The sequence below is a fragment of the Lepidochelys kempii genome, chromosome 25 (assembly GCF_965140285.1).
Source record: "Lepidochelys kempii isolate rLepKem1 chromosome 25, rLepKem1.hap1, whole genome shotgun sequence".
NCBI classification, from domain to species: Eukaryota; Metazoa; Chordata; order Testudines; family Cheloniidae; genus Lepidochelys; species Lepidochelys kempii.
In genome coordinates, this window is record NC_136404.1 from 4103216 (window position 1) to 4391573 (window position 288358).

Below are 288358 nucleotides of genomic sequence, written 5' to 3' on the forward strand. Positions count from 1 at the left end.
GCAAAGCCATGTGAAGTAATGCAGGATTTAAAAGAAAGCCCAGGGGCCTTTCTACAGCGTATTCGGGACACCATTCTACAGAACACTAATGCAGCCCCGATGATCAGGCAACTGAGTCAATTATTAAGGGAATTTTTAGGAGCAGAGCAGCCCCTGATATTAAGAGAAAGTTACAAAAAAAGGAGGATTTAATGGGCATGACCCTGGCACAAATCTTAGAGACTGCAAACCGAGCTTATAGTCTGAGAGAGACAGAGAAGGAGAGAAAGCAAGTGAGATTGATGGTAACAGCAGTACAGGCCGGCACTAAGAGAAGTGGCCGGGGAGGAAGGGGCCGTGGACGCGACCGTCTGGGACGGCAGAAGAGACAACTGGGTCACAAGCAGTGTGCCCTGTGTCGACAGGAGGGACACTGGAAAAATGAGTGCCCAAAGAGGAAAGAAAAGGGGGGTTCCCCTATAATGGTAATGGCAGAGCAGGAATAGGGGTGTCAGGGGAGACGGACCACTCTACCCCTGGAACCCCGAGTAAAGATGCGGGTGGGAAGCTCAGAAATAGATTTTTTAGTGGACTCTGGAGCGGCCCGAACTGCCGTAAATCAGCCTCTTCAGTTGCCAGTAGCAGATTCCCTTACTGTGGTGGGAGCCACAGGCAGGGACACCAAGTGCCCAGCGTATGCCCCAGCGGAATGCACTTTGGGAAACAGGACTATATCCCACAAGCTGGTATACCTCCCTGAGTGTCCAACACCTCTGCTGGGACGGGATCTGCTTTGTCGCCTTGGTGCCACCCTGCATTTTACTGAGGACGAAATAACCCTTACCTTGCCCCCCGAGAATGCATGGATCATGACCCTTGCAGTTGAGCCCTCAGCCATGCAAGCCCCAGAATGGAGCCCATGGGAAGACCAGGTGTACCCCCTCATGTGGGCATCAGGGATTCCAGGAAAGGCCACCCACCAGACCCCCATTACTATTCAGCTCATACCACGGAAAGGCCCAGTGCAAGTAAAACAGTATCCAATCAAGAGGGAAGCCAGAGAAGGTTTACAGGAAACTATAGATCGACTCCTAATGTATGGTATTCTCCGGGAATGTCAGTCAGCCTGGAACACTCCCATTCTACCCGTACAGAAGCCTGATGGCACATATCGGCTGGTACAGGACCTAAGGGCAGTCAATGAACGGGTTAAGACTCTGCACCATCTTGTCCCTAACCCGTATACCTTATTGGCTTCTATAGGGGGACAGTATACCCATTTTTCAGTCCTTGATCTGAAAGATGCTTTCTTTACCATCCCAGTTGCCACCTCGTCACAGGAGATCTTCTCCTTCGAGTGGGAGGACCGAAAAAGGGTAAAAAGCAACTTTGCTGGACAGTGTTGGCCCAGGGATTTAAAATCTCCCGCACCCTCTTTGGCCAGGCTCTGGCCAGGGACCTAGAGGAGTGGGATAATGAGGCCCTCCTTTCGCAGTATGTAGATGATTTGTTAATTGCCACTGTGGGCCAAACCCCCTGCCTTAAAGCCACCGTGAGCCTCCTGAATTTTTTTGCACACCGGGGATATCGGGTAGCACGGAGTAAGGCTCAAATTGCCCTCCCAGAGGTACAGTACCTCGGGTTTCACATACGGCAAGGGGAGCGTCAGCTTTCAAGCGAAAGAAAGGAAGCTATCTGTCAAGTTCCTACCCCAAGTAACCGTAAGCGGCTCAGGGCATTTCTGGGTATGGCAGGCTTTTGCAGGATATGGATCCCAGAATTTGGACTGTGGGCTAAACCCCTGTACGACTGTGTAAAAGGAGCAGATCATGACCCCTTCTATTGGACCCCAGAGGCTGACAGGGCATTTAAAATCCTGAAAAGAAAATTGATGGAAGCCCCGGCTCTGGGCCTGCCGGATCTCTCTAAGCCGTTTCAGTTGTATGTACATGAACGAAGGGGGGTGGCCCTAGGAGTGCTTACACAGCTGTTAGGAGCATGGAGACATCCAGTGGCTTATTTGTCTAAGCAGCTGGATCAGGTTGCAAAGGGTTGGCCGGCATGTTTACGGGCGGTTGCAGCTACTGCCCTAGTACTTGAGGAAGCGGAGAAGCTAACATTGGGAGGGGTTATTCAAATCTATACTCCCCATATGGTCCGAGCCTTATTGGATGCAAAGGGAGGGCTTTGGCTCACCCAGGCTCGGATTGCTCGGTACCAGGCTAAGCTGTTAGAGAACTCTGAAGTCACCCTACAGCCTTGCCGCTCCCTTAACCCAGCCACTCTCTTGCCAGAAACAGAGGAACAGGAACATGACTGTTTAGCGATCATAGATGCCCAGTACTCCAGCCGTCCGGATTTAAAGGATGTACCCCTCCCAAATGCAGATTATGAGTGGTACACTGATGGTAGCAGTACTGTAATAGATGGGCAAAGGAGGGCGGGTTATGCCGTTGTGACCCTCCATGACACTGTGGAAGCTGAAGGTTTGCCTGCTGGGACCTCTGCCCAGCTTGCCAAACTAATAGCCCTGACCCGTGCACTTGAACTGTCAAAAGGAAAGCGGGTCAACATTTTTTACCGATTCAAAGTATGCTTTTGGTGTGCTGCATGCTCATGCTGGCCTATGAAAGCAAAGGGGAATGCTGACAGCCCAAGGCTCCCCAGTCAAGTACGGGCCCCAAATCCTCCGGCTCCTAGAAGCCGTACAACTTCCCTCGGAAGTGGCGGTGGTACACTGTACAGCCCATCAAAGGGAGGATCAAGATGTGGCCAGAGGTAACGCCCGGGCAAATAGAGAGGCTAAGTATGCTGCCACCCTGCCATCCCCTCAGACTGAGAACGCCCATATGCATGCCCTTATCCCATCAGGAGGGGAGCTTCCAACCCCTCAGTACTCTGGGGAGGAGAGACAGCTAACTGACAAACTCGGTCTCCGGGAAAAGGAGGGATGGCTCCATTCCCCAGAAGGGAAGGTCCTCTTACCAAAGGGCCTAATCCAGCCGGTGCTGCAGAACCTACATCAAACCACTCATGCTGGCAGAAAAGCACTTATCCAGCTAATGGGAAAATACTTTATCACTTCCGGACTCCGACCCCTGGCTGCCCAGGTACAAGCGGACTGCTTAGTCTGCCAAAAGAATAACCCCCGACCGGGACATCCTGTGCCACCAGCTGCCCTAGAACCCACTCCGGGCCCCGGACAAGTGTGGCAAATAGACTTTACTGAGTTTCCCCGGACCCAAGGGTTCAAATATCTCCTTGTCATAGTGGATCGGTTCAGCGGATGGCCAGAAGCCTTCCCATGCCGTAACTGCACTGCCAGGACAGTGGCCCTCAAGTTTGTTAAGGAGCTCATTCCTCGCTTTGGACTCCCCTGGTGGATGGAATCTGGCAACGGGACACACTTCACGTCAAAAATCATTCAAAGCATCTCACATGCCTTACAGATCCCCTGGAAACTCCATACGCCCTGGAGACCGCAAGCCAGTGGGGTAGTGGAGCATACCAATCAGACCCTTAAACTCTCAAAAGTGTGCCAAGAAGCCTCACTGCGATGGCCTGATGCTTTGCCCCTCGTCCTACTCCATACCCGCGTTCTCCCAAAGGGTACATTAGGGCTCAGTCCCTTTGAAATTATGTTTGGAAGGGCATGGCCCATGAATGGCACCCCGGTTCTGTCAGGGGAATGGGAGTTGAGTAATGTTTTTTTGTCACAGTATATGTGTTCCCTGTCTGCTGTTCTCTTGTCTCTTTATAGGTATACCAAGGATTCCCAGCCTCTCCCCTTGGACACTCCCGTCCACTCCTTACAGCCCGGTGACTCTGTGCTTGTTCGCACCTGGAAAGACGAGCCTCTCCAGGAAAAGTGGAAAGGACCCTATACCGTCCTACTGATCTCCCATACAGCGGCAAAGGTCGAGGGACACAAGAACTGGATCCATCACTCTCGTCTGAAGGCAGTACCTGCCCCCTCGTCAGCAGAACAGTGGACCGTCCAACCTGCTGACTCCTCATCTAGTGATGATCTCGGGCTAAAGCTACTGTTTAAAAGACACAAATAGCGGGCACCTTAATGCTAAAATGGGCCCACCCAGGTACTGGAGACCCTGGGTTGGGAAGACTCTGGTGATAATTAATTGGGTAACATTGTTATTCTCTGTATTGGTATTTCCAAATTGTGCATATTGGGAGCATAACTGCTTTGTTTCGCTTGTGCACCATGTTGCTAATTTAACAAACCAGACTGATTGCTGGGTATGTGCTCCAACTCCACTGTCCCCCAAAACGGGAATGCCCCTTGACATGCTGCCCTTGACCCTAGCAGAATTAGCCGCCACCAAAGAGCAGGAAAGAACGGACTCGCCGTTCTGGAATAAGACCTCTTTACAGCAAGCCACCTATCAGGACCAGGAGTATTCAGTTGCAGTACTCACTGAGGGAGTGTTATGTTTTACCCGAAGCCAATCTGATCACTATGGGCGTCCTGTGGGAAAGAGCTCCTGTGTTATTGCACAGTGGGCTGATGCGTATTGGATAAAGACAAAAAGGGGAGGCCAGCAGTGTGGGTGTAATGGTTCCTCCCCTTTTAGGGAAACTCTTACAAATACTCTTACCACAAAAAAAGGGTTTGGAAATATAACTTGCCATCCAGTTAATATCTCCAATGTAGCAAGCCAATGGTGGGTTTGTAGTGGTCCCGATGGCGAGTGTAATTTGAACGGCACAATTAGAAACGCCCTCACTTGTACCCAATCAGGAGGATGGGATGCCCCCTTAGGGGCATATGAACTGTTTGGAAAAACAGCCAAAACAGCCTTAAATATCCCAGGAATCCCCTTAAGAAACAGTCCTTAGTGGGGCCTACAGGCTCACTATTTTGTATGTGGCCGAAAGGCTTATAAGGTGCTGCCAGCCAACTGGACAGGTAGCTGTTATATAGCTCATGAAGTTCCTCATCTGTCAATAACTGCCACACTGCCCAAAGGAAAGATTAGAAATGCCCGAGACACCTCTGTTGAGTCACGAGAAAAGACCCTGCGGCGACTGACTACGGCATTGGAGGGCAAGATGAAGAATCCCCTCACAACTGAGAAGCTTGTAGGGTGCTCTGAACTGGGAATAGCGCCACTGTTTACCGGGCCAGCCATGGCATGCATAGGCCACTATACTATAAGGCTGCAGATGGTACTTGAGAAGGTGGCCTTAGAGTTAGAGGACTCGGTTAGCGATTTAGGGTCAGCAGTAAAAACATTAAATAAAGAGGTACAGCAGCTCAGGACGTTTTCCCTCCAAAACAGGCTGGGTTTGGACTATCTCTTCTCATCCCAAGGAAGGGTTTGTGCCCTCGTCGGGCCCCGATGTTGTGTATATGTAAATGATAGCAGTTATAAGATCTATGAAAAGGTGGTACAGGCTGAGGCCCATGCCCGAGCCGGACCACAGGTTGCCTATACTGCCCCCGAGAGTGATTGGTTGCAAACCTTGTTTTCAGGCTGGGGTTTGTCGTCTTGGCTTGGTGGTTTATTTAGCCTGTTATTGAAACTTCTCTTTCCTGTATTGCTTGTATTAATGGTATTATGCTGTGCAGTATCATGTGTTAGGGCCCTTTTGCAAAAGTTAATAAGTCACTCTCTTCAGGGCTATCACAAAGTGCTTATGCAAAGTCCTATTGTAAAGAAATAAGTAGCCCAAGTGAGAAACTCAGAGCCAAGGTGGTTGAGTGTTCTCAAAGGGGGGAGTTGTTGGGGACACTGGGGCATGGCCACTAGGTAACTCGAAGGGATGGAAGACCACGAGTGTTGATGAAGCCCCCTTGCACTAGGCCCAGGTGTCCTTGGCCCCCCCTCCCGCCTGGAGGCACTCGCAGCAGCTCTGCGTACTAGGCCAAAGTGTCCTTGGCCCCCCCGCCTGGAGGCACACACAGCAGTTATGCTGAGGATCTGCAACAATATGCTGCAGAGTCAGACTGCCTGAAACTAAGCAAGGCCACACAGGGCAGATATGGAAGAACAATGCTGAATAGAGCAGCTTTATGTATAGTTTAACAAACGATACAGAGAACCAGGGAACTAGCTGAGAACTGGATTGGCTGGCTATATGGATACTTGGGGCAGCTTGCTATTGGATAAGTATGCTGGAAAAAAGGATGTATAAAAGCCTGCTCTGGGTACAGGATTTGAGATTCAAATCTCCCTGTATCTATTTGAAGCTTCAAATAAACTTTTCTGCTTCTCCACCCCGTTGTGATAATTGGTGTAGCACACCGGGTAACGAACCAACTCAAGCTGTTGTTCAGCCTCTCGGCACTGGGTGCCGGCAACAATGTGGATAGCTAAATTTCCAGCCACACTGTGCATGGCCACTGCTGCCAGCATTGCCAATAATAATAGTAAGTAATGCTTAGAATTAAGGTTGCCTAATACTTGCTATTATAAAAACCTGTTTTAAGTTGTTTATAAGCTTGTCAAACTTCAACTGTTCTGGTTAAAATTATGCATGCTTGGTATCTGCCCCTTGCTGAATTGTTCTGGAAATTTTCAACAAAAATGGCTCAGCCATTTCCAAGAGCTAGGTTTCAGAGTAACAGCCGTGTTAGTCTGTATTCGCAAAAAGAAGAGGAGGACTTGTGGCACCTTAGAGACTAACCAATTTATTTGAGCATAAGCTTTCGTGAGCTACAGCCGAAGTGAGCGGTAGCTCACGAAAGCTCATGCTCAAATAAATTGGTTAGTCTCTAAGGTGCCACAAGTCCTCCTTTTCTTTCTGTGTATATAAAATCTCCCCACTGTATTTTCCACTGCATGCATCCGATGAAGTGAGCTGTAGCTCACAAAAGCTTATGCTCAAATAAATTTGTTAGTCTTGAATGTACCACAAGTCCTCCTTTTCTTTTTGCGGATACAGACTAACACGGCTGCGACTCTGAAACCTCATTTCTGTGTTGTACTATCATTGTAGTCCCCATTTCCCTACTGTTTGTCTGTATAATCTCTGTCTGGTTCCGTGATTGTTCCTGTCTGCTGTATAATTAATTTTGCTGGGTGTAAACTAATTAAGGTGGTGGGATATAATTGGTTAAATAATGTTACAATAATTAGGATTGGTTAGTTAAATTTCAGGAAAATGATTGGTTAAGGTATAGCTATGCAGAACTCAAGTTTTACTATATAGTCTGCAGTCAATCAGGAAGTAAGCGGGGGAAATGGAAACAGGGAATGGGGGTGGGGAAATTGGAATAATGTTTTGCTAAGGGGGGGAAATGGGAACAGGGACACAGGTAAGGCTCTGTGGTGTCAGAGCTGGGAAGGGGGACACCAAGGAAGGAAACTGCAATCATGCTTGCTGGAAGTTCACCCCAATAAACATCGAATTGTTTGCACCTTTGGACTTTGGGTATAGTTGCTCTCTGATCATGCGAGAAGGACCAGGGAAGTGAGAGGGTAAAGAAATAAGCCCTCTAACATGGACTCCTAAACAATTTTGAATGGAGGTGTGGACCCCTTTGGAAATCTTAGGCATAGTCTGCAGCCCCTGGGGGTCCGCGGACCACAGGTTGAAAACCACTGTTTTAGAGACTCCATGCTTTAGAGCAGAGACTTCACGTTTGGCAGTGGGGTTGCTGTGGTGCATGGACACTGCTGAAGGTCTGAAATCTCACCCCAGACCTGAGTACATTTGTTGCCTTGGTGCCCTGCCTCCAGCGGAGTGTTCAGCCGCCAGTATTTTCAAAAGGCAGTTGCAACAATAGTTCATGGTACCAGCTGCTCTTGTGCCTACATGCTGCTATATGCCAATAGCCCTCTACTCTTCTGGAAGCCAAGCACCACGCAGGAAACTGTCATCTCTGTGGTGAACACTCATTCACTGGAAGACCTAAACAGACCCAAGAAACATACAAGGAGACATCAGAAATATAAAGGATGGGCTGGGTAAAGCATCACATCACTTATATCATGCATGCTCCAGCCAGTTGATGGACCGGAATGTGAATAAGGCCATTGCAGCATAATTTGCCCCCAAAATTATATATCTCAAATAAAAATGCAAAAGCACATCGGGAACCTTCTATTGGCAATGGCATCTTGGATCAGCAAATACCATGCTGACTAAGGACAAGCAGGCATAGTTATGGCGAGCTTATACTATGATAAGCTATGACCTGTGATCTGCACATGGGCCATGGTATGGAGAGAGGATGAAAGATTGTCCTTGGTACTTGCCTGTCACACAAACTGTACCTCTTGTTGCAAGAACAGTGTCAGGAACAATATACGAGGGATGTCACCTACAAATAAATCTGCACAACATTCACCTACCCACTAAAACACCACATGCCAAAAATCACAAGCCATCTCTGAACTTCAATTATTTAGAAAAATGAGGGTAGCCCACATCATGGCAAAATTAAAGCCAGAGGGTGGGACAGGGGATGGAGAACTTTACCTGATTCACTGAAAGATGTGTCAGCAACAAGGATATATTAAAAAGTTGCTTGTTACAGCATGGGGACTGGATGAAGAACAGAATGAGAAATCATAATTTTCTTTGACACTAAACAGTGACTGTGCAACTTTCTAAAATCAAGCCCACCTACAGCGCTAGGCCCAGAGCCTTTTAAGGCCTGGAACACACTACAGAGTTATATCGATGTAAGGCAACTTACGCTGACATAATAATGTCAGTGTCTACACTACAATGTTCCTCCCACTGACGGAACTTGCCCAGTACGTCGACTTAGGAACTCCACCTCTGTGAGAGGTGTAGAGTTTAAGTCGAAGTAGTTAGATCAACATAGTGACAGTGTAGACACTTCATCGCTTATGTTGACTTAATTGGCCTCCAGGAGCTGTCCCACAATGTCCATTGTGATCACTTAGGTCACCGTTTTCAACTCTGCTGCCATGAGCAGTCAGTGTGGTGCGGAGCCACAGACATATCGCTTTTACGTGGCGCTGCATGCTATCCACTGCAAATGTACCTCTTGCTACGATCTCAGAATGATATTCTCCCCCCTTTTCCCCTGTGCTTTAAATTTTACAACCCCTTCCCAAGACACCCGGCACTAGAGTTGCACAGTAGAATAGCTACCCACAGTGCATTGCTCTCTGTACTGCTACTGTGAACGTACTTGGCTGACACAAGGAGTGTAGTATGGACATGCACAACCAACTTAGTTCTTGCAGTGGCTGTATGCCACAGGGAAGTGTTTTACATGATGGTTAGGATGTCAACTATGATCCAAAATCCATTTGAATGACAAAAAAGAAATAGCTGATACCAATGGCTGAGTCCAGCCCCCATCCAATCCCTTGCCTGCCAATGCTCTGGGCCATCAACTCCCAAATGGCCTTTCATTCTCCCTAAAATAGAGCATTTCCCTCTAATCCTGAAAAGCAAAGAGATGCTTGGGATGTGCAGTTTAATAAGAAAAGGAATTATATTCAGTGGCTCTTGTTTTGGCTTATTTAAGGCCATTTTTAAAGGTCTTTCCCACGGGTGAGGAAAAAGGTGGCTGCATTCTTGCAGGGTCCTTTAAAATCCCACTCAGCTCTGCAATGTTTAGAACTTGTTCAAAATGCTACCAGCGTGAGAGACAGCCCTGGAGATACTTGCATCCACAAGAAAAAAAATCATGTCCCTTTCCCCTAAATAAAAGTGTTCAGCTACTCCAGCCGTGTCAAGTGCGAGTCCATCTTCCTCCCCAGTGAAGAGGTTGCTCCCTCCCTTGCATTTCGCAGCCCTGATTGCTGCTTTTCTGCTCCAGGTACATCCCCCTCCTCCCATTGTATTGGTGTCAGTTTCCTCCTGTTGACACTGGAATATTGTGAATGGGCAGGAAAAGCAAATGCCACCTTCTTTTATTTTCCTTTAACTTTCCCTCCTCCCCAGCCTGGTTGTGTGTGTGCCTCTCCCTCCTCCCAGTCCATGTCTGCTGCTGATCCCTGCTGGTGAAGGGAGGAGAGGAAAGGTGATGGTCCAAAGGGGATCCTCGGCTCTGGGCTTAAACTTCAGAGCAGAGGGAGGCAGAGTGAAAAGGAGACTAGGAGAGAGATTGCAGGGAGTTGCCAGGGCAGGGCATGTGGGCAGAAGAGGGGAGAGGTGCAGGTACAGTGTGGGGCTGCTCGGAACAGCTGCTGTACCCCAGGGCCACCAGCCTGCTCCCCAGGAAGCCCTTGCGTGTTTGCTGCTTGCTCACTGAGCCAGACAAAGAACCCTGCGCCCCGCTCTTTTCCCTTCCCAGCCCGGCTCCCCCCAGCCATCCACAGCCAGGTTCCTCCTCCATCCCTCCGCTCCCCAAAGTCCTGTGCCCAGGTCTACCCTCCCCCCACCCCGAGCTTGGCTCCCCCTCCCCCTCTTCCCAACCTCCGGGTATCCCCCCGCTCTGTTCCCAGCCTTGCCTCCCACCCGCTGCCTGGCCCGGCTCTCGCCAGCTATCCCCAGCCCAGTTCCTCCTCCACCTCCCCACTCCCCAAAGTCCCGTGTCTGGCTCTACCCCCTGAGCTTGGCTCTCCCTCCCTTCCCAGCCTCCAGGTATCCCCCCTGCTCTGTTCCCAGCCTTGTCTTCCTCCCCCGTCCCTGCCTGGCCTGGCTCCCCCTGCTCACGCACATGCAAACTTTTGCTCCTGGCCCCGTGAGGCCCTGCCCAAGCTGGAGCCCTCAGCTGGCCAGCTGAGGAGTGAGTGGACGGAGGAGAGGGGCCAGGGCGTCAGGTCGGGGAGAAGCCTGCCGGGCTGGCCCAGCACAGGGGAGGGGCCAGAAAAGAGAGGAGTCCCCGCTACAGCCAGCGAATCAGGGTGGTGCCCCAAATTTTTGGATGCCCTACACAGCTGTGTATGCTGCGTATGTCTAAGGATGGCCCTGGACAAATGGCTGGCAAGGGCAGCCGGCAGAGCGGAACGGCGGCTGGCGAGGCAGCGAGTGGAGCAGAACGGTGGCAGCTGGCAAGGCGACCAGCCAGAGCAAGTGCTCAGATGGCAGAGCAAGCAAGGTGCCTTCTTCCCGAGCTGGGAGGGGAACTCACACAGATGCACCTCTGAACCCTGGGTCCTCACTGACCAAGGACAATGACTGTGAGTGGGGTACGGTGAGGGAGCAGAAGGGGGCACAGAAAAGCAACTGTTGCTTTTAGGACTCAGATACCCAAGGTGGAAGGCTCTGCCCCACGCACTCTGGGGTGGGCGTCCTGCTTACAACGTTATGATTATGAATCCCGCTTGCAGCATTTCTCCTAATTAATGTCGGTGGTTTCCCTCCTTCCATTAAAAGTTTCTTTTCTACACTCAAACTCTGTGCTCGCGAGTGGAGAAGTATTGCCTCTCAGAGGCTCCCAGGGGTGTTGTGTAATTGTCCCAGGTCACTGGGTTGGGGCTCGAGCCGGTTCTGTGTTGTTTTGTTGAAAAGGAACCCTAGATACTGAACCCAGTTCTGGTCACTGCTGGCTCCACCTGGCAGAAGGGTTACATCACGATGAAAGGGGAGTGAATGCAGTGATCAGAGAGGCTTTGCCAGGTAGTGAGACATGTGCCTTCGCGGCATCTTTGTAACCAATGGCTGAGTAAAGGTAAGTGATGAGGCAGAACCAGGCTTCTCTCATGTGCTGCATGCAGACTAATCAAGATGGAGACACATTAGCACAGAGATGACTGGCCTGTAACTAGTGGCGGATGTTGCCTCCCAATTCAGTGGGTGTATATCACATCCAGCCCTGCTTCCCCTCCCCTCCCCTCCCTCTCCACCCTCATCCAGCCCTGCTCCCTCCCTACCCTCCTGGGGGCATGGGGAAGGAGTTACCATTGCAGCCTGGAACGGGCAGGGACACATGCAGTAGGCACTCCTGCCCTGGTGGTGGTGGTGGCGGGCAGCAGCACAGGTTCGCCAGATCCCTCGCCAGATTTGGACTGGCTACAGAGCTTCCATAATGAGGACAGATACAAGGCATGTGCTCTCTTTAAGCTACTTTAATGCACTGCAACCTATGGGTGTTACCAGCTCAGATAAGGTGTGTTACACACAGTGCCTCCTAGTGGCTGAGCTGTATAATATTCCATTACATCTCCCCCTCTTAGCTTTACATTCCATTTACAATATTTACACATCATGCTATCGTTAAAGTTCAGTATCAGTCTGTTAAGTATCTCTGAATCATACTTGTTTTCTAAATGCACACCCTGAACACATAACAGCTTGGTCATCTGGCTTTCCATTAGTTGCAATGACTGGCTGCAGGAGGTTTGGAATCTTGCAGTTCTCTTCTCTCCACCACCTGTAGAGATTGCTCTGTTGCTCTGCTTCTGAGGAGCAAACCAAAGATGTCAACGGTTCTGTCAAACACTCCACTGTCAGTCTTGATCACATGTGATCTGGGCAGTGAATTCTTTTTTATTTTTTAACAACAGCTGGAGTTCTCCATTCTTTTTCTCCATTCAGTTTGACACAAACACAATCACCAGGGTCTAGACCCAAAAGTTCTCTAACTAAATTATGTCTGTTGTAAAATATTCATAAGCTCCTTTTGCCTTTTTATTCAATTTGGCTACTCTCTTTATGTCTGACCACTTTGGAGAAAGATTAATTTCCAAAGTTGGAACAGTAGTTCTGAGATGTCTTCCCAACAGGAGTTCTGCTGGACTGTATCCAGTAGCTGTTATTGGTGTTGATCCATAGCTCAGAAGAGCTAGGAATGGATCTTTCTGCTGTAGGATTTTCTTGTCTGTCTGTACAACTCTCTCCGCCTTTCCATTCACTTGTGGGTAATGTGGACTGTTAGTAATATGATTTGGAATTACTTAAATTCTGCTGTGGTGAATTGTGGTCCATCATTTGTCATTAGTTTTTCTGGAATACCAAAATGAACAAAAGTGCCCTTCAGTTTCTTGATAACACTACATGTTATATCTTTCAAGCATACTATTTCTATATACCTGATAAAACTATAACCAGGTAGTGATGTCATAGAATCATAAAAGATTAGTGTTGGAAGAGACCTCAGGAGGTCATCTAGTCCAATCCCTAATCCCAAATAAATCATCCCAGCCAGGGCTTTGTCAAGCCAGGCCTTAAAAACCTCTAAGGAAGGAGATTCCACCACCTCCCTAGATAACCCATTCCAGTGCTTCACCACCCTCCTAGTGAAATAGCGTTTCCTAATATCCAATCTAGACCTCCCTCACTGCAACATGAGACCATTGCTCTTTGTTCTGTCATCTTCCACCACTGAGAGTAGCCAAACTTCATCCTCTTTGGAACCCCCCTTCAGGTAGTTGAAGGCTGCTATCAAACCCCACCTCAATCTTCTCTTCTGCAGGCTAAACAAGCCCAGTTCCCTCAGCCTTTCCTCATAAGTCATGTGCCCCAGCCCCCTAATCATTTTCGTTGTCTTCCGCTGGGCTCTCTCCAATTTGTCCAATTTCTGTAGTGGGGGACCCAAAACTGGACGCAATACTCCAGGTGTGGCCTCACCAGTGCCGAATAGAGGGGAATAATCACTTCCCTCGATCTGCTGGCAATGCTCCTACTAAAGCAACCCAATATGCCGTTAGCCTTCTTGGCAACAAGGGCACACTGCTGATTCATATCCAGCTTCTCATCCACTGTAATCCCCAAGTCCTTTTCCGCAGAACTGCTGCTTAGCCTGTCGGTCCCCAGCCTGTAGCGGTGCATGGGATTCTTCCGTCCTAAGTGCAAGACTTTGCACTTGTCCTTAGAATCATAGAATCATAGAATATCAGGGTTGGAAGGGACCTCAGGAGGTCATCTAGTCCAACCCCCTGCTCAAAGCAGGACCAATCCCCAATTAAATCATCCCAGCCAGGGCTTTGTCAAGCCTGTCCTTAAAAACTTCTAAGGAAGGAGATTCTACCACCTCCCTAGGTAACGCATTCCAGTGTTTCACCACCCTCCTAGTGAAAAAGTTTTTCCTAATATCCAACCTAAACCTCCCCCACTGCAACTTGAGACCATTATTCCTTGTCATGTCCTCTTCTACCACTGAGAATAGTCTAGAACCATCCTCTCTGGAACTACCTCTCAGGTAGTTGAAAGCAGCTATCAAATCCCCCCTCATTCTTCTCTTCTGCAGACTAAACAATCCCAGTTCCCTCAGCCTCTCCTCATAAGTCATGTGTTCCAGACCCCTAATCATTTTTGTTGCCCTTCGCTGGACTCTCTCCAATTTATCCACATCCTTCTTGTAGTGTGGGGCCCAAAACTGGACACAGTACTCCAGATGAGGCCTCACCAATGTCGAATAGAGGGGGACGATCACGTCCCTTGATCTGCTCGCTATGCCCCTACTTATACATCCCAAAATGCCATTGGCCTTCTTAGCAACAAGGGCACACTGTTGACTCATATCCAGCTTCTTGTCCACTGTCACCCTTAGGTCCTTTTCCGCAGAACTGCTGCCTAGCCATTCGGTCCCTAGTCTGTAGCTGTGCATTGGGTTCTTCCATCCTAAGTGCAGGACCCTGCACTTATCCTTATTGAACCTCATCAGATTTCTTTTGGCCCAATCCTCCAATTTGTCTAGGTCCCTCTGTATCCTATCCCTGCCCTCCAGCGTATCTACCACTCCTCCCAGTTTAGTGTCATCCGCAAATTTTCTGAGAGTGCAATCCACACCATCCTCCAGATCATTTATGAAGATATTGAACAAAACTGGCCGCAGGACCGACCCCTGGGGCACTTTACTTGACACCGGCTGCCAACTAGACATGGAGCCATTGATCACTACCCGTTGAGCCTGACAATCTAGCCAACTTTCTACCTTATAGTGTTGAACCTCATCAGATTTCTTTTGGCCCAATCCTCTAATTTGTCTAGGTCCCTCTGTATCCTATCTCTACCCTCCAGTGTATCTACCTCTCCCCCATTTTAGTGTCATCTGTGACCTTGCTGAGGGTGCAATTAATCCCATCATCCAGATCATTAATAAATATGTTGAACAAAACCGGCCCCAGGATCAACCCCTGGGGCACTCCGCTTGATGCTGGCTGCCAACTAGAGATCGAGCTGTTGATCACTACCTGTTGAGCCCAACAATCTAGCCAGCTTTCTATCCACCTTATAGTCCATTCATCCAATCCATACTTTTTTAACTTGTGGGAGACCATATCAAAAGCTTTGCTAAAGTCAAGGAATAACATGTCCACCGCTTTCCCCTCATCCACAGAGCCAGTTATCTCATCATAGAAGGCAATTAGATTAGTCAGGCATGACTTGCCCTTGGTGAATCCATGCTGACTGTTCCTGATCACTTTCCTCTCCACTAGATTCCTTGAGGACCTGCTCCATGATTTTTCCAGGGACTGAGGTGAGGCTGACTGGCCTGTAGTTCCCCGGATCCTCCTCCTTTCCTTTTTTAAAGATGGGCACTACATTAGCCTTTTTCCAGTCGTCCGGGACCTCTCCCGATCACCATGAGTTTTCAAAGATAATGGCCAATGGCTCTGCAATCACATCCGCCAATTCCTTCAGCACCCTTGGATGCAGCGCATCCGGCCCCATGGACTTGTGCATGACTAGCTTTTCTAAATAGTCCTTAACCTGTTCTTTCACCACTGAAGGCTGCTAACCTCCTCCCCATACTGTGTTGCCCAAGACAGCAGTGCGGGAGCTGACCTTGTCTGTGAAGACAGAGGTAAAAAAAAGCATTGAGTACTTCAGCTTTTTCCACATCATCTGCCACTAGGTAGCCTCCCCCATTCATTAAGTGTCCCATACTTTTCCTGACCTTTTTCTTGTTGCTGACATACCTGTTGAAAACCTTCTTGTTACTCTTCACATCCCTTGCTAGCTGCAACTCCAGGTGTGATTTGGCCTTCCTGATTACACCCCCAGATGCTCGAACAATATTTTTATACTCCTCCCTAGTCACCTGTCCAAGTTTCTACTTCTTGTAAGCTTCCTTTTTGTGTTTAAGCTCACCAAAGATTTCACTGTGAAGCCAAGCTGGTCGCCTGCCATATTTGCTATTCTTTCTGCACAACAGGATGGTTTATTCGTGTGCCCTCAATAAGGCTTCTTTAAAATACAGCCAGCTTTCCTAGACTCCTTTCCCCCTCATATTAGCCTCCCAGGGGATCCTGCCCATCCGTTCCCTAAGGGAGTCAAAGTCTTCTTGTCCTCTGACTTTGCGTATGTAATCCCCAAGGAGCTTACCTAGATTCCTGGGGCTTTGTGTGCTCGTAGCTCAGGGAGAGTTGCACTGTCCCTGGTAGGGAGAGGGAGCCAAGGCAGACTCAGAGTCTGCCCAGCAACCAATAGGGAGTGAGATGCCCCTCATAGGGAGCTGAGATGGGGGGAGAAACCATTTTTGGGCAGTCTGGTGCCAGCCATGGAAACGGCAGGCCTGGCTGTGTGGGGAGCTGGTGAGTCCCAGGCCTGCATGCAGGGTTCCCCCTAGAACTGGCCTCTCGGGAACTGAAAGCAAAATCCCTCAACTTGAGCCTTTCCCTCTCCCAGGTGACTCCCTGTTTGTAGAGTTTTGCTGGGAAAACTTCTCCCAGCCAGGCTGAGTTAGCCCCCAGCTCCCTAGGTGAGATCAGTCACCACATGGCACCACTGCTCTGGCTGCTAGTCCAGGGCTGCTGTCTGCTGGGAGTGTGTCTGGGCACTGGGGTGGGAGACTAAAGTTTGGGTTTTAATAGAGTTTTGTAATCTGCACCTTGAACCCTACATCTCTTGGTGGTGAGGGGAAATCCTGGGACCAGAAGTAGCCTGACTCCGGCATGAAGAGGCTCCCTGCCAGCAGAGATCAGCCCTTCTGCGGTGACTGAGGAGTCCAGAGTCATCTCTGAACCTGAGTATCATTCAGGGAGTTTGTGAGTGCACTAGTTTTTAGTTAGCTAGTCAGGAGAACTGTTTGGGAGAATCCTTACTCCCTCAACTGTGTCCTCAAGCCAGGGGGTAAGGGTTTGGGGATTTTATTACCTGCTGCCTATTAAACCTGAGGAAGGACTTATCACCTGTGATGTTATATGATTAAAATATGACCATGTAGATCAGTGGTGGGCAACCTGCAGCCCACGGACCGCATGCAGCCCATCAGGGTAATCTGTTTGTGGGCTGCAAGGCATTTTGCTGATGTTGACCGTTCACAGGCACAGCCCCCCGGCAGCTCCCAGTGGCCGCAGCCTGCCGCTTCCTGCAGCTCCCATTGGCCGGGAACGGCAAACCGCGGCCACTGGGAGCTGCAGGGGGCCGTGCCTGCAGACAGTCAACGTCAACAAAATGTCTCGTGGCACACAAACAGATTACCCTGATGGGCTGCATGCAGACCATGGGCCACAGGTTGCCAACTACTGGTGTATATCATTTTTGCTACCACTGTTATACAATTGCAACAAATCTTATACAAAGTATGTCATATAAGGTGTCAATGGAAAAGTTATGATTTGCTGAATATGATTATCCTGTTTTTATATGTATATCATCTTTGTATCTGAAGTTATGAATATTGACTTTGTACGATATTTCAAATGTGTTTGCTCCTGGGATGACACCCACCAGGTAGTGACACCCACATCCAGTCTAGCCAGCACAGTGTGAATGGACCATTCAAGAATGTGTCCATTAATGAACACAATGGGCCATGGAAGAAGCTTATCCCCACCTGATGGACTTTCCTGTAGATGTTTTAGCCAGAATATAGGTAATGGATCCTGCTATGACTCATTGAAGCATGCAAGGTCATGTGACTTGCTCATGTGACCCTAAACTCCATCTTGTGCCTATACTTTTCCACTGACTGTACTAAGAGCAGACCGGCCACATGGCAGGAAGTATAAAAAGCCCTGGAAGCATCTCCATTTTTGCCTCTTTCCTGTTCTGATCTCTGGACTATGGAGTTACACTAAAAGAAGCATTCTAAACGATGGACTGAGAATCTTCCAATCTTTTGGCTGTTACTGGAGACATTATAAACCAGCAGTTTATTCCATCACTGCTCAAACATGATCCAATAACCTTGCAATGGTTGTATGTATTTGATTCTTTTGACCATGTTAACTCTCTCCTCTTTCTTTTCCCTTATAAATAAACCTTTAGATATTAGATACTACAGTATTGGCAAGAGCGTGATTAATGGATAAGATCTGAGTTATATATTGACCTGGGTATGCGGCTGGTCCTTTGGAATCAGAATCCTTTGTCTGATTAAATTAGTTTAAAATAACCTTTCTGTGATGTGTCATTCCATATTCTTTATGAAAATATGCTTATGATATGAACATGACATAAACTGAGATATACTTCATGCAAGATGGCTCATGTGAGATATCATTGGAAAGGTTATGATTTTCTGAATGAGATTATCCTATTTGTATGCATGTATCATTTCTGTATCTGAAATTAGGGATATTGACTATGTATCTGTATTTCAACTGCTACTTTGGGTGACGCTCCTTGCTAACACTTCAGGTACAACAATGGAAAAGGCAGACAGGGCGGATGGCCCATCAGCAAGGACAATGGACTGTGAAAAGCTTGAACCTTCCTGTGGACGCTCCATACTGCCCCTAACTCCTGGATGCTGTAATCCTGCAGAGTCAGGTGGTCTGGTCATCTGATACTAAAACATTACCTGGGACTTCTTGTAACTTTCCACTGTAAGGGAAGGGGAGTCAAACTAGGGAAACAAAGGACTCCCATGTTATGCAAATCCTATTTAAGGGTGGGGAGTGAGGTAATCCAGGTCATGAGTTCTCCCCTGCAACCCCACCCAAGATGACTGCTGGAAACAACTAAGACTGAACTGGGGGAAAGAACTGGACCCAGGCTGGAAGGGCATCTGGCCTGTGAAGAAGATTTTTAGAACCACATTTAGGGTGAGAACTTACATGTAACTAGTTTCTTTAGTGTATTAAGGTTAGGGTGTGTCTTCACTAGCAATGTTAAAGCGCTGCCGTAGCACTGCTTTAACGTGGCTCTGTAGTCACGGCACCAGCGCTGGGTGAGAGCTATCTGAGCGCTGTAAAAAACCCACCCCACGAGGGGAGTAGCTACCAGCACTGGGAGCACAGCTCCCAGCGCAGGTGCACTGTCTACACTGCCATGTTACAATGCTGAAACTTGCAGCGCTCGGGGGGGGTGTTTTTTCACACCCCTGAGTGAGAAAGTTGCAGCTCTGTAAGGTGGCAATGTAGACAAGGCCTTAGCTTGCATGCTTTGTTTTATTTTCTTAGTAATCTGCCTTGTTCTGTCTGCTACCTGCTTAACTACTTAAAATACATGTATTATAGTGAATACATTTATTTCTGGTTTATAATATAACCCAGTTTAGGTGATTTCTAACTGGGGGGAGGGGCAGAAGTTGTGAACACCCTCCTCCACATTGAGGGAAGAGGAGAATTTCGTATAATTTTGGGTTTGTACTCCAAGGGGGAGTGGACATCTGGGTGTTGTGGTGGGCCTCTTAAGCTGAGCCTTCCCAGAGTGGATCTCTGGCTCTCTGTGCAGCTGGGTGTGGCCCTGTCTGTCTGCTTGGCTGGAAAAGTCTGGGGAGCCTACCCCAGCAAGACCAGGTAAAAGGGGGCCCAGACTGGCAGAACAGTCTGACTCAGTGGCATCCCAGCACACCAGGTGACATCCCAGGGGGTCCAGCCCATCACACTCATCATTAAGTCTTGTGTCTAGGTGGTGAAACAAGGGCTGGGGTACCTACGGAGACTGCATTTCTGACTTCTGGTTAGCCAGTGTGGTGAGACAGAAGTTTACTGTTGTTGCTGGTTTGGTATATTTTATGGAAAAATAACCACTAATTTAGACGAGAGTCTGCCGTATTTCTCAGCAGTTTGTCCTGGAATCCTCAGCTCTGACCCACTGAGGCACAGTGACACCACCTTATCCCACTTCAGAGTCCTTTGGGCTGTACTGAACCCAGTCAGCCACATTGCTAACTGCTGCACAGATGATATCGTGCTCAGAGCTCATCAAGGGCCCCAACAAAGTACGCATACCAAGGGAACACTAACTTTACATTTGCTATAGCAGGTCACGTGACTGGGGAACTTCACAGGTATTATCAACATGGGCACCGGAGACCATGAGAATAGTGTTTTGCCCTGTTATAGTTATCTTCTGTTTAATATAATTACTGTGTTGAATATATTGTATGTGTTTGTGTTATTTCTTGGGAGTCTCCAACTATTTGGCAAGTAAGTGGGGGTTATCCTGTGGTTAGAATTTTCCTCCCAAGCTGTCCTGGTGACCCTGCCAGGAAAGAGTGAGGGGGTGGAGGCACAGCCAAATAAATGGAGAGGGGGTACTACACATAAATCTGCAGCTAATCTCTTCCAAGGTCTGTGTGGTGGAAGTATTGTTATTAAAGGTTCTTTGAGTTGGTCTATTATGTTCATATGCAGATACTTTATTCTTTATGTGCTTACTGATGCCCATCCACCACACTGACTGGCCTGTTCACAGCATTTAGTTAGTCCTTGATGTCCTTCATGGATGAAATTTAGGATTTCTCCTCTCATTGGGTTTGGAATTATGTTGCAAACACTTTTAATTATGAGTCAATTTGACTTCCTTAATTGTACGTCACTTCCCTACTATACTTTAGATTCTTTGGCCAACTGGCCTTAGTGCAACTAAGAACTTCCTGAAGTTGTATGTCTGTCAAGGTTGCTTTCTATAGCTTGGCAAGTCTCTTTTCTGACACTGGTATGTAGTCATCCACAGCATCTACATAAACTTTTACTTCATCTTTGAGCTCAAAGGTAGTTGAGTGTGATGATAGGTTCTGTGACAGAGTGTCTGCTAGTGCCAGATTTTTCCCCTTGAACATATTTAGCAATTGGGTTAAATCACATTAACCTTAGCAAAAGACATTGGAACCTCAGCAGTGTTTGATCTAGGTCTTTTCCATGGATGAGGATTACAAGCAGTTTATGGTCTGTTATCAGAGTAAATAATCCAGTCCACACAGAGATCTGTAAAAGTTCTCACATGCCCATACGCTTACCAGGCACTCCTTGCTAATCTGTGCATATGGTTTTTCTGCTTGTGTGAGTGTGTAAGACCACGATACAACTGGGTTCTACGCCAAGCCATATTGTTGGAACAATGTGCTGTCTATAGCTGCCTAGGCTATAGCTGCTTGCATCCTCACTGACCATTGAGGGTTTGTTCACATCATAGTACTTGAGAACTGGAGCTGTTGAGACCATTTTTTTTACCTTTTTGAAGGCAATTTCTTGATTTGGCTCCCATTGCCATGATGTGTTGGACTTCAACAGTTCACTCAGTGGTTTGTTACTGTAGAATGGTCTTGTAGTTATTGACCAATGTAATTTATCATCCCCAGTACACAACTCAATTCTGGTACACTCATTGGTGCATTCATAGAATCATAGAATATCAGGGTTGGAAGGGACCTCAGGAGGTCATCTAGTCCAACCCCCTGCTCAAAGCAGGACCGATCCCCAATTAAATCATCCCAGCCAGGGCTTTGTCAAGCCTGACCTTAAAAACTTCTAAGGAAGGAGATTCAATTCTCAAATCACTTTTACTTTCTCTGTACGATGACAGATTCCATCTTTGTTTATTGTCTGTCCCAAAAACTCAATTTGGTGTAGGTGGAAGACACTTTTCCTTCTTTAGCTTCAGTCCAGTCTGATTGATCAATGACCTTCATTGAGGGTTTTGTTGTGTTTTTCCCTAGATGACCTTTCAAAATTTCATCCACGAAAACTACAGTTCCATTTGTGTTCCTTAACAATTCTGCCATCTTTCTTTGGAAAATTTCAGGTGCACTAGTAATCCAAAAGGTAATCTTCAAAAACAAAATCTCCCAAAGGGTGTGATAAATGTAGCCAGTTTAGCATAGTTTGGCTAAAGGAATTTTCAAGAATCCACTAGGAGGAAATAAAGACAATGGATTTCAAGAAGGCAGACTTTAGCAAACTTGGGGAGTTGGTAGGTAAGATCCAAGGGGAAAAACAGTTCAAGAGAGTTGGCAGTTTTTCAAAGACACATTATTAAGGGCACAAGAGAAAACTATCCCACTCATTTAGCACAAAATCAAGACTAGAGAACAAAATTAATCAAGGAACCAAAGGACACAAAGAGAAGATATTCTTTAATTGCATGTACACCAGTGCAAGGAGCCTGGATAACAAACAAGAGGAACTGGAATTGCTTATTTATGAGCATAAATTCAATCTAGTTGGTGTCACTGATATGTGGTGGGATGGTTCCCATGACTGGAATGTTAAAATCAAGGGTTATAACCTAGTTAGGAAGGATCCAGTGCGTAAAGGGCTGGGGAGGAGGGGAGTGGCACTATATGTCAAAAAATGGCATTAACTGTTTCTGAGTCACTGATCACTTGGAAGAAAATGATTTTGAACACTTATGGATCAATGTCCTAACAGATAAATCACAAGATGGGGTATTAGGTGGTGTCTGCTACAGACCACCAAATCACACTAGGGAATAGGATGTCTTTGCCAGACTTTAGCCATTAAGGTTGAAATTTTGCATTCTCAGTGTCTGCCTCAGACTGAATGTTTTTTTCCCCAGAAAATTACAGTGAAAATGATTCAGCCATTTCCAAGAATAAGGCTAGCAGAAATATGCTGTTTTGCCAGTGTTAAAAAACTGAAAATCTTTTAATTGAAAATCTCTAGCTCCCCCATGCTTTGGAGCAGCGACATGAAATATGGCAGGGAGTGGCCTGTGTGTCAGGGATGTGCTATTTTCTGTCCCTGTGAAAATCCATTCAAATATGGCCGAGTTATACTTTTTATAAACTTTTGACCCCTGATGACCTATGTGGTGTCAATATGATGCTGCATGATGGCATTTCTGCTTTTTTTTTCCAGTTTGCTTTTTAAAAAACCTAGGAAATTGCACATCAAAAACTAAGTTAAAATAACACTATTAAAGTTGTAAATTCAGGCATTCAAAAGTTAGAAAATGCCAGAATTAAGGCATAAGCCTGCCCATAGCTCAAGGCCCTCCCGCTTAGCCTCAGGGGAGGAGCCAGTGGACCCAGGCTACAAATGAATATGGGGATGACAACAAATGAAAAATCAGGAAAGTCAGGACAAGTTGACAAGCCTTTTGGATGGGGTGAAGCAGTAGATGTGATACATCTTGACTTTAGTAAGGCTTTTGATAGTGTCTCACATGACCTTCTCATGAAGAAAACAGAGAAATATAGCCTAGAGATTAACCTACCATAAGGTGGTTGCACAACTGGCTGGAAAACCATACTCAGAGAGTAGTTATCAATAGTTCAAAATTCACCTGGAAGGGCATATCAAGTGGGGTTCCACAGGCATCGGTCCTGGGTCTGCTTCTATTCAATATTTTCATAAATGATTTGGCTAATGGCATAGAGAGTACCCTTATAACATTTGCAGAGGATACAAAGCTGGGAGGGGTTGCAAGTGCTTTGGAGGCCAGGATTAGAATTCAAAATGATTTTGACAAACTGGAGAAATGGCCTGGTAATAAATTGTTCTCCTTAACCACTGAGGGGAGGACAAGAAGTAATGGGCTTAAATTGCAGCAAAGGAGATTTAGGTTAGGCATGAGGAAAAACTTCATAACTGCAAGGAAGCACTAGAATAAGTTACCTAGGAAGGTTGTGAAATCCCAGTCATAAAAGATTTTTAAAAACAGGTTAGACAAAAACCTGTTAGGAATGGTATAGGTAGGACTTAGTCCTGTCTCAGTGCAGGGGACTGGACTACATGACCTACCGAGGTCCCTTCCAGTCCTACATTTCTATGATTCTTTGATAATGGTTGAGTGTGGGGCAGGGCATGGGCAGTGGATGTGAGAGAACATGGTGATAACAGGTGGGATATGGGGCTGGGTGCGGGTGATGGATGTGAGGGAATGAGGTGATGATGGGCTGAGTGTGGGACATGGATGGTGGATGAGGGGAAAAGTGGTGATGATGGGCTGGGTGTGGTGGTGGTTGAGAGGGAATGTGGTGATGATGGGCTGTGGATATGGTGATGGTGAGTTGAGTGGGGGATGGGGGGTGGCGAATGTGGGGGAACGTGGTGATGAGCTGAGTGTGGTGTTGGGGACACTGGGCATGGCCCCTAGGTAACTCGAGGGGATGGAAGACCACGAGTGTTGATGAAGCCCCCCTCGCACTAGGCCCAAGTGTCCTTGGACCCGCACCCCAGCCTGGAAGCACTCGCAGCAGTTATGCTGAGGATCTGCAACAATATGTTGCAGAGTCAGGCTGCCTGAAACTAAACAGGCCAAACAGGGCAGCTATGGAAGAACAATGCTGAATAAAGCAGCTTTATGTATGGTTTAACAGATGGTACAGAGAACCAGGGAACTAGCTGGGAACTGGATTGGCTGGCTATATGGATACTTAGGGCAGCTTGCTATTGGATAAGTATGCTGAGGAAAGGATGTATAAAAGCCTGTGTAACTTCCTGCTCTGTGTGCAGGATTTGAGATTCTATTCTCCCTGTACCTTCTTTGAAGCTTCAAATAAACTTTTCTGCTTCTCCACCCCGTTGTGATTATTGGGTGACGCACACCGGGCAACGAACCCCTGCTGTTGTTCGCCTCTGGCACTGGGTGCCGGCAACAGTGGGGTGCAGGCAATGGATGAGGGGGAACATGGTGATGGGGAGCTGAGCCTGGGGCACAGACAGTTTATGAGGGAACATGGTGGTTCGGGGGGGGGAATGAGTGTGAGATGCAAGTGGTGGATGTGGGGGAACGTGGCAGTGAGGCAGGAATGGTGGATGTCGGGGAATGTGGCAATGGGGCACTGAGTGTAGGGTGGAGACGTTGGATGTAGGAGAATGTGGTGATGGTGGGCTGAGTACGCATAATGATGTGGGGGAACACGGTGGTGAGGAGTTGAGCAGGGCCAGGGTGGTGGATGTGGGGCACATGGCTGTGGAGGAAGGTGGCAGTAGGGGGCTGAGGTGGTTGGGACAGTGGATGTGGGGCATGTGGCTGAGAGGGACCGAGAGTGGGCAGGGAATGTAGGGAAACAGCGGTGAAGGGTTGAGGGGGGCAGAGGCAGTGGCTGTGGAGGAAGGTAGCGGCTGTGGAGGAAGGTAGCGGTGAGGGGCTGAGGGGGTGGGATGGTGGATGTGGGGCATGTAGCTGTGGATAAAGTTGGCAGTAGGGAGTCAGATGGTGGATGTGGGGAGCGCGGCAGTGGGAGAATTGAGGGGCAGGCAGGGGCAATGGATGAGGGGGAACACGATTGTGAGGGACTGAGCGGAGTAGGGAGATGGCTGTGGAGGAAAGGGGTTGGTGAGGAGCTGAGGGGGGGCAGGGTGCTGGAGCTGGGGGTGAGGTACCGAGGGGGGCGGGGAGGTGGCTGTGAAGGAAGATGGCGGTGAGGAGCTGAGGGGGGCGGGATGCTGGACGTGGTGGGGAGGTACCGAGGGGGGCGGGGAGGGTGGCTGTGGCGGAAGGCGGGGGGCGAGGTACTGAGGGGGGGGACAAGGAAGTTGGCCCGGGAAGAAGGTGGGGGTGAGGAGCTGAGGGCGGCGGGGTGCTGGAGGTGGGTGGGGAGGTGGCTGTGGAGGAAGGTGGGGGTGAGGAACCAAGGGGGGCGGGGTGGTGGTGGTGAGGAGCCGAGGGGGGCAGGGGTGCTGGAGGTGGCAGTGAGGAGCCAAGGGGGGCGGGGTGCTGGAGGTGGTGGTGAGGAGCCGAGTGGGCAGGGAGGTGGCTGTGGAGATAGGCGGGGGTGAGGTACTGAGGGGGGTGGGGAGGTGGCTGTGGAGGAAGGCAGGGGTGAGGAGCCGAGGGGGGCGGGGTGCTGGAATCATAGAATATCAAGGTTGGAAGGGACCTCAGGAGGTCATCTACTCCAACCCCCTGCTCAAAGCAGGACCAATCCCCAATTTTTGCCCCAGATCCCTAAATGGCCCCCTCAAGGATTGAACTCACAACCCTGGATTTAGCAGGCCAATGCTCAAACCACTGAGCTATCCCTCCCCTCTGGAGGTGGGGGTGAGGTACTGAGGGGTGCAGGGAGGTGGCTGTGGAGGAAGGTGGCAGGGAGGAGTGGAGGGGGGCGGGGTGCTGGAGGTGGCGGTGAGGTATCGAGCGGTGCAGGGAAGTGGCTGTGGAGGAAGGCGGGGGGTGAGGGTACTGAGGGGGGTGGGGAGGTGGCTGTGGAGGTAGGCAGGGGTGAGGAGCCGAGGAGGGAGGGGAGGTGGCTATGGGGGAAGGCGGGGGTGAGGTACCCAGGGGGTGCGGGGAGGTGGCTGTGGAGGAAGGTGGCGGGGAGGAGCCGAGGGGGGCGGGGAGGTGGCTATGGGGGAAGGCGGGAGGTGAGGTACCCAGGGGGTGCGGGGAGGTGGCTGTGGAGAAAGGCGGGGGTGAGGTACCGAGGGGGGCGGGGTGCTGGAGGTGGGGGTGAGGTACCCAGGGGGGCGGGGAGGTGGCTGTGGAGGAAGGTGGCAGGGAGGAGCCGAGGGGGGCGGGGAGGTGGCTATGGGGGAAGGCGGGAGGTGAGGTACCCAGGGGGGCGGGGAGGTGGCTGTGGAGGAAGGTGGCAGGGAGGAGCCGAGGGGGGCGGGGGTGCTGGAGGTGGGGGTGAGGTACCCAGGGGGGCGGGGAGGTGGCTGTGGAGGAAGGTGGCGGGGAGGAGCCGAGGGGGGCGGGGAGGTGGCTATGGGAGAAGGCGGGAGGTGAGGTACCCAGGGGGGGCGGGGAGATGGCTGTGGAGGAAGGTGGCAGGGAGGAGCCGAGGGGGGCGGGGAGGTGGCTATGGGGGAAGGCGGGAGGTGAGGTACCCAGGGGGGCGGGGAGGTGGCTGTGGAGAAAGGCGGGGGTGAGGTACCGAGGGGGGCGGGGTGCTGGAGGTGGGGGTGAGGTACCCAGGGGGGCGGGGAGGTGGCTGTGGAGGAAGGTGGCAGGGAGGAGCCGAGGGGGGCGGGGAGGTGGCTATGGGGGAAGGCGGGAGGTGAGGTACCCAGGGGGTGCGGGGAGGTGGCTGTGGAGAAAGGCGGGGGTGAGGTACCGAGGGGGGCGGGGTGCTGGAGGTGGGGGTGAGGTACCCAGGGGGGGCGGGGAGGTGGCTGTGGAGGAAGGTGGCAGGGAGGAGCCGAGGGGGGCGGGGAGGTGGCTATGGGGGAAGGCGGGAGGTGAGGTACCCAGGGGGGCGGGGAGGTGGCTGTGGAGGAAGGTGGCAGGGAGGAGCCGAGGGGGGCGGGGTGCTGGAGGTGGGGGTGAGGTACCCAGGGGGGCGGGGAGGTGGCTGTGGAGGAAGGTGGCGGGGAGGAGCCTAGGGGGGCGGGGAGGTGGCTATGGGAGAAGGCGGGAGGTGAGGTACCCAGGGGGGCGGGGAGATGGCTGTGGAGGAAGGTGGCAGGGAGGAGCTGAGGGGGGGCGGGGAGGTGGCTATGGGGGAAGGCGGGAGGTGAGGTACCCAGGGGGGCGGGGAGGTGGCTGTGGAGAAAGGCGGGGGGTGAGGTACCGAGGGGGGCGGGGTGCTGGAGGTGGGGGTGAGGTACCCAGGGGGGCAGGGAGGTGGCTGTGGAGAAAGGTGGGGGTGAGGTACCGAGGGGGGGCGGGGTGCTGGAGGTGGGGGTGAGGTACCCAGGGGGGGCGGGGAGGTGGCTGTGGAGGAAGGTGGCGGGGAGGAGCCGAGGGGGGCGGGGAGGTGGCTATGGGAGAAGGCGGGAGGTGAGGTACCCAGGGGGGGCAGGGAGGTGGCTGTGGAGGAAGGTGGCAGGGAGGAGCCGAGAGGGGCGGGGTGCTGGAGGTGGGGGTGAGGTACCCAGGGGGGCGGGGAGGTGGCTGTGGAGGAAGGTGGCGGGGAGGAGCCGAGGGGGGCGGGGAGGTGGCTATGGGAGAAGGCGGGAGGTGAGGTACCCAGGGGGGCGGGGAGGTGGCTGTGGAGAAAGGCGGGGGGTGAGGTACCGAGGGGGGCGGGGTGCTGGAGGTGGGGGTGAGGTACCCAGGGGGGCAGGGAGGTGGCTGTGGAGAAAGGTGGGGGTGAGGTACCGAGGGGGGGCGGGGTGCTGGAGGTGGGGGTGAGGTACCCAGGGGGGCGGGGAGGAGCCGAGGGGGGCGGGGTGCTGGAGGTGGGGGTGAGGTACCCAGGGGGGGCGGGGAGGTGGCTGTGGAGGAAGGTGGCGGGGAGGAGCCGAGGGGGGCGGGGTGCTGGAGGTGGAGGTGAGGTACCCAGGGGGGCGGGGAGGTGGCTGTGGAGGAAGGTGGCAGGGAGGAGCCGAGGGGGGCGGGGTGCTGGAGGTGGGGGTGAGGTACCCAGGGGGGCGGGGAGGTGGCTGTGGAGGAAGGTGGCAGGGAGGAGCCGAGGGGGGCGGGGTGCTGGAGGTGGGGGTGAGGTACCCAGGGGGGCGGGGAGGTGGCTGTGGAGAAAGGTGGGGGTGAGGTACCGAGGGGGGCGGGGTGCTGGAGGTGGGGGTGAGGTACCCAGGGGGGCAGGGAGGTGGCTGTGGAGGAAGGTGGCGGGGAGGAGCCGAGGGGGGCGGGGTGCTGGAGGTGGGGGTGAGGTACCCAGGGGGGCGGGGAGGTGGCTGTGGAGGAAGGTGGCGGGGAGGAGCCGAGGGGGGTGGGGAGGTGGCTATGGGGGAAGGCGGGAGGTGAGTTACCCAGGGGGGCGGGGAGGTGGCTGTGGAGGAAGGTGGCAGGGAGGAGCCGAGGGGGGCGGGGTGCTGGAGGTGGGGGTGAGGGTACCCCAGGGGGGCGGGGAGGTGGCTGTGGAGGAAGGTGGCGGGGAGGAGCCGAGGGGGGCGGGGAGGTGGCTATGGGAGAAGGCGGGAGGTGAGGTACCCAGGGGGGCGGGGAGGTGGCTGTGGAGGAAGGTGGCAGGGAGGAGCCGAGGGGGGGCGGGGTGCTGGAGGTGGGGGTGAGGGTACCCAGGGGGGCGGGGAGGTGGCTGTGGAGGAAGGTGGCGGGGAGGAGCCGAGGGGGGGCGGGGAGGTGGGCTATGGGAGAAGGCGGGAGGTGAGGTACCCAGGGGGGCGGGGAGGTGGCTGTGGAGAAAGGCGGGGGTGAGGTACCGAGGGGGGCGGGGTGCTGGAGGTGGGGGTGAGGTACCCAGGGGGGCAGGGAGGTGGCTGTGGAGAAAGGTGGGGGTGAGGTACCGAGGGGGGCGGGGTGCTGGAGGTGGGGGTGAGGTACCCAGGGGGGCGGGGAGGTGGCTGTGGAGGAAGGTGGCGGGGAGGGAGCCGAGGGGGGTGGGGAGGTGGCTATGGGGGAAGGCGGGAGGGTGAGGGTACCCAGGGGGGCGGGGAGGTGGCTGTGGAGAAAGGCGGGGGTGAGGTACCGAGGGGGGCGGGGTGCTGGAGGTGGGGGTGAGGTTACCCAGGGGGGGGCGGGGAGGTGGCTGTGGAGGAAGGTGGCGGGGAGGAGCCGAGGGGGGGCGGGGTGCTGGAGGTGGGGGTGAGGTACCCAGGGGGGCGGGGAGGTGGCGTGTGGAGGAAGGTGGCAGGGAGGAGCCGAGGGGGGCGGGGTGCTGGAGGTGGGGGTGTGAGGTACCCAGGGGGGCGGGGGAGGTGGCTGTGGAGAAAGGTGGGGGTGAGGTACCGAGGGGGGCGGGGTGCTGGAGGTGGGGGTGAGGTACCCAGGGGGGCAGGGAGGTGGCTGTGGAGGAAGGTGGGCGGGGAGGAGCCGAGGGGGGGCGGGGGTGCTGGAGGTGGGGGGTGAGGTACCCAGGGGGGCGGGGAGGTGGCTGTGGAGGAAGGTGGCGGGGAGGAGCCGAGGGGGGTGGGGAGGTGGCTATGGGGGAAGGCGGGAGGTGAGTTACCCAGGGGGGCGGGGAGGTGGCTGTGGAGGAAGGTGGCAGGGAGGAGCCGAGGGGGGCGGGGTGCTGGAGGTGGGGGTGAGGTACCCAGGGGGGCAGGGAGGTGGCTGTGGAGGAAGGGGGCGGGGAGGAGCCGAGGGGGGGCGGGGTGCTGGAGCGGGAGGTGAGGTACCCCAGGGGGGGGGCGGTGAGGTGGCCTGTGGAGGAAGGTGGCGGGAAAGAGCCGAGGGGGGGCGGGGTCTTTAGGGCCTCGGCCGCGCTGTGGTAGCGGTGCCTCTGGGCGTGGCTGGAGCAGGGCAGTCACACGCCTGAGCCTCTGCGCCCCGCCCTGGCCCGAGGGCAGAGGCGGGGAGGGATATTATGTGGCTTGGGGGTTTAGGAACTGTGGAGTGTGTATTTGTGCGCATGCTCCATGTTCCTCTGAATGCGGAGTCGGACTCCACGCCTCCCTCAGAGTCTCTGATATTCCTGTAGCGGGTGGGTTTGGCGCAGGCGCACTATTTTTCTAACCGTGAGCAGCGGAATGAAGAGAACTGTTGTTGTCAGAGCATGCGTACTACGACAGTGAGGAGCCATGTCCAACGGAGCATGCGCTGTGTCTCCTGTCTTGACTGGGGCGCGGGACACGCCGCGCATGCGCTCCATCGCTGTGTCTGTTGTAAGTCGGTGTCCGGCTTGCCGCGCGCTGCACTCTGGGAGTGATTGAGGAAGTAAAATGGCGGATTTAGCGAACGAAGGTAGGGGGGACGCGGTCGGGATCGCAGCTGTGCGGAGGAAAGAGTCTGGGCCGGGTGGGCTGTGGGCTGCAGCCGGCCTGGCATAGCCTGGGGGGGAGCTCCATGGGCCCTGTCGGGGATTTCCTCCTCCCTGCCGCCTCCTCCAGTCCCGGCTACCGCGGAGGGAGCCACTGGACAAAGGGAGCGGCTGGGCCTAAGTGGGGCCGGTTATTTCCCTGCTCTCCCGCCCACGGGGGAGGTCGCTGACATCCGCCATGGGGCAGGCACGTGGGCCGGGCCTGTCAGGGGTTGGCTCTTGAGGAGGCGAAAGCATGGGGGTGACGGAACTCGGGGGGTTGGGAGTCGGCGTGGGTACAGGCCTATTGGTGTAGGGTGTGCGGGTCAGGGGCTGTCTACTGAGTCCTTGTCTGCCGGCCTGCTGGTACGGAAGTCCCCTTGAGGTGAGTGACAGCCGTGTTAGTCTGTATTCGCAAAAAGAAAAGGAGGACTTGTGGCACTTTAGAGACTAACCAATTTATTTGAGCATAAGCTTTCGTGAGCTACAGCTCACTTCATCGGATGCATACTGTGGAAAGTGTAGAAGATCTTTTTATATGCACACACAAGATGAAAAAATACCTCCTCCCACCCCACTCTCCTGCTGGTAATAGCTTATCTAAAGTGATCACTCTCCTTACCATACACCTCTTCTACACTTTCCACAGTATGCATCCGATGAAGTGAGTGAGCTGTAGCTCACGAAAGCTTATGCTCAGATAAATTGGTTAGTCTCTAAGGTGCCACAAGTACTCCTTTTCTTCTTGAGGTGAGTGTTATTTATTACTGTCCCAGGAGCAAAGCTGTTCTTTTGCTACTAAAACCCCCGATGTAGGATGATAACTACATCCCTTTGTAGAGAGTCTAGCTTGCTTGGTAGGTATGCATGTGTACATTCAGAAAGTGAACAAAACATACATGTATGTTTCCATTAGTCACCCAGTTTAGTTCATGGTGCAAAGTTACATAGCAATGTAAAAGAGACCCTTGAGAGCTGCTGCTTGCTTAATTATCACTTGAACCCCAAAAATTTGAAAAGAAGCAAGCTCAGTACTTCTCACCAGTTTGGGATTAGGTGCCTCCTGATATTTCACCCCTTTCTAGGCAGTGTTCAGGTACCACGTCCCTATGCCCCGTCCCTGGCCTGTCTATATAGTAGTGCTGTGAAATCTTCATTTCAGCTGTTGTTTTCAGTGCTGTGTCCACGCTTATGTCTAGCACTTAAGAAATATGCTTTGTAAGGTTAGGGGAAATTTAGGCATCTTTTGTATAGACATAAATTTGTGAGGGCAAGGGAATTGGTTTTATCCCTTCTTCCCAAGGAGTTTTAGGAAAGGATGGGAGTATGCCCTCTATAGGTCTTAGGGTTTGTCTGCACTGGCACTTTCATTTCTAAAACTTTTGTTGCTCAGGGTGTGTGAAAAAACACCCGCCTGAACGAGAAAACTTTTAGGAATGTAAAGTGCTGGTGTGGACAGCGCTTCATCTGCGGAAGCGTGCTCCCAGGGACGAAGATACCCGCCCCCTCTACCCCCCCTTTTTGGAGGTGGTTTTACTCCTGGCGATAAAGAGCAACCACACAGCACACTTTATAATGACGTGGCTGCAGTGGCAGAGCCGTACTGTTGTAAGGTGCGCAGTGTGGACATGGCCTTAATGTGTATCTCCAAAGTAGAAGATACATAGAAAACTTTAACATAACATAAACTGTGAAGCATTATGTCAGTGTGCCCTAGGGTAAGCACTAAAATCAAAGTTGGAAACCAAGCAAAAACATACAGATAATAGAGAGAAATGTATTTTTAATGTCTTGCACTGTGCCCTTCAGAGTAATGTAAAGAAGGTCGAGGCTTCTAGGGATAGAAAGTGTGTGTGCGTGTGTAGAAGTCACCTCTCTTTTTGGCATTTCAGGTAACTGAATGCTACGCAAATAAAAATGTAGGTTTCAATGGGTTTAATGTTAGTCTTAGCTAATTATATTTGTCTTTCTCATTTTACTATCTTTAAGGTAATGTTACTGCAAATAAGTAGTGTAGATACTTAATGTGGTTTGTTAAATAACCTTGATATGTGACACATCCCTGGGCCAGCTTCTCCAGCTGCCATACCTTGCTTTGCTTCTCCAGCTGCCATACCTTATTCCTTCTTTTCAGAAGATCATTGAATGAGTTGTTTGGAGTTCCTGACCTGCAGATCCATCCAGTGCAGGAAGTCAAACTAGATGATCATAGTGTCACTTATGGCCTTAGACTCTGTGAATCCTAGGTCCTCTCCAGTCTGGCTTCTGCCCCTTGCGCTCCATTGAAACCACTCTCCCCAAAGTCTTTGACCTCTTCCTAGTCAAAGCTCAAAACCAGTGCTTCATCCTCATTCTCAGTCTGTCAGCTGCTTTCAATACAGACCACGCTCTTCTTGACATCCCTTAACTTTTATAATATCTGGCCTCTCATGATTCTTCTCCTACTTCTCTAATAGCTTCTTTAGCATGAACTTTGGAGAATCCTCCTTATCTGCTCACTGACTTTCAGTGGGCAGGTTACAGGGCTCTGTCCTTGGTCCCTTCTCTTCTCCCTCTACATTTTATCTCTGGGTCATCTCATCCTCAAACACAAATTCAACTAGTGTCTCTATGTTGATGACTTGCAGATCTGCCTCTCTACTCCAGATCGGTCTCTCTCTAACCTCTTTTTTGTGGATGTCTAGCCATCAACTCAAGCTTAAGATGACTATAACGGAGCTCTTAGTCTCCACCACCACTACCTTTCTTGATCACTGGACAACACCATCCGACTGTCACTCAGGTCCATGAGCTTGGTATCATCTTTAACTTGGACCTCTGTCTAGGTCCTCATATCCAGGCTATATCTACATTTTGTCGGTTCTTTCTGCATAATGTCTCTAAGATAAGGCCTTTCCTATCCATCTGCACTGCTACAAGTCTCATCTTGATTAATGTCCTCTTCTCTGGCTTTGATGAATGCAATCTTGTACTGCTCACATCCATTCAGAATGCTGCTGCAAAAGTCATTTTCTTATCCTATTGTGCTCTCCTTGCATCCCTCGATTGGCTTCCTCTTCTTTGTTGCATTGAACAGAACTTACCTTTACTTTGAAGGCCTTTTATGGCCTCTCCCCACCATACCTATCATTTCTCATGCAGACTGAGATGTAGATTCCCAGCTCGGATTAGGCATGATGCCACCCTCCATCACCCACTCATTAAATGTTCAAACAAGCACCTTCATGCCTTCTTCCATATTTTTCCTCATGCTTGGAGGAACTCCCTGTAAAAATCCACAAAGCTCTGTCATTAACCTCATTCAAAACTCTCCGTAACGCTCTCCTTTCAGTGTACAAAAAACGTGACCACTTTTAGGCTGCTGGCATGCTGAGGCAACTGCCTATTGTGACCAATTTTGCCTTGTGGTTTCCTTGTACCCCTCTGTCTTGATCCATCTGTGTTCTGTTTTATACTTACATTGTAAGCTCTTTAGGGCAGGGACTGTCGTCTTATTCTGTATTTATACAGTGCCTAGCACAATGGGGTCCTCTTCCATGACTACCACGCCTAGGTACTACAGTAATGTCTCTCTTCTAAGATGACTGGGTTAGTGCTCCCTGACACTTGTTTTGATGAATTCTCCTCTAACAAACTTTCAAGATTGATTTATGTGAATATGCTTGTGACAGGAAGTTGAGTAGCTTTCCATGGTACTTACAGTTATGCCCTTTTGTTTCAGTTTAAACCAATTTTTACCAAAAAAAAATCCTGTTTTTATAAAAAGTATTAGTTTTTTAATTTTCACCCTACTTTTGTATCATTCAAATATATAAAAATAACATGTTTTATTAGGAAAATACAATACATTGCATGAGATATGTATTAGGACAATACATTAGTCTGTTTGTATATGCAAAGCTATCTGAAGTATCAGTCTGGAGCAGTGGTCTCTAGCCTTTTTACACACGATCACTTTTTGAATGAAAGGTCAACCAAGGATCCCCTTCCACAAGGCCTTGCCCTGCTCACTCCATTCCCCCTTCTCTCCATCACTTGCTCTCCACCACCCTCACTCACTTTCACCAGGCTAGGGCAGGGGGTTGGGGTGCAGGAGGGAGTGCAGGCTCTGGACTGGGGCAAAGGGGTTCAGTGTGTGGGAGGGAGGGGGCTCCTCGCTGAGCCTGGGCCGAGGGGGTTGGGGTGAAGAGAGAGGGCTGCATGCTCTGGGAGGGAGTTTGTGTGCAGGGGTCATATAGTCACACTGCACCTAATCTCCTAGAATCCATCGGACATTTCATGAGTTTTACTTTTTATTAGTGTCATTTGTGGTTTATAGATCCAAAATCCTTCAGGGATTGTCACAAATCAGTGTAACGTTCTCAACTATGGGGTGTGCATTGGCTGAGCCTAGGGCAGGGGGTTGGGGTGCAGGAGGGGCAAGGTGCAGGCTCTGGCTGGGAGGCGCTTACCACAGGCGACTTCTGATCCATGGCGCAGCGGGGCTCAGGCAGGTCTGCCGGTCTGCCTGCCTGCCTGCCCTGGTCCTATGTAGCTCCCGGAAGCAGCTGGCTGCTGGCTGGCACATCTCTGCAGACCCCTGTGGGGCAGGAGGGCAGCGGATCTCTGTGCGTTGCCTCTGTCCACAAGCGCCACCCCTGCAGCTCCCATTGGCTGGTTCCCAGCTAATGGGAGCTGCAGGGACGGTGCTGCAGTCACCTCCCCATCCTTCCTCCTTCCAGGGGCCATAGAGATGTGCCAGCAGCAAGCCACCGGACTTTTAGCAGCCCGGAGATCACAATCGACTGGCAGAGGGTCCAGGATCGACCAGTCGATCACAATCGACGGGTTGGTGATCACTGGTCTAAAAGATACACACAATAAACAGACACACAAGCGCTGAAGTATGTGCACATCTGAACTACCACATACACATTTTAAGCTGTTAGCAGAAAATGATTTAAAGATCTGAGCCACTAAAGTAGGAAGAAAATGAAAATCTGTATCAGAATAGTTTTCAGGACACAAGGAAGTATTCAAAAGTTTAAAAAAGAAACAGGAGAAAAGGGTGAAGTTGGGTGTATGCACTGTAAATGGTGTGGCCCAATTATTAAATGTAAATATTTATAGGCTATTAGTTCTAAGTCTATAATAGTAAACTGTTTATTCAAATGAAAGTTTTCTTTTCCACTGAATGCATCCGATGAAGTGAGCTGTAGCTCACAAAAGTTTATGCTCAAATAAATTGGTTAGTCTCTAAGGTGCCACAAGTACTCCTTTTTCTTTTCTTATAGTTTTCTTAAACTCAGAGGTGGCATTGTGTTCTGAGTTCTGTTTTAGTTCTGCAGCAAACAACATTGAATTCCAGTCATCAAAGCATTAATCTACTAAATTTTTTTTCCCCACTGTCCTTCCATCTACCAAAATAAACCCTGGTATTTACCCAGAAGAGTTAATAATTTTTTTCCACCGATTTTTACCTGTTATAATAAACACCGATAAATTCCTGCAAAAAAAATGAATAAAATAAAAACCGAAAATGAAGGGCCCTATTTATAGTTTAAACATATGTAGTACTAATAGATTTAAAGAGTAATTACTACTAGTATAATACCATTGTTCCTGAAAATGCTCCAGGAATCACTCTCTAAAGGACAGAAAGTATCTTACACTCAGGACCTTAGAGATTCTTTGGTTAGTTTCATGCTCTTCTCCAGAATAGGAGCTGACTTCTTAGAATAAGTGGCTGCACCTTAGTTGAGTCTGGATTGTTGCCTGGGTATTTACATCTTCAGCACTGGATATCTGCACCATTTCCATTCTCCAACTATTTTTTCAAATTCATGAATTTGACCTGAGCATGGATATTGGAGATCTTGATTGTTATGCACATATAATCACTGCACTTGGCAGTCAAAGAACTACAGATCATGATCATAGGCAAAGAGCAGAAGTTTTTTCATCTCTGAATAAATTAAAACATAGAACCAACAAAAATCTGTAACACTTGTTTTCAAAACTGTGATATTGATTTTGTGCCAAATCTGTGTTACAGTGATTTTATTTCTGTTTTGACTTTAAATGTGTAGTTTGACCTACCTTAAAGTTGCGATCTGATTTTTGTGGCGAGAGGAACAAAATGTTTGGAATCTAAATGTGTATCTGTTAAAACAAACCACTCTCCAAATGCTCAGTTGTCCTCTTACTGAAACACTCAAGAGACTGCTAGCTTTTGTAGGGCCTATGAACAACATTATTTTGTTCTTCTCATGCTGGCTTTGTACCAGTTAGCTATCAGATATGAAGTCAAATACTGAATTAGGGCTGTCAATCGCGATTAATTTTTTTAATCGTTTAACAGTGCAATGAATTGCGCTGTTAAACAATAATAGAATACTATTAGTTTTAATATTTTGGATGTTTTCTGCATTTTCAAATATATTTCAATTACAACACAGCATACAGAGTGTACAGTGCTCACTTTATATGTTTGATTACAAATATCTGTGCTGTAAAAAAGAAATAGTATTTTTCAATTCACCTAATACAAGTACTGTAGTGCAATCTCCTTATCATGGAAGCTGAACATAAAAATGTAGAATTGCGTACAAAAAAGACTGCACTCAAAACCAAAACAATGTAAAACCTAGAGCTTGAAAGTCCACTCAGTCCTACTTCTTGTTCAGCCAATCACTGTAAAAGTTTGTTTTATATTTGCAGGAGATAAAGCTGCCCGCTTCTTGTTTACATTGTCACCTGACAGTGAGAACAGGCGCTCTTATGACACTGTTGTAGCCGGCTGGCATAAACATACAGCTAAGGGTAGCATAAAATCCCTCCTTTACCTGTAAAGGGTTTAGAAGCTTAGGTAACCTGGTTGGCACCTGACCAAAAGAATCAATAAGGAGAGAAGTTACTTTAAAATCTGTGGGGGAAGGTTTTTGTTTTGTGCTTCTTTGTGTTGTCTCTGGGACAATGAGGAACCAGGACAGGGAAAATAGATCTCCTAAAGCCATACCTGAACTAAGCATCTAAGATTACAAATTGTAAGTAATAGGAAGGAAATGCGTTAAATTATCTTCTGTTTTAGCTTGTGAATTTTCCCTAGGATAAGAGGGAGGTTTATTTTTGTGTGTTTTGTTTTGTTTGGTAACTTTTAAAGTTTTGCCTAGAGGGGAATTTTCTGTGTTTTTGAATCTGATTAACCTGTAAAATTACCTTCCATCCTGATTTTATGGAGGTGCTTCTTTTACTCTTTCTTTATAATAAAGTTCCGCTTTTAAGAACCTGATGGGTTTTTAGTGCCCTAAAAACCCAAGGTGCTGGTCTGTGCTCACCTTGTTAACCTATTTGGTTGGTATATTATTCTCAAGCCTCCCCAGGAAAGGGGGTGAAGGGGCGGGGGGGGGGGGGATATTTTTGGGAACAGGAATTCCCAAGTGGTTCTTTTCCTTGAATCTTTGTCTAACTCACGTGGTGGTGGTAGTGGTAGCGATACCGTCCAAGGACAAGGAAGAATTTGTGCCTTGGGGAAGTTTTTAACCTAAGCTGGTAGAAATAAGCTTAGGGGGTCTTTCATGCGGGTCCCCACATCTGTACCGTAGAGTTCAGAGTGGGGAAGGAACCTTGACACCTTCATTGCAAGATATTTATGTGCCAGATGCACTAAAGATTCATATGTCCCTTCATGCTTCAACTATCATTCCAGAGGACATGCGTCCATGCTGATCATGGATTCTGCTCGATAACTATCTAAAGCAGTGCGGACTGATGCATAGAATGTCAGGGTTGGAAGTGACTTCAGGAGGTCATCTAGTCCAACCCCCTGCTCAAAGCAGGATCAATCCACAGCTAAATCATCCCAACCAGGGCTTTGTCAAGCCTGACCTTAAAAACTTCTAAGGAAGGAGATTCCACCACCTCCCTAGGTAACACATTCCAGTGTTTCACCACCCTCCTAGTGAGAGAGGTTTCCTAACATGCAACCTGAACCTCCCCCACTGCAACTTGAGTCCTTTACTCCTCATTCTGTCATCTGCTACCACTGAGAACAGTTTCAGAGTAACAGCCGTGTTAGTATGTATTCGCAAAAAGAAAAGGAGGACTTGTGGCACCTTAGAGACTAACCAATTTTTTAGAGCATAAGCTTTCGTGAGCTACAGCTCACTTCCTCAGATGCATATCGTGGAAACTGCAGCAGGCTTTATATATACACAGAGAATATGAAACAATACCTATTCCCACCCCACTGTCCCGCTGGTAATAGCTTATCTAAAGTGATTTCCAGCACAAATCCAGGTTTTCTCACCCTCCACCCCCCCACACAAATTCACTCTCCTGCTGGTGATAGCCCATCCAAAGTGACAACTCTTTACACAATGTGCATGACAATCAAGCTGGGCTATTTCCTGCATAAATCCAGGTTCTCACATCCCCCCCACCCCCATACACACACAAACTCACTCTCCTGCTGGATGTGAGAACCTGGATTTATGCAGGAAATAGCCCAGCTTGATTGTCATGCACATTGTGTAAAGAGTTGTCACTTTGGATGGGCTATCACCAGCAGGAGAGTGAATTTGTGTGGGGGGGTGGAGGGTGAGAAAACCTGAATTTGTGCTGGAAATCACTTTAGATAAGCTATTACCAGCAGGACAGTGGGGTGGGAATAGGTATTGTTTCATATTCTCTGTGTATATATAAAGCCTGCTGCAGTTTCCACGATATGCATCTGAGGAAGTGAGCTGTAGCTCACGAAAGCTTATGCTCTAATAAATTGGTTAGTCTCTAAGGTGCCACAAGTCCTCATTTTCTTACTGAGAACAGTCTAGATCCATCCTCTTTGGAACCCCCTTTCAGGTAGTTGAAAGCAGCTATCAAATCCCCCTCATTCTTCTCTTCTGCAGACTAAATAATCCCAGTGCCCTAAGCCTCTCCTCATAAATCGTATGCCCCAGCCCCCTAATAATTTTTGTTGCCCTCCCCTGGACTTTCCAATTTATCCACATCTTTCTTGTAGTGTAGGGCCCAAAAGTGGACACAGTACTCCAGATGAGGCCTCACCAATGTTGAATAGAGGGGAATGATCATGTCCCTTGATCTGCTGGCAGTGCTCCTACTTATACAGCTCAAAATGCCATTAGCCTGTTCACTTTCATCATTTGAGTCAGATGCCACCAGCAAAAGGTTGATTTTCTTTTTTGGTGGTTCGGGTTCTGTGGTTTTTGCATCGGAGTGTTGCTCTTTTAAGACTTCTAAAAGCATGGACAGCACTTCAGATTCTTAAACCTTGGGTTGAGTGCTGTAGCTATCCTTAGAAATCTTACATAGATACCTTCTTTGCATTTTGTCAAATCTGCAGTGAAAGTGTTTTTAAAATGAAGACCATGTGCTGGGTTATCATCCAAGACTGCTATAACATGGAATATATGGCAGAATGCCAGTAAAACAGCAGGAGGCATAGAATTCTCCCCCTAAGAGTTCAGTCACAAATTTAATTAATGCATTATTTTTTTAATGAGGGTCATCAGCATGGAAGCATGTCCTTTGCCTCTTCGTGCTTTGGCCATCATTCCATATGAATGTTAACATATCTAGTATGTAAATACCTTGCAATGCTGGCTACAAAATTGACATGCGAATGCCTGTTCTCACTTTCAGCTGACATTGTAGACAAGAAGCGGGCAGCATTATCTCCCGTAAATGTAAACAGATTTGTTTGTCTTAGCAATTGGATGAACAAGAACTAGGACTGAGTGGACTTGCAGGCTCTAAAGTTGTACATTGTTTTGTTTTTCAGTGCAGTTATGTAACAAATCTATATTTGTAAGTTGCACTTTCATGATAGAGATTGCACTACAGTACTTGTATGAGGTGAATTGAAAAATACTATTTATAATTTTTACAGTATATTATTTTTATTACAAATACTTGCAAAGTGAGCACTGTAAACTTTGTATTCTGTATTGTAATTAAAATCAATATATTTGAAAATGGAGGCCTTTTGTAGTGATAATCAAGGTGGGTCATTTCCAGCAGTTGACAAGAACGTCTGAGGAACGGTGGGGGGTGGGGGGTGAATAAACATGGGGAAATAGTTTTACTTTGTGTAATGACCCATCCACTCCCAGTCTTTATTCAAGCCTAAGTTAACTGTATCCAGTTTGCATATTAAATTCCAATTCAGCAGTCTCTCGTTGGAGTCTGTTTCTGAATTTTTTTGTTGAAGTATTGCCACTTTTAGGTCTGTAATCGCGTGACCAGAGAGATTGAAGTGTTCTCCGACTGGTTTTTGAATGTTATAGTTTTTGACTTCTGATTTGTGTCCATTTATTCTTTTACGTAGAGACTGTCCAGTTTGACCAATGTACGTAGCAGAGGGGCATTGCTGGCACACGATGGCATATATCACGTTGGTAGATGTGCAGGTGAACGAGACTCTGATATTGTGGCTGATACCTTCCACACAACCGTCCTCATGGCTGGACGTTATAAAACATTTACAACACACACTTTGTAGAGAAGCAAAAGAAAAAGGACACTAAACTATCTAAACTACTACATGCCACAAGGGGCCACAACAGTGGTTCCCTTAACCCACCCAACAATATTGTTAATCTATCCAACTATACTCTTAGCCCAGCAGAAGAATCTGTCCTATCTCGGGGCCTCTCCTTCTGCCCCTCCACCTCCACGAACATGATACAGTTCTGTGGTGACCTGGAATCCTATTTTTGACGCCTCCGACTCAGGGAATATTTCCAACACACCTCTGAACAACTTACTAACCCACAGAGAGCTTTCTACCAAGATTACAAAAAGAAGGTCGAAAGAACAGATTGGACTTCTATATAGAGCGCTTCTGCCGACGTGCACGGGCTGAAATTGTGGAAAAGCAGCATCACTTGCCCCATTACCTCAGCCGTGCAGAACACAATGCCATCCACAGCCTCAGAAACAACTCTGACATCATAATCAAAAAGGCTGACAAAGGAGGTGCTGTTGTCATCATGAATAGGTCGGAATATGAACAAAAGGCTGCTAGGCAGCTCTCCAACACCACTTTCTACAAGCCATTACCCTCTGATCCCACTGAGGGTTACCAAAAGAAACTACAGCATTTGCTCAAGAAATTCCCTGAAAAAGCACAAGAACAAATCTGCACAGACACACCCCTGGATCCCCGACCTGTGGTATTCTATCTGCTACCCAAGATCCATAAACCTGGAAATCCTGGACGCCCCATCATCTCAGGCATTGGCACCCTTACAGCAGGATTGTCTGGCTATGTAGATTCCCTCCTCAGGCGCTACGCTACCAGCACTCCCAGCTATCTTTGAGACACCACTGACTTCTGAGGAAACGACAATCCATCGGTGATCTTCCTGAAAACACCATCCTGGCCGCTATGGATGTAGAAGCCCTCTACACCAACATTCCACACAAAGATGGACTACAAGCCGTCAGGAACAGTATCCCCAATAATGTCACGGCAAACCTGGTGGCTGAACTTTGTGACTTTGACCTCACCCATAACTATTTCACATTTGGGGACAATGTATACCTTCAAATCAGCGGCACTGCTATGGGTACCCGCATGGCCCCACAGTATGCCAACATTTTTATGGCTGACTTAGAACAATGCTTCCTCAGCTTTTGTTCCCTAATGCCCCTACTCTACTTGCGCTACACTGATGACATCTTCATCATCTGGACCCATGGAAAAGAAGCCGTTGAGGAATTCCACCACGATTTCAACAATTTCCATCCTACCATCAACCTCAGCGTGGACCAGTCAACACAAGAGCTCCACTTTCTGGACATTATAGTGCTGATAAACGATGGTCACATAAACACCACCCTATACCGGAAACCTACTGACTGCTATTCCTACTTACATGCCTCCAGCTTTCATCCAGACCACGCCACATGATCCATTGTCTACGGCCAAGCTCTATGATACAACCGCATTTGCTCCAATCCCTCAGACAGAGACAAACACCTACAAGTTCTCTATGAAGCATTTTTACAACTACAATACCCACCTACTGAAGTGAAGAAACAGATTGATAGAGCCAGAAGAGTTCCCAGAAGTCACCTACTACAGGACAGACCCAACAAAGAAAATAACAGAATGCCACTAACCGTCACCTTCAGCCCCCAACTAAAACCTCTCCAACGCATCATCAAGGATCTACAACGTATCCTGAAGGACGACCCATCACTCTCAGATCTTGGGAGACAGGCCAGTCCTTGCCTACAGACAGCCCCCCAACCTGAAGCAAATACTCACCAGCAACCACACAACAGAACCACTAACCCAGGAACCTCTCATTGCAACAAAGCCCTTTGCAAACTGTGTCCACGTATCCATTCAGGGGACACCATCATAGGGCCTGATCACATCAGCCACACTATCAGAGGCTTGTTCACCTGCACATCTACCAATATGATACATGCCATCATATGCCAGCAATGCCCCTCTGCCATTTACATTGGCCAAACTGGACAGTCTCTACGTAAAAGAATAAATGGACACAAATCAGATGTGAAGAATTATAACATTAAAAAACCAGTCGGAGAACACTTCAATCTCTCTGGTCACTCGATTACAGACCTAAAAGTGGCAATTCTTCAACAAAAAAGCTTTAAAAACTGACTCAGAGAGACTGCTGAATTGGAATTTAATATGCAAACTGGATACAATTAACTTAGACTTGAATAGAGACTGGGAGTGGATGGGTCATTACACAAAGTAAAACTATTTCCCCATGTTTATCCCCCCTCCCACTCCCTACTGTTCCTCAGACGTTCTTGTCAACTGCTGGAAATGGCCCACCTTGATCATCAGTACAAAACGTCCCCAACAAACCCCCCCCCCCCCCCGCTCTCCTGCTGGTAATAGCTCACCTTGTTAGATCACTCTGGTTACAGTGTGTATGGTAACACCCATTGTTTCATGTTCTCTATGTATATAAATCTCCCCACTGTATTTTCCACTGAATGCATCCAATGAAGTGAGCTGTAGCTCATGAAAGCTTATGCTCAAATAAATTTGTTAGTCTCTAAGGTGCCCCAAGTACTCCCTTTTTTGAAATAAAGGCTATGTTAACATTGGCAAAGTCCTGTGGCACCTTACAGACTTACAGACGTATTGGAGCATAAGCTTTCGTGGGTGACTACCCACTGTGTCGGATGTAACATTAAAAGTTAACATTCTAACTTTTAAGGTGTTCTTTTTAAAAATAACATTTTGAATTGTTTTTTTAAACTTTTAATAGAAAGTAGTGAGGGTTGGGGAGGGGGGCGTCTTATGATCCCTACTTAAGGCTAAAAGTTGGCTTTCCCCCCCCCCCCCCCCCTTCCAGACATGTTACAGTTGCTTTATTTGATGTATCTGTGGCTTGGGCTGAAGCTGGTGTGGGTGTTTTTGTTTTTTGTTTTTTCTAAAGTATAGCAAAAACTAGCTGTGCTTTTAAAATAAGCTTTTGGTCTATGTTAGTGCTAAAAGGGAACAGAAGCTGAAACCAAATAGCCAGTTTATACTGGCAGCAAAGGCTTTTTTACATCTTGAATCATTGAATATGATTTGAAATACATTTTTATTTGAAAAAGAAAAAGGGGGACGTGAAAGAGCTACACTATTTCCCTATATTCTCATTGTGCGTATTGATCTGGGGTGGCTGGCTAATTCAGGTTGCAAGGAACAAGTCATTCCCCCCCCCCCCCCTAAATTTAAAGTAGTTGTTTAAACAGAATCAGCTGTTAACTCTGGTTCAGTTCAAGACACAAGAAAAATATTTTGTCAAGAAGAAAGGACTACATTATTTCCAACCTTTTGTGAAAGCAGTACAAATGGCAAGTTTGAAATAATTGTTTTACTAAAGTGATCAGATAGTCCTGTAGTGACAGTTGCCTGGCTTCTAACTGTTGCGTACAAGTTCATTTAAAAATAAGCTGCTCTGATTATCTTGTGTAGTATGAGAGTTCAAGTATGTTCTCCTGAGTGAGCTGACTAGCTGAAGCCTTTTTTCTTGTTTCTTCTCAACCAGCAATAGCTATCCAGTAATCAGAGGTGCCATTTGCACTTGTGTAAACTGATGATTTTGGTCTATATACATTGCAGTCTATAATAGAGAATATACATATGGTGCCTTTTGCATTCAAATCACTCATACATTAAAGGGAATGAATTGGGATACTAAACGGTCCCTGTACAGAAATTTAGGTCAGACTCTACAATTGATGTTTTTTCTTCCTGTTTGTTTTGGCACCACTTGGAACAAATTACTTGCACTGTAAACAGACACTAGCTACATTTAATTTCACTGAAAACAACTTTTTGAATCCAGAGGAACAAGTGGTGCCAATTGTAGCCCAATATGCTTTTCTTCCTACACACGCAGTTTCCTGACACCTCCTTTTAAATATTTTTTGATAATATCTCTTGTTTTTTCACCAGAATTTTAAGGAAGAGTAAAGAAAAACTTTCTTCGCTAACCCCAAATTAGTTAAAATGTAACTCATTCCTCTATATCCTAGTGCCTTCTCATTAGTATGGATAAACAAATTACATTATTTCATGAGTCCTACAACACTGTGGACAAATTGTGGGACAACAGTACTAGGATAAACAATTATTTTCCTTCTACAATAGAACCTCCGAGTTATGAACATCTTGGGAATGGAGGTTGTTCGTAACTCTGAAATGTTCGTAACTCTGAACAAAACGTTATGGTGTTTTTTTCAAAAATTTACAACTGAACATTGACTTAATACAGCTTTGAAACTTTTTACTATGCAGAAGAAAAATGCTGCTTTTAACCATCTTAGTTGAAATGAAACAAGCAGAGAAACAGTTTCTTTACCTTGTCAAATTTTTTTAAACTTTCCCTTTATTTTTGTTAATAGTTTACATTTATTGCAGTACTGTGCTGCATAGTATTTGTAAAAAGAAAAGGAGTACTAGTGGCACCTTAGAGGTTAACCGATTTATTTAAGCATAAGCTTTCGTGAGCTACAGCTCACTTCATTTCCACTGAACGCATCGGATGAAGTGAGCTGTAGCTCATGAAAGCTTATGCTTAAATAAATCGGTTAGCCTCTAAGGTGCCACTAGTACTCCTTTTCTTTTTGCGAATACAGACTAACACAGCTGCTACTCTGAAACCTGTCATCGAATTTGTGGGTTTTTTTGTTTTTTGTTTTTTTTCGTCTCTGCTGACTGTTTGTGTACTTCTGGTTCCAAATGAGGGTGCGTGTGTGTGATCAGTCAGTTGTAACTCTGAGGTTCTACTGTATTTTGTATGACTCTACCAGTCTACTGTCCTTACCTGATCCTTGTCTTGTTCCCCTAAATTCATTCTTCCCCCACCACAATTTTTCTCTTCTTTAGGCTTTATTTCCTCTTTTCATTTGTATATTTTCTTCTTCTTGTCTTTTTGAATCTCATCTCTTTTCTCCCATTCATCCCCTAATTTTGAGAACAAATTGCATACAGCACTATAAAGCTAGAAACACTTTGGCTGCAGTAAAGAACTGACTAGGATTGTGTGGTCTCTGACGTGTTATGTGGCAGTTCAGTCAAGTAGATGCATCTGGACTGTGTCGGAAATCTGCTATACAAGTTCTTACAGAGAAACTGTCACTTGTATCATGCATTTGTACAGTTGAGAAAATATGCATTGGCTTTGCTTGTAATTAGGAGGTAGTGCATTCCACTCTTATACAATCTGGAGTATAAGGCTCGGGAAAATGTGTAAAAGTGACTCTGGTTTTATATTTAGTTAGTTCCATTTTTGTAAATTAGAACCTTGTGCTGAAGATTTCACTTCTTTTTTGAGCAGAGGGAGCTTTATTTTTGTGGGGGGGGGAAGAGAACCTTTAAATTGTGTGTCCCCCTGCTCTCAGCAGGCACCAGTCATCTCTGGCAGAAGCCCCTGAAAACTGCACCTTAACTGTAAAAGAGCCGCATATGGCTCACAAGCTGTGGTTTGGCCACCCTGGACTATACTGTGATATCCCCTGCAAAAGACAGACTGCCTAAGCAGACCTGCTTTGCTTTTTCTCAGAGATGGTATACAGTATAGTTACCACACAGTTCTTTTTAAGCAAGCACATTTCTTCTTATGGTAAAAGCACTAGAGAAAGAGAGCATATTAAAACAATAAAAGAACTTACCTACATTCCCAGAGATCATCCTAACTCCAGAAAGGGCTCTGGCTGGTGAGCAATCCTTCAAACGGCATACAGGCGTTTTTCTGTGGTCACAAGTTCATAACTTCCACTCAGAACAAGCACACTCATTGCTCTGGGTGTGACTCTTTTTTGTCTTTTGTTCTTTGAAGCCACCTTGAATAAGTAATAAGTCAGACGAAGGTTGCCCCCTCTAGGCCAGGCTTCAAAAGGCTGAGTTCAGTATAACTGGAGGAGGTTCCCTAGAGAATTACTGGGAAACCCACTTAATTTGAAAAGTTCATTCTTGTTTTAGCCAACTGTTTAAAAGTTTTCTTTGATACTCCCAACATTTCCCAAGGCATGTTGAATGCATCCCACAATTACACACAAACATGCATTTTTAATATAATGGCTTCTAAAATACTTAATTCGGTAACGTTTGTCCAGGATATTGTCATACCTGTCCCGATAAGTAGTTACACATGGAAAAGATATCTGATTGTGGGGGCTTTTCAACTTTGCTGATCAAAGGCATAATAAGATGCAATGGCTGGAAGCTGAAGTTAGACTGGACAAATTCAACCTTGAAGTAAGATGCAATTTCTTAGTGGTAAGGGTAAATAAACATTGGAACAGCTTACCAGGGGAGGGAGTGTACTCTCCATCACTTGGAGTCTTTAAAATGAGATTAGATATCTTTAAAAAAGATGTGCTTTAATCCATTTTTCTGGGAGAATCGGCTCTGGAGTCTGTGGGTCCTCCTGTTCATCCCATTCCTACACGGGCCATGGATAGAATGGATTTACTTGTATTGCCCTCCGTGTACTCATAACACTTGCAGCTGTGCATTAAGATGATGATGATGATCAAATCTCATGCTTCTGGGCTTCAGCCACTTGCCTGAAGGGATTAGAAAGAAATTTGTTTCCCTGATATACAAATGGCTAGATGTATTATGGGTTGTGTGTGGTGGGTTGGTGGTTTTTTTGGCCTTCCTCAACCATCAGAGATTCTCCACAGATGGAGATGGGACACTAGACTGGGTAGACCAGTGCTCTTCAGTGGTACAAAAAGTCTGGCTATGTATGTTACTCACCTATTCATAGGGTCATTCTGATTGCCAGATTTGGGGTTGGGGAGGAATTTTCTCCAGGTACGTTGCCAGGGATCTTGTTTGTGTGTGTGTGTTCACGCCCCTTTCTCTGTAACAAGTGGTATCGTTTGCCTGCTGGGATCAGCTGGTAATATCTCACCTAATAAGTTCCCTGCCACTGCAGGGTCCTCTGGCATTGATTACACCTTGGTTTCTTCGGTTCTCTCCCTGTGACTGTTTTTTCATTTCTTGGGGACGGAAATATTTGGTCTAACAAAAGTCTGTGGACTTAATAAGTGGTATCTGGGTGAAATTTAATGCCTTGTGATATAGTAGAACCTCAGAATTACGAACACCTCGGGAATGGAGGTTGTTCGTAACTCTGAACAAAACGTGATGGTGGTTCTTTCAGAAGTTTACAGCTGAACATTGACTTAATACAGCTTTAAAACTTTACTGTGCAGAAGAAAAATGCTGCTTCTAACATCTTAATTTAAATAAAACAAGCACAGAAACAGTTTCCTTCCCTTGTCAAATCTTTTTTTAAACTTTCCCTTTATTTTTTTAGTAGTTTAACACAGTACTGCACTGTATTTGCCTTTTTAAAAAAAAATTATTTATTTATTTGTCTTTGCTGCTGCCTGATTGCATACTTCCAGTTCCAAATGAGGTGTGTAGTTGACCGGTCAGTTTGTAACTCTGGTGTTTGCAACTCTGAGGTTCTACTGTATGCAGTAGATCAAACTAGATATCTGATGGTCCCTTTTGACCTTAAACTCCATGAAACTATGACACTATACCCCATATTCGTCATAGTAATATTATATGATTGTAATAATTATGACGCACTTTGTACCAGATGGGTCATGTAAGGTGTCACTGGAAAAGTTATGATGTGCTGAATATGATTATCCTATTTGTATGCATGTATCATTTTTGTATCTGAAGTTATGAACATTGAGTATAGATCTGTATTTCAAACGGGTTACTCTGGAAAACACCCACAGCCAGCCTTTCAGGCACAACGGTGAAGAAGCTGGGACAGTGCTAATGGCTCATCAACAAAGACAATGGGCTGTAAAATAGCTTAGCCTTCCTGTGAATGTTTCTGCCAGCCTGTAAGTAAGGGTTGCTATGACTCTGCAAGGGCATGTGAACAGATCACATGACTCTGAAGTCCATTCTGGGTACCTGTATTTTTCCACAAACTGGTTTGGGAACCAAGTTTGAAGTAAAGGGTTCCTGCCATATGGAAAAGCTATATAAGGCAGGGAGTGACATCTGTTCTTCACTCCCCACAACTGAACACTTGAAAGAAGTTCCGAAAGAAAAGGATTTGGAATGGGTTGGGAGCCCAAGCTGTAAAGCAAGTGCATCTTGTGCCTTGAGAATGCAAGCCTACTTGTATCATCAGTCAGGGTGGATATGAATTAGCAATTTCTCAATCTTTCTAGTATTTTAGGCTTAGTTTGTGGTTTTGTTTATTTACTAGGTAATCTGCTTTGATCTGTTTGCTGTCACTTATCGCTTAATCTATTTTTTTGTAGTTAATAAACTTGTTTTTTGGCTTATCTAAATCAGTGTGCCTTTAAATTGAAGTGTCTGGGGGAAAATCTCAGCTTGGCTAACACAAGTTTGTTGCATATTCCTCTCCACATTGAGGGAGGAGCAAACTGGGAAATAAATTCACATGGGTCGGGGTTTTGGCCAGGGAAAGAGGGTACAGCTCGTGGGTCTTAGGCTGGGGAGCTGGGGGTTGTCTTAGCTGTAGCTTCTCTATTGTTGGTTCATGCAGTGGCTGGGTCAGCCTGCATGTAACTGCATCTGGGTTTGTGCCTGCCTGTGTTAATGCTGGTGGCAGTGTATTTGAAGACTGTTATCAGCTTTTCCCCCCTGGGTCTGCTTTTTTCAAGACTAATCATGTCCAGTTTTTTAACCTTTCCTTATAGGTCAGGTTTTCTAAACCTTTTATCATTTTTGTTGCTCTTCTATGGACTCTTGCCAGTTTGTCCACACCTTTTCTAAGTGTGACATCCCAAATTGAACACAGTACTCTAGCTTAAAGACTCACTAGTGCAGAGTAGAGTGGGGTCCTGTGGCTTAGATATGACACTCCTGTTAATACTCCCCAGAATATTAGCATTTTTTGCAAGTGCATCACATTGTTGATTCATAATCAATTTGTGATTCATTATAACCCCAGACCATTTCAGCAGTACTACGACCTAGCCAGTTGTTCCCAGTTGTGTCGCTATGCATTTCATTGTTCCCTCCTAAATGAAGTACTTTGCACTTATCTTTATTGAATTTCACCTTGATTTCAGACCAACTCTCAAATTTGCCAGTCATTTTGAATTCAAATCCTGCTCTCTAAAATGCTTGCAACCTCTCCCAGCAAATTTTATAAGCATCCTATCCACCCCTTTGTCCAAGTCCTTAATGAAAATATTGAATAGTGCAGACCCAAGTGCCACAGATATATCTTCCCAGTTTTACAGCGAACCACTGATAACTACTCTGAATACAGTTTTTCAACCAGTTGTGCCCCCACTTTATAGTTGTCACAGAGTCCCCGGGCAATGCTTTGGAACTGCTCCCTATGAAGCCAGTCAGGACTCTGGTGAAGTCTCCTCTCTGTGAGCAGACTGTCTTCAGGGCAAGAAGCTCACACGGCTTCCACCTTCCTGGGTCTGACCTCTGAGCATTCAGCATCCTCTGCCCCTCTGTGTGCTTCCCACAGCAAGTCTGCCCAGGCAGGGTCCTGGGGAAGCCAAAGGGTCCTGCACCCCAACTTCACAGTCAGACGTGACTCTTAACCAGCCAGTAAAAGAGAGGTTTATTAGATGACAGGAACACAATTTAAAACAGAGCTTGTAGGTACAGAGAACAGGACCCCTCAGCCAGGTCCATTTTGGGGAGGCAGTGAGCCAGCCAACCACGTCTGCACTTCACTCCCCATCCCCAGCCAGCCACAAACTAATTCACTTTTCAGCTCCTCCTCCTCCTCTGGGCTTTGTCCCTTTCCTGGGCCAGGTGGTCACCTGATTCCTTTGTTCTCCAACCCTTTAGCTATCACCTTGCAGGTGGAAAGGGCCCAGGCCATTAGTTGCTAGGAAACAGGGTGTCGGCCATTTATGTACACTGGCCAGCCCTTTGCTCTGCAACAATTACACCCCCTTATCCCACCACCTAAAGACTTAAGAAATGCATAGGGGAAACTGAGGCACTCCTACAGTATTCAGAGGAAACATTAAGAAAAGTCCCACTTCGTCACATCAGAAATTTAATCTAGACCATGTTTCTTAGTTTTGCTTACGAGAGTAGGATAGTGTCAAAAGCCTTCCTAAAATCCAAGTTATATCACATATACTGCTTCTTTCAATTCACTAGGCCAGTAACCCTGTCAAAGAAGGAAATTAGGTTGGACTGGCATGATTTGTTCTTGACAAATCCCATGCTGGCTATTCCTTATAGTTCTCGGTGTTTAAGTTCTAAATTAATTGTTTAGGACTACATTTATTTGAAATGCCTAAACTGCAAACAGAATTTAGGCATTAGCAGGCATGTGACAAAGCATATTTCTTCATTTTTTTTTATCAGACTGAGTAGAAATAATTAAAAAATGAAAATGGATTTTCACTTCACAGAAGAATGCAGTGTTTGAAACAGAGGTAGCAGTGTGGTATGTTGTGGTATGAAGAGTTTATCATAATGAATTTGGGCTGACTATTACTCATGAATTATGCAGTCTACTGTAAACCTGTGCCAATAAAATTAATAGAAGGTGCACATTTAGCTCCTTTTGTAGTGCCAACCGGATACTGCCCCCCATCTCTCTCTCTCTGGTCAGAACCATGGTAATTTTGGTGAAAATGTGAAATCTGTAAAAACCTGACTTCCCCCTAAAATTAAGCTTTTCTGGTTTTCCTATTTTCAACGGAATCTATATGGTTCTGAACTGAGTTAAGGGGTGATGCTGTCTAGTGTGGGTGAGGGCTGGCTGGCCAGCCCTCAAGCTCGGCCTATCTAAGTAACAGTATTTGACACACTAATTGGTAATATCCTTCATCTGTAAAGCCAGGTTGTCTGACTACTCATGAGTGTGGTCTCAGAAGGAGAGAGGTTTTTTTCCCAAATTTTATTTATATGTATATAAAATATATTAGGGTGTGGATTAATTGCAGTTAACTTATGCAATTAACTAAAAATATTAAATGATAAAATACTAATTGAAATTTATTACAATTTTTTGGATGTTTTTAAATATATTGATTTGTTACAATGCAGAATACAAAGTGTACAGTTCTCACTTTATATTCTTTTATTACAAATATTTGCACTGTAAAATGAAACAAAAGAAATAGTATTTTTCATTTTACCTCATACAAGTACTGTAGTGCAATCTCTTTATCATGAAAGTGCAACTTACAAATTTAGATTTTTCTTGTTGTTACATAACTGCTCAAAAACAAAACAATGTAAAACTTTAGCGCCTACGTCCACTCAGTCCTACTTCAGCCAATTACTCAGACAAACAAGTTCGTTTACATTTACGGGAGATACTGCTGCCCGCTTATTTACAATGTCACCTGAAAGTGAGAACAGGCATTTGCATGGCACTTTTGTTGCCAGCATTGAAAGGTATTTACATGCCAGATATGCTAAATATTCATATGCCCCTTCATGCTTCGGTCACCATTCTAGAGGACTTGCTTCCATGCTGATGATGCTTGTTTTAAAAATAAGTGTTAATTAAATTTGTGACTGAACTCCTTGGGAGAGAATTGTATATCCCCCCCAACTCTGTTTTACCCACATTCTGCCATATATTTCATGTCATAGTAGTGTAGGATGATGACACAGCATATGTTCATTTTAAGAACACTTTTACAGCATATTTGACAAAATAGAAAAGGTATCAATGTGTCTTTTCTAAAAATAGCAACAGCATTCTACCCAAGGTTTAGGAATCTGAAGTGCCGTCCAAAGTCTGAGAGGGACGAGGTGTGGCACATGTTTTCAGAAGTCTTAAAAGAGCAACGCTCTGATGCGGAAACTACAGAACCTGAACCACCAAAAAATAAAATCAACCTTCTGCTGATGGCATCTGACTCAGATGATGAATACGAGCTTGCTTTGGATCATCATCAAGCGGAACCCGTCACCAGCATGGGCGCATGTCCTCTGGAATGGTAGTTGAAGCATGAAGGGACATATGAATCTTTAGCACATCTGGCAGGTGAATATCTTGCGACGCCGGCTATAACAGTGCCATGAGAACGCCTGTCCTTGCTTTCAGGTGACGTAAACAAGAAGTGGGCAGCATTATCTCCTGTAAACGTAAACAAACTTGATTGTCTGAGCGATTGGCTGAAGTAGGACTGGTTGGATGTGTAGGCTCTAAGGTTTTACATTGTTTCATTTTTGAATGCAGTTATTTTTGTACATTCTACATTAGTAAGTTCAACTTTCATGATAGAGATTGTACTACAGACTTGTATTAAGTGAATTGAAAAAGTTTTTCTTTTTTTACAGTGCAAATATTTGTAATAAAAAGAAATATAAAATGAGCAGTGTACACTTTGTATTCTGTGTTGTAATTGAAATCAATATATTTGAAAATGTAGAAAACATCCAGAAATATTTAAATTGTATTCTATTATTTAACAGTGCGATTAATTTTTTTAATCGCTTGACAGCCCTTTTATTTTTATATATAATTATACAAACCCACCCACTCATCCCCCTCTCTAAAACTTCTTAAAATAGATTTCCTTGTAATAAAAGGTCACAGTTTAAACTTCTGATCTTGTAGCCTACCAGTACTAAAAGCTGTTGTTGTGTCCCCCCCAGGAAATGGAATGTTACTGACTTTCTGATCGTATAAAGCTCCCGCTTCTAGCTTTGATGGCTAAAGAGATATGGGAGGTTGTACCTGTCACTCTTCCAGGATGGAATATTGCTTAGTCTCAGCAGAGCAGTGCAGATTTATAGTTTCCAAGGCCAGAAGGGACCATTATGAACATCTGGTTTGACTTCCTGTCTAACTCTGTGAAGGGCCCTGGAGCTGGAGAAACCCAGAATGAGGCTCTAGAATGTTGGTGCTAGTCTGTTCTTAGTAGAGTTCCTCTGGCACAGAGTTACACAGCCAGGGTCCGTGAGAGCTTTAGTGGTTTAAATCACTGATCTGAAACATGGTTTAGGTCAGCACACAGAAAACCTTGATTTAAATAATCAATCTTTTTTTGCATTTGTACTGTTTAGTTATTTTCCTACTGAAAGGTTGATTCTTATTGCTTGGTAACCATTAAAACATGTTGATTTGCAACTAAAACAGCCATTTCATTCTTATGCTTGGTAACTAGGAAAATATGCCATAGATACATATTTATTTAAACAATTATATAGCTTAACATTTATTTATTCACATTCTTAACTTATACATTTTGTTACAAAATGGTGAGTGACGCCTTTCTATTTAGTAGATTTGTTTTTTTTTACTTGTGATTTGTGTCAAGCGCTGTTTGGATGGAAACAGGAATTCAATTATCGCGCAAAACATTTTAAAATTCTATTTTGATTAGTTAAATCACTTTCAATGTGCTGTATGCAAACTTTTTTCCTCTTATCAATACATCTTCGGTATTTAAAACCAACTGATTTCTAAAACAAAGAAGATATCTGTAGTTAGTGAATTGAACGGATTTTGTTTCTGGTCACCATTTCCTTCAAGACTCTAGAATTGGTAGATCTCATCCTCACACCTAGTTTTTATTCATAAAATGGAAGAGGAAAACAGGCTTTCCTGCTTTTTCAACTCAGTCACTTTCTGAGCTTTGAATGAACTAGTCATCGAACTAGTTGAATAAACTCATTTGAAGAAAATATTCTCTTTACACCTGTAGAAGAGGCTACTGCTGTCAAGCTGGTTTAGCACTTCAGTAAACTCTGGTACCATCCAGTGTTCAGCTAGTGGCTTCTGCCAGTTCAGTGGCTTGACTTTTTGTAAATCTGTAGCAGTAAACATATACTGCTTTAATGTTGTTGTTGTTGTTGTTTAATTGACTTTAATAGATAATCTAAATTTTAGTCTTTAATCTTAATTTCAGGTTACATTTTAAATTTATTTTTAAAAATTATTTAATTTAAATAAAGCCAATTTAAATATAAAAAGCCAATTAAAATATCATAGATTTTTATCCATCCTGAAACATTAAAAGGGGACTAAAAAATCCTCCTGTTACTGACCATAAAAAGGGTTAGTGCCCCATCAGCATCCTTCATATAATTCCTGCCCTTTCCTCTTTGATTCAAAGCAAGGAAGGCCCTGCTTCCCAAAAGGAGAAAGTCAGAGTCAAGTTCAGGAGATTGTCTGTCTCCTCCAGGAAACTGCCTGTCTAGGAAATGTAAGCAAAGTGGCAAATTTTTGCAGATGACAACAAAATTATTTAGGATAGTCAATACTAGAGAAAATTGTGCAGAATTTCAGAGGAACTTAACAAAGCTATGGGAATGGACAACACAATTCCCAATTAAATTAATGATTAGCAAGTATGAGGTCATATACCTTGGCAGGAATAATTTGAACTATAAATACAGACTGCTGAATTCTATATGTGCCAATACCATCCAGTAATAAGATCTCAATACTATTGTGAATGGCTCCACTGAGCATTGAGGTGTTCTCATGGGGATCCAAAATAGTAAGAGGGTAGAATAACTGCAACAGTAGTGCCCTCCCCTTGCATTGGCAAGGAGGTTCTGAGATTGACGGGGGAACAGGGAATTCTCACTCATTCACAGCAGACAGTGTGTATCTGTGAAGAGGTGCTTCATATTTGTCAGGTACCTTTTAGATGGAGACTCTGAAAGATGGATGCCCACCAAGCAGGGTCTAGGGACAACATTCTGGTAGACATTCCAGCACCTTCCCCTTTTACCAAGAGCTTCTGTGGGGCTTGATTTCTTTAGGTGTTGCCCCTTGATATTGAGACGCACCACTCTGTATGCTGAATGTAGGGTGTCTGGTAAACTTTTCAGAATGTACATTGTGTCGGTGGAGGTGAATGAACCGAAAATGAATGATGAGTGAGAGAAATTTGTGGGATTAAAAAAAAAAAACTCAGGGAGAAGCATGAGACAGCAAACAAGAGGAATGGAGTGTACAACACGGAAGCAAGGCAAAAGCAGACGTGTTACTGCCCCTCATTGTCAAAGTGGTTCCTCAAAGCCCCTCTTATGTTAATAGCAGCCCTCTGGGCTCCTCTAACAGCCCTAGATCTAGCTGTTCAAACTGGGCAGCCAAGCTCTCTGCCTGAGCAAACATTTCACCCTTCGATTCACACAATTATACAAAGTGCAGCCCGTGGCTATGACTACAGGAGTATTATCCTCTGTAAGGTCTAGCCTGCCATTTAAACACCTGCAGTGAGCTTTCAAATGGCCAAAGGCACATTTGACTACTATGTGGCATCTGCTTAGCCTGTTGTTAAAACGCTCCTTGATGATGTCCAGGTGCCCTGTGTAAGGTTTCATGAGCCATGGCTGTAAGGCATAAACTGGGTCTCCCAGGATTACTATGGGCATTTCTACGTCCCTCACTACGGACTTGTGGTCTGGAAAGAAAGTCCCCGCCTGCAGCTTTTTTACAGGCCACTGTTCCTGTTCGTCAGGCCCTACGCTACCAGCACTCTTCAGGACACCACTGACTTCCTGAGGAAACCACAATCCATCGGTGATCTTCCAGAAAACACCATCCTGACCACTATAGATGTAGAAGCCCTCTACACCAACATTCATAGAATCGTGGAGTATCAGGGTTGGAAGGGACCTCAGGAGGTCATCTAGTCCAACCCCCTGCTCAAAGCAGGACCAATCCCCAACTAAATCATCCCAGCCAGGGCTTTGTCAAGCCTGACCTTAAAAGCTTCTAAGGAAGGAGATTCCACCACCTCCCTAGGTAATGCATTCCAGTGTTTCACCACCCTCCTAGTGAAAGTTTTTCCTAATATCCAACCTAAACCTCCCCCTCCTTCCACACAAAGATGGACTACAAGCTATCAGGAACAGTATCCCCTATAATGTCATGGCAAACTTGGTGGCTGACCTTTGTGACTTTGTCCTCATCTACAACTATTTCGCATTTGGGGACAATGTATACCTTCAAGTCAACGGCACTGCTATGGGTACCCACATGGTGCCACAGTATGCCAGAATTTTTATGGCTGACTTAGGGGACGAGAGCTAAGGAGGCGTTGTTCTAACACCCCTACTCGCGCTACGTTGATGACCTATTCATTGTCTGGACCCACGGAAAAGAAGCCCTTGAGGAATTCTACCATGATTTCAACAATTTCCATCCCACCGTCAACCTCAGCCTAGACCAATCCACACAAGCGGTCCATTTCCTGGACACTACTGTGCTAATAAGTGATGGTCGCACAAACGCCACCCTATACTGGAAACCTGTTGAACGCTATGCTTATCTACTTGCCTCCAGCTTGCATCTAGGACACCACATGATCCATTGTCTACAGCCAAGCTCTGAGATACAAACGAATTTGCTCCAATCCCTCAGTCAGAGACAAACACCTACAAGATCTCTATCAAGCATTCTTAAAACTACAATGCCCACCTACTGAAGTGAAAAAACAGATTGGGAGAGCCAGAAGAGTACCCGCAAGTCACCAACTACAGGACAGGCCCAACAAAGAAAATAACAGAACTCCACTAGTCATCACCTTCAGCCCCCAACTAAAACCTCTCCAGCGCATCATCAAGGATCTACAACCTATCCTGAAAAATGATCCCTCATTCTCACAGATCGTGGGAGACAGACCAGCACTTGCTTACAGACAACCCCACAACCTGAAGCAAATACTCTCCAGCAACCACACAACAAAAACACTAACCCAGAAACTTATCCTTGCAACAAAGTCCGATGCCAACTCTGTCCACATATTTATTCAAGTGACACCATCGTAGGACCTAATCACATTAGCCATGTCATCAGGGGCTCGTTCACCTGCACATCTACCAATGTGATATATGCCATCATGCGCCAGCAATGCTCCTCTGCCATGTACATTGGCCAAACCAGACAGTCTCTACGCAAAAGAATAAATGGACACAAATCTGACATCAGGAATCATAACATTCAAAAACTGGGAGGAGAACACTTCAACCTCTCTAGCCACTCAGTAAAAGATTTTAAGGGTGGCAATTTTGCAAGAGAAAAGTTTCAAAAACAGACTCCAGCGAGAAACTGCTGAGCTTGAATTAATATGCAGACTAGATACCATTAACTTGGGTTTGAATAGAAACTGGGAGTGGCTGGATCATTCCACATATTGAATTTGTTTCCTTAAGTTCAGTATCCTCACACCTTCTTGTCAACTGTCTAAATGGGCCATCTTGATTATCACTACAAAAGTTTTTTTTTTTTCTCCTGCTGATAATAGCTCATCTTAATTAATTAGCCTCTTACTCCTTTTTTTTATGTTTTCTGTATGTATATCTTCTTACTATATGTTCCATTCTATGCATCCGATGAAGTGGGCTGTAGCCCACGAAAGCTTATGCTCTAATAAATTTGTCAGTCTCTAAGGTACCACAAGTACTCCTGTTCTTGTTCCTGAAGATGCGTGCATCATGCATCTTTCCGGACCAGCCTGCATTGATGTCCATGAAACGCCTCTGGTGATCCCCAAGCACCTGCAACACCATGGAGAATATCCCTTCCTACTGATGTATTCAGATTCAAGGTGGTCTGGCTCTCAAATTGGAATGTGTGCGCCATCAGTGGCCCTGCTACAGTTAGGGAAACCCACCTCTGCAAAGCCATCCACTATGTCATGCACATTTCCCAGAGTTACGGTCCTATGCAGCAGGATGCAATTTGTTGCCCTGCACACTTGGAGTAATACAGCCCCAACAGTGGACTTTCCCACTCCAAATTGATTTGTGACTGGCCAGTGGTAGTCTGGATTTGCCAGCTTCCACACAGTGATTGCCACACGCTGCTCTACTGGAAGGGCAGCTCTCAATCTGGTGTCCTTGAGCTGCAGGTCAGGGGCCAGCTCAGCACATAGCTCCATGAAAGTTGCTTTATGCATCCTAAAGTTCTGTACCCACTGGTTGTTGTCCCACACCTGCATGACAATGCGATCCCACCAATCAGTGCTTGTTTCCCTAGCCCAAAAGCAACGCTCTATCGTTTGCAGCTGCTCTGCGAATGCACAAAGCTCTGATAAGTTGCTGCCGTCCTCATTACACTCGGGTACCTGCGATTCATCCTCTGCTAACTTCGCGAGTAACTCTGCGAGTAACTGTGCTACCATGTGCTATGTCCTCACGACAGCTAACAGTTCATAGGAGAGAAGTGCAGGATCCATCCTCTCTCACTGCAGATGCTGGCGCGCACTATAAAAGAATGACAGCTGGAAAAACCGTGCGAAAGAAAGCCAGAGACCTTTGCAGGGGTGGGACACAAAGCGGTGTATGACAGTACATTTTGCACATCCCAGGATGCGCTGTGCTCCATTTCCGCATTCCCACAACAGCTAGCGACGGATGATGTCACCAGGCACTGTGGGATGCATATCCACAGTCATTGCTCTCGCTGTCAACAGAGGTGCCTCAAATGTGGACACAATCTGTCGACAGAGGGAGCAAATGTAAACACGCTTTGGCGACTTTGCTTTTATCGATTTTTTTTCCTTGTTGACATTACTTTCATCGACAAAACTTGCCAGTGTAGACAAGCCCCTAGTGAGTTACACTTAAAGATTATTAGAAAGTTGATGTTGTTAAATGAAGTACAGTGCCCAGTAAACTACTTGGTCCCCTGAAATTTCAAAACATGTGGCAGCACACAGGTATTTTTCATCGTGGCTACTAGGAGCTCAGAAAATTTAAAGTTCACCCTAAATCAGTGACAATGTATCCACAGAGTTAAACATTAGAATACCAAAATTTACGGTTATATATTTGGCAAGAGATGACAAAATGTGGAATTGTTTGACTGCAGTTATCAAAAGGCTTCGCAGGGGTGTCTTGGGTTGGGATTTTTAAACTCTCCTGAACATTAGAATGCCCATACTGCAGTGGTCCCCAAACTGTGGGGGTGGGGCCCGAACTAGCCCCCACTGGGGCCTGGGGAGGGCACACCCTCCAGTTCTGCTCCAGCCCTGGCTGCAGCTGCGGCCTTAGTTCCGCTCCTGGCCCACACCCGCAGCCCTGCTTCCAGCTTGTGGTCCTGGCCCCCACTCTCGGTGCCAGGCCTGGCTGTGGTTCTGCTCCCTGCCTGGGAGGGCCCGGGCACATTCCATTACTGGTAAGGGGAGGGAGTGAGAGGAAAAGTTTGGGCACTAATGCCATACTGAATCACACCAATGGTCCATCTAACCTAGTGTCATGTCTTCTGACAGTGGCTGATGCCTCCAGAGGGAATGAACAGAACAGGACATTGATCAAGTCATCCATCCCATGTCCAGTCCCAGCTTCTGGCAGTCAGAGGCTTAAAGACTTCCAGAGCACGGGACTGCATACCTGACCATCTTGGCTAATAGCCATTGATGGAACTATTCTCCATGAATTGATCTAATGCTTTTTTTAACCCAGTTTTGGGCCTTCACAGCATAAGAAAATAAGACTGGTGTCAGGTGTCTCAGAGGGAATGTCAGGTGTCATAAGTGTCAGGTGTCTCAGAGGGAATGAACAGAACAGGTAATCAAGTGATCCATCCCCTGTCGCTCATTCCTAGTTTCTGGTAAACAGAGGCTTGACAGAACAAGGAGTAATGGTCTCAAGTTCCAGTGGGGGAGGTTTAGGTTGGATATTAGGAAAAACTTTTTCACTAGGAAGGTGGTGAAGCACTGGAATAGGTTACCTAGGAAGGTGGTGGAATCTCCTTCTTTAAAGGTTTTTAAGGTCAGGCTTGACAAAGCCCTGGCTGGGATGATTTATTTGGGATTGGTCCTGCTTTGAGCAGGGGGTTGGACTAGATGACCTCCTGAGGTCCCTTCCAACCCTGATATTCTGTGAGCCTAGGGACACCATTCCTGCCCATCCTGGCTAATAGCCATTGATGGACCTATCCTCCATGAATTTACCTAGTTCTTTATTTAATCCTGTTATGGTCTTGGTCTTCACAACATTCTCTGGCAGGGCGTTCCACAGGTTGACTGTGCGTTGTGTGAAGAACTACTTTTATTTTTTTAAACCTGCTGCCTATTAATTTCATTTGGTGACCCCTAGTAGTTCTGCAGTTTCACATTTGAGTTCCTTCAGAACTCTTGGGTGAATACCACCTGGTCTTGGTGACTTATCGGTGTTTAATTTATCAATTTGTTCCAAAACCACCTCTAATGATACCTCAATCTGGGACAATTCATAGAATCATAGAATATCAGGGTTGGAAGGGACCTTAGGAGGTCATCTAGTCCAACCCCTGCTCAAAAGCAGGACCAATCCCCAGTTAAATCATCCCAGCCACGGCTTTGTCAAGCCTGACCTTAAAAACTTCTAAGGAAGGAGATTCCACCACCTCTCTAGGCAACGCATTCCAGTACTTCACCACCCTCCTAGTGAAAAAGTTTTTCCTAATATCCAACCTGAACCTCCCCCACTGCAACTTGAGACCATTACTCCTCGTTCTGTCATCTGCTACCATTGAGAACAGTCTAGAGCCATCCTCTTTGGAACCCCCTTTCAGGTAGTTGAAAGCAGCTATCAAATCCCCCCTCATTCTTCTCTTCCGCAGACTAAACAATCCCAGTTCCCTCAGCCTCTCCTCATAAGTCATGTGTTCCAGACCCCAAACAAAATCATTTTTGTTGCCCTTCGCTGGACTCTTTCCAATTTCTCCACATCCTTCTTGTAGTGTGGGGCCCAAAACTGGACACAGTACTCCAGATGAGGCCTCACCAATGTCGAATAGAGGGGGACGATCACGTCCCTCGATCAACTCGCTATGCCCCTACTTATACATCCCAAAATGCCATTGGCCTTCTTGGCAACAAGGGCACACTGCTGACTCATATCCAGTTTCTCGTCCACTGTCACCCCTAGGTCCTTTTCCGCAGAACTGCTGCCTAGCCATTCCGTCCCTAGTCTGTAGCTGTGCATTGGGTTCTTCCGTCCTAAGTGCAGGACCCTGCACTTATCCTTATTGAACCTCATCAGATTCCTTTTGGCCCAATCCTCCAATTTGTCTAGGTCCCTCTGTATCCTATCCCTGCCCTCCAGCGTATCTACCACTCCTCCCAGTTTAGTATCATCCGCAGATTTGCTGAGAGTGCAATCCACACCATCCTCCAGATCATTTATGAAGATATTGAACAAAACTGGCCGCAGGACCGACCCCTGGGGCACTTCACTTGACACCGGCTGCCAACTAGACATGGAGCCATTGATCACTACCCGTTGAGCCCGACAATCTAGCCAACTTTCTACCCACCTTATAGTGCATTCATCCAACCCGTACTTCTTTAACTTGCTGACAAGAATACTGTGGGAGACCATGTCAAAAGCTTTGCTAAAGTCAAGAAACAATACATCATCCACTGCTTTCCCTTCATCCACAGAACCAGTAATCTCATCATAGAAGGCGATTAGGTTAGTCAGGCATGACCTTCCCTTGGTGAATCCATGCTGACTGTTCCTGATCACTTTCCTCTCATATAAGTGCTTCAGGATTGATTCTTTGAGGACCTGCTCCATGATTTTTCCGGGGACTGAAGTGAGGCTGACTGGCCTGTAGTTCCCAGGATCCTCCTTCTTCCCTTTTTTAAAGTTTAGCACTACATTAGCCTTTTTCCAGTCATCCGGGACTTCCCCCGTTCGCCACGAGTTTTCAAAGATAATGGCCAATGGCTCTGCAATCACAGCCACCAGTTCCTTTAGCACTCTCGGATGCAACTCGTCCGGCCCCATGGACTTGTGCACGTCCAGCTTTTCTAAATAGTCCCTAACCACCTCTTTCTCCACAGAGGGCTGGCCAGATCTGTCACCTAAAAAGAATTGCTCAGTTTTGGGAATCTCCATGACATCCTCAGCCGTGAAGATCGATGCAAAGAATTCATTTAGTTTCTCCATAATGGCCTTATTGACCTCGAGTGCTCCTTTAGCACCTCGATCATCCAGTGGCCCCACTGGTTGTTAAGTTTCAGAGTAACAGCCGTGTTAGTCTGTATTCGCAAAAAGAAAAGGAGTACTTGTGGCACCTTAGAGACTAACCAATTTATTTGAGCATGAGCTTTCGTGAGCTACAGCTCACTTCATCGGATGCATACCGTGGAAACTGCAGCAGACTTTATATACACACAGAGATCATGAAACAATACCTCCTCCCACCCCATTGTCCTGCTGGTAATAGCTTATGTAAAGTGATCATCAAGTTGGGCCATTTCCAGCACAAATCCAGGGTTTCTCACCCTCCACCCCCCACACACAAACTCACTCTCCTGCTGGTAATAGCCCATCCAAAGTGACAACTCTCTACACAATGTGCATGATAATCAAGGTGGGCCATTTCCTGCACAAATCCAGGTTTTCTCACCCCCGTCCAAAAAACACACACACAAACTCACTTTGTTAAGCAGCCTTCCTGCTTCTGATGTACTTCAAAAGAAATTTGCTATTACTTTTTTAGTCTTTGGCTAACTGTTCCTCAAATTCTTTTTTGGCCTTCCTAATTGTATTTTGCCCTATCTCAAAAAAGATATATTGGAATTGGAAAAGGTTCAGAAAAGGGCAACACAAATGACACATGCTTGTTGACCCCCTCAAAGAATTCCAGTAGATTGGGGAGGCATTACTTTCCCTTTACAAATGCTGTGACTTTTCCTCAACATATCATGTTCATTTATGTGTCTGATCATTTTGTTCTTTACTATATTTTGAACCAGTTTGCCTGGTACTGAAGTTAGGTTTACCAGCCAGTAATTACCAGGATCACCTTTTTAGCCCTTTAAAAAAAAAAAAAAATCCGCATTACATTAGCTATCTTTTAGTCATCTGGTACAGAGGCTCACTTCAATCGTCAAGGGGCCCCACTGATTGTTTGGTAGGCTTCCTGCTTCTGATGTACTTTTTTTTTTTTTTCTATTAGTTTTTGTCTTTTGCTAAATCTAATTTACCAATTTTTTTTTGGTCTGCCTAATTATGCTTTTATTCTTGACTTGCCAGAATGTTTTTTTTCTATTTTCACAAGTAGGATTTGACTGCCAAGTTTTAAAGGTTGCATTTTTGCCTCTAGCTGCCTCTTTTGTTCTGTTTAGCCACTGTGGCAATTTTTTTTGTTCCTTTGACTGTTTTTTTTGGGGGTGTTTTTTAATTTTTTTTTTATTTGGGGTGTTTATATATGTTGAGTCTCTGTTGTAGTGTCTTTAAAAAGTTTTTCCATACAGCTTGCAAGCATTGCACTCTTGTGACTGTTTCTTTTCATTTCCATTTAATTAGCTGCTTCATTTTTGTGTAGTTCCCCTTATTGAAGTTAAATGCTACTGTCGTGGGATTCTTTGGTATTTTCCCCCCGACAAGGATGTTTGATTTAATTACATTATGGTCACCATTACTGGGTCGTTCAGCTGTATTCACCTCTTGGACCATATTCTGTTTGTTTCAGTTAGGACTAAATCAAGAATGGCTTCTCCCCTTCTGCTTTCCAGGACCAGCTGCTTCCAAGAAGCTGTCATTAATGGTATCTACAAATTTTTATCTCTGCAACCAGTCCTGAGGTGACATGTACCCAGTCAGTGTGGGATAGCTGAAATTCCCCATTATTACTGAGTTTTTTCTATTTTTGTAGCCACTAATCTCCCTGAGCATTTGACAGTCAACATCACCACCCTGGTCAGTTGGTAGCTGGTATATTTCTACAGCTATACTCTTATTATTCAAGCATAAAATTTCTGTCCATCGATATTCTATGGTACTTTTTGAATCATTTTACGATTTTTTTTACTCTATTTGACTCTTTCACATACAGTGCCAGTGCCACTCCTCTTCTCCAAGATGACTTACTCTGTTGTTCCTATATATTATGTACCCTAATATTATTGTGTCCCATTGATGATCTTCATTCCACCAAGTTTCTGTGGTGTCTGTCATATCAATATCCTCACTTAATCCCAGGCACTCAAGGTTACCCATCTTAGTATTTACACTTGCATTTGTATAGAAGCACTTATAAAAATGTGTCAATATTTAGTTGTCTGTCTTCATGTGATGTAATTGAATGGGACTTTTTCATTTGACTGTTTCTCTTCAGTTTCTACCTGTACTTTAATAAGTTCTATCCTCTTCTCTTTATTAGGATATAGACTAGTATCCCTGCTAATAGATCCTCTGTGAAGGGATGTGTTGGTCTGAACCATGTGCTTCTCTGCATCTGTTGCTTTCCCCCAGCCCTTAGTTTAAAAATTCCTCTGCTAACTTTTTAATTTTATACGCAGCAGTCTGGTTCTGTTTATATTAAGGTGGAGCCCATCCTTTCTGTTCAGTACTATAAACTGGATAGCCCTCACTCTGTTGCTGTAGTTGTGCCTGCATTCTATTTACTATTTCAGAGTGTCTTTTTTGTGGGGGAAACAGGGTGGGGAGCACAGTCCACTGGCTGCACTGAGGTGGGAGATCACCCTGAAGCCCCCACCTCTCTCCGTACAGGGACTCGGCAGCGAGGCTGCACCTGACCCTGACACAGTGCAAGGGCTGGGCCTGCCACAGAAACACCTCGGCGCCTTGCCCCTCTGTGCCAGGCGCACCAGGTGCTGCTCCTGCTGGGCTGAACCTGCCCAGCCAAGTGTGGAGGGACTTAGTGTGGGGGGATCCAGATGTGGGGTGAAAGGTTTCTGAGTGCTGCAGTCTGGGTGCGGGCGGCTCAGTGGGAGAGCTGGATGCACAGGGGCAATGGGACGCTGCAGGGGATCCAGGTAATGGTGGTTGGGCTGAGCGGGGAGCCTTGGGGATGGGGGGGGTCTGGGTGCTGGGGGAGTGGGGCTTTATGGGTCTGGGTGTGGAGGGCTTGTCGGTGGGGTCCAGGTGTAAGGGGGTAGGACTTGTCAGGGTGAGGGTACAATGGGCTTGCTTAATGGGAGAGCCCCAGCCACTGGTGAGGGGATGCTGCATGCTGGGCTCCCACTTCCCCCTGCGATTCCCCTATTCTTCTCCACCCCTCTCTGCTCACTCCCACATTCCCTTCCCCCTCCCCTATTCCACCCCTCTTCCTTCCCCCCTGCCATGGGCACTCAATGTTCCATGGAAAATTGAAGGCTCCCAGCACACAGAAGGGGAGCACAACTGGGACTAGGACCGAAGAGGCTGCATTCAGCTACAGAGTCAGCGGAGCCTGACACAGACTCCTTCAGCAGGGCAGTTGTGCATTTGCAGAAATGAGGGGTGGGGGCAGTGGCATGTAACCCTGTGTGCTCCCTCATGCCGTGCTTCTGTTTGGGGGGCAGTCCGGCACAAAAACTACACACATGGTCGCCGCTCCCCCTTGCGTGGCTTCCCTTTGCTTCCCTGCCGTTTTCTGCAGGGAAATGTAGAAATACTGGGGGAAGGGGGGAGAAGGGGCTTGTGTGCGTGGCATTTTCTGCAGGCGTAGAGTCCCACAGGATCCCCTCCCAGGAGTATATATAGCAAAAGCACTCCTATGCCAGTATAACTGCAGCTACATTAGGGCTTTTACTGGCATTGAAATGTAAAAAAAAAAATAAATAAAGTAAAAAAAAAATTGCATCCCTGTAGATCTGCCATTAGGCACTTTTGCAAATCCCACCTTAGTTATAACTAGTGTAACTAATACTTGAACTGGGACACATATGGCAATTTCCTGCAATATTCTTGAAAAACCTTACTGTATTAGTATCTGGAGTCCATTTTATTAAATGCAAAAGTAATGATTCCTGGGAGGTGTTGTGAACTTCAAAGGACTGTCTGAACAATGGGCCAGACAAGAATGGATGTTTGGACAAACAATGTTAACTGGTTTGCCTAGGGAATCTCTATGGGAAGGTGAGAGCAAATTTCCAACTCTGGTTATGCAAAAGCCCTTCTTTTTGTATCTACGACCCGAGGAGGGAACTATTTTCTACTGATAATTTGTTGGTGGAATCTCAAGATCCAAGGCCCAGGCTGTAAAGGAAACATTAACCTGTGCATGGTTGTGTTTATTCTGAGCTAAGGCTGTTTATGAATTTGTAACCACACACAAACCCATTGCTGCCAGAGCTCTTGCTGAAGTTTGGAGGTGAGCTCTGATAAGCTTATTAGCAAGTATTTAGGTTCTTTTATCATCTCTAAAATATTTTCACTATAATGGTTTCACCATAAGAATAAATGTGCTTGCTTATAAAGAGCTATTTGTAACTCATAACTGCTGGCAATTACATTATTCCTAACCTTTGAAGAGAAAGCAAAGCGCAGTTGTTGGCAGTTTTGGCAGTCGGATTGCTGGGAATATCAGTTAGGCAGGGAACTGTACAGCCTGGAAAAAACCCAATTAGAGGGGAGAGGGATGCGGCCCTCTACCCAAGATAGGTGACAGCTGAGGAGCCTGGTGTGTGTGCCCTTGAGGGACCAGAGAGGGGTATACAAGTGCAGTTGCCCTGAATTGTGAGGTGAACATTTTCAGAATTCATTCTTTTTCTGTGAAAAACATCACAGAGCATAACTTTGTAATATTTAATGCTGTTGGAAAAAACAATTTCTTTTTTTGCAGAAAAACCTGCCATTGCTCCACCCGTCTTTGTGTTTCAGAAGGATAAAGCACAGAAGGTAAGGAGCTATCACTGTGTATGTACTCATTTTATGGCATATGGTCATCCTGACTAATATTTCAGTAATTTGTATATGGTGTTACTCTTCTGAAGTTAAGGTGAGATACTAGATAGTTGTCATTAGGGTTTGAAATTCAAGGAAAAAATGTGGGAAGACAAAGATTATAGGTTAGTGGGAGGAAAGCAGGAGGGACAGAAAGTGGAGGAAATCTAGAACAATTTCAAAGCAGAATCTTAAACAAAGACAGATGGGAAAAAGGGGCAGACCTTATTACTATGTAGAAATAGAAATGAAAGCAAGAAAAAAGAATAACAAAACGAAAAGGAAAGTTAAAAGGAAAAAAACATGGTTCAAGTTAGTGCTAAAATTTAACATATTACGTACAACTACTGATTGATTTCTTGGTTAATTGCTCATCATTAAATTTAAGTTTGGGGAAATGGAAAAACGTTGCTGTCAGCTGTGTAACTCAGTGACCTCAGAGCATTTTGCATTTTAAATGCACTTAACATTCTTCAACTTGGAAAGAGAGACTGACACGGTTTTTCGAATGAATTCCGTGATCCATTAAGCTAGGTTCAAACAGAAAACCTTCCAGTATTTTAGTTAGTTGCTACTAAAAATTATTTTGTCAAGATGTGAAATCTACCCTCAGATGTCTGTTTTGAATCCAGTGCAGGTCAATAGTGAGTGAAAGATGTTACCAAATTATATGCAAAATGTTTTCTCAGTCCATTTCCAGCCATAAATGATACTCCTCATGGAAGTGTAAGCAGAGATATCATGAAGATTTACTCCTAAAGGTGCTTTATCCAGTTCAGTGTTGAACCATGTTGGCACAGGATTTGGTGGGAGAAGCTTAGATTTCTCTGCTGCCAGTATCCTAGAATATCAGGGTTGGAAGGGACCTCAGGAGGTCATCTAGTCCAACCCCCTGCTCAAAGCAGGACCAATCCCCAAATAAATCATCCCAGCCAGGGCTTTGTCAAGCCTGACCTTAAAAGCTTCTAAGGAAGGAGATTCCACCACCTCCCTAGGTAATGCATTCCAGCGTTTCACTACCCTCCTAGTGAAAAAGTTTTTCCTAATATCCAACCTAAACCTCCCCCACTGCAACTTGAGACCATTACTCCTCGTTCTGTCATCTGCTACCATTGAGAACAGTCTAGATGCATCCTCTTTGGAACCCCCGTTCAGGTAGCTGAAAGCAGCTATCAAATCCCCCCTCATTCTTCTCTTCCGCAGACTAAACAATCCCAGTTCCCTCAGCCTCTCCTCATAAGTCATGTGTTCCAGTCCCCTAATCATTTTTGTTGCCCTCAGCTGGATGTTTTCCAATTTTTCCACATCCTTCTTGTAGTGTGGGGCCCAAAAGTGGACACACTACTCCAGATGAGGCCTCACCAATGTCGAATAGAGGGGAACGATCATGTCCCTCGATCTGCTGGCAATGCCTCTACTTATATATTCCAAAATGCCATTGCCCTTCTTGGCAACAACGGCACACTGTTGATTTCTATCCAGCTTCTTGTCCACTGTAACCCCTAGGTCCTTTTCTGCAGAACTGCTGCCTAGCCATTCCGTCCCTAGTCTGTAGCGGTGCATTCTTCCTTGCTAAGTGGAGGACTCTACACTTGTCCTTGTTGAACCTCATCAGATTTCTTTTGGCCCAATCCTCTAATTTGTCTAGTGCCCTCTGTATTCTATCCCTACCCTCCAACATATCTACATCTCCTCCAGTTTAGTGTCATCTGCAAACTTGCTGAGGGTGCAATCCACACCGTTCTCCAGATCATTAATGAAGATATTGAACAAAACCGGCTCAAGGACCGACCCTTGGGGCACTCCACTTGTTACCGGCTGCCAACTAGACATGGAGCCATTGATCACTACCCGTTGAGCCCGACAATCTAGCCGGCTTTCTCTCTACCTTATAAAGAAAAGGAGTACTTGTGGCACCTTAGAGACTAACCAATTTATTTGAGCCTGAGCTTTCGTGAGCTACAGCTCACTTCATCGGATGCATACCGTGGAAACTGCAGAAGACATTATATACACACAGAGACCATGAAACAATACCTCCTCCCACCCCACTGTCCTGCTGGTAATAGCTTATCTAAAGTGATCATCAAGTTGGGCCATTTCCAGCACAAATCCAGGTTTTCTCACCCTCCGCCCCCCCCCCACAAACTCACTCTCCTGCTGGTAATAGCTTATCCAAAGTGACCACTCTCCCTAAAATGTGCATGATAATCAAGGTGGGCCATTTCCAGCACAAATCCAGGCTTTCTCACCCCCCCCCCTTCCCGGGGGTAGACACACACACACACAGATACTCACTCTCCTGCTGGCAATAGCTCATCCAAACTGACCACTCTCCAAGTTTAAATCCAAGTTTAACCAGAACGTCTTGGTGAGGGGGGGGGGGGGTTTGTAGGAAAAAACAAGGGGAAATAGGCTACCTTGCATAATGACTTAGCCACTCCCAGTCTCTATTTAAGCCTAAATTAATAGTATCCAATTTGCAAATGAATTCCAATTCAGCAGTTTCTCGCTGGAGTCTGGATTTGAAGTTTTTTTGTTTTAAGATAGCGACCTTCATATCTGTGATTGCATGACCAGAGAGATTGAAGTGTTCTCCATCTGGTTTATGAATGTTATAATTCTTGACATCTGATTTGTGTCCATTTATTTTTTTACGTAGAGACTGTCCAGTTTGACCAATGTAAATTGGACATTGGGAGACATTAGGAAACTCTTGGGAGACAGGCCAGTCCTTGCCTACAGACAGCCCCGCAACCTGAAGCAAATACTCACCAACAACCACATACCACACAACAGAACCACTAACCCAGGAACTTATCCTTGCAACAAAGCCCGTTGCCAACTGTGTCCACATATCTATTCAGGGGACATCATCACAGGGCCTAATAACATCAGCCACACTATCAGAGGCTCGTTCACCTGCACATCCACCAGTGTGATATATGCCATCATGTGCCAGCAATGCCCCTCTGCCATGTACATTGGTCAAACTGGACAGTCTCTACGTAAAAGAATAAATGGACACAAATCAGATGTCAAGAATTATAACATTCATAAACCAGTTGGAGAACACTTCAGTCTCTCTGGTCACGCAATCACAGACATGAAGGTCGCTATCTTAAAACAAAAAAACTTCAAATCCAGACTCCAGCGAGAAACTGCTGAATTGGAATTCATTTGCAAATTGGATACTATTAATTTAGGCTTAAATAGAGACTGGGAGTGGCTAAGTCATTATGCAAGGTAGCCTATTTCCCCTTGTTTTTTCCTACAAACCCCCCCCCCACCCTCCCCAGACGTACTGGTTAAACTTGGATTTAAACTTGGAGAGTGGTCAGTTTGGATGAGCTATTGCCAGCAGGAGAGTGAGTATCTGTGTGTGTGTGTGTGTGTGTCTCCCCCCGGGAAGGGGTGGGGGGTGAGAGAGCCTGGATTTGTGCTGGAAATGGCCCACCTTGATTATCATGCACATTGTAGGGAGAGTGGTCACTTTGGATAAGCTATTACCAGCAGGAGAGTGAGTTTGTGTGTGTGGTTTTTGGAGGGGGGTGAGGGAGTGAGAGAACCTGGATTTGTGCAGGAAATGGCCCACCTTGATTATCATACACATTGTGAAGAGAGTGGTCACTTTGGATGGGCTATTACCAGCAGGAGAGTGAGTTTGGGGGGGGGGGGGCGGAGGGTGAGAAAACCTGGATTTGTGCTGGAAATGGCCCAACTTGATGATCACTTTAGATAAGCTATTACCAGCAGGACAGTGGGGTGGGAGGAGGTATTGTTTCATGGTCTCTGTGTGTATGTAATGTCTTCTGCAGTTTCCACGGTATGCATCCGATGAAGTGAGCTGTAGCTCACGAAAGCTCATGCTCAAATAAATTGGTTAGTCTCTAAGGTGCCACAAGTACTCCTTTTCTTTTTGCGAATACAGATTAATACGGCTGTTTCTCTACCTTATAGTCCATTCATCCAGCCCATACTACTTTAACTTGCTGGCAAGAATACTGTGGGAGACTGTGTCAAAAGCTTTGCTAAAGTCAAGGAGTAACACGTCCACCGTGTTCCCCTCATCCACAGAGCCAGTTATCTCGTCATAGAAGGCAATTAGATTAGTCAGTGAATCCATGGTGACTTCCTGATCACTTTCCTCTCCTCTAAGTGCTTCAGAATTGATTCCTTGAGGACCTGCTCCATAATTTTTCCAGGGACTGAGGTGAGGCTGACTGTCCTGTAGTTACCCGGATCCTCCTCCTTCCCTTTTTTAAAGATGGGCACTACATTATCCTTTCTCCAGTCGTCCGGGACCTTCCCCGATCGCCATGACTTTTCAAAGATAATGGCCAATGGCTCTGCAATCAGATCTGCCAACTCCTTTAGCATTCTTGGATGCAGCGCATCCGGCCCCATGGACTTGTGCTCGTCCAGCTTTTCTAAATAGTCCCGAACCACTTCTTTCTCCACAAAGGGCTGGTCACCTCCTTCCCTGCTGTGCTGTATTTACATTCCAGTCCTGTATTTGTTCTGTAAGGAGAGAGCTAGAGAAACCTGTCAACCTGGCTGACAACTTGGTACTATTTAAAGTGGTTCCTATTTAAAGTCTGCCACAATTCAAATTTAAAAATCTGTCTTTTCTACAGATCTACTGTTTTCAAGTTTCACGTTCTCCAATCAAATAAATGTTGTTAATTCTTCCCAAAAGTTAGTTCTTATCGCTATCTGACTGTCATTTTATATGTAATCTAATCTGTAAAAACTCCCAGAATATTAAGACATGAATAGTGAACTACATCTTTACAGAAAGGTAATTTTCCTTAGGTTTGTGGTAAAACTTCAGTTTTGGCCTTTGTCACAATTCTTACCTGCTCAAGAAACATGAGTTAAGGATTGACTCTATTAGTTAAGGATAAATGAAGTGGTTTAATAGTTTTGTAGCCAAAGTAGAGATTATTAAAGTTAAACTCCAGTAATTTCTTCCAGTGCTAGGTAGCTCAATTATATTTAACCTCCTAATGAATATTATTTTTAGAAGTACCTGTCACTTGTGTGATACCCAGAATTATGAATGGTTTTGGGAGGGGAGATTTGGTGTTAGTGATTGCTCCCATTTTATTTCCCAGCAGTAAATTCAGTACACCTATGTAATGGCATAGTAAGTGTTAGTGGACAGATTAGTCTATGCAAAAAGTTGGGGACTTACTGTTTTAAGGCAACTTGTACAAGTTATTAAATAGTAGTGTATGTATTATACATATAAAATGTTAAATGGCCAAAATATATGTAAGGTAACTTAACTTTAAAACAGCCGTGAAAGTCTCCAGGCTTTGTTGGAAACTGAGGGTCAAATCCTGCTTGCTCTATTTGTGCAGATCCTTTAGGTGAAGTCTGTGGAACTGCATACGTAAGTAACAAAAGCATAACTTGACCCCATGTTACCAAAAAACTCAAGATGGCAACTTTGAATTTCTTTGTAATTGTTACATTGTGTAATATGCTTATTGGGATAACCTGGTTTCCAATTAAACAGTCATCTTATTCAACAGAAGTTGCCCAAGATTCACAAAGGCAGCATTTTAGCTGACACCCATCATCGCAATTTTAGTTAAAACAGCATTGTCATTGAGCAGCGGTTGACAGCATTTGCCATTAACTACCACTGGGCTTAGAAACCAAACTACCACTCAAAGAAACACCTCGGTTAAGTGGATTCCTTGATTACATGCCAAACCTGGCAATTCTTTATTAAGATTACTCAGGAAGAATTCCTATTAAAGTTGATGGGAATTTTGCCTGTGTGCATGTCTTTTGGGCAGGAGGGGAGGGGCAGAAGAGCAAGGCTTTATTTTAAGTGTACTGTAAAGAATTTTTAAAAAATTGGCACAATACACAGTTTTAGATAATAGAAAATAATAATTTATACTCTAGCAAAATGTGTTTGGCTGGAGGTAGTTTAAACTTCTGTTAGCTTTACAGTTAGGGTTGCCAACCCTCCCGGATTGTCCTGGAGTCTCAGGAATTAAAGCTCAATCTTTAATAAAAGATTGTCATATGATGAAACCTCCAGGAATATGTTCAACTGAAATTGGCAACCCTATTTGCAATCCTGGTCAAGTTGACCCTTGTCAGACACTATACAGAATGCTTCTTTTCTTCAGCAGGCTATCCTGGAACCATCAGTGGGAGAAGGAAAAAAGTAGCTTATCAAGGTGTGCCCCCATGTGACAGTCTAACACATCTGGGCCATGTCTGATCATTAATAGATACTTAGAATTATGGAGAATTCAGGTACTACTCCAATTTGCTGCAGAAAATGAAACTTGACTTTACAAGGCCTCCTGTTATTGTAGCTGGATTCTGTATCTTCAGCTGACTTTTCTGGAGATAGTACTCTCCATTATTAACCTTTAGGTAGGCTAGGCAGGATTTGATTTTAATCGGTAGTTGTCGGTAAATATGGATTTCAGCTGATATGCTAAAATCAATGAAAAAATATTGCTCAGTAACTTTGCTCAGAACCCTCTTAGGGTTCAAAAAAGAACTAGATAAGTTCGTGGAGGATAGATCAATCAATGGCCAGGATGGGCAGGTGTCCCTAGCCTCTGTTTGCCAGAAGCTGGGAATGGGTGACGGGATGGATCACTTGATAATTACCTGTTCTGTTCATTCCCTCTGGCATTGGCCATACTGGCCTAGGTAGACATTTGGTCTGACCCATTATGACTGTTCTTATGAGTCCCGCTGTTGCGGTCCTGCTCTCTTAGGGCAGCGGTTCCTGGGCAGGGACTGTTGAGCAGCACCCCACAGCGAGGGGCTAGTCTTTGTCCTTGCGTTCCTGGCCAGGAGTCCCTGTCCTGCCCCTCTAAGACTATTTTCCTCCCATGGTCAGATGTTGGCTGTGTGTGGGTTCTCTCTGCATGCTATACTGACTCTGGCCAGATAACCTGTACAGCAGGCTCCGATCGAAGTGCCCAATAACCAGAGACTTGGTTTGTAGCGAAGGAACTTGGTCAGGTTTATTGTCGATGAAGCATGGTATTGGTGCCTTATACTTACTACAAGTACACTCAGTGCATGTATGCGCGTGACAATGGACGCAGCTTAGTTAGTGGAGGGACTTTCCGCTGTCCCCTCAGCTGGCCAAAGACGCTCCCTCTGAGACTCCGTTTTATACATCAGTACAAACAAGTTACATACTGTCCCTCTGATGTAGTTAGTTGACACCCTCTGGCAGAGCCGGTTTCCACCTATCACCTGGTACATCTCTATCCATCACACTTTCATCCTGACCTTATCTTTAGGGTGGGTCAGCATGTTCCTGTTATCTTTGGGGAATGTGTTGGTATCGTGGTGTTCTGGTACCACCCTCTTGAAATGTGTTTGTGTGAATGCTCTGTGCCTACCACCTCCTAGGAATGTGTTTTGGCAATATCAGCCCTGTTCTTGCCAGATTCTGTGAGCAGGGCCTTATTTTGTTTTCTATCAGCAAAGGTTTGACCACTACTTTTAGCTCAGGCCTCTGATACTAGGGCTTATGTTTCAGACCCTCTTCCGACTACATTCCCCCACTTTCTGTCTTTTTATGGGGAGGATGTTTACCCATCATCTCAAAAAAGCATAATGCATGGACTGAAGATGACCCAGTGGGCTAAACACTGTTATGTGGTCACCTTACTTTACCATCCATACATTCATGCCCTATCTGTCCCGTAGTCTGCACATTCCCTTGTATGACTGATGGAGAGATTTTATTTTCCAATTGATTGTAGTCCCTTACGGCGGGCCTGGGAATGTTAGGCCCAGGGCTTTGATTGAGCCCAAGAGGCACTCCTAAATAATTAATATATATGAATAATATGGATATGGCGCATATATTTGTAGTGTACGTGGGTATATATGTAGAGTATGTATGTGTACATATGACACCACCTTATAGTCAAGCATAATAATCGTTTTCCAATCTGTTATTGGGGTTTGGCCCTAGTGGTACTGCAGATAGCAACACATCCTATTAGGCCATTTACAGTTACCGCCTGTATTATTTTTGGTAGTAGGCTGAGTGTTTTGAAGTACTGAGATAGGTATTACTACAGTGTGTTTTACAGTGCTATGTATATGAGAAGTACAAGAAATGTTGAGTAGTGACATTACAAATGAGGCCTTTACATATAAATATTTGTAGTTAGTTACTGCCTGGTACTGTCCATTCATGTTATAGGTTATCCTTACTGCTCGTTGTCACTCTGATAAGTTTTGCTGGGCAGGAATCAGGAACGGCTATCTTCTCTGCTGCATTGCTCTGTGATACCCCATTTGTTGATGTAGAGCCAGTTGTTCCTTATGGACACTGTCTTCCAGATAATCTGCTGAGTGGACAGTAACCAACTGATCAAATATTGCTGTGCCAGGGTTTAGTGTTGGTACCCAGACACTGAACAAGATTGTTTTGAATAAAATGTGTCTTGCTTGGGATGCAGAGTCACTGACCCCAAAGTATGACTGGTCCTACCAGGGAATTTGTTTACTACTGTGGAACTTAATTTCTTTACCAATTTGTTTTTCTTGCCTTCATATTGTTTTCTGCCGTTCGTGTGTCGGTTAAGCAGTTTAGCAATGTTATGCTCATTGTAAATGCTGTACAGCAGCAATACAACAGTACAGCAATAGTACAACAATATAGCAGTAATACAGTTGCTTTTACACAGCCGCTTTTACACAGCCAAATTCAAATTAAATGACAGTTGTTTCTAGCTGATTGCCAATGTCATTGTCTAACTGTGGTAGATTGAGGTGTAGTTGACCAGTCTCTTATTTATAAATCTCTTCATTTTTCTTTTCTTGATGCTTGGTGGTTTCTTCACTGTATACGGATACCTTCTGATACTTTTGTGGTGTGATATCTTCTGGTGTCTTTAGTCTGTAGGATGCAATCTTAAACAGCTTGAGGCTGAGTCTACACTTGCAGAGTTTTTGTGCTGTCAGTTTCACCGGTGAAAGAAAAGCGCTGGCTTGTGTGCTCACTTACTTCCACAAGCATCACTGTGTGTTTACATTTGCAGCACTTCCATGCTGATGAGAGCAGTGCACTGAGGGCACTATCCCACAGCGCAGCTCTCTCCGTTTTGACGATAGGTCTTGTGGGAAGGGGGGGAGGGGGAGGATGATTGTGGGGCATCCTGGGTCCCTGCACAGCCTCCTCTCCCCAAACACTGATCAGCACCTTTAGCTCAGCATTGCTCCAAGCCAGGGAGCAGTCATTGTCACCTGGCCAGATGACAAGTGAGCACCTGCCAAAAAAACAGGAAGGGAGTTTACAGGGGGAGGGGTGGATGTCTGTTTACCTGGCGTCAGAGCAGCAGAGCTGCTGGCCAGAGTGGTCACCTAGGCACTGTGGGATATCCTCCGGAGGCTAAAAGCTCTGTAAACAGGAAGAACGTGTCTTCACTTGCGCATCACTGGCAAGAGCTGTACGCCCCTCGTGCAGATGGTTTTCTTTTTGCAGTGAAACTTCAAACTTTCTGTGAAGAACATGAGAGCATAAGCTTTCGTGGGCTACAGCCCACTTCATTGGATGCATAGAATGGAACATATAGTAAGAACATAGATATATACACATACAGAGAAGTTGGAAGTTCCATACAAACTTCAAGAGGCTAATTAGGTAAGATGAGTTATTATCAGCAGGAGAAAAAAACTTTTGTAGTGATGATCAACATGGCCCATTTAGACAGTTGACAAGAAGGTGTGAGGATACTTAACTTAGGGAAATAGATTCAATATGTGGAATGACCCAGCCACTCCCAGTCTCTGTTCAAACCCAAGTTAATGGTATCTAGTTTGCATATTAATTCAAGCTCAGCAGTTTCTCATTGGAGTCTGTTTCTGAAGCCTTTCTCTTGCAAAATTGCCACCCTTAAATCTTTTACTGAGTGGCCAGAGAGGTTGAAGTGTTCTCCTCCCAGTTTTTGAATGTTATGATTCCTGATGTCAGATTTGTGTCCATTTATTCTTTTGCGTAGAGACTGTCCGGATTGGCCAATGTACATGGCAGAGGGGTATTGCTGGCGCATGATGGCATATATCACATTGGTACATGTGCAGGTGAACGAGCCCCTGATGACATGGCTAATGTGATTAGGTCCTATGATGGTGTCACTTGAATAAATATGTGGACAGAGTTGGCATCGGACTTTGTTGCAAGGATAGGTTCCTGGGTTAGTGGTTCTGTTGTGTGGTGTGTGGTTGCTGGAGAGTATTTGCTTCAGGTTGGGGAGTTGTCTGTAAGTGAGGGCTGGTCTGTCTCCCAAGATCTGTGAGAGTGAGGGATCATTTTTCAGGATAGGTTGCAAATCTTTGATGATGCGCTGGAGAGGTTTTAGTTGGGGGCTGAAGGTAATCACTAGTGGAGTTCTGTTATTTTCTTTGTTGGGCCTGTCCTGTAGTTGGTGACTTGCGGGTACTCTTCTGGCTCTCCCAGTCTGTTTCTTCACTTCAGTAGGTGGGCATTGTAGTTTTAAGAATGCTTGATAGAGATCTTGTAGGTGTTTGTCTCTGACTGAGGGATTGGAGCAAATGCGTTTGTATCGTAGAGCTTGGCTATAGACAATGGATCATGTGGTGTACTGGATGGAAGCTGGAAGCATGTAGGTAAATATTGTGGTCAGTAGGTTTCTGGTATAGGATGGTGTTTGTGTGACCATCACTTATTAGCACAGTAGTGTCCAGGAAATGGACCGCTTGTATGGATTGGTCTAGGCTGAGGTTGACGGTGGGATGGAAATTGTTGAAATCATGGTGGAATTCCTCTAGGGCTGCTTTTCCATGGGTCCAGACAATGAATAGGTCATCAACGTAGCGCAAGTAGAGTAGCGATTTTAGGGGACGAGAGCTAAGGAAGTGTTGTTCTAAGTCAGCCATAAAAGTGTTAGCATACTGTGGGGCCATGCGGGTACCCATAGCAGTGCCATTGACTTGAAGGTATACATTGTCCCCAAATGCGAAATAGTTGTGGATGAGGACAAAGTCACAAAAGTCAGCCACCAGGTTTGCCGTGACATTATCAGGGATATTGTTCCTGATAGCTTGTAGTCCATCTTTGTGTGGAATGTCGGTGTAGAGGGCTTCTACATCTATAGTGGCCAGGATGGTGTTTTCAGGAAGATCACCAATGGATTGTAGTTTCCTCAGGAAGTGAGTGGTGTCTCAAAGATAGCTTGGAGTGCTGGTAGCATAGGGCCTGAGGAGAGAGTCAAAAAGGCTGAAAAAGGAGGTGCTGTCGTCGTCATGAATAAGTTGGAATATGAACAAGAGGCTGTTAGGCAGCTCTCTAACTCCACGTTCTACAGGCCATTATCCTCTGATCCCACTGAGGATTACCAAAAGAAACTACACCATCTGCTCAAGAAACTCCCTGAAAAAGCACAGGCATTCACTGTGCAGACCCATGCCTAGAACCCAGACCAGGGGTATTCTGTTTGCTATCCAAGATCCATAAACCTGGAAATCCTGGACGCCCTATCATCTCAGGCATTGGCACCCTAACAGCAGGATTGTCTGGCTATGTGGACTCTCTCCTCAGGCACTACGCCCTCCTTCATCTCCGAGTCTAAGGCCTAGTGCCCTCGTCCATCGAAGTGCATCTGGCAGCCATATCAACCTTCCTCCCGCCTGTCCAGGGCCACACAGTATTTTCTCACGCCATGATCGGCTGATTCCTTAAGGGCTTAGATCGCATCTGTCTGTATGTTAGGCCCCCTGTTCCACAGTGGGACCTGAACTTGGTCCTGGCCAGGCTGACAGGGCCTCTATTTGAGCTGCTTATCACATGCTCCTGGTCCCACCTTTCATGGAAAGTAGCCTCTCTTGTGGCAATCACGTCTGCTAGGAGGGTCTCGGCGCTCCAGGCCCTGACCTCCTAACCCCCGTATATGGTATTTCATAAAGCTAAGGTGCAGCTCCACCCACACCCTTCGTTCCTTGCCAAGGTGGTCTCCACCTATCATATGAACCAAGACATTTTACTTCCTTCAGTCCTAAGCCTCACACGTCTAGTGAGGAGCGCTGTCTCCACATGCTAGATGTGAGACAGGCCCTGGCTTTTTACCTGAAATGAACAAAACCATTCAGGAAGTCTTCACAGCTGTTCATCAGTATGGCTGAACGAATGAAGGGTTGACCGATCTCCACTCAGTGGCTCTCCAGCTGGATCACTTCATGTATCTGTACTTCTTATGACCTGGCGGGAGTTCCCCCGGAGCTGATTGTGAGAGCACACTCGACAACGGTGCAAGCCTCGTTGGCCACCCTTTGGCTCACGTCCCTATTCAGGACGTTTGTAGGGCTGCTACATGGTCATCAGTCCACACGTTCACCTCGCACTGTGCGATCGTCTCCCAGACCAGGAAGGACGCCGGGTTCGGCAGGGCAGTGCTCCGTCCTGAGTGTCTGTGAACTACTTACCTCCAACAGGTATAGTTTGGGAATCACCTACTGTGGAATGCACATGAGCAATCACTCGAAGAAGAAAAGATGGTTACCTTTTCCATAACTTGTGTTTTTCAAGATGTGTTGCTCATCCATTCCACATCCCACTCTCCTTCCCCAGCAAGAAGGAACTGAGGGTCGGGGGAGCGCGCAGCACCCCTTATACCGTGCCATGGTAGTGCCATTCCAGGGGTCACTAGGGGTGCTCCCCTACAGGTACTGCTAAGGGAAGAACTTCAGGCATGTGGCAAGCACAGACACCTACTGTGGAATGGACATGAGCAACACATCTCGAAGAACACCAACTGTCTTTCCTGCCCTGATGTCTTGCAGATTAAAGACACACACAAACAAAAAGCATAGTGGATGTGAATGCATGCAGACAAATGAATATGGACCAGCAATATTACGTGGAGTGTAGTTTAAAAATAAAATAACTGGGATTAGAGGTAGGGAGTAGGGAAAGGAAAGAGGGGAAAGAGGAGAATCACATATTGCTTGCCAAACCATGATTAGCAGGATGTCTGTTGTAGGTGGTATTGCAGTGGGGAACCCTAAGGAGGGATTTTAGTGGGGAGTTTTTTCCATGCATGAGAAAAAGAGGAGTGATGATAAGGGAGAAGCTGACTGGTAGGTAGCAAAGGCTGGGAATACTAGCAGAGCAAAGGGAGAGGGCTGACTTCTCAATAGGTTACTAGGTAAGCTAAGATTGGCATAGATATGAAGGGCTTTAAGAGTAAAGACAAACTTTTATTTGTGGAGGCAAAGGGGGAGTCAGTGCAGGGACTCAGAGTGGGAGAAGGGGTTAATATGGTTAGAGTGACATGCCAGGAACATAATTTTAGCAGCAGGATAATGAATACACTCTGAGAGCAGAGACTCTGAAATTTGGCCAGAAAGAGGGCATTTCAGACTTGAGTGAGAAAAGTTTCATTGGGATGGGTGAGGGCAGAAGCCAGATCAGCAAGGACCAATAATGGAATTAGATGGTAATGCCAGATGGCACTTGCATACTGCACATTCAGTTAGTTTGGAGAGGAAGGATAGAACAGATTTTGGGCAGTAATTCGAACTGAACACAATAATTCAGTGGTGGTCTCCCTCCCCAATGCTATATTCAGAGATATTGCCTCCCTAGGTCTACTTGAAATTCCCCCCCTTAATATATGCAAGCATCATTTTAATTGTTTTCACTTTTGCATTGCACTGGGAACTCATGTTCAGTTGGCTATCCTCCATGCCCCCTGAATCCTTTTTAGAGATCCTGCTTTCTAAGCTGCAGTTCCCCATTCTATAAATTATGTCCCATTTCTTTGTTCTTAGATGTATTACTTTGCATTTGGTATTATTAAAATGCTTGTAGGATTCTTCCAGCTTACCACGCGATTCAGATAGTTCTGTATAAGAGACCTTGGGTTTGTCATCATTTGCCACTCCACCAATCTTTGTGCAATCTGCGACCTTTATCAGCAATGGTTATAGAATTTCTTCTAGCTCACTTATTAAAAAGTATAGAGTAGCATTAGGAAATGAACAGATTCCTGCAGTTCTCCATATAACCATATCCATTTTATGATGATTCACCATTAGCAGTTATATTTTGAAATCAGCCAATATTGAACCAAACCTGTAGTCTTATCAAAAAATGGTAGTTTTCTTGACAAAACCATTTTCCATAAAACAGTGATGCTGGGCATTAATTATGTTACCATCCCTCAGTTCTTTGTCTCATATCCGCCGTTCTATTCTTTTGTCCAGGACTGATGTCTGGCTAATGCCACTAGTAATACTAGCCCATTTCATCAGATGCATCCGATGAAGTGAGCTGTAGCTCACGAAAGCTTATGCTCAAATAAATTGGTTAGTCTCTAAGGTGCCACAAGTCCTCCTTTTCTTTTTGCGGATACAGACTAATACGGCGGCTACTCTGAAACCTTTCTTATTCATGATACTACTGGCCAGGGATTTTTCACTGATATCTTTAATCTTCCCTTTTATTAATTGTATGCATTTCTGTTACTTTGAATCTACTGATGTTACCATTTATGTTGTGGTAGCCCCTAAAGGCCACAATTTGGTTAGGCCAAGTTATACTAGGAGCTGAACAGATGTAATAAATGAGTGTCTGTGCCTCAAAGAGCTTAGTCTGGAAAACAAGACATAACACGTTGACAAGACAAGTGGTCTGCATTGGGGGATACAGGGGAGACAAGGTGATAATAGATGTGTGCAGTTCTTAGCCAGTTAGTAGCAGTGATCATAACTTCTCACCTGCCTATTCATTATCAGGTAGTAGTTTTATGTGTGCATTCCAGCAGAGGTGAGTTTTGAGGAGGAATTTGAAGGAGGAAGGGTGATGGCTTTACAGATTTTGATTGGGAGCTTTTCCTAAGGGTGGTCTGAGAAAAAGCATGGAAGTGCTTGTTGAAGAAATAGGTGATGGAAGTTAACATCATCACTAGAACAGAAAAGGTGGGGTTCAGCCTGATGAGAGGAAAATTGTGGAGGGGTTTGAAAGTAAGGATGAGAAATTTTGTGCTGGATGCAGTCGAAGTGGTGAAGCTCTTGGAGAGATGTCAAGAGTGGACGTTGATATAGGTGGAGACCAAGAGCCAGGAAGATGATTGCAGTAGCAGCACTTTAAATAGCTCTGAGAAGTTGAGATTGCCGTATTGAGTGGGGCAGAGAAGTTGAGATTGCCGTACTGAATGGGGCAGAGAAGAAAGTTCAGGTCTTGGAGATCTTCAGGAAGAAACAGTAAGATTTAAACATGGCTTGGATGTGTGGGTCACTGGAGAGGTTTAGATCAAAGATGAAGCCAAAACTATGGCCTACTGACAAGTAAGATGGTGGTGATATCCACCATGACTGATAATGGTAGGAGGGGAGGGCTTTGAGGGAAAAGTCAGGCCATTTCAAGTTTCAGGTGAGGGCTAGGCACCAGGAAGAGTTTCGATGGAGGGAGATCTGCATAGAGATATCAGTCAATGCCATGTATGTGGCCAGTCAAAGAACTATGATGTGATTGGAATAACAGAGACTTGGTGGGGTAGCTCACATGACTGGAGCACTGTCATGAATGCGTATAAACTGTTCAGGAAGGACAGGCAAGGGAGGAAAGGTGGAGGAGTTGCACAGTATGTAAGAGAGCAGAATGATTGCTCAGAGCTCCAGTATGAAACTGGAGAAAAGCCTATTGAGAGTCTTTGGGTTAAGTTTAGAAGTGAGAGCGACAAGGGTGATGTCATGGTGGGCGTGTGCTATAGACCGTCAGACCTGGAGGATGAGGTAGATGAGGCTTTCTACAGGCAATTAACTGAAGTTTCCAGAACACAGGCCCTGGTTCTAATGGGGGACTTCAATCACCCTGACATCTGCTGGGAGAGCAATACAGCAATGCACAGAAAATCCAGGAAGTTTTTGGAGAGTGTTGGGGGCAATTTCCTAGTGCAACTACTGGAGGAACCAACCAGGGGCCGTTCTCCTCTTGACCTGCTGCTTACAAACAGGGAAGAATTGGTAGGGGAAGTAGAAGTGGGTGGCAACCTAGGCAGCAGTGACCATGAGATGGTTGAGTACAGGATCCTGAAAAAAGGAAGAAAGGAGAGTAGCAAAATACAAACTCTGGACTTCAGAAAAGCAGACTCTGATTCCCTTAAGGAACTGATGGGCAGAATCCCTTGGGAGGCGAATATGAGGGGGGAAAGGAGTCCAGGAAAGCTGGCTGTATTTTAAAGAAGCCTTATTGAGGGCGCAGGAATGTGCAGAAAGAATAGCAAATAGGGCAGACGACCAGCTTGTCTTAACAGTGAAATCTTCAGTGATCTTAAACACAAAAAGGAAGCTTACAAAAAGCGGAAACTTGGACAGATGACTAGGGAGGAGTATAAAAATATTGCTCGAGTATGTAGGGGAGTAGTCAGGAAGGCCAAAAGACAACTGGAGTTGCAGCTAGCAACGGATGTGAAGGGTAACAAGAAGGGTTTCTACAGGTATTTTAGCAACAAGAAAAAGGTCAGGGAAAGCGTGAGACCCTTAATGAATGGGGGAGGCAACCTAGTGACAGATGATGTGGAAAAAGCTGAAGTACTCAATGCTTTTTTTTGCCTCTGTCTTCACAGGCAAGGTCAGCTCCCACACTGCTGTCCTGGGCAACACAGTATGGGGATGAGGTGAGCAACCCTCAGTGGTGAAAGAACAGGTTAAGGACTATTTAGAAAAGCTGGACATGCAGAAGTCCATGGGTCCAGATCTAATGCATGCGAGGGTGCTGAGGGAGATGGCTGATGTGATTGCAGAGCCATTGGCCATTATCTTTGAAAACTCATGGCGATCGAGGGAGATCCTGGACATTTGGAAAAAGGTAAATATAGTGCCCATCTTTTAAAAAGGGAAGAAGGAGAACTTGGGCAACTACAGACAGGTCAGCCTCACCTTAGTCCCTGGAAAAATCATGGAGCAGGTCCTCGAGGAAACGATTTTGAAGCACTTGGAGGAGAGAAAGGTGATCAGGAACAGTCAACATGGATTCACCAAGGGCAAGTCATGCCTGACCAACCTGATTGCCTTCTATGATATAACTGGCTCTGTGGATATGGGGAAAGCAGTGGACCTGATATATTTTGACTTTAGCAAAGCTTTAGATATGGTCTCCCACAGTATTCTTGCCAACAAGTTAAAACAGTATGGATTGGATGAATAGACTATAAGGTGGATAGAAAGATGGCTAGATTGTCAGGCTCAGTGGGAAGTGATCAACAGCTCAATGTCTAGTTGGCAGCAGGGTGCCCCAGAGGTTGGTTCTGGGGCCGGTTTTATTCAACATCTTTATAAATGATTTGGATGATGGGATGGATTGCACCCTCAGTAAGTTCGCAGATGACACTAAGCTGTGGGGAGAGGTAGATACTCTGGAGGGTAGGGATAGGGTCCAGAGTGACCTAGACAAAGTGGAGGATTGGGCCAAAAGAAATCTGATGAGGTTCAACAAGGACAAGTGCAGAGTTCTGCACTTAGGACGGAAGAATCCCATGCACCGCTAGAGGCTGGGGACCGACTGGCTAAGCAGCAGTTCTGCAGGAAAGGACCTGGGGATTACAGTGGATGAGAAGGTGGATATGAGTCAGCAGTGTGCCCTTGTTGCCAAGAAGGCTAACTTGGGCTGCGTATTTTAGGATCATTGCCATCAGATCGAGGGAAGTGATTATTCCCCCTCTACTCGGCACTGGTGAGGCCACATTTGGAGTATTGCGTCTAATTTTGGGCCCCCCACTACAGAAAGGACGTGGACAAGTTGGAGAGAGTCCAGCGGAGGGCAACAAACATGATCAGGGGGCTGGGGCACATGACTTATGAGGAGAGGCTGAGGGAACTGGGATTGTTTAGTCTGCGGAAGATAAGAGTGAGGGGGGATTTGATAGCAGCCTTCATCTACCTGAAGGGGGGTTCCAAAGAGGATGGAGCTAGGCTGTTCTCAGTGGTGGCAGATGACAGAACAAGGAGCAATGGTCTCAAGTTGCTGTCGGGGAGGTTGAGGTTGAATATTAGGAAAAACTATTTCCGTAGGAGGGTGGTGAAGCACTGGAATGGGTTACCTAGGGAGGTGGTGGACTCTCCATCCTTAAAAGTTTTTAAGGTCAAGCTTGACAAAGCCCTGGCTGGGATGATTTAGTTGGGGTTAATCCTGCTTTGAGCAGGGAGTTGAAAGAGACCTCAGGAGGTCATCTATTCCAACTCTAATTTTCTATGATTCTGTGTGGATGAGATCACCCAGAGATAGGGTATAAAGGAACAATAGGAGAGGGGAGCTGAGGCATTGCTTTCAGCTTCCCTTTTTTCCACTTGTTATTTACATTTGGAATGTTTATTTTACAACCATAAGGGCGAAACATAATTGCCTTTTCAAGCCCTAAGGGGGAGGGGAGGGGAAAGGGCATCAAAATTATGTAATTCCTTAAATTTTTGGGTGTAAATAAAGTTCTTCTCCACTACTTTCTTCCTGATTTCCTAGACCATTTTAAATTGGTGTTTGGGGTTGGCAATAAAGCTTTGATTTTGAAAACTTAAAACACCCCAGTATCCTGACCATTCCTGAGCAAAACCTTGTCTTTCAGATGAGACATAAAATCAAAGTTTTGTCCTCTTATGGGTCATTTACAATCCAATTCACTTTTCACAAAAGTAGAGATGTAGTTTGCATATTTACCATTGTGCTTGCCTAAAATAAACCCTATTGATTCAGTTGTATATAGCATTCTTGACTTAATGTAATGTTCCTCAGTGCTTTTAAACAGTTTTTGTGTTTGACCTGGAAGGTGGCTGCATTTCAGTGGTGGATGAAATGATCATGTAGTTGTGTATCATCTGATGTTTGAGAAGGGCTTTGAATTCTAAAGGATGTGAGGTGCTGTTTAAATAAAACATGGTAGTGGTGGTAGTTTCTTATTAGATACACTTGGTCCAGAAGAAGGGTTCTCTTCTGTTGACTGCTTTGTAAGAGAGATTCAGCCATGGCTACATCTACCTTACAAAATCTCAAATCTTTGCATTGCTTGGGAAATTTTGTTGTTCTACAGATGGAGAGCTGAGAGACAGGAAATTTAAGTGATTTGGCCAAGATCATTCAGGGAATCTATGGCAGAGGTGGAGCTGAACCCAGATTTCCTAACTATGAGATCCTTTTCATTCTAGTAATGATGTAACATAATTTAATGTAAATTCAAAGAAAAGACTATCTGCCACTGTTTTTCAGAGAATGCATTGACACATGAACACAAAAGTGTTTGTTTTGCGAATATTGATATATTATGTTTAAAAACCAACAAACACTACTCTTGAGCTGCATAGCCTGTAACAGTGGAATAATCCATTATTTCCAGCAATTGTCTGTTTGCTAATTGTTTCTCTGAGTTGTTCCCACTAGGTAGGTAGAAGCTGTCAATCAAGGCTCAACAAAGGGAGAAACTAAACCCCAGTAACCCTATGGATCGGGAGGTTGGGGCTGGCAGAAAAGCGGTTTTGGTTAGAGGGCACTAGAAGTTTTGGCTGCCTTTTTAAAGTGTATGTGCTCTATCTGATGCTTATTTGATGGGGGACTAATTCAGTTATAGGTTCTTACCTGTTTCATGCTATCTTTCGTTGGAGCAACAACTTCTGCCAGGTCACAAAAATGGTGAATGTAAAAAAGGATTAGTAAATCCTGTCACTTGGACAACTGCTCCATCATGTTGCAGCCTTGCATTGAAGGGACACTGTCTTTTTTGCTCCCAGTCCCCTGCAGAGCAAAAAGGTTTGTCGGATTCAGGCGAGGACCCACAGGGAGAGGCTGAGTCCCCCCACGGTGGTATGGGTCACACAGAATCAGCTGGTGAGCGCGACTTTGAGCTTCCTGCTCCCGCTGTTGCCTCAGTCAGTGCTCTGATTCCTGCTTCTGAAGCCCAGCTTGCTCCTATTCAACAAGAACTGGCAGGGGTAAGTGCGAACGTACCGAGTACTTCTGCTGCTGAGGGGATTTAATTTTTTTAAAATTCTGTCCATTTCCCTAAAGGGGTTAAGTGATTGCTGTTAACTTTAGGTAATAAGTCTCATTGTTAATAGTTTTCCCAGTTTCTGTATTACTCCCTCCAGTAAAGCCAGTAGTTCAGCTGGTAGAAATAAAAGTTCTTCTATAATAGGACTCTTTTAGTAGGGAGAGTTTTAAGAGACCGGTCCTTTATCAAAAATCTCTTCAAAGGGTAAAAAGAGATGTAGTGCTTCCAGGAGCAAGAATTTTCCCAAGCCAGAAGGGGAGGTGGAGAGGGGGGTTAGGGAGGGAGTTCGCAATAATCTGAAAAGCAATGGAAGTAGCTATTGTCCAGTTATCTGTGAAAGAAGGGGATTTTTCTGACAGTAGGTCATAATCCTCCAGTACAATAAAGCAAGAAGAGCTAAAGAGCATGTCATTCGCCCGTTTTAGAGGATGTAATTTAGAAGCTGAAAGAGAATTTCCTAATGCAGGCAGAAGAGTGAAACTGTAGATTTGAAAAAAAAAAATGTAAATTCAGTTCAGAAAAGTAGGTAAAGTTGTGGCTTTGTTGGCTAAAGACTGTGATCCTTGCAGAATAGGAGACACTATTTTCAGAAAGATCAAATGGACAGACTGGTGTTACCATGTAATCTGTCAAAGCTATTCTAGTATAGCGCTTAGAGACGAAGGACAGTACACCAATCTGGACAAAACTGAAAAGTCCTTAATGAGAGAGTCTCTGTAAAGCCTTTTTATGAGATGCCTCTGTGAAAATGCAGAGATTTTCAGATGGGCTGTGTGTTCAAATAAGGTTGCTAAATATCATTGGCTGAGACAATGGAAAGCTGATACCCAAATGAAATAGTTGCTAGTATCCTCTAAATTGGCCAGGAAAAGATTCTTTGGACAGCCCTTCAAGAAAGTGAAGCCCAGAGAAAAGAAAATAGCATTGTTATCTGTCGAACTCTTTTAGAGTTCAAGTTCTTATAAAATCTAAGTAGTCCTATTGTCAGGCTAATTAACCCAGAGTTTGAATAGATTCTGGACATGCAAGAACAGTCTTTGGAGTCAGCATCTGGAAGAGAGATCATACAGGAGTTGGGTCTCCAAGCGGACTCTGACAGCTAATTGTCCTTTGTGACGATCATCAGAGCTTTCAAAGAACCCTCAGGAAGATGGGAGCTATTTACTCACTTCTGTGGGGGAGAATGACATTCAGCAATGGCCAATAATTGACCTCTGGAAGTAGGTTCTATCAAATACTCTCAGGATTCCTCTTGATTTCTAGAACAAGATGCAATTAATCTCTTGCCTCAAAATATACTACAGAACCCCTAGCTTTTTTCTGTGCATCTTCTGAGTGCTGATATCACTAAATTCCTGGTTCCATCATAGGCTTTCAGAACATAATTCATCATTCATGTCCCTCAGAAGGCTGGGGAAGTAAGGCTAATTCTAGACCTGGAGGAATTGTAAGTAATGTTGATCTGGCAGTGCACCTAGCACTACTATTACCTGTAGAGACAGACAGACATTGGCTAGGTTCCCTGTTTGTCAAGTTTACCCTTCGTATCGTGGGGATGGAGGGCTTTGAGAGCTGGTTTCAGTTCCTTGATTTTCTGCTAGTCGTCTGGCCCAGGTTAGCGTACACCAGAGGCTGCTCTAATCTGCACTAGCTTGCAACGGTGCCCAAGGGATCATCTGCTAGCTGAATTTACCTGGAGGAAAGTGTGCTCAGGTCTCTCCTTCCCACTCTCTGCAAGTGAGGCTGCAGGGCATGTGGCATGGTAACTAGCTATGTAAGCTCAACTCCATCTAGGAGAATGCATCTACAGGCTCTGTCCCAGCGCTCTAAAAAACCCACCTCCATGAGGAATGTAGCTACCAGCACTGGGAGCATGGCTTTGTTTACACTGGCGCTTTACAGCACTGTAACTTGCTGCGCTCAAGGGGGTATTTTTTCACACCCCTGAGTGAAAAAGTTGCAGCACTGTAAAGTGCCAGTGTAGACAAGCCCTAAATTCTGCCTGTTTTGCCATGACCCTTTAACAATGATGTATGTAAACAAATTATTGTAGCAGCCAGGCAAGATACTAACAAACTTCAACTGGACTTTATTTTTTTAAAGTGGAAACCTCTTTTCCAAGCTGCTGCTGCTGCACCCTCAATAGCTCTCCCTCAGACTCTTCAACTCCTCCCCCCTCCTGCCTGTTTCCTATCCTTTCAGACTCCCAACAGCCAGTGCTCCCAATTCTAATCATTACAAGCAACATCTAAACACCACATTCCCTGCTCTGTTAAGAAACTTTCCCAATTACAATAAACATTGTTGTTCTAACCACAGGAACAAATAGGAAGCAAGGCACTATACTGTTGATGGAATTATTACACTAAAAACACTATAGATACTATATAACATAGTCTCTAGCCCAGACAGGTGGTTGTCTGGGTCTGACAGGCTGTCTCTCAAGCCCTGGTTCCAGTGCAATGTCTTGTTGTGTTGATACTACGGTGAAGTCATCCAATGCAGACTGGGTGTTGGCATAATCTCCTCTTGGTGCATAGGCAGGTGCAAGATAAGAAGCATTCCATACCCACCCATCAGAAAGTCGATAGGTGTAAGCTCCCTTCTTTTCTCTATGATTTTAAGATGAACTGTGAATTTATGGTCCCCTTTGCATAAAATTACAGGTTTTCGTATCCTAACGAAGGAACCACACTGGAACTTTGGTTCCTTAGCACGCTGCCGCTTGTTTGTGAAAGCCTTATCCTTTGCTTGGTTCTGTTCAACTGTTTTTCTCTTGTAATTGTTTGTCTGCAGCGATAGTGAACTTTTCTGCAAAGGACTCACAGCCTGGACTGTACCTCCTGTATCCATGCCCATTATTTTGGCTTCAGCTGTAGCTGACTCAGTCTGGGTAGCAATGGTTATTGCTTTTTCTAGTGTAAATTGCGTTTCTAGAAGTAAACGTTTTCTTACACGAAGCATGGTTGTTTTCTCAATGAGTGGTCTCTAATCATCTCATCTACCATATTCCCAAAGTCACAAGTTACAATCAGACTCCTCAGGGAAGCAATATACTGCATTATAGTCTCCCCTGGTTTCTGCTCATGCTGGCAAAATCTGTAGCGATTAGCTACTACATTCACTTTTGTTTCAAAAAAGTTCTTTAATGCAGTGAGTGCAGTCTCATATTTATCATCTGCAAGGGGAAAAGTGTAAAATATACACTGCCCTTCTGCTCTAAGGCAGTGGATTAGCAGAGCATGCTTGCTTTCTTCAGAAATCTCTGTAGCACTGATTGCAAGCAGGTAAGTCTCAAACATATGGATCCAGGCAGTAAAAGCAATTGGAGGATCACCAGGGCTTTGTAGAAAGGGTGCAGGTGGGTTCAGAGGCAGAAGATCCCACCCTCATCACCAAAATGTTGTAGTAGCCAGGCAAGGTACTAACAAACTTCAACAGGACTTTAAAAAATAAAGTGGAAACCTCTTTTCCAAGCTGCTGCTCAGTAGCTCTCCCTCAGCCTCTTCAACTCCTCCTCCCTCCTTCCTGTTTCCTGTCCTTTCAGACTCCCAACAGACAGTGCTCCCAATTCTAATAATTACAAGCAACGTCTAAACACCACAAAAATATGGAATTTAAGGACACAATGGACAAATAAAGAAAAGATAGTGTTTGTGTGCATTGAAGAGAATATGCTGTCTCTTCAGGCCATGCATTTTACAGGAGAAAGACACTCAGGTGAATTGACTGAGCAGAAAGATGCTACAGGATGAATGACATCTGCATAGAGAAACATTAATGAATACCATTTTATTTAATTTACCATAAATGACCTCTGAAATGTAGTAATCCGAGGTTCTCTTCTTCATCAGGGAATAAATTGAAGTGCTTTGTGTAGATGCCATTTTATATGACTGGCTGCTGCATCTCCTTTTCCTCTAATTTCAAATGTGTATGGAGAGACTTTTGAGTCACCATGGTGGTTCCTTGGTGGTTCCTCTAACAGAGAAGGCCAGGGTCCTCAGTATTGTTTGTTGTTTTTGTACTACTATAAATGTTCATTGTCCTTTGCAAAACGCAGAATAGGACACAGCCCACAAAGAGCATAGTCTAACTCTTTGGTCTTAAAACAAACCCCCTCACCCACTTATCACTGGTGAATGGGAAGCCCCAGTTCTCTCCAGTTTTTGCAGTTTCAGGTTACTGTGTACAAGGGGTGGCAGAACTCTTATGCTTATGAAGATAACATTCCAGATGTTAAATGACTGTATGTTAATGTGGTGTTGTCTTTCTGACTCTGTAAACATGTGACAGCCCACTGCCTCTGCAGCTGCTTCTGTTTACCAACCAGCAGCAAAGTAAAATTAAGATTCTGGGCAGCAATGAAACTGTCAATAAACTTGTCAATATGATGCGTCTGTTTGAGAAAGCATTTGGAAGGTTGGAGTAGAGGCTAAAGTAGTGGAGAGATGCAGCAGCCAGGATGCTGTGAAGGAGGAGAGGAAAGCTCCTCACAGCAAGAAGGGGTGGAATTGCATTTTTTTCAGACTTGCTAACTAGAGACTAATACAACAGGTGAAGCCTTTAAGCAGTGTCCAGTTTCAAAGATGACAAGGCATTTAGATGTACTGTCTGAGTCCTTTGAAACATCAAGACCTAGAACACTATATCCTGGTCCCCATGTGGTCTGCAATTCTGTAGGAGTAGACTTTGCTGTGGAACTCACCCTTTGCCACAGAATTGCTCTCAAGTATCTAAGCTTTAAATTAGAAGGCTTGTTTCTGGCCCTCATGTTTGTGAAGGAAACCTTGCTAATGTAACTGTGTAAACCAATGAAATGGTGTCTTCTGAGTTTGTAGGTAGCCTAAGACAACAGTTGTGAATTTTGCTAGTCATATCACTAGAGTGAAAGATCTGAAATCTAAAGACTGCAATTGAACTGTCAGCATTGAAAACTGTATCACTCATAATGGTAGCAAAAACATCCAGCTAATTCCACATGCCTGCAAACTGCTTCCCATGCCTCCAAAAGTGGCAACTGTCCCTGTCCCACTTGCTAAATACTACAGCTTCTCCTTACAGCTTCTGCAATGCAGCTGTTTTGTTAGTACAGAAATCTGAGATACTGAAAACTTGAATGTGTGGAGAATGTAAAATAGAATTTACCATCAAAATAAACAACGTTAGGACACTACTGCATAGATTGTATTTATCATACTTAATTTTAAAACACTCATTCTTTAATTTAAATGAAACTGAGACAAAATTGAGTTTCAACCTGCCATGGAGTACATGGACTATATACAATTACCTGGCTATTGAAGTGAGGTTCCTGTGTACCTTGACCTCATCAATCATATCATGCTGTATTTGACAAAAGGAGGAAATTGTCTTCTTAAGTGTATTCTAAATATTGGATTAGAATCAAGCACTATTTCTGGGAGAGAGAGTACCTGATCCTAGGAATATTCTTCAAGAACTATAAGAATGACTCAAAGTCTGGAAAACTCACCTTATGGTGAGAGACTTAAGAAGCTCAATGTTTAATTTATTCAAGAGAGGATTAAGAGGTGATCATAGTCTGCATGGGGAAGGTATTTCTGATAGTAAGAGGGCTCTTTAATCTAGCAGGAAAAAAGGTCCAGTTGTTGGAGGCTGAAAATAGACAAATTTACACTAGATATAAGATGTTAATTACCATCTTTGTTGAAAATTTATCATTGAAACAATTTACTTAGTGACGTGGTGGGTTCTCCATCATCCAGTCTTTAAGACTGGATGTCTTTCTTAAAAAAGAAGTTTTGGGATTGATGCAGAAATTACTGAGTGAGGTTCTGTGGCCTATGTTATGCAGGAGATCAGGTTAGATCAGTGGTTCCCAAACTGGGGTTCGTGAAATGTTACAGTGGGTTCTCAGGGAAAAAATTCCCTAATGGCTGACAGAGCTGTCCCTAGGGACCCCGGGGTCAGCAGCCCAGAGCCCCTGGACTTCCAAGAGCTAAGCACATCAAAGATAGCATATGTATCACACTGAGGAGATTTACACTTCAAGACTCCTTATAAGAAATGCAAAGGGAGGTGGATATTTTTTGCTGTTTTTAAAATGAAACAGGCAGCTAGTATTGTTTTAAAAATGATGATGAAGAACAAGTTTAAGCTTCGTTGTAATGTGCGTGGTTTGCCTGGACTGCTCAAGACCTGAATGCTTGTGTAGGAGGAATTCTTGATTTGAGTTGGCTTTTTAAATCCCTGCATGCTGTTTCACATCTGATACTCCTCGATGAAACGTAGGAGCCTTGTTGTATAACAGGCTTATTCAAAGTGATACAAGCGACGGATGTGAGATCTCGGAAGAGTGTTGCCGTTTTCATAATATAATAGATACTGTCATGATAAATAATAATTAATAATACATAGTGTGTAATCAGCATGTCATAAAAACCAATTTTATATGTCCAAGATCACTGCTTTTCTAATTTATACTGAGGTAAAGGAGAAAATTCTTGGAAATGTTTATTTTTAGGAGGGGGTTTGTGAGACTTGACATTTTAGTGAAAGGAGTTCATGGGTTGTTAAAGTTTGGGAACCACTGGGTTAGACTAAAGAAGACTGATTCTTGAGTTGTAGAAATTCAGTGATCTAAGTATTGGCACACTTAGAGCAGAAACTTTAGTAATGATGATGCCTTAATTTACCTTTAAATAAACATTAGGTTAATGTTGCAAAGTCAAGCACTCAAAAGCTGAGAAATGCCAGAATTAAAGTGGTCTGTGCGATCTTAATTTGTCCTCCTTTTGCATATGCATTTTGATAGTCTTTGATTACATGTTATACTGTCCCATTTCCCTCCCTGATCTCTCTCTGACCCAACTGGTTACAAGTTCTCCTCCCTAGGCTTCTGACCCAATCTGGGTCCTCCTTGACCCAGTCTCTTTGCCCAGCGAGTCCCGGTTCTCCCTATGGCTCCTTGTGAAATGTCTCCCTATCCTCTCCAACTGGTTCCCTTAGGTCTCCCCCTGCCCATTTGCCTCAGACCTAGTTTCCTTGCCAAGCTATTCCTAGTTGCTGCCACCTGCTAGCGTTCAGTCCCAGTCTCCATCCCTGCAGGCTCCTTGTCCCAGTCTGTTCCCTAGTCCTCCTCTGTACTGCCTGAGGTCCAGCTGTTGTCCCCTCTGCATTCAAATCACGTGTCTTCCTCCTCCGTGCTGACTGGGTGTCAGCAGGGAATACATGGAGAGCACAGGAGAAACTGGTTTCCTGCTTTCTGTTCCAGTGCTCAGTCTGGCCCCAGCCCAGAGCAGCCATTACAGGAAAAGTCCAGCTTTGCCCCTATAGCCTAGGGCTGGAGGATGCTCACTCACTTTGTGGGGATGGTGCATGCATTATCTAATCAGGAGTAAGAGCTGTGAAAGGCTCAGACATAGAATATATGTGTTGGAAGGGACTTCAGGAGGTCATCTAGTCCAACCCCCTGCTCAAAGCAGGACCAATCCCCAACTAAATCATCCCAGCCAGGGCTTTGTCAAGCCTGACCTTACAAACTGTAAAGGAAGGAGATTCCACCACCTTCCTAGGTAACGCATTCCAGTGTTTCACCACCCTCCTAGTGAAAAAGTTTTTCCTAATATCCAACCTAAACCTCCCCCACTGCAACTTGAGACCATTACTCCTTGTTCTGTCATCTGCTATCACTGAGAACAGTCTAGATCCATCCTCTTTGGAACCCCCTCTCAGGTAGTTGAAAGCAGCTATCAAATCCCCCCTCATTCTTCTCTTCTGCAGGCTAAACAATCCTAGTTCCCTCAGCCTCTCCTCATAAGTCATGTGTTTCAGTCCCCTAATCATTTTTGTTGCCCTCCGCTGGACGTTTTCCAGTTTTTCCACATCCTTCTTGTAGTGTGGGGCCCAAACTGGACACAGTACTCCAGATGAGGCTTCACCAATGTCGAATAGAGGGGAACAATCACGTCCCCCGATCTGCTGGCAATGCTCCTACTTATACATCCTAAAATGCCATCGGCCTTCTTGGCAACAAGGGCACACTGTTGACTCATATCCAGCTTCTCTTCCACTGTAACCCCTAGATCTTTTTCTGCAGAACTGCTGCCTAGCCATTCCGTCTCTAGTCTGTAGTGGTGCATGGGATTCTTCCTTCCTAAGTGCAAGATTCTGCACTTGTCCTTGTTGAACCTCATCAGATTTCTTTTGGCCCAATCCTCCAATTTGTCTAGGTCCCTCTGTATCCTATCCCTACCCTCCATTGTATCTACCTCTCCCTCCCAGTTTAGTGTCATCTGCAAACTTGCTGAGGGTGCAATCCACACTGTCCTCCAGATCATTTATGAAGATATTGAACAAAACCGGTCCCAGGACCGACCCTTGGGGCACTCCACTTGATACCGGCTGCCAACTAGACATGGAGCCATTGTTCACTACCCTTTGAGCCTGACAATCTAGCCAACTTTCTGTCCACTTTATAGTCCATTCATCCAGCCCATACTTCTTTAACTTGCTGGCAAGAATATTGTGGGAGACCGTGTCAAAAGCTTTGCTAAAGTTAAGGAACAACACGTCCACCGTGTTCCCCTCATCCACAGAGCCAGTTATCTTGTCATAGAAGGCAATTCGATTAGTCAGCCATGACTTGCCCTTGGTGAATCCATGCTGACTGTTCCTGATCACTTTCCTCTCCTCTAAGTGCTTCAGAATTGATTCCTTGAGGACCTGCTCCATGATTTTACCAGGGACTGAGGTGATGCTGACTGGCCTGTAGTTCCCAGGATCCTCCTCCTTCTCTTTTTTAAAGATGGGCACTACATTAGCTTTTTTCCAGTCTTCCGGGACTTCCCCCGATCGCCATGAGTTTTCAAAGATAATGGCCGATGGCTCTCCAGTCACATCCACCAACTCCTTTAGCACTCTTGGATGCAGCGCATCCAGCCCCATGGACTTGTGCTCGTCCAGCTTTTCTGAATAGTCCCGAACCACTTCTTTCTCCACAGAGGGCTGGTCACCTCCTCCCATGCTGTGCTGCCCAGTGCAGTAGTCTGGGAGCTGACCTTGTCCGTGAGGACAGAGGCAAAAAAACCATTGAGTACACTAGCTTTTTCCAGATCCTCTGTCACTAGGTTGCCTCCCTCATTCAGTAAGGGGCCCACACTTCCCTTGACTTTCTTGTTGCTAACATACCTATAGAAACCCTTTTTGTTACCCTTCACGTCTCTTGGTAGCTGCAACTCCAGGTGTGATTTGGCCTTCCTGATTTCACTCCTGCATCCCTGAGCAATATTTTTATACTCATCCCTGGTCATTTGTCCAATCTTCCACTTCTTGTAACCTTCTTTTTTGTGTTTAAGATCAGCAAGGATTTCACTGTGAGGCCAAGCTGGTCGCCTGCCATATTTACTATTCTTTCTACACATTGGGATGGTTTGTCCCTGTAACCTCAATAAGACTTCTTTAAAAAACAGCCAGCTCTCCTGGACTCCTTTCCCCTTCATGTTATTTTCCCAGGGGATCCTGCCCATCAGTTCCCTGAGGGAGTCACAGTCTGCTTTTCTGAACTTCAGGGTCCGTATTCTGCTGCCCTCCTTTCTTCCCTGTGTCAGGATCCTGAACTCGACCATCTCATGGTCACTGCCTCCCAGGTTCCCATCCACTTTAGCTTTCCCTACTAATTCTTCCTGGTTTGTGAGCATCAGGTCAAGAAGAGCTCTGCCCCAGTTGGTTCCTCCAGCACTTGCACCAGGAAATTGTCCTCTACACTTTCCAAAAACTTCCTGGATTGTCTGTGCATCGCTGTATTGCTCTCTCAGCAGGTATCAGGGTGATTGAAGTCTCCCATGAGAACCAGGGCCTGCGATCTAGTAACTTCCGTGAGTTGCCGGAAGAAAGCCTCGTCCACGTCATCCCCCTGGTCCAGTGGTCTATAGCAGATTCTCACCACGACATCACCCTTGTTGCTCACACTTCTAAACTTAACCCAGAGACTCTCAGGTTTTTCTGCAGTTTCATACTAGAGCTCTGAGCAGTCATACTGCTCTCTTACATACAGTGCAACTCCCCCACCTTTTCTGCCCTGCCTGTCCTTCTTGAACAGTTTATATCCATCCATGGCAGTACTCCAGTCATGTGAGTTATCCCACCAAGTCTCTGTTATTCCAATCACATCATAAATAATTCCTTGACTGTGCCAGGACTTCCAGTTCTCCCTGCTTGTTTCCCAGGCTTTTTGCATTTGTGTATAGGCACTTGAGATAACTCGCTGATTGTCCCTCTTTCTCAGTATGAGGCAGGAGCCCTCCCCTCTCGTGCACTCCTGCTCCCTCCTGGTATCCCACTTTCCCACTTACCTCAGGGCTTTGGTCTCCTTCCCCCGGTGAACCTAGTTTAAAGCCCTCGTCACTAGGTTAGCCAGCCTGCTTGCGAAGATGCTCTTCCCTCAGACATGCTCAGTGAGGACAGACTCGTTGGTGATTTTAGCTGTCAAGCTCTAGCAAGTCTCTACTGAGCATGTGCAAGCTGGGATTTTTTTAAAAATTAGGGTGAATTTTTACAGAGGGTGGCAAAAGGCACATTGCTGATATGCAGCTCAGCAATTTCAAGCCCTTGCTCCAAAGCATGGGGTCCCTAGAGTTTTCTAAAGAAAGGGGGTGACCAGGAATTTAGCAGCAAAAAAAAGTATTTTTCTCTAGCTTTGTTCTTGGAAATGGCTAACCGTTTTGGCTGAAACTTTGCAGAACAATTCAGCCTGAGGCAGACACCCAGCATTGAAAATTTCAGCCCAAATAGTTGGGCAAAGTTATAGGCAACTGAAAACAGCGTCTTATAACGGCAAGTGTCATGAAACTTTAAGCAGTGCTACCAGCCCTGCCTATAATAAAGGATTCCAAAATGTTTAAGCAAGTTCTTCGTCAGTGTTCTTTCAGCCACCACTAAAACACAGCAATTGCTGAGTAGTGTTGGTGTGCACTGTTAAACAGTTTGGGACAAGAAGGGAATCATACTTCCTCCAGCTAGAACTGTAGAGGAAATTTTTAAGCAGGCTGAAGTTAATTACCCAAGTTGAATTTTTCTTTTGCTTATCTTATTTTCTCACCCTTGTATGATTTTGTTGCGCTGCAAGTTATATCTTAGTTGTTAGGGTTAGTGGAAATTGCTGATATTTAACATAGTTTTGGTAACATAAATTGCAGCTTGGAAAGTTTTTCAGTCTGGAATTATTGGTGGTTGGTGCTTTCTTGTCTGAGCCCTGAATGACAGCTTTGAACCATCTCTGGATTCTGGTGTGGGGGAGAAACCCAGTCATTCATATCAATGGGCATGCTAAGCAGGAAAAAAATTAGCACATGAGAGATTTTCCTCTTTCTGTTGCTTGCAACCACTGTCTTTTTAAATGATATTGGCAGCATCTGCAGCCACTAGCAAATTTGGCATGCATGCTTTTTATTTTGCCTTAACTGCAAAGGTTTTGGTCTATACTACAGCATAGCAGATTTAGATTAAATCTCAGGAAAAACTTCCTAACTGTAAGAACAGTAGGAAATGGAACAGCCTGCCTTGGAAGGTTGTGAAAGCTCCTTCACTGGAGGTTTTCAAGATGAGACTGGATAGTCATCTGTCTTGGATGGTTTAGACACAACCAATCCTGCATCTTGGCACGGGGTTAGACTAGATGACCCTTGCAGTCCCTTCTAACCCTGTGATTCTATGATCCTGTTTAGGAGTTGGATTAGGACATATTGACTAAACCAATCGTAAGTGCACACATTGTACAGCAGTGTCCAAAATGCTAGAAGTCCCTTGTTGCTCTTGATTATTTGTGCCAGAATGAACATCAGAATGTCTATACTTGCTCAGACGAATGGTCCACCTAGCTCAGTATCCTGTCTTCCGGCAGTGGCTGGTGCCAGATGCTTCAGAGGGAATGAACAGAACCGGGCAATTATTGAGTGATACATCCCCTGATATCCAGTCCAGCTTTTGGCAGTCAGAAGTTTAGGGACACACAGAACACAGGGTTGCATCCCTGGCCATTTTGGCTAAGAATCGTTGATGGACCTGTCCTCCATGAACTTATATAAAATAGTTTTTGAACCCAGTTATACTTTTGACCCTCACAACATCCCCTAGTAATGTGTTCTACAGTTTGACAGTGTGTTGTGTAAAGAAGTACTTCCTTATGTTTGTTATAAACCTGCTGCCTATTAATTTCATTGGGTGACCCCTGGTTCTTGTGTTATGTGAAGGGGTAGATAATGCTTCCCTATTCGCTTTACACACCAGTCATGATTTTATAGACCTCTATCATGCCGCCCCCCCCCCCACCCCCCAAGTAGTCTCTTTTCTAAGATGATTTAGTTGGGGATTGGTCCTGCTTTGAGCAGGGGGTTGGACTAGGTGACCTCCTGAGGTCCCTTCCAACCCTGATATTCTATGATTCTGTGACTGCCCTAGTCCTTTTAATCTCTCCTCGTATGGAAACTGTTCCTTACCCTTGATCATTTTTTTTTTTTTTTGCCAATCTCTATACTTTTTTCAGTTCTAGTAGATATGTTTTGAGATGGGCTGACCAGAACTGCATGAAGTATTCAAGGTGTGGGTATATCATGGATTTATATAGTGGTATTATATTTTCTGTCTTATCCTTTCCTAATGGTTTCTAACCTAACATTCTGTTTGCTTTTGTGAGTGCTGGTGCATACTGAGTAGATGTTTTCAGAGAACTATCCATGATAACTCCAAGATCTTTTTTGAGTGGAAACAATTAATTTAGATCCCATCATTTTGTATGTATAGTTGGAATCATGTTTTCCAGCATGCATTACTTTGCATTTATCAACTTTGCATTCTGCAGCTTTTGAATTTATCAACTATTACTTTGCATTTATGTTTTCCAGCATGCATTACTTTGAATTTCATCAGCCATTGGGTTGCCTAGTTAGCAAGTTTAATGAGACCTTTTATGTAACTCTCTTCAGTCAGATTTGGCAGTAACTATGTCAAGTAATTTTATATCATCTGCAAATTTTGCCATCTCACTGTTTATCCCTTTTTCCAGATTATTTATGGACATGTTGAACAGCGCTTGGTCCTAGTACACAGCCTTGGGGGATTCCACTGTTTAGCTCTCTCCGTTGTGAAAACTGACACTTTGTTTCTGGTCTTTTAACCAGTTACTGAACCATAAGAGGACCTTCCCTCTTATGCCATGACTGCTTATATTGCTTAAGTGCCTTTGGTGAGGGACCTTGTCAAAGGCTTTCTGAAAGTCTAAGTGCACTGTGTCCACTGAATCATCCTTTTCCACATGTTTGACCCCCTCAGTGAATTCTAAAGATTGGCAAGGCATGATTTCCCTGTACAAAAGCCAGGTTGACTCTTCCTCAACATACTGTGTTCATTTATATGCTTGATAATTCTGTTCTTTACTATACTTTCCAGCAATTTGCCTGGCACTGAAGTTAGGCACACTAGCCTGTAGTTGCCAGGATTGCCTCTCAAGCCTTTTTTAAAAAAAAATTGATGTAACTTTAGCTATCTTCTAGTTGTCTGAGACAGGATCATTTAAGCAATAGGTTACATACCACAGTTAGTAGTTTTGCAACTTCATATTTGAGTTCCTTCAGAACTCAAATTGTCTTTGAAAACTCATGGCGATCCGGGGAAGTCCCAGACGACTGGAAAAAGGCTAATGTAGTACCCATCTTTAAAAAAGGGAAGAAGGAGGATCCTGGGAACTACAGGCCAGTCAGCCTCACCTCAGTCCCTGGAAAAATCTGTACTGTGTCCAGTTTTGGGCCCCACGCTACAAGAAGGATGTGAAAAAATTGGAAAGAGTCCAGCAGAACGCAACAAATGATTAGGGGGCTGGAACCCATGACTTACGAGGAGAGACTGAGGGAGCTGGGATTGTTTAGTCTGCGGAAGAGAAGAATGAGGGGGGATTTGATAGCTGCTTTCAACTACCTGAAAGGGGGTTCCAAAGAGGATGGATCTAGACTATTCTCAGTGATAGCAGATGACAGAACGAGGAGTAATGGTCTCAAGCTGCAGTGGGGGAGATATAGGTTGGATATTAGGAAAAACGTTTTCAGTATGAGGGTGGTGAAACACTGGAATGCATTACCTAGGGAGGTGGTGGAATCTCCTTTCTTAGAAGTTTTTAAGGTCAGGCTTGACAAAGCCCTGGTTGGGATGATTTAATTGGGGATTGGTCCTGCTTTGAGCAGGGGGTTGGATTAGACCTCCTGAGGTTCCTTCCAGCCCTGATATTCTATGATTCTTGAGTTCATACCACCTGGTCCTACTGACTTACTGTTTCAGGTTTTTTCTCCAAATCTCCTCTATTGACACCTCAGTCTGGGACAGTTCCTCAGATTTGTTACCTAAAAAGAATGGCTTAGGTGTGGAACTCTTCCTCATCTTATGCAGTGAAGACCGATGCAAACAATTCATTTCGCTTAGAATCATAAAAAGAAAAGGAGTACTTGTGGCACCTTAGAGACTAACCAATTTATTTGAGCATAAGCTTTCGTGAGCTACAGCTCACTTCATCAGATGCATGCTGTGGAAAATACAGAAGATGTTCTTATACATACAAACCATGAAAAAATGGGTGTTTACCACTTCAAAAGGTTTTCTCTCCCCCCACCCCACTCTCCTGCCTGTAATAGCTTATCTAAAGTGATCACTCTCCTTACAATAAGAAAAGGAGTACTTGTGGCACCTTAGAGACTAACCAATTTATTTGAGCATGAGCTTTCGTGAGCTACAGCTCTCTTCATCGGATGTAGCTCACGAAAGCTCATGCTCAAATAAATTGGTTAGTCTCTAAGGTGCCACAAGTCCTCCTTTTCTTTTTGCGAATACAGACTAACATGGCTGTTACTCTGAAACCTCTCCTTACAATGTGTATGATAATCAAGGTGGGCCATTTCCAGCACAAATCCAGGTTTTCTCCCTTCCCTCCTTTCCACACATACAAAACCACTCTCAGCCACACTATCAGAGGCTCGTTCACCTGCACATCCACCAATGTGATCTATGCCATCATGTGCCAGCAATGCCCCTCTGCCATGTACATTGGTCAAACTGGACAGTCTCTACATAAAAGAATAAATGGACACAAATCAGATGTCAAGAATTATAACATTCATAAACCAGTCGGAGAACACTTCAATCTCTCTGGTCACGCGATTACAGACATGAAAGTTGCGATATTACAACAGAAAAACTTCAAAACCAGACTCCAGCGAGAAACTGCTGAATTGGAATTCATTTGCAAATTGGATACAATTAACTTAGCCACTCCCAGTCTCTATTCAAGCCTAAGTTAATTGTATCCAATTTGCAAATGAATTCCAATTCAACAGTCTCTCGCTGGCGTATGGTTTTGAAGTTTTTCTATTGTAATATCGCAACTTTCATGTCTGTAATCGCGTGACCAGAGAGATTGAAGTGTTCTCCGACTGGTTTATGAATGTTATAATTCTTGACATCTGATTTGTGTCCATTTATTCTTTTACGTAGAGACTGTCCAGTTTGACCAATGTACATGGCAGAGGGGCATTGCTGGCACATGATTATCCTTACAAAAGGTTTCCCCCCTGCCCGCTTTCCTGCTGGTAGTAGCTCACCTTACCTGATCACTCTCATTACAGTGTGTATGGTAACACCCATTGTTTCATGTTCTCTATGTATATAAATCTCCCCACTGTATTTTCCACTGAATGCATCCGATGAAGTGAGCTGTAGCTCACGAAAGCTTATGCTCAAATAAATTGGTTAGTCTCTAAGGTGCCACAAGTCCTCCTTTTTCCTTTTGCGGATACAGACTAACACGGCTGCTACTCTGAAACCTGACAAAAAAGTATGTCTCCATTAATGTTAATTACTGAGCATTTGTGCTTTTTGTTTACATTCTGTTAAGTGAGAGTCTGTCTGCTATCCAGTATGTTTGAACATAATTTACTCTAATGTTTTTACAGTTTGAATACCAATCTGTGATAGCAGAAAGTCTCCAAACCAACAATTAAGGCATATGGGATGGTCTAGAGAATGGGGTATTTTTTCTATCAGTCTGTGATATAATATCTTAACTTATCTTGTGATTACAGAGGTCAGCAGATGGGTCAAGTCCAGAAGATGGAGACGGTAAGAAAGGAAGTGTTTTAGTTATTTTTTTAGTTATTTTAGATCTCTAGTTGCTGTCTAATCAGAATTTTGCCTGTTTTATCTCTAAATCCTTTATCTCTACAGAATCTGACCATGAGGATGGGAGTTACTGTCCTCCTGTAAAACGTGAAAGAACTTCATCTTTAACACAGTTCCCTCCTTCACAGACAGGTAAAACGTTTTCTAATTCTTTTACAGCAAGAAAATAAGGGAGAAGATGTACTTCCTTGATTTCTGTCTAATTCTCCAGTCCTGCCATCATCTTCCATTCTGTGGACAGACTATGTAAGGTGGAGGGCGAGCAGATCCTCTTTCCTTTAAATTGTGCTGCTTTTGCCTCTGCCTTCACTCACGAACCTAAGTCTCATCCACATCACTGCCACAACTGAAGCAAAACAGTAAGGAATGTGGACTTAAATCAGTAGACAAAGCAGGGATATTAAACAACTTTCTTTACTCATAGATTAAGGCCAGGAAAGATTATTGTAATCATCTAGTCTGACCTCTTGCATAACACAAACCATAAAATTTCACTCAGTAATTCCTGCATCAAACCCATGACTTCTGGTTCAGCTAGACAGAATCATTTAGAAAGACATGCAATTTTGATTCAAAGAAAGTGCATCTTATTTCTAGTCTGAATTTGTCTAGCTTAAGCTTCCAACCATTGGATCCTGTTATATCTTTGTCTGTTAGATACAGTACAAACTGTATCTACTGAAACCTTCTCTACTGTTCATAGACTTATCAAGCCACCCCATAACTAGTCTTAGATAAAATAAATAGTGACCTTTTTTAGTTTCTCACTGTAAAGCAAGTTTCCAGGCCTTGGATCATTATTTCTGTCACTGTGGATAACACCATCACTTAGGCCTGTAATAGAAGCGTCATCTTTGACTCACCCCCGTCTCTCGATCCACACTTCGGAGCAGTGTCCAAGTCTTGCTGCTTCTACCTAGCTAAAGTTTCCAAGATTCAGACTTTTCTTTCTGTCCAGACCATCAAGGCTCTTGTTCAGGCATTTTCATCTGCCTTGACTACTAGTCTCTTCTCTGGCCATGAAACCAGCCACATCACTCTATTCAAGTCTATTCAAAATGCTGCTACTGGGTTCACCTTCCTGATACATCACCTCCCTCTGTGCCTCTCTACAGGCTCCACCTCCTCCACCGCTTCAAACAGAATCTTTGCTTTTTGAGACTCTTCACCATTTAGTCCCACCCTTTCCTTCAGATCTATTGACTTATCAAGCTGTTGACTTCGCCATCACTGGCATGGTGAAGGTGATCTTCATCACTTGCCTGTCTACTCCTCCCTCCAGCATCTACCAACTCTCTTACACTGTTCCCCATACATGGCATGGGGGGGGGGGAAGAGGGGGAGACACACACACTCGCTCACTTACTCACACTCTCTCTCTCTCTCTCTCCCCAACACAAATGGTAAAGCTGCCCATTTTTCCTGCAAGTTGCTCCTTAACGTGTCTGCTTCTGTGGTGCTTCAAAATCACTGTCAGCTAGCATTGGTTAAGGAAGAGATGAACTGAGACTTCAGTTTTTTTGCTAATTTGTTGTTCCTGTTATTCCACCCAGTTTGTATTCTCCACTGTCGTGTCCTGTCTGACATCTAGCCTGTAAGTTCTTTATTTTCTGTCTGTACAGTACTTGCATGATGTGTCTCTGATCCTTGATTGGGGTTCCTAGGTCCTGCTGTAGTACAGATAATTAACAATCATGTTGTAAAAGGGGCAAAGAGTCCTGTGGCACCTTATAGACTCACAGACGTATTGGAGCATAAGCTTTTGTGGGTGAATACCCACTTCGTCGGATGCCGACGAACTGGGTAGTCACCTACGAAAGCTTATGCTCCAATACGTCTGTTAGTCTATAAGGTGCCACAGGACTCTTTGCCCCTTTTAGAGATCCAGACTAACACGGCTACCCCTCTGATGCTTGACAATCATGTTGTAGGTTCCCTGAAAGCCTTAGTGATAGCTGTTTAGTTTCATAGATGTAAAGCTAGAAGGGACCATTAGACAACCTAGTCTGGCCTTCTCTAGATCATAGGCCATTAAATTTCACCCAGTTGCTCGTATTCTTAGCCCTAAAACTTCAGTTAGTCTAAAATATTCATGACTCAGATTAAACAGTGAAGAGAACAGGAGAGACCAAGGTTTCCACCAATGCCTGAGGTCCCTGCAACGGCCAGGTGATGATGTCCAGATGATCCTAGCAGGTAAACTATGCCCCGTGCTGCAGAGGAAGTTGAAACCCCCCAAGGTCCCTGCCAGTCTGAACTGAGGGCAGTTTTTTTCCTAACCCCAAATCTGGCCATCAGTATGACCCTGAGCATAACACACCAGCCATTCTTCTAAGAGGAAAGTGTCCTACCTGAAAGCACCGATCCATCCTATTCAGTGTCCCCTCTCAAGTTGTGGACAGTCTCTAATGTTTCAGAGGGAAGTGTGTATGTGTGGGAGTGGGGGACAGAAGAACTATTCTGCTGACTCAGATTTGAGCCCCTGTGGAGGCAAGATTAGGTTTAATTTTTGCTGTGCTTTGTCTGAGCACCTCTCTGCTGGTGCTCTTCATCACAGTGCTCATTAAATGGAAGTGCATTTGGGACGGGAACTTGGCACTAGACCCATGGTCACTGGCATGTGGCACAATAGTCTCTGGGGCACATGGAGCATCAATTCACAAGGAGTCATCACTGGTCGGTCCTGCAACATGTAAAATTTATAACGCGTTCAATCTTAGGTGATTCACCCAGTGTGGCTAGTAATGAAGAGACACTGCTTGGAGGCCTCATTGAGTTTGTCATTTATTTGAAATCCTACTAAAATGGAGTAACAGCAACTCCCCGCCCCCCAGTTTCATTAGGGAGAACCTCTGCCCTGTGAGACATTTTGGTATTTAGCCTTTGTAGGATGTCTTATTCATCTGGTGGTGATTCTAACCTGGCCCTTGCAGTTGCCCTTTAAGGCAGAGACTGTCCTTAATGTTTTCATTATTTGGGGAATGTTAGTCACTTGGCTAGTTAATTCTCCCCTCTCCAAAAATATTCCAGAATAAACTAGGATATCAGCTTTATCAGCATTGTGACTGGCACTTAATTGGAGGTGTCCGTGTCAGCTATTGTTGTTGCTGGAGGGTAGTAATTTGTTGGCTTTCACTGACTGGGTGTGTTCACGTTGGAAGGATTTACTACTCAGATCTATCTTTTGAGAGGTGTCAGAATATCATTCTGTATGGCAAGATCCAGCTGGTCTTTAATCATGCAGCTGTATCGCACGTGGGTCAGCAAGATGAGACCCACGTGATCCCAAGCACCGCAGGTTTGGCAGACACAGATTGTTTTCATCATTGAGCACCAGTTTTACCTGTACTCTGAGTACATGATCAGGTGACAGCAAACTTTTAGTGTATGACATTGTTGGTGGGGAATGCAGATACAGTGATCTGCTCATCTCAGGACATCCTATATTGTAGTCATCAGAATAATGACATTAGGATTTCCCTGTCTTGTGCTGACCGGTATCACATCTTCTCCAAGACTGGACCTCCAAATCCAACAAGGCATGAGAAATTACAGATTATATCTGGGATGGAGAGCTCTAGCAGAGGGGATTCTTGGCCCAGAGTACTTGCTTATTGTTGGCTCAATGGGTATTTTATTATTGCTTTGAAGATAGGGAGTGTCCTGAATTCCTCAAAGTTGGAGTTAATTTGAATGGCTCTCCAGATCACCAATATTGTTAGCATTCAGAGAAGTCTGGTGTTTGTGTTACCTCTGTGTGGCTGGGGAAGCCAACTTTGATGTGTTTGCCATCAGTGTTCTTCACATTAAAAACTCTCTAACAGAATCAGAGGTTGCGAGGACTCCATGTTCCAGCAGTCCCAGGGTGGCCCAGATATGATATGATATGATATTCCAGCAGCCCCATGCTAATCCTGATAGGGATTTAGACTCAACCTGGCTTTTACCAAGATGAGTCTCTCAGCCGGGGTCTTGCATTCCATCCCAGTCAAACAGCCTGCTCCCAGGTGACGGGGTCCAAGACTTGAAACACCCTGGTGAGGTAGGGTGAAAAACTATTGATTATAGCAATGGTTTGTGAATCCACTTTGAGCCTCTGTTATCTAATGATCTTAGGGTTTGTTGCACGGGCAGTTATTTTCTGATTTTCTGATTCTTATTGATTTTAAACCTCACAAAAGGCAATTCATAATTGGACCAACCTGGTACCAAATACTTGCTAAGATAAGGTGGTGCATTTAAACTCTCATAAATACTTCCCTTAAGCATTGTCTACGTGAGTAAATTTACTGGTATAACTATACCAGTATAATTCTAGCACTGTAGCTGTGCTGATATAACATAACCCCCTGTGTGGACACACATTTTTTGAATGTGGAGTGCTTTTATTTAGTTTAGTTTTGTCTCTTGGGAAGTAATTTAAGCTAAGTTTCAACTCTTGGTAAGACAGTTGACTACTGTTATCAAAAAATGTGTTCTTTGAGTAGTTGTCCCTATGGGTGCTCCCCTCCAGCTGTGTGCGCACACCCATGCGCTTTTGATCACAGGTTTTTAGTAGCAGTGTTCAGGTGGTCTGTTCCTGTGCTGCGATCAAAGAGTGTATATGGGAGAATGGACATGTGCGATCACTCTAGTTCCTTCCTAACTGTCTGTGGCTAGCGATGGAGTGTTGTGGTGTCTGTTAGCTTTGAGTTCATCTAGCTTGCTTGTCTTTATTTTTTATTCTATTTTATTGTATGTATTCCCTGCACACGTTGGGTGCTTTTGGGTGGTTTCCCCATTTTGTTTTTGCAGTTGGGACCTCCTTTCTCCCCCCGAGACCTTGGCCTCTCTTTGTTGTCTTTTTTAGAGGAGCATGCCCAAAACTCCAGGCTTCAAACCCTGCCAGACCTTTAATAAGTCTTTTTCCCCTCAGTGACGAACATTCCAGCTGCCTCTACTGTCTCGGAGAGTCTCCCATTCCATCTGAGTGCAAGGTCTGCACTGGCTTTAAGAGCAGATCAAGGAAGCTGAAAGAAGACAGGCTCAAGTTACTGCTCGTGGAACATTCCTTGAGACCTGCTACTGCTTCAGGGCCCGAATACCCTCTTCTCACTCCCCACACCTAGTACATTGGCCTCAGACAATCTGGGTGCTCCAGCAACTTCTGTGGTTCCAGCTTCAATAAGCAGAGACCTGTGGATAGCTTCAGAGACCCTGACATCTTTTAAAAAAAACAAAACAAAGCAACCCCCCCCACCCCCCCAAGGTCCTCCAGTAGAGAGCCTAAGAAGAGGGAGAAGTTGCCCCAGAAGTTGGGACGCAAGGAAACCTAGTGTCTGGGTACGTATACTATCGAGGCTCCTATCCCCTCCAGTGCCGACCTCTCCATACCAGCAAAAAAGATGTCCAGTATTTCACGCACCCAGAAATCTCTCAGTAAGCAGCCCAGCTTGGCACTGATGCTGGTCTTCCAGACACAGAAACTCCTTGAGGAAGCCAGCTTCATCGCTGACCCTGGCCCCCACTTCTATGGGCCATGGGCATAAGGAACATACAGATTGCCCGGCCTTACCATCCCTGGTATCTTCAGCTGCATTGCAGCCAGCCACTCAGTGCCCTTCTTTGCCAGTGCTGACTAGATTCCTTGTGCAAGAGAACTTGCAAGTATCTGAAGAACCTGATTGCCCTCTACTGAGAGGTACCGAGAAGGATCTTCTGCTGGTACCGTCTCACCCTCTGATGACAACATAGCTACTGGGAATGATGCTTCTAGCGACTTGCCCCACGCTCGCACATGCTAGAAACTGTACGATCCCTTCTGGGACTTGGAGATCTCTGTCCAAGATTCCACTGTCTTTCCACTTGACACCCTCTTCCCCCGCCCCTCCTGAGATGTCTATGTCTGGTTAAGACATCTCTCAGGATCAGAATTATGGAGGCACAATGATCAGGTTGGGTTTCAGGAGATGGTGGGAATGGCAGCCAAGGTGGGGAAGCTCCTTCCATCTTCTTCTGACACTCAAACACTCTCACGGTAGCCAGATTTCCCTCCCCACCCTTCGCCAAGGTTTTCTTTTTGAGGACCCTGAAAGAGAACTCTCATTAATTTGTGAACAAATTAGGCCTAATTTCCAACCAAATTTTGGTTCATTGATTTCTGGTTTCACGCTTGTTCATGAAGCATGACTTTAACAGTCCTTGAATTTTAGTAGTAGGCCTTTTTGTTTAGACTAATTTAATCTTTGTCTTCATTTTTCACCTTTTCCCACCAACATGTGTTCTAGGTTATTTTGACATTTTGTGGACTTTCACTTTTCACACTTGCTCACAATTAGAGTAAATTTGTAGGCCCAATTATTGCAACAACAACCATAGGAACAGTTGCTCAAAGGAGAAGGCTAAGTTACTTACTTCTATGGCAATTAGAGTTCATAGAATCATAGAATATCAGGGTTGGAAGGGACCTCAGGAGGTCATCTAGTCCAACCCCCTGCTCAAAGCAGGACCAATCCCCAATTTTTGCCCCAGATCCCTAAATGGCCCCCTCAAGGATTGAACTCACAACCCGGGGTTTAGCAGGCCAATGCTCAAACCACTGAGGTATCCCTCCCCCCATTCTTTGAGATGTTTGTTCCTATGGGTACTCCACTACCTGCCTTCCTTCCCCTCTACTTCAGAGTCTTTGCCTCTGGCTGGATTTTGTGGTTTGAGAAGAAACTGGAGTGGCATTGGTTCCTTCCTCCCCTATGTGCCCTCAAATCAGAGCATAAAAATGTATAGGGTGCAGGTGCAGACCAAAAATCTCTGTTTGAAGGTGCATGGGTGCATGCGCATCTGGGGTGGAGCACTCAGAGGGACAAAATCTCTCTAAGAACTCCAGTTATTGTATAAGTAAGTAACCTCTCCTTTCATAGATGTCTAATTGCATCTCTCCATGGTATGAGCCATTATGTGTGGTACTGGGAGACTCCTGCTAGTCATAGGGTCTGCTCATTGCTTGCACTATCCGGAGTAGAGAATCTTTTGGCCAAAGTCAAGTCTGTGCTGCCCCAATCACGGAGATGACCGTGTGCTTTTATGTATGCTCTTCAAGCCACATCAGCTTGGCCTCAGTTTCTAGGATGAATTCCTTATCAGACTATCAATACAATGGTGATTGCTTTTCATTTGAGAAGATTCATTTTCTTCCATCATCTGGTGGTTTTGTTTCTTTAAGGATGTCCTAGATTTCAGAAGCCTGATACTAATGCTTCCACAGGGCACACATTTTATCTTAGCAATTGCCTTGCAATTGGTGTAGCTGTATGCACTTTTTACATAGACATGAGTAGGAGATCTCTTGAGCTACCTACTTGCCAAGACTTTGTCTAGACTAGAATAAAAGGTGTGACGTTAAAGGGTGTTTGCTACAATGTGCTAACAATTTGAAAAGTAGTATAGATAAGGCACGCTGCATACTAACCTGTTAGAGTTAAAGCCTAAAAGAGAGCCTAAGCTTCAGCTTGACCAGTTTAGCAAGTGTTAAAGTATTCGCTGCCTTTCCTACACTAGACTTTTCAAAAGTGTTGATTCTAATATGTTAGAATATTAAGCAAACATACCTTCCAATCCTAGTCTAGGTGGGACCCAACAGAGGAAATCCTGTATGTGGTATCTTTAAAGAAGTAGATATTACTCTTCTGTTGCCAGCCTTGGCATTTCCTAACTTTTGAGTGCTTGACTTTTAACATCTTTTCCAGTTTGAAATTCACGTTGATATATTCATAGCTTTTAAGGCTGGAAGTGACTATTGTGACCAATCAACTGTAACCTCCCAGAACACAGGCCATAGAACTTCCATTAAGTAATTTTTGTTTGAACTAGAGCATATCTTTTAGAAAAAACCTCCAATCTTGACTTAAAAATTCAGTGATGGAGAATCCACCACGACCCTTGGTAAATTGTTCCAGTGGTTAATTACTCTCACTGTTAAATGTACACCTTATTTCCAGTCTGAATTTTTGTAGCTTCTACTTCCAGCCATTGGCTCGTGTTAGACCTTTCTCTGTTAGATCGAAGAGCCCATTATCAAATATTTGTTCACCATGTAGGTACATATAGATTGGAATTAAGTCACCTCTTAGTCTTCTCTTTGTTAAGCGAAATAGATTGAGCTCCTGCAGTCTATCACTGTAAGGCATGTTTTTCAATCCTTTAATCATTCTTATGGCTCTTCTCTGAACCCTCTCCAATTTATCAACATCCTTCTTAAATTGTGGACACCAGAACTGTACACAGTATTCCAGCAGCAGTTGCACCAGAGCAAATACAGAGGTAAAACAACCTCTCTACTTCTGCTTGAGATTCCCATTTATGCGTCCAAGGATTGCATTAGCCGTTTTGGCCACAGTGTTGGACTGGGAGCTCCTGTTCAGCTGATTACCTACCATGACCCCCAAATCTTTTTCAGAGTCACTGCTTCCCAGGATTGAGGCCCCCATTGTGTAAGTATGGTCTACATTCTTTGTTCCTTGGTGTATACATTGACATTTAGCTGTATTAAAACACATATTGTTTGCTTGCGCCCAGTAGACCAAGTGATCCAGATTGCTCTGTATCAGTTACCTGTCCTCTTCATTATTTACCATTCACCCAATCTTTGTGTCATCTGCAAACTTTACCAGTGATGATTTTATATTTTCTTCCAGGTCATTGATAAAAATGTTAAACAGCTTAGACCCAGGAACCGATCATTCCAGGACCCCACTAGAAACACACCCACTCAAGCCAGTTTCTTAATCTGTTTAATGTGTGCTTTAAGTTTTATGTTCTAGTTTTTTAATCAAAGTGTCATTCAGTACCAAGTCAAATGCCTTTATAGAAGTCTAAGTATATACATAACACTATTACCTTTATCAACCAAATCTGTAATACCCTCACAAATATTGTTAGGATCTGTTTTCCATTAAACTTATGTTGATTGGCATTATTTATGTGTTACCCTTGTTTAATTCCTTATTTGAGTTCAGTATCAGCTGATCAATTATTATATTGAAGGGAGGGACTTTACAATGAGGGAAACTAACTTTCTTGTGTCCGTATGTGTGGTTTTTTCTTAGTAACTTTTTTCTTGACTACAGTAACAAAGAACAATGTCTTTATGCCATCAAGCTTCTGTGAACCTTCTGCAGGAAATTCTGACTCAGAACCAGGTGAGCTTCCTAATCTCTTTGCCTTTTTCAGCAAGTTGTTACGGTTTGCGCTTGTGATCTAGAGCAGGCTAATTAACATTTTAAAATTAAGCCCTTAGATGAAAGAATGTAAATTAGCTGCTAGAGCTCGTCTCCCCTCATAAGCAGATTGTTCTTATCAGTCATTCATAGAGGGTTTGTTTTCTGGAGCTTGTAGATATAAACTGTTTGTTTTCAGTTCCCACTTTGCAATCCATCTGAACTTCAGGTGAAGTGGAATGTCATTGTTTTGTACAATGGAAGGTGGTATGATTCAGGTTTTGTATCTGTTACCTTACTAGCTTAATAGCTTGTTGTCATGTCAGCTGTATACGGTTACAAATATAACATAACCCACAAATCATGCAAACATTTCATTACTGAAAAGAGAATCTAATTTAGCCTTATGTGAACTTTTAAAATGTCTTTAGAAGATGGTTTTAATTTCACGCCTTTCTTTTCAGTGCATCAGACAGTTACCACAGCCCCAGTTCTTTCCTCTGTTTGGAACAAGGGACTTTGCCCACTTTTGCAATAACTTACAGCATGTGCTATCTTTAGCACTTCCCCAGCTGTGAGTAGAAGTGTGTACACATGCCCCCAAACGGTCTTTGTGGTCCAGCACCATTCGAAATCACTCCCAATGAAGATTCTCAGACAAACACTACATTAAGATAGAGTTAAAATTGTGGTTACAGATTAGTAATTTTGACTAAAGGTTGTATTTTTTCCTAAACTAAGACCTATAAATTCAGAGTTAATGTTACACTTGTAAGAAAACATTTTAAGGTATAGCACATGTAAAATCTTAACTCTGTCCTTTCGTGACACCATTCAGTAACCATAAAATTATCATAGAATCATAGAATATCAGGGTTGGAAGGGACCTCAGGAGGTCATCTAGTCCAACCCCCTGCTCAAAAGCAGGACCCATCCCCAATTAAATCATCCCAGCCAGGGCTTTGTCAAGCCTGACCTTAAAAACTTCTAAGGAAGGAGATTATGATAATTTTTTAAGTGGGCATGGTCCTACATTAGATATAACTTGTGTTGAATTAGATTTTGTCTTCCACCTTCATGGTGTCACTACAGGACATTCTTCAAATTTAGCCTATGCAGAAGATTTCAGTGAGTTTTAACTATACAAGAAATTTGAGGAGATAGTGTTACTCTGTTACTTGAACCATTCGAGATGAGACAAGGGCCTTAGGTGCTAAATTTCTTAAAGAACTCATTTTAAAATAATCAGTTTTGATTTATCCACTAACAAATTTACTTACAAATTCTTAGTAAACTTATTCTGTACTCACAGTAAGTATTGGAGAAGATCAGTGTATTCTTCATTCATAACAGAGAAGTTGAATCCCTGCTTTAAATACAAAACTGAATCTTAACAATGGAACCCTCACTAGCTCCACCATAATAAAGAGCAGAATGAAACTCCTTAACACTGGTACCCAACTCAAAAGCCTAGGGTGACTTTTACAACCTCCATAATACCCACTGCCCCGTTAGCCTTATTGCTATGCTACTGTTTCTGTTGTACTTTCCTTCCCATTTGTCATACACAGTTTGCAGAATGGTGAAGTGCAAAATCACAACAAATTGATCATCATAAACATCCATGCTGCCTTACCCCCAACACCCATTTTGCATTTCTTCCCCTCAGAACACATACATTTGTATAATTCTCTGTTTGAGGAGAACTGGATTCTTCTTTGAGTTAATCTATTACAAATTCTGCTTGTGGTGACCAGCAAAGGTCCTTGCCATCTCTATTGTCAGGCACTGAGGGTCTGGAACTCAGGCCTGTGGAGTTGTCTAGTGGGAGATTTATGCACTGTGCTGCAGTCAGATGAAACTGCAGCTGATGCCCCACCACCAAATGTTATACCCACTGACTAGCAGATGACTGCTGATTGGACACCACTGGGTATAAAGCTTCCTGTTCCTGTCCCACCACTTGTTCGAGCAACAACTCACAAGATCTGATGCTGCCTAGAACCCAGAGGTCAACTCCCTGCCTCTTTGCTTGGCTCGTACTCCTTGTTCCTGGCTCCTGCTATCTTGCTTTGCTCCTTGTTCCTTTTATCATGTCTAGTTCCACACTCTTGCTACCATGCCCAACTTCTAGTTCCTGTTTCCTTGCCCTGACCACTGCTGCTGACTCCTCCTTTGACCCTAGGTGTGACTTCTGACTCCAATTCTGACTTAATTCTTGACATGGCTCTAAATTTGACCCTTGGTTTGACTTTGGACTCAGACTCTGGCTTTGATCTTCGGCATGACTCCCAGTTGCAGCCCTGACTCCACCCCTTGTTCTGACCATTAGGTCAGACTGTTCTGTCAGAGACTCTAACAGCTTGCTCAAATCCTCTTGGTCTCCTCCAGGACTCGCTGCTGAACCCTTGGACTAAGTATGGACACCTCCGAGGCACTTGCCCCACTGTTGCCTCAAGGGCCTGTGAGCCTGCAGGAGCAGATTGCACTTCTCTATAGGATGAAAACCAGAAACTGAGGGACCAAGCGCTACAGCTACAGATGAGAAATCGCTCCTTGCAGGAGCAAGCTACAGCACTTGGAGCGGCTGTGCATACCCGCTTGTCTGCCCTTATGATGCCAGCTTGGTTGACCAGCTGCAGAGTCCCTCTGCTGGAAATATATAATGATGCCTATGATAAGTTTCATGGGTTCCTTACCTAGTGCAGACTTCGTTTTAGGCTTCAGCCCGAGGAGTACGTCCCAATCAAGTAAATTGGGTCTAGTACTGAGCCTGCGTACTGGAATGGCTCTAGCATAGGTCTCTCCCCTTCTAGAACAGGATCACTCAATGTTGACCAATTGGGACTTATCTGTACAAGCGTTTGCTACTATTTTTCAATGACGCTCACAAAGCCTGCATGGCAGAGTCTGCTGTATGAAAGCTTTGGCAAACACTGGAGTCAGGTCCTTTTGTCACCCAGTTCTGATGTTTGGCCATAGATATTGCCTGGAACAAGGCTTCACTCCTGCAGCATTGTCTTCGCGAAGAAACCGCAACTGGAACATAAGAGGGTCCCACCTACCTTCTGCTCTTACCTAGGCTCAGTTCTCAAGCCCAAGCAGTCTCTGCCTCGTTTGAGCCCATTCACAGTAACACAGTACAGCACCGCCTATTCCCTGGTGAGTGAGAGCATAGAAAATGGGAGACCCTCTGCTTGTATTGTGGAGGAGCAGGGCATGTGCTGAGGTCCCTTCCAACAGGGCATGTGCTGAGGTCCCTTCCAACAGGGCATGTGCTGAGGTCCCTTATATTCTATGATTCTATGTAGTATCTCCACTGTTAAGTGTTGTGGAATGTTACTGTTCTTGGAGCTCCAATATCAGCTGCTCTAGCAGATAGTGCAGCATGTTAATTCAGAAGACCTTGATGTTCCTCATAGAGAACGACCACAGGCTCGGTTCAGTGGTGAAGGCACTCAGCCAGGTTTATTGTTGCCGAAGCATGGTATTAGTGCCCTGACTGGTTACGGGTGTACTAACACATGCATGACCGCGACAATGGTACCTTTTACTCAAGTTAAAACTTCTAAAGGCCACAATCACTTTTCCATAGGTGTTTTACATTTTCCTATAGAATCTAATAGAAAATGTTATCCCTGCGATAGGTTTTTAGATTTTTAATAGGTTATCCCTGCGATAGGTTTTTAATTTCTCAAGGTGCTTGATCTAATTCCCATTGAAGTCAATAGGAATCTTTGGCAAGGCCTACTCTACACACTTAGGGTATGTTTATACTACAAAATTAGGTCGAATTTATAGAAGTAGATTTTTTAGGAAGCTATTTTATACAGTCAGTTGTGTGTATCCCCCACTAAGCGCATTCAGTCGGTGGAGCGCGTCCACAGTACCGTGGCTAGTGTTGACTTTCGGAGCGTTGCACTGTGGGTAGCTATCCCACAGTTCCTGCAGTTTCAGCCACCCATTGGAATTCTAGGTTAAGCTCCCAATGCCTGATGGGGCAAAACATTGTCACGGGTGGTTTTGGGTACATGTTGTCAGTCGCCCCTCCCTCCTTAAAAGCAACAGCAGACAATCGTTTCGTACCTTTTTTCCGTGCGGACGCCATACTGCTCTCAGCAGACTGTGCAGTAGGACTGCTAACCGTCATCACTGAACCACCGCTTCTGCTGCAGCTCTTCTCTCCTGCTCTTGTCTTGATAGCGAATTTCTCCATGTTGGCTGTCATGGGCTCCTACTTCCGCTGCAACTCTGCTCTCATGAATCCATCTCGCAGGTCCTCTCGTAGTTCTCTATAAATATCTATTCTTGTGGCATCCGTCGTCAGCCACCGCTTCCGCTGCAACTCTGCTCTCCTGCAGATGCCATACCATGGCAAGCATGGAGCCCGCTCAGATCACCGCAGCAGTTATGAGCATTGTAAACACCTCGCGCATTATCCTGCAGTATGTTCATAACCAGAACCTGAAAAAGCAGGCGAGGAGGTGATGGCAGCACAGTGACAAGAGTGATGAGGACATGGACACAGACTTCTCTCAAAGTACAGGCCCTGGCAATTTGGACATCCTGGTGGCAATGGGGCAGGCTCATGCTGTGGAACGCCGATTCTGGGCCCAGGAAGCAAGCCCAGACTGGTGGGACCGCATAGTGTTGCAGGTCTGGGATGATTCCCAGTGGCTGCGAAACTTTTGCATGCATAAGGGCACTTTCATGGAACTTTGTGACTTGCTTTCCCCTGCCATGAAGCGCCAGAATACCAAGATGAGAGCAGCCCTCACAGTTCACAAGTGAGTGGCGATAGCCCCGTGGAAGCTTGCAACGTCAGACAGCTACTGGTCAGTTGGGTATCAATTTGGAGTGGGCAAATCTACTGTGTGGGCTGCTGTGATCCAAGTAGCCAACGCAATCACTGAGCTGCTGCTATCGAGGGTAGTGACTCTGGGAGATGTGCAGGTCATAGTGGATGGCTATGCCGCAATGGGATTCCCTAACTGTGGTGGGGCGACAGACGGAACGCATATCCCTATCTTGGGACCGGACCACCTTGGCAGCCAGTACATAAACCGAAAGGGGTACTTATTGAATGCCAGCCTTCTGTTGGTTGGGCAGTCCTCTGGGGTGGAATGATTGGGTGCCTGGAGTGCGCCACCCTCCCCCTTCGCTGCAGTGGCGGTCTGTGCTCCTGGTGCCTTTCCTGCAGCTCAGCCATATGCCAGAGCATATCAGTTTGATCCTGCAGTAGCCTCAGCATTGCATCCTGCCTCCTCTCATCATGCTGCCACCACGTATCATCTTGCTCCTGCCACCCCTCCTCTCGCAAGTGCCTCCTGTCCTCGCATGCATTTTGTGCTTTCCTGGACTCTGACATTGCTTGCCTCCACGCATTCTGCTGAGCTCTTTCAGTGAGGGAGGACTGCATGAGCTCAAAGAACATTTCATCACGAGTGCGTTTTTTTTTTTTGCCTTCTTATCTGCGCTAGCTTCTGGGATGGAGATGATCATAGAATCATAGAATATCAGGGTTGGAAGGGACCCCAGAAGGTCATCTAGTCCAACCCCCTGCTCAAAGCAGGACCAATTCCCAGTTAAATCATCCCAGCCAGGGCTTTGTCAAGCCTGACCTTAAAAACCTCTAAGGAAGGAGATTCTACCACCTCCCTAGGTAACGCATTCCAGTGTTTCACCACCCTCTTAGTGAAAAAGTTTTTCCTAATATCCAATCTAAACCTCCCCCACTGCAACTTGAGACCATTACTCCTCGTTCTGTCATCTGCTACCATTGAGAACAGTCTAGAGCCATCCTCTTTGGAACCCCCTTTCAGGTAGTTGAAAGCAGCTATCAAATCCCTCCTCATTCTTCTCTTCTGCAGGCTAAACAATCCCAGCTCCCTCAGCCTCTCCTCATAACTCATGTGTTCCAGTCCCCTAATCATTTTTGTTGCCCTTCGCTGGACTCTCTCCAATTTATCCACATCCTTCTTGAAGTGTGGGGCCCAAAACTGGACACAGTACTCCAGATGAGGCCTCACCAATGTCGAATAGAGGGGAACGATCACGTCCCTCGATCTGCTCGCTATGCCCCTACTTATACATCCCAAAATGCCATTGGCTTTCTTGGCAACAAGGGCACACTGCTGACTCATATCCAGCTTCTCATCCACTGTCACCCCTAGGTCCTTTTCTGCAGAACTGCTGCCTAGCCATTCGGTCCCTAGTCTGTAGCTGTGCATTGGGTTCTTCCGTCCTAAGTGCAGGACCCTGCACTTATCCTTATTGAACCTCATCAGATTCCTTTTGGCCCAATCTTCCAATTGGTCTAGGTCCTTCTGTATCCTATCCCTCCCCTCCAGCGTATCTACCACTCCTCCCAGTTTAGTATCATCTGCAAATTTGCTGAGAGTGCAATCCACACCATCCTCCAGATCATTTATGAAGATATTGAATAAAACCGGCCCCAGGACCGACCCTTGGGGCACTCCACTTGATACCGGCTGCCAACTAGACATGGAGCCATTGATCACTACCCGTTGAGCCCGACAATTTAGCCAGCTTTCTACCCACCTTATAGTGCATTCATCCAGCCCATACTTCCTTAACTTGCTGACAAGAATACTATGGGAGACCGTGTCAAAAGCTTTGCTAAAGTCAAGAAACAATACATCCACTGCTTTCCCTTCATCCACAGAACCAGTAATCTCATCATAAAAGGCGATTAGATTAGTCAGGCATGACCTTCCCTTGGTGAATCCATGCTGGCTGTTCCTGATCACTTTCCTCTCATGCAAGTGCTTCAGGATTGATTCTTGATGATAGGGGGAGCATTGAAACGTTTGCGGGAGGAGAAAAGGGAGCGTAGTATTTAAAAAGACATTGTCGAGAACAATGGGTAGACTCTTTCACGGTGAACCAAGCTGTTAACATTACATAGCACGTGTGCTTTCAGTACAAGGTGTCCCCCCCGTCACCCCCCCCTCCAATTCTCTGGGATGATCGCTTCACCTCTTCCCCCACCACGTGGCTAACAGCAGGGATGATTTCTTTTCAGCCACAGGCAAGTAGCCCAGCAGGAACGGCCACCTCGGAATGTCCCCTTAATAAAATTCCCCTATTTCAACCAGGTGGCTATGAATGATATCTTTCTCCTGAGGATAACACAGAGAGATAAAGAACAGATGTTGCTTGAATGTCAGCAAACACTGGGACCATATGCTGCCATGCTTTTTTATGCAATGATTCCAGACTACGTGCTACTGGCCTGCCGTGGTAAAGAAGGGTTTCTTCAGGTATGTTGGCAAGAAGAAGAAAGCCAAGGAATGTGTGGGCCCCTTACTGAATGAGGGAGGCAACCTAGTGACAGAGGATGTGGAAAAAGCTAATGTACTCAATGCTTTTTTTGCCTCTGTTTTCACTAACAAGGTCAGCTCCCAGACTGCTGCGCTGGGCATCACAACATGGGGAACAGATGGCCAGCCCTCTGTGGAGAAAGAGGTGGTTAGGGACTACTTAGAAAAGCTGGACGTGCACAAGTCCATGGGGCCGGACGAGTTGCATCCGAGAGTGCTGAAGGAATTGGCGGCTGTGATTGCAGAGCCATTGGCCATTATCTTTGAAAACTCGTGGCGAACGGGGGAAGTCCCGGATGACTGGAAAAAGGCTAATGTAGTGCCAATCTTTAAAAAAGGGAAGGAGGAGGATCCTGGGAACTACAGGCCAGTCAGCCTCACTTCAGTCCCTGGAAAAATCATGGAGAAGGTCCTCAAAGAATCAATCCTGAAGCACTTGCATGAGAGGAAAGTGATCAGGAACAGCCAGCATGGATTCACCAAGGGAAGGTCATGCCTGACTAATCTAATTGCCTTTTATGATGAGATTACTGGTTCTGTGGATGAAGGGAAAGCAGTGGATGTATTGTTTCTTGACTTTAGCGAAGCTTTTAACATGGTCTCCCACAGTATTCTTGTCAGCAAGTTAAGGAAGTATGGGCTGGATGAATGCACTACAAGGTGGGTAGAAAGCTGGCTAGATTGTCGGGCTCAACGGGTAGTGATCAATGGCTCCATATCTAGTTGGCAGCCGGTATCAAGTGGAGTACCCCAGGGGTCGGTCCTGGGGCCAGTTTTGAATAAATGATCTGGAGGATGGTGTGGATTGCACTCTCAGCAAATTTGCGGATGATACTAAACTGGGAGGAGTGGTAGATACGCTGGAGGGGAGGGTTAGGATACAGAAAGACCTAGACAAATTGGAGGATTGGGCCAAAAGAAATCTGATGAGGTTCAATAAGGATAAGTGCAGGGTCCTGCACTTAGGACGGAAGAACCCAATGCACAGCTACAGACTAGGGACCGAATGGCTAGGCAGCAGTTCTGCGGAAAAGGACCTAGGGGTGACAGTGGACGAGAAGCTGGATATGAGTCAGCAGTGTGCCCTTGTTGCCAAGAAGGCCAATGGCATTTTGGGATGTATAAGTAGGGGCATAGTGAGTTGATCGAGGGACGTGATCGTCCCCCTCTATTCGACATTGGTGAGGCCTCATCTGGAGTACTGTGTCCAGTTTTGGGCCCCACACTTCAAGAAGGATGTGGATAAATTGGAGAGAGTCCAGCGAAGGGCAACAAAAATGATTAGGGGTCTGGAACACATGAGTTATGAGGAGAGGCTGAGGGAGCTGGGATTGTTTAGCCTGCAGAAGAGAAGAATGAGGGGGGATTTGATAGCTGCTTTCAACTACCTGAAAGGGGGTTCCAAAGAGGATGGCTCTAGACTGTTCTCAATGGTAGCAGATGACAGAACAAGGAGTAATGGTCTCAAGTTGCAGTGGGGGAGGTTTAGATTGGATATTAGGAAAAACTTTTTCACTAAGAGGGTGGTGAAACACTGGAATGCGTTACCTAGGGAGGTGGTAGAATCTCCTTCCTTAGAGGTTTTTAAGGTCAGACTTGACAAAGCCCTGGCTGGGATGATTTAACTGGGAATTGGTCCTGCTTTGAGCAGGGGGTTGGACTAGATGACCTTCTGGGGTCCCTTCCAACCCTGATATTCTATGATTAAGTGTCCTACCATGGAAGACAGAATAAGGCTGCACTCCCCAGAAACCTTTTGCAAATGCTTTGGGAGTACCTCCAGGAGAGCTTCATTGAGATGTCCCTGGAGGATTTCCGCTCCATCACCAGACACGTTAACAGACTTTTCCAATAGCTGTACTGGCCGCGAATGCCAGGGCAAATTAATCATTAAACATGCTTGCTTTTAAACCATGTATAATATTTACAAAGGTACACTCACCAGAGGTCCCTTCTCTGCCTTCAAGATCCGGGAGCCCGCCTTGGGAGGGTATTGGCTCCAGGGTGATAAACAGTTCCTGGCTGTTGGGGAGAATGGTTTCATCCTTCTCCTCATCATCATCTTCCTCATCCCCAAATTCCTCATGCTTTTGCATGAGACTCCCTGTTTCAGGAGTCCACGTACAGGGGTGGGGTAGTGGTAGGATCACCACCTAGAATTTCATGCAGCTCATCATAGAAGTGGCATGTCTGGGGGTCTGACCTGGAGCAGCCGTTTGCCTCTTTGGATTTTTGGTAGACTTGCCTGAGCTCCTTAAGTTTCATGTGGCACTGCTGCGGGTCCCTGTTATTGCCTCTGTCCTTCATGTCCTTGGAGATATTTTCATTTCGTCTTTTGGAACGGAGTTCTGGTAGCGCGGATTCGTCTCCCCATACTGCAGTCCTATCCAGTACCTCCCATTCAGTTCATGCTGGAGCTCTTTTGCAATTCTGGGACTGCATGGTCACCTGTGCTGATGACCTCGCCATGCTGGCCAAACAGGAAATGAAATTCAAAAGTTCCTGGTGCTTTTCCTGTATACCTGGCTAGTGCATCTGAGTTAAGTGCTGTCCAGAGCGGTCACAATGGAGCCTGTTATACGACAAGGCTCCTATGTTTCGTCAAGGAGTATCAGATGTGAAACAGCATGCAGGGATTTAAAAAGCCAACTCAAATCAAGAATTCCTCGTACACAAGCATTCAGGTCTTGAGCAGTCCAGGTAAACCATGCATGTTACAACAAAGCTTAAACTTGTTCTTCATCATCATTTTTAAAACAATACTAGCTGCCTGTTTCATTTTAAAAACAGCAAAAAATATCCACCTCCCTTTGCATTTCTTATAAGGAGTCTTGAAGTGTAAATCTCAGTGTGATAACATATGCTATCTTTAATGTGCTTAGCTCTTGGAAGTCCAGGGGCTCTGGGCTGCTGACCCCGGGGTCCCTAGGGACAGCTCTGTCTGCCATTAGGGAATTTTTTCCACAAGACCCCCCTGTAACTTTTCACAAACCCCCGGGGGTTCATGAACCCCAGTTTGGGAATCACTGTCCTATGGGGAATTAGTACCATGCTTTGTAAACAATAAACTTGGCCAAATGCCTTTGCCACCAAACGACGCTTGTGGTCTTTCTGGATAAGTAACATTGACGTCTGCTAAATCAGCAGCTGCGCTCTGCTGGTGCAGCGAACACCGGAGCTCCCAAGTACAGCAGCACTAGCAGCGTTAACAGCACTGTAGCGTCATCCGCTCTCCACAGCAGGAACAGTACCTGCCACCAGAGGTTACACCCACTGTCTAGCAACAGCCTGCTGATTGGACACTGCCAGGGAAAAAGCTTCCTGTTCCTGTCCACCCATTCTCTGAGCAACTAGTTGCAAGGCCTGTCGCTGCCTAGACCCCTGAGATCAAGGCACTGCCTCTTTGCGTGGTTCCTTTGTCTTGTTCCTGGCTCCTGGTACCTCGCCCTGCTCCTTATTCCTGGTTCCTGCTTTCTCTTCCTCACCCCTGCTACTGACTCCATCTTTGACCCTTGGCGTGACTTCTGATTCCAACTCTGTCTTAATCCTTGGCATGACTTTTTACTCTAATTTTGATTTTCGGTGTGACTCCCAACTGCGGCCATGACTCCACCCCTGGCTCTGACTAAGTCAGACCACCCCATTATGGTTCCTGACATCCAACAGCTGATTGTTCTGCCTTCATAATATGTCCTGCTTCTGGTAGCCTGGGGATACCGCCTTTCTCTGGGGGCTGATTGTGCTGTCTCTCTACCAGCTCCTGGCAGGCTGGCACTGTTAAATCATTTTTTTTTAAATTGTCTCCTTTTAACTTGGCTGAACATGTCTGTTGCTCCTTTCCTTTCCACATCATGAAACACAACTGTCACTTTTAAGAAGTCTTTCTGGAGGAGGGAACAGTGCATCCTGTCTTGAGGCCACTGCTCTGAGAGCTGAACAGAGTCCTTGTGTATGTAAATTCTCTGCTTTTTGCAATCATGGGTTTATTTTAGTAGTTTAATTTAGGGATGATTTGCCTTGAGCAACTCTTTTTTGTTTAGAAAAAAAATTTGTTCAGTGAAATCTCTTTAAATGGGTAAAACGTATTCTTCTAAAAAGTGTGTAATATTCTAAGAAGGTGCAGTTAGCCTGCTGGCTATTAGGTGTGGGTTTTTTCCTCCTCCTATGGTAGTGACTATAAATACTGCCAGAGGCTACTTGGACCATTGATGTGTCCCAGAGTGACTTTATTAAGTTAATAGATAAATACTTTTGTGTTCAGAAGCTGAGAGATGGGAGTATTTTGCTGAGCTTGTGATGGATAAAGTATTTTGATAGAAGCAGGTATCTATACATATATATAAGTAATAAATGTTTCCTCTCTCATTCCTCTCCTTTGATGCATTATTACATCAGTCACTTACCCTAGAAGTGGTGAAGGAAAATGAATGTCGTCTTTTGGGTTCTCTCCCCCCCCCCCCCCCCCCCGGCAACTATTTTGTATGTAATGAATTAATACAAATCCTGGTGTTCCTTAGCTCTCTGGTCTGAAAGTCTTAAGTTGGCCTGTGTTGAGGAAGGTAGGGAGGTTAATGTAATAAGTAAATGGAAGTTCTTGGGGACATAGAATTTTCCATGGTAAGATTAAACATCTGGTCTGCTAAGTCTACTGTTCAGCCTCCAGTATCTGTTGCTTCAAAGTTAAGTAACCCTCTCACTCACTGGTATATCTCTGAACCCATAGTGCAGTGTTCCAGGTTAGTCAAGGTGAGAGATTTTTCTTGACACCCCACAAGCAATTAATTTATGCCCTGAAATATGAAACTTGATTACCTTTATTTTAATAAAAAGAAAAGGAGTACTTGTGGCACCTTAGAGACTAACCAATTTATTTGAGCATGAGCTTTCGTGAGCTACAGCTCACTTCATCAGATGTTTACCGTGGAAACTGCAGTTTCCACGGTAAACATCTGATGAAGTGAGCTGTAGCTCACGAAAGCTCATGCTCAAATAAATTGGTTAGTCTCTAAGGTGCCACAAGTACTCCTTTTCTTTTTGCGAATACAGACTAACACGGCTGTTCCTCTGAAACCTGTCTTTATTTTAATGTAGATACCACTTGATGCCATAGACAAATAGAAAACCATGTATTCTGTAGAATTCTGGTTCAGCATAAACGTTGCCTGCCTTCACCAAAGGGTTAATTGCCTTCATAGTGTTGGAAATTTGTTAGTCTTTTGTGCTTTTAATGCTCATTGGATACTTTCGTGTTCTTCATTTTCTAGTTCCATTTCTGAGCCCTCAAAAAGTATCATTTCCTCCTCGTGTAGTAGTGTTTTAGCAAACTGTATCTCAGCAAAGTGGGGCTACAGAAACCAAAGACTATTCACAGCAAAATGTCCTGTACAGGCTACTTGAACAAGTATTGTTGCTTCTGTGCTGGGGGCATGGCTAAGGATAGGCCTTCTGTAACAGGAAAGTTTGACATATCTGAATAGATTATAAGCGGAGGGGGGAAGGGGGGGTGTTCTGTTCACTATGATAGTGAGCAAACATTGTCCTATACCGGGGGGGAAAGTGGATGGGGTGGTGGGCTCTCTCTTTGACCATACAACAAGTAAGGCCTGGTCTATACCAGAAAACTAGATTGTTTAACTAAGTCAGGGGTGTGAAAAATCCACACCACTGAGCAGCGTAATTAAGACAACCTAAGTCCCCGTGTATACTGCATTAGGTCAATGGAAGAATTCTTCCGTTGACCTAGCTACCGCCTCTTGGGGAATTGGATTACCTATGTCGACGGCCGAAACCCTCCCATTGGCATAGTTTGTGTCTACACTGAAATGCTACAGTGGAGGAGCTGCAGCAGCGCAGCTGTGCTGCTGTAGCGTTTTATGTGCAGGCAAGTCCTAAATCTCGTCTCCCAGAATTCTAGGGTTTTTTTTTTTTTTTTTTTCAGTTCCTCATTACAGGTCTGTCCCCTTAAACTATTTCTATAATCCTCAGTTAAGACTGGTTCAGTAAAGGCATCTAAACCCAATATAATAAAGGACCTCCGATATCCCTTCCTTTTTTCCCCACTCAGGGAGACCAAGTAGATATATGCTGCTTGCTTGCATCTCTTCCAAGTATATCCTGTCAACAGTATAATCTCTTGTGTTCTTTAATGGTAGCTGCTGTTGGATTTTGCTATGCTTTTAGTTTTACTCTTTAGTCTGATCACTCCACTTGGTTAAAGCATCTTTTGTTTCTTAATAAGTATTTATTTTTATTTTTTGTGCCAGGGAACTCATGATTTACAGCCCAACAAAAAATCTGATTGTATCTTCCTGAAAACAATAAAATTTAAAATGTATATCTGGTGACAACTCATAATTTGGCCCTCTTGATTTAATTTTGATGTCTTGTTGGCTAAGACTGTATGTGGTGTTGAGGAAAACAAGATATCCTTCTCCAAATTGGGGGAAAAAAACATTTTGCAACATTCTTTTTATATTAGGCATTTCTGCTGCTGGTGGGCATTACATTGGGAAAAGTGTGAGCTCTCTGTGGTTTGTGTCTGAAAGTACCATCTCCATTGTCTGCTGTCAGTGTGCTTAATTCTTTGCATTCTGCTTGGTCCCCTGTTTTGGCTACATGCGTCTGAGAATCTACATTCTTATATTTTGTGTTGTACTTCTAGAGGAAAAGAGCAGTGGATTCCGGCTGAAACCACCAACACTTATCCATGGCCAGGCACCCAGTGCAGGTAGGTTTAATATTTTCTGAGGCAGAGGAAAAGCACATTAAATGAGGAGCTTGTTTTATTCAGGAATTTCCTCAAACTAATCTTCCAAATTAGAAGGATTCTAGTTCCTGTTTAAAAAATCTTCTTCTATTGCATGAACACTGAAGTTAAGAAATTTGTTTTGTATATATAAATATGTGATTGAGGGAGCAGTGCTGTTACAATTACCATAGGAGTTTAAAAAATAAAACTGTTTTTCTGTGTTAGTGGAAGCCATGATTTGTAACTTAAACTGTTTTGTTTCTCAGTACAGACTGGAGTTTGTAAAATGTTAGCAAAGCTTATTGCTTTCTCATGTTTTGTTTTGCTCTCTTCTAGTGCTCAAAAGCCAATTTATACAAATCAAAATTAGGGCATGTGTACAAGGATGGAGGCAATCAGTATATCTAGCAGTCTCCTTAGCCTCTATCCAAATTCAGGACATCTTTTTGGATACTTTGGAAAATGACTCACTTTCAGTACAAGTGAAATATTAATGTTAAAGGTGACAATTTTTTCATAACATTTTAATGGACGAAGTGTTGCTTTTTTTTTTTACTTCCTAGGAGAAACCCTAAATGATCGGGGATTTCCATAGACTTCTGGAGTTGATCCAGTTGGGAGGGGTGGGGTGGGGTTCCTAATAGACTTTTTAAGGTCCAAATGTGAATGGAAGAACTGTAGCATATTGTGTTGTTTTATAGAATTCTAAAATGATCAGTTTGACCCCCCAGAGCCGGTCAGGATTAAATGGAACAACGTGCTAGATTAGTGTTTTCAGTAAGTTTCAGTTTACAGGCCGTGAAAAGTGTTTCACCTTCCACAACCTGTAAGAGAATTCAGGGGGAAGGATAAGACCTAGTGTGTGGAGCTGGGTATGGCTTTCAAATACAGCTGGGACTGCAAGTTCTCTGCACTTCACTCTTAATTGAATTTTCTGGCTTTTATTCTGTCTTAATATTTTTTAATGTAACTTTTGGTGGGCAAATGCAGAATGCATTAAAGAACTGTTTAAAGACTAGGAGCAAAACAGTAATCTTACCCTTTCTGAATAAAATTTTTTGGGGGGAGAGAAAAATGTCTTTTTCCAGGGGACAAGTACGATATAATTTGAACTTTGTGCCACTTCAATCTTGCGTTGTCTCAGAAACGGTTAAGGAGAAGACTGAGTAGATGTTGATTTTTGCAGCTAATGTACTTGAGGGCGCTGGAAAAGTTTGCTTTCATTTTTAGGTCTCCCAAGCCAGAAACCTAAGGAACAGCAACGAAGTGTACTACGCCCTGCTGTTTTACAAGCACCACAGCCTAAGGCTTTTTCACAAATGGGTAAATCACATTCCTCTATTGCTCTATAATATTCCCTGCACTTTGATCATGTGTGCATAGTGATGTTGGGAAAGAGAACCAAAAGGCAACGGACCTGTAACTCTGAGGTTAGTTGTGTTTCTCCTCAGAGTGACCTTTTTCTTTGTTTAACGTCTTCCAGATTTCCCTCTGTTTCAAAGGAACCTGGAAGTCATTAGGGTGAAATGCAACTGTCACATAAGAAACAACACACAATGAGATATGCAGCGTTTGTATAGTAAATGCGTCCTGGGTGAACTGTAAGGCATTATCTGTCTCCAGCACCTGAGTAGTATGTTTGTCTCATAGCCACAGACCCTGAAGTCTGGTGTTGTAAAATATAATTAACTTTGAGTAAAACACATTAAGTAATTGAGTCATGCACTTGCTTCATAGTTGCACGATTTGGGGCCTTAGTAAAACCGTTTCCTCATTTTATAAGACTTTAAGTGCACATACATTATGAAACTGATCTTATAAAATACTCAGGAAGAGCATAGGTCGAATTTAAATATGTAGAATTTTCACACTAAACATTTTATAAACACATTTTATAATGGTTCCAAATTGATTTTTTTTAGCCTTCTAGGAATGTAGGAGATGAATGATGTTGGACTCTTAATGGATAGCTACGGACTTCTAAAGCTTCTTAGGGGCTCTAGTGGGTTGGAAATTTTCCAACTGCAATTTTCCATTATTTTCGAAAGCTGAATATCCTTTTGGATGGCTCTCCAAATCTTCAGCATATAACATTTCTCATTACAGTTCCCAGCAGTGGGACCAATGGTGTAAACGTCCTACCAGACTCTGCGGTGGCAGCCACATCAGAATCATTAAGTAACACAACACAGAAAGCTTCTGATGATGAAGACCAGGTGAGTTGGACAGTGATCTAAATGATCAGTCGCAGTTTTGTAAGTTCTCATTTGAATGTTGTTTAAACAAGTATTTTCTAAAAAGCACCAATTTGTATTGCACTCATTAGAAATATGATTGTATCAGTGATAATAGCCCATCATTTATTTTAAATACCTCCTCATACAGCGATCAAGAATTGTAAAGCAGGCTTACTGAATCCAAGCATTCTTAATTAAGAAGGTACCTTTTGGCATAATGAATGGATTTTTTTCCCCTCAAAGATGCTAGTAGAACAGTGCATTTCTTACAGATGACTTCTGTCCTCAATGGCTGCCTGGTTGGATCCACTGCCCAGGTGTCTCTGTTCGTAATCTAGACCCTAACCATTCTGTCTCCTAAGTGATGCTCCTCCCCATTGGTGTCTGCTGCAACCCCAACACACCACCAGCTGCACCAGACTAATCTGCTAAAGTTTGCTGACAGAAGCCTAAGTGTGACGTGATTTAGTGAGGGTTACTGGGCTGGGTCTCCTGTATGAACTATAGATTTGCCAGTATGATAGGGAGGGGGCCATCTTCTCGGAGCTGGAAGATATGCTTCTCGTGCTGCTTTGCCTGCAGATGTCTCCCTTTCTTTGCCCTGTGTGCAAGTTGGGGCAAGAGGGGTAGGAAGCTTTAATGTAAATGTCGCATGAGAAGTGAAGCTTCTCTATGAAAGAGGCACCTGCTGCCTGTGGCAACTGTTGTGCGGCTCACCAGAGGATCCTGAGTCCAGTGGACCTTACAAGGTCAGTCTGACTGCATCTTCTGCTGGCCAAATTTATTACGTTAGTGGGAAGCTCAGGAAGAGGGAAAAGGGCACAGAGAGAGCTTGATAGAAAGCCTGGCTATGGATTTGTTAGGGGCAGAGATAGAGAGCCTGAGAAACAAGATTCTTTACTGCCCAGTTTCCTTCATCAGCCCTGCTAACTAAACCAATGCCCCAGCTTTTCCCTCCACCCCAATTTCCTGTACCATACACGTTTAAAGTGTTTTTATAGATGCTTATATTTTAAATGCTTGAACTCATTTATTAAACCTTTGAATGTAGAATGTTGCTGAGAATCATAGAATATCAGGGTTGGAAGAGACCTCAGGAGGTCATCTAGTCCAATCCCCTGCTCAAAGCAGAACCAATACCAACTAAATCATCCCAACCAGGGCTTTGTCAAGCTTGACCTTAAAAACCTCTAAAAATGGAAATTCCACCACCTCCCTAGGTAACCCATTCCAATGTTTCACCACCCTCCTAGTGAAATAGTGTTTCCTAATATCCAACCTAAACCTCCCCCACTGCAACTTGAGACCATTACTCCTCATTCTGTCATCTGCCACCACTGAGAACAGCCTAGTTCCATCCTCTTTGGAACCCCACTTCAGGTAGTTGAAGGTTGCTATCAAATCCCCCCTCACTCTTCTCTTCTGCAGACTAAATAACCCCAGTTCCCTCAGCCTCTCCTTGTAAGTCATGTGCCCCAGCCCTCTAATAATTTTTGTTGCCCTCCGCTGGACTCTCTCCAATTTGTCCACATCCCTTCTGTAGTGGAGGGACCAAAACTGGACACAGTACTCCAGGTGTGGACTCACCAGTGCTGAATAGAGGGGAATAATCACTTCCTTCGATCTGCTGGTAATGCTCCTACTAATACAGCCCAAAATGCCATTGGCCTTCTTGGCAACAAGGGCACACTCTTGACACATATCCAGCTTCTCGTCCACTATAATCCCTACATCCTTTTCTGCAGAACTGCTTAGCTAGTCGGTCCCCAGCCTGTAGCGGTGCATGGGATTCTTCTGTCGTAAGTGCAGGACTCTGCACTTGTCCTTGTTGAACCTCGTCAGATTTCTTTTGGCCCAATCCTCCAATTTGTCTAGGTCACACTGGACCCTATCCCTACCCTCCAGCATATCTACCACTCCCCCCAGCTTAGTGTCATCTGTGAACTTGCTGAGGGTGCAATTCATCCTATCATCTAGATCATTAATAAAGATGCTGAACAAAACTGGCCCCAAGACCGACCCTTGGAGCACTCCACTTGATACGGCTGCCAACTAGACATCGAGCTTAATCTTGAAGCCAGATAGGTCTTTTGCCCCCCACTGCTTTCCTTGGAATGTTGTTCCAGAACTTCACTCCTCTGATGGTTAGAAACCTTCATCTAATTTCAAGTCTAAACTTCCTGATGACCAGTTTATATCCATTTGTTCTTGTGTCCACATTGGTGCTGAGCTTAAATAATTCCTCTCCTTCCCTGATATTTATCCATCTGATATATTTATAGAGAGCAAATTAGCAAATTATCCAGAAATTAGCTCCCTTCCCTTTTTTGTCGTTACGCATTTACTTTTAAAAGGGGGAAAAGGAGGAACCGGGGAACTATAGGCCAGTCAGCCTGAATTTGATACCTGGGAAGCTACTAGAGCAGGGGTGAGCAAACTTTTTGGCCCAGGGGCCACATGTGGGTTTGGAAATTGTATGGCGTGCCATGAATGCTCACAAAATTGGGGTTGGGGTGCGGAAGGGGGTGAGGGCTCTGGCTGGGGCCGCAGGCTCTGGGGTGGGGCCAGAAATGAGGAGTTCAAGGTACGGGAGGGCACTCTGGGCTGAGGCTGGGGGGTTGCGGGGGAGGTTGGATGAGGGGTGGGGTTGGATGAGGCTCTGGGGTGGTACTGGGGATGAGGGGTTTGGGGTGTAGGAGGGTGCTCTAGGCTGGGACCGAGGAGTTCTGAGGGCGGGAGGGGGATCAAGGCTGTGGCATAGGGTTGGGATGCGGTGGGGGTGGCTCTGGGCAGCAGTTACCTCAAGCAGCTCCCGGAAGCAGCGGCATGTCCCCCCTCCAGCTCCTATTCGGAGGCATGGCCAGGTGGCTCTGCTGCACGCTGCCCCATCTGCAGGTACTGCCCCTGCAGCTCCCATTGGTCGTGGTTCCCAGACAATGGGGGCTGTGGGGGCAGCGTGTGGAGCGGAGCCCCCTGGCTTCCCCTGCACATAGGAGCCAGAGGGGGAACATGCTGCTGCTTCTGGGAGTCGCGCGGAGTGGCCCCCGACCCTGCTCTCTGGTGGAGCGCCGGTCTGGGGCAAGCTCCAGACCCACTCCCCAGCGGGAGCTCGAGGGCCAGATTAAAACGGCTGGCGGGCCAGATGTGGCCTGCGGCCCGTAGTTTGCCCACCCTTGTACTAGAGCTACGTATAAGACATCCAATTTGCGAATACCTGGAGGACAAAGGGGTAATCAGAAGCAGCCAGCATGGATTTACCAAGAACAAATCCCGTGAAACCAGTATGATTTGTTTTTTTGACAAGGTATCTGGTTTGGTGGATAGGGGCAATGCAGTGGACATATTATACCTGGAGTTCAGCAAGGCTTTTGACACAGTCCCACATGACATTCTGATAAGGAAGCTGCAGAAATGCAGGCTAGATAAAATTACTGTTAAGCAGATATATAATTGGTTAAATAACCGCAAACAATGAGTAACTATTAATGGAATGATGTTGGGAGGGGGGTCTCAAGTGGGGTTCCACAGGGATCTGTTCTGGGTCTGGTAGTGGTAATTACCTGATGTAGGAATAGAGAGCATACTGATGAAATTTGCAGATGAGACAAAGCTAGGGGCAGTTACCATCACTTTGGAGGATAGACCTAAATTCAGAGGCATCTTAATAGATTGGAGAACTGGGCTATAGACAGCACAATGAAATTCAGCAAAGACAAAATGTAAGCTGCTACACTTACGGAAGAAAAACCAAATACACTCATACAAAATGGGGGATAACTGGCTTGACAGCAGTAGTCTTGAGAGGGATCTGGGAGTTGTAGTGGATCACAACCTCGACATGAGTCAACAATGTGATGCTGTTGCCCAAAAAAAAAAAAAAAAAAAAGGCAAATGCAGTTTTAGGTTGCATTAACAGAGGGATAGCATGCAAGCCATGGGAGGTGATTGTACCGCTCTACTTGGCGCTGGTTAGGCCTCAGGTGGAGTACTGTGTCCAGTTTTGGTCACCAACATATAGAAAGGATGTAGAGAAACTGGAAAGGATCCAGACGTGAGAGACAAAGATGATCAGAGGGATGGAATGCAAGCCATAATAGCAAAGCCTGAAGGAACTGGTTATGTTTATTTTGGAAAAGAGGAGATTAAGAGTGGACATGTTAATAGTTGTAGCAGAAAGTGAAAATTTGAGACATGGAGGCCTGGTATAAGAGACTTGGTAGGAGGCCTGAACTAAATTAATCAGACCCAGCTGATATAAAGCAAAGTTAGCAATAGTCAGGCTGTGAGCAGAAGTCAGGCCCTGTTACAAAACATGCCTGCTTGCAAGTTCACAGAACCTGGTAAGAATAGGTCTGGTATTGCAAAAACACAAACTCTCCTGAGAAGTGCTAGGCACATGTAAACACATTCCAGAGAGTAGGACCAGAACACACTGATACCAAGTATGGTATAAACACACTCCCCAAAGATAACAGGGACATACTGACCCCTCCTAAAGATAAGATCAGCATGACAGCGTGATGGATAGAGAAGTTTTGATTATGTACAAGGTAAAGGGTGGTAACTCACCACTTCAGAGGGGCAATACATAACTTGTATATCATAGAATCATAGAATATCAGGGTTGGAAGGGACCTCAAGAGGTCATCTAGTCCAACCCCCTGCTCAAAGCAGGACCAATCCCCAACTAAATCATCCCAGCCAGGGCTTTGTCAAGCCCAACGATCTAGCCAGCTTTCTATCCACCATTCATCCAGCCCATACTACTTTAACTTGCTGGCAAGAATACTGTGGGAGACCATGTCAAAAGCTTTGCTATAGTCAAAGAATAACACGTCCACTGCTTTTCCCTCATCCACAGAGCCAGTTATCTCGTCATAGAAGGCAATTAGATTAGTCAGGCATGACTTGCCCTTGGTGAATCCATGCTGACTGTTCCTAATCACTTTCCTCTCCTCTAAGTGCTTCTGAACTGATTCCTTGAGGACCTGTTCCGTGATTTTTCCAGGGACTGAGGTGAAGCTGACTGGCCTGTAGTTCCCCGGATCCTCCTCCTTCCTTTTTTTAAAGATGGACACTACATTAGCCTTTTTCCAGTCATCTGGGACCTCCCCCCGATCGCCAAGAGTTTTCAAAGATAATGCCCAATGGCTCTGCAATCACATCTGCCAACACCTTTAGCACTCTCAGATGCAGCGCATCCGGCCCCATGGATTTGTGCTCGTCCAGCTTTTCTAAATAGTCCCGAACCACTTCTTTCTCCACAGAGGGCTGGTCACCTTCTCCCCATGCTGTGCTGCCCAGTGCAGTAGTCTGGGAGCTGACCTTGTTCGTGAAGACAGAGGCAAAAAAAGCATTGAGTACCTTCGCTCTTTCCACATCCTCTGTCACTAGGTTGCCTCCCTCATTCAGTAAGGGGCCCACACTTTCCTTGACTTTCTTCTTGTTGCTAACATTCCTGAAGAAACCCTTCTTGTTACTCTTAACGTCTCTTGCCAGTTGCAACTCCCAGGTGTGATTTGGCCTTCCTGATTTCCAAGCTGGTCGCCTTCCATATTTACTATTCCTTCTACACATCAGGATGGTTTGTCCCTGTAACCTCAATAAGGCTTCTTTAAAATACGGCCAGCTCTCCTGGACTCCTTTCCCCCTCATAAAGAAAAGGAGAACTTGTGGCACCTTAGAGACTAACAAATTTATTTGAGTATAAGCTTTCGTGAGCTACAGCTCACTTCATTCTCCCAGGGGATCCTGCCCATCAGTTCCCTGAGGGAGTCAAAGTCTGCTTTTCTGAAGTCCAGTGTCCATATTCTGCTGCTCTCCTTTCTTCCTTGTGTCAGGATCCTGAACTCGACCATCTCATGGTCACTGCCTCCCAGGTTCCCATCCACTTTTGCTTCCCCTACTAATTCTTCCCGGTTTGTAAGCAGCAGGTCAAGAAGAGCTCTGCCCCTAGTTGGTTCCTCCAGGACTTGCACCAGGAAATTGCCCTCTACACTTTCCAAAAACTTCCTGGATTGTGTGTGCACCGCTGTTTTGCTCTCCCAGCAGATATCAGGGTGATTGAAGTCTCCCATGAGAACCAGGGCCTGTGATCCAGTAGCTTCCGTGAGTTGCTGGAAGAAAGCCTCATCCACGTCATCCCCCTGGTCCGGTGATCTATAGCAGATTCTCACCACGACATCACCCTTGTTGCTCACACTTCTAAACTTAACCCAGAGACTCTCAGGTTTTTCTGCAGTTTCATACCAGATCTCTGAGCAGTCATACTGCTCTCTGACATACAGAGCAACTCCCCCACCTTTTCTGCCCTGCCTGTCCTTCCTGAACAGTTTATATCCATCCATGACAGTACTCCAGTCATGTGTGTTATCCCACCAAGTCTCTGTTGTTCCAGTCATGTCATAATTCCTTGACTGTGCCAGGACTTCCAGTTCTCCCTGCTTGTTTCCCAGGCTTCTTGCATTTGTGTATAGGGACTTGAGATAACTCGCTGATGGTCCCTCTTTCTCAGTATGAGGCAGGAGCTCCTCCCTCTCGCGTCATCCTGCTCGTGCTTCCTCCTGGTATCCCACTTTCCGACTTACCTCAGGGCCTTGGTCTCCTTCCCCCGGTGAACCTAGTTTAAAGCCCTCGTCACTAGGTTAGCCAGCCTGCTTGCGAAGATGCTCTTCCCTCTCTTCGTTAGGGGTCAGTGTATAATTCCACCTATCAGTGTATAAAAGAGGGGTCACAGAGAGTGTGTCTTTGTCCGGCCGAGGGATGAATGGAAAATCCCACCATTCACTGATCTGAGTCCATTGCAACAAGCATACATATGTTAGTGTACCTGTAACCATTGAGCCAGGACATTAGGACTGCTTCATTGGCAATAAGCCTGGTTGAGTGACTTCATTACAGAACTGAGTCTGTGGTCTTATTGGGCAGTTGGATTGGAGCCTACTTTAGAAACCAGTTGGCCAGAGCCAGTGCAGCTCACAGAGAGAACACACACACAGTGAACAACTGACCTCAACAGTCTTCAAATACCTGAAAGACCACCATAAAAAAGATGGGAAAAAGTTGTTCTTTCTTAGCACAGAGGGCAGGACAAGAGGCAATGGTTTCAGACTACAGCATAGCAGGTTTAGATTAAATCTTAGGAAAAACTGTTTAACTGTAAAAAGAAAAGGAGGACTTGTGGCACCTTAGAGACTAACAAATTTATTTGAGCATAAGCTTTCGTGAGCTACAGCTCACTTCATCGGATGCATTCAGCGGAAAATACAGTGGAGAGATTTATATACACAGAGAACATGAAAGAATGAAACATACAAAACTAAGGGTGTTACCATACACACTGTAAGGAGAGTGATCAGATAAGGTGAGCTATTACCAGCAGGAGAGCGGGGGCGGGAGGGGGTGTGGACTTTTTGTAGCGATAATCAAGGTGGGCCATTTCCAGCAGTTGACAAGAACGTCTGAGGAACAGCAGGGGGGGAAATAGTTTTACTTTGTGTAATGACCCATCGACTCCCAGTCTTTATTCATGTTTATACAATTAACTTAGGCTTGAATAAAGACTGGGAGTCAATGGGTCATTTCACAAAGTAAAACTATTTCCCCCCCTGCTGTTCCTCAGACGTTCTTGTCAACTGCTGGAAATGGCCCACCTTGATTATCGCTACAAAAAGTCCACACCCCCTCCCGCCCCCGCTCTCCTGCTGGTATTAGGTCACCTTATCTGATCACTCTCCTTACAGTGTGTATAGTAACACCTTTAGTTTTGTATGTTTCATTCTTTCATGTTCTCTGTGTATATAAATCTCTCCACTGTATTTTCCGCTGAATGCATCCAATGAAGTGAGCTGTAGCTCACGAAAGCTTATGCTCAAATAAATTTGTTAGTCTCTAAGGTGCCACAAGTCCTCCTTTTCTTTTTGTGGATACAGACTAACACAGCTGTTACTCTGAAACCTGTTTAACTGTAGGAACAGTAGAACGACGGACCAGACTGCCTAGGGAGACCATGGAAGCTCCTTCACTGGAGGTTTTCAAGAGGAGGCTGGATAGCCATCTGTCTTGGATGGTTTAGACACCACAAATACTGCCCCTTTGCAGGGGGTTAGACTAGATGACCCTGGCAGTCCCTTGCAACCTGTGATTCTATAATTTTGGATGAAGGGGAACCTAAATGTATGGATCTGAGACAGTCTGATCCTGAACACTTTCCTGCCTTGGTACAGGATATATATATATATTTTTTTTAAATTTCAACAACAGGAGCTTGAATTGGAGGCCGATTCTTCCCTGGATGAGAATGTGGGTGTTGCTTTGGCATCATCGCCTTCTGAGGATGTTACTCAGTCCCATGGACTAGTGGACAGAGTAGTGACAAAGTTTTTAAATGGCCATCGGTATCTTTGGAAGCAGCCAACCTCCTATTTTCCACTATAAGGAATAATATGTGTCTGCCAATACTAGAAGGACTTCGGCAAACAGCTAAAGCAGAATCCATCCTCATGTCATCCAGTTTCAAAGAAGGCTAACAAATTATACCGTATTCCATATGAAGTGTTTTCTTGCTTTCATGTTCACCTTCCAGCTAATTCACTTGTTGTGGCGGCAGCAGTCTAGAGTTCTAAGTCAGGTCATGTATATTCCACTCCATATGAAAGAGAAGGGAAAACTTTGGACTCTGTAGGAAGAAAACTTTTCTTCAGCTTCTTTAACTATGATAGTGGCCAATTACCAAACAGTGATTTCCAGATATCTATTTCATCTTTGAGAGACTTTTCACTTTCCATCAAAAATCTTCCAGAGCACCAACAAAAATTAATGCAATTATAAAGGAAGATCATAATGTTGCAGAACACACACACACATCATCTTTTGATGGTTCAGACACTGCTTCCAGATTGATAGCTCTCTGTAGACGTGCATGTTTAAGATCTTCATCATTACCTATAGAGACAGTCTAGAATAGAGCACTTTTTTTTTATTTAATTTAATTTTATTTTTTTAAGTGAGTCATCTCTTCAGGACTAAAACTGATAAAGTTTTAGAAAAGGAAAGAGACATAGTCTATCTCTAGATCTTTGGATCTGCTACATTTCCTTGCTCCTACGTTCCTATGCTGGTATGCAGTGCTATCCACCACCTTCTTCGTATTATGCCCAAAGAAGACAGCAGTCCCCATAGCAGCGACATCAGTAACACAGGAACAGATCCTATGACACCTCAGATGAAGCCAAAGAGTTCTTCAGCTACATCTTCATTGCATAATGGTCAGACCACAGGTTTGACATGAAGATTGAAACCTGTGAGCCTGTCTTAGAGAGCTCTACCCATACTTTAGGAGACAGTCTATCTCATTTCTATGATGTGAGAGTTTTCCATACCTTTGGACACAGTAAAGGAAGGTTATACCATCCAATTCGAATCCCTTCCTCCATACAACCTCCCCTCTCTTTTCAGGGACCCTTTTTATGAGAGGATACTAAGGACAGAAATACAAACTCTTTTACAAGCAGGCCCAGTAGAAGAGTTTCCAATAAGTTCCAGGAACATAGGTTTTTATATCTGTTTTCTGATCCTAAAAGAGGACATGGTCTGTGATTTTTAGATGTCAGGAATCTAAACAGATGTATCAAGGGTTTCAATTTAGAATGCTAATTCTTGCATAAATTATCTCCTCCCTTTCTACTTTAGATTAATTCACTGCTATCTTGAAAGTGCTTACTTGCATATCTCTGTAAGACCTTCTCATTGAAAATATCTTTGTTTCACACTCAGTTGAGACCACTTTCAGTGCAGAATCCTACCATTCAGCTCCTCCACTGAGCCCAGAGATTTTACGAAATGCCTCTCTGTGGTAGCAGAGTATCTGAGAAGATGTGTGTGTGTGTGTGTGTGCGCTCATCTATCTATAATTAGATGATTGGCTCTTAAAACCTTTCTTCAAAGAGGAATTGAGAAATATTCAGTTCACTTACTGCCTGTTCAAGAATCTTGGCCTTCTAATAAACAAAAAGAAGTCTCTTCTATCTCCATCACAGAGAATCATCTACATTGGTGCAATCCTCGATTCCAGAGAGGGTTCATGAAGCTGTGCTTCAGTATTCAGGGCCTACTTCTGTAGCCCTGTCAGAAAATGATTTACTTGACTTTAATAGGTCTTTTGACCTCAACAACATATTATGTACTGCAGATCCAGAATAAGGTCACTTCAACACTGGGTATCAGGAAACATCAAACCGAGTATGCACAGCATGTTCAAGACAATCGCTGTTCTGAATTTTTTTTTTTAATATCTCTTAACAGGTTGGCTGAAGCCAGAGAATGTTCTCAAAGTACTTTTATTCATCCCTGCTCCTCCTACTGTAATATTTTGGAAGTGTCTGATGAAACTAGGTTGGGGGGCACATCTAAACAGTTTATTAATTTGAGGCTTTAAGAATCTCCAGGAATCCCTTTTACATATAAATGTGTTAGGTCTGAGAGCTGTCCTTCTAGGTCTCAAGTTGTATCTCCCACAAATGCAGAACTCAGTAGTCCAAGTTCCTATGGACAATATGTCATCAATGTATTAAGTAAACAGACAGAGAGGAGCTTGTTTTGTCTTCTCTTTTCAAGGAGGCAATAAAACTGTGTGATTGGTGTATTATACTCAGATGGCTTACATGTAGCGGGAGCTCGTAGTGAAGTTGTGGGTTGGTTGAGCAGAGATTCCAGGCAGATGCACAAGTGGAGAGTAAAGGATTCGGTGGCTGAGGACATTTTCAACCTATGTGGCTTCCTAGACATTTGTTTTTTTGCCACCAGAGTCCATAGCAAGTGTCCCTATTTAAGAGTGAGCTCACAGTCAGTGACAGGTGCATTCCTCAGTTGGACAATAGTTGTACTGTCTGAGTTTTTCCCCCTTCCCACTAACGTTAAAGGTAGTAAAGCAGGTAAACCAGGACTCGACCAAAATTATTCAGAATTGCTCCAGTTCTGTCCAAGACAACAATGTATATCGACTTACTTCTCCTGTTCAAAGGGAATTATAAGATGCTACTGGTGACAGTGGACCTATTTTCCCAGCAGGGAGGGGAGAGTCTTTCATCCAGCTTCCAGTCATTGCATCTAATGGCTTGGGCAGCAGTACTTTAACTGATTTAGAAGTCTTGTTCTATTGAGGTGCAATGTGTTTTTAATTCTAGGAAACCATCCAGTAGAAAATATTATGACCTTGAAATAGGAAAGGTTTGTTTTATGGGCGTCTGATAAAAGCGTTGATCCAGTCTCGACTCCTAATCAGTATATTATAGAATATTTGTTTCACCTGAAAATTATGGGTGTAGCTACCTCCTTGCTTTAAATCCACTGATTAGCGGTAACAGCTTTTCATATACATATTGATGGTAAATCTGTTTTCTCACACAACTCAGTTGAAAGGTTTATTGAGTTTGGATCTGCCAGTAGAAAACCCAGTTTTTCTATGGTATTTAAACTTAATATTAAAACAACTTATGTCCCCTTAGTTTGAAACTCTCTCAAGGTGTTCTTTATTTCACCTGTCCATAAAAACAGTTTTTATAATAGCAATCACATCTGCTAGAAGGATTAGTGAAATACATGCTTTGATGGCTGAACCTCATGTGGTTTTTCATGAAGACTTCACCCCTGATTTCTTCATGAAGTAATTTAAGATTTTCAAGTTAATTAATATTAATTTTACCAGTGTTCTTTCTTGGACGCCAGGCACATAATGATCAGCCCACACTGCATGTTTTAAATGCAAAAAGAGTTGTATTGTATTACCTGGACAGAACTAAAGACTTTAGGGGTTCTCCCAAATTATTTTCTATGTTGAGCATGGTAAGGGCCTAGTTGTTTCTGCCCAGTTCTAGCCTGAGTCTAGATGGCTCAGACAGTGTGTAGAGGAGAGTTATAAGATTTCGTCTCCCTCCTCCTCCTGGTCTTAGGCTATGTCTATACAACAAGTGTTACAGTGGTACTGCTGTGGTGCTATGGCTATGTTTCCTACATTGACAGAAGGGCTTTTCCCATCCATGTAGTTTATCCACATCTCTGAGAGGTGGTAGCTAAATCTTCTTTTGATCTAGTTGCATCTACACTGGGGATAAAGTTGACATAGCTATGGCACTCCGCATGAAATTTTTCACAGCCCTGAGCAATGTAGTTAGGTCAGTTGAATTTTTAAGTGTAAACCAGGCCTAGAACTCACTCTACAAGAGCAGTTGAAATATTTAAAGCTGACACTTGAGGTTCACTTCACACTTTCAGTAAACACTGTGTGTTAAATTTGCAGCCAGATCTGATGGCAGAGTGATACTTCAATCCTTGTTTAATTTGGACTTCTTGTCCCCCCTCCATTCTTGGAATACTGCTTGCCAAGCTATCCCAAGAGTGGGAATATGCTGAGGACACTCCAAAAAGAAACATAGATCATTTACATAAGCAGAGTTCTTCGATATGGACTCTGTGTATTCATACACAAGGTTTCTACAGGTATATTAGCAACAAGAAGGTGGTCAAGGAAAGTGTGGGACCCTTACTGAATGGGGCAGGCAACCTAGTGACAGAGGATGTGGAAAAAGCGAATGTACTCAGTGCTTTTTTTGCCTCGGTCTTCACAGAGGTCAGCTCCCAGGCTGCTGCACTGGGCAAGACAGTATGGAGAGGAGGTGAGCAGCCCTCAATGGTGAAAGAACAGGTTAAGGACTATTTAGAAAGGCTGGACTTGCACAAGTCCATTGGTCCAGATCTAATGCATCCAAGGGTGCTGAGGGAGTTGGCTGATGTGATTGCAGAGCCATTGGCAATTATCTATGAAAATTGGTGGTGATGGGGGGAGGTCCCGGATGATTGGAAAAAGACAAATATAATACCCATCTTTAAAAAAGGGAAAAAAGAGAACCTGGGGAACTACAGACCAGTTAGCCTCACTTCAGGTCCTGGGAAAATCATGGAGCAGGTTCTCAGAGAACCCATTTTGAAGCACTTGGAGGAGAGGAAAGTGATCAGGAACAGTCAGCATGGATTCACCAAGGGCAAGTCATGCCTGACCAACCTGATTGCCTTGTATGATGAGATAACTGGCTCTGTGGATATGGGGAAAACAGTGGATGTGATATATCTTGACTTTAGCAAAGCTTTTGATACAGGTTTCAGAGGAACAGCCGTGTTAGTCTGTATTCGCAAAAAGAAAAGGAGTACTTGTGGCACCTTAGAGACTAACCAATTTATTTGAGCATGAGCTTTCGTGAGCTACAGCTCACTTCATCAGATGTTTACCGTGGAAACTGCAGCAGACTTTATATACACACAGAAATCATGAAACAATACCTCCTCCCACCCCACTGTCCTGCTGGTAATAGCTTATCTAAAGTGATCAACAGGTGGGCCATTTCCAGCACAAATCCAGGTTTTCTCACCCTCCACCCCCCCACACAAATTCACTCTCCTGCTGGTGCTAGCCCATCCAAAGTGACAACTCTTTACATAATCAAGTCGGGCTATTTCCTGCATAGATCAAGGTTTTCTCACATCCCCCCACCCCCATACACACACAAACTCACTCTCCTGCTGGTAATAGCTCATCTAAACTGACCATTCTCCAGGTTTAAATCCAAGTTAAACCAGAACATCTGGGGGGGGGGGGGGGGGGGGGGGGTTAGGAAAAAACAAGAGGAAACAGGCTACCTTGCATAATGACTTAGCCACTCCCAGTCTCTATTTAAGCCTAAATTAATAGTATCCAATTTGCAAATGAATTCCAATTCAGCAGTTTCTCGCTGGAGTCTGGATTTGAAGTTTTTTCCATCCCACCACCAACCTCAGCCTGGTCCAGTCCACACAAGAGATCCACTTCCTGGACACTACAGTGCTAATAAACAATGGCCACATAAACACCACCCTATACCGTAAACCTACTGACCGCTATTCCTACCTGCATGCCTCCAGCTTTCACCCTGACCACACCACACGATCCATCGTCTACAGCCAAGCTCTGCGATACAACCGCATTTGCTCCAACCCCTCAGACAGAGACAAACACCTACAAGATCTCTGTCAAGCTTTCTTACAACTACAATACCCACCTGCAGAAGTAAAGAAACAGATTGATAGAGCCAGAAGAGTTCCCAGAAGTTACCTACTACAGGACAGGCCTAACAAAGAAAATAACAGAACGCCACTAGCCGTCACCTTCAGCCCCCAACTAAAACCCCTCCAACGCATTATTAAGGATCTACAACCTATCCTAAAGGATGACCCAACACTCTCACAAGTCTTGGGAGACAGGCCAGTCCTTGCCTACAGACAGCCCCGCAACCTGAAGCAAATACTCACCAACAACCACATACCACACAACAGAACCACTAACCCAGGAACTTATCCTTGCAACAAAGCCCGTTGCCAATTGTGCCCACATATCTATTCAGGGGACACCATCACAGGGCCTAATAACATCAGCCACACTATCAGAGGCTCGTTCACCTGCACATCCACCAATGTGATCTATGCCATCATGTGCCAGCAATGCCCCTCTGCCATGTACATTGGTCAAACTGGACAGTCTCTACGTAAAAGAATAAATGGACACAAATCAGATGTCAAGAATTATAACATTCATAAACCAGTCGGAGAACACTTCAATCTCTCTGGTCACGCAATCACAGACATGAAGGTCGCTATCTTAAAACAAAAAAACTTCAAATCCAGACTCCAGCGAGAAACTGCTGAATTGGAATTCATTTGCAAATTGGATACTATTAATTTAGGCTTAAATAGAGACTGGGAGTGGCTAAGTCATTATGCAAGGTAGCCTGTTTCCTCTTGTTTTTTCCTAAACCCCCCCCCCCCCCCCCCCAGATGTTCTGGTTTAACTTGGATTTAAACCTGGAGAATGGTCAGTTTAGATGAGCTATTACCAGCAGGAGAGTGAGTTTGTGTGTGTATGGGGGTGGGGGGATGTGAGAAAACCTTGATCTATGCAGGAAATAGCCCGACTTGATTATGTAAAGAGTTGTCACTTTGGATGGGCTATCACCAGCAGGAGAGTGAATTTGTGTGGGGGGGTGGAGGGTGAGAAAACCTGGATTTGTGCTGGAAATGGCCCACCTGTTGATCACTTTAGATAAGCTATTACCAGCAGGACAGTGGGGTGGGAGGAGGTATTGTTTCATGATTTCTGTGTGTATATAAAGTCTGCTGCAGTTTCCACGGTAAACATCTGATGAAGTGAGCTGTAGCTCACGAAAGCTCATGCTCAAATAAATTGGTTAGTCTCTAAGGTGCCACAAGTACTCCTTTTCTTTTGATACAGTCTCCCACAATATTCTTTCCAGCAAGTTAAAGAAGTATGGGCTGGATGATTGGACTATAAAATAGATAGAAAGCTGGCTAGATTATCGGGCTCAGCAGCTAGTGATCAATGGCTCGATGTCTAGTTGGCAGCCGGTATCAAGCGGAGTGCTCCATGGGTTGGTCTTGGGACCGGTTTTATTCAACATCTTTATTAATGATCTGGATGATGGGACAAGTTGCACCCTCAGCAAGTTTGCAGATGACACTAAGCTGGGGGGGAGGTAGATACAATGGAGGGTAGGGATAGTGTCCAGAGTGACCTGGACTAATTGGAGGATTGGGCCAAAAGAAATCTGATGAGGTTTAATAGGGACAAGTGCAGAGTCCTGCACTTAGCAAGGAAGAATCCCATGCACTGGGGCCTGACTGGCTAAGCAGTTCTGCAGAAAAGGATGTAGGGCTTACAGTGGACGAGAAGCTGGATATGAGTCAACAGTGTGCACTTGTTGCCAAGAAGGCTAATGGCATATTGGGCCGTATTAGTAGGAGCATTGCCAGCAGATTGAGGGAAGTGATTATTCCCTTCTATTCGGCACTGATGAGGCCACACCTGGAGTATTGTGTCCAGTTTTGGGCCCCACACTACAAGAAGGATGTGGGAAAACTGGAGAGAGTCCAGTGGAGGGCAACAAAAATGATTAGGGAGCTGGAGTACATGATTTATGAGGAGAGGCTGAGGGGACTGGGATTATTTAGTATGCAGAAGAGAAGAATATGGGGGGATTTGATAGCTGCTTTCAACTACCTGAAAGGGGGTTCCAAAGAGGATGGATCTAGACTGTTCTCAGTGGGAGGAGATGACAGAATGAGGAGTAATGGTCTCAAGTTGCAGTGGGGGAGGTCTAGGTTGGATATTAGGAAAACCTTTTTCACTAGGAGGGTGGTGAAGCACTGGAATGGGCTACCTAGGGGGGTGGTGGAATCTCCTTCCTTAGAGGTTTTTAAGGTCAAGGTTGACAAAGCCCTGGCTGGGATGATTTAATTGTGGATTAGTCCTGCTTTGAGCAGGGGGTTGGACTAGATGACTTCCTGAGGTCCCTTCCAACTCTGATATCCTATGATTCTATGTGGACAAGGGGGATCCAGTGGATCTAGTGTACTTAGATTTTCAGAAATCCTTTGACAAGGTCCCTCACCAAAGGCTTTTACACAAAGTGGGATAAGAGGGAAGGTCCTCTCTTGGTTCAGTAACTGGTTAAAAGATAGGAAACAAAGGGTAGGAATCAGTGGTCAGTTTTCAGAGTGGAGAGAGGTAAATAGTGGTTTTCTCTAGGACTCTGTACTGAGCCCAGTCCTATTCAACATATTCATAAATGATCTGGAAAAAGGGGTAAACAGTGAGGTGGCAAAGAGCTAGAAAAGGATCTCACAAAACTGGGTCACTGGGCAACAAAATGGCAGATGAAATTCAATGTTGATAAATGCTAAGTAATGCACATTGGAAAACATAATCCCAACTATTCATATAAAATGATGGGGTCTAAATTAGCTGTTACCACTCAAGGAAGAGATCTCTGAGTAGTTGTGGATAGTTCTCTGAAAACATCCACTCAAAGTGCAGTGGCAATCAAAAAAGTGAACAGAATGTTGGGTATCATTAAGAAAGCGATAGATAAGACAGAATAATCATATTGCCTCTAAATAAATCCATGGTATTCCACACCTTGAATACTGCATGCAGATGTGGTCGCCCCATTTCAAAAAAGATGCATTAGAATTGGAAAAGTTTCAGAAAAGGGCAACAAAAATGATTAGGGTTATGGAACAGCTTCCATATGAGGCGAGAATAATAAGGGATTATTATTTTCATCTTGGAAAAGAGATGAAAAAGGAGAGATATGATAGAGGTCTATAAAATAATGACTAGTATGGAGAAAGTAAATAAGGAAGTGTTTTTACACCTTCTCATAACAAAAGAACTAGGGGTCACCAAATTCAATTAATAGGCAGCAGGTTTAAAACAATCAAAAGTGAGTATTTTTTCACACAATGCAGTCAACTTGTGGAACTCTTTGTCAGAGGATGTTGTGAAGGCCAAGACTATAACAAAGTTTTAAAAAAAAGAACTAGATAAATTCATGGAGGATAGGTCAATTAATGGCCATTAGCCAGGATGGGCAGGGATGGTGTCCCTAGTCTCTGTTCGCCAAAAGCTGGGAATGGGCGATGGGATGAATCACTTGATGACTACCTGTTCTGTTCATTCCCTCTGGGGCACCTGGCATTGGGCACTGCTAGAAGAGAGAATACTGGTCTAGATGGACTTTGGTCTGACCCAGTTTGGCCGTTCTTATGTAATGGGCATGCCCAAGCAATGTCTTTACAACAGTTAAAATTATTCCTATTGTTATAGGCATTACATTTGAATATAATGTGTATTTTATTTTTAACTGGCTGTACTTTAACTCAGGCATGTATTTAACAACACAAAATACACAACGCAGTCTTTGTCACAACGGTAGACCCATGGTGTTCTCAGTTGTTCTGCTGGTGCCAGCTTGCCTGTACACTGTTTGAAAAACAAAAATATTTTCTAGCCCCTGGTGGGGACAGATTATGGCTTAAAACACCCTTTCCATGATTTCAACTGAGGAATGGAACCATTTGAACTATGCCTTGTTTTGTTTGCTTGCCCAAATTTCTACCTGATATACTGTTGGGCTGGCTTTTTCTACAATGGTCACTAGACCTTCCCATTTCATCCCCAGAGAATGGTTCTTCTCTGCAAATTTATGATACATTACTTGGTCTCCAGCATTCCATTTGATAGTATTCTTTATCCAGCCCAGTCTTTTATTCACTTTTTAAAATATTAATACACAGTTGTTTTGCTATTTTGTTGTGGATTCCTAGTAGTTTTTCTGTTAGGGCCTGAATCCATTGACCATTTAATACTTTGGGCTGCCACCCATCTGGGATATCTACAGCTAGCCTCCAATGTTCAGGTGTCCTCATGTCCCTTTGTTGCTACAAAGCGGGTATAACCATGGCTCGCTGGAACAGACCTTAAGGCTAGAAAAGTTAAAGACAATGGTTCATCCCAATCTTTTTCATTTTCTTTAAGCATTTTCCTCAAAGCATCCTTTAAAGTTCGATTGGTTCGTTCTACCTGTCCTGAGGATTGAGAGTGGCCCGCAATATGAAATCTTTGTTTGAATTCCAGTATTTCACACAGTTCTTTCATAGCTTCCCCCAATGAAGTGTGACCCTTGGTCCGAATCAGTTTTCTTAGGAAATCCCCATTGACTAAACACTACATTAAACAATTCTTGGGCTGTAGTTAGAGCTGTGTTAATCTTTGTGGAATCGCTTCTATCCATTTTGTAAATGGGTCTCCAATTATCAAACAATACTTATTTTGTTTGGGTGACTGGAAAAGGTCATATGTAATAGACTTGTAACCAGGCCCATGGGCCCTCAATTCTTTAGTGGGTGATAGGACCCTTCTGTATCTTTTGAATCAGCATTGACCACTACACACTGCAGACAATTATTACACCACTGTTTTATATCTTCCCTAAGTGTGGGCCACCAACCTGTATCTTTGACCCTTTCTACTGTTTTGTCCACCCCAAAATACCATCGCTAATGCACATATTGAATTAATTCAGTCCTTACTTGTTTAGGCACTAACCATCTTTTGGGCTGTTCCCTGAGGTCCAAACCATCCAGGTCTTTGTTTATGTACCCTTTCCCTTTGATTGTTTTCTGCTCCAGGATCTGTTCCATCTCCTTGTCCCCTTCTGTATGGCTTGCAAATCCAACATCTCTGGGCTTACCACCTGTTTGTGCACTCTAGTTACTACACTGATTACCTCCTTTTCTTCACAATGTGTGAGCAGAGCCCCTTGTTTGGTTAACATATTTGCTCTGTTATTCCAATCTCCTTCCTCACTTCTCGGTTTCTGATGTGCTTTAACATAAGTATCTCCCTCTCTATCCTTGATTAAGGCCGTCACTTATTCCAGGTGGTGTTCATAAGCTGCTGGCTTTCTATCTCCTATGCACATATCCCTAGCTGCCCAGGTGGGTAACTAAACCACTCTGCTCTGCATACCCAATCCAAATGAGTGAATATTGCCAGTGTGGCATCTCGATCCACTGTCTGTGACACCTTTAGGACTGTCACCACTTCAGCAGCCTGTGCTGAGTGTGGTTTTACTGGTCCCTTTAATTCCTGGTTAGTATTAACCTTTTTACAGTACCAAATCCTGTCTTAGCTCTCCCTTCACTGTAATAGCTGGACCTATTCACAAACGAAATTTGCATGTCTCCTTTCTATGCTGTCTGTAGGGTGAGTCCTGACTTTACTGGCTACTCTACCCTTTTATGGGAGCAGAGGGGACTCATGTTCTTGTCCTTGCACTATTAATCCGTATGGTACAGAGGATAGTATTTTTCCTTTTTCTACTATTATCCCCCAGTTTATGTGGGCAAAAGTCCATTGTGCCAACCGAGGATTGACTATCTGTACCTCCTGGGCTTTTCCTGATACATTATACTTCAGTGGAGAATATGTTGTTTGTACTGTGATTTAGGATCCCCCAATCATGTATTCCCAGTGCTGCAAGGCCCGTACTAGGGCTAAACAGTTTTACCCCTTGTGAAAAAGCTTGCTCCACACTGCTTAGCATTTTACATCCATAAGCAATGGGTTGTAACTTTCTCGTGCTTTGTTTCTGCAACAGCATTGCTCCCAGTGCTACGTCAGTACCAATTGTAGGATAAATGGCTCCTTCACTTTTGGGTATACTCGGGCTGGGCTAGATCCTCTTTCAGGATCAGTAACGTTATTGCCTGATCAGGCCCCCATGCCCATTGCCACCCTTTCTTTAGAAGAAAATACAGTGGGTGACTTTTGGCAGCATACATTTAAATAAAATCTCTTGAGAAATTCAAAGTTCCTAACAGAGCACTTAATGATGTTATATCGGGGGGGCTGGAAGTTTCCCAATCAGTTCCACCCATTGTGCATCTGGGGTTCATCCCTCCTTTTCCAATATAACCCCTAAATATTTTACCTCTTTCAGTGCCAATTGGGCCTTGGCTCTGCTAGCCTTAAATCTGGTTTCTTGGATAATCCTTACCACATTTTCAGTGAGTCTATTGACCTACCCTCGGTCAATTCCATGCGCACATATGTCATCAACATAGGACGCTACCTTCTTTTGGTCTCCAGGTGCCAATTTTTCCCACATTTTGACCACATGGGTGTGACAAAGTGCAGGTGTGTTATGAAACCCTGGGGCATTCTTGTGAAACAGAATTGCTGTCCCCTATAGGTGAAACCAAATTTGTACCAAGACTCTGGATGTAAGGGAATGGGAAAGAAAGCGTTCGTTAAATCTATCACTGAAAACCACTATGCTGTGGCTGCTACTGTGGCAACTCGTTCTTGGTATTTAGCCACCACTAGAGCAGAGGCTGAAGTCACTGCATTCAATGCTCTAAAATCCACTGTCCTTGTTCAAGTCATCCCATACCCCTCAGGTACAGGCCAAACAGGGGCATTGTTGGTACTGGCCATTTGTCCAATATTGCTGCCTTCAAACAAACTTTCTATTTCATGATTTCTGTGTGTATATAAAGTCTGCTGCAGTTTCCACGGTAAACATCTGATGAAGTGAGCTGTAGCTCACGAAAGCTCATGCTCAAATAAATTGGTTAGTCTCTAAGGTGCCACAAGTACTCCTTTTCTTTTTGCGAATACAGACTAACACGGCTGTTCCTCTGAAAACTTTCTATGGTTACTTTTATTCCTCCGCCTCTTGGGGATATTTATATTGGCACTGTGGGGAAGGATCAGGTCCTCATATCAAGACTTCTGCACCAATTTTCCTGCATTCCAATTTATTTTTGGCCTATACCCCAGGGAACCTTTCCACCCATGGATCCCAGTTGTTTACCTGCCCTCCTTCCGGGGCCTTAATTGCTGTACAGCTGTCTATGAGATTTATAACATAAATAGGTATACTGAATTCCAATTATTTGTCCATAAAAATCCATTGGCTAAGTCCACAACCAACTTTTCCTTTTTAAGGTAGGGCATTCCCAATATTCCATCTGTCTTGCCTCTACCTCCAGCCTGATTCTGTAGCTGAACAAAATATTTTACCCATGACTCCCTGACAAACATGTTACCAGAACTTTAAGATTGCAAAGATAAGCACTCAGATGATAAAAATGCCAGAATAAAGGTTTCAGTGCAACCTTAATTTGGCCCTCCGTGCATATACATTGATAATCTTATCCAACATCATGTACAAAATCTGTAGTAGAGCCAGGAATAGAACTAGCTCTCCTGTGTCTCAGTTCAGTACCTTAAATATAAGAGAGTATCCTATTTCTTCTTGCCATGTTGTGCCTCATTCAGTGTCCATCCTGTATCCTTAATTGAGGGGGTCTGTAGAACAAATAGTACGTAAAATGTAATTAGATTGTGTCCCCCTCTGTGGCAGTGTGTCTTGTGGCTGTGAAGTTCACCCCTTGCCACCAGTGGTGCAAGTAGAAATAATTTCTTGCCAGTACTGCGCTCATGGGAGGGACACAAGGGGGGGCACGTGACCCTCCATGTGACTCCTGCCCTGCCCCCACACTCTCCCCGTCCCCTCCAACATCCCGCTTTGTAATACAAACGTCAACATGCTTAACTACTCACTTTCCCCCCACATATGTAGTATTCAGTCGGTTTATATGGAATATGGGAGTTGGGTGAGAAGCCATTTCAGCATATGTATGACATATTAAAAGACAAATTTTAAGTAGAACTGTATCCTAAACTGCTTTATGGTATTGTACCCAAACATTGCATTTGAATGGGGGATTCAACTTCCTTTCTAGGAACAGAACAAACTCCTGAAACTCTTACCAGTCCACAAAAGTGGTCCATAGTCATGCAAGTAGTCCCATTGTCTTCAATGGGATTGATCAAATGATTAAGGGTTTACATGATTAGGTTCCAAGTTCGTAAATTGTTCTGGATGAAATTGACAATGCCTGAGGTGTCAGATCAGAAGGAGCATCATTCAAATAAAGGTGGGCAGATGTGTGATAAGATGAGGAACATATTTTCAACGAGGTTCCTGGCAGATTCCTGAGGCAGCTAGTTTAAGGCCATCAGCGTCTGGCATTCTAATCTTCACTTATAGTTTTCTCACCCACATGGTCCTGCTTTGAGCAGGGGGTTGGACTAGATGACCTCCTGAGGTCCCTTCCAACCCTGATATTCTATGATTCTATGAAAGCTGGAAAAGGAGGCATTTGTTTTCTTTGTTTTGCTGCTCCAGTTCCAGTTAGCAAAATGCATGTTAGACTAGTTTGGCTGCAAAGAAGAATTCTTGGTACACTGGGGACAACACTTGATTCCCATCAGACTGCAAAACTGGGCTGACATCAGAATCCAAACATCTTCTGGTCAGTGCAAGCAGAGGCATTTCTCTAATGATTTGGATTTGATGTGATGCAGTATGGATGTCATGGATAATTCAGACCAATGGGGAGAAACAGAATAAAAAATACTGTTTAAACACCTTCCGTCCCCCCCACCTCTCCCCTGTTGAGGACTCCTGACCAATGTAACAACACAATACATGTGATAACAAACTTTAAACAAAGCGTTTGTTTAAGTTTGTTAGCATATGTATTGTGCTGTTAAAGCCATTTAAAGAATGAATGCCTTTCCTAGCTGCTTTCTGCTCCTTTAAGGAGCAGAGCACAGCCCCACCCCATCCGGGGGGGACGACACCTAGCCCCAAGTCTTTCCGGTACCCCGTATCTGCTAAAATGCTCTTGCCAGTACTGCGTACTGGCGGGTACCACCCAACTTGCACTCCTGCTTGCCACAGAATTGTGCTCCAGAATCTGAACTTCCATTAAAAAAAAATCATGCTTCTACCTCACATGGCTGTGGAAATGTCCTCTGTTCATGTTTTCAAGGTTAACAGATGCAGTGAGTCTGCTGGAAACAATAGCTCTGAAAGATGTGAACTGCCCCATTCATCTCAGTCAGGACCCTGTGGATTCCATTTCCATAGTTGTAGAATTTGGCATTTTCCCAAGATGCTATAGTATTTTGCCATGGACTTCACTAAACTTGGAGCTAGTTGTATTCCAGTGCCTGTTTCCTGCACTGTTCCATGGAGCCAGACAGCAGGGGGTCAACAACATAGAGCTGAAAATCTGGCCTGCAGCCAGGAAGCAGAGGGAACTAGAAGTCCAGGATAGCGAGCTAGCAGCCTGGAAAGTAGTGTAGTGGCAAAGGCTGAGAGAAGTGGGGCAGGAAATGAGCCACTGAAACCAGCCAAATGCTCCTTTCATTGACTCCCAAGGGAGGAGGAAGTTTCTGAGCTGAGTCACCTAGACAGTGGAAGTGACTTAATCATTTTCACTGAAGCTTTGCAAAAAATATGTCCAGGGCAGAGAGCAGACATGGAAAATTTCAGCCCGATGGCTTAAAGTTTGATAAATGTATACACAACTGAAAGCAAGGGCTTATAATGGGAAATTTTAAGCAGCCTTAAGACCGGGAGCTTGCAGAGTGTGTGTGAGTGTGTGTGTGTTAACAGGCATCATAATTCCCTCTATCCCCTATGTTTTTGGCCACTTGTTGATATCATCTAAAGAAAAAAAACAGCCTGCAAGTAAGCGGAACCTTGCAATTATTCTCTTTAGAAATGATCTTTGTGAATGTATCTGGAACATTGCAGTTATAAAGAAACTGTAATGCATATAGGTCTAATAGGTGTCTAGTTGTCTCCATTCTGTGAAGTATTTGCTCTTCGTTATCCGCTTATGTTATCAGTGGTTCTCTAGATGAACTATTCTATCTGGTCCAGTCAATATTTGTATTGGGGTCCCATTGTTCATGGAGGATAGATCCATCAGTGGCTATTAGCCAAGATGGTCAGGGATGTAGCCCCATGCTCTGGGTGTCCCTAAACATCTGACTGCCAGAAGCTGGGACTGGATCACAGGGGATGGATCATTTGATACACTACCCTGTTTTCAGAGTAGCAGCCATGTTAGTCTGTATCCGCAAAAAGAACAGGAGTACTTGTGGCACCTTAGAGACTAACAAATTTATTAGAGCATAAGCTTTTGCGGGCTACAGCCCACTTCATCGGATGCATAGAATGGAACATATAGATAGATATAGATATACAGAGAAGGTGGAAGTTGCCATACAAACTGTAAGAGGCTAATGAATTAAGATGAGCTATTATCAGCAGGAGAGAGAAACTTTTTCTGTTTTTTTTTTTGTTTTGTCCCTCTGAAGCATCTGGCACCAGCCTCTGTTGGAAGACAGGATACTGGGCTTAGATGGACCATTGGTCTGACCCAGTATGGCCGTTCTAATGTTCTTACATTAATTGCTGATTTATTGTGGGTTTTTCCTATCATTATCCATAGACAAATTTTATAGTAACATTGACATGTTCGTAGAATCATAGAAGATTAGGGTTCAAAGAGACCTCAGGAGGCCATCTAGTTCAACCCCCTGCTCAAAGCGGGACCAACTCCAACTAAATCATCCCAGCCAGGGCTTTGTCAAGCCGGGCCTTAAAAACCTCAAAGGATGGAGATTGAAACCATTGCTCCTTGTTCTGTCATCTACCACCACTGAGAACAGCCTAGCTCCGTCCTCTTTGGAACACCCCTTGTTCCTAGTGCATAGCATTAATGAAAATTATTGGAAAGGAAAAAGTATAGTTTTTAACAAAAAATGTTATTCAACAAACTGATCTAATTTCTCTAGGCTTAATTTTTCTCTTTTTTTTTTCCCTTTAGGTCAGAGAATGTCAGAAAAATGAGTCTCACAATACTTCAGAGGATGAAAATGGCGAGAAATCAGAGCACAATGCACAGCAAGCATTTGTATTTGGGCAAAACTTAAGAGACAGAGTTAAGGTATATATTTAATCAGAAAAACAAAGATTATGTGATTGAATTTAAATGAAAGTAGCTACTCCAGGTGAAAACTTTAAAGTGAAAACATCCAGTATAAAAAGCTGGCTTCTGAGTCCTGGGAACAAGGTGATGGCTTGGGCTTAAAATGCCCAGAGTTCGTTCTCTTTTTGTGTGTGTGATGGGGTGTGTATTTGAAAACTCCTGTAATTCTAGTTTGTTGTTCTTTGAGTGCTTGCTCATGTTGATTCCAAATAGGTGTGTGCATGCTACGTGCACGGGTCACCAGAAGATTTTCCCCTAGCGGTATACATTGGTTGGCTCTGGAGCCCCCTGGAATCGCACCTTCCTGGTGGTTCATATAGGGTCTTGCCAACCCCCTGGCCTCTTCAGTTCCTTCTTACCATCTGTGGCGGTTGACTGGAGTGTATCTCTCTTGCATCTGCAAGTGCTGCCATAGTGGTCTTACCGTTTTCTCCCTTTATATAGTTTGTTAGTCAACCTGGGTATATATATTTAGTTTAGTGTAGTACTTTAGTGTACTTCTTTCCTGTCGTAGGACTGGACATGCCTCAGTCTCCAGGGTTTAAACTGTGCACGGCTTCCAATAAGCCTTGCCCAAGAGCGACCCTCACACTTCTTGTTTTAAGTGTCTGGAAGGATCCCATCAATAGGAGCGCTGCAAGATCTGCAGGGGATTTCGTTCCAGAGCTCAAAAGGAGAGGGATCAGAGGCTGAAGTTCCTCGTGATGGAGATAGCCCTTTGTCCCCACTTAGAGCCAAGTTCAGCTGAACTGGCACCCAGCACGTCCGCAATGGTGCAAAGTTGCACTGGCATTGACGAGGGAGACCTTTACACCAAAAAAGGACTAAGTCTACAGATTCTCAACACCAGCAGGGCTCTCCGGTACATAGAGGCTCTGCTCACGGCACTGCTCCCAGTCACCGGTGCCGCGCAAGAAGCAGAAGAAAACTGACAGGGGGTGCTCATCCACATCGAGGCCAGTACCACAAAAGAACTTGAGCAGAGTGGGACCTGCACCAAGCCACTCAAGCTCTGCACTATCCAGCATGGCACCAGTGTCTCAGACCCCAGTGAGAGACCAGTCAAGTTTGGTGCCAATGGACTCCCCTCCTCGGGAGAGCTGTGGAGAGACACTGGAGCTGCTCTCCAGGCCTGAAACTTTTGAGGCAGCTAGGGAACTAATAGCCTTCATGGCGTTGCCGTCTCCCACCAGGCGACAGTGTGCACTGGGCCCGAAAGCGCCGGCACCACAAAGACTCCTGGAACCATCCTGAGGGAAGCCAGCTATGGTACTGCACCGGCCTCCTTTGCCCCAGCACCACTCCCCAGTACCATCCGGGGGCAAGCCAGCTATGCTGCCACACCAGTTCTCCCCTTTGGCCTGTCAGTGGCCCGTCGCATGTTCACCAAGTACATGGCAGTCGTCGCAGCTTTCCTGGGGAACCAGGGGGTACAGGAGTTTCCAAACCTCGACAACTGGTTGATCAAGAGCCGCAGCAGGGCTCAGGTAGAGGCACACACAAACCTAATAAAATCAATTTTTGACAGGTTAGGCCTGCTGGTAAATGCAAAAAGGCAACCTTCGCTCCCACTCGGAATTCATAGGGGCAGTTCTAGATTCAAGACAAGCCAGAGCATTCCTACTAGAGTCTCGTTTCCAGGCTTTATGCTCCATCATAGAGGACCCCAGACGATACCCCACCACCATGGCACAGAACTGCCTGAAGCTTCTGGGGCACATGGCTGCCTGTACATATGTAGTACAGCATGCAAGGCTGCGGCTCAGGCCTCTCCAGTCTTGGCTGATATCAGTGTATCGCCCAAGCTGAAACTGCTTGGGCAAGGTAGTTGCACTTCCCCCACTGGCCATTGAGACTCTCCTGTGGTTGCTCAATCCTCAGACGGTCTGCACAAGAGTGCCCTTCTCCAGACCTCAACCCTTGCTGTCTCTATTTACAGATGCATCAGTGATGGGGTGGGGAGCGCATCTAGAGAGGCTCTGGACTCAAGGCCTCTGGTGCCAAGTGGAGCTCTCGCTTCACATCAACATCAGAGAGCTAAGAGCAGTATACCTGGGCTGCCAGACCTTCCAAGCCCATCTGGAAGGAAAATATGTATCGGTCATGACGGACAATACAACAATGATATCTTATGTAAACACACAGGGTAGAGCATGCTCCTCTCCCCTATGCCAGGAAGCCCTCAAGCTGTGAGACTTCTGCATAACACACTTGATACACCTAGAGGCATCTTGCCTTCTGGGATCCCAGAACAAGTTGACAGACCATCTCAGCAGGTCTTTCCACAACCACGAGTGGTCCATTCCCCCAGACATCCTGAACAGCACCTTCCAGTGATGGGGAATTCCCCATACAGACTTGTTCGCAACAAGACATAACAGGGAGTGTCTGCAGTTTTGCTCCTTCCTGAATCACAGCTTAGGCTCGATTGCAGACAATTCCTCCTTCCCTGGAAGGACCATTCGTTCTATGCATTTCCACCCATCCCACTCGTTCACAAAGTTGTCCTGAAGGTCAGAAGGGAAGGGTTGTCTTTGATATTGACAGTGCCAGCCTGACCTCATCAGCACTGTTGTACCACACTCCGAGACCTGTCGGTGGAGACCCCAATCAGCCTGCCCCTAGTCCCGACTTGATCACTCAGGACCACAGCCACCTTCAGCATCCTAATCTCAAGTGTCTCCATCTCACGGCATGGAAGCTCCATGGCTAAACCCTTTTGGAATTGGCTTGCTCAGGATCTGTTAGAGAGGTCCTCCTTGGTAGCAAGAAACCATCCACTAGGGCCACGTACATAGCTAAGCAGAAAAGATTCTCAGATTGGTCAATGCAAAGGGGCACTCCACCTGTACAGTCAATATCCGTCATCTTGGACTATCTGTTACACCTCAAGCAGCAAGGTCTGTCAGTGTCGTCAATAAAAGTTCACCTGGCTGTGATTTCAGTGTTCCACCCAGGCGCTGCTGGCCAATCAGTCTTCGTTAACCCTATTATCAGCCATTTTCTTAAAGGACTAGATAGGATATACCCTCAAGTGCAACAACCGATCCCTGCATGAGATCTGAACCTGGTGCTCTCTAGACTAATGAGACCACATTTTGTTATACCAATAAATTAAAAACCAGCAGGATCTTATTAAAGGGAAAAAGGCAAAATACCACATTTATTGTGAATACAGAACGAATCATAGTAAGCAGTTAGTTACAGCTATAACATTCCATTCAATCTCATATTTATTCACACATTCATTCATACAAACACACACACAGAGGTTCTGCAAGGTTGTTATCATAGTTACCAGCCTTAGAGTTGCTCATGCCAAGCCACTGGCCAGGTGGCCTGGACATGAGGAGGGAGCAGGGCCTTGTCAGATGCTCATCTGATGCTCCTGGAAGTTGGTTTACAGAATCAGACCCCAAAGTTCTCACTTTTTAGAGTCTATTTTTATAGGAATTTCTTCCTATGCCAGTCTATGGGAATTGCTTCATCATGCTGTTGCTGAATCAATCAGCAGATAGCACATTCCTGACGGCTCCAAGATGTTATCTTGTTCTTTGGTTCTCCCATTCTTGAGGCTGTTGGGTGGATTCCAGTCTGCCCTCCGGGGGGTCCTCTGGTTATTTCCACTTGACGCCTTCTTCAGCCGATGGACACTGGATTCTTAGGCTGGCACCTCCCTGATCATTCAGTTATTATCCACACCAAGCATCCATCCACATACATCCTCTATCTCTATTTTAATCACAATTGTTAATACAACAAAAGGGCGGGGAGTCTCTGGGTGCTGTTTCTGTTGTTAGAGTATTGCTTCGAGTCTCTCTCTCTGTGAATTGCTTTGAGAACAGACTCTGCCTTAGAATGTACTAACACAATTAGCAGCTTGCAAGTTTCACATATAGAGGGAGAGAAACTACCAAAAACCAAGAGACCTCTTAATTAGTAATACCCTGGAATTGAAACTCTGGGGAATCAAACTCATTTGTGATTTTAATACAGAACTTCTTTAATATGATCCAACAATTTGAGCCCCTACCAACATGTTCACTACTTTACCTTTCCTGGAAAGTAGTGTTCCTGGTGGCTATAACTTCAGCCAGGAGGGTATCTGAACTTAAGTCCCTGACATCCAGTCTTCGATACATGATCTTCTATAAGGACAAGGTCCAACTTCGACCTCCCCCAGCCTTCCTTCTGAAGGTAGTCTCTTAATTCCATTCAAACCAGGACATTTTTATTCCAGTCTTCTACCCAAAGCTGCACACCAGCAGCTGAGAGCAAAAGCTCCATTCCCTCGATGTCAGATGGGCATTGGCTTTTTATATTGAAAGGATAAAACCATTTTGAAAGACAACTCGGCTGTTCTTGGCAATAGCAGACAGAATGAAGGGAATGTCATCGTGGATCATGTCCTGTATCTGAGCGTGCTACAAATTGGCAAAGATACCTGCCCCCACACTGACAGCACACTCCACAAGGGTGCAGGCACCTCGGCAGCTTTCTGGTGCAGGTCCCGATCCAGGAAATCTGTAGAGCTGCAACATGTTCTTCAATCCACACCTTTGCTGCACACTATTGGATTACACAGTAAGCCAGGGACGATGCCGCATTTGATAGAGTGGTGCTACAATCTGCGACACAATGAACTACTTGGAGTCGACACAAGCAAGCACTTGAAGAAAAAACGGTTACCTACCTTTTTGTAACTGTTGTTCTTCGAGATGTATTGCTCATGTCCATTCCAAAACCCACCCACCTACCCCTCTGTTGGAGTCAGCTGGCAAGAAAACACTGAAGAGGCAGGGTCCGTTATATTGCGCCATGAAGGCGTGACTCCAGGGGTCTCCAGAGCCAACTGACGGATACCACTAAGGGAAAACTTCTGGCCACTATGCACGCGCACACCTACTTGGAATCAACATGAGCAACACATCTCAAAGAACAGTTACGAAAAGATTCCTAGGTAGGTAACCATTTATTCCATCTCCTGGATAAGCAGAACAGTATTAAGCATATAAATGTAGTATTAATTTCATTTCATATTAGCTTCCTATTTCAACTTTCAAACTATCATGAGTTCCTTTTGTTTGAATACATATATAAGGCATTATTTTCTAAAGAAGCCACCTAGAGTGTATTTGCAAATCCTACATTTGTGCAAACTGTGGACATTAGGGCAACAAAATGGTAACCATGTGCTTAAGCCAAATCCATGCAGTACAGGTTCCAAGGGTGTTGCAGGGGCAAGAAGAGAGGACCTGGGGTGAAGTAGGCTTATACCTAAACATAGGCTAACTGAATTAGATTAACAAGAGGTATTGACAACCTAAAGAGAGGGGGTTTATGCAAGCATATCGGGGAGCGTGTGGCCAGTGGGAGTATGTGGCTCCTACACAACCTGACAGGAGAGAGATTGGCCAGAACTACAGTGGGAGCAACACAGCTCAAAAAGTACGTAACTGTGATAGATTTAATAATGAAGGAGAAAAAGGTTTTGAGTATAAACCAATACCGTTTTAAAAGCAATTGCAATGCTGCTTGAAGGTGGCCCTGGTTCTTAATTTAGCTATATATGAATTCAGTACACTGGCACTCCTATAGGAGTGCAGCTTGCAACAAGGAGAAATTTGTTGTAGTGGGAAATACACTTTGGTCTTACTGTTAAGTGTATATGAGCAAAGGTACATATTTTGTGAGACAGTAGTTCTGATGATCTTGGTTTTGGTATTGTTAATTGTGTATAAATGTCTATCTCTTTTGTAGTTGGGAAATGAAAGTGATGAAACAGCTGATGTACAGAATGCTGGGCTTCCAAGCTCGGAAACGCCATCGGCAACAAACTACTTTCTGCAGTACATCAGTTCCAAGTAAGACTGCAAATAAATTCAGAGCAACTTACTTTACTGTAGTATATGTAGAGCGTTAATAGTAGTGTTGCTGTCTACAAGAGGAAGGGTTCTGTTTGAACTGGGTTGGTATCCAGCACTTTCTTGAGGCTGCTGCCTTGTTCTTCAGATGCCTAGTTTTTTGTTTTTTAAAAAATACAGTATATTATTAGTTCTTATGGTTGCAAAGGATAGCTTCGGGAGGTGCAGAGTATGACAAATACAGCCTGCCTGAATTTGCGGAGAGCTTGAAATGAACCTGGCACCAAGTATTGCCAAGACCCCCTTCCACTGAAGGGATCGAATGTACTCAGAAAGCTGTTCAGGCTGCATGGATCTGATTATCCTATGACAGCTAACAACCAGACCACTTTCGTCCCTTGAGTTTAACCATTAACTCTAAAAGAATGCATGACGCAAGACCTATGAAGCTGGTTGATAAGAAACCCAAGTTAACTGGTAGTTTTTCTAAATGAGGAAGGAATTAGAAAGAAGGAATTCAGGTGAGAAATAAAGTGCAAATTTTTCTCAATAACTGATCACTGGAGCAACTTACTTAGGGATGTTGTGGATTCTCCATCACTCGACATCTTCAGTATTGAATGTCTTTCTGCAAGAGCTACTCTAGCTCAGCTAGAAGTTACAGGTTTGATGCAGGAACCACGGGGTGAAATCTGTGGCCTGTGTTATTCCGGAGGTCAGACTAGATGATCATATGCTCCCTTCTGTCTTTAAAATCTATAAATAACTCTGAAATGTGTGAAATGCCACATTCCCTTTAATGGGTCGTTGATTCAGATGCTCAGTGATAATTTAAAAGTTGTCATTGTTCGTTATTTCACTGCTGATCAAAACAGGCAAGAAAGGAGAGGGATGATCTTATATTTAAGATCAGCACAATCTGCAAATGTGTGACCTCTCAATTTGGTGCCACCAGTGGATGGTGGTTGACAATATCACCACTTTCCACACCCTCCAATTCTACCTGTGGAGCAAAAGGCCCAAAGGGAAGGAACAGAGCAGATGATTCCCATATTCTTGACCAAAGTAGCAGGGGTCACCCTACTCTGGTGGTGGATATGAGTCCCAGCTGCTTCCTGGCTGCTGCTGGTTCCTCTAATGGAGATTGTCTGCAGACTGAAGTAAACGTCACTGCAACTGTGATGTTTTCAAGTTTTTCTTTGCAACCATGAAAACTCTGTGGCAGCCATGAAGAAACATAATTAGATTTTGATGCTGTCACATGACTGGTAGCAGGACCTGCCTTGGCCTTAATGTGTATGTATCTGAACCCACTGAGGGCCCTATTAAACACCTGTGATCTAGATTGGGCAACTACACAATCTACTGAGAGTGATGTCTCAAGTTGGCACAACTGAGCTTGTGTGTGGGTGTGGAGCTTGAGAATTCAATTCCTTCTCCCTGATTTGAGCCTGACTGTGGTCAGAGCAACAGACTTAGTATTTCAGACTTTGGACACACAGTGATGGTTGCATGACTGATTTTTCTTCAAAGGCTTTATTCATAGAATCATAGAATATCAGGGTTGGAAGGGACTTCAGAAGGTCATCTAGTCCAACCCCCTGCTCAAAGCAGGACCGATCCCCAATTAAATCATCCCAGCCAGGGCTTTGTCAGGCCTGACCTTATTGTGTGTATATGTTATATCAATCTGCATTTAACAGAGAACAGCTTGTGTCTCATGGTGAACATTTTATCTGCAAAAGGCTCTGCATGTATGTTGTGTATTTACAGTTCTTCTAGTATGTGTCAGTGTGGATCCCACTGTTGTAGCACACATTTTTCATGCACATGAGATTAGATTCTTTTGAACATCAGCATTCATCGCTGCTGCACAAGCACCTTGCGCCCTCTCATGCAAGAATAAAGATTCCTGTCATTGCAATCTGTGTTACCCAAGATAAAATAAAACCAGGCTACACTAGTGCAGACTTGCCATGGGTCATTAGGCCATTTGTTGGCATGGACATATGTGATGCTGCTTGCCAGACTTCACCTGTAGCCCTTCAATTCTGGCTCAGGTCAGTCAGCTGGAACTAGTGCTCTTGACTGTAGGAGGTGCCTGAATACAGCATCTTTAGGGCCCTACCAAATTCACGGCCATGAAAAATGTGTCACCAATGTGAAATGCAGTCTCCGCGCGTGAAATCTGGTCTTTTGTGTGGTTTTACCATATACTGTTAAGATTTCACAGGGGAGACCAGCATTTCTCAAATTGGGAGTCCTGACCCAAAAGGGAGTTACAAGGGGGGTCACAAGGATATTTTAGGGGGGTTGTGGTATTGCCACCCTTACTTCTGCACTGCCTTCAGAGCTGGACAGCCGGAGAGCGGCGGCTGTTGGCCGAGCACCCAGCTCTCAAGGCAGCATTCTGCCAGCAGCAGCACAGAAGTAAGAGGGACCATACCCTACCATGCCACCCTTTCTTCTGCACTGCTGCCTTCAGAGCTGGGTGGACAGAGAATGGTGCCTGCTGACTGAGGGCCCAGCTTTGTAGGCAGAAGTGCAATATGATACCATACCATTCTTACTACTTTGCTGTTGCAGACAGCGGCTCTGCCTTCAGAGCTGGACTCCAGGCCAGCAGCTGCCACGCTCCAGCTACCCAGCTCTGAAGGCACTGCTGCTCTAGGGGTTTAAAACCCAAAGCCTCTGTCTCATTAACAAGTTGGAAAACAGCCAGCCTTGGTGCCAACTATTCAGTCAAATGCAAGACTGAGAAAAAACTGCCAAGGTGGCTGCCAAGCGCTGTAAGGGTAGCAGTACCGTAACCCCCCCTACAATAATGTTGCAACCCCCCACAGATCCTTTTTGGGTCAGGACTCCAACAATTATAACACTGTGAAATTTCAGATTTAAATATTTGAAATCATGAAATTTACTATTTTAAAAATCCTGTGACCACAAAATTGACCAAAATGGACCGTGAATTTAGTACGGCCCTAAGCATCTTGCTAGATCTTTTGATACTGGATAGACTCTTAGGATACACTAGGTGATGGTCAGATTTCTCATTGTGTAATTTAAACATAGATATTTGGAGGCTAGTACTCAGAAAAAATCTTCAATTATGATAAAATACTTCTTTATTCTAGGAGAAAGTGTTTGGGGACATTAAGTCCCATAACCAATTATTGCTGTGTTGCTCAGTGTTGCATCCTAAATAATCAAACACACACTTGTTTCATAGTTTTATTTAACAGAAAACTCAAGTTCAAACCAGTGATAATTCCTCCCTTGTTCTTGCAATTTTAGTGATTATGGAAACGTCTGTTTGCACTATATTAATGAAAACATTTCTCTCCAGTTTAGAGAACTCAACAAACAATGCAGATGCTTCCAGCAACAAATTTGTATTTGGACAGAACATGAGTGAGAGAGTCTTGGTGAGTGTTGGTTGTTAAATGTAATATTTCTTTGAGTATTATCTATGTGATATGAATGCCTCATGCATGTCTGGTCAGCAGTGTCTCTTGGGGCTGCACATGAGCCTTGAGCATCTTTGTGGCTCCCACCCAAGGACATTCAGATGAGTGTGTGTCCCCCGACTGCCACTTGATTCCTTCCTACCACCCATGGCAGTGAGCCAGAACACAGCACTGTTTGTCCCACTTGCTATAGCAATCTTCTCCCCTGAAACCTTCTCCCTTGCGAATGACTATTGTCAGTCTAATTTAGTGAACTTTCATAGTTAATAGGATAGCTGTCTGCCACCTTGGCAGTTTTTTCTCAGTCTTGCATTTGACTGAATAGTTGGCGCCAAGGCTGGCTGTTTTCCAACTTGTTAATGAGGCTTTGGGTTTTAAACCCCTAGAGCAGTCTTGTGTCAGTTACTGATGGCCACGCAAGGTGCCTGATCTCTCAGAAGGCCATAGCTGTGACCGATGGGATGTCCTTTTCCAGCAGGATCCAACAAGCCGCGGCTGCCACATGAATCTGTGCTTCTTAGAGCAGTCCATGAAGGTGACTTTGGATTCAAATTACCAGGAACCCAGTTTGTGACGAGAGTGATCTTCAGCTAAGGTGCCCAGATCCCTCAGCGCTCTAGTGAGCTGGGACTCTGCACCTTTGTCCCTTGCCACCAATAACAGTGCAAGGAACTTGGCCCCCTCTGTGCGCCACTCACAGTTCCCAAGATAGAGCATTTTGGCTACAGCAGAGCTTGCTTCCTTCTCCCAGGGCTGTTTCTGCTCCAAAGAAACATCTGGCACCAGCACTCCCACTCAGAGCTGAGGAGGGAGAAGATGAGTCACATAAGTCTCCCTTGCAAGGGATTCCAGGTCCAATCCATGTAGCATCAATCTATCTGGTGGAGAAGCCAGCTATCTTGATGCCAAAGACACATTGCATGATTCAGCATCCTCAGCTTTAGATCATAGCTTCCACCCTGGCACCACAGAATTACCAGCTGCTGGTGCTAGTGTGACCTGCACTGACAGCAAGGGGCCCATTATTTCTTTTTCAGTGCTGTACACCACCATCCTGCCATGCTAGCACCCCTCCTTTCCGCAGCATCAAGTTGGTCAGAGTAGTCGGGAGTTTTCCTACAATTTGTACTAAGGAACTATGTACTTCAGGGAGTACCAGATACTGGTACCTTTATAAAATTACTAAAGGTGGAGGACTGCCTCAAGAATCACATTAGTGTTCTTGTTTTTGCAAATCCAAAAGTTCATCTATTCTGCCTCTTTTCCCTACAGAGCCCACCAAAATCAAATGAAGCTGGTACAGAAAGTAGCAAGGAAAATGCTGCTGCAGAATCTGGCTCTGAATCTTCTTCACAGGAAGCTACTCCAGAGAAAGGTAAATAGTGGAATATTTTTTAGAACTAATTCTTAGAAACAGTGTTCTGTTACTGCTTGTTTTATGCCTAATCCTTGTTAAGTGCTTGCACTTGGGGTTTTATTACCATATGAAAATATAAAACCTCCCCATGCCTTTATTGTCCCTTCCAGCCAACGTTTTTTTAAAAAGTGGAGGGGGAGGTTCCTTGGTCCCCTCAAGGTCTGGGGAGGAGTGGGGTGTTGTGTGTTAACAGCCCATCCAGGCTGCTCTAGCACTGTCAGGGGTACTGTTGTTCACTGCATGTGGATCAGGAGTATCTCCAGCAGTGTGAAAGTGGCAGAAATTCGGAGGGCATATAGTCAGCCCTGTTTTATTACAGAAGGTTGGTGGCAAGGGATTATTTTTATTCTGTTTAATGGTTGCTGGATGTAATGTAAACTGAACCTGAGTAAGTAGTGTTTATAGTCAGAGACTATAAAATAAAGGGCTGCATTTTCAAATGTTGGTATGTCTGTGTTACCTGTAGCAATGCAGACATTAATGTTACACTGTAGAGGTGAGCATAAGTATCTGTTTTGCACAGATTTTGCAAAATCCTCTTCTTAGGGAGACTCAGATAATTTATGGACCAGATTTTCAGCGTTACCAGTATCTGTGTTTGGGAATTTTTTCCCCCTTTTGATTATGGTTTTAAGAAAAGAAGAGGAACCATACCTGAAAAGACAGACAAAACTTTCTTCAGACTTCATATCCATTTCTAGATCCTGATACAAGCACAATTGGCTGGGCACTGAGAACCTGGCAGGATGACAGTTGCACAAGACAGTTATGCTCCAGAGGAAAAGCATATTAACTGGTAGCTTATTCAAGTAAATGGCAGGCTCTGTGTAGATGCACATGGGTGTCCATCTGTATGACATGGATCTATGTGACTACTTCCCAAAATAAACTTGTAAAATGTTGTTCAGCTAATAATATTTCAGAATCACTGGCAGAGTCTGCAGCAGCCTATACTAAAGCAACAGCAAAGAAGTGTTTGCTGGAGAAGGTAGAGGTGATCACTGGGGAAGAAGCAGAGAGCAATGTGCTACAGGTAAGAAATTGGTCACACAATTGACCTTCAGTCTTGTTGGGATTCATACGATCATCCAGCTGTATTCATTCTATAACGATTGCTTGCCACTATTAATTTCCCATTCACGTTCTTGCGACTCAGCTTCATGGCACCATCCTATATGCTTTCCTATGTTATATAACTGAGACAGGTCTTTTTGTTGAAATTGTTACTGCTCTTTATCTTAAACAGGACACAATTTAATGAACTGTGGTTAGATTTCAGGATTCAGACAATCAAAATAAAAAGTTCTTCTCAAATCAATACTGTTTCCCTAGTTGAGACTGTGGAATGAACCTCTAAGAACCACAAACGACACCACCTTATATTGTAAGAGCAAGGTGCTCTTGCACTTCAACTTGCCTTTCCTAATCAGACACAGTCCATGGCACGTATACATTTAAAAAAATTAAATACATAATTTAAAAAGACGCAACGTAGTATATGTGATGGGATTGGTCACAGAAACCCCCTTGGGACTGTCACCTGATGTGCTGAGACCTCTTCTGAGCCTGTTTTCTCTGCCAGTTTGGGCCTCCAGAACCCTGCCTTGTCGAGCCAGACACACCAGTCTGCTCCAGCACAGACCCAGGGTCTGAACCATGCGCCCCAAAGCTGAAGACTTAACTGAAAACAGCTTAAGAAGTGCTCCTGTCTCTAGCACCCACCCAATGGGTTCCAAACCCCAAATAAATCAATTTTACTCTGTATAAAGCTTATATATATGTCCACCCTCTACAACACTGATAGATATGCACAGCTATTTGCTCCTTGCTAGCTATTTGCTAACTTGTAAGTAAGTTAATTACTTACTCTGGGTTAATTAATAAGCAAAAGTGATTTTATTAAATATAAAAAGTAGGATTTAAGTGGTTCCAAGTAATAACAAGCAGAACAAAGTAAATTACCAAGCAAAATAAAACAAAACGTGTAAGTCTAAGCCTAATACATTAAGAAGCTGATTACAGATGAAATCTCACCCCCAGGGATGTTCCAATAAGCTTCTTTCACAGACTGGACTCCTTCCTAGTCTGGGTCCAAACCTTTACCCTGGTTCAATTCTTGTTAGCTCCAGCTCAGGTGGTAACTAGGGGATTTCTCATGACTGGAACCGCCTTTTTTCTGTTCCACCCCCTTATATAGCTTTGGCACAAGGCAGGGATCTTTTGTCTCTCTGGGTCCCCACCCCTCCTTCTGAATGGAAAAGCACTAGGTTTAAGATGGATTCCGGTACCAAGTGACATGGTCACATGTCCTGGGAGACCCCAAGCCTTCATTCTTCCTGGCCTGACTCAAAGGAAGGCTTGCAAGTAAACGAAGCCATTTACAAGCAATTGTCCTAGTTGAAGGGAGCCATCAAGATTCCAAACCACCATTAATGGCCCACACTTCGCATAATTACAATAGGACCTGAGAGTTATATTTCATATTTCTAGTTTCAGATACAAGAATGATGCATTTTATACAAATAGCATGACCACACTCAGTAGATTATAAGCTTTGTAATGATACCTTACAAGAGACCTTTTGCATGAAGCATATTCCAGTTACATTACATTCACAGTCATTAGCATATTTTCATAAAGTTATATGGAGTGCAACGTCACAGTATATTTTTGAGGGCTTTAGTTGCCAGAGAGAATATAAGACTTTAGTTTCCAGGGTATTAATCCAGCACATTTTAGAAGCCTGAAATTTCACTGTAGTGAATACCTTTGAAATCTATTCAAATGTAGATTGGGAGATTTTTGGTTCAGTAATCATGATATATTCTGTAATTATAGTCAACCATTACATTAAAGAACTTCAGCAAGAAGGCATTTTTTTCCCCCCCCAGATACAATGCAAGTTGTTTGTGTTTGATAAGAACTCTCAGTCTTGGGTGGAAAGAGGTAGAGGACTTCTGAGACTCAATGATATGGCATCAACAGATGATGGAACATTACAATCTCGACTAGGTAAGATGAGCTGTGGGAAGTGAATTATTGGTATGATATTCAGTGTTACTACCACAAAATGCTTCCTTGATAGTTGGAGGCATCCGCTTTGGGTTACTGTGTCTAATAATAGCAGTTTTTTTTAAAAAAGCAGTAAAATTTGAAGTTCATGTCAGTCTCCCAGGATGGCCCTTCTGTTACATTTTAATGGGCAGATTAGAGCTTGTCTGAAAATACCAGTTCATTGAACATGAAACTTCTCTGCAAAGCAGTTGGGTTTGATGGAACCCTCCCAGCTTACCTGCTGTGGAGCTCCACCATGCAGTCTGCCCCAGGACTGAAGACCACAGGTTTCTTGGGACCATGGCTCTGCAGCAGCCCCGCCATGCAGTCTGCCTCCAGAGGACTCCAGGCTAATAGGGTCTGTGGCTCTTGGACAACCCTGTCATACCTGGCTTTCCAGACTTCCTGCTGTGCAGCTTAGGAATGAGAAAGCCCTGGGGACTCTCAGGGTTTCCAGGCTTACTGCTGCAGAAGCCTAAACTGGGAGCCTAGGAGTCCTGGGATTGGCTCCCAGGGTCTGCATCTCTAGGGCAGCCCAGCCAAGTGGACTATTCCAGGGCTTCAGACTCCTGGGGCAGCTGGCTCCCTGGGGTGCCAAGCAGGCCAGGAAGCCTTGGGGTCAGTAGCCCTGGGCAGTCTGCCTGGCAGGGTTGCCCAGAGGTGCAGATCCTGGGAGCCCTGGCAGCTGCTGAGTGAAATTGAGAATGTCAAGAACGTCAGTTTGACTCAGTGAGACAAGGTCTGTAGCTTCTCTTGCCAACAGAAGTTGGTCCAATAAAAGATACTCCCTCATCCACCTTGTTGCTTTATTATCTAGGGACTGACATGTCTATAACACAGCATACAATTTCACTCACTGTCTGCTGGTTCCAGGGAGCAAATTGCATTTCTGAAACATCGTGTGTTGGTGTTTCTGAAACAAATATTTCTGGGAATTTCCAGTTTGCTTATGAGCCAGAAATCCTGGATTTTGGACAGATCTAGTGTAGATTTCCTAAAGCGAAGAGGGGAATCTCTTTGCAGATTTGGTGCAGTGATCGCCAAGCTGCTTGTTATCCCACTGCAGATAACACATTCCTAAAAGCATAAAGAACATAGTTATTTCTGTTGAATGTTTGTCCTTTAAAATCAAGCAGGCTTCAGCAATTGGAATATTGGTGGCTAGAAGTTCTTATAATATCATGTATATCTAATCACTTAACCACATATTTACATCTATAGAAAAACACGACTCTATAACTTTGTCTCCTAATATCAGCCTTCTCCCAGGTTTCCCTCTGGTTGCTAATGTGTAAACTAAAAGTACAGCTTGATTTAGGGTAGAAAATACCATTCCTGCTTCTGTGGCATTGCTATGCAGCTGCATATTTTGTGGGGGTATATAATGTATCTGCTTAAAGTTGTTGACATCTGTGCATTAGGCTGCGGCTGTTTCTTAAACAGCTAACTGTGGATTAAGTCATATATAGTGTACTTTTCTCTTCCTTGATATAATAAAGGCGCATTAGTGACTAGGTTGAGCAGAGCTTGTTTAATGATTGAAAAATAAATCAAAGTGCTCTAAAATCCACATGTGTAGTCATATTGTTTAGTAAATTGCTGTGCCTCATTGCGCCATGGGGTAGCAATTAGCTGTACAAATTTGGGTAACTTAGTTAAGTGGATCCTGAGATACAGTACCTGGAGTGGGAGATGAGATCAATAAAATTTTGCAGTTTTTGTAACTTTTTTTGCACCTGTCTGTGGCTCAAACTATGGCACTAATCTGCACCATCCTGTGATTACCTGATCAGATTGGACCTTTTTTCCTCCTCCCTGTGGCCCTCCAATCTGACGAAGAGTATGAAGAGGCCACTGAGGCGGGCAGAGCTGATAGATTAGTTGGTAGCAAGGTGTGCCCAAGAAACCACCACAACGGATGCCCATCAGTCATGCCCTTCTCATTACTACCCCTTTCTTTTTTTTTTTTAAAGGGAATTCGTTGCCAACAAATGTTGTTAGCACAGGCTTAAGGTTGCCAAGCACTGCCTTGTACCGTTCCAGAATTTGAATAGAGTCACAGAGTAAGTCCAAAAGGGGCTATTAGGTCATCTAATTTGACCTCCTGTATATCACAGCCCATTAAATTTCACTCAGTCACTCCAAAGGGTGGCTAAACTTAAACTTTGGAAAACCAGAAAATACAGAGTTAACGTAACGTCTCATACACCACAACCCTCCATTCCCCAACTTTAACCCTGTCCTATTCAAACAATGCCACGGCTTGGCCTTGTCAGAGATCATTAGACTGTTCTTCCTGAGTTTGCAAAGGAGAGGGGAAAGTATTAAAGTAATGGTGGGAAGTGGGAACTCTTAGGCCTTGTCTTGAGTAGGATAAATATCAAATTTAGGTTAGGCTTAGTGAGGAGGAGCTAACTAAGCCTGACCTACATTTGACCACTTTAGTTACTCAAGATAAATCTCAGACTTGCCAGATATTAACAGCTGTTCATCCTTGACCTAAGAATTCATTCTGGAACCTCCCCTTCAGCTATAAGAACGGCCATACTGGGTCAGACCAAAGGTCCATCAAGCCCAGTATCCTGTCCTCTGACAGTAGCCAATGGTAGGTGCCCCAAAGGGAATGAACAGACAGGTTATCATCAAGTGATCCATGCCCTGTCACCCAATCCCAGCTTCTAGCAAACAGAGGCTAGGGACACCATTCCTGCCCATCCTGGCTAATAGCCATTGATGGATCTATCTTCCATGAATCTATCTAGCTCCCTTTTGAACCCTGTTATAGTATTGGCCTTCACAACACCCTCTGGCAAGGAGTTCCAGAGGTTGACAGTGCATTGCGTGAAAAAATACTTCCTTGTGTTTGTTTTTTTAAACCTGTTACCTATTAATTTCATTTGGTGGCCCCTTGTTCTATGAGAAGGCATAAATAACACTTCCTTATTTACTTTCTCTATACCACTCATGATTTTATAGACTTCTATTATATCCCTCCTTAGTTGACTCTTTTCCAAGCTGAAAAGTCCCAGTCTTATTAATCTCTCCTCATACGGAAGCCGTTCTATACCCCAAATGATTTTTGTTACCCTTTTCTGAACCTTTCCATCTCAAAAAAGATATATTGGAATTGGAAGTGATCACATCTACAGGCAGTATTCAAGGTGTGGGCGTACCATGGATTTATATAGAGGCAATATGATATTGTCTGTCTTATTATCTATCCCTTTCTTGATGATTCCCAACATTCTGTTTGCTTTTTTGACTGCCGCTGTACATTGAGTGGATGAATTTAGAGAACTATCCACAATGACTCCAAGATCTCCTTCTTGAGTGGTAACAGCTAATTTAGATGCCATCATTGTATATGTATAGTTAGGATTATGTTTTCCAATGTACATTACTTTGCATTAATCAACATTAAATTTCATCTGCCATTTTGTTGCCCAGTCACCCAGTTTTGTGAGATCTTTTTTTAGCTCTTCGCAGTCTGCCTGGGACTATCCCTGACTGAGCCCTGTGGAGCTTTGAGGTATACCACGAGATTGCTAGAATTCCCCGGAACAGTAGTGCTGCAGAGGACAGGGCGGGTGTATGAACGCCAGTGTGGATGTGGGGTTCTGATAGGCACTGTGAATACGCAAGAGAGTGTCAGAAGGGGATGAAACACTCTTATGTTCCCCTATCTTCTCGACATACCCAGTGAAATGCCTGTCTCTGAATAAGACAGTGGTAGACGTTCCAGCAGCTCCCCAACCTTATAGATATTTAACTCCTTCATACATTTTTAGATTTTTAGAATCAAGAAGGGCCATTGTGATCATGATTGTGTACCTGGACCTCCTGCATAGCAGAGCCCAGAAATTAGATTGCCCTGATTCCTCTAATTGCAGCTGCACTGCTCCTCAGTTGGCAGGGTGAGCTCTGGCAATTTGCTGCAGCTAATGCCTGGATCAACACAGCTCCCTCTAGCACAGTGAGGGGGCAGCAAGTACATCAGAGGTCTTGATGGTATAGAATTGGGTTGGACCCACCCAGCACAACACAGAAGTGGCAGATGTTAGGGATGGGTCAGGTTTGGCCCCAATGCCTATTGCCAGCTACAAGAGAGAGAGAACGGGGTGGGCAAACTACGGCCCACGGGCCGGATCTGGCCCCTCAGGACTTTGGATCTGGCCCCTCAGGACTTTGGATCTGGCCCCTCAGGACTTTGGATCTGGCCCGCGAGATTGCCATGAAGCATCCGGCACCATGTCCCTGTGGCTCCTGGGGGAGGGGGAGCAGAGGGCTCAGCTTGCTTTCCTTGCCTGTGGATACCTCCCCCAAAGCTCCTGTTCGCTGGGAACGGGGAACCGTGGCCAATGGGAGCTTCGGGGGAGATACCCACAGGCAAGGGCAGCGTGTGGAGCCCTCTCCTCCAGGGCTGCAGGGACGTGGTGCTGGTCGCTTTCCGGAGCAGCGCGGGGCCACGGCAGGCAGGCAGGGAGCCTGCCCTGGCCCTGATTCGTGGAGGCTGAATCCCTCCTGCCCCCTGGCTGCACCCCAACCCCCTGCCGCACCCCAACTCCCTGCCCTGAGCCCCCTCCTGCACTCTGCACCCCCTCCACCCCAATCCTCTTCCCTGAGCCCCCTTGTATACCCCGCACCCCTCCTCTGCCCCAACCCCTTGCCCTGAACCCTTTCCTTCACACTGCACCCCCTCCCATACCCCAATCCCCTGACCCAGCCCTACATTCATGGCCCTGCATGCAATTTCCTCACCCAAATGTGGCCCTTGGGCCAAAAAGTTTGCCCACCCTGGGGTAGAGTGATGGAATTATGGCTGTATAGAGATGTGGTGTGGGAGACATTATCTTAACTCTCTCCTGATTTTAAGAGGTTTTAATGTAGCCACTGTTCACGTCCTAAAAAGACACAAGGCATTGCTGGATTACTTTGTTAATGCAGTAAAAGTTCTTGGGCAGTAAAAACAACGAGGAGTCCAGTGGCACCTTAAAGACTAACAGATTTATTTGGGCATAAGCTTTCGTGGGTAAAAATCCCACTTCTTCAGATGCATGGATACAGACTAACACGGCTACCCCTCTGATTCTTTGGCAGTGAATACAATATAAAGATTTTATAAATTCCTCACCGTGTCTTATGCATCGATAAACACACAGTCTTTAAAGATGAGTAAATATATGCTAAGGAATGATCCTATGCTTTCTGGAAGCTGGAGTTTTCCATCTCTAGTCTGTAATATGTAAATAGAGACTTTGGGACTGATTCTGGTGTCCTCCCTGGCCCCTATACATTCCTTCAGCAAAGTAATGAATCTACTATGAATGACACTAAACTGAGAGGAGTGGTAGATGCCCTGGAGGGTAGGGATAGGATACAGACAAATTAGAGGATTGGGTCAAAAGAAATCTGATAAGGTTCAACAAGGACAAGTGCAGAGTCCTGCACTTAGGAAGGAAGAATCCTAGAGACCAAGTGGCTAGGCAGCAGTTCTGCAGAAAAGGACCTAGGAGTTACAGGGGACGAGAAGCTGGATATGAGTCAAGAGTGTGCCCTTGTTGCCAAGAAGGCCAATGGCATTTTGGGATGTATAAGTAGGGGCATTGCCAGTAGATTGAGGGACTTGATCATTCCCCTCTGTTCAGCATTGGTGAGGCCTCATCTGGAGTACTGTGTCCAGTTTTGGGCCCCACACTACAAGAAGGATGTGAAAAAATTGGAAAGAGTCCAGCGGAGGGCAACAAAAATGATTAGGAGGATGGAGCACATGAGTTAGGAGGAGAGGCTGAGGGAACTGGGATTGTTTAGTCTGCAGAAGAGAAGAATGAGGGGGGATTTGATAGCTGCTTTCAACTATCTGAAAGGGGGTTTCAAAGAGGATGGATCTAGACTGTTCTCAGTGATAGCAGATGACAGAACAGGGAGTAATGGTCTCAAGTTGCAGTGGGGGAGGTTTAGGTTGGATATTAGGAAAAACTTTTTCACTAGGAGGGTGGTGAAGCACTGGAATGGGTTACCTAGGGAGGTGGTAGAATCTCCTTCCTTAGAGGTTTTTAAGGTCAGGCTTGACAAAGCCCTGGCTGGGATGATTTAGTTGAGGATTTGTCCTGCTTTGAGCAAGGGGTTGGATTAGATGACCTCCTGAGGTCCCTTCTAACCCTGATATTCTGTGAATCAACCCAAGTCTGATTCTTTTAGTTATGCTTTCTCAGTGCTTTTCCCCTTTGCTGCTTGTCTTGAAGAGCCGTGCAAGTTGTATATAAACAGGACTCTCCTTTTAAAAAAAAAAAAAAAAAAATGTTCTGAAAGTGACAATAGGGTTCTTGGAGTCTTCTGCGATGTCCAAATGTCTAGTGTCTCCTGCTAATTTACTTTGTATGTTGATTCTAGTAATGCGGACTCAGGGGAGTCTCAGGTTAATCCTGAACACCAAGCTCTGGGCTCAGATGCAGATTGACAAAGCCAGTGAAAAGAGTATCCGTATCACAGCCATGGATACAGAGGACCAGGGAGTCAAAGTTTTTCTGATATCGGTGAGTGTTCTTTGTTTACTCTCTAATTTTCCTGCCAAAAAGAGTTGTTCTTCGAGTAGTATTCATATGGTTGTTCCACTTCAGGTGTGCGGGCAGCCCACGTGCCTTCAGCCAGAGATTTTCATTAGCAGTGTCCATGCATCCCACACATGCACCCTTATGCTTCCTTGTGCCCTGCACTGATGGGCAAACAACCCTCAGTTCCTTCTTGACTGCCTCGGCCTGCAATGGAGCTTTAACATGTCCACATTGAGTGTGCCTTGGCTAAAGTTTTTTTTTTATACTAACTAGTTTAGTTTAGCCTAGTCTAGTTTGTTGGTTAGATTAGCTTAATTTAATAGTTGAGAGGATAGGTTTTTTCCCTCTCTCCTCCCTCTGGGGAGGCTCACTTTCCTTGGGAGGGCATTCCCAGCTTGCCAGCGTTCAAACACTGCCCCGCTTAGATTAAGTTGAGGCTTACTAATGATGGAGCATTTCCTTTTGCCCCACTCCAGAGCCAGGTCAGGAGAATCTCTCTCTCTCTCTCTCTCTCTCTTCTTCCCGCCCCCAGTACAGCAGTCTCTGGGCGGATCCCAACTCCCCTTAGGCCTTGGCTCAGCAGTCCCCCAGAAATGGGAAGACTCCAGAGACCTCCTCAAAAGATCCCAGAAAGAGGAGCTCTGACTTCCTTCAGGAGCCTGCTCCACAAAGATGTTGGTCTCCCTGTAGGTCGATGGTCTCAGAACTTCAACCTCTCAACCGAGTACTGTTGAGATATCAGTGGGGCAGGAAAATCCTGGCGCTTTTCCAAGAACAAACATGGCTCTGAGAGTGCTTTTGTACTGTCTAGACACAATAAAGATGTCAAGGAGAGACACTTCTCCAAACCAGTCCCATTGGACCTGGCGCTAACCAGGTATCTCCCCCAAAGCGTTCCTCAGCATCATACAAGCCTAAGTATCTGACTCCGTCAACGCCTACCTTGGAGTGCTCTAAATCTCAGCTACCATCTACCTCTACATACAACCTCGGTTGTTACCTCCTCTCCTGTATGGTCCCCCACAATTGTCATCCTGGGCAGCATACCAACAACAGTTGTTAAAGGCATTTAGCTCCACCCTCTGGGACTATAGGGACACAACCTCCTTCTCTACAGCCTCAGCAGGAGGAGATGTTTGAGGAGCAGGAGGGCAGGGCATATAAGGATGCGACCCCTCAAACTACCATTTACTCATCATAGAATCATAGAATCATAGAATATCAGGGTTGGAAGGGACCCCAGAAGGTCATCTAGTCCAACCCCCTGCTCAAAGCAGGACCAATTCCCAGTTAAATCATCCCAGCCAGGGCTTTGTCAAGCCTGACCTTAAAAACCTCTAAGGAAGGAGATTCTACCACCTCCCTAGGTAACGCATTCCAGTGTTTCACCACCCTCTTAGTGAAAAAGTTTTTCCTAATATCCAATCTAAACCTCCCCCACTGCAACTTGAGACCATTACTCCTCGTTCTGTCATCTGCTACCATTGAGAACAGTCTAGAGCCATCCTCTTTGGAACCCCCTTTCAGGTAGTTGAAAGCAGCTATCAAATCCCCCCTCATTCTTCTCTTCTGCAGGCTAAACAATCCCAGCTCCCTCAGCCTCTCCTCATAACTCATGTGTTCCAGTCCCCTAATCATTTTTGTTGCCCTTCGCTGGACTCTCTCCAATTTATCCACATCCTTCTTGAAGTGTGGGGCCCAGAACTGGACACAGTACTCCAGATGAGGCCTCACCAATGTCGAATAGAGGGGAACGATCACGTCCCTCGATCTGCTCGCTATGCCCCTACTTATACATCCCAAAATGCCATTGGCCTTCTTGGCAACAAGGGCACACTGCTGACTCATATCCAGCTTCTCGTCCACTGTCACCCCTAGGTCCTTTTCCGCAGAACTGCTGCCTAGCCATTCGGTCCCTAGTCTGTAGCTGTGCATTGGGTTCTTCCGTCCTAAGTGCAGGACCCTGCACTTATCCTTATTGAACCTCATCAGATTCCTTTTGGCCCAATCTTCCAATTGGTCTAGGTCTTTCTGTATCCTATCCCTCCCCTCCAGCGTATCTACCACTCCTCCCAGTTTAGTATCATCCGCAAATTTGCTGAGAGTGCAATCCACACCATCCTCCAGATCATTTATTCAAAACTGGCCCCAGGACCGACCCCTGGGGTACTCCACTTGATACCGGCTGCCAACTAGATATGGAGCCATTGATCACTACCCGTTGAGCCCGACAATCTAGCCAGCTTTCTACCCACCTTGTAGTGCATTCATCCAGCCCATACTTCCTTAACTTGCTGACAAGAATACTATGGGAGACCGTGTCAAAAGCTTTGCTAAAGTCAAGAAACAATACATCCACTGCTTTCCCTTCATCCACAGAACCAGTAATCTCATCATAAAAGGCGATTAGATTAGTCAGGCATGACCTTCCCTTGGTGAATCCATGCTGGCTGTTCCTGATCACTTTCCTCTCATGCAAGTGCTTCAGGATTGATTCTTTGAGGACCTGCTCCATGATTTTTCCAGGGACTGAGGTGAGGCTGACTGGCCTGTAGTTCCCAGGATCTTCCTTCTTCCCTTTTTTAAAGATTGGCACTACATTAGCCTTTTTCCAGTCATCCGGGACTTCCCCGGTTCGCCACGAGTTTTCAAAGATAATGGCCAGTGGCTCTGCAATCACAGCCGCCAATTCCTTCAGCACTCTCGGATGCAACTCGTCCGGCCCCATGGACTTGTGCACGTCCATCACCAGATCATCACCAGATGCAGCAGTAATGTCTCCACCACTGTCAGTGGTGATGATTTCCAGCAAATCCAGGACGTCATAAAACGGGTATTATGTTCTCACCAACAACTCCGAGTGTTTGTTCTCCCACTCCCCACCTAATTCTCTGGTGGTTGATGCAGCGACTGAGTGGGGAAAACACCACCACACCAGGTTGACAGTGTATGATAAGACCAGAAGTGCCTGAACCTTTTGGGACTAAGTCCTACTCATCTGTTGTTCGAAAATTCCAGATCGCTAATTACCAGGCAATCATGGCAAAATATAATTACTATACCAGATGTATTGTTCTTATCGAGCACCTTCCACTGGAGCAAAGAGAGCAATTTCAGGCCATCGTTTTTGAGGGACAGTTGCTTGCCAAGACATCCCTTAAAACATCCCTAAATCTTGCATACACTGGGGTCTATTCTGTCTCTACCGCAATAGTTAGGTGCAGAGCAGAGGTAGGCAAACTACGGCCTGCGAGCCATATCTGGCCTGCAGGACTGTCCTGCCCGGCCCTTGAGCTCCCGGCCGGGGAGGCTAGCCCCTGGCCTCTCCACTACTGTCCTCCCTCCCCCCCAGCTTCAGTTCGCCATACCACCACAACTCTGGGCAGCGGGGCTGCGAGCTCCTGCCGGGCAGTGCAGCTGCAAGAGCTGCCAGCCTGCCACGGTCCTCTAGACTGCGCGGTGGCCTGGCTGCCAGTCCTGGCGCTCTGAGCGGCATGGTAAGGGGGCAGGGAGCAGGGGGTTGGATAAGGGGCAGGAGGTCCTGGGGGGGCAGTCAGGGGAGAAGGGAGCAGGAGGCGGTTGGATGGGGCTGAGGTTCTGGTCGGAGGGGGTCAGGGGATGGGGAATGGGGGGGTTGGATAGACGTGGGAGTCCCGGGGGTCTGTCAGAAGGTGGGGGTGTGGGTAGGGATCAGGGCAGTCAGGGGACAGGGAGCATGAGGGGTTAGATGGGGCAGGAGGTCCTGGGAGGTGGCGGTCAGGGGCAAGGAGCAGGGGAGGTTTTATGGTCGGGAGTTCTAAGGGGGGCAGGAAGTGGGAGGGGGCGGATAGGGGGCGGGGGCCAGGCTGTTTGGGGAGGCACAGCTTTCCCTACCCAGCCCTCCATACAGTTTGAGAACCCTGATGTGGCCCTCAGGCCAAAAATGTTTGCCCACCCCTGGTGTAGATCATCCTGGCTCCAACTGTTCAGGTTCCCTAGATAGGTGTAGAGCATTATAGAGGACCTCCCTTTTGATGGTCTGAAAATGTTTTCAGAGAAAACAGAAAAATCCCTGTACACTTTGTAAGACTCCAGGGCCACTTTCTAATCTCTGGGAATTTACGCACCGATGAACAAAAAAAAAAATCTGGTAGATCACAAACCTTCCAGATATCCTGTCCGATCCAATTCTCTGGTTTCCAAAGAGCCACTGAACCCTCCCCCTTCTCCCCCAGCTGAAAAAAAACAGGTTCTAGAGGAGGATCTGTCTGGCCCAAGTATGCAACAAGGGTAGTCTACTGAGACACCAGTTTTGACAATTTGATTGAGGGTTCAAATCGTCCCCATTCTTTAGTTCACTAGCTGCAACATTTTGTCCCCTTGCCCCTCCTGTTTTGGAGACTGACTTTCCCATTTTCAGCATTTATGGAAACAGATTACTACAGACATGAGTCTTGGAGATTGTAACATCAGGCAACACCATTCACCTTGCCTCCTTTCCACCCCCTTCTGTTTTCAGGGACCCCTCTTACAAGCTCTTGCTGAGACTGAAAATAAACCCATTTCTTCATTTAGGAATGATAGAGCCTGTCCCTCCTCTACACAAGGGAAAAGTTTTCCACTCAAGGTACTTTCTTGTACCAAAGAAAAACAGAGGATGGAGACCAATTTTAAATTTAAGGCTCCTAAACAAATTTGTAAAGTCTCGAAAGTTCAGAATGGTGACTCTGGGAGCTAGAATTCCTTCATTAAATTCAAGGGAATGGCTTTTCACCCTCAGCCTACAAGACTCATATTTCCATATAGTGAGAGACCCATCTCACAGACGATATTGTTATAGGTCAGGATCATTTTCAATACCAGGTGGTTCCTTTCAGACTCTCCTTGGTGCCGAGAGTGTTTTCAAAGGTTCTAGTGGTAATTGAGGCAATTCTAGTGTTCCTATACCTTGACAATGGCTGTTCAAGGGTCAGTTTTATGAAGAAGTGCTGGGAGCCACGCAGAGAGACCTTTTTCTGTTCATGAAACTAGGTCTCTGGCTCAATGACAAGAAATCCATGTTGACCCCTGTACAGAAAATACAGTTCATGTGGCATCCTTCGATTTGTTGGTAGCCGGGACCTACCTTCCCATGGACAGGTTGATACACTGTCAGATCTTGTCAGGAGTATTCAAGAGAGCCCTCAAACCTCAGTGAGAAACTGTCTTCAGGTCCCAGGTCACATGGCAGCCTGCACTGTGGTAACAGATCATTCAAGATGATGCCTTTGTTGCTTCCAGGGGTAGCTCAGAGCAGTCTACTCACCAAACAGATACAACTTAGACAAACAGGTTTTGGTTCCCCACGAGGTGAAAGATTCCCTAGACGGATAGAAAGATTATCACAATATCGATGCAGGAGTTCCCTTCCTCTGACCAATCTCAATGGTCACTGTAACAACGGATGCATCTCTGTTGGGATGGGGAGCACATCTCAGCACTCATACAATCCAGGGCAAATGGTCACCTCAAGAAACCAGTCTCCACATCAACTTGTTGGAACTTAGGGTGCTCAGAAATTCCTGCCTTCACTTTCTGCCTCTCATCAGGGACAAGTTAATCAGGATCATGACTGACAATGTGGCCTGCATGTTTTGTGTCAAGGAGGAGCAAGATCCCCTCTCTGTGCGTTGAAATAATAAAGCTGAAGAACTGGTACATAATCCATCAAATACATATTTCATGCATCCGACAAAGTGGGTATTCACCCATGAAAGCTTATGCTCTAATACGTCTGTTAGTCTATAAGGTGCCACAGGACACTCTGCTGTTTTTACAGATCCAGACTAACACGGCTACCCCTCTGATATTTCGGCAGTGTACCTCTCTAGTATTCCAAATACCGGGCCGATGCTTTTAACAGACACTTTTCCCAGGACTACAAATGGGAGTTGGACTCTTTTACCCTCCAGGGCATATTTCAAACTTGGGGATTTCCGGAAGTGGACCTCTTCACCACCTCCATCAACAGGAAGTTTTGTATGTTCTGTTCATGACAGGGTCGAGGCCATAGTTCCCTGAGGGATGCCTTCCTCCTGCCTGAGACGAAGGGATTGTTCTGTGTGTTTTCCCCCCAACACGTCTGATACTGAAGGTGAACAAAATCCGACAGGACAGGCATGGTATCCTTACCTGTTTCACCTGTCCCCCTCTCCAGCAATCAAGCTTCTGATCATCCCTCATCTCCCAAGACTCTGGTCAATTACTTCATCCCAATCTAAGAGTTCTCCACCTCAAGATGTAGCTCCTCGGTGGTTTGCAGAGTTAGAGTCTACCTGTTCTGCGGAGGTACAGCAGGTGTTGTTAAACAGTAGGAAAGAATCTGCCTGGGAAATAATTACCTTAAAAGTGGAAAAGATTTAGCCATTGATGTGAACTTCAAAGACTCGCACCTGACTCTTCCTCGGTCTCCATAATCTTGGTTACCTGCTGCAACTGAGGAAAACAGGATTATCATCTAACTTGGTCGCAGTTTACTTGATTGCCATAGCAACCGATCATTTCCCCAGTGAAAGGGATTTCAGTGCTTGCTCACCTAACAAATGTAAGGTTCATCAAAGGATTGAGGAACCTTTTTCCTCAAGTGAAAGTTCTCACTCCAGTTTAGGATAGCTCTTACATATCTCACAAGACCTCCCTTTGAACTGATGGCAACCTGCTTCTTACTGAACTTGTGTCTGAAGATTGCCTTTTTGGTGGGTATCACATCGTCCAAAGAGTCAGAAGTTGGGGACTTAATGGCAGACCCTCCCTGCACGGTTTTCTGGAAGGACAAGGTTTTGTTACGTCCACAGGCTAAATTACTGTCTAAGGCAGAGGTGGCCAGTCTGAGAAGGAGCCAGAATTTACCAATGTAAATTGCCAAAGAGCCACAGTAATACATCAGCAGCCCCCCATCAGCTCCACTCCCCGCTCCCAGCGCCTCCTGATCAGCTGTTTTGTGGCATGCAGGAGGCTCTTTGGGGATAGGGGGAGGAGTGAGGGCATGGCAGGCTCAGGGGACGGCGCAGGAAGGAGTGGAGTGGAGTGGGGGCAGGGGCTGTGGCAGAGCCAGGGGTTGAGCAGTGAGCACCTGCCAGCACATTGGAAAGTTGGCACCTGTAGTTCCAGCCCCAGAGTCGGTGCCTATACAAGGAGCCGCATGTTGCTCTGGAGCCCCAGGTTGGCCACTCCTGACCTAAGGTGTCACCCAAATTTCATCTTATTCTGACCATTCATTTACCATTCCCCAAACTCCCAAAAAAAAGCATAATTGCAGACAGGAGGCTTCCTTCCATACCTTATATGTCAGACGAGCATTGGCCGTCTGTCTAGCTAGGACTAAATCATTTTGGATGTTTCCTAGTCCATTTGTTTCCATTGCAGACAGATTGACAAGTTCCACAGTCTCCACTCAGATGCTATCAAGATGGATCTCGGAGTGTATTGTTGAATGTTTTGAGGCAGACAGCATTCAACCTCCTTCTTAGGTGATAGCCCACTCTACAAGGTTGCAGTGAACATCTATGGCATTACTTAAATACGTTCCAGTAACTGTGATCTGTAGAGCCGCTACATGATCTTCAGTATATACCTTCCGTAAGCATTGCCTTTGCCCATGCCTCTAGAACCAAAGTGGCAGTTGGTGATGCAGTTATTTTCAGTTCTGGACCCAATTCTGAAGCTCTCATCCCTAGGAAGACACTGCTTGGGAATCACCTGAAATGGAGCATCCATAGGGACACTACTCAAAGAAGAAGTTGCTCACCCCATGCAATAATTGTAGTTCTTTGAGATGTTTCCCTATGGGTGCTCCACTACCCTCCATCCCTTCTGCTTTTGCATTCCCTCTGAGAGACTTTGCATTAGAGACGGAACTGAGAGTGGATTGCCCATGCAGCCCTATGTAGCCTCAGTGCACAGCACAAAGATGCATTGGATACATGCGCAGACGCTGCTAATGAAAATCTCTGATTGAAGGTGCTTAGGGCGCTCACACACCTGAAGTGAAGCCCCCATAGTGAATACATCTCGAAGAACTACAGTTACTGCAGAAGTGAGTAACTTCTCCTTTTCTTAAATTGCTCCCGTCTCTCCCCTTTCCTCCATAAAAAGGACACTGACAGCCCTTTTCATTGTCAAAGACATTATTTATGGGAGGGGAAAAAAGAAGTAAAAGCATACTTGTTTGACTGAAGTCCTGTGCATTGTAAGGTTGCTTTGTTAAGCAGGATTGTCCAAACAGTGGCCCTTAGAATCCTGAAGTGTTATTCATGGATGCTCTTACTGTAAATGCTGTGTCAGGCCAAAGCTGGTCATTTCTAGTGATTGATGGAGGAAGGTACAAGCCAAGCAAATACTTTGGGTTGGGGCATTTTGAGTACATACGTTGTATTTATCAAAGTTCCTGTAGAATGGAATGTGTCATTGGACTTAATGCCCTTATGCACAGAGCTAGGTTCTTGGGCTTAATTTTACACTTGCTCTCTGGAGAGTGACTGCTTGTGTATGGGGACCTAGTGTCATAAGAACTGAGGCAAATAGTTCAAGTTCATCAGGGCATGAAAGAATCCCTGTGAGATAGTGGTTAATGAGAAGAAGTCCTTTCCAGGGACACTGATGCTGGGTTTTGTGACCGTGGAAGATGAAAGAGGCTATATTTACTGTCAAGAAATTGCTATGTCTTTCAAGCATTACAGATCAGATTTAAACATTCCAATGGCTGTTGGGACTAGACATTTTGTACTCTTTTCATTTCCTTGACCCATAATCAGAGCATACTTTTGGAAAAACCAAGGTATCTGGCTTATTAGTGAAACAAGGTGGTGAGTAGTTTTCTGAAAACTGCTGTTTATATGCATTCATGCTGATCTATCCACAAGAGCACTGAAGGAAGAACAAAGTGTCCGAGTTGCTAGCAAAAATATACAATCGCTCATTAAAATGAGCTGCTATATTAGCGTTTTAGAGGGTAGCAAATGTTGTACCTTTATTTAAGAAAGGCACAAGGGTGATCCAGGCAATTACAGACCAGTGAAGCTTGCTTCTGTACCTCATAAATTCATTGAAATTATCATTAAAATTCTCCTTTGAGTGTCTGTTTGCCCTTTGGGGATTTGTGCTGACAGGTGCAGCAGGACAGTAGACCTTCTGGTAGTAGTGCCTGTTAGGCATTCATGCTCCTCTACCCTCCCTGTTTAGTGCTTGAGCATGTTTTGAGGGCATGGGTATAAAGGGGACATCGCACCATTGCTGCTTCAGTTCCTTCCAACTGCAGCAGCAACAGGACATGACCCACTGGATCTCAGAGCCACTGGTAGATAGTGCCTTTATCTGTTAATAGTTTTTAAAGATGATAGTCTCTGGCTAGTTAGTTTTAGGATAAATTAGGCTAGATTTAGACTAGGCCATAGTTGTAAGGAATAATTTTATTGTTTGGTATGGCCGATCCCTTGTGAAGAAACAAGGGTTTAAGTGGTGCCCGTCTTGCCCAGCAGTCTTCCCTGCATCTGATGCACAAGTTTAGTGTCTAAAGTGTTTGGGGAAGAACTATTCCCCCGCACGTTGATCAGTAGCACTTTCACACCTCAGGTCTGAAAGAGAGACACAACAGACTTCAGGCCCTTTCATTATAAAAGGCCATTCTGTTAAGCCTCTGGGATCTGAGAACTCTAAAGGATCCAAAAATAAGGAGAGGTGGCTTGAATCAGCTCAGACTACATCCAGATCCAAGAAAATTGCAACAACGAAAGCTTCTGCATTGACACCAAGCTCCAGTTCCAAATTCTCAAATCGGACTGTTCCTAAGCTTTCGGATCCAGTTCCAAAATTAATACATTTTTCTGTGGAACCAGTTTCAGTCAGTTGTCATAAGGGTCCGAGTAACTTACCAGAACTGGTTACCTCAGTTCAGAGGCAAATGGAAGCTAAATTAAAACATACCTCTGGTAGTTCATCAGACTGTTCACGTGTGGATCCAAGACCAAAAGACAGTAGACCTATAGACTGTTCTAGAGATACAGATCAAAAGGAAAGATTACTGGATCTGCACACATCAACTCAGCAACACACTAATGTCATGATGTGGATTCACTTGGACCCACAGCTACTAACAGATCCAACTGTTCTCGGGATTCTTGTGATAAATATTTGGGACAAAGGGATTCGAGGGATAAAGTCCTCGGATCGCTACCCTTTCCTTCTTCTCCACGTGGGCACTAATGATACTGCCAAGAATGACCTTGAGCGGATCACTGCAGACAACGTGGCTCTGGGAAGAAGGATAAAGGAGTTTGAGGTGCAAGTGGTGTTCTCGTCCATCTTCCCTGTGGAAGGAAAAGGCCCAGGTAGAGACTGTCAAATCGTGGAGGTCAACAAAAGGCTATATGGTGTCGGAGAGAAGGCTTTGGATTCTTTGACAATGGGATGGTGTTCCAAGAAGAAGGATTGCTAGGCAGAGAGGGCTCCACCCAACAAAGAGAGGGAAGAGCATCTTCGCAAGCAGGCTGGCTAACCTAGTGAGGAGGGCTTTAAATTAGGTTCACTGGGGGAAGGAGACCAAAGCCCTGAGGTAAGTGAGGAAGTGGGATACTAGGAGGAAGCACGAGCGGGAGCGCGCGAGAGGGAAGGACTCTTGCCGCATACTGAGAAAGCAGGACAATCAGGGAGTTATCTTAAGTGCCTATATACAAATGCAAGAAGCCTCGGAAACAAACAGGGAGAACTGGAAGTCCTGGCACAGTCAAGGAATTATGATGTGATTGGAATAACAGAGACTTGGTGGGATAACTCACATGACTGGAGTACTGTCATGGATGGATATAAGCTGATCAGGAAGGGCAGAAAAGGTGGGGGAGTTGCACTGTATGTAAGAGAGCAGTATGACTGCTCAGAGCTCAAGTATGAAACTGCAGAAAAACCTGAGAGTCTCTGGATTAAGTTTAGAAGTGTGAGCAACAAGGGTGATGTCGTGGTGGGAGTCTACTACAGACTACCAGACCAGGGGGATGAGGTGAACAAGGCTTTCTTCCGGCAACTCTCGGAAGTTACTAGATCTCAGGCCCTGGTTCTCATGGGAGACTTCAATCACCCTGATATCTGCTGGGAGAGCAATGTAGCGGTGCACAGGCAATCCAGGAAGCTTTTGGAAAATGTAGGGGACAATTTCCTGGTGCAAGTGCTGGAGGAACCAACCAGCGGGAGAGCTCTTCTCGACCTACTGCTCACAAATATGGAAGAATTAGTAGGGGAAGCAAAAGTGGATGGGAACCTGAGAGGCAGTGACCATGAGATGGTCGAGTTCAGGATCCTGACATAAGGAAGAAAGGAGAGCAGCAGAATACGGACCCTGGACTTCAGAAAAGCAGACTTTGACTCCTTCAGGGAACTGATGGGCACAATCCCCTGGGAGAATAACATGATGGGGAAAGGAATCCAGGACAGCTGGTTGTATTTTAAAGAATCGTTATTGAGGTTGCAGGAACAAACCATCCCGATGTGTAGAAAGAATAGTAAACATGGCAGGTGACCAGCTTGGCTTAACAGTGAAATCCTTGCTGATCTTAAACACAAAAAAGAAACTTACAAGAAGTGGAAGATTGGACAAATGACCAGGGAGGAGTATAAAAATATCGCTCAGGCATGCAGGAGTGAAATCAGGAAGACCAAATCACACCTGGAGTTGCAGCTAGTGAGGGATGTTAAGAGTAACAAGAAGGGTTTCTTCAGGTATGGTAGCAACAAGAAGGTCAGGGAAAGTGTGGCCCCCTTACTGGATGTGGGAGGCAACCTAGTGAAGAGAATGTGGAAAAAGCTAATGTCCTCATTGCTTTTTTTTGCCTCTGTCTTCACGAACGTGGTCAGCTCCCAGACTACTGCACTGGGCAGCACAGTATGGGGACGAGGTGACCAGCCCTCTGTGGAGAAAGAAGTGGTTCGGGACTATTTAGAAAAGCTGTACGAGCAGAAGTCCATGGGGCCGGATGTGCTTTAGCATCCGAGGGTGCTAAAGACGTTGGCGGATGTGATTGCAGAGCCATTGGCCATTATCTTTGAAAACTCATGGTGATCGGGCTAGCTCCTGGACAACTGGAAAAAGGCAAATATAGGGAAGAAGGAAAACCCGAGGAACTACAGACATGGCAGCCTCACGTCAGTCCCTGGAAAAATCATGGAGCAGGTCCTCAAGGAATCAATTGTGAAGCACTTAGAGGAGAGGAAAGTGATCAGGAACAGTCAACATGGATTCACCAAGGTCATGCCTGAGTAACCTAATTGCCTTCTACGATAAGATAAGTGGCTCTGTGGATGAGGGGAAAGCAGTGGACGTGTTATTCCTTGACTTTAGCAAAGCTTTTGACATGGTCTCCGACAGTATTCTTGCCAGCAAGTTAAAGTAGTATGGGCTGGATGAATGGATGATAAGGTGGACAGAAACTGGCTAGATCATCGGGCTCAACAGGTAGTGATCAATGGCTCCATGTCTAGTTGGCGGCTGATATCAAGCGGAGTGCCCGAAGGGTCAGTCCTGGGACCGGCTTTGTTCAATATCTTCATTAATGATCTGGAGGATGGCGTGGATTGCACTTTCAGCAAGTTTGCAGATGACACTAAACTGGGAGGAGTGGTAGATAGGCTGGAGAGTAGGGATAGGATACAGAGGGACCTAGACAAATTAGAGGATTGGACCAAAACAAATCTGATGAGGTTCAGCAGGGACAAGTGCAGAGTCCTGCACTTAGGACGGAAGAATGCCATTCACTGCTACAGACTAGGGACCAAGTGGCTAGGCAGCAGTTCTGCAGAAAAGGACTTAGGGGTTATGGTGGACGAGAAGCTGGATATGAGTCAAGATTGTGCCCTTGTTGCCAAGAAGGGCTTACAGCATTTTGGGCTGTATAAGTAGGAACATTGCCAGCAGATCGAGGGACGTGATCATTCCCCTCTATTTTGGCATTGGTGAGGCCTCATCTGTAGTACTGTGTCCGGTTTTGGGCCGCACACTACAAGAAGGATGTGAAAAAATAGGAAAGAGTCCAGCGGAGGGCAACAAAAATGATTAGGGGACTGGAGCACATGACTTATGAGGAGAGGCTGAGGAGACTGGGATTACTGAGTCTGCCGAAGAGAAGAATGAGGGGGGATTTTATAGCTGCTTTCAACTACCTGAATGGGGGTTCCAAAGAGGATGGATCTAGACTGTTCTCGGTGGTATCAGATGATAGAACAAGGAGTAATGGTCTCAAGTTGCAGGGGGGGAGGTTGAGGTTGAATATTAGCAAAAACTTTTTCACTAGGAAGGTGGCAAAGCACTGGAATGGGTTATCAAGGGAGGTGGTGGAATCTCCTTCCTTAGAGGTTTTTAAGGTCAGGCTTGACAAAGCCCTGGCTAGGATGATTTATTGGGGATTGGTCCTGCTTTGAGCAGGGGGTTGGACTAAATGACCTCTTGAGGTCCCTTCCAACCCTGATATTCTATAATTCTATGACAGCAAACGTGGAGAATCTCCAGTACCTATTCCACCACCTATTACTCCAAATGGAGTATTAAAAGATTTTTCACCATTCTACATGACCCAGTTTCCTACTGCTGTCATTTCACCTGCAGCTTCAGTATTGGATGCGGGATCGAATTCACTATAAGATGTAGAGTCTGTTCCCACAAGTATGCCTACGACCTGACCATTTTCAGATCAGAATTTCCCTTCTCGGTACCCTGTGTTCCAAACAAGGGATGTGAGATAGGATTGGGGTGACTGCCAGAATTGGGTTCCTTGCTCATATTGATCAACCCTCAACTTACTATTATCACTCCAGGAAGCATGAATCTTCCATGCCAATACATCTTTTACCAAACTGAAGGGTCCAGATCTTACCCCAAGAGAATGTTCCCAATCTTGCCCACAGGAGACATTATTTGAGGAGGAGCATCAGAGAACGTCTCCTCTACAAGAATTTCAACAGTAAAATATGGAGCTGGACAGTGGCTCATCTCCTGATGAAAATGGAGGTGTAGCTATAGTATTGTCTCCTTCTGAGAACGTAATTCAGTTTCTTGAGCTAGTGGATAGAATGGCATTAACTTTAAAATTACCATCAGTAGCTTTGGAAAAAGCCACCCATCCAATTTTTGATATTTTGGGTTCTACTGCAAAGAGTACGATTTCATTACCCATATTGGGAGGTCTCTGGTAATCAGCAAAATCTCTCTTGTCCCATCTTCATGTGAATCAATTTCAAAAAAGGCAGATAAACTATATCGGGTCCCACAGGAAAAATTCTCCTGTTTTCATGTACACCCTCAACCTAATTCTCTTGTGCTAGTAGCATCAGTTCAGAGATCCAGGTCAGGTCTTCAGCACTCAACTCCTTGTGAAGAAGAAGGAAAAAAGTTGGACTCTGTAGGAAGAAAATTATTTCATCAGCTTCTTTAAACATGCATGTGGCCAATTATCAAGCAGTAAAGGCCAAATACCAATTTCACTTGTGGGAGAAGATATCAATCTTAACCAAGAATGTCCCAGAAAATCAGAGAAGACTAACAGTCACTCTCATAAAGATCAGCCAGAATGTGACAAAACATGCCGTTAGGTCAGGAGTAGTCAATTATTTTTTGTCAAGATTCCCATATCTTGATCAAGATATAGTCAAGGTCCTGACTCCAGAGAAACATTTTTTCACACAGCAATAATAATGATGATTATAAGTAAATAAAAAGATTTTGCGGTCTGCTCAAAAAAGTCTGGCGGTCCAGATTTGGCCCGCGATCTGCCTATTGACTACACCTACTTTAGGGCATCATTTGACATTTCTGAGACTGCACCAAGATTTGTGGCATCAGTTATAGCTCTCATCAGACATGCACGGCTATGATTTTCATCTTTCCCTATGGAATCTAAGACAAAAACTGAGGATTTACCTTTTTGAAGGAGATGGATTCTTTAGTGCAAAAACTGATGAAGTTCTGGAGAAAATGAAGAACCCATGCTCCAATATAAGATCTTCTGGGTTACTGCTTCCTTATCGTAGAATGACATCTGCATCTGTGTTCAGATACTATAAACATTCCTTTCCATCTTCTCCCTCTTCTTCTTATACCCATAAGAGGCAACCTTATTATCAGCAACAACAGACATCCTCTCAAATGCAGGAGAGGAAAATACCCTCCAAGCTTAGGATGAGGATGAAGAACTCCTCAGTTGTATCTTCGTAATGTCAGACCTTGGGTTTGATGTGATGAACAAAAGCTTCAAACCTGTTTCTGTCAATACTACCCACGTTTTTGGAAACACTCATCTCTACAGCACATGGATAAATATTGTCTTGGACAGATGGGTTTTAGATGCAGTAAAAAAAAGTTTATACCTTCCAGTTCAAATTCTTTCCTCCATGTAAACTTCCCTTTCGCCCTTTTTAGGGACCCTTCTCACAAGCACATGCAGCGGCTATAGAAGAAGTTCTGTTAGAATAAAGGAACATTTGATTTTTTACTCTTGGTATTTTCTAATCCCAAAAAAGAATGGAGGTCTCAAACGAATTCTAGACTTCAGAACTTTAAACAAGGTCATCAAGAAGTTTCAGGTCAGGATGGTAACTGATTATTCCCTCCCTGTCCACTTTAGATTGGTTCGCTGCTCTTGATCTCAAAGTCTCATATTTCAATAAGACCCTTGCATCAAAAATATCTGTTCTTTTTTTTCTGTTGGTTCAGACCTTTTCCAGTAAAGATTCCTACCCTTTGGCCTTTAACAGCGCCCAGAGTCTTTACAAATGCCTGGCTCCAGTAGTAGCACACCTGAGAAGACAGGAAATTTCCATCTTTCATTACATAGATGATTTTCTTCTGAAGGCTCCCTCCAAAGAATTACAGAAAGCCATTCAGGTTACTCATTCTTTGTTCAGAACCCTACATCTTCTCATCAATAAAGAAGAGTCTCTTCTCACACTGTCACAAAAGATTATGTTCACTGATGTGATTCTTGACTCAATATAGGTAAGAGCTTTCCATCTGAAGGAGCAAATTAATGCAAGTATGTAGGGACAAAATTAGAAAAGCCAAGGCACAAAATGAGATCAAACTAGCTAGGGACATAAAAGGAAACCAGAAAACATTCTACAAATACATTAGAAGCAAGAGGAAGACTAAGGACAGAATAGGTCCATTACTCAATGAGGGGGGAAAGACAATAACAGAAAATGTGGGAATGGCAGAGGTGTTTAATGACTTCGTTTCAGTTTTCACCAAGAAGGTTGGTGGTGATTGGACGTCTAAAATAATGAATGCCAGTGAAAATGAGGTAGGATCACAGTCTAAAATAGGGAAAGAGCAAGTCAAAAATTACTTAGACAAGTTACAGAGTAACAGCCGTGTTAGTCTGTATTCGCAAAAAGAAAAGGAGTACTTGTGGCACCTTAGAGACTAACCAATTTATTAGAGCATAAGCTTTCGTGAGCTACAGCTCACTTCCTCAGATGCATATCATGGAAACTGCAGCAGGCTTTATATATACACAGAGAATATGAAACAATACCTACTCCCACCCCACTGTCCTGCTGGTAATAGCTTATCTAAAGTGATCATCAGGTGGGCCATTTCCAGCACAAATCCAGGTTTTCTCACCCTCCACCCCCCCACACAAATGGGCTATCACCAGCAGGAGAGTGAATTTGTGTGGGGGGGTGGAGGGTGAGAAAACCTGGATTTGTGCTGGAAATGGCCCACCTGATGATCACTTTAGATAAGCTATTACCAGCAGGACAGTGGGGTGGGAGTAGGTATTGTTTCATATTCTCTGTGTATATATAAAGCCTGCTGCAGTTTCCATGATATGCATCTGAGGAAGTGAGCTGTAGCTCACGAAAGCTTATGCTCTAATAAATTGGTTAGTCTCTAAGGTGCCACAAGTACTCCTTTTCTTTAGACAAGTTAGAGGTTTTCAAATCACCAGAGCCTGATGAAGTGCATCCTACAATATTCAAAGTGCTGACTGAGGAGATATCTGAGCCATTAGCAATTATCTTTGACAGGAGATATTCCAGAAGACTGGAAAAGGGCAAATATAATGCCCATCTATAAAAAGTGAAATGAGGCGAGGAATTAGAGACCAGTCAGCTTAACTTCTGTACCCGAAAAGATAATGAAGCAAATAATTAAGCAATCAATTTGCAAACACCTAGAAGATAATAAGGTGATAAATAACAGTCAGCATGGATTTGTCAAGAACAAATTGTGTCAGACCAACCTGATAGCTTTTTTTGACAGGTTAACAAGCCTTGTGGATGGGGGGAAGCGGTAGATGTGGTATATCTTGACTTTAGTAAGACTTTAGACTTTTGATACTGTCTCGCATGACCTTCTCATAAACAAACTAGGGAAATACAACCTAGATGGAGCTACTATAAGGTGGGTGCATAACTGGTTGGAAAATCGTTCCCAGAGAGTGGTTCACAGTCATGCTGGAAGGGTCCCGCAGGGATCGGTTCTGGGTCCGTTTCTGTTCAATATCTTCATAAGTGATGTAGATAATGGCAAGGAGAGTACACTTCTAAAGTTTGTGGACAATACCCAGCTGGGAGGGGTTGCAAGTGCTTTGGAAGTTAGGATTAAAATTCAGAATGGTCTGGACAAACTGAAGAAATGGTCTGAAGTAAATAGGATGATATTCAATAAGGACAAATCATAGAATCATAGAATATCAGGATTGGAAGGGACCTCAGGAGGTTATTTAGTCCAACCTCCTGCTCAAAGCAGGACCAATCCCCAACTAAATCATCCCAGCCAGGGCTTTGTCAAGCCTGACTTTAAAAACTTCTAAGGAAGGAGATTTCACCACCCTCCTAGTGAGAAAGTTTTTCCTAATATCCAACCTAACCCCCCCCCCCCTGCAACTTGAGACCATTACTCCTCGTTCTGTCATTCAGCTTCCTATGAGAACAGTCTAGATCCATCCTCTTTGGAACCCCCTTTCAGGTAGTTGAAAGCAGCTATCAAATCCCCCCTCATTCTTCTCTTCCGCAGACTAAACAATCCCAGTTCCCTCAGCCTCTCCTCATAAGTCATGTGTTCTAGTCCCCTAATCATTTTTGTTGCCCTCCGCTGGACTCTTTCCAATTTTTCCACATCCTCGTTGTAGTGTGGGGCCCAAAACTGGACACAGTACTCCAGATGAGGCCTCACCAATATCGAATAGAGGGGAACGATCACGTCCCTCGTGAAGATATTGAACAAAACCGGCCCGAGGACTGACCCTTGGGGCACTCCACTTGATACCGTCTGCCAACTAGACATTGATCACTACCCATTGAGCCTGACAATCTAGTCAACTTTCTATCCACTTTATAGTCCATTCATCCAGCCCATACTTCTTTAACTTGCTGGCAAGAATACCATGGGAGACCATGTCAAAAGCTTTGCTAAAGTCAAGGAACAACATGTCCACTGCTTTCCCCTCATCCACAGAGCCAGTTATCTCGTCATAGAAGGCAATTAGATTAGTCAAGCATGACTTGCCCTTGGTGAATCCATGGTGACTGTTCCTGATTACTTTCCTCTCCTCTAAGTGCTTCACAATTGATTCCTTGAGGACCTGCTCCATGATTTTTCCAGGGACTGAGGTGAGGCTGACTGGCCTGGAGTTCCCAGGATCCTCCTTCTTCCCTTTTTTAAAGATGGGCACTACATTAGTCTTTTTCCAGTCTTCCGGGACTTCCCCCGATCGCCATGAGTTTTCAAAGATAATGGCCAATGGCTCTGCAATCACATCCGCCAACTCCTTTAGCACTCTCGGATGCAGCGCATCTGGCCCCATGGACTTTTGCTCGTCCAGCTTTTCTAAATAGTCCCGAACCACTTCTTTCTCCACAGAGGGCTGGTCACCTCCTCCCCATGCTGTGCTGCCCAGTGCAGCAATCTGGGAGCTGACCTTGTTCGTGAAGACAGAGGCAAAAAAAGTATTGAGTACATTAGCTTTTTCCATATCCTCTGTCACTAGGTCGCCTCTCTCATTCAGTAAGGGGCCCACACTTTCCCTGACCTTCTTGTTCTTGCTAACATACCTGAAGAAACCCTTCTTGTTTCTCTTAACATCTCTTGCTAGCTGCAACTCCAGGTATGATTTGGCCTTCCTGATTTCACTCCTGCATGCCCAAGCAATATTTTTATACTCATCCCTGGTCATTTGTCTAATCTTCCACTTCTTGTAAGCTTCTTTTTTGTGTTTAAGATCAGCAAGATTTCACTGTTAAGCCAAGCTGGTCGCCTGCCATATTTACTATTCTTTCTACACATCGGGATGGTTTGTCCCTCTAACCTCAATAAGACTTCTTTAAAATACAGCCAGCTCTCCTGGACTCCTTTCCCCCTCATGTTATTCTCCCAGGGGATCCTGCCCATCAATTCCCTGAGGGAGTCAAAGTCTGCTTTTCTGAAGTCCAGGGTCCATATTCTGCTGCTCTCCTTTTTTGCAAAGTACTCCTCTTAGGAAAGAACAATCAGTTGCACACATACAAAATGGGAAATGACTGCCTAGGAAGGAGTACTGCAGAAGGGGATCTGGGGGTCATAGTGGATCACAAACTAAATATGAGTCAACTGTGTATCGCTGTTGCAAAAGAAGGAAACATCATTCTGGGATGTATTAGCAGGGGTGTTGTAAGCAAGACACAAGAAGTAATTCTTCTGCTGTACTCCGCGCTGATTAGGCCTCAAGTGGAGGGAATATTGTGTCCAGTTCTGGGTGCCACATTTCAGGAAAGATGTGGACAAATTGGAGAAAGTCCAGAGAAGAGCAACAAAAATGATTAAAGGTCTAGAAAACATGACCTATTGAGGGAAGATTGAAAAAATAGGGTTTGTTTAGTCTGGAGAAGAGAAGACTGAGCGGGGATATGATAATAGTTTTCAAGTACATAAAAGGTAGAAGGAGGAGGGAGAAAAATTATTGTTCTTAATCTCTGAGGATAAGACAAGAAGGAATGGGCTTAAATTGTAGCGAGGGCGGTTTAGGTTGGACATTAGGAAAAACTTCCTACTGTCAGAGTGGTTAAGCACTGGAATAAATTGCCTAGGGAAGTGGTGAAATCTCCATCATTGGGGATTTTTAAGAGCAGGTTGGACAAACACCTGTCAGGGATGGTCTAGATAATACTTAGTCCTGCCTTGAGTGCAGGGGACTGGACTAGATGACCTCTCAAGGTCCCTTCCAGTTCTATGATTCTATGAAATTAAAAACTACCATATGCAGACTGCTTCAATAGCCCTCTCAAAATTTGTTAACTTTGAGTCTGATGGCATCCACGACCTATTTCAGGCTCAGAATGAGACCATTTTGGCACTGGCCACTATGGAATTTCAGACCCATTATGGACAGGGGGAAGGTATAGCTCAGTGGTTTGAGCATTGGCCTGCTAAACCCAGGGTTGTGAGTTCAGTCCTTGAGGGGGCCATTTAGGGATCGGGGCAAAAATTGGGGATTGGTCCTGCTTTGAGCATGGGGTTGGACTAGATGACCTCTAGAGGTCCCTTCTGACCCTGATAGTCTATGATTCTGTGATTTGCAAAAGGTATTCGCTGTTCTGAGGAAGGTTTGTCTTTCTCTCAGATGGTGGCTATAACCTCAAAATGTCCTCAAGGAAGTTTTGTTCAACCCACATTCTCCTTCTTTAATTATAACCACAGATACATCAAAGAAAGGGTGGTTTACACATTTTTGTAGTCTGTACATTGAAGCTCTTTAGAACAACGCAGAATCCCTATTGCACAAAAATGTATTGGAACTGAGGGCAATCCAACTAGCTTTCAGAGCATGTCTCTTACAAGTATGAAATGCAGTAATTCAAGTGGCCATGGACAGTGTATATGTGAACAAATAAGGAAGAGCTCTGTCTTATCAAATTTTTGCAAAGAGGCAGTAGAACTTTGGGATTGATGCATCACGCACACTGTATACCCAGTTGCCGTGCCTGTAGCAGTTCCATACAATGTTCTCACAGACTGGCCGAGCAGAGATTATTTTAGATGCACAAATGGCCCCTAAAGGATTGGTGATTCAGGATATATTCAATCTTTGGGGATTTCTGGGCATAGATCTGTTTGCAACCAGATTCAAACCACATACAAAGTGTCCCCATTTCCATTCAAGAGCAGGCTCAGATAGTCTGTCATTGACAGATGCATTCCTTCTAGGTTGGGGAGCGGTCTGATTTATGTATTTCCTCTTTTTCCCCCTCCTTCCCACAGTCCTAAAAAAGATAAGACAAGATTCAGCCAGAGGGTGATTCTTACTGCTCCAGTGTGGCTGAAGCAGCAGTGGTGCATCAAGTTACTCCATTTATTCAAAGGCAATTACAAAATCCTCTTGTTATCAATGGATCTGCTATCCCAGCAGGGGGGAAAAAGGTCTTCCATCCAGCTCTCCAGTAGTTACATTTTATAGCTTGGGTACTAGCCTTTGACAGAGTTAGAAAGATCATGCTCATCCGAGGTGCAGAGAGTTAATGCCAGAAAACTACCAGATAGATAAAAAATTATAAGTTCGACAGAAAAAGATTTGTTTGATGGACAACTGGGAAAGGTTTCAGCTCCAATATAACTTATTCTGGGATATCTGTTACACTTAAAAATAAATGGGTTGTCTCTGCCCTCCATTAAGTTTATTGCTAGCAGTATGCCATACTCATGTTAATGGTGAATCTTTTTTTTTTTTTTTGCATATGCCGGTTAAGAACTTTTTTGAAGGACTATTGAAATTGTCTCCCCGTGCAGAGAAGTTGGGTCTTGGTTCATACCCTAAATATCTTCCTAGTTATGTCTGAGTTTCATGTAAATCAAACCATAATTGACCAGTGTTCTTTCCAAAGCCTTATTCATCTAAAGAGGAGGCCAGGTTATATTTGATGTCAATATGTTGTTGGATGTCAGCATGTACTATCATACTACTTAGATAAAGAACAAAGAGTTTAAGGTCATCTTCCAAGTTTTGTTTCATGTTCTGGTAACTCCAAAGGGAAAGCCATTTCATCTCGGTCCCTGTCTGGAACGGTTAGATAGTGCATTGACACATGTCTCCCACTCCTAGTCTGCTCAGAGTTTATTCTACTGGAACAGTAGCTACAGCTTTTAATAAACACATTCTCGTAATCAAGATATGCAAAGCCACTATGTGGACGTCCGTTCTCTTTCAAGAAGAATGATGCTTAGGATATGGCATTCTAGTCAGATGCCCAATTTGGTAATCCTGGTTTAATTAGAACTCTGCATCCCTTCATCCAGTTTACCATACTGCTTGTGAAACTATCTGAAGAGTGGGAATATGCAGAGGACACTCAAAGAAGAAATTAAGGTAACTTACTTGTAACTGGAGTTCTTCAAGATAGACTCTGCATATTTTCACTCCCCGCCAACTTTGCCTAATCCGCAGAGTCCAAATTAAAATATTTGCATTTTTTGGTATTGGTGGTGGAAGAAACTGAGGCAGCAACAGCACCAAGCCTTCAGAAAACGCTCAAGTGCTAGGCAGGGAGGGCAGAGGATCATGGATGTCTAACCAGTACTGCTACCAGTCAGCATGAGTCCTAAAAGTGTGAATATGCAGAATCCAGCTCAAAGAACTCTGCTACAAGTAAGTAACCTTCATTTATAATTTTATAAAACACCTAGAAGATCATGATATATGACCAATAAAAGAAAATGGTTCCTCGCTAATCTATTAAAAATTCTTTGAACTTGTGAATAACAACATTGTGAATATAAGAGAACTGGTTGATAAAATTTAGACTTTCAAAGGTTCTTTGTCAGAGTGCCACTCAGGAGGCTACTAAAGAATCTAAGTTGTTAAGAGGTAAGTGGCAAAGCAAGGGGGGGGGAGAACAGGAAATAAATGGTCAACTTTCATCATGGCAGGTTAGCAGCAGCATGGCCCACATACCATAGAAGGATTGGTGGTGTTTGATGTAAGTGATCTAGAAAAGGTGGTGAGCAGTGAAGTGACAATTTGTAGATGACAAAATTACTTTGCAAAAAGAAAAGGAGTACTTGTGGCACCTTAGAGACTAACCAATTTATTTGAGCATGAGCTTTCGTGAGCTACAGCTCACTTCATCGGATGCATACCGTGGATGCATCCGATGAAGTGAGCTGTAGCTCACGAAAGCTCATGCTCAAATAAATTGGTTAGTCTCTAAGGTGCCACAAGTACTCCTTTTCTTTTTGCAAATACAGACTAACACGGCTGTTACTCTGAAAATTACTTTGGTTACTCAAGGCCAGAGAAGACTCTGAGGAAGTTATTTATTATTTGTATTCCTATAACACCTAGGAGCCCCAGTTATGGACCAGGAATCCATTGTGCTAAGAGCTGTACAGAATCAACAAAAAGATATGATTCCCGCCCCAAAGAGCTTAAAGTCAAGTCTAAGTATTAAGTCGAGACAACACATGGAGACCGACGGGGAGTACAAGGAAACAATGAGACAGTATTGGTCAGCATGATAGGCAGTTGTCTCTGCACACCAGCAGCCCAATTGTTGTCAAGTTTTTTGTAGGCTTCATGGCAAAGAGTTTTGAGGAAGGTTTTGAAGGAGGGTAATGAGTTAGTTTTTCAGATATTTATGGGGAGATCCTCTCAAGCATGAGGGACAGCATGGGAGAAAGCACCAACGAGGTTAGTGGGCATCAAAATGGCAGATTAAACTCATTGTCAATAAATGCAAAGTAATGCACATTGGAGTGAATAATTTGAACTATTTATATACCTTACAGCAGTGCTTCTCAAGCTATCTGATGTGGGGGACTGGCAATTTTTTTTTCCAATGTGCGCGTGGACTGGCAGCCGATGGCCACCACTTTGAGTAGCACTGCCTTACAGGGTTCTAAATTAATTGCATCAATTCAAGAAAAAGATCTGGGCATCATTATGGAGTGCTCAGTGGAAACTTCCACCCAAAGAAATTTGAGAATAACAAAATGGACATATAAAAATAAAACTCCTCGCCTGAAATAATGTGTTCAGTACTGATCAATCTATCTCAGAAGGAATATTGCAGAATTTGGGGAGGGGAGGGATCAAAGATGGCTGACAAGAATGATTAGGGCCCTGTGTTCCTTTTAAACTGAGCGGTCGCATGGCCACCCAGGAGTGAGTCAAGCATTTGATTAGCAGAGCTGAGCAGATTGGGCAGCGTGTTCAGGTCCATTCTCCCCCACTCCCCCCCTCTGCCTTGGAGCCCCTGGCCAGCTGCTCCTGGGACCCTCCCGCTTGCTGTACAGAGTGGGGGAGGGAGGTGCTGATGTCAGGGTGTCTGCCTCCCTTCTGCCCATGTACCCCATCTTTGCAGAGCAGGATGGGGGAACAGGACAGCTGCTGGTAGCTGCTGTGGTCTGAACAACTAAGCTTTCTGGTGACAGCCTTAAAGAGATGGTGCATGGTCTCTCATAGACTATCCCAGCAGCCAGCACACACACTGTGTCTCTGTGTCTCTCTCACACATATACACTGTCTGTGTGAGTGTGTGTGTCTCTCTCACACACACACTCTCTCTCTCTCTCTCTCTCTCTCTCCCCCCCCCCCCCCAGGTTCAATTATTGCTGGGATTCATGGTCTGTTACTGTCCTGTTTTTAAGGTCCCAGCCACTTTCAGCTTTGTGACACACATTACTTTATAAATTATACCCTTGCGACAGCAGGGCTTTCAGCTGCCGGTTTGGATAATATTCACTGAATAGTTAGTTTTGAAAAGGCTACAACTTGTTTTGGGACATAAGGCGGCCATTAATTCTTGGGAGCATGCAAGAAAGTCAGAGAGAGCATACTGGGCTTCATGAATCACAGGTCTGATCTAGTCTGGCGATTCCATTATTAAATGTGTTTTGTTAGAGATTTAGGATTTTTTGGAGATACATGATAAAATAATCACAATCAAGTCATTTTAGTAACAAATATGTGTACTGGATGTATGACTGAAAATCCAGACAGATTGTTTGGGGTTCTTTAAAAGGTGAAGATTTCCCTTTGTAAAGAAAGTATAAGCTTAAATTTAGCCAAAAAAAGCTATTTGGCATGCATGGTATTTGGCATGCAGCTGGGTGGCTCTGAGACTCCCCTTTGTGCCCTTTCTTTGTTGCCGGTTCCTCTTGCGTACCTTCTTGGGATGAGGGAGGTTGCACATGGTTTTTTCTGAAGTCAACCAACATCATTCCTTCAGTCAGCCATAGGAGGTGGTTGGAGAGAATCACTGAGTGCATTCTTCCCTTCGGGAACTGAACGTGTCCAGCCCTTGACCACCAACACTGTGATTCCACTGCCACTAAATCTCTGACCTGGTCTGAAAACTTGACCTGGTCTGAAACACTGGAATGCGTTACCTCGGGAGGTGGTAGAATCTCTTTCCTTAGAAGTTTTTACGGTCAGGCTTGACAGAGCCCTGGCTGGGATGATTTAATTGGGGATTGGTCCTGCTTTGAGCAGGGGGTTGGACTAGATGACCTCCTGAGGTCCCTTTCAACCCTGATATTCTATGAAAACACCCATCTGGATACCAGACTTACTGACTCTGAAATCAACAGTGTGAAATTTCAAAGCAGTGAAGTTTGGTAGGAATGTTTTGCTCTGTATAAGAGGTTGCATAGAATAAAACATTTGTAAACTTTTAAAATCTTGTTTGTTTGATATTTTAAAAATCCATAGGCAAGCTCTAAAGATACAGGACAGCTGTATGCTGCATTACACCATCGGATCTTGGCTCTACGGTGTAGAGTGGAACAAGAGCAAGAAGCGAAGATCACAGCACCTGAGCCAGAGGTAACACAATCAAATGAAGAAGATAGTGATGACGATGATGTCATTGCTCCTTCAGGATCTGCTGGAAGTGGTAAGCAAGCAAATGTGCTAAACTTCCTAGTTTCCTGTACTGTTCTCTCATTGTACTTAAACCAAACTGACTCTTCCATTAATGCCTAACTCTCTTAGTTACATTCATGAGTGTTCGTAGTATAGGGTCCATGACATGGACTAAGATATGGTCACAGCCAACTCTTCCAGTCACCTAGTAGAAATCCCCTCACATTTGTCACATCCCTCTAAATGGATATTAAAAAGTTCCCTGCATGGCTTGGCACAGAGGGTCCCCGGTGGGGCTGTGGCCTAATTATAAGATATTAATTAGTTCAGCATTGCCCACTCTCATTAGTTTCATTGTTTTTTGGGGGGTTAAAAGTTGTCATGAGTTTCTGATTTCTGCCTTCAACCTAGCGAAATGTTGTCCTTACCCAAAAAGTCGGGAGAAGAGCAATTAAAATGATTACAGGCCTACAAAACATGACCAATGAGGGAAGACTGAAAAAATTGGATTTGTTTAGTCTGCAGAAGAGATGACTGAAAGGGAACATAACACTTTTCAAGTACATAAAAGGTTGTTACAAAGAGGAGGGAGAAAAATTATTCTCGTTAACCTCTGAGGATAGGACAAGAAGCAGTGGGCTTAAATTGCAGCAAGGGAGGTTTAGGTTGGACATTAGGGAAAAGGTCTAACTCTCAGGATGGTTAAGCACTGGAATAAATTGCCTAGCGCAGTTGTGGAATCTCCATCATTGGAGGTTTTTAGGAGCAGATTAGACAAACACTTGTCAGGGACGGTCTAGATAATACTTAACCCTGCCGGGACTGGACAAGATCAGTGGTTTTCAAACTTTTTTTCTGGTGACACAGTTGAAGAAAATTTGTGATGCCCGTGACCCAATGCACCTGGGGCAGAGGGGTTTGGGGTGTGGGAGGGGCTCAGGCCTGGGGCAGAGGGTTGCGGTGCGGGGGTGAGGGCTGCGGGGTGGGGCCAGGGGATGAGGGGTTTGGGCTGTAGGTGGGGGCTGTAGGTGGGGGGGGTCAGGGCTGGAGCAGGGGGTTGGGCTGCAGGAGGGGGTCAGGGCTCTCAGCTGGGGGGTGCAGGCTCTGGGGTAGGGCTGGGGATGAGGGATTTGGGGTGCAGGAGGGGGCTCTGGGTTTTGGGGGGGGTCAGGGCTGGGGAAGGGGATTGGAACCGGCCAATGGGAGTGTGGAGCTGCTGCTCAGGGTGGGGGCAGTGCGCGGAGCCCCACCTAGAAGCTGGACCTGCTGCTGGCCGCTTCCAGGGCTCAGCACAGTGTCAGAACACATAGAGACTAGCCTGCCTTAGCCAGGCAGCATCACTGATGGGACTTTTAATGGCCCAGTTGGTGGTGCTGACCAGAGCCACCATGACCCTGTGCCTTACGTTCTGTGACCCAGTACTGGGTCGCAACCCGCAGTTTGAAAACCACTGGACTAGATGACCTCTTGAGGTCCCTTCCAGTCCTATGATTCTATGAAAATGATGACCACCTCCCATTGTTTCCAGTGGGCTGAATCCAGGCTGACCTTAGGGAAAATGGTGGCCCTTTAGTCACCATGTGAGGGCCAGTCAGAAAACAGGAGAATACAGAGAAGTGGGTAATGTGACCGTGGGGGCAACTGGGAGTGTGGCTGTATTGGGAAATAGGCAGGAGTCAGAGGAGATGGAGGTGCAGAAACAAGAGGGAGACTAAAGGGTGGGGAGCAGAGGGAGAAGGGGCCATTTCAGGACTCCTGGATGGGAGCCAGCTATGTTCTGTCTTCCTATAGCTGGAAACCTCTCCTCCTTTTGCTGCTGCCAGTCCTACAGCCGGTCTCATGGTAGAAAATAGCAAGGATGATTTGCAGCAGTGGCTGGGTTTGGAGCACCAGCTCTGTGCTGGCAGAATGCAAGGCTTAACATTTTAGATGTCTATACACAAATGCAATGAGTATGGGGAACAAAAAGGATATTGGCAGACATTAGAACATAAGCTAAATTATGAATTAATTGGCATCACAGAGATTTGGTGGGATAAATCTCATGACTGACATATTGGTATACAGGGGAAGCGGTAGGTGTGGTATATCTTGACTTTAGTAAGGCTTTTGATACTGTCTTGTATGATCTTCTCATAAACAAACTAGGGAAATGCAACCTAGATGGAGCTACTATAACGTGGGTGCATAACTGGTTGGAAAATCATTCCCAGAGAGTAGTTATCAGTGGTTCAGAGTCATGGTGCAAGGGCATAACGAGTGGGGTCCCGCAGGGATTGGTTCTGGGGCTGGTTCTGTTCAATATCTTCATCAATGATGTAGATAATGGCATAGAGAGTACACTTACAAAGTTTGTGGACGATACCAAGCTGGGAGGGGTTGCAAGTGCTTTGGAAGATAGGATTAAAATTCAAAATGGTCTGGACAAACTGAAGAAATGGTCTGAAGTAAATAGGATTAAATTCAATAAGGACAAATGCAAAGTACTCCACTTAGGAAGGAACAATCAGTTGCACACAAAATGGGAAATGACTGCCTAGGAAGGAGTATAGCGGAAAGGGATCTGGGGGTCATAGTGGATCAAAAAGTAAATATGAGTCAACTGTGTAACGCTGTTGCAAAAAAAGGAAACATCATTCTGGGATGTATTAGCTGGGATATATTAGCAGGAGTGTTGTAAGCAAGACACGAGAAGTAATTCTTCTGCTCTACTCCACGCTGATTAGGCCTCAAGTGGAGGGAATATTGTGTCCAGTTCTGGGTGCCACATTTCAGGAAAGATGTGGACAAATTGGAGAAAGTCCAGAGAAGAGCAACAAAAATGATTTAAAATGATCTCTTGAGGTCCCTCCCAGTTCTATGATTCTTCAGGAAAGCTGGGTAAAAAAGGGAGGAGGTGGTAATGGGGGACTTTACTTTTTCAGCAGATGTCTGGGTAGTTAATTCAACAAAATGCAAAATGTCCAAAAGTTCTTAGAATGTATCTGGGACAATGTTTTGTTTCAGAAAGTGGAGGAAGTAACCAGGGGGAAAGCCATTTTAGATTTGATTCTGACCAATAGGGAGGAATAGGTTGTGAATCTGAAGGTGGAAGGCAGTTTGGGTGAAAGTGATCACTAAATGATAATTGCATAATTCTAAGAAAAGGAAGGAGTGATAACAGAATAAGGGTATGTCTACACTACGAAATTAGGTCGAATTTATAGAAGTCGGTTTTTTTTAAATCGGTTTTATATATTCGAGTGTGTGTGTCCCCACAGAAAATGCTCTAAGTGCATTAAGTGCATTAACTCGGCGGAGCGCTTCCACAGTACCGAGGCAAGCGTCGACTTCCAGAGCGTTGCACTGTGGGTAGCTATCCCACAGTTCCCGCAGTCTCCGCTGCCCATTGGAATTCTGGGTTGATATCCCAATGCCTGATGGGGCTAAAACATTGTCGCGGGTGGTTCTGGGTACATATCGTCAGGCCCCCGTTCCCACCCTCCCTCCCCCCGTGAAAGCAAGGGCAGACAATCATTTCGCGCCTTTTTTCCTGAGTTACCTGTGCAGACGCCATACCACGGCAAGCATGGAGCCCGCTCAGGTAACCGTCACCCTATGTCTCCTGGATGCTGGCAGACGCGGTACGGCATTGCTACACAGTAGCAGCAACCCCTTGCCTTGTGGCAGCAGACGGTACAGTACGACTGGTAGCCGTCATCGTCATGTCTGAGGTGCTCCTGGTCGCCTCTGTAAGGTCGATCAGGAGCGCCTGGGCAGACATGGGCGCAGGGACTAAATTTGGAGTGACTTGACCAGGTCATTCTCTTTAGTCCTGCAGTCAGTCCTATTGAACCGTCTTATGGTGAGCGGGCAGGCGATACGGACTGCTAGCAGTCGTACTGTACCATCTTCTGCCGAGCAGCCATGAGATGTGGATGGCATGCAGTCCTTCTGCACCGTCTGCTGCCAGCCAAAGATGTAAAAGATAGATGGAGTGGATCAAAACAAGAAATAGACCAGATTTGCTTCCCCCCCTCCCCTGTCTAGGGGACTCATTCTTCTAGATCACACTGCAGTCACTTACAGAGAAGGTGCAGCGAGGTAAATCTAACCATGTATCAATCAGAGGCCAGGCTAACCTCCTTGTTCCAATAACAACGATAACTTAGGTGCACCATTTCTTATTGGAACCCTCCGTGAAGTCCTGCCTGAAATACTCCTTGATGTAAAGCCACCCCCTTTGTTGATTTTAGCTCCCTGAAGCCAACCCTGTAAGCGCCCCTCCCAGCGTCAGAGCAATGGCAAACAATCGGGCATCTGAGAGTGCTGTCCAGAGCACTCACAATGGAGCACTCTGATGGGGCTAAAACATTGTCGCGGGTGGTTCTGGGTACGTGTCGTCAGGCCCCCGTTCCCTCCCTCCCTCCGTGAAAGCAAGGGCAGACAATCGTTTCGCGCCTTTTTTCATGAGTTACCTGTGCAGACGCCATACCACGGCAAGCATGGAGCCCGCTCAGGTAACCGTCACCCTATGTCTCCTGGGTGCTGGCAGACGCGGTACGGCTTTGCTGCACAGTAGCAGCAACCCATTGCCTTCTGGCAGCAGACGGTGCAATACGATTGGTAGTCGTCCTCGTCGTGTCCGAGGTGCTCCTGGCCACGTCGGCTGGGAGCGCCTGGGCAGACATGGGCGCAGGGACTAAATTTGGAGTGACTTGACCAGGTCATTCTCTTTAGTCCTGCAGTCCTATTGAACCGTCTTATGGTGAGCGGGCAGGCGATACGGACTGCTAGCAGTCGTACTGTACCATCTTCTGCCAGGCAGGCAAGAGATGAGGATTGCTAGCAGTCGTCTTGTACCATCTTATGCCAGGCAGGCAAGAGATGAAGATGGCTAGCAGTCGTACTGTACCATCTTCTGCCAAGCAGCCATGAGATGTGGATGGCATGCAGTCCTTCTGCACCGTCTGCTGCCAGCCAAAGATGTAAAGGATAGATGGAGTGGGTCAGAACAAGAAATAGACCAGATTTGTTTTGTACTCATTTTCCTCCTCCCCTGTCTAGATCACACTGCAGTCAGTCACAGAGAAGGCGCAGCGAGGTTAATCTAGCCATGTATCCATCAGAGGCCAGGCTAACCTCCTTGTTCCAATAACAACGATAACTTTGGTGCACCATTTCTTATTGGAACCCTCCGTGCAGTCCTGCCTGAAATACTCCTTGATGTACAGGCACACCCTTTGTTGATTTTAGCTCCCTGAAGCCAACCCTGTAAGCCGTGTCGTCAGTCGCCCCTCCCTCCATCAGAGCAACGGCAGACAATCGTTCCGCGCCTTTTTTCTGTGCGGACGCCATACCAAGGCAAGCATGGAGGCCGCTGAGCTCATTTTGGCAATTAGGAGCACATCAACCACCACACGCATTATCCAGCAGTATATGCAGCACCAGAACATGGCAACGCGATACCGGGCGAGGAGGCGACGTCAGCGCGGTCCCGTGAGTGATCAGGACATGGACACAGATTTCTCTGAAAGCATGGGCCCTGACAATGCATGCATCATGGTGCTAATGGGGCAGGTTCATGCTGTGGAACGCCGATTCTGGGCTCGGGAAACAAGCACAGACTGGTGGGACCGCATAGTGTTGCAGGTCTGGGACGATTCCCAGTGGCTGCGAAACTTTCGCATGCGTAAGGGCACTTTCATGGAACTTTGTGACTTGCTTTCCCCTGCCCTGAAGCGCATGAATACCAGGATGAGAGCAGCCCTCACAGTTGAGAAGCGAGTGGCGATAGCCCTGTGGAAGCTTGCAACGCCAGACAGCTACCGGTCAGTTGGGAATCAATTTGGAGTGGGCAAATCTACTGTGGGGGCTGCTGTTATGCAAGTAGCTCACGCAATCAAAGATCTGCTGATATCAAGGGTAGTGACCCTGGGAAATGTGCAGGTCATAGTGGATGGCTTTGCTGCAATGGGATTCCCTAACTGTGGTGGGGCTATAGACGGAACCCATATCCCTATCTTGGCACCGGAGCACCAAGCCGCCGAGTACATAAACCGCAAGGGGTACTTTTCGATAGTGCTGCAAGCTCTGGTGGATCACAAGGGACGTTTCACCAACATCAACGTGGGATGGCCGGGAAAGGTGCATGATGCTCGCATCTTCAGGAACTCTGGTCTGTTTCAAAAGCTGCAGGAAGGGACTTTATTCCCAGACCAGAAAATAACTGTTGGGGATGTTGAAATGCCTATATGTATCCTTGGGGACCCAGCCTACCCCTTAATGCCATGGCTCATGAAGCCGTACACAGGCAGCCTGGACAGTAGTCAGGAGCTGTTCAACTACAGGCTGAGCAAGTGCAGAATGGTGGTAGAATGTGCATTTGGACGTTTAAAGGCGCGCTGGCGCAGTTTACTGACTCGCTTAGACCTCAGCGAAACCAATATTCCCACTGTTATTACTGCTTGCTGTGTGCTCCACAATATCTGTGAGAGTAAGGGGGAGACGTTTATGGCGGGGTGGGAGGCTGAGGCAAATCGCCTAGCTGCTGGTTACGCGCAGCCAGACACCAGGGCGGTTAGAAGAGCACAGGAGGGCGCGGTACGCATCAGAGAAGCTTTGAAAACCAGTTTCATGACTGGCCAGGCTACGCTGTGAAAGTTCTGTTTGTTTCTCCTTGATGAAACCCCCCGCCCCTTGGTTCACTCTACTTCCCTGTAAGCTAACCACCCTCCCCTCCTCCCTTTAATCACCGCTTGCAGAGGCAATAAAGTCATTGCTGCTTCACAGTCATGCATTCGTTATTCATTCATCACACAAATAGGGAGATGACTACCAAGGTATCCCAGGAGGGGTGGTGGAGGAGGGAAGGAAAATGCCACACAGCACTTTAAGCACAGCACTTTAAAAGTTTACAACTTTAAAATTTATTGAATGACAGCCTTCTTTTTTTTGGGCAATCCTCTGTGGTGGAGTGGCTGGTTGGCCGGAGGCCCCCCCACCGCGTTCTTGGGCGTCTGGGTGTGGAGGCTATGGAACTTGGGGAGGAGGGCGGTTGGTTACAGAGGGGCAGCAGTGGCAGTCTGTGCTCCAGCTGCCTTTGCTGCAGCTCAACCATACACTGGAGCATTCTGGTTTGGTCCTGCAGCAGCCTCAGCATTGAATCCTGCCTCCTCTCATCACGCTGCCGCCACATTTGAGCTTCAGCCCTGTCTTCAGCCCGCCACTTACTCTCTTCAGCCCGCCACCTCTCCTCCCGGTCATTTTGTGCTTTCCTGCACTCTGACATTATTTGCCTCCACGCATTCATCTGTGCTCTGTCAGTGTGGGAGGACAGCATGAGCTCGGAGAACATTTCATCGCGAGTGCGTTTTTTTTTCTTTCTAAGCTTCACTAGCCTCTGGGAAGGAGAAGATCCTGTGATCATTGAAACACATGCAGCTGGTGGAGAAAAAAAAAGGGACAGCGGTATTTAAAAAGACACATTTTATAAAACAGTTGCTACACTCTTTCAGGGTAAACCTTGCTGTTAACATTACATACATAGCACATGTGCTTTCGTTACAAGGTCGCATTTTGCCTCCTCCCACCGCGTGACTACCCCCTCAACCTTCCCCCCTCCCTGTGGCTAACAGCGGCGAACATTTCTGTTCAGCCACAGGCAAACAGCCCAGCAGGAATGGGCTATACTGAGTGTCCCTGAAGAAAAGCACCCTATTTCAACCAGGTGACCATGAATTATATCTCACTCTCCTGAGGATAACACAGAGAGATAAAGAACGGATTTTGGTTGAATGCCAGCAAACATACACTGCAATGCTTTGTTCTACAGTGATTCCCGAGTATGTGTTACTGGCCTGGAGTGGTAAAGTGTCCTACCATGAAGGACGAAATAAGGCTGCCCTCCCCAGAAACCTTTTGCAAAGGCTTTAGGACTACATCTAGGAGAACCGCAAATGCCAGGGCAAAGTAATCCTTTCACATGCTTGCTTTTAAACCATGTATAGCATTTTAAAAGGTACACTCACCAGAGGTCCCTTCTCCGCCTGCTGGGTCCAGGAGGCAGCCTTGGGTGGGTTCGGGGGGTACTGGCTCCAGGTCTAGGGTGAGAAACAGTTCCTGGCTGTCGGGAAAACCGGTTTCTCCGCTTGCTTGCTGTGAGCTATCTACAACCTCCTCCTCATCATCATCTTCTTCGTCCCCAAAACCTGCTTCCGTATTGCCTCCATCTCCATTGAAGGAGTCAAACAACACGGCTGGGGTAGTGGTGGCTGAACCCCCTAAAATGGCATGCAGCTCATCATAGAAGCGGCATGTTTGGGGCTCTGACCCAGAGCGGCTGTTCGCCTCTCTGGTTTTCTGGTAGGCTTGCCTCAGCTCCTTCAGTTTCACGCGGCACTGCTTCGGGTCCCTGTTATGGCCTCTGTCCTTCATGCCCTGGGAGATTTTCACAAAGGTTTTGGCATTTCGAAAACTGGAACGGAGTTCTGATAGCACGGATTCCTCTCCCCAAACAGCGATCAGATCCCGTACCTCCCGTTCGGTCCATGCTGGAGCTCTTTTGCGATTCTGGGATTCCATCATGGTCACCTGTGCTGATGAGCTCTGCATGGTCACCTGCAGCTTGCCATGCTGGCCAAACAGGAAATGAGATTCAAAAGTTTGCGGTTCTTTTCCTGTCTACCTGGCCAGTGCATCTGAGTTGAGAGTGCTGTCCAGAGCGGTCAGAATGGAGCACTCTGGGATAGCTCCCGGAGGCCAATACCATTGAATTGTGTCCACAGTACCCCAAATTCGAGCTGGGAACGTCGATTTAAGCGCTAATCCACTTGTCAGGGGTGGAGTAAGGAAATCGATTTTAAGAGCCCTTTAAGTCGAAATAAAGGGCTTCACTGTGTGGACGGGTGCAGGTTTAAATCGATTTAACGTTGCTAAATTCGACCTAAAGTCCTAGTGTAGACCAGGGCTAAGGACAACGGACTTAAAAAAAAGCAGACTTTAACAATCTCAGAGAACTAGTAGGGTGCAGTCCCAAGGGAAGAAAACCTTAGAGATAAAGGCATTCAGGAGAGCTGGCAGTCTCTCAAGGAGACAGTATTAAATGCAAAACTTCCAATTATTGTGATGCAAAGGAAATATAGGAAGAGGCCAACATGGCTCTATCAGGAGCTCTTTAATGACCGGAAAATCGAAAGTGAATTCTACAGAAAAGTGGAAATATGGACAAATTGTCAAGAGGAGTAAAAAAAGAACAGCACAAGCATGTAGGGACAAAATCAGAAAGGCTAAGGCACACCTAGCATTAGCTGAAACAATCTCAGAACCATTAGCAGTTATCTTGAAGAATTCATGGAGGACAGGTGAAGACCCAGAGGAGTGGAGAAGCGTAAACATAGTACCCGTGTTTAAAAAGGGGAACAAAGGGGACCTGGGGAATTATAGATTAGTCAGCCTAACTTTGCTACCTGGAAAGACACTGTAAGAAATTATGGAACAATCAATGTGTAAGCACCTAGAGGATAATAGAATTATAAGGAATAGCTGGCATGGAGATGTCAAGAATAAATTGTGCCAAACCAACCTAATTTCCTTCTTTGATAGGGTTACTGGCCCAGTGGATGGGGGGGGAAGCAGTAGAAATCATAGTGGTCGTTGAGAAACACTGGTCTAGTTTATAGCGGGGAGAGAGAGGCATGGAGCACTGGGAATAGCCAGCTAGGATCTTCATTCCATAGTTTGCATCATAGAATCATAGAACATCAGGGTTGGAAGGGACCTCAGGAGGTCATCTAGTCCAACCCCCTGCTCAAAGCAGGATCAATCCCCAATTTTTGCCCCAGATCCCTAAATGGCCCCCTCAAGGATTGAACTCACAACTCTGGGTTTAGCAGGCCAGTGTTCAAACCACTGAGCTATCCCTCCCCCCCTAAATAGCAAAGTAAGTTTTACAAATAAAATAAATATTTCTTGTAACCATGATCTATTTTTGTTTCAGGTCCTAATGATGAAGGAGATGGGCAGAATATTGGCAGCACATAGCAGCTGTGAGCCCATCTGCCTGCAAGGCTGCTGCAAACACCATCTTGCAGGCATCTCTGTGGATACCCCAGGCCAGCGATTGTTCCAGGCAGTGCTGAAGGCTCCAGGACTTAGGAACTGTGCATCCCTGTTCTGTTTGTTTGGTTTTTTTGGTCTGGATCAGTAGATTCCACAAAAAAAAAAGCAGACTTGGAAACTGCCTGAATGTGGTTTGGGACATGAAAGCTCATCATATTGATGAGCGGAAAAATAACATTTCCCCTTTTCCTTGTAATTGAAATGGCACATTATGACTTGTCACAGCTTTTCATTGGGACCTTTTGACTGTTTCTTCAGTAGCTCATGTTTTGCAGGCCTCTGAGATAGAACTTTCGAGCACGGTTCCAACTTGAATTCTTCTTTCTTAACCCCCGCTCCCCCGCTTCTCCCTTTTCAGTTCCTGCTGCCTGCAGAGAAGCTGTGCTCTTCTCTGTTCATGCACTCACTGATTACCCTTCTGGCTTCGTTCTCTTTGGATTGCAGAGAGGGCAGCATTTTCTTACCTTAATCCCAATGTGATTTGTGGATACCATTGTCCTTTGTCGGTCGGTCTGTACACAGAGGTTAAAAAAAAGGTGTCTTGACAGGAAAGCCTTGTACTGAGTTAATAAGAGACTTTAAAGTTCACTGGACATTTTGCTAACCGTTTCCTTCTTCCCGCCCACTTCCAATGTTATTATTTGGGGGTTTATATTGTGCTGATACTTTTGTTTTTATTTTAGATCTGAATAAGTTGCTCTTGTGTGTTGAGAAAGTGAAACTATTGTTTTGTACTGTTCTTTTCTGTTACTATTTAAGGGAGAGCTAAGCCACTATAAATAATAGGTGTTGCATACAATTTTTCATAGTAAACTTATGTTCTTGTGGCTGTGATTAAAGCTTAGGGTGGCATACAGATCACACACCTTCAGAACAGCTGAAACACAGCTGTCTGCCTTTGGAAGAATGATATGGGCTCATTTGGTGAGTTGGGCAAGCCATTACAACAGATCTATACACAAAAAAGCTGTTCTCATTAAAGGTGTCTACATTGCAGTTAGACGCCTGCACCTGCCCATGCTAGCTGATGGGGGGTCCCGGGGCTCGGACTGGTGGGCTGTGACATTCCAGTGTAGACGTCTGGAGTCGGGCTGCAGCACGAGCTCTGGGACTCTCCCAACTCACAGGGTCCCAGGACTCAGGCTCCAGCCCAAGCCTGGAAGTCTACACTGCAGTGACATTACCCCCCAGCCCGAGCCTTGGGAGCCCAAGTCAGCTGGCAGAGGCCAGCCGCAGGGTTTATTTGCATCCCCTCAATGACTTGAGTTTCAGTTCAACAAAGTACTTAACCATTGTCCCTAACTTTAAGCACATGAGTAATCACATTCACAGTAAGGGGATTACTCCTATGCTTAAAATTAGCACACATGCTGGAGCACTTGCTGAACTGGGGGCCTTAATGAGCAAATTACTTTCTAAACCTCCCTTTCTTGTCGCCTTAGGTTTTGCAGTATGAAGAATTATTGCTAGCTTTGATTAACTTGTGCTGAAGAATGATGATTCCTGTTTTGCCAAATAAAGGCAAAAAAGTGTTTTTCTGTGTAATTCTGAAGGGTTCCTTCTGTAACCACAGTTCATTTTGCTTTTGTCATTTTCTAACCTTTCGGCCTCTTGTGTCAAACTCACAATGACTGTGTTTTAGTAACCAATTGATACAATATCTCATTCCTGTCCAGTAAAGATAGAATGCATAGCCAGCTAAGAACAGTGTGTAGCCCACTTTCCTATAAATATCCCCATTTTATTTTATTTTCTCATATAATTGCATACTCTTTGTACAAATTTTTCATTTAGATTGGGGAGAACTAAAATGCATCTTCAAAAAAAAAAAAAAGAAAGAAAGAAAGAGGAAGAAGAAATATTTAGTGCAGGAAACCTTGAAAATGGAAACCCAAGAGTTCTTGTAACACAAAAGCAGCTGGGGAAACCATTCAGATTGATTAAGCAGCTTTTATATTAATGAAAACCCACACCTTTTATAGTCAGGAGTCCAAAGTGTATTTAGCTTGTTCTCTTTGTATTTTTCCTGTTGTCAATAGCTAATTGTTGCCAGGGGTTTTAGTTGCTTGTTTTCCTGACTTAGCCCATTGAAGGAACTCCTGGTGTTACTCTTTCTGGGGGTGGAAAGGGCTCGGGATTAGCTGTGCCTCTCTGGATTGTCTGCTCATGCAGTCTGTGGGTATTGTTCTTTCTCCATAGAGGGAATTGTATCTTTTGTCATGCACAAGCCGATTGACGCTCTCTTTTCGTGCTCCTCACAAGCAGAAATCTGGCAGAATTTTTTTTTTTAATCCTCTGCAAGTGTTTATCTGCACCCACACACTTTGGGAATTCTTTGGTTTGCATTAAGAGATCTGCATTTCTTTTGGACCTTTTTTACATAGATATTCAAATGAATTTAAAATACTCTCTTAAAATAAATTTTCAAAGTAAAGCTTCTGATTTCCAACATAAAGATTATTACAGAAGATAAAGAAGTTAATAAGGTGTCTTTGTTGCAGGGCCTAACTGTGGAATACTAGATGTTACTTCCTGCTCCCAAACTCCACTTTTTTTGGAGGTGTGTGTGTGTGTAGGGGCTCACTTTCGGGCATTTCACAATAGTGTTACATTGACAAATGCATTAACATCCAGAAGAATGGAATAAGCATGCTTGTTTTCATGGGGTGCAGTAGTATTAAACAGTTACCTACAGAGTTTTCTTAAAATCTGGCAGCTGTTTACTGGTAAAACTTGGGTTTCAGCTAGAAGCCTTGCATATATGTTTATAGTATAATAACTATAAAATATTTCATCTTCGTCCAAAATATTATACTCTATAAACCATTCACAGAATTGGCCAAAAGTTAATTTCAAGCCCTGTCCAGAAAGATATAGTTAGGCCAGATCTAAACGTTATTACACTTATTGCTTTAAGCCTTAGTAAACTAGTGACAAGTAAAACCAGATAATGCCCATGTGTTTTGAAAGATTTATGTAAGATTGTCATATCAATTGTATTTGGGAATTACATTAAAACTTTTAACAAAAACAAAAAACCAGTAACCCAAGCCCTGTGTGTATTCTGTCTAGCAATGAGTGTTGGAAAGAAGGAAATGGTTTTATTATTGCAAAAGACTTTTTGTTTCCTATATCTTTGTTGCTATGATCTTTAGCTGTATTATTGTGTGTGTTGGTGATAGTGTTTTATCAGCATTTACTAAGATGAGCTGCTTGGGGCTGTCAAGTAACCTGGCCATAAATTTTCCAAACCACAATGTGTATTTTTCCAGACAAAAAATACATTAAAGTAGAGTTAAGTTTGAGAATACATATCTGTAATATAGGGGAGAGTAATATAATTTAATATAAGTAATGTAAGTTTGAGAATACATATCTGTAATATAGGGGAGAGACATGCATCTGACGAAGCGGGTATTCACTCACGAAAGCTTATGCTCCAATACGTCTGTTAGTCTATAAGGTGCCACAGGACTCTTTGCTGCTTTCATAGGGGAGAGTGTTACAGGGATATTGTAATTATGGCCCAACCAAGCCTTGTAAAATCAGGAAATTCAGAGTTAAGCGTACGCTTACAAGCCAAACATGTCATGGTATGGAAATGCATGGTTAGTGCATCTGAACAACCCTCCCTGTAGTGACACCATCCAATAATGATACACTTTTGATTAATACATAGTAGTTTGTGATACCGGAATAGATTAAAATGATTTTTAGACATATATGATTTTTCTCCACTTCCTTTTCAGTACCTTAACATGCTTAGATTTCTTTTTAGTTTAACTTTTACTTTCAACTTCAACTCCATCTGACAATAGTTTAGTCTAGGAATTCTTAGTCTAGGAATTCTAATTTTTAAATTAAAATTTTCACAAATACATAGTAAAGAAGAACCCAAAAGAGAACATTACTATGTGATATTTCTAGTGATTTGAAAACATGTAATATCAGCTTTAAATAACTTTTTCATTTTAAATTTAGAGGTCTACATTCACTAGTATGCTGAATAGCACAAAGCAACCAGGATGTACTAGCCAGTTAAGATGGGCTTATAGTGACTTTCCATTCCTCAAAGCAGACAGTGTATACCCTAATTTTCCTCTACCTCTTACCCTCTAGATCTGGTGCAACATATTCTTTGGTTTTTTTGTTTTTTAAGAAGTATTTAGGATTAATGGCCTTTTATGCCATTATTTTTTGGTAACTGAAAGCTTGTGTGTCATTTTAAGTGTTCGAAGATTATTATTAGTAAATTTGCCCTCTTTCAAAATAACTGTTATTTCCAAAGAAATGAAGCCAAGCTGCTCTCAGGGAAGGTAGTAATCCACTTTGCTGTCAGGAGCAATGAATGGAAGTGGATGAAGGCAATGGACATCTTTGAGGCCACAGGCTGCCTTTAGCAATCCCGTTGAGAACAATTAGAGATGGTCATTTTGAAAGAGGGCAGCTCTTCATGAAATCATAGAATCATAGAATATCAGGGTTGGAAGGGACCTCAGGAGGTCATCTAGTCCAACCCCCTGCTCAAAGCAGGACCAATCCCAGACTAAATCATCCCAGCCAGGGCTTTGTCAAGCCTGACCTTAAAAACTTCTAAGGAAGGAGATTCCACCACCTCGCTAGGTAACGCATTCCAGTGTTTCACCACCCTCCTAGTGAAAAAGTTTTTCCTAATATCCAACCCAAATCTCCCCCACTGCAACTTGAGACCATTACTCCTTGTTCTGTCATCTGCTACCACTGAGAACAGTCTAGAGCCATCCTCTTTGGAACCCCCTTTCAGATAGTTGAAAGCAGCTATCAAATCCCCCCTCATTCTTCTCTTCTGCAGACTAAACAATCCCAGTTCCCTCAGCCTCTCCTCATAAGTCATATGTTCCAGTCCCCTAATCATTTTTGTTGCCCTCCGCTGGACTCTTTCCCATTTTTCCACATCCTTCTTGTAGTGTGGGGCCCAAAACTGGACACAGTACTCCAGATGAAGCCTCACCAATGTCGAATAGGGGGGAACGATCACGTCCCTCGATCTGCTGGCAATGCCCCTACTTATACATCCCAAAATGCCATTGGCCTTCTTGGCAACAAGGGCACACTGTTGACTCATATCCAGCTTCTCTTCCACTATAACCCCTAGGTCCTTTTCTGCAGAACTGCTGCCTAGCCATTCGGTCCCTAGTCTGTAGCGGTGCATGGGGTTCTTCCGTTCTAAGTGCAGGACTCTGCACTTGTCCTTGTTGAACCTCATCAGATTTCTTTTGGCCCAATCCTCCAATTTGTCTAGGTCCCTTTGTATCCTATCCCTACCCTCCAGCGTATCTACCTCTTCTCCCAGTTTAGTGTCATCACCAAACTTGCTGAGGGTGCAATCCATGCCATCCTCTTGATCATTAATGAAGATATTGAACAAAACCGGCCCCAGGACCGACCCCTAGGGCCCTCCGCTTGATACTGGCTGAAAACTAGACATAGAGCCATTGATCACTATCCATTGAGCCCGATGAGCTAGCCAGCTTTCTACCCATCTTATAGTTCATTCATCCAGCTGGCAAGAATACTGTGGGAGACCGTGTCAAAAGCTTTGCTAATGTCAAGGAACAACACGTCCACTGCTTTCCCTTCATCCACAGAGCCAGTTATCTCATCATAGAAGGCAATTAGATTAGTCTGGCATGACTTGCCCTTGGTGAATCCATGCTGACTGTTCCTGATCAATTTCCTCTCCTCTAAGTGCTTCACAATTGATTCCTTGAGGACCTGCTCCATGATTTTTCCAGAGACTGAGGTGAGGCTGACCGGCCTGGAGTTCCCAGGATCCTCCTCCTTCCCTTTTTTAAAGATGGGCACTACATTAGCCTTTTTCCAGTCATCTGGGACCTCCCCTGATTGCCATGAGTTTTCAAAGATAATGGCCAATGGCTCTGCAATCACATCCGCCAACTCCTTTAGCACTCTCGGATGCAACGCATCCAGCCCCATGGACTTGTGCTCGTCCAGCTTTTCTAAATAGTCCCGAACCACTTCTTTCTCCACAGAGGGCTGGTCACCTTCTCCCCATGCTGTGCTGCCCAGTGCAGTAGTCTGGGAGCTGACCTTGTTTGTGAAGACAGAGGCAAAAGAAGCATTGTGTACATTGGCTCTTTCCACATCCTCTGTCACTAGGTTGCCTCCCTCATTCAGTAAGGGGCCCACACTTTCCTTGACTTTCTTCTTGTTGCTAACATACCTGAAGAAACCCGTCTTGTTACTCTTGACATCTCTCGCTAGCTGCAACTCCAGGTATGATTTGGCCTTCCTGATTTCACTCCTGCAAGCCCGAGCAATATTTTTATACTCATTCCTGGTGATTTGACCTATCTTCCACTTCTTGTAAGCTTCTTTTTTGTATTTAAGATCAGCAAGGATTTCACTGTTAAGCCAAGCTGGTCGCCTGCCATATTTACTATTCTTTCTACACATCGGGATGGTTTGTCCCTGTAACCTCAATAAGGATTCTTTAAAATACAGCCAGCTCTCCTGGACTCCATTCCCCCTCATGTTATTCTCCCAGGGGATCTTGCCCATCAGTTCTCTGAGGGAGTGAGAGTCTGCTTTTCTGAAGTCCAGGGTCTGTATTCTGCTGCTCTCCTTTCTTCCTTGTGTTAGGATCCTGAATACGACCATTTCATGGTCACTGCCTCCCAGGTTCCCATCCACTTTTGCTTCCCCTACTATTTCTTCCCAGTTTGTGAGCAGTAGGTCAAGAAGAGCTCTGCCCCTAGTTGGTTCCTCCAGCACTTGCACCAGGAAATTGTCCCCTACACTTTCCAAAAACTTCCTGGATTGCCTGTGCACCGCTGTATTGCTCTCCCAGCAGATATCAGGGTGATTGAAGTCTCCCATGAGAACTAGGGCCTGCGATCTAGTAACTTCCGTGAGTTGCCAGAAGAAAGCCTCATCCACCTCATCCCCCTGGTCTTGTGGTTTATAGTAGACTCCCACCACGACATCACCCTTGTTGCTCACACTTCTAAACTTAATCCAGAGACTCTCAGGTTTTTCTGCAGTTTCATACTTGAGCTCTGAGCAGTCATACTGCTCTCTTACATACAGAGCAACTCCCCCACCTTTTCTGTCCTTCCTGATCAGTTTATATCCATCCATGACAGTACTCCAGTCATGTGAGTTATCCCACCAAGTCTCTGTTATTCCAATCACATCATAATTCCTTGACTGTGCCAGGACTTCCAGTTCTCCCTGCTTGTTTCCCAGGCTTCGTGCATTTGTATATAGGCATTTGAGGTAACTTGCTGATTGCCCCTCTTTCTCAGTATGAGGCAGGAGCCCTCCCCTCTCACGTGCTCCTGCTCGTGCCTCCTCCCGGTATCCCACTTCCCCATTTACCTCAGGGCTTTGGTCTCCTTCCCCCGGTGAACCTAGTTTAAAGCCCTCCTCACTAGGTTCGCCAGCCTGCTTGCGAAGATGCTCTTCCCTCTCTTCGTTAGGTGGAGCCCATCTCTGCCTAGCATTCCTCCTTCTTGGAACACCATCCCATGGTCAAAGAATCCAAAGCCTTCTCTCTGACACCACCTGCGTAGCCATTTGTTGACTTCCACAATTCGACGGTCTCTACCCAGGCCTTTTCCTTCCACGGGGAGGATGGACGAGAACACCACTTGCACCTCAAACTCCTTTATCCTTCTTCCCAGAGCCACGTAATCCGCAGTGATCTGCTCAAGGTCATTCTTGGCAGTATCATTGGTGCCCACGTGCAGAAGCAGGAAGGGGTAGCGATCTGAGGGCTTGATGAATCTCGGCAGTCTTTCCATCACATCGCAAATCTTAGCTCCTGGCAAGCAGCAGACTTCTCCGTTTTCCTGGTCGGGGCGGCAGATAGATGACTCAGTCCCCCTGAGGAGAGAGTCCACAACCACCACCACCCACCTCCTTCTCTTGGGAGCAGTGGTCGTGGAACCCCCATCCCTAGGACAGTGCATCTCATGCCTTCCAATCGTCGGAGTCTCCTTCTGCTCCCTTCCCTCAGACGTATCATCTGGTCCACTCTCTGCATTAGTACTTGTGGAGAGAACATGACAACGGTTACTTACCTGTATCTGCGTTGCTGGTACATGGACGTTCCCCTTCTTTCTTCTGGAGGTCACATGATGCCAAATTTCTTCACCATCCTTCTGTCCCCAATGTGCAGCCTGCTCTGAATCTTCAGAACTTTGTGCCTGTAGAAGCCTATCCTGACATCCGTCCAGGAAATCTTCGGTTTCTCTTATGCAACGCAGCGTCGATACCTGTTGCTCCAGACCTTGAACCTTCTCTTCCAGTATGGAGACCAGCTTGCATTTTGTACAGACTGTCCTGTGGAAGAAAGACAAACATAGCATGAATGAAATGAAATGAATCTTTCAGTGAAGAAGAATAATGGCAAAAAATGGCTTTTAATCATTAATAATAAAAACTGAATGTAGCCTGTGCATAGGACTTCAGTGACATTTAACTTTTTAATGGTCATTGGAAGAGTCAGCGTTTTTCTATTCTTAAATCATTGGGGACAAAATAGGACTGACACAGAGTTAAACTCCATAAAGGACACATTTTAAAATGAGCTTTAACTCCTAAACTAACCTAGAGATTTACTTTTACATTTTCAAAAAAAATTTGTTGTGAGCTCAGAAGAAGTGCTGTAAAGTTGGAGGGGATACAGCTATTTTTACATAAGAGACTGAATCCCTCCTTTGAGTGCAAACCCAACTCAGTCTGAACCAAAGAACTGCGACTGTCTAATAAGGTACATACACTATTTTGATCCAAATTTTGATCATATTTGTGCTTTAATTATAAACCTGCTAAACACTGGCCCCTCAAACCCTATATTCAGATTGGTTGGCTAGCTGTGCTCCTATGATAGACAACCAGCATTAACAAAACTTCCTTCTTATGGAGGGAGGGTTCTCTCATTACTATCAACATGGCTGCACAGGAAAAATGTAAGATCTATTTTCAGCATGATGAAATAAACTAGAGGACACTTGACTGGGTTCAAAAAAGAATTAGATAAGTTCATGGAGAAGAGGTCCATCAATGCCTATTGGCCAGGATGGGCAGGGATGGTGTGTCTAGCCTCTGTTTGCCAGAAGTTGGATATGGGCAATGGGTTGGATCACTTACCTATTCTGTTCATTCCCTCTGGGGCACCTGGAACTGACCACTGTCAGAAGACAGAATACTGGGCTAGATGGACCTTTGGTCTGACCTAGTATGGCCATTCTTATGAGTGTTCCAGAAAGTCCTTGGTAAAGCATGGTCCTAATAGCCTTTTATCATTTAAGAAAATGGAGCAGGTCCTTGAGGAATCAATTTTGAAGCACTTCGAGGAGAGGAAAGTGATCAGGAACAGTCAGCATGGATTCACCAAGGGCAAGTCATGCCTGACCAACCTGATTGCCTTCTATGACGAGATAACTGGCTCTGTGGATGAGGGGAAAGCAGTAGGCATGTTATTCCTTGACTTTAGCAAAGCTTTTGATATGGTCTCCCACAGTATTCTTGCCAGCTGGATGAATGAACTATAAGATGGGTAGAAAGCTGGCTAGCTCATCGGGCTCAATGGATAGTGATCAATGGCTCTATGTCTAGTTGTCAGCCAGTATCAAGCGGAGGGCCCTAGGGGTTGGTCCTGGGGCCAGTTTTGTTCAATATCTTCATTAATGATCAGGAGGATGGTGTGGATTGCACCCTCAGCAAGTTTGCTGATGACACTAAACTGGGAGAAGAGGTAGATTCGCTGGAGGGTAGGGATAGGATACAAAGGGACCTAGACAAATTGGAGGATTGGGCCAAAAGGAATCTGATGAGGTTCAACAAGGACAAGTGCAGAGTCCTACCCTTAGCAAGGAAGAATCCCATGCACTGCTACAGGCTGGAGACCAAGGGGCTAGGCAGCAGTTCTGAAAAGGACCTAGGGGTTACAGTGGATGAGAAGCTGGATATGAGTCAACAGTGTGCCCTTGTTGCCAAGAAGGCTAATGGCATTTTGGGCTCTATAAGTAGGAGCATTGCCAGTAGATCGAGGGACGTGATCGTTCCCCTCTATTTGACATTGAGTACATGGAGTACTGTGTCCAGTTTTGGGCCCCACGCTACAAGAAGGATGTGGAAAAATTGGAAAGAGTCCAGGGGAGGGCAACAAAAATGATTAGGGGCCTGGAACACATGATTTATGAGGAGAGGCTGAGGGGACTGGGATTATTTAGTCTGCAGAAGAGAAGAATGAGGGGGGATTTGATAGCTGCTTCCAAAGAGGATGGATCTAGACTGTTCTCAGTGATAGCAGATGACAGAACAAGGAGTAATGGTCTCGAGTTACAGTGGGGGAGGTTTAGGTTGGATATTGGGAAGAACTTTTTCACTAGGAGGGTGGTGAAGCCCTGGAATGGGTTACCTAGGGAGGTGGTGGAATCTCCTTCCTTAGAAGTTTTTAAGGTCAGGCTTGACAAAGCCCTGGCTGGGATGATTTAGTTGGGGATTGGTCCTGCTTTGAGCAGGGGGTTGGACTAGATGACCTCCTGAGGTCCCTTCCAACCCTGATATTCTATAAGTCACGGAATCTTTCTGGGGCTTTGTTTCCCCATCTGTACAACCCCTAGCAAGTTGGTATGAGACTAATTTTTGTTAAAAACCTACATAACCCTTAGCGGCTCTATATAATCCCACTACAGAAGAGGGGGAGAAATGGAAGTGAGGTGAACTCCACACTTCTCTCTCATTTTAGAATCGTTAGCATGAGCAGCCTTCAGGATCTGTGGGTTAGTGGCCAACTAATTGCATGAGTCTCCGCAAAATATTCCCCTTCTGAGGATACTGGAGGGTCAGTGCTGCTCACCCAAGTGAGAGGAGAGTATGAGGTTGCCCTGAAATGGGACAAATTCCCAGTGGTTGTACAGGCCCTCAGTCATGCTCAGACAATGAGGCTTTCTTACTGAGGCTGCTGGAAAACTATAGCAAAATTCTTTTTGCAAAGGGGGGGGTGGGAACCCAGCTTAGATAGAAAACTTCCACCTGGCTCTGCTTCTAGCAAACCAGCCAGTCTGTCGTTGCATTAGTAGCACCCCTATCTATCAAACAATGCTGGAACAACACCCACCTTTCTCCTTGTTGATAAATTGTATAGTCAATTGCTTGAGCACACTTCGGTTCCTTATTTAGTTATGAAATATACTCGAGACCAAATAACCTCCGTCCATCAGGGTTATTAATATGGTGCAGGAATAAGGTTCTATATGATACCAGCCTCCGAAGAGCGAGCAGTCCTGTGCAGCCGTGTTACATTCACATTATGTAAGGTGTGCTCCCCAAAGTTACACCTCCAGAGCCCTCCTTTTATACCCTACTTGTTTTACCAGAAGAAGGTGCAGCATACGTCATTTGGAACTGAATTTAATTAATCAACTTTCTGTCTTTATTTCTGGTACCAAGGTCTACGCCTTTGTCATTTTTTCTGAACACCTGTGTTCCAGGTACTAAGAGGCATAAAGGCACCTCCTATGTTTATGTGGGCAGCTCCTTTCCTGTTGTCATGAGGAAATAATTATATGTCCTGATACTGTCAGTTTTCCTATTTACACAAGCCAAGACTTATGCCAAGTATTCCCTAACATCTTACGTTAGATGGAGTACTGTCATGGATGGTTATAAACTGTTCAGGAAGGACAGGCAAGGCAGAAAAGGTGGGGGAGTTGCACTGTATGTAAGGGAGCAGTATGACTGCTCAGAGCTCCGGTACGAAACTGCAGAAAAAACTGAGTGTCTCTGGATTAAGTTTAGAAGTGTGAGCAACAAGAGTGATGTCGTGGTGGGAGTCTGCTATAGACCACCGGACCAGGGGGATGAGGTGGATGAGGCTTTCTTCTGGCAGCTCGCAGAAGCTACTAGATCGCACGCCCTGGTTCTCATGGGTGACTTTAATTTTCCTGATATCTGCTGGGAGAACAGTACAGCAGTGCATAGACAATCCAGGAAGTTTTTGGAAAGCGTAGGGGACAATTTCCTGGTGCAAGTGCTAGAGGAGCCAACTGTGGGGGAGCTTTTCTTGACCTGCTGCTCACAAACCGGGAAGAATTAGTAGGGGAAGCAAAAGTGGATGGGAATCTGGGAGATAGTGACCATGAGTTGGTTGAGTTCAGGATCCTGACACAGGGAAGAAAGGTAAGCAGCAGGATACGGACCCTGGACTTCAGGAAAGCAGACTTCGACTCCCTCAGGGAACGGATGGGTAGGATCCCCTGGGGGACTAACATGAAGGGGAAAGGAGTCCAGGAGAGCTGGCCGTATTTCAAGGAATCCCTGTTGAGGTTACAGGGACAAACCATCCCGATGAGTCGAAAGAATAGTAAATATGGCAGGCGACCAGCTTGGCTTAACGGTGAAATCCTAGGGGATCTTAAACATAAAAAAGAAGCTTACAAGAAGTGGAAGGTTGGACATATGACCAGGGAAGAGTATAAAAATATTGCTCGGGCATGTAGGAATGAAATCAGGAGGGCCAAATCGCACTTGGAGCTTCAGCTAGCAAGAGATGTCAAGAGTAACAAGAAGGGTTTCTTCAGGTATGTTGGCAACAAGAAGAAAGCCAAAGAAAGTGTGGGCCCCTTAATGAATGAGGGAGGCAACCTAGTGACAGAGGATGTGGAAAAAGCTAATGTACTCAATGCTTTTTTTGCCTCTGTCTTCACGAACAAGGTCAGCTCCCAGACTGCTGTGCTGGGCATCACAACATGGGGAAAAGATGGCCAGCCCTCTGTGGAGAAAGAGGTGGTTAGGGACTATTTAGAAAAGCTGGCCGTGCACAAGTCCATGGGGACGGACGAGTTGCATCCGAGAGTGCTGAAGGAATTGGCGGCTGTGTTTGCAGAGCCATTGGCCATTATCTTTGAAAACTCGTGGCGAACGGGGGAAGTCCCGGATGACTGGAAAAAGGCTAATGTAGTGCCAATCTTTAAAAAAGGGAAGGAGGAGGATCCTGGGAACTACAGGCCAGTCAGCCTCACCTCAGTCCCTGGAAAAATCATGGAGCAGGTCCTCAAAGAATCAATCCTGAAGCACTTACATGAGAGGAAAGTGATCAGGAACAGCCAGCGTGGATTCACCAAGGGAAGGTCATGCCTGACTAATCTAATCGCCTTCTATGATGAGATTACTGGTTCTGTGGATGAAGGGAAAGCAGTGGATGATGTATTGTTTCTTGACTTTAGCAAAGCTTTTAACACAGTCTCCCACAGTATTCTTGTCAGCAAGTTAAAGAAGTATGGGCTGGATGAATGCACTATAAGGTGGGTAGAAAGTTGGCTAGATTGTCGGGCTCAACGGGTAGTGATCAATGGCTCCATGTCTAGTTGGCAGCCGGCGTCAAGTGGAGTGTCCCAGAGGTCGGTCCTGGGGCCGGTTTTGTTCAATATCTTCATAAATGATCTGGAGGATGGTGTGGATTGTACTCTCAGCAAATTTGCAGATGATACTAAACTGGGAGGAGTGGTAGATACGCTGGAGGGCAGGGATAGGATACAGAGGGACCTAGACAAATTGGAGGATTGGGCCAAAAGAAATTTGAGGTTCAACAAGGGCAAGTGCAGAGTCCTGCACTTAGGATGGAAGAATCCAATGCACCGCTACAGACTAGGGACCGAATGGCTCGGCAGCAGTTCTGCAGAAAAGGACCTAGGGGTGACAGTGGACGAGAAGCTGGATATGAGTCAACAGTGTGCCCTTGTTGCCAAGAAGGCCAATGGCATTTTGGGATGTATAAGTAGGGGCATAGCGAGCAGATTGAGGGACGTGATCGTCCCCCTCTATTCGACATTGGTGAGGCGTCATCTGGAGTGCTGTGTCCAGTTTTGGGCCCCACACTACAAGAAGGATGTGGATAAATTGGAAAGAGTCCAGCAAAGGGCAACAAAAATGATTAGGGGTCTGGAACACATGACTTATGAGGAGAGGCTGAGGGAACTGGGATTGTTTAGTCTGCGGAAGAGAAGAATGAGGGGGGATTTGATAGCTGCTTTCAACTACCTGAGAGGTGGTTCCAGAGAGGATGGTTCTAGACTATTCTCAGTGGTAGAAGAGGACAAGACAAGGAGTAATGGTCTCAAGTTGCAGTGGGGGAGGTTTAGGTTGGATATTAGGAAAAACTTTTTCACTAGGAGGGTGGTGAAACACTGGAGTGCGTTGCCTAGGGAGGTGGTGGAATCTCCTTCCTTAGAAGTTTTTAAGGTCAGGCTTGACAAAGCCCTGGCTGGGATGATTTAGTTGGGGATTGGTCCTGCTTTTGAGCAGCGGGTTGGACTAGATGACCTCCTGAGGTCCCTTCCAACCCTGATATTCTATGATTCTATGAATAAGTGCACAGCATTATAACAAAGGTACAGGCCAGTTTGGGCTCTAGAACTACTATTCTAAAACTTCAGTGTCTGGAGTACATATATTCAGGGAGTATTACCAACGCAATATATATGCTAGCCGGTGTGTATTAGTAAATGCTCCTGCAGGGCTGGTGGTTACAAGAGATGTCTGTGTATATATCGACATCGATATAGATATAAAGTTAGTTAATAGGTAAAGTGACAGTGGATGATGCTTAAGAACACACCAAATAGTTCCTGGGTTTTGTAGGTCCAATGAAGCTTATTGTGCAGGCCAAATGGCTTCCTGGGTGCTGCTCTTTGCATCAGATCTTAACAGCAAAGAGGTCAGTCTGTGCATGTGATTTCCCTGCATTGGGCTTCTGTATCACCTGATGAAAAGGGGGGGAAATTGCTCCTGCTTGCATCAGTGTTCCTACAGGAGGTTCAGTCTCCATCTGCAGCGCTCACCTTAGAGAACAGGCTAAACAAAATAAGCTTTGTCTTAAGTTTTTAATGTGATATTATGCATATTATGGTAACATCTCCAGGGCATAGCTGAGGTCAGGGCCCCACTGCACATCCACGCGGTAACAGCCAGTCCCTGCCTTTGTGTGCAGTCTAAATAGACAAGACAGGCAAAGGGTGGGGAAAGGGAAGGATTGTGCCAGGATCAGCATGTCGGGCTGTGCTGGTACCCTATGCAGCGGAGCCCAATTCTACCCCGGGCAGGGCAGGGAGCTCTGCAAAGGAAGTGCACTCACCTTCTAACTAAACCTAGTATGTGCTTGTGGGACTCTACTGTAGAGCTAGAAGAAATTTTATTTGGCATATATAATTTTTGCCAGAAAATGAATTTTTGGAGACTCTGAAACTGAATTTGGTTCAAATTCTATTAATAGTTTTGTCCCCCCAAAAACCCTGAAAAATTGGCCAAATTTGAAAACAAAAACAAAGAAGATTGAAAATACCCCAAATCAGGTAAATTGAAATGAAAAACTCAACCGGGAGGGGAGGGGGAATGCGAAGAATTGTGACCAGATATTTTTTTCTTCAATTTCAAAAATTTGAAAAATTAGTTGTGGTTCAAATGGACCTGGATTTTTTTCTCTAGTTCAGCCCCCAAACTGAAAGATCCGTTCTTTGCCTAGCTAGAACTGGAGGCCACATCTGGAGTATTGCATCCAGTTTTGGGCCCCCAACGACAGAAAGGATGTGGACAAAGGATGAGAGAGTCCAGCGGAGGGCAGTGAAAATGATTACAGGGCTAGGGCACATGACTTACGAGGAGAGGCTGAGGGAACTGGGCTTGTTTAGTCTGCAGAAGAGAAGAGTGAGGGGGGATTTGATAGCAGCCTTCAACTACCTGAAGGGGGGTTCCAAAGGGGATGGAGCTCAGCTGTTCTCAGTGGTGGCAGATGACAGAACAAGGAGTAATGGTCTCAAGTTGAAGTGGGGGAGGTTGAGGTTGGTTATTAGGAAAAACTATTTCACTAGGAGGGTGGTGAAGCACTGGAATGGGTTACCTAGGGAGGTGGTGGAATCTCCATTGTTAGAGGTTTTTAAGGCCTGTCTTGATGATTTAGTTCGTGTTGGTCTTGCTTTAATCATAGAATCGTAGAATATCATGGTTGGAAGGGACCTCAGGAGGTCATCTAGTCCAACCCCCTGCTCAAAGCAGGACTGATCCCCGACTAAATCATCCCAGTGAGGGCTTTGTCAAGACAGGCCTTAAAAACCTCTAAGGAAGGAGATTCCACCACCTCCCTAGGTAACCCATTCCAGTGCTTCACCACCCTCCTAGTGAAATAGTTTTTCCTAATATCCAACCTCGACCTCCCCCACTTCAACTTGAGACCATTACTCCTTGTTCTGTCATCTGCCACCACTGAGAACAGCTGAGCTCCATCCCCTTTGGAACCCCCCCTTCAGGTAGTTGAAGGCTGCTATCAACTACCTGAAGGGGGTCGGGTGGTATTGTATTTTGAACTCTTCAGCAGACAGCTCATCCCTAGTTCTTCTTACCGAAAACAAAGGGTTGGTTAAATTAGGACTTTCTAAACATAACTGAATGTAATTGTCAGGGGTAACCCTACTGTTAACATCATTGAGAACTAACTATCTCCCTGTGTACGGCTTCGACGACCTGCTGAGCTGAATTTATTCACTCAAGATTGACAAAACAAAATTACTCACAATACACTGAACCCGCAAATCTAAGTAATTCTCATTACCAACTTCTCACTCGCTCCATTTACACGTCTGTTTGGGGGTCTGCATTTGCATTTTCAGAGTTACTTGGGGGGGTTCCTCTATTGGACCATCAGCTGTCTTCTACGTCAGACGCTATTTGAGAGTCAGACTCCGAGGGGCCAACGCGAGGATCATCAGGAGTAGAGAGGGACCCTTCCAGAGAGACCTTTGGGGAATTTTCTAAATCAGACTCTGTGTGAGAGTCACCACCGCCCCGCAGGTAAGATTCCGCCTCCCCATTCTCAGACACACCAGTCTGAGAGCCTCCAATAAGGGGCATCTCTTTGTTTTTTTTTCTCATCACCTCTTTAGCCTTTTTTAAAATTTTTACAGCGACCCTGGCCCGTAACTTTTGGGCAGCTGTCCGTTTACCCTCCAAATGCTGTCCCCCCTTTTGTGTACACCTTAGCTAATGTGTTGCCTTGAAGATGCCCCTTTTACCCAGGCCCCTTTCCACAACTAGTCACGCCTGCTCAGAGCCACCCTCTGGAAAAATTGAAGTATTTTTCAAAAAGTCACCCGCAAGAGCTTTTGCATTTTCGAGGTAGTTTCCAGCCCTCCTCCTCCTTTTTCGAGCCCCTGCGGACATGGCGCCCACCACCTTTCTGAACAAGGCGGCACATTTTCCCCAAATCGTTTTAGAATACCGAAGAGCTGCGCCGAGCTCCTTGTGCTGGCAGAATGGTTCGTAATAATTTTCAGAAGCCTGCCTCTGCACCCTGGCTGCGCTGCTGACCAGGAGCCACCGGATAGAAGTTGGCGCCCCAATCCCCTGCCCCAGCCCTGAGCCCCCCAAACCCAGAACCCCTTCCTGCACCCCAAAACCCTCATCCCCAGTCCCACCCTAGAGCCCTGACCCCCTCCAGCACTCCAACCCCCTGCCCCAGCCCAGAGCCCTCTCCCACACCCTGAACCCCTCATTCCCGGCCCCACCGTGCAGCCCTCACCCCTGCACCCCAACCCTCTGCCCCAGCCCTGAGCCCCTCCCATTCCCCAAAATCCTCATCCCCAGCTCTGTTGGGTCACGGGCATCAATTTTCTTCAACTGGGACCCCTCATAAAGAAAAGGAGGGGGTGACAAGATAATGGATTTGAAGGTATTATTAAACCATGAGGGAAATCCTCAGGGGGGGACTCTCAAAGTACCTGCAAACTCATTAAGCCTCACAATAGCCATGAGAAGTGGGTATTTTCTCCTTTAACAGATAAATAAATTCAGGCTCCAAAGTTAGGGCTTGTCTACACTGCCCCTTTACAGCACTGCAACTTTCTTGCTCCAGGGTGTGAAAAGAACTCCCCTGAGCAGTGCAAGTTTCAGCACGTAACACGACATGACAGACCTGCCCCGTGCACCATGGCAGCGCTGTAAAGGGGCCAGTGAAGACATGCCCTTAGCTGAGCTGCACACGCTCATGAGACACCTGGGCTCCAATTCCTAGTTGCCCACTTTCACCCCTCGGGGTCACTGCCCCGCCTGTTGTTTACTCTTCTGTCCGCACAGGTACGCCAGCTCTGCCAACAAGACTGTGCTCTGCAGCATCTGTGATGCGTAGAGTTGACTGTCCTGCAGCAGCAGATTGACTATCAGCCAGGGTTTGTTGGCAGACGGCTCTTTTTCTGCAGAAGACGTGTTTGGTTCACCAGGCAATAATTGTCCTAGCAACTGAGGAGCATTTAGTGTAATGCTGCAGTAGCTGGAAGCTGGACCAGCCGGCCCAAGAGAAACATGCGTTTTCTATTGCTGCTCCAGGATCACTTTTCACAGCTGCTGACTTGTGCAAAGGTACTCGAAAGACAGAAGGGTTAGCAGAAAAATAAGGTGCTGCCACGTGTTCCCCTTAAACAGCCTCCAGCCTGCGGACAGCAACCCGGTTCTACCTGTACCAGCAGCAGCTGCTGTCGAATAGGGAGGGGGAGCAGCCCGGCAGACGCCACTTCCTCGTTCTGGATCCCGGCTGACTCTTGGCAACTCAGATATAAGTGCTAACATAATAGACAGTAAAAATTTTTTAAATAAATCCTAGCAACTGGAGCTTCATTACATGAACTTTGAGTTGATTTCTCCCCATCACTAGGACACCACATACTCAGCTTCCACGTGTAAGCGGGGGACTGGACCCGCTATTATACACTACACCGGTGAAACGGGCTAGTGAAAGGATCCACGTGCTCACTCCCACTCCCTTTACCCAGAGGCCTGCCTGACCTCGAGGGCTCCCCCCTTCCACTCTCCTGTCTGGCAGAGTCCTCGTAACCCCAACAAGGCTGGGCCGGGGATTCCTGGGGGGCTCAGTCACTTAGGACCAGGAGCGGCAGGTTATATGGGCCCATGGTGCCCAGGCTCCAGGGCCTTGGTTCCACCAGTGGTCGGGTCGGGTCTCTCTCCCAGCCCCGCCTGCTGCCCCACACACCTCCCCCAGAGCTTCCCTGCCTGTACCCTGGGCAGCTGCACTGCCCCTTGGAGCTGTGCTCCTTCCCCGGCTGCAAAAGGGAGTGGTGCTGGCAACAGGCTCGGGGAGGAGGGGAGGAGATGCACACATGATGGCAGCCCTCCCCTCCCCAAGCTCTCACCATAGGGGAGGCAAGGGGACTTCCTGACCTGAGAGGGGCCCAGCCCCTAGGAGCACGTGCAGTGACAGTGTTGGGTGAGTGTGCTCTCAGGGGCGGGGGGGGGCCGCTCCCCTGGAGCTCACTGCTGCCAACAGGGAGAGAGCTGGGGGGGGGGGGAAGGGGACGACTGTGGTGTCCTCCTCTCTGGCCCCAGCCCCAGGGCAGCCTGCCTGCACCCCAAACTCCTCATCCTCAGCCCCGCTGCACCCCAGAGCCCACACCCCCAGCCAGAGCCCTCACCCCCCTGCACCCTAACCCTCTGCCCTAACCCTGAGCCCCCTCCCACACCGCTCATCCCCAGCCCTCATCCCCCCACACAGCCCCACATTTTCCCTATATTGCCCACTGTTAAATGCTTACTGTTTCCAGTCCATTTTTACATTATTTAAAAAAATCTCAGCATACAAGGCAGCAGTGGGGGGGAACTTGGAACCATTCTGGACACAACCAAAAATTATACAAACCTGCCACCCCTGCTTAGGGCAGGGGCTAGAGTGTCCCCACTCTGGGATGCTCTCCCCACACTGGATGCTTCCCTGACCCACTGATCATTAGATTCTGTTCAAAGCAAATAAAATGTATTAATCAGCAATCAACTTTAAAAACATAAGGAAAATAGGGGAAAGGTTAAAGGAAAACACATCATAGAATCATAGAATATCAGGGTTGGAAGGGACCTCAGGAGGTCATCTAGTCCAACCCTCTACTCAAAGCAGAACCCATCCCCAGCTAAATCATCCCAGCCAGGGCTTTGTCAAGCCTGACCTTAAAAACTTCTAAGGAAGGAGATTCCACCACCTCCCTAGGTAACGCATTCCAGTGTTTCACCACCCTCCTGGTGAAAAAGTTTTTCCTAATATCCAATCTAAACCTCCCCCACTGCAACTTGAGACCATTACTCCTTGTTCTGTCATCAGCTCCCACTGAGAACAGTCTAGATCCATCCTCTTTGGAACCCCCTTTCAGGTAGTTGAAAGCAGCTATCAAATCCCCCCTCATTCTTCTCTTCCGCAGACTAAATAATCCCAGTTTCGTCAGCCTCTCATATGTCATGTGTTCCAGTCCCCTAATCATTTTTGTTGCCCTCCACTGGACGCTTTCCAATTTTTCCACATCCTTCTTGTAGTGTGAGGCCCAAAACTGGACACAGTACTCCAGATGAGGCCTCACCAATGTTGAATAGAGGGGAACAATCACGTCCCTCAATCTGCTAGCAATACCCCTACTTATACATCCCAAAATGCCATTGGCCTTCTTGGCAACAAGGGCACACTGCTGACTCATATCCAGCTTCTCGTCCACTGTCACCCCTAGGTCCTTTTCCGCAGAACTGCTGCCGAGCCATTCGGTCCCTAGTCTGTAGCGGTGCATGGGATTCTTCTGTCCTAAGTGCAGGACTCTGCACTTGTCCTTGTTGAACCTCATCAGATTTCTTTTGGCCCAATCCTCTCATTTGTCTAGGGCCCTCTGTATCCTATCCCTACCCTCCAGTGTATCTACCTCTCCTCCTCCAAGTTTAGTGTCATCAACAAACTTGCTGAGGGTGCAATCCACACCATCCTCCAGATCATTTATGAAGATATTGAACAAAACCGGCCCGAGGACCAACCCTTTGGGCACTCCACTTGATACCGGCTGCCAACTAGACAGGGAGCCATTGATCACTACCCATTGAGCCCGACAATCTAGTCAACTTTCTATCCACGCTGTGGCATGTTGTCTCTGGAATGTAAGGGAAGTTCAGTCTGTTCATCACATTTCCCAGGCCTCCTTCTCAGGCCTTGGCAGTGCTACAGGATGGGTCAGACACTTTCTCTGGCAGTGGCCACACACCTTCAGGCTCCAGGTGGCAAGGCCCTTCTTCCCAGTGTCAGCCCCTCCACCCCATCAGGGTTATGAGCCCCCTCCAAGTCTGGCCTCCACAGCATCTTGGCTGGGGGCGTCTCCCTGTGCTGGGCTCGCTGCCCAGGGTCCCCCCCTCACTCTCCCCAGCTGCTCACCACACCCAACTCCAGAGACTGCTCCAGCCCCCTCGGCTGCTTTTTTGGCCCCTCTGGCTCTCTGCAGCTCTCCTCCCAGTATAGGTCTGCTCTGTGGGCTGCTTGTGTGCATCTACTCCCAGCACCAACCTGTTTCCAGGGCTGCTTTTCTGGCTTTTGTTGCTACGGCTCTGCTCCATGGACTGCTTCTTTGGCCGCCATGGCCCTGCTCCCCAGCTCAGCTCGGGCCCCTGCTCTTCGTTAGCTCAGACCCATTCTGTTCCAGCTCACACGGCAGACGGGAGCCCTCTGGCCTCCTGATTCCATTAGCCTGCCTGCTCTGTCAATCTGGCTGACCTGGAGCATTGGCCTCCCCCCATTGTTCCGGGGTACTGTCAGTCTGAGTCCCTATTTCCCATCGACCCTTCCCCTTTCTTTTGGTACTGGGAGCTAGCCAACCAAAACTCCCCCTCTGAGTTTTAGTAAGGGGCCAACAATTCTCTTACATATGGTTATGAAAGACTCTAATACCACCTGCTGCCCTGGAACTGTCCCTAGGACTAAAATATGCTTGTAAAGGTTAGGACTCACTCCCAGCCCCGATCACAATCCCTCTGTATCCCGCACACCTGACAGCTCACCTGCTCCCATTTTCAAAGCAGACTGAAACCCAGGCTCCAAGAAGCCAAGCCAATCAAAGAATGCACTAGTTACCTAACAGGCACCCAATTTGGGTAGGCCTTGTTCCCATATGCCTGCACACAGCCCGCCCTTCCTTTGGCTACAAGAAAAATGGCACATACAGTAGACGTGGACGATAAAGGGAAATTTACAACCCAGCTGGCAACCTTCATCAAGGGCTTTTTATATATTAAATAATATACTGTTTCCTATATACTGGAAACAATAGTGGCTCTAGGTACTATCAGCAATGACTGTGCCCCTGGATGTTGGTGCCAACTCTCCTTCACCACTCACACACACTACACAATCATGTGCTGGAGAGTTGGGAGTGCAGGACTGCACCTATCCACATGCAAAGGAGATTCTACTGCAGGTAACTGATGGCAGCACTGGCCTCATGCCCCTTTCATACAAAGGTGAATTGGGTGATAGGTGACAATATTGTAACAGGGAGATTCAATAGTAATTATACATCTTGAAAGGATCATAAACAAAACATCCCAGGGGACTAGGGAGGTCAGAAAAGGATAGCTAGTTGTGTTTTGCAAATGTGTTAACGATCCAAGAACAACCAGAATTATTTACCAATGCCGGGGAAAAGGGCATTTCAAACTAGAGGGGCCAAGTTTGAAAGGAGATCAGATGAGACAATACAAAAGTAAACAGCCTAGTGAAAACACTGGATAGATGGTTCCTGGGTGTTGCTGACCAGTTGAGTCACTTAAAACTGAAGAGGCAAAGAAAACCTATGGAAACAACATGACTTGAATATGCCAAAATATGTTTATTTTGTATCCTGCAAGAAAAACTTAAGCGAGGACATATGCAAGTGCAAATAATAAATACAGGCAGCTGGATGATACTGGTAGAATAATCAGTGAGAAAAATGAAATGAGTTTTTATTTAAAACAGTAACTAATTGCTTAGCCCTTCACCCACAGTAACAAACAGATGATAAACGGATTAAATGTTGACACAAGTTTACATCCTTAAAGTTTAGAGAGAGGCCTGGAAAGTTAAGGAAGGCAAAAGATTTTAAAAACTCTGAATTGGACAGGAGGTGAAGGAAAGTACAATATCATCCTCTTTCTCAAAGGATTTAAAGTAGGTACATCTGCTTGGGATTTGCACATTTACTGTAGACTTGTAAAGAAATAATAATCCCTTATGTTTACATAGCACCTATAATTCCAAATCAACAAGTGCTTTTACAAACTCTTCAAACAAAGGTCAGTCACTCCACCCACTACAAAAATACTATTCTCACAGTATGTAACTGTGTCCATCCTGTGCCACCAGCACTGTTCCCACACATCTGATGAAGGAGAAGTTAAGAATTATTTATTGACTGTAAATGGCAGAGACTATATGGAGGCAGAATGTATTTACCTGAGTTAGCATTTGGCAAGGACATAATTGCCAAAACCCTGTTTTTCAAGAAATGCAAAGGAACCTTTCGTGACCAAGAGTAGTCAGGGGTTTAGATTTATAAAAATACAGGAAATTCACTCTGGTGGTATAAATATGTTGCATGTGTTTATAATAGTTTCTCAAAAAGGAATTTTAAGAGTTTTTCTTTTACTCTTATTTGCAGTGGAATACCCATTCTCACATTTTGTTTCCCACTGAAGAATTTTGAACAAGGAACATCCCATATAAAAGCAGGTCTTTATGAGAGATATAAAAAAGTACTTAGCCAGCTACAGGGAATTGCATATAGAGCTGCTGTCAGTCAGAGTTTAAACAAGATGAATTTGGAAAAGAAATCTGGTTAGACCACAGAGAAAATCTACATGTTCTAGACAAAGGCAGAGAGGTTACAGCTGGCCACTTTATGCAGCAAAGTTTCCAGGCAGTGACTGGTGCCAATCTTAAAGCTGTAAGAGGACAGTAGAGGCTGAATTTTAAAAAGCTTAAAATAGATTCATTTTTCTACCAAGTTTTAAATGTAACTCTGAGAGTGATCAAGTCAGAAACCAACCCTTCTACCCAGAAACTTAAATTTATGCATAATATTCCTTAAAATCCCACCACCAACTCTAGTGACTACACCTCTTACTAATGAATGTGATATTTTCCCCTTCATTCCTCCACTCTAATTTTAAAACAGGTAACACACAATCTGGAAAGAAGGTGAATTTCAGAAAATGGATTCCCTCCAGTTACATTGTGAATCTGCCTCAAATCCATACACTAGTTTCCTTCTTTCTGTGCTAACTCCATAGAGCAAAAGAAAAGAGATTTGATTCATCTTAACTAACAAATCTAATCTCAAAAACAAAACAGCAGGTTAGGAATTCAACATATAACTCAACCCAATGAAGCCAAACTTCCCAGAAGAGATAGCTTTTCACTAATTTAACAGTCCCTTAGCTGAAACATGTAGAACTTTGAGCGCTTAGATTTTTCATTCCCAAGACTGCAGAATATTTTATAGGTTTATAGACTCAGACATCAGATGTCCTAGATTTTGGTATATAAACATCCTGCTCTAATCAACCACCGTCTATGGCTCTGATATACAGCAGACCTGGATGAGGAGCAGCATTTAGGCCAACAGAAGCTGAAAGTCGATGGTGATACATTTGGCCACCAGTGCTGGAAGGTCTACTATACAGCATTTGACTTAAGTATCCTTAACATGAAGTGTTTTGGGTCAGAGAGGAAAGTAAAAACTGAAGGACAAGAGGAATTAAAAGATCCCCATGATAAAGGAACAGTGGAAAACCCTTAAGTGCCCATTTCACCAAGGGTTAGTATCCACTCAGGTAGGTAGTATTGCATAGAGCCCACTTTCCTGAGTCCTCAATGAAGGAGATATAGAAAAGGCTACTTGCAAGAACTGAGGGGGTGAGGGACAGACTCCCACCTGAACCTGGTTCTTTCAGGACAAGATTGAAAAACAGAACTGGAGTGTTTGTAATAAAGGTCATGTTCCACACTCAGTTCACACTGTCGTCCCAAACTGGCTCGTATCCAATTCCTGATCTTCCAGGTCATCTTCACAGAGAGAGAAGTCTTTGTTCTTTGATATCTGGTTGGTGATGCAGTTTGACTCCTGGAACTCGTCATGAACTGGAGAACTGGAATCACTTTGGGTCCCTGGAAAGGTACTTAACTGTTCCCCTTCTGCCATGTAAGACAGAAGATTGTCCAGGATGGGTCGGTTTCTGCAGATTTTAGTCAGAAGATGACTCCTGTGCTTCAGCTGTACAATTAAGTCATCTTTTTTCTGGATGACATTTAACAGCTTCTGAATCGTCTCCTCAGATGAAAGCAGCTTCTGCTGCAGAGCAGTAATTTCTCTTAGAAGAAAACAGAAGAAAACTAGTCTCAAAACAAGGCTACTAGAATGTAGCCATGCACAGAACTACTGTTCCTCACTGGACAGCTTTATTTGCCCTCATCCTATAAAGACCTAAGGGGTTTTTTAGTTTCAAAAAACAGAGGGTTATATAAAATGTTGAAGAAATGATCCCCGTACCCTTTCAAGCTTCCTGAATCTCTCTCTCATGCCCCTCTCTTTGGGTCAGCTGTTTATGTAGTTCTAACACAGCACTGGCAGTGCAAATCGTGATACTTAACACTTTCCATTATAAGACCTTGTTTCTTATAGTTTTGCCAAACTTTAACCTTTCAGGCTGAAATTTTGCATGCTGGGTGCCTACCCCGTGGACTGAATTTTTCTGGAAGTTTCAACTAAAACAGTTCAGCCATTCTAGATAAGGAGTTTAGGGGAAACTACATTGTTTTGCCCATGTTAAAAAAATTCTGCAATTCCCCGCCGTCCTCGCTAATTCTAGGCCTCCGGGCTGGTCTCACAGCGGGGCCCCCCCGGGCCGGCCCAGCCCAGCCCCTGCCCGGGGCGGGACGTCGGCCAGGCCAGGCCCGGCCCGGCGGGCGGGACGGGGCAGGTGTTACTCACTCCCCCGCCCGCCCGCCCGCCCGGCGCCCGCTCAGCCCCCGAGCCGGGCCGGGCCGGGCCGGGCCGGGCGCTGCCCCCGGCGCTACCTGTCCTTGGCAGCCCCCAGCTCCCGCAGCGCCGCGCGCAGCTCGCCGTCCTTGCGGATGAGACTCTCCGCCTGCCCGCGCACCGTGCGCTCGGCCGCGCCCAGCCGCCGCTCCAGCTCCGCCACGCGCCCGTGCAGCGCCGCCAGGTGCGCGTTGGCCTCGCGGATCTGTACGGCCGGGGGCACCGACATGTCGGCCAGGCCCGGCCAGGCCCAGCCCGTCCTGTGGGCTCCCGCCCCGCCCCGCCCCGCCGGCCGCGGAGCGAGGGCGGGGCCTGGAAAGCCCCGCCCCCGCCAGCCCGCTCCATCGCTGGCCTGGGTCTATGGCTTGGGGGCCCCGGGGTCGCTCTGGGGGCAGAGTGGCCCTTTGGGGGCAGGGAGATGCCCCCCCCGACAGAGGGGCCCTTTGGGGCAGGCGGATGGCACCCTGGGAAGAGGGGTGCTTTGGGGGCTGGGGCAGCCTAGGAAGAGGGGTGCTTCAGGTAGCGTGTAGGGGAGTGCTAACTTGAAAGATCCTTACAACTCTTTTGCCCAATTTCACCTCGTCTCACTTTTGATAACACAACAATTTAGAGAGCAAAGGGGTATACTCACTGTTTGTGAATTGGTTAGAGTGCAGCCAGAAAAGCAATGTTCATGAAGTGTGGAAAAAGATGGATTTAGATAGCTTCTGGTTTACATTCATAAATAATGCATAAAATTCCAGTCCATTTCTATGCTAGCAGGGTACTGTAGCTGCTCTGTATTTCTTTCCATAAAGCTCTTTCCCAGAACAAGACACACACTTGTTGCAGGAAAGAAAATGGTTTACAGTTTGATTGGGGCACAAAGTTTAGCAAGGAGAGAGTTCCCGGACAGCAGTTACACCATAAAAACAAACACGCGCGCACCAGCTGCTTCAGCCTGATCCCAGCTGCAGTACTGGACTAATGTACAGACTCTACAGTGGGGAAGGATGGCTCTTTCTCATGGCCCAAGCACATTCCTCAAGTTTACAACAGGTATGTCTACGCTGCACCTGGGAGCGAGCCTCCAGCCGCGACCAATAGATTTGAGGTAGGAAGGCTTATGCTATCATGACAGGTTTCAGAGTAGCAGCCGTGTTAGTCTGTATCCGCAAAAAGAACAGGAGTTCTTGTGGCACCTTAGCGACTAACCCATTTATTTGAGCATGAGCTTTCCTGAGCTACAGCTCACTTCATCGGCTGCATGCCGTGGAAACTGCAACAGACTTTATATACACACACTCTGTATATATATATATACTCTGTGTATATATAAAGTCTGCTACACTTTCCACAGAATCCATCCGATGGAGTGGGCTGTAGCTCAGGAAAGCTCACGCTCAAATAAATGGGTTAGTCGCTAAGGTGCCACAAGAGCTCCTGTTCTTTATGCTATCACGCTTTGCTAGCCTGAGGGGGCCAGAGGGTGAGCGCACGAGCTACAACATCAAAGCAGTGCCCACGTGGCTATGGCCGCTACTCTTTTGAACACAAATGACATGACCCATACAAGCCTCAAATCCCAACGTGCAATGCCTCCTCTTGATGCAAGCGGCGGGGCTGCGCAAAGCTGTTTTGATGTTGTGGAAAGTAAACCCTGATTGTGGGAAAGCCTATTTCCTACGTTTCTTTCAACTCCAGGTCCTGAGCTAGCGGCCTCTGGGTGAGGCACAGTAAAAAGTCCTTTACAAAATATAAGGTCTTGTGCCGCCACAGTTCTCGCCCTTGGCAGAGCCCCAAGTGATTCTGTAACGGCAAACTCCTGGCATGGCTCAATGCCCCACGAAAGCGGGCGGCGCTCCTCTCTTCTCGCCCAGGGAAATGAAAGATGGAGAGCGAGGCTTGGCACGCGTGGACCCTCCATCCTCCTGCCTAAACGTCCCCCCGTGACGGGTTAACTCTCCAGCTCCGCGGGCGGCCAATCGCCACCCGGCGGTTCTCTCGGATCGACTATCGACTTTCCAAACCCACGTCCGAGAGCTCCGCGCCGGCGCTGCGAAGACCCTTGTGGCCACGGCCCTCACTCGGCATCCGTGCCAGCTAGGCCTCTCCCACCCTCCCCGCCCCGGGGGACTGCAGCTGGGCGCTGCGCCTCAGGGCAGCGGCCGGAATCGCACCTCGCACCGGCGGCAGCCCCGCGGCTGCGGCGCCGGCGCCGGGCCTCGCCGTGCGCATGCGCGCGGGCGGCTAGCGGAAGTTCTTTCACAGAGGGGGACGAAGGAACGCCCGCGAGAACGAGAAGGTGTCGCGAGACCCCAGCTGGCCCGCGAGTTCTCGCGGTGCTTTGTTTCGTGCCCTTGCGGAGCCGCGGCCGCTGCGATGTCCGGCTACTGGGAGATCCCGGAGGGGACCGACTGCGCCCGCAGGGCCTGGATCACCGGCCGCCTCGGGGCCGCGCTGGGTGAGGAGACTGGGGTGGCTTCGCAGCCTGCCGATCCCGCTCGGCCCCGTCCGCCCGGGCCAGGCCGCTCGGCTCCCCTCCGCGCAGCCCCCGCTGGCCGCCATGGCTCGAGCCCGCCTGGGCCCGCGCTCGGCTAGCGCGAGCCTCCGCTGCCGGCCGGGTTGCCGCGTCTGTACCCGCGGGGCGGCTCCGCGCCGCAGCGTAGCCGTATGAGGCCCGGCTTGTGTCCGGCTGGCTCCTGCCCGCCTCTGGCTGCGGCGCTGCTGGCTGGTGTCTACACTACCGCGTTAAGTCGACCTACGCGGTGCAACGCCAGCTACATGAATAACACCGCTGCAGCCGACGTGCCTGGGGTCGAGACCGGCGGGGTCCACTTACCTTACTCCTCTCCTCTCCTCCCGGGTAGAGTAGGGGGCTGACTGGGGAGCGATTGGCTGTCGATTTGGCCGTCTTTACTAGACCCGCTAAATCGACTGCTGGTGGATGGATCTCAGCCCTGGTCTGCGCTGGGGGGATGGGGATCGATCTAAGTTACGCAACTTCAGTTATGTGAATCAGGTAGCTGAAGTTAGCGGGGTGTCTCCACCGCAGTGAGTCGACTGCTGTAGCTCCGCCATCGCTTGTGCCTCTTGCAGTACGGGAGTCGACAGGAGAGCCCGCAGGGATCGATTTATCATGTCTAGATTAGATCCGATAAATAGATCCCCGCTGGATCGATCGCTGCCCGCCCATCTAGTGGGTAGTGAAGACATACCCTTGATCCCCACTGTAGTGTAGTCTTGGCCAAATGGGATGAAAGCTGAGCCCTCACCTGCTCCCTTTGTGGGCGGGACTCCAGGAGCTGGGGCTTTAAGCAAAGCATGAAGTCTCACAAAAGCAGCCGGCGCCAGGAAAGGCAGCTTGAAAACTCCTCAGTCCAAAGAGCCCTGGGGAGACCCGCTCCCTTTCTTAAAGCAAGTTATATGCAAAAATTGTAGCCATTAAAGTTGTATTAAGGGCTGAAAAAGTCAAACACTTAAGATGCAAAGTCCAAAAGTTAAAAATTCTACAATGTTAACCTTGGTCACATTGCCTGTACATAGTTTTCCAAATTCCCTTTTAAATGTAATTTTTAAGGTATTTACCATAAAATTTACAGACTATACAGGGTGGTTAAAGTAGTGCTGTAATAGCAATATTTGCTTTTGAATGTCCTTGGTGAAAGCATTTCTAAAAGTTAGAAGTGCTCTGTTTGTGTGCATTAAGTAGTGTCATTTTGCCATGAAAGTAATGAATTAGTGCCCTTTTACTGAAATTTTATTTCATTCTTAACATGCAAATCACATTAACCTGGGTAAATTGCTTTATCTCCCTGCCATTATTTCCCCATTGATAAAAAGAGATTAACATTTGCCTCATAAGGATATTTGACTTTTAATGGTGAAATGGTTGGGGTGATTCAGAGAGGAAAAGAGTGAAGTATTTTTGTGTGGGGAATGGTCAAATGCTGCATCCCTCTTTGTGCTCTCTTAATGTTTATTACTTTTAATTAATGCACAAACACTTTGCATATCTGTAGTATTTTTCATCCTAAATAATCTCAAAGTGCTTTGTAAATTGTAAAGGGATCACTTCACCTACCTCTGACATGTTATCACTTCAGGGGCAGATTGCAGTAGCTATTTTAGCAATGTAAAGCAAAACTATAGCTGGTTTAGGTCAGTGAATAAGTTGTGGTAGCAGTATGCAGTTCACATGTGTTCACATGTGGAATTTTTCAGGAATGGCCTTTAAATTCATACTCTATCTTAGTCCTGATTACACCTAAAATTTCACACCCTGTGTGACATCGTTAAGTGATCCTAACCCCCACTGTAGATGCAGGTTGGTCAGCAAAAGAATTTTTCCACTGACCTAGCAACCACCTCTTAAGGGTTGTGATTTCTGGAGGTGGCGGTGGGTCTGATCTTCCCCATGCTGCTTCAGAGCTGGCAGCAGCTACAGAGCTTCCTGCAGCCAGGATGGTACCTGGAGGTAGGTCTGATTTCCCCTCCTGCCCCTGAGCAGCCATGCAGGGGAAGATGAAGTCCTGTCCTCCCTATCCCAGTGGACTAGCAGTTTGGGCCCGGTGAATGGTAGGAGCCACCAGCTGGGGCACCCCAGCATTCCCTCTCCCCCACCCCTTCAGTAGCTAGATTTCATGGGGGAGATTTAATTTCACAGTCCATGATGTGTTTTTCACAGCCATGAATTTGGGAGGGCCCTAATCATAAGTGACTGAAAGTTGAGGAAAAAGAAAAGGAGTACTTGTGGCACCTTAGAGACTAACCAATTTATTTGAGCATGAGCTTTCGTGAGCTACAGCTCACTTCATCGGATGCATACCGTGGAAACTGCAGCAGACATTATATACACACTAACCAATTTATTTGAGCATGAGCTTTCGTGAGCTACAGCTCACTTCATCGGATGCATACCGTGGAAACTGCAGCAGACATTATATACACACAGAGATCTCTGTGTGTATATAATGTCTGCTGCAGTTTCCACGGTATGCATCCGATGAAGTGAGCTGTAGCTCACGAAAGCTCATGCTCAAATAAATTGATTAGTCTCTAAGGTGCCACAAGTCCTCCTTTTCTTTTTGCGAATTCAGACTAACACGGCTGTTACTCTGAAACCTGAAAGTTGAGGGGAAGTGATTTTCATTTTAGTTTTTGATTCATTTAACACCTATTTAACTTGAATGCTTAATGAAGAGTCTTTGATAAAGAGTGAACATCTTTAAAATGTGAGGGCTGAATCCTGGATGGTGCCGAGCAATCTGGTCCAGTCCAGCAAAGCACCTATGCATGTCCCTGGCACCCTTCCGGATTGAGCCTTGAGGACTTGCAGTAAACTCTGATGCCCCCCAACAAGTCCTCCAACAAAGCCTAGAAAGCTCAGGCTTGATATTATTAAAATAAAAACACAAGCAACAAAAGACTATTCAGAGTAACTGCCTTCTTTCCCAACAAAACGCAAAACCGCTTTACCTTTCAGGCCTTCTGTATGCATTAGAAAGAAGCAAAAAAAGGGTTAGAAACCCAATTTAAAATAAAACCCTTTAAATTGCCCTGTAGCATCAGTATGACTCAGCCATGCGTATCTTGCGTTTGGTGGAAGATCAAAAGCGTGGCTGCACCACTAGCCTTGTAAATCTCCTTGAGTTTCAGTGCAGGGGATGACAGGCCCTTTGAATGCAAATCTAATTTTGTTCCCTAGTTTTACTCTTGCACCTTCATATTGCTTGAGATACAGCACAAACAAAGCATAACATTGGGCTTTAGATGGTTAGGCTGAAATCCTGGCTCTATTGAAGTCAGTGGCAATAATCCTCTTGACTTAAATGAGGCCAGGATGTCACCCGTAATGCGTCTCTTGTCCATAATACTGGTGGTAATAGAAGTAGTAGAGGTTTCTGGTGCGCATTGTGCCATGTAGGCCAAGCACAGTAATAAACAAGCATGTTTTGTGCTCATGGAACCTGCGTTTAGGTTGTGCTTCTGCACAGGCTCTGACCTGCTGCTCATTAAAACTGTTTTCCCTTTTATAGGCTTGATTGGTTCGGCATATCATATTATATTGTTCCAGCCTGAGTCGGCCTTTAAGGCTGTGCAAACGGCAGCCACGAGCACTGTCACGATGGGTAAGGAGACCTTGTTTCTTTCAGCAACTGAGTTTCTTGTATAAAGATGCCTTTATTCAGCTAAATGGACAGCCCATTGTTGAAATTATTGGCCTCTCAAGTAAAGTGACTGGTGAGGCAGGTATGGTCTGGTGATATTATGCGAGGGATTGAGTGCCGGATTTCCTGGCTTCTGTCCCCAGGTCTGCCACTGAATTTATGTTGGCTATTAGGTAACTCAAACTTCACCACTCGGCCTCTGAGTTCCAATCCATAAAATCCACTTGTAAGGTAACTCTTCTCTTCATGTGCCAGTATATTTATGCTTGTATCTGTAATTTTCACTCAATGCATCTGAAGAAGTGGTTTTTTACCCACGAAAGCTTATGCCCAATAAATCTATTAGTCTTTAAGGTGCCACTGGACTCCTCATTGTTTTTGTGGATACAGACTAACACGGCTATGTTAGAGGGCTTTCCCTCAATCCTCCCACTTCTCAGGTTCTTGTCACGCAGACAGCAAGCAGCAAAAGACCAGAAGTCCGAAGTGCAGACAATGCGATGTTTATTGGGGTTAGTTTCCAAGAAAGCATATTCCAAAGCCCTTCACACCAGTCAGGCTTATCTCTATACGCTGACAAAGTCTGTTCCCCAGTATCCCCCTTCCCAGTTCTGATGCTGCAGAGTCTTGCCTGTGTCTCTGTTCCCCGTTCCCTATTACCTGTCCCATTCCCTCCCTTAGCAAACATGATTCCAATTTTCTTTCCACTTCCTGTTTGACCCCAGTTTATATAGTAATATTCTCAGCTATCCCTTAACCAATCTTTTACTGAAATTTAACTAACATATTGTAACATAATTCTCTAAACTTATGAGGAGAGGCTGAGGGAACTGGGATTGTTTAGTCTGCGGAAGAGAAGAATGAGGGGGGATTTGATAGCTGCTTTCAACTACCTGAAAGGGGGTTCCAAAGAGGATGGATCTAGACTGTTCTCAGTGGTAGCTGATGACAGAACAAGGAGTAATGGTCTCAAGTTGCAATGGGGGAGGTTTAGGTTGGATATTAGGAAAAACTTTTTCATTAGGAGGGTGGTGAAACACTGGAATGTGTTACCTAGGGAGGTGGTGGAATCTCCTTCCTTAGATATTTTTAAGGTCAGGCTTGACAAAGCCCTGGCTGGGATGATTTAGTTGGGGATTGGCCCTGCTTTGAGCAGGGGGTTGAACTAGGTGACCTGAGGTCCCTTCCAACCCTGATATTCTATGATAAACAATTATATCCTGCTACCCTAATTAACTTACACCTAGCAAAATTAATTATATAGCAGACAGAAACAATTAGAACCAGACAGATTAACAATAGAAAAGTGGGGGCCATAAAGATAAAACATACAGAAATGAGGATTTCACAACCACAACTATTAAGTGATTTCTTGCCTGACAGGATGCTATTAAACTTTGTTTTTTCTTTAACCATCTTTATCTGGTGGTGATAGACACTATCAGGACAGGATTGTATTCCTAACAGCCCAATACCATCTTATTTCAATGTGACTCATTGGGAATGTGAGGATGTGACTGTTCGCTTCCCAGCTTATGGCTGCCCCTGCTGCTTAGCCAAAGGCCTTAGCCTAAGAACAAGGCCTCAGACTATCCTAGTGAGAGAAGGCCCATATGCAGGCAGACTTGTGATTTTGATTCTTTGTTTTTATACCCATGTAACTAGCTAAGTGATAAAAATACACTTAAGTTCTTAAAGTATAGGCCTTTATAGGCAGTCCTGAATGTCTGTATTTTAACAGGCTACCCCTCTGATACTTGACAGCCGTAAAATATTTACATGCACACACTTGTGTGGTGTGAGGCTTAATTAATTTTGGTGAAGTGCTTAGAGCAGGGGTTCTCAAACTGGGGGTCACTAGGTTATTACATGGGGGATTGCGAACTCTCCAAACCCCGCTTTGCCTCCTGCATTTATAATGGTGTTAAATATATTAAAAAGTGTTTTTAATTTATAAGGCAGGGGTCGCACTCAGAGGCTTGCTATGTGAAAGGGGTCACCAGTACAAACATTTGAGAACCGCTGGCTTAGAGATCCTGGTATGAAGGGTGCAGTGTAAATTCAGGACATTATAGTTGGTGTTTCCTTTCACTCTTTCTTCACTACTGCTGCTCTTGAAATGTCAAATTAGTCTGGGTATAAATTACATGTTTTGAGGCGGATAATTTAATATCCGTAACTGTACGTGATAGCTTAAGGAGCTGCTGTCCGGATTCAACACTCTCTGTAGGTATAACTTAAAACTGAAATAACTTAGGCTATGTCTATACTGGCAACTGAACGACAAAAGTTTTGTCTTTCAGAGGTGTTAAAAAAACACACACCCCATCCAAAAGACAAAAGTTTTGCCGATGACAAGCGCCGGCATGAACAGCTCTTTGTTGGCAGGAGCACTTTCCTGCTGACAATGCTAACACCTCTCATTCAGGGTGGAAGTTTTTCGCTGGCAGGAGAGCCAACAAACAGCAGCAACACAGCCCTGTCGCTAAAAGCTGTGTGGTGTAGACATAAGCCTTACTCCTTAGAGTTTGGACTCTTCAGAGCTGGAGGGAAAAATTTTATGGAAGCAAATCCCATACTTTCCTACTTCTTGTTAGCACTGATGGTCACAAATATCATCAGTTCCTAAGAACTTACTGTGACCCAAAGAACCCCAGAATGCCAATTGGCTAAGGGTTTACTGTTGTGTAACAGCAGTTAACAAACCTGGCAAATCAACAATACCTAACACACTACATTCATGTTGTTTATCCAGTAATGATGTCACGTGAGGTTTCTAATTAAAAAGCTCATATTGTACTGATCCTTGTAATTGTTGCATGATGTATGTACTGATAATATTTAACAAGCTGTGAATATGTACTGAAAATATGTTTTAAAGTCTGCCACCAACCAAAGAGAGAACAAGGTTTCTTCAAGTCAGGAGGTAAGATGTTTATCTGTCTATCAAATATAAATTAAACATGGTAAACCATTGCAATGGAAGCCCTATTTACATACGGCATCAACAGAAAAAGATCACGCAGGGGTAAAAACAAGCAATGTGTGTTCTACTATCTCTGAAGACCTACAGTGAGCTTTGCAGGTATAAGCAGAAGGCAAAGAGACACCTCTTTATCTTTCACCTGAGGAAGTAAATGGACAGCCTATTTACGTTCATGAAAACAAGATCTCAAACAGGCTTGATTGAAATGCTGCAAAAGACATTTGGAGTGAGATAAGCTTCTTTACACAGTCGGTTAGCCTGTTAAAGTTAAGTGGTTTCTAGGAATCATGTTATGATTTTGTTTTATATGTAACCTTTCTGTTTCTATTATCCTAACTCATTCTCTCTTAAATCTTAAAAAAGTGATAATAAACGTATACATAAGAATGGCCATGCTGGATCAGACCAGTGGTCTGTCTAGCCCAATATCCTGTTTTCCTACTAGCCAGTGCCAGATGCTTCAGAGGGAATGAACAGAGCAGTTATCGAGTGATTCATCCCCTGTTCAGTCCCAGTTTCTAGCTTTTCACTATAAATCTGTCTCAGTACTGTGATATTAGACAGGAGTTGATCCTGAGCTGAATCAAACAAGCTGCTGTGTATGCTGTTCTTTTGGGGACAGCTGACTAGTAATTCTGTGTGCTTAGTGGATAAGGGGCTAAATACTACAGGAGAATGCTGGAAAGGGTCTTGGGGACTGGGATACATCTATTGGTTAATCTGCAAGGCAAAGCAAGGGCTGGCTAGCCAGAGACGATTGTCTGGGTGGCCAACAGACTGATGGTGTCAGGGAGCTGACACCCAGTGAAGCACAAGCAATTGTGGTAGACCCAGGCCAGTTGGGTACAGCAGAGTAGTAGAAGGCAGATATACTGGCCACTGGATAAGCAGTTTTTTGTTCCCTGACTGACCAGAGCAGGGGCTTCTCCAGACTGGGGTGGACTGTGATGAAGTGGGACTGTTCTTAATGTTTCCTCTGAATACTGTAGGAGTGCCTCAGTTTCCCCTATGCATTTCTTAAGTCTCCAGGTGATGGGATAAGGGGGTGTAATTGTTGCAGAGCAAAGGGCTAGTGTATATAAATGGCCGACACTCTGTCTCCTGGCAACTGATGGCCTGGGCCCTTTCCCCCTGCAAGGTGATAGCTAAAGGTGTTGGAAAACAAAGGAATCAGGTAACCTCCTGGCCCGGGAAAGGGACAAAGCCCAGTGGAGAGTGAGACGGTTTGGGCTGGCTGGGGACGAGGAGTGAAGTGCAGACGTGGTTGTCTGGCTCACTGCCCTCCAAAATGGACCCAGCTGAGGGGTCCTGTTCTCTGTACCTATGAGCTCTGTTTTAGACCGTGTTCCTGTCATCTAATAAACCTCTGTTTTACTGGCTGGCTAAGAGTCATGTCTGACTGCGAAGTTGGAGTGCAGGACCCTCTGGCTTCCCCAGGACCCCGCCTGGGCGGACTCGCTCTGGGAAGCACACGGAGGGGCAGAGGATGCTGAATGCTCCAAGGTCAGACCCAGGAAGGTGGAAGCTGTGTGAGCTTCTTGACCTGAAGACAGTCTTCTCACAGAGAGGAGACTTCACCAGAGTCCTGACTGGCTTCGTAGGGAGCAGTTCCAGAGCATTGCCCGGGGACTCTGTGACAACACCTGACTCCAATTAACCTGCAAAGAGTCAGGTGAGGCTGTTAAGCTAATGTGAACACCTGACTCTAATTAAGGCCCCTCTGATACTATAAAAGGGCTTACTCCAGTCAGGCCAAAGAGAGCCAGGGAGCCAAAGGGAGGAACTGCGGCTGAAGGGCTGGGTAATGAAACACCCTCAAGCAACTGGGAAGGGAGCCCTAAGGTAAGGGTGAAGAAAGCATTAAGAGAGAGAACCGGGGGAGCTGTGGGGAAGTGGCCCAGGGAAATGTAGCAACTCTGGCTGTAAAAGGTCAGCTGCCAACAGCTGCTGCCATTAGGGTCCCTGGGCCGGAACCGGGAGTAGAGGGCGGGCCCGGGTTCCCCCCACCTGCCACTACAGAAACACCTCCTGGGAGGGGAAGACAGGCCCCTGTCAGGACAGGAGGTTAAACTGTTCTGGAATAAGCCCGTAGGAGTTCTCTCCCCAACCTCCTTGCTGGCTTATGATGAAAAGGGCTCAGTAGACTGTACCCTGGCCCTAGAGGGAGAAGGGTTACGTGGAGGGTCGCAGTGAGCCTCTGAGGCTAGCATAAACTGCCTGGAAGCATGGGACCTTCGTGGACAAAGTTTGAGCTCTGCCACACAATTCTCTCTCTCACTGGAGGTGAGGGTTGGAGTAGGAAGGTGCACCCTGGGCACCCTGAGAACTGTCACAGTGGTGTAGTTGTGGCAGGATTTACACACAGTTTGCTGGTTAGCGAAGGATCACACTCTAAGCACTGGTGAATTTGATTCTAAGATTCTGAGAAGGTTGGAAACAGACAAAAATAGGTTACCGTTTATTTTTTGTTTATTTCGGGTAAGGGAAATAGAACAAAAGAGAACCCCCAAAGTGAGCAAAAGAAAAGGGGGTGCAGCCATAAACATTCAGCCTGATACAACCTTCAGAGAAACAGCCATACAGTTAGAGCTGGTCAGATTGAAGATACAGTGGACAAGGAATGAGAGCTTCAGAAGTGGGAAGCTTCACAGAGAGCCAAAGAGTGACAAGCAGAGAGCCCTGGAAGCTGTACGTCGGCGAACCATGGAGCTTGATGAGCAGAAGTATGAGAAGAGAGCACAAACACAGGATGCTGGAGATGCAGGTATAAAATCCTCAAGCAGCAAGCAGTCCTCCCCAAAAGTCACCCTGCTGGGATAAACTGTGACCTACCTACAGATAGAGGGGTTGTATTGAAGAGTATTTCACCACTTTTGAAAGAGTATGTGAGCTGCACAAGATTGCAGAAGGAAGGAAGGTACCCATGTTGATCTCCAGTCTCTCGGGCAAAGCATTGCAAATGTTTAATGAGATGGACATAGGAGAGGCATTGAAATATGAGTTTAAAAAAAGCTGTGTTGCGAAGGTTCAGAAATATCAAAAGGAATGATTAGATGAGTCCTAGAGAATGAGTATAGAATGTGTGGTTTAATGAAAAAGTGGGCAAAGGGGTAGAGGCTTATGATTTGTTTGACCTCTTTGCACAGGAACACTTCCTGACTACATGCTCTGAAGAAATCAGAGCCGCAGTTTGGGATACAACCCCTGCCACTATACAAGAGGCAGCTGATATTGCTGTTTCCTATGTACAAGACAGACTGTTCAGTGAGCATAGACCACAGAGGGAGGGGCAGAAGCCCAGAGTAAAGAGGGAGTCCCTGTTTTTATCTCTGTGACTCGTAGCAACAAGGAATACATAGCTGAGTTCCCAGATGTGAACTGTGAGGAAGGAAAGGTAGCTGAGTGGGGAGGAGGCACTTCCAGGCTATATTAAGAAGCGCATAGCAAAGTGTCTCAAGGAGGATGGGGGAGGAGTCGTGCCTCATACCTGAGACAACTCTTAGGCCTTGTCTGCACTATGGGGGGAGATGGATCTAAGTTACGCAACTTCAGCTACGTGAATAACGTAGCTGAAGTTGACATACTTAGATCTACTTACCACAGGGTCCACGCTACGCAACGTCAACTAGACGCTCTCCCGTCAACTCCCCTTGCTCTTCTCGTTCAGGTGGAGTACAGGAGTTGACAGGAGAGCGATCTGTGGTTGATTTAGTGGATTTTCACTAGACCGGCTATATCGACTACCGATGCATCGATCACCGCACGTCAACCCCCCTGAAAGTATAGACAAGGCCTTAGTGCTGGAGCAGAGCAAAGAGCATCTGCCTCCCTAGAGGGTATAAGGAAAATCCTCTTCAGTAAGGCCCAAAATAAGGAAAATGGAAAGTTTTTTTGTAAAAGAGGGAAAAATTTTCAGAGAAGCTCCCCTGGAGAAAAATAGAAGTCCTCGGGAGCCTTAAACAATTGATTGTGCCTGCTAATCATGTGGGGAGTTGATGTTAGGCCATGACTGGTTTTGCAGGTCACTTGGGATCAAGGGGGACATCTGAGAGGTTAAAGAGCAATGTTCATTGGTACAGTGTTCAGAATGAGGTAAAAGAATGAGTCTGGTTACTTACGTCAGAAGCGGAAGAAACCTGTGGGGCACCACAAAAAGGCTCCTTGGGCCCCTTACTACTAATCAAGGAAGCATTTTTCAGAGTGGCTGTGGATATTGTTTGGCTGATGCCCTGGCCCGTCCAGAGGGGAGAGAAATATATTCTGGTAGTAATGGACTTTGCCGGTAGACTTTGCCAGTTGCTGCCTCTAATATAGAGGCTGACACAGTGGCTACATCTCTGTTCACTGTGTTCAACCGAGTATGTTTTCCAAAGGAGAACTTATCAGGTCAGATTTATGGTCTAGATTATACTTAGTCCTGCCACGAGTGCAGGGGACTGGGCTAGATGCCTTCTCGAGGTTCCTGCTAGTGAAGTCCTATGATTCTATGAAATTTAATGTCCTAGTTATTTAGAAAATTATGGAGAATGTTTGGGGTAAAACAGCTGATATCTGCCCCATAGCAACCAGAGACAAACAATGTAGTCAAAAGGTTCAGTTGGACTCTAAAAACTATGCTAGGAATGTATGCAACCTAGCAGGCAAGTGACTGGGATGTAATGTTACCCTATCTGTTGTTTGCTTATAGGGAGGTACCTCAAGAGTTAACAGAATTCTCCCCGCTTCATATCCTGTATGAGAGAAGGGTCAGAGGTCCCCTGGGTTTCATCAGGGACTCCTGAGAAGGTGGCACTGATGCTAGGGGGAACCAGTGGTTGATTACATACAGAAGGTTATTGTATGGTTGGAAAATGAGTCATGAGTGTACTCAATTTAGGCTTAATCAGTTTTTGCCTTCATAAATTTTCAGACAATCATTGTCACTTACAGTTTATCATATATTTATTCTAGTCAGAGAATAAACAGACAAGGCGTAACAGGTGGGGCTCGGGCTTCGGCTCCAGCAAGTCTCACGCTGTGACAAAGTGGGGTTTTATTCATCTTGTTATGTTGCATGTGAGTCTTACTGTCTTATACGAATACTGAGCATGCCTCAGTTTCCCTGTGTACTGCACCAGTGCTTAGGTGATGGGAACTGGGTGCGTGATTTTTTTCACTGAGGCCTTGGGGCAGGTGAGGCTGCCCAGCAGCTGTCTGCACATAGGCGATGGCCAATACCCTTCGTAACCTGAGAACCAGGAGTGGAATGCGACCAGGTGACACCTTTTGCCCAGGAAGCAGAACAAAGACCAGAAGGAGGAGCAACGGGCGCGTTTGGGGTAGGTTTGCTGGAAGCTGGGCACTCAATTGTGGGGGACTGGAAGAGGGGGAATCCGAGGCAGTAAGGACAAATGCAAAGTACTACACTTAGGAAAGAATATTCAATTGCACAAATACAAAATGGGCAATGACTGTCTTGGAAGGAATACTGCAGAAAAGGATCTGAGGGGTTATAGTGGATCACAAAGTGAATAAGAGTCAGCCATGTAACACTGTAGTAAGAAAACCAAAAGTCATTCTGGGATATATTGTTGTAAGCAAGATGCAAGAAGGAATTCTGCTACTCTGCTCAGCCCATTTAAAGCCTCAACTAGAGTATTGTGTCCAGTTCTGGGCACCACACTTCAGGAAAGATGTGGACAAATTGGAGAAAGTCCAGAAGAGAGCAAAAAAAATCAAAGGTTAGAAAACCTGACCTAGGAGGAAAGATTGAAAAAAATTGTTTAGCCTGGAAAAGAGAGGATTGAGGGGGGCATGCTACACCAGAGTCCTGGCTGTCTTCATGCGGAGTAGTTCCAGAGCATTGCCCCAGTGACTTCGTGGCAGATGGAAAAAGGCAAATATAGTGCCCAATCATCCAGGACCTCCCCCAATTGCCATGAGTTTTCAAAGATAATGGCCAATGGCTCTGCAATCACCATCACCCCTGCTGTTGTGTCCTGGGTGCTGCTGTCAGCAGATGGTGCAGTAGGACTGCTAACCGTCATCATCCACTGCTTCTGCTGCAACTCTGCTCGCCTGCTCTTGTAAATGAGCTCTGTCTCAATAGCAAATTTCTCCATGTTGTCGTCATCCACCGCTTCTGCTGCAACTCTGCTCTCCTGGTGCCATGAATCCACCTCGCAGGACCTCTCGTCGTTCTGTATAAATATCTATTCTCGTGGCATCCGTCGTCATCCACTGCTTCTGCTGCAACCCTGCTCTCCTGCAGACACCATACCACGGCAAGCATGGAGCCTGCTCAGCTGACCGCTGCTGTTGTGAGCATTGTAAACACCTCGCGCATTATCCTGGAGTATATGCAGAACCAGGCTAAGAGACGCCAGCACGAGGACGATTTTGATGAGGACATGGACACAGACGTTCCTGAAAGCACAGCCTGTGGCAATTGGGACATCATGGTGGCAGTGGGGCTGGTTGATACAGTGGAATGCTGATTCTGGGCCCGGCAAACAAGCACAGACTGATGGGACCGCATAGTGTTGCGGGTATGGGATGATTCACAGTGGCTGCAAAACTTTCGCATGCGTAAGGCCACTTTCCTGGAACTCTGAGTTGCTTTCCCATGCCCTGAAGTGCAGGAGTACCAAGATGGGAGCTGCCCTGACAGTTGAGAAGCGAGTGGCGATAGCCCTGTGGAAGCTTGCTAAGCCTGACTGCTACCGGTCAGTCGGGAATCAGTTTGGAGTGGGCAAATCTACTGTGGGGGCTGCTGTGATCCAAGTAGCCAATGCAATCATTGACGTTCTGTTATCAAGGGTAGTGACTCTGGGAAATGTGCAGGTCATGGCTGCAGTGGATGTGCTTTGCTGCAATGGGTTTCCCTAACTGTGGTGGGGCAGCAGACTAAAAGCATATTCTTATCTTGGCACCGGACCAACTTGCCAACAAGTATGTAAACCACAAGGGATACTTCTCAATGGTGCTGCAAGCACTGGTGGATCACAAGGGACATTTCACCAACATCAGTGTGGGATGGCCGGGAAAGGTGCATGATGCTTGCATCTTTAGGAACTCCGGGCTGTTCGAGCAGCTGCAAGAAGGGACTTACTTCCCAGACCAGAAAATTACCATTGGGGATGTTGAAATGCCAATAGTTATCCTTGGGGACCCAGCCTATCCCTTGCTCCCATGGCGTACACAGGCAGCCTGGACAGTAGTGAGGAGCAGTTCAGCTGTAGGCTGAGCAAGTGCAGAATGATGGTAGACTGTGCCTTTGGATGTTTAAAAGCTCGCTGGCGCTGTTTGCTGACTAGGTTAGACCTCAGTGCAACCAACATTCCCATTGTTATTGCTGCTTGCTGTGTGAGAGTAAGGGGGAGACATTTATGGCAGGGTGGGAGGTTGAGGCAAATCGCTTGGCAATTTTGAGCAGCCAGACACAAGGGCAATTAGAAGAGCATAGCAAGGCGCACTGCGCATCAGAGAGGCTTTGAAAACCAGTTTCATGACTGGCCAGGTTTCGGTGTGAAAGTTGTGTGTATTTCTCCTTGATGCAAATCTGCCCCCTTTGTTCATTTTAATTCCTTGTAAGCCAACCACCCTCCCCCCTTTGAAATAAAGTAACTGTTGTTTTGAAACCATGCATTCTTTCTTAAAAAAAAGGAGGGGGGGGTAACTGACAAAGTTAGCCTGGGTGGGGGAGGAGGGAAGGACAAGGCCACATGGTTTGTTGTAGCCACACTACAAATCAAACTATTTGAATAACAGCCTTCTGTTGCTTGGGCCATCCTCTGGAGTGGAGTGGCTGGGTGCCCGGAGCCTTCTCCCCTCCCTCCGCCCCCCTTGCGTTCTTGGGCATCTGGGTGAGGAGGATATGGAATTTGGGGAGGAGGTCAGGTGGTTGTACAATGCATGCAGCGGGGGGCTGTGCTCTTGTTGGCTTTCTTGCAGCTGCACCAGGCGCTTCATCATGTCCGTTTGCTCCCCCATTAGCCTTAGCATTGCCTCCTGCCTCTGCTCTTCATGCTCCTGCCTCTGTTCTTTGCACTCACTTAATGCTTTCCTAGCCTCTTTCACTGAATGGCTCCATGCATTCAGCTGTACCCTATCAGTGCAGGAGGACTGCATGAACTCGGAAAACATGTCATCACGAGTGCGTTTTTTTCGCCTTCTAATCTGTGATAACCTCAGGGACGGAGATGATAGGGGGACCTAGAAACATTTGCACCTGGGGGGAGATAAAAAGGGAGAGTAAAATTTAAGACAATACATTTCTGAGAACAAAAGGGAGACTTTCACAGTGAATCAAGCAATTCACAGCAGACAGCACATGTGCTGTAGGTACAAGGTCGTATTTTGCCTTTTATATTGAGCACCTGCCGGTATGGTGACATATCACACATGGCTGGGCAGCAGAATTTGGTTTCCATGCAGCCATGGTAACGTAAAGGGTACGCGGGATTGGCTTCTTATGCATAACATGTAGGAATGGTTTCAAACTGCAGCGCCATCCTTTCCAATGGCAAGCAATGGGTTGAGTTTCACATTTAAAAGGAGGGGCTGTGGTTTTCGGGTGGATGTGTAGCACACACCTCCTCCCACCCCAGCGCGTGTCTATTCTCCAGGATGATCCCTTTTAGCCAAGCGCAAACAGCCCAGCATGAACACGGTCCTTTTACTGTTCCCTTACAAAAATTCCCCTATTTTCAACCAGATGACCATGAATGATATCACTCTCCTGAGGCTAACACAGAAAGATATAGACCGAATGTTGCTCTAATGTGACCAAAACCCAGGACCATTCGCTGCCATGCTTTATGCTGCAATGATTCCAGAATACTTTCAGGGTACCTCCAGGAGAGCTTCATGGAGATGTCCCTGGAGGATTCCTGCTCCATCCCCAGACATGTGAACAGACTTTTCCTGTAGCTGTACTGGCTGCGAATGCATCCCAATTCTTCAGGGCAATCAAACATTAAACACTATTGCTTTTAAACCCTGTACTGTAGTTACAAATGTGCACTCACCAGAGGTGCCTTCTCCAGCTTCAGCATCGGGAATCCCGCCTTTGGAGGGTATTGGCTCCGGGGTGATGAAAAGGTCTTGGCTGCCAGGGAGAACGGATTCACCGCTTGCCTGCTGCACATTCTCCTCCTCCTCCTCCACAAAATCGTCCTCCCTGTTGCATGAGACTCCCCCCTTGCAGGTGTCCACGGACAGTGGTGGGCTAATGGTAGGGTCCCCTCCTAAAATGACATGCAGCTGATCATAGAAGCGGCATGTATGGGGCTCTGACCCAGAGCGACCATTTTCCTCCTTTGTCTTTTGGTAGGCTTGCCTGAGCTCTTTAACTTTCATGCGGCACGTCTGTGTTTCACTGTTGTAGCCTCTCTCCAACATGCCCTATGAGATTTTGGCAAATATATTTGCATTTCTTCTTTTTGATCAGAGTTCTGCCTGCACAGATGCTTCTCCCCATACAGCGATCAGATCCAGTGTCTCCCTTTCAGTCTATGCTGGAGCTCGTTTGCGATTCTGGGGGGACTGCATGGTCACCTGTGCTGCTGAGTTCGCCATGCTTATCAAACAGGAAATGAAATTCAAAAGTTCCCGGGGCTTTTCCTGCGTACCTGGCTAGAACATCGGAGTTCAAAGCGCTGTCCAGAGTGGTCACAATGGAGCACTCTGGGATAGCTCCCAGAGGCCAATACTGTCAATTTGCATCCACATTACCCCAAATTCGACCCAGCAAGGTTGATTTTAGCACTACTCCCCTCGCTGGGGAGGAGTACAGAAGTCAATTTTAAGAGCCCTTTAAGTCGGTGGAATGGGGTTGGTTGTGTGGATGCATTCATTTTAAAATCGACCTAATGTGGCTAAATTCGACCTAACCCTGTAATGTGGACCAGGCCTCTGTTAAGCCAAGCTGGTCACCTGCTGTGTTTGCTATTCTTTCTGCACATCGGGATGGTTTGTTCTCGTGCCCTCAATAAGGCTTCTTTAAAATACAGCCAGCTCTCCTGGACTCCTTTCCCCCCTCATATTAGCCTCCCAGGGGATCCTGCCCATCACTTCTCTGAGGGGGTCAAAGTCTGCTTTTCTGAAGTCCAGGGTCTGTATTCTGCTGCTCTCTTTTCTTCCTTTTGTCAGGATCCTGAACTTGACCATCTCATGGTCACTGCTGCCCAGGTTGCCACCCACTTCTCCTTCCCCTACCAATTGCTCCCTGTTTGTGAGCAGCAGGTCAAGAGGAGCATGGACCCTAGTTGGTTCCTCCAGCTCTTGCACCAGGAAGTTGTCCCTAACACTCCCCCAAAACTTCCTGAATTGTCTGTGTATTGCTCTCCCAGCGGATGTCAAGGTGATTGAAGTCCCCCATTAGAACCAGGGCCTGTGATCTGGAAACTTCTGTTAGTTGTCCAAAGAAAGCCTTGTCTACCTCATCCTCTTGGTCTCGTGGTCTATAGCAGATGCCCACCATGACATCACCCTTGTTGTTCTCATCTCGAAACTTAACCCAAAGACACTCAACAGGCTTTTCTCCAGTTTCATACTGGAGCTCTGAGCAACCATACTGCTCTGTTACATGCTGTGCAACTCCTGCATCTTTCCTCCCTCACCTGTCCTTCCTGAACAGTTTATACCCATCCATGACAGTGCCCCAGTCTTGTGAGTTACCCCACCAAGTCTCTGTTATTCCAATCATATCATCCTTCCTTGACTGTGCCAGGACTTCCAATTCTTCCTGTTTGCGTCCCAGGCTTCTTGCGTTTGTGTACAAGCACCTAAGATAACTAGCTGATGGCCCTACTTTCTCAGTATGAATCAGGAGGCCTCCCCTGTTGCATCCTCCTCCTTGTGTTTCCTCCCGGTATTCCAGTTCCCCACTTACCTCAGGGCTTTAGGTCTCCATCTCCCAGCGAACCTAGTTTAAAGCCCTCCTCACTAGGTTAGTAAGCCTGCCTGTGAAGATGCTCTTCCCTGTCTTTGGTACGTGGATCCCATCTCTCCACAGCAGTCCTTCTTCCTGGAACAGCATCCCATGATCGAAGACTCCAAAGCCCTCTCTCCAACACCACTTGCATAACCATGCATTTACTTCCACAGTTTGATGGTTCCTACCTGGGCCTTTTCCTTCAACAGGGAGTATGGATGAGAACATGACTTGCGCCTCAGACTCCTTTATCCTTCCTCCCAGAGCTGCATAGTCTGCAGTGACCTGCTTAAGGTCATTCTTGGCAGTATCATTGGTGTCCACATGGAGCAGTAGGAAGGGGTAGTGGTCCAAGGGCTTGATCAGACACAGTCACATTCTGATTTCTAGCTCCAGGCAAGCAGCAAACTTCTCAAGTTTCTCGGTCTAGATGACAGGTGGATGAATCTGTCCCCCTTAGGAGGGAATCCCCAACCACCACCACCCATCTCCTCCTCTTGGGAGTGGTGGTCATGGAACCCCCATCCCCAGCACAATGCATCCCATGCCTTTCGGTCAGTGGGGTCTCCTTCTGATCCCTTCCCTCGGATGACTCTTCCAAACCAATCTCCGCCGTAGTACCTGTGCAGAGAGCCTGAAAACGGTTTCTTACCTCTATCTGCACTGGGGGTACGTGGGTTCTCCTCTTGCTTCTTCTGGAGGTCACGTGCTGCCAGTTTTCTTCCCCATTCTGCACTGCCCTCTCTGATTCTTCAGCATGCTGTGCCTGCACTACCAAACGCTGACTTCTGTCCAGAAACTCTTCACTTTCTCTGATGCAACGCAGGGTTGATACTTTGATCTCTAGTCCTTTAACCTTCTCTTCCAATATGGAGACCAGCTTGCACTTCATACAGATGAAGTCACTTCTGTCCTCTGGGAGAAAGACAAACATGGCACATCCTGTGCAGGTCACAACAACTGATCGCTCACTATCCATATTGTCTTCCTTCTAAGAGCCTCTTCAGATAATGTATTTACTGCTCACAGAAGCCTGAGAGGCAAAAATTCTGTGGGAACTCCGCCCCCAGGCAAACTCCCTCTGTTCGCAGCTCACTCAGTTCACAAGTGGCTGCTTCTTTTTATAAGGCTTCTGACTCAAAACAATTGCCCCAGCTCAAAGCCTTCCCTCCAATCAACCACTCAAGGCCCACCTGGAACAAAGCACTCCCAAATCACACTTTTCAAAGAAACCACCACACAATCAAACAGTCACACTTTTCAAACAAACAAACACATGGTCAAACAGTCCCGGCAACTAGCACCAGTCAAACAAATGGTCACAGCAGACAGACGCTCGGATATTCAACCCACCAGCTCACAACACGGCCCCACAGTGCAGCACTCACCGTAGCTCCTCTTGGATGGTTCCCAGGCAAACTCCCTCTTTTTGCTTCTCTGTTCGCACTAGGCGGCTCCTCGCCTAAGCTAGCCAGTGAGCTAGCCAGGGAGGCACTATGGGATATTCTGTTGTGAAAGGTTTCAGAGTAACAGCCGTGTTAGTCTGTATTCGCAAAAAGAAAAGGAGTACTTGTGGCACCTTAGAGACTAACCAATTTATTTGAGCATAAGCTTTCGTGAGCTACAGCTCACTTCATCGGATGCATACTGTGGAAAGTATAGAAGATCTTTCTATATGCATGGAAAAAATGCTTTGTGTGTATATAGAAAGATCTTCTACACTTTCCACAGTATGCATCCGATGAAGAGAGCTGTAGCTCACAAAAGCTTATGCTCAAATAAATTGGGTAGTCTCTAAGGTGCCACAAGTACTCCTTTTTCTTTCTGTTGTGAAACTTCATCAGTCTCTTCTGTTGACACTGTTGTGCTCTGGATAAATAGTGAAAGCATGACCCAGTGACTCTTAAGTGTTTATCTACGGTGAAATAGTCATTTGGCCAGAGACAGAATGGGAATCACGCTGTAGTTCAGTGGTTAGGGTACCCACCTGGAAGGTGGGAGACACTGGGTCCAGTCCCTTGCTTTAGTCACTTTTTCATTAATTATCCACAGTGGAACAGCTTCAGCAGGAGAGACTGAGAGTACCTCACATCAGAATAGCCCATAGCTCAGTGGTTAGAGCAGCCTCCTGAGAGGTGGAAGACCCCAGTTCAAATCCTTTCTCCCCATCTGGCAGAACTTGGTTATCCCAAAGCCCAGGGAGTGCTCTAACCACTGAACTAAAAGTTACAAGGTGGGTGGCACCATCTCCCTCCAGCTGGATTTGAATGAGACCCAGTCTGGGAAGCTGTCTCTAAGCATCCATGCCTACTGTAGTAAGCCTCTTAGGTGGCTGAATGCTTGTCCTTCCCTGGTTCATGAATCATTCTGAAGCATAGGCAGGAGTAGGTGTCTGGATGCTTATGCAGTGAGGAAGCAGTGCATGTACCCAGAAGCAGGATTTTTCAAGGTCTGTCATCTAGGAAGCTTAGCTGACTGAACCTAGTTGGGTTGCAATCCTTCCTCAGACACTTCCTAAGAAGATTCAGTGCGTATATTGGGGGAAATGCTAGCAAGAAAGAGTGCAGAATAGTGGGGTGGAGTTTAATATTCGTGACGTTAGGAAACTAATAATCCCTTTAGCAGTCCTCACTCCTGAAAAGGAATTTGTTGATCGTTATTCCTAAGGCCACCCAGTAGTTTGGAGGTAGGTGCTCTGCATTACTGCATGAGATGCTGTATTTTGATTCCCAGGTCCAAGATGGCAGAAGCATGGAGGCTGGGGTTGTGTGCTCAGTCTGTTGGGATAGTTTCATGTTCTCTAGTGCTCTTTTTAGCAAGAACTGGCATTGATATTTTCTAATTGAAAACTGGTGTAGAGCCTTGTAATGTAATGCTAGTTTACAGTCTATAGGCTGACTTGTGACTTGTATCATAAACACCCTTCTGAGTTCATGCCCAGGGGAGAATGTGCACCGAAAAGAGAGTAGACTTAGAAGAGAGGGTATAGAGTTGCCCGGGTGCGGGGGGTGTAATAGTATATCTGAACAAACAGGAACTTGTGTCACAAAAATGGTTTGATTTGTTTTCTGGCAGCTTTTTGCTTACACAAAACGTGGGAGTGTGGATGCTGAATCCAGCTGGTCAGGCTGTCTGCTTCACCTGACTAGAAAATGCCATTTTTCTGTGACTTACTGATATTTGTTCATGGCGATAAATATTTAGAAAGGTAAAACCATAGCTTTTCTGGCTGTTCCTGGTGCACCAGGCCTCTGGGTAGCATGTTTTCTGCTCTGTAGATCTCAGTTACTTGCTTGCTGTACCCATTACTATTTACCTTTTCCTTACAGCTACTTTGGGAGCAGTATTTGGATTGACCACTTGCCTCAGTGCCCAAGTCCGGGAGGATCCGGAGGATGCCCTGAATTATTTCATAGGAGGTTGTGCATCAGGCATTGTCTTGGGTGCAAGAAGTAAGTTGTGGTCAGCATAGAGGTTGAAATGTATCAACAGCATGAAGTATTTTTAATGTATTTATATAAATTCTATAAAATTGTCTAATTCTTAAACCCCTGCATAAAGGAAGTTACCTCCTTCCCATGGAAGTGTATTGTTTGATGCATAAGAATCTAGTCCATGGATATGATTAATATATTAAAATTGGATCTGTTTAGTTATCATGGTGATATGCACATCTCTCAAACATCAGTCTTTAATTGCCTGTAGTGGGCCACTGAAATGAACCCCATCTCAGTTAACAAATTGCTCACCAAGGAAAATGGCAAGATGCCCTCATAGATTCAGTCCTTTCAGGAAAAGGCATCTCCCAGAAGATGAGTGGAGGCCATGCCAAATTCAGAAGAGCTACATTGGACCAATCCAGACTGGTTAAGGTCCAAAAAATTAAGCTGCTCCGGTCTGGCACCAAAATAAACATTGATAGATCGGGGGGGCCAAAGCTAGCTTCAAAGATGAACTGCAAAAAAAAATGGAGTTAACCCCAAAAGCCAGCTTGTGGGTACAGAACAGAGTTTAACTACTCTCGGACATTATTTTTCTCTGAAATTCTCTTGACACCTCAGTTCATAGAAGATGACCCAGAATACATCACTGTGACATTGGATACCAGAAATCCTGTTGCAATCCATGATGCAACCCAGTAGTGCATCCTGGGATATCTTCAGCAAACCGAGAAAGGTTTACAGAGATTAGGGAAAGAAGGCTGCGCTTGTTTTTATGCTGAATGCACCTGCAGCCTAGCTAATGGGGCAATATGTCTGTTTAAATTGTAGTTCTGATCTCAAATGTGATGATGTAACCAATTAACTATGGGGCTCCATGCTTACTGTTTAACAAATGCAACTCATTTTTCATGTAAAGAGGTGTTCTTAATTTAGCTGCTAGCTCTGCAAATTCTCCATGTACTCTGAGAGACAAGCTGATTTCTTGCCTCTTGCACATCACTAACAGTTAGGCCCTCAGGGATACTTATGGAGCCCTATTTTCTTCAGTGGGTTTTCTTCAGGTATATATGATTTGAACTTAAAAAATGTTGATCAGGAAGAAATCAAATCTGGCTCTACTTTTCTTAGCTGTGTTGGCTGCCAAGTTAATGGGAGTAAAAACCAGGGAACATTTTAGTTCCTAAAGTAAGCAGTTAGGACTTGATTCACATAGGAGACGGGTCTGTGGGATAAGGGCTTGATACCTCAAAAACTGCCTGGGTTGGAAGCAGGAACACCATGTATCTTTAAGAAAAGAAATCCTAAATTTCTATTTTCCATCGGCCCTTTGGGCTGCCTGTAGTCAAATATCGGTATCAAAAGAGAAATCCAAGTGTGTTAAGATTTACTCATACTTTATACTGCTAACTTAACATATCTTTCTTTCATTCTCTTCCCAGCTCACAGCTATGCCACTGGTTCCTCAGCATGTGTGGCGCTAGGACTTCTGGCTGCTTTTACAAAGATAGGCAAGCGAGAAGGCTGGAGGGTAACAGGACCTCCCAGACTCTAAATGTAGGCTGGCTCCTGTCTCCGAAATGTTTTTCAAATGTTCTGTGTAATAAATTATCCTAGAATAACAAAGATACTGCTGACTCAGAGTGTCTCTCATTGACTTTGAAGTTGAATGAAGTGTGAATGATACTCAATGAACATAGTTTTATAAATCAAATAGTAACTGAGATGCCAGGAGATCTAGTAGTCAGAGCAGAGAACTAGGACTTGGGACTCCTGGGTTCTATTCTAGGATGTGCTGCTGATGTGCTGCGTGACCATAAGCAAGTCACTTTGTCTACATACTTCTGTATTATTGCAAAAAGAGATTGAGAGGGAGAACTAGAGTGAAAGTGTGTTTGTCTTTAGAAGATTCCTCTCCTTGTCTGAAGAAGAGAAATGATGAATTGACAGCTTCATTGATTCCAGCAGAAAGTGCATGGATGTACCAGATGTAACACAGCTTGTAATGTATTTTGTCACATCTACAAAAGCCAAGGTACTATAGGCATTACAAAATCCATTATACAATGTACAAAATGCATTAGAGGCACTAATTTCAGGGAAAGTACAAAATCTTGCAGTCTAGACCAGAACTTCCATTTTTCACGGTATCTGGCTTTCACGTGACTTGAAGTGGGCACATCTTATTTGAATTAGAGAGTTCAGGGGCCATTTACTGAGCCTTCTAACAATGACTCACTGAAGTTAACAAACACTTCAATTCAAACATAACACTGGGTCGGTTTAGATTCAAAGTAAAACAAGTTTCAGAGTAGCAGCCATGTTAGTCTGTATCCACAAAAAGAAAAGGATGCTCAAATAAATTTGTTAGTCTCTAAGGTGCCACAAGTACTCCTTTTCTTAAAGTAAAACAAGTTTATTAACAAAGTCAGAAATGGTTATCAGCAAGTTAAAGTGAAAAACACTTTCTAGTGAGTGAGACTTATCAGTCACTGTGGCCTCCAGTATTCCAGCCAAGGAATTGCCACTTTACTATGATTGGCAGTTGCACCTGGATGGAGGCATCGGCCTTTCCTTTGACTGAAAGAAACCTGTTTACTAACTCCGCAGATTTGGCCAGTTGAAACACATTTTATTGCCATATTTTCTTCACATTTGTATAGTCCTTTGGGTATTTGCCCCAAGTACACCATGCAAGCATATTAATGGTCAGTGTGATATTAGTTTTCCAATGATACCTCACACAACACCTATTAGATACAGACTATGACATAAGAGAATTGGGGTACATTCAACTGGTCAGGCCAGCTGAAACTCAGTACCTGATACCAATGAGCCCCTTGTCCTCTGGATTGGGGGTGCTCTTAGGATCACAGTAGTTTTTGCCATATTCTGGGAAGTCATCTCCCTCTTTCCAAAACCAGTCTGTCCAGCCACCTCTCAAGGAGATGGATTAACTATCCCGATGGGAGAATCCATCCGTCACCATAGTAAGAGACTACATTGAAACGCTACAGTGGCACAGTTTCAACATTTCAAGTGTAGACTAGCCCTAATATATGACTCCCCACAAAGGGATTTCCACTAGCCTCTGCAGAAAAGGACCTAGAAGTACAGTGGACAAGAAGCTGGATGGGAGTCAACAGTGTGCCCTTGTTACCAAGAAGGCTAATGGCATTTTGGGCCATATAAGTAGGGGCAGTGCCAGCAGATTGAGGGACATGATTGTTCCCCTCTATTCAACAGTGGTGAGGCCTCATCTGGAGTACTGTGTCCAGTTTTGGGGGAGGTTTAGGTTGGATATTAGGAAAAACTTTTTCACTAGGAGGGTGGTGAAACGCTGGAATGCGTTGCCTAGGGAGGTGGTGGAATCTCCTTCCTTAGAAGTTTTTAAGGTCAGGCTTGACAAAGCCCTGGCTGGGATGATTTAATTGGGGATTGGTCCTGCTTTTGAGCAGGGGGTTTGACTAGATGACCTCCTGAGGTCCCTTCCAACCCTGATATTCTATGATAGCCCTTGTACATGGCATTAGAGAGAAAAGCAATGAGAGAGCAGGGTCTATTTCTGTGCAGAATGCCTCCTCCTCTTGAGGCTGACCCAGCACTTGGCAGAGGTGACTAGAAAGATCCCTGACTCCAAGAAATGAATGAGTCCCAGGGGTTTCCTTCCCATGGCACAGTCCCCATCATGCTCTCACATGGCTCTGGGTGAACCAAGCCTGGGTCTGTAGTGCTCAGGGCCCTGCATGTGACCACATATTAGGTACGTGAGCACACAGTTTGTTCATGCACTCTGTGCTCACACACAGAGTGCTCATGCTACGTACATAAATGCTCACATTCGGTGTGCACACGACACGTGAGCACACACACTGCAGAAAAGCTCATGGACATATGACTCATGTTCAAATGCACTCGCAAACTTCAGGAGCAGACACTAAGCATGCCTGCAATCGCTGTGTGAATGGGGTTAATATGAATTTACCAAGGTTGCAATTGGATTTTAAGATGAAGTCTGACAAAATAGTTTTGCTAATTTGGTAAGTGTGGTAGCCAATATCATGATAGAATTTCATTAGAAATAACCCTTTTTATTGTGTCCAGCTTACTCATTTTAATGCTGTGTTCATTTCTACATTTACGGACTCTATTTTTCAGATCAAGAGATTAGGTTATTCTTAACCAATCAGTCGATTAATTTACCCAGAACATATAAATTCATCAATCAAATGTAGACACAACCAACAATCTAGGCATGTACTGAACACACCAATACAGATGCTGTCTTGTAACCAGTTAACTCTGAACTCTAGGGTACATATGTGTGGACCTGCATGAAAGACCCCCTAAGCTTATTCTTACCAGCTTAGGTTGAAAACTTCCCCAAGGTACAAACTTTGCCTTGTCCTTAAACAGTATGCTGCCACCACCAAGCAATTTAAACAGAACAGGGAAAGAGGGAGACATCTTCCCCCAAAATATCCCCCCAAGCCCTACACCCCCTTTCCTGGGGAAGGCTTGATAATAATATCCTCGCCAATTGGAACAGGTGAACACAGACCCAAACACTTGGATCTTAAGAACAATGAAAAATCAATCAGGTTCTTAAAAGAAGAATTTTATTTAAAGAAAAGGTAAAAATCACTTCTGTAAAATCAGGATGGTAAATACCTTACAGGGTAATCAGATTCAAAACATAGAGAATCCCTCCAGGCAAAACCTTAAGTTACAAAAAGACACAAAAACAGGAATACATATTCCCTCCAGCACAGCGAATTTTACAAGCCATTAAACAAAGGAAAATCTAATGCATTTTCTAGCTATATTACTTACTAACTTTACAGGAGTTGCAAGGCTTGCATCCTTGATCTGTTCCCGGCAAAGGTATCACACAGACAGACAAAAACCCCCTCCAGATTTGAAAGTATCTTGTCTCCTCATTGGTCATTTTGGGTCAGGTGCCAGCGAGGTTACCTTAGCTTCTTAACCCTATACAGGTGAAAGGATTTTTCCTCTGGCCAGGAGGGATTTTATAGCACTGTATACAGAAAGGTGGTTACCCTTCCCTTTATATTTATGACATGCCCCCCCAGATCACAGATAGGGTGAAACACTGGCTGTGATTTCTCCTTGGAGCTCTAGGAGAAAACAGTTAATAAGACACATGCATCTCTAAATATACTATTAACTGTATAAAGACTAACAATATTTTCCACATCTCAAGGACGATTTTAACCAGTTGATTCTGGGAAACTTTCATGGGAGAGTGCATCAGCTACTTTGTTAGAAGCTCCTGAGATGTGTTGTATGTCGAAATCAAAATCTTGGTGAGCTAAACTCCACAGAAGAAGGTTTTTGTTATTTCCCTTGGCAGTATGAAGCCACTGTAGCGCAGCATGGTCGGTTTGCAGGTGGAAACGCTGTCCCCAAACGTTTCCAGAGCGTAGACAATGGCATAACATTCCTTTTCACTGACTGACCAGTGGCTTTCCCTCTCAGACAGCTTCTTGCTGAGAAACATTCTTGATTCCGTCCTTCCTGCATTAAGACTGCTCCCACACCACGCTCGGACGCATCTGTGGTTACTAGGAACGGTTTGTCAAAGTCTGGGGCCCTTAGCACAGGGTCAGACACGAGTGTTGCTTTAAGCTGGTTAAAGGCCTTCTGACACTCTTCAGTCCACTGAACTGCATTTGGCTGTTTCTTTTTGGTTAGGTCTGTCAGTGGGGCGGCGATCTGGCTGTGTTGCGGTACAAAGCGCCTGTAATATCCGGCCAAGCCTAAGAAGGATTGGACCTGTTTCTCGACTTTGGGACAGGCCACTTTCGGATAGCATCCACTTTGGCCTGTAGGGGGTTGATAGTTCCTTGACCCACCTGGTGTCCAAGATAAGTCACTCTGTTTAGGCCTATTTGACACTTCTTAGCCTTAACAGTTAGTCCTGCCTCCCTTATGTGCTCGAAGACTTTTCATAGATGTTCCAGGTGTTCTGCCCAGGAATCCAGAAATATGGCCACATCGTCAAGTTAGGCGACTGCATATTCTCCCAATCCCACTAGGAGACCATCTACAAGTCTTTGGAAGGTGGCGGGTGCATTCTGCAGCCCGAAAGGGAGCACATTAAATTCATACAGCCCAACATGTGTGATGAAGGCTGACCTTTCCTTGGCGGATTCATCTAACAGTACCTGCCAGTACCCCTTGGTTAAGTCCAAGGTAGAGATGAACTGGGCCCATCCCAGTTTCTCCAATAGTTCATCTGTGTGTGGCATTGGATAGTTGTCTGCGCAAGTTACAGCATTTAGCTTATGGTAGTTCATGCAAAAGAGTATCTCCCCATCTGGTTTGGGAATTAGAACCACTGGAGATGCCCATGCACTGCCAGAGGGGCGGATTACCCCGATCTGTAGCATATCCTGGATCTCCCATTCTATACCAGTTTTAGCGTGAGGAGACACCCAATAAGGTTGGGCTCTGATTGGGTGAGCATTACCTGTGTCAATGGAGTGGTATGCCCGTTCAGTCAGCCCTGGGGTCTGAACGTCGGCGCGTGGCTAGTGCACAGCTCCTTGATCTGCTGTCGCTGCATATGCCCAAGGGTCATGGAGAGGTTCACCTCTTCCACGCCACCATCACTTTTCCCTTTGTAATGGACACCTTCAGGCCACTCAGCGTCATCTCCTCCCTGGGTTGTAAACTGACAAACCTTTAATTCTCCGGAATAAACAGGCTTTAGAGAATTAATATGGTACACCTTCGGCTTTCAGTTGGAGGTGGGGAATGCTATGAGATAATTAACAGCCCCCAGGTGCTCCTGGACTGTGAATGGCCCTTCCCACGACGCTTCTATTTTATGGGCCTGGAGCGCCTTTAAGACCATGACCTGGTCCTCTACTTTGAAGGAACGCTCTCTGGCATGTTTATCATACCAGGCTTTTTGCTCTTTTTGAGCATCCTATAGGTTTTCTTTAGCAAGGGCTAGAGAGGTTCGGAGGGTGGTTTGTAGGTTGGTTACAAAGTCCAGAATGTTAGTTCCTGGAGAAGGTGTAAACCGCTCCCATTGCTGCTTCACCAACTGTAATGGCCCCTTAACCTCAAGGCCATATACAAATTCAAATGGAGAAAACCCTAAACTGGGATGTGGTACAGCCCTGTAGACAAAGAGCAACTGCTGTAACACTAGGTCCCAATCATTGGAGTGCTCATTTATGAATTTACATATCATGGCCCCCAAGTTCCATTAAACTTCTCCACCAGGCCATTTGTTTGATGGTGGTAAGGGGTGGCAACCAAGTGGTTCACCCCATGAGCTTCCCAAAGGCTTTCCATAGTTCCTGCCAGGAAATTACTTCCTGCATCTGGGAGGATGTCAGAGGGCCAACCTACCCTGGCAAAAATGTCTGTTAGTGCCTGGCACACACTTTTAGCCCTGGTGTTGCTTAGAGCTACTGCTTCCGGCCATTGAGTGGCAAAATGCATGAAAGTCAGTATGTACTGCTTTCCTCTGGGTGTCTTTTTCGGAAAAGGACCCAGAATATCCACAGCTACTCGCTGCAATGGAACCTCAATGATGCGGAGTGGCTGGAGAGGGGCTTTGACCTGGTCTTGGGGTTTTCCCACTCTTTGGCACACCTCTCAAGACCGGACATAGGTAGAAACATCCTTGCCCATTCCCTCCCAGTGGAACGACTTTCCCAAATGGTCTTTGGTTCTGTTCACCCCAGCATGGCCACTAGGATGATTGTGGGCTAAGCTTAATAGCTTGACCCGATACTTAGTTGGAACTACCAACTGTCTCTGAGGATGCCAGTCTTCCTAGTGTCCACCAGAGTTTCCTTGTATAAAAGTCCTCTTTCTACAACAAACCTGGATTGATTAGAAGAGCTGAGAGGTGGTGGGTTGCTCCGTGCTGCTGTCCAAGCTCTCTGGAGGCTTTCATCTACTTCCTGTTCAGTCTGGAACTGTTCCCTTGATGCTGGAGACATCAGTTCCTCATTGGATTGTGGACCTGGGCTTGGTCCCTCTGGAAGCGATGTAGGGGATGGGGCTGTTTCCGTTGACTGTGAACCACTCTCCGCTGGGGCACTATGTTGGGGTTCAGGCTCCGGCTGAGCCTCTTGTGTAGGGTTATCATCTGCTGCTGGTTCAGGTTCGGTGGGGCCCTCTGGTGTTGGGGTTGCAAGCACTGGATTCAGTGCTGGCAACGGTTCTGGTGCTAGTTGTTCCGCCGGTTCCGGTTCTGGGACTGGCTCTGTCTGGGTCTCTGGGACTGGATCCACTAGTGCTGTTGCAGACGTTGGCATGGGGTCCGGTTCCATCACCTCTGACCGGGTCCTGGTAGAAGTCTCCGGAATAGAGCTAGGTGTGACAGCTTGCTTAGCCTGGCTGCGGGTGACCATTCCCACCCTCTTGGCTAGCTTCACATGATTGGCCAAGTCTTCCCCCAACAGCATGGGGATGGGATAATCATCATAGACTGCAAAAGTCCACGTTCCTGACCAGCCCTTGTTCTGTACCGGCAACATGGCTGTAGGCAAGTCAAAAGAGTTTGACTTGAAGGGTTTGTTGCCGGCACCCAGTGCCGAGAGGCTGAACAACAGCTTGAGTTGGTTCGTTACCCGGTGTGCTACACCCAATAATCACAACGGGGTGGAGAAGCAGAAAAGTTTATTTGAAGCTTCAAAAAGGTACAGGGAGAATAAAATCTCAAATCCTGCACACAGAGCAGGAAGTTACACAGGCTTTTATACATCCTTTTTCCCAGCATACTTATCCAATAGCAAGCTGCTCCAAGTATCCATATAGCCAGCCAATCCAGTTCCCAGCTAGTTCCCTGATTCTCTGTATCATTTGTTAAACTATACATAAAGCTGCTTTATTCAGCATTGTTCTTCCATATCTCCCCTGTTTGGCCTTGCTTAGTTTCAGGCAGTCTGACTCTGCAACATACTGTTGCAGATTCTCAGCATAACTGCTGTGTGTGCCTCCAGGCGGGGGGGCCAAGGACACTTGGGCCTAGCACGCAGAGCTGCTGCGAGTGCCTCCAGGCAGGAGGGGGTGGGGCAATGACACAGGGGCCTAGTGCGAGGGGGCTTCATCGACACTCGTGGTCTTCCATCCCCTCGAGTTACCTAGTGGCCATGCCCCAGTGTTCCCAACAACTCCCCTCTTTGAGAACACTCAACAGCCTTGGCTCTGAGTTTTCTCACTTGGGCTACTTATTTCTTTACAATATGACTTTGCATAAGCACTTTGTGATAGCCCTGAAGAGAATGACTTATTAACTTTTGCAAAAGGGCTCCTGACACATGATACCGCACAGCATAATACCAGTAATACAAGCAGTACAGGAAAGAGAAATTTCAATAGCAGGCTAAATAAACCACCAAGCCAAGACGACAAACCCCAGCCTGAAAACAAGGTTTGCAACCAATCGTTCTCTGGGGCAGTATAGGCAACCTGTGCTCCGGCTCGGGCATGGGCCTCAGCCTGTACCACCTTTTCATAGATCTCATAACTGCTATCATTTACATATACACAACATCGGGGCCCGATAAGGACACAAACCCCTCCTTGGGATGCCAAGAGACAGTCCAAAGCCAGCCTGTTTTGGAGGGAAAATGTCCTGAGCTGCTGTACTCTTCATTTAATGTTTTTACTGCTGACCCTAAATCACTAACCGAGTCCTCTAACTCTAAGGCCACTTTCTCAAGTACCATCTGCAGCCTTACAGTATAGCGGCCTATGCATGCCATGGCTGGCCCGGTAAACAGTGGCGCTATTCCCAGTACAGAGCACCCTACCAGCTTCTCGGTTGTGAGGGGATTCTTCATATTGCCCGCCAATGCCTTAGTCAGTCGCCGCAGGGTCTTTTCTCGTGACTCAACAGAGGTGTCTCGGGCATTTCTAATCTTTCCTTTGGGCAGTGTGGCAGTTATGGAAAGATGAGGAACTCCATGAGCTATATAACAGCTACCTGTCCAGTTGGCTGGCAGCATCTTGTAAGCCTTTCGGCCACATACAAAATAGTGACCCTGTAGGGCCCAATAAGGACTGTTTCTTAAGGGGATTCCTGGGATATTTAAGGCTGCTTTTACAAACAGTTCATATGCCCCTAGGGGGGCATCCCATCCTCCTGATTGGGTACAAGTGGGGGCATTTCTAATTGTGCCGTTCAAATTACACTCGCCATAGGGACCACTACAAACCCACCATTGGCTTGCTACATTGGAGATATTAACTGGACGGCAAGTTACATTTCCAAACCCCTTTTTTGTGGTAAGATTATTTGTAAGTGTTTCCCTAAAAGGGGAGGAACCATTACACCCACACCGTTGGCCTCCCCTGTTGGTCTTTATCCAATACCCATCAGCCCACTGTGTAATAACACAGGAGCTCTTTCCCACAGGATGCCCATAGGGATCAGATTGGTTTCGGGTAAAACATAACACTCCCTCAGTGAGTACTGCAACTGAATACTCCTGGTCCTGATAGGTGGCTTGCTGTAAAGAGGTCTTGTTCCAGAACGGCGAGTCCGTTCTTTCCTGCTCTTTGGTGGTGGCTAATTCTGCTAGGGTCAAGGGCAGCATGTCAAGGGGCATTCCCGTTTTGGGGGACAGTGGAGTTGGAGCACACACCCAGCAATCAGTCTGGTTTGTTAAAGTAGCAACATGGTGCGCAAGCAAAACAAAGGAGTTATGCTCCCGATATGCACAATTTGGAAATACCAATACAAAGAATAACAATGTTACCCAATTAATTATTACCAGAGTCTTCCCAACCCAGGGTCTCCAGTACCTGGGTGGGCCCATTTTAGCATTAAGGTGCCCGCTATTTGTGTCTTTTAAACAGTAGCTTTAGCCCGAGATTATCACTAGATGAGGAGTCAGCAGGTTGGACGGTCCACTGTTCTGCTGACGAGGGGGCAGGTACTGCCTTCAGACGAGAGTGATGGATCCAGTTCTTGTGTCCCTCGATCTTTGCTGCTGTATGGGAGATCAGCAGGATGGTATAGGGTCCTTTCCACTTTTCCTGGAGAGGCTCGTCTTTCCAGGTGCGAACAAGCACAGAGTCACCGGGCTGTAAGGAGTGAACAGGAGAGTCCAAGGGGAGAGGCTGGGAATCCTTGGTATACCTGTGAAGAGACAAGAGAACAGCAGACAGGGAACACATATACTGTGACAAAAAAACATTACCCAACTCCCATTCCCCTGACAGAACCGGGGTGCCATTCATGGGCCATGCCCTTCCAAACATAATTTCAAAGGGACTGAGCCCTAATCTACCCTTTGGGAGAACGCGGGTACGGAGTAGGACGAGGGGCAAAGCATCAGGCCATCGCAGTGAGGCTTCTTGGCACACTTTTGAGAGATGCCGTTTAAGGGTCTGATTGGTCCGCTCCACTACCCCACTGGCTTGCGGTCTCCAGGGCGTATGGAGTTCCAGGGGATCTGTAAGGCATGTGAGATGCTTTGAATGATTTTTGACGTGAAGTGTGTCCCGTTGCCAGATTCCATCCACAGAGGGAGTCCAAAGCGAGGAATGATCTCCTTAACAAACTTGAGGGCCACTGTCCTGGCAGTGCAGTTACGGCATGGGAAGGCTTCTGGCCATCCGCTGAACCGATCCACTATGACAAGGAGATATTTGAACCCTTGGGTCCGGGGAAACTCAGTAAAGTCTATTTGCCACACTTGTCCGGGGCCCGGAGTGGGTTCTAGGGCAGCTGGTGGCACAGGATGTCCCGGTCGGGGGTTTATTCTTTTGGCAGACTAAGCAGTCCGCTTGTACCTGGGCAGCCAGGGGTCAGAGTCCGGAAGTGATAAAGTATTTTCCCATTAGCTGGATAAGTGCTTCCCTGCCAGCATGAGTGGTTTGATGTAGTTTCTGCAGCACTGGCCGGATTAGGCCCTTTGGTAAGAGGACCTTCCCTTCTGGGGAATGGAGCCATCCCTCCTTTTCCCAGAGACCAAGTTTGTCAGTTAGCTGTCTCTCCTCCCCAGAGTACTGAGGGGTTGGAAGCTTCCCTACTGATGGGATAAGGGCATGCATATGGGCGTTCTCAGTCTGAGGGGATGGCAGGGTGGCAGCATACTTAGCCTCTCTATTTGCCCGGGCGTTACCTTTGGCCACATCTTGATCTTCCCTTTGATGGGCTTTACAGTGTACCACCACCACTTCCGAGGGAAGTTGTACGGCTTCTAGGAGCCGGAGGATTTGGGGCCCGTACTTGACTGGGGAGCCTTGGGCTGTCAGCATTCCCCTTTGCTTCCATAGGCCAGCATGAGCATGCAGCACACCAAAAGCATACTTTGAATCAGTAAAAATGTTGACCCGCTTTCCTTTTGACAGTTCAAGTGCACGGGTCAGGGCTATTAGTTCGGCAAGCTGGGCAGAGATCCCAGCAGGCAAACCTTCAGCTTCCACGGTGTCATGGAGGGTCACAACAGCATAACCCGCCCTCCTTTGCCCATCTATTACAGTACTGCTACCATCAGTGTACCACTCATAATCTGCATTTGGGAGGGGTACATCCTTTAAATCCGGACGGCTGGAGTACTGGGCATCTATGATCTTTAAACAGTCATGTTTCTGTTCCTCTGTTTCTGGCAAGAGGGTGGCTGGGTTAAGGGAGGGACAAGGCTGTAGGGTGACTTCAGAGTTCTCTAACAGCTTAGCCTGGTACCGAGCAATCCGAGCCTGGGTGAGCCAAAGCCCTCCCTTTGCATCCAATAAGGCTCGGACCATATGGGGAGTATAGATTTGAATAACCCCTCCCAATGTTAGCTTCTCGGCTTCCTCAAGCAATAGGGCAGTAGCTGCGACCGCCCGTAAACATGCCGGCCAACCCTTTGCAACCTGATCCAATTGCTTAGAAAAATAAGCCACAGGACGCTTCCATGCTCCTAACAGCTGTGTAAGCACTCCTAGCGCCACCCCCCTTCGTTCATGTACATACAACTGAAACGGCTTAGAGAGATCTGGCAGGCCCAGAGCCGGGGCTTCCATCAATTTTCTTTTCAGGATTTTAAATGCCCTGTCAGCCTCTGGGGTCCAATAGAAGGGGTCATGATCTGCTCCTTTTACACAGTCGTACAGGGGTTTAGCCCACAGTCCAAATTCTGGGATCCATATCCTGCAAAAGCCTGCCATACCCAGAAATGCCCTGAGCCGCTTATGGTTACTTGGGGTAGGAACTTGACAGATAGCTTCCTTTCTTTCGCTTGAAAGCTGACGCTCCCCTTGCCGTATGTGAAACCCGAGGTACCGTACCTCTGGGAGGGCAATTTGAGCCTTACTCCGTGCTACACGATATCCCCGAAGTCCAATAAAATTCAGGAGGCTCACGGTGGCTTTAAGACAGGGTTTTTGGCCCACAGTGGCAATTAACAAATCATCTACATACTGCAGAAGGAGAGCCTCCTCATTATCCCACTCCTGTAAGTCCCTGGCCAGAGCCTGGCCAAAAAGGGTGGGAGAGTTTTTAAATCCCTGGGCCAACACTGTCCAGCAAAGTTGCTTTTTAACCCTTTTTCGGTCCTCCCACTCGAAAGAGAAGATCTCCTGTGATGGGGTGGCAACTGGGATGGTAAAGAAAGCATCTTTCAGATCAAGGACTGAAAAATGGGTATACTGTCCCCCTATAGAAGCCAATAAGGTGTACGGGTTAGGGACAAGAGGGTGCAGAGTCTTAACCCGTTCATTGACTGCCCTTAGGTCCTGTACCAGCCGATACGTGCCATCAGGCTTCTGTACGGGTAGAATGGGAGTGTTCCAGGCTGACTGACATTCCCGGAGAATACCATACATTAGGAATCGATCTATAGTTTCCTGTAAACCTTCTCTGGCTTCCCTCTTGATTGGATACTGTTTTACTTGCACTGGGCCTTTCCCTGGTATGAGCTGAATAGTAATAGGGGTCTGGTGGGTGGCCTTTCCTGGAATCCCTGATGCCCACACGAGGGGGTACACCTGGTCTTCCCACGGGCTCCATTCTGGGGCTTGCATGGCTGAGGGCTCAACTGCAAGGGTCATGATCCATGCATTCTCGGGGGGCAAGGTAAGGGTTATTTCGTCCTCAGTAAAATGCAGGGTGGCACCGAGGCGACAAAGTAGATCCCATCCCAGCAGAGGTGTTGGACACTCAGGGAGGTATACCAGCTTGTGGGATATAGTCCTGTCTCCCAAAGCACATTCCGCTGGGGCATACACTGGGCACTTGGTGTCCCTGCCTGTGGCTCCCACCACAGTAAGGGAATCTGCTACTGGCAACTGAAGAGGCTGATTTACGGCAGTTCGGGCCGCTCCAGAGTCCACTAAAAAATCTATTTCTGAGCTTCCCACCCGCATCTTTACTCGGGGTTCCGGGGGTAGGGTGGTCTGTCTCCCCTGACACCCCTATTCCTGCTCCACCATCGCCATCATAGGGGCACCCCCCTTTTCTTTCCTCTTTGGGCACTCATTTTTCCAGTGTCCCTCCTGTCGACACAGGGCACACTGGTTACGACCCAGTCGTCTCTCCTGCAGGCCCGGACGGTCGCGTCCACGGCCCCTTCCTCCCCGGCCACTTCTCTTAGTGCCGGCCTGTACCGCTGTTACCATCAATCTCACTTGCTTTCTCTCCTTCTCTGTCTCTCTCAGACTATAAGCTTGGTTTGCAGTCTCTAAAATTTGTGCCATGGTCATACCCATTAAATCCTCCTTTTTCTGTAACTTTCTCTTAATATCAGGGGCTGCTCTGCTCGTAAAAATTCCCTTAATAATTGACTCAGTTGCCTGATCATCGGGGTCTGCATTAGTGTTCTGTCGAATGGTGTCCCGAATACGCTGTAGAAAAGCCCCTGGGCTTTCTTTTAAATCCTGCATTACTTCATATGGCTTTGCCCAATTATTATGTCGGACAGCCGAGTGACGGAGTCCATGCAAAAGCAACTCCTTATAGGAGGTAAGGCGGGTCATATCCCCATGATCATTTGGATTCCACCTGGGGTCTGCTCGGGGGACTTGTGCATCCGGGTCAGGGACATTAATACGATCCCGGTCGTACCGTCTCTGTGCCTCCTCCCTTGCCTTGGACACAACCTGTTGTCTTTCAACCTCAGACAATAGGGTTCGCAGGAGGACGTTACAATCATCCCAGTCCGGCTTGTGACTACTGAGGCACCCCTCAAAGACTGATATAAACCTGCTTGGGTTGGTGGAAAACTCTCCTGCCTGTGCTTTGAAAGCAGCCAAATCCACAGGATTAAAGGGCACATGAGTATAAACCTGCATAGTTGTGGCAGGACGCCTGTCTGATCCAGACCGGGCGACTTTAGTTTCAGTGATTAAGGGGTATAGGCCAACCATTGGGGACTTACAAGGTGTGGGTGTAGGGGCCGAAGGGGACACCGGCTCTGCCATTACAGTGGGGGTGGGGGTCTGGGGACTAACATTAGCTGCTACCAAACCAGTTGGAGTCAGATTACAGCGCTGTAAAATATCTGGTCGAGTACATAAAGTCAGAAACAAATGCGCATACATATGTTCATTCCATTTCCTTGTTCTCTGACAGAACAGGAGTAACTGAAGGATCGTGTTGTAATTAATTGACCCTCCTGGTGGCCACCACTCCTGGTCCTCTAGTTGATATTGAGGCCAGTCAACTGTACAGAATCGTTTTAATTGGCTCTTAGTCATCGGATCCGCACCAAATACCTTCCAGTTTGCTAGAATGCACTCTAGGGGCGTACACCGTGCCCTAACCTCTGAGCTCTGTCCCTGTCCCATACCTACAGGGTAACTCTGGGCGTCCCCAGGTTCCAACAGAGCATATAATCCGGATTTTAAAGGATCCTACCTTATCCAAGGGACCGGTTCTTCACCGTGGCCTGCAGCTGCTCCTCCCCCACGTCTAAGGGACCGGTTCTTCACCGTGGTCCACAACAGCTTCTCCACTATATGAGTGCGTTGCACCGTTGTGCCCTCTGGGGTCAATCAAATCGCGTCTCCTCCGAGGCCCCCGATGAACTCACCGGTGCGCGCTGGGCGTCGGTTCTCGCCGCAATCCTTGACCTCCAGGAGGGGTCCGGGCAAGGCTAAATTGCAGCCTCGAGCCCACCCAGGGACGCCAAAAGCTGTTGCCGGCACCCAGTGCCGAGAGGCTGAACAACAGCTTGAGTTGGTTCGTTACCCGGTGTGCTACACCCAATAATCACAACGGGGTGGAGAAGCAGAAAAGTTTATTTGAAGCTTCAAAAAGGTACAGGGAGAATAAAATCTCAAATCCTGCACAACAGAGCAGGAAGTTACACAGGCTTTTATACATCCTTTTTCCCAGCATACTTATCCAATAGCAAGCTGCTCCAAGTATCCATATAGCCAGCCAATCCAGTTCCCAGCTAGTTCCCTGATTCTCTGTATCATTTGTTAAACTATACATAAAGCTGCTTTATTCAGCATTGTTCTTCCATATCTCCCCTGTTTGGCCTTGCTTAGTTTCAGGCAGTCTGACTCTGCAACATACTGTTGCAGATTCTCAGCATAACTGCTGTGTGTGCCTCCAGGCGGGGGGGCCAAGGACACTTGGGCCTAGCACACAGAGCTGCTGTGAGTGCCTCCAGGCAGGAGGGGGGGCCAAGGACACCGGGGCCTAGTGCGAGGGGGCTTCATCGACACTTGTGGTCTTCCATCCCCTCGAGTTACCTAGTGGCCATGCCCCAGTGTTCCCAACAGGTTGAATCGTCACTTGGACCTCTGGGTCGATTTAATTGGGGTCCACTAAGGAAGTGTGGATAGCCGACACTTGTGCTCCGGTGTCCCTCCATGCTGTGACCTCCTTCCTGCCCACACTCACAGTTTCCCTCTGCTCTGAGGGTATCTGGGAGATGGTCAAGTTCAGGATCCTGACATGAGGAAGAAAGGAGAGCAGCAGAATACAGACCCTTCAGAAAAGCAGACTTTGACTCCCTCAGGGAATTGATGGGCAGGATCCCCTGGAAGGGGAGTCCAGGAAGCTGGCTGTATTTTAAAGAATCCTTATTGAAGTTACAGGGACAAACCATCCCGATGTATAGAAAGAATAGAAAATATGGCAGGTGACCAGCTTGGCTTCACAGTGAAATCCTTGCTGATCTTGAACACAAAAAAGAAGCTTACAAGAAGTGGAAGACTGGACAAATGACCAGGGAAGAGTATAAAAATATTGCTCAGGCATGCAGGAGTGAAATCAGGAAGGCCAAATCACACCTGGAGTTGCAGCTAGCAAGAGATGTTAAGAGTAACAAGAAGGGTTTCCAACGAGAGACTGCTGAATTGGAATTAATTTGCAAACTGGATACAATTAACTTAGGCTTGAATAAAGACTGGGAGTGGATGTGTCATTACACAAAGTAAAACTATTTCCCCATGTTTATTTCCCTCCCCCCCCCCACACACCTGTTCTTCACACGTTCTCATAAACTGCTGGAAATGGCCCACCTTGATTATCCTTACAAAAGGGTTGCCCCCCCAACCCCCCGCTCTCCTGCTGGTAATAGCTCACCTTACCTGATCACTCTGGTTACGGTGTGTATGGTAACACCCACTGTTTCATGTTCTCTATGTATATAAATCTCCCCACTGTATTTTCCACTGCATGCATCTGATGAAGTGAGCTGTAGCTCACAAAAGCTTATGCTCAAATAAATTTGTTAGTCTCTAAGGTGCCACAAGTACTCCTTTTCTTTTTGCGGATACAGATTAACACGGCTGCTACTCTGAAACCTAAATTTAACAACTGGCTCCAGCTCATCACTGGTGAGGCCTCATCTGGAGTACAGTGTCCAGTTTTGGGCCCCACAGTACAAGAAGGATGTGGAAAAATTGGAAAACGTCCAGTGAAGGGCAACAAAAATGATTAGGGGACTGGAACACATGACTTATGAGGAGAGGCTGAAGGAACTGGGATTGTTTAGTCTGCAGAAGAGAAGGATGAGGGGGGATTTGATAGCTGCTTTCAACTACCTGAAGCGGGGTTCCAAAGAGGGTGGATCTAGACTGTTCTCAGTGGTAGCAGATGACAGAACAAGGAGTAATGGTCTCAAGTTGCAGTGGGGGAGGTTTAGGTTGGATATTAGGAAACACTATTTCACTAGGAGGGTGGTGAAAAAAGGGAAGAAGGAGGATCCTGGGAACTACAGGCCAGTCAGCCTCACCTCAGTCCCTGGAAAAATCATGGAGCAGGTCCTCAAAGAATCAATCCTGAAGCACTTGCATGAGAGGAAAGTGATCAGGAACAGCCAGCATGGATTCACCAAGGGAAGGTCATGCCTGACTAATCTAATCGCCTTTTATGATGAGATTACTGGTTCTGTGGATGAAGGGAAAGCAGTGGATGTATTGTTTCTTGACTTTAGCAAAGCTTTTGACACGGTCTCCCACAGTATTCTTGTCAGCAAGTTAAGGAAGTATGGGCTGGATGAATGCACTATAAGGTGGGTAGAAAGCTGGCTAGATTGTCGGGCTCAACGGGTAGTGATCAATGGCTCCATGTCTAGTTGGCAGCCGGTATCAAGTGCAGTGCCCCAAGGGTCGGTCCTGGGGCCGGTTTTGTTCAATATCTTCATAAATGATCTGGAGGATGGTGTGGATTGCACTCTCAGCAAATTTGCAGATGATACTAAACTGGGAGGAGTGGTAGATACGCTGGAGGGGAGGGATAGGATACAGAAGGACCTAGACAAATTGGAGGATTGGGCCAAAAGAAATCTGATGAGGTTCAATAAGGATAAGTGCAGGGTCCTGCACTTAGGACGGAAGAACCCAATGCACCGCTACAGACGAGGGACCGAATGGCTAGGCAGCAGTTCTGCGGAAAAGGACCTAGGGGTGACAGTGGACGAGAAGCTGGATATGAGTCAGCAGTGTGCCCTTGTTGCCAAGAAGGCCAATGGCATTTTGGGATGTATAAGTAGGGGCATAGCGAGCAGATCGAGGAACGTGATCGTTCCCCTCTATTCGACATTGGTGAGGCCTCATCTGGAGTACTGTGTCCAGTTTTGGGCCCCACACTTCAAGAAGGATGTGGATAAATTGGAGAGAGTCCAGCGAAGGGCAACAAAAATGATTAGGGGTCTGGAACACATGAGTTATGAGGAGAGGCTGAGGGAGCTGGGATTGTTTAGCCTGAAGAAGAGAAGAATGAGGGGGGATTTGATAGCTGCTTTCAACTACCTGAAAGGGGGTTCCAAAGAGGATGGCTCTAGACTGTTCTCAATGGTAGCAGATGACAGAACGAGGAGTAATGGTCTCAAGTTGCAGTGGGGGAGGTTCAGATTGGATATTAGGAAAAACTTTTTCACTAAGAGGGTGGTGAAACACTGGAATGCGTTACCTAGGGAGGTGGTAGAATCTCCTTCCTTAGAGGTTTTTAAGGTCAGGCTTGACAAAGCCCTGGCTGGGATAATTTAACTGGGAATTGGTCCTGCTTCGAGCAGGGGGTTGGACTAGATGACCTTCTGGGGTCCCTTCCAACCCTGATATTCTATGATTCTATGATTCTATGAAACACTGGAATGCGTTACCTAGGGAGATGGTGGAATCTCCTTCCTTAGAAGTTTTTAAGGTCAGGCTTGACAAAGCCCTGGCTGGGATGATTTAACTGGGAATTGGTCCTGCTTTGAGCAGGGGGTTGGACTAGATGACCTCCTGAGGTCCCTTCCAACCCTGATATTCTATGATTCTATGATTAACAGAGACTGGGAGCCAGCCTGTAAATGGATCACTGAACACCAAATAACACAGAGCTATTGACAGGAACGAGAGTCTCAGATCCCAAGGCAGAAGGGACCACTGGGCTCGCCTAGTCCAGTCTTCTGCAGCACACACCTCACCCAGTAGGGGCTGCATCGGGCCCAGGACTTAGCCGTTTCCCTCTTCCCACCACGGTCCTCCCAGCCAGCCCCACGCTGGCCCCTCTGCATGGGATCGCGGGGAAACCGCAGCAGCTGCTGGGGAGTTGTACTGAGACAATAAGTGTAGACCTTAACATAAAAGAAGAGATGGGCCTTCTGCACTGATGGGGGGCATGGCTAGAGGGCGTCGGGGGTAGGAGAGAAAGCACTTGCCCTTGAGTTTCAGCTCATTTCCCCCTTGCTCAGCTGGTAGCTACTCAGCCCGTACAAACCCCGCTTTGTGATGGGGAGTCCCCTCCTCCCATTGGCAGACTCAGTAGAGGGACCTGGGACTGTCCGATCTGTGAGGACTGGTCTCTCCATTCACCAGGAGGTAGGAGCCCCACCCCGCAAGGGCTGGGAGGGGTGGGTGGCCCATCCTGTACTCATTCTGTGTATAGAGAGTTGCTGCCCTCTGGGCTGCTACCCCCAGCTACCACTGTGTCTGTAAGAGCCATCCCCAGCCTGCCCATCTGCACAATGGCTCATCATGGCCGTGCTGGGCCAGGGCCCTGCTTTCCGCACACGACGTGGCCTGCTGGAACTGGCATGAGGGAGAACCTCATAGAATATCAGGGTTGGAAGGGACCTCAGGAGGTCATCTAGTCCAACTCCCTGCTCAAAGCAGGACCATGCAGAAACCTCCATGCAGAACGACTGGTTTAATAGGGGCCTGGGGCCTGCCGTATCCTGGGATGCCCTGGCAGCCCCAGGCTGGGGCTTGTGTCAGAGCCGTCACTTTGGCTAAGGACCGTAAATCTACTGCCAGACACACAGGGATTTAGGAGAGAGCATTAAGGAGGCTGCAGTGTCCTCAGCAGCTGGGCAGGGGGAGCTGGGTAGAATCTGAGTAAGTTACAGTCACGAAAATCGGGGCCTGCACCAAATCCGCAGGGAGAGCCCAGGGACAAAGCAGCACCGGGCAGCGTGGGCCCCTTAAGGCTCCACCTACCCTGCAAGGTGAATTCCATTGGGCTCCTGGCTGCCAGCCTGTCTCTCCTCCTGCCAGCACAGCACGCTGCCAGTCAGCCCCAACTCCACCCGGCACTGCCCGCTGTGCCCAGCCTGTCTCCCCTCCTGCCAGCACAGCATGCTGCCAGCCAGGCCGCACACAGAAACTGTCCAGCTCCAGTGTCTGCAGCCCAGATAGTGCTATGCAGCCTCCACCCCAGGGCATCCATGCATTCTTGCCCAGCCATTACAATGGTCTGAGGGCATCCTGTAAATCCCTGTGAGGCCACAGGGCCCTGCAGGGTCTCATTCTTCCCAGCAGCCAGTGGATTATGGCATGCAACCGGCCTCCGGCAAGTGTGTTTGTGGGTGTGTTTGTCCCAGAGATCAGGCTGCACACAAGGTGCCACATTTGTTGCGATCAGGTTAGTTCAGGCGCAGGAGAAATAGAGAGAAATAAGCAGATTACAGGGTGCCCAAGGGGAGTGGATTAGAGGGGCAAGACACGAAGCTGCTCTGGGGGCTGGATGGAATCGCTTCTGTTTGCTTTTCAAAGCCTGGAGCGAACGCCAGAGCTTCGGCTGTGCCCAGCACCTGGCTGTCCTGCAGAACTACCTTCCTGGAGCCCGCACCGCGACACCAGCACCTTGTCGCCTCCTAGGAAGGACTGGGCTGAGAGCAGCAGAGTGCCCCCCCACACCCCCAGCAGCTAATGGGCTGGCTTAGCCCTCAGCTCTACAGAGACAAGAGTAACTGGGAACTGTTTCACCAGCACCCCTGCTGGGACAGGAGCAGCTGGGAGCTCCCCCGCAGCCAATGCCCCTGCACTATTCAGGGCTGTGGCCCTAGTAAAAGAGAGGCCAGGACTGACAGAGCTGTAAATTCATGTCAAGGGCCCATTGATTCATGCTGAACACTTTTCCCTTTCCCTTGGGAGTCACAAGCCAGTCCTTTTGAGACATGAATGGGGGGCGCGAGGGAGGGGGCATGTCGAACTGTAAAATGTGTTCTCAACCTGCACAGGCCCAAGCAGCTACAGCTGTTCAGTGGAAGTCCCTGATTCTTGGGGAGGGGGCTGTCCCACCAGCTATCTTGTGTCTAGTTGCTGTTGGGTTTAATGTTAATAGTCGAAATGGTCAGGAATGTGGACGTGTTGCACCAAAAATTTAGGAGAAAGAAATATTTTCGGGGGGGGGTGTCAAAATTTTCCATGAAATGGTTTAGTTATTTTTTTTCCCCAACCGGGAGAAAGTAAAACACCGAGAAAAAAGTGGGCGGGTGGGGGTGGAGGGGTGGGGAGGTCCCATCAGAACAAACCATTGCTGCTTTTTGGTTTTGTTTTTTTCCTAAATAGTTTCAAAATTTTTAATCAAAAATTTAAAAATTTCAACCAAAATTTTAAAAATGTGCTCCGCCCTTAGGAGCCTAAACCTCATCAAAAGTCAATGGGATTTAGGCACCTAAGTCATATCTGAAAGTGGAATTTAGGCTCCGAAGTCACTTTGGAACTTTTGAAATGGTAACCGTACTTTCTCTGGGCCACTGTTCCCCCTCTGGACAAGAGACTTGCCCTACCTCCCCAGAGGTTGGGGGGATAAATACATGAAGGCTTGCAAGGTGTTCAGATACTGTCAGATTAGCTAGGTACTAATATTAGTTAGAAGCCACAACCACTTCCCTGCTCCAGTAAGCACACATGCACAATACACATGCTGACAAGTCACCCAGGCCTGCCCACAGCCAGGGAAGAAAGACACAGATGATTCCCCCACAGAATACTAAAGCCGGTTCTTTTTATTCTCTCAAAAAATAATGGATGTGTGAAGAGAACAAGTGTTTTCAAGGAAAAATTTCCTCCGGTGGAAAATTTTAATTTTTCAAAGCAATTCGTAAACAAACATTTTGTCAAAAATCTTTTTTAATTTTTCAAAAATTTTAATTTTGAAAATGGGGGGAGGGGGAAATCCTACATTCTCTTCCCACTCACCTTCCCTTTTTCCCACTGGAAAAGGTTTCTCCACTTCTACCTTTTTTACTGTCCTTCCACCTTTTTCCAGTGGAAAAAAAGGGGGAGGGCAGGATTTAAAAAAATAATAAGAGAAAATTGAATTTTCCCAACAAAATGGAATGAATAGTTAAAATATTTCATGAAAACCGTTGACCAAAGGGAAAATGTTTAGGATTTTTTTCCTAATTTTTGTGTGTTTGGGGAAGGTGCATTGGACTGGGAGCCAGGCTGCTGATTGGTGATTGCATTTCTGTGAAGTTTACAACCCTCATTATGTACCAATGCCTCAGAAAGCTCCCCTGGGGCACGCAGCTAAAATTCACCCAATTCAACAGAGAAGATATTTAAGGTCACTTCTGGCAGCACTGGAAACAGAACCCACATCTTGGCTGCTTTGCCACACAGCCTTTCAAAACGTGTACGTTGAATCTGTGTGCTTGCCTAGACTATCTGTAACCAGGGGGCCAACACCCTGCCCGGAGCCAGCAGCAGAGGCCAGGAACCCCATTACCCAACGCCGCACAGCTGGCTCACAAATAGCTGTGAACCCCACTTGCAAAGGGGTCAGAATTAAGGGTGGCCAGGTAGGTTATCCTACTTCTGGCATTTGTTGGTTTCCAGGACTCAGGCACTGGGCAGGGGAGTTAGTCCTGGAGACTGGGAGGTGTCACTATGGCCTCTGTGAAAATCTGTTTAGATTTGGCCAAGTTCTAAGATGAAGAAAATCACTATCTGCAGTTTGCAAATACGGAACAGCCACTTGCTTTGCTGAGCACCCTCCGCCCTGTGCCCTGACTGAGCCCCGGTCCCTTCTGCGGCAGGTCGTCCACCAGGGGCATGTTGCTGGTGCCATTCAAACCTCCTCTGACACTGGCCCCTCCTGCAGCATGCTGGAGCCCGAAGCCCGTGCCGGTCTCCAGAGCACAAAGCTGCAGCGCCTCCAGAACCTGTGCCGTGCGGTTGGTTTGCAGCTGGTCAGAAGCCTTGCTAGAGACTCTGTAGCACAGGTGGCCAACCTGGGGCTCCGGAGCCCCATGCGGCTCGTCAGAAGTTACTATGCGGCTCCTTGTCTAGGTCCCGACTCCGGGGCTGGAGCGACAGGCGCCAACTCCACTCCACGCCTTCCCTGCCTCCCCTGAGCCTGCCATGCTCTCGCTCCTCCCCCTTCCCCCCCAGAAAGCAGCTGATCAGGATGTGCAGGGAGGAAGGGGGAGGTGCTGATTGGTGGGGCCGCCGGCGGGAGATGCTGGGGATGGAGGGGGCTGCTGACTGTGTTACTGCGGCTCTTTGGCAATGTCGATTGGCAAATTCTGGCTCCCTCTCAGGCTCAGGCCGGCCACCCCTGCGCCACAGGATGTCCAAATGTTGGCATTTCTCGTGGACTGGAAATTTCCAGTTTCAACCATGGCCTCTGTGAAAATCTGTTTAGATTTGGCCAAGTTCTAAGATGAAGAAAATCACTATCTGCAGTTTGCAAATACGGAACAGCCACTTGCTTTGCTGAGCACCCTCCGCCCTGTGCCCTGACTGAGCCCCGGTCCCTTCTGTGGCAGGTTTTGGCTGAGCTTTGACCCTCTGCTGTTTAGTTTTGGTCTCACCATCCACGGTCTGACCAAGTCCAGAGACCTTGTCATGAGTCTGATCCAGGCACAGGCCAAGATAGCCCTTTATAAATCCAGCAGGTGGCAATTCAGCCCTGGGAATGGGGACACTGAGACTGTGGGGCCATTCTCCACATCTCAGGTGCCATATGCGGGCAGAGTTCCACTGAGAACTCCCACCTAGTTCCTTGGAGCAGTGGGAGCTGTGGGGGGGGAGGGGTCTCTGCTCTGTGTCGCCCACCACGTCCCTGTCATTGAAACTTTGACCCCCACTTTTTTGATGAGAGAGCCTAGCACTCTTTTGGACCCGCCCCTTTTTGGGGATGGCCAATGTGGTTCCTGTGGGTGGAGCCTTCCAGGGGTCCTCCCTGCCAACAAAGGTCAAACAGAGCAGCCCCTTTCAGCAGCACTAAATCGACATGCCATTTTGCTTTTGTACTGGTTGAATACAGATTAGCTAATTTAAATAATTGGTATTCAGATGGGGGGCACATATGGAGCTGCACCTAAGGACACCAACATGCAGCCATCTGCCATTGTCTGGCACACCCACCGCTGCCTCTCCCCCACCAATGAGATTCATCAAGGAGGGGGGAATTTGCATATCCTCTTCCCACAGTCCTTTGTGGGAGCGAGTGATGAATTGGCTTGTCTGAGCTGGTGATTTTGGTCAAGGGAACCCTGACCCAATTAAACTACAATTAAATGGGGAAGCAGGGAGGAGCTGGCTGGATGGGGGGAAAGCAGGGAGAGATGGTGGTGGGGGTGGGGTGATTACCTTCTCCCCACTTCCACCTCTCCACAGCCAGCCATCCTTTGTTGGAACCTGAAAGTCTGAGGCAGAGCAAGCCGGCAGAGGGGTCCCTGATTCCACTGGCCCCCCTGAGAGGGTGGCGGATTTGGCGCCAGCCAGGATCGGCCGCTCCAATTATGTCATGTGAAAAAATCAGCCCCCATTCAGTGTGTCCCTTCCCTGAGATCAAACCCCGTTAGTTCCACGGCCGTTGCTTCATTATCTCTGCTCGGAAGTGCGCCTCTAGATGGGGCCTGTTAATCTAAGCCCAGCCCCATTAGCCAGGCCAGGACACCAGGGGAGAGTCCATTATTCATTTAATTGGTCATTAAAGGTTTAATTGTTATTAACGATGTGGTCCAGCATCAGGAGCTCCTAACGGGCTAGGAACAAGAGGAAGGGAAGCTGGGGCAAGTCCCATGCCAGCCCCATTTTCCCCTGGGCCATTAAGGCCTAACCCTGACCCCACAGGCCAGACCTGCTTGAGCAGAGCTTGTTTCCCCAGCCCCTGATTGGGGAGACCCTTACAAGCCTTGGGGTCACTGATTGGGCTTAGGAAGCCCCTGAGGCTTAGATCCCTGCACTGGCAGCCCAGGCCTGGTCATGTCCAATCAGTGTCGGGGTAAGTGGATGGCATTCGCTCTTCCTCCAGGGCTCATGGCATCGCCTGAGCTCCTCTTCTCAGGATCGATGCTGCCAGGCATCTCCCTGTTATGGTCCTGCTCCAGAGCCTTGCCAAGGCATAGGCCGCCCGGGGTCACTCTGCCAGGTGCCCCCTACAGCCCTGAAGGCAAACTGTCCTGGCTCTGGGATTTTTGTTTTTAACAGGGTTCTTTTTCATTTTTGTTTTTCCTTCTCCTCCCCTAACCCTTCTCATCCCTTCTCCTCTCCCCTTCCTGTGTCCAGGAGCGAGATGGGGAAAAAGCGCAAAAGGGAAAAACAAACCCAAAAATTGGACAATGTTGGGGCAGAAAATAGCCACGAAGCATTGTGACTCCTGGCCAACCCCACCGGCTGGCAATGATTGACAGTGTTTTGCCCATTCCATGCTGGCTCTGGCTTGTGGATCTGCTCCCCGCACAGCCCGGGGCCAGGCAGACGTACACGCCTGCCACTTCTGCCCCGAGGGATGGAGCTGGCTCCGGACTGTCTCTCGGTGGCTGACTGGGGCTTGTGGGCCCTGCGCTACAGCACTGAACACCCGCAGAGAAGCAGGGCCAGCTCAGGGAAATGACTGTAACATGAGCGGGCAAGGGTGAGGCAAGGGGCATGACCTGATTCCATCGGGGGGGGCACCCCTTGTAGATTCCCCTGCGCTGGGTCTAGGGAACTGTGTTCTGAAAAGGACCCTGCTTCCTGCCGCCGGGACAGCGAGGAGCTGCAGCACCCAGTGGGAGCTCCAGGAGGCACTGTGACTCCATCTGCTTGGGGCAGTAGGGTCAAGGCAACACCCTTTGACAGGCTGTCACGGGTCTTGCCCCCGGCAATGGGGCCAGACCTACGCTCCGGGGAGACAGGAGGATGGGTTCCCTGTGTCTGGGAATAGCAGGGGTCTATGTTGGGGAAGATGGGGGTGGCCGGCTGGAGAATACAGACTCCCTTGGCCTGGTTGCATTAAATGCTATTAACCTCCCCTCTGCACGCACGCGCACACACCCACCATCTGCTCTGCTGTTGCCACCTTGCTTACCAGCCTGCTCCCTGCTCACCTGCCATGTGGCAGGGCCTAGAGGCCTTGGAAATCCCAAATGATCTGTAAACTACGGGCTGGCCATCACCCAGCCTCCTCCCTGGTCCCATGTATGGCGCTCTGGGAAGGCTGCCTGGTTTTCTCTGCAGCTCCATCTGGGTCCCTTTGAAATTCACACATTGTGGAGAGCATAATTACTGAAGCTTTGTGTACCCAACATGTGGCCTTGTAGTCACTGCTTGAGAGCAATTAGGAGAGGCAGGGCCCCAGGCTGAGCCCCCTGCGCTGCCCCAGAGTGACTGGAGAGCAGATTCCCCTTGACAAGCACAAGAGACTGACAGCGACTGTTAAAAACTCAACAATACCAGCTCCCGGCCCAGAGCCTGGGAGAGACTTTACTGGGAACTTGTGTCAGGTCACCCATGCATGGAATATGGAATTAGACCTGACGTACAATAGATGAGGAGAAGGCAAAAGAAAGAAAGAAAGAAAGAAAGAAAGAAAGAAAGAAAGAAAGAAAGAAAGAAAGAAAGAAAGAAAGAAAGAAAGCTTGGATCCGAGAAGAGGAGATGAAAGAGCATGAGGAAAAGAGTGAGGGGAAGTTGTAAAGAAGTGAATGAGGAAGAGATCAGACAGAGAGAGGGAAGTGAAGAGTAGGAGGAAGAGAGACAGAGGGAGGGAAAATACATGAGGAACAGAGACACGGAGAGACAGCACACAGGATGCAACCCCTCCTCGGTCCCAGCCCATCCCTGGCCTTGGGCCTCCTTGACCCTGCTCCACGTCACTGACAGGGCTCGTGGGTTGTGTGCGCCCCCAGCCCGGTCAGGTAGGGAACATCCTTCTCCCTAGCTCCTGAGACAGTGTAAATGGCCTTGATTTTTGCCGTGCAGGGCGGGCCAGCTCTACCATGTGGACTGCTCGGCCCCCTGCCCTCCCGCTCCCTTCCCCATGGCTGAGCACAGCAGGACGGCAGCCAGAGCATTGGGGTGACAAGCCCAGACCCCAGCAGGCAGCTGGCATGTAGGATGCTGCGTACTGGCCCTGGTGCTCCTCCCCCGCAGGGCATGTGCTGTCTCAGGAGCAACCTGCAACCAGAGCAAGCTGCAGCCCCTCCACTCTTCTCTGGGGTGGCCATGCCAGGGTCCCACAGCCACCATGCT

At 45.9% G+C, this 288358-nt stretch overlaps 3 protein-coding genes across 6 annotated transcripts; 2 read left to right on the plus strand and 1 right to left on the minus strand.

Moving 5' to 3' along the window:
- The first annotated feature begins 30295 nt into the window (after positions 1 to 30295).
- On the plus strand, positions 30296 to 206272 carry RANBP3 (RAN binding protein 3). 4 transcript variants are annotated; one of them, XM_073324306.2, is made up of 19 exons: positions 30296 to 30441; positions 67468 to 67523; positions 84167 to 84217; positions 87315 to 87515; positions 103675 to 103711; positions 103817 to 103903; positions 112873 to 112944; positions 126967 to 127032; positions 128284 to 128376; positions 129160 to 129269; positions 154431 to 154550; positions 160353 to 160456; positions 163803 to 163881; positions 165196 to 165298; positions 166249 to 166373; positions 168232 to 168352; positions 174785 to 174927; positions 200622 to 200805; positions 205821 to 206272. In XM_073324306.2, the coding sequence occupies exons 1-19, from the start codon at positions 30420 to 30422 to the stop codon at positions 205865 to 205867; spliced, it is 1821 nt and encodes a 606-aa protein (XP_073180407.1). In that variant the 5' UTR covers positions 30296 to 30419; the 3' UTR covers positions 205868 to 206272. The 4 variants fall into 4 exon arrangements, with proteins under 4 accessions (XP_073180407.1, XP_073180408.1, XP_073180412.1 ...); XM_073324307.2 differs by lacking the exon at positions 84167 to 84217 and having other exon boundaries at positions 30298 to 30441; positions 205821 to 206271; XM_073324308.2 differs by lacking the exons at positions 30296 to 30441; positions 84167 to 84217 and adding an exon at positions 30527 to 30881 and having other exon boundaries at positions 205821 to 206269.
- Positions 206273 to 233543: 27271 nt separating this feature from the next.
- VMAC (vimentin type intermediate filament associated coiled-coil protein) lies at positions 233544 to 237033 on the minus strand. Its single transcript, XM_073323890.1, has 2 exons — positions 236791 to 237033; positions 233544 to 236084 (listed from the first exon to the last, which is right to left on the minus strand). Exons 1-2 carry the CDS (start codon positions 236979 to 236981, stop codon positions 235727 to 235729), a joined length of 549 nt encoding a protein of 182 aa, XP_073179991.1. The 5' UTR covers positions 236982 to 237033; the 3' UTR covers positions 233544 to 235726.
- A 1988-nt stretch (positions 237034 to 239021) lies between these two features.
- On the plus strand, positions 239022 to 261872 carry NDUFA11 (NADH:ubiquinone oxidoreductase subunit A11). The gene is made up of 4 exons (XM_073323650.1): positions 239022 to 239195; positions 242770 to 242862; positions 260132 to 260254; positions 261685 to 261872. The coding sequence occupies exons 1-4, from the start codon at positions 239114 to 239116 to the stop codon at positions 261795 to 261797; spliced, it is 411 nt and encodes a 136-aa protein (XP_073179751.1). The 5' UTR covers positions 239022 to 239113; the 3' UTR covers positions 261798 to 261872.
- Positions 261873 to 288358: the final 26486 nt, after the last annotated feature.

What these genes read in the sequence shown, in the direction of transcription:
- VMAC (XM_073323890.1), bottom strand. Translation starts at nt 236,981, where the DNA reads ATGTCGGTGCCCCCGGCCGTACAGATCCGCGAGGCCAACGCGCACCTG. An exon ending in CTGGGGGCTGCCAAGGACAG is followed by an intron (nt 236,085 to 236,790) that starts GTAGCGCCGGGG and finishes TTTTCTTCTAAG; the next exon opens with AGAAATTACTGCTCTGCAGC.
- NDUFA11 (XM_073323650.1), top strand. Translation starts at nt 239,114, where the DNA reads ATGTCCGGCTACTGGGAGATCCCGGAGGGGACCGACTGCGCCCGCAGG. An exon ending in CACGAGCACTGTCACGATGG is followed by an intron (nt 242,863 to 260,131) that starts GTAAGGAGACCT and finishes TTTTCCTTACAG; the next exon opens with CTACTTTGGGAGCAGTATTT. An exon ending in CATTGTCTTGGGTGCAAGAA is followed by an intron (nt 260,255 to 261,684) that starts GTAAGTTGTGGT and finishes TTCTCTTCCCAG; the next exon opens with CTCACAGCTATGCCACTGGT.
- RANBP3 (XM_073324306.2), top strand. Translation starts at nt 30,420, where the DNA reads ATGGCGGATTTAGCGAACGAAG. An exon ending in ACTTAAGAGACAGAGTTAAG is followed by an intron (nt 154,551 to 160,352) that starts GTATATATTTAA and finishes TCTCTTTTGTAG; the next exon opens with TTGGGAAATGAAAGTGATGA. An exon ending in TCAAAGTTTTTCTGATATCG is followed by an intron (nt 174,928 to 200,621) that starts GTGAGTGTTCTT and finishes AAAAATCCATAG; the next exon opens with GCAAGCTCTAAAGATACAGG.